The sequence below is a fragment of the Vidua chalybeata genome, chromosome 1 (genome assembly GCF_026979565.1).
Source record: "Vidua chalybeata isolate OUT-0048 chromosome 1, bVidCha1 merged haplotype, whole genome shotgun sequence".
NCBI classification, from domain to species: Eukaryota; Metazoa; Chordata; class Aves; order Passeriformes; family Viduidae; genus Vidua; species Vidua chalybeata.
The window spans coordinates 129,428,811-129,717,168 of record NC_071530.1 but is presented as its reverse complement, the minus strand read 5'-3'; the positions used below and the strand labels follow the sequence as shown (position 1 = coordinate 129,717,168).

General features: G+C 41.1%; 8 protein-coding genes across 10 annotated transcripts; 6 read left to right on the top strand and 2 right to left on the bottom strand.

The window, feature by feature from the left end:
- The first annotated feature begins 24,827 nt into the window (after nucleotides 1-24,827).
- LOC128791291 (GSK-3-binding protein-like) lies at nucleotides 24,828-26,333 on the top strand. Its single transcript, XM_053948816.1, has one exon. It carries the CDS (start codon nucleotides 24,901-24,903, stop codon nucleotides 25,504-25,506), a length of 606 nt encoding a protein of 201 aa, XP_053804791.1. The 5' UTR covers nucleotides 24,828-24,900; the 3' UTR covers nucleotides 25,507-26,333.
- A 19,053-nt stretch (nucleotides 26,334-45,386) lies between these two features.
- On the bottom strand, nucleotides 45,387-78,461 carry ESRP1 (epithelial splicing regulatory protein 1). 2 transcript variants are annotated; one of them, XM_053962067.1, is made up of 15 exons: nucleotides 78,191-78,461; nucleotides 77,857-77,985; nucleotides 76,915-77,028; nucleotides 74,343-74,457; nucleotides 67,027-67,125; nucleotides 66,870-66,924; nucleotides 64,287-64,397; nucleotides 64,068-64,200; nucleotides 63,937-63,979; nucleotides 62,195-62,496; nucleotides 60,454-60,672; nucleotides 58,370-58,556; nucleotides 56,353-56,521; nucleotides 47,437-47,542; nucleotides 45,387-45,908 (listed from the first exon to the last, which is right to left on the bottom strand). In XM_053962067.1, the coding sequence occupies exons 1-14, from the start codon at nucleotides 78,320-78,322 to the stop codon at nucleotides 47,452-47,454; spliced, it is 1,899 nt and encodes a 632-aa protein (XP_053818042.1). In that variant the 5' UTR covers nucleotides 78,323-78,461; the 3' UTR covers nucleotides 45,387-45,908; nucleotides 47,437-47,451. The 2 variants fall into 2 exon arrangements, with proteins under 2 accessions (XP_053818042.1, XP_053818033.1); XM_053962058.1 differs by having other exon boundaries at nucleotides 45,389-45,908; nucleotides 58,358-58,556.
- A 2,400-nt stretch (nucleotides 78,462-80,861) lies between these two features.
- Nucleotides 80,862-113,152, top strand: VIRMA (vir like m6A methyltransferase associated). The gene is made up of 24 exons (XM_053940977.1): nucleotides 80,862-85,125; nucleotides 87,700-87,815; nucleotides 88,055-88,141; nucleotides 88,537-88,585; nucleotides 89,047-89,215; nucleotides 90,110-90,232; nucleotides 91,059-91,364; nucleotides 92,060-93,212; nucleotides 94,274-94,765; nucleotides 95,520-95,674; nucleotides 98,311-98,393; nucleotides 98,843-98,936; nucleotides 99,073-99,617; nucleotides 100,185-100,420; nucleotides 101,226-101,478; nucleotides 102,879-103,096; nucleotides 104,279-104,411; nucleotides 105,000-105,149; nucleotides 106,818-106,978; nucleotides 107,235-107,331; nucleotides 108,237-108,403; nucleotides 108,563-108,894; nucleotides 109,739-109,882; nucleotides 110,337-113,152. The coding sequence occupies exons 1-24, from the start codon at nucleotides 84,919-84,921 to the stop codon at nucleotides 110,492-110,494; spliced, it is 5,628 nt and encodes a 1,875-aa protein (XP_053796952.1). The 5' UTR covers nucleotides 80,862-84,918; the 3' UTR covers nucleotides 110,495-113,152.
- A 448-nt stretch (nucleotides 113,153-113,600) lies between these two features.
- LOC128787263 (RING finger protein 151-like) lies at nucleotides 113,601-132,455 on the bottom strand. Of its 2 annotated transcripts, XM_053941285.1 has the most exons (8): nucleotides 132,387-132,455; nucleotides 130,932-131,006; nucleotides 128,125-128,236; nucleotides 126,938-127,161; nucleotides 125,597-125,736; nucleotides 123,649-123,811; nucleotides 122,188-122,308; nucleotides 113,601-121,225 (listed from the first exon to the last, which is right to left on the bottom strand). In XM_053941285.1, the coding sequence occupies exons 4-8, from the start codon at nucleotides 127,141-127,143 to the stop codon at nucleotides 120,992-120,994; spliced, it is 864 nt and encodes a 287-aa protein (XP_053797260.1). In that variant the 5' UTR covers nucleotides 127,144-127,161; nucleotides 128,125-128,236; nucleotides 130,932-131,006; nucleotides 132,387-132,455; the 3' UTR covers nucleotides 113,601-120,991. The 2 variants fall into 2 exon arrangements, with proteins under 2 accessions (XP_053797260.1, XP_053797270.1); XM_053941295.1 differs by lacking the exon at nucleotides 130,932-131,006.
- Nucleotides 132,456-132,651: 196 nt separating this feature from the next.
- On the top strand, nucleotides 132,652-194,517 carry RAD54B (RAD54 homolog B). Its single transcript, XM_053947974.1, has 15 exons — nucleotides 132,652-132,708; nucleotides 135,652-135,805; nucleotides 136,460-136,631; nucleotides 171,441-171,641; nucleotides 174,438-174,725; nucleotides 177,121-177,283; nucleotides 177,967-178,192; nucleotides 183,611-183,818; nucleotides 184,342-184,481; nucleotides 185,063-185,353; nucleotides 186,746-186,921; nucleotides 189,055-189,316; nucleotides 190,607-190,673; nucleotides 190,997-191,197; nucleotides 193,834-194,517. The coding sequence occupies exons 2-15, from the start codon at nucleotides 135,779-135,781 to the stop codon at nucleotides 194,058-194,060; spliced, it is 2,649 nt and encodes an 882-aa protein (XP_053803949.1). The 5' UTR covers nucleotides 132,652-132,708; nucleotides 135,652-135,778; the 3' UTR covers nucleotides 194,061-194,517.
- Nucleotides 149,728-156,524, top strand: FSBP (fibrinogen silencer binding protein). The gene is made up of 2 exons (XM_053947987.1): nucleotides 149,728-150,881; nucleotides 155,152-156,524. Exons 1-2 carry the CDS (start codon nucleotides 150,511-150,513, stop codon nucleotides 155,675-155,677), a joined length of 897 nt encoding a protein of 298 aa, XP_053803962.1. The 5' UTR covers nucleotides 149,728-150,510; the 3' UTR covers nucleotides 155,678-156,524.
- Nucleotides 194,518-228,470: 33,953 nt separating the features above from the next.
- Nucleotides 228,471-237,308, top strand: GEM (GTP binding protein overexpressed in skeletal muscle). Its single transcript, XM_053946118.1, has 5 exons — nucleotides 228,471-228,570; nucleotides 230,263-230,605; nucleotides 233,691-233,767; nucleotides 234,249-234,453; nucleotides 236,059-237,308. Exons 2-5 carry the CDS (start codon nucleotides 230,272-230,274, stop codon nucleotides 236,334-236,336), a joined length of 894 nt encoding a protein of 297 aa, XP_053802093.1. The 5' UTR covers nucleotides 228,471-228,570; nucleotides 230,263-230,271; the 3' UTR covers nucleotides 236,337-237,308.
- Nucleotides 237,309-257,083: 19,775 nt separating this feature from the next.
- Nucleotides 257,084-279,470, top strand: CDH17 (cadherin 17). Its single transcript, XM_053953175.1, has 17 exons — nucleotides 257,084-257,128; nucleotides 259,856-259,954; nucleotides 260,640-260,777; nucleotides 262,437-262,575; nucleotides 263,802-263,960; nucleotides 264,645-264,844; nucleotides 267,198-267,329; nucleotides 267,907-268,057; nucleotides 268,753-268,968; nucleotides 270,208-270,284; nucleotides 271,573-271,764; nucleotides 272,979-273,223; nucleotides 274,953-275,083; nucleotides 276,013-276,249; nucleotides 278,131-278,247; nucleotides 278,354-278,470; nucleotides 279,321-279,470. Exons 1-17 carry the CDS (start codon nucleotides 257,084-257,086, stop codon nucleotides 279,425-279,427), a joined length of 2,502 nt encoding a protein of 833 aa, XP_053809150.1. The 3' UTR covers nucleotides 279,428-279,470.
- The last annotated feature ends 8,888 nt before the right edge of the window (nucleotides 279,471-288,358 follow it).

The following is a 288,358-nucleotide window of genomic DNA, read 5'->3' as shown; positions in this document are numbered from 1 at the left end:
ATGACAACACCCAAAAGTTGAATCACAGAGATCTGATGGCACGAACATCTGGGTGGAAATTTGTGACTTCTGGCTATGCTCTGTCACCTGCCCCACTGTGTGCCTCTGGAGCTATCCCACACCTAGCTACTCCACCAGGTACCCTGGTGTGCAGCTGAAGCATCCTCGCTCTTTTTCTCCAAGCAGGAACAATGACTTGGGAAGAAGCCCTGTGTTCATTTGGAGGCTGCTCCTGCATACTAGTTTACGTGAAGCAATTACATTGAGGCACCACATGTTTCAAAGTAAGCTTCTTTGTGTAACCAGGTCTGAAAAGAGAAAAGAGCTTCTCACATCTCAGCTGAGAATTGTACCTGCACTTCTGTGGGAGCTACTAACTCTTTTCATTTAGGCTGTGGTGAATTGGCTCCTTTAAAAAGGTACCAAGCCCCACTTTGATTTTCAGTTTCTAGTCTCTACACAGGGGCTGAATCAAAGTAACTTAAACTGTGGCTTTGATTCCTCTTCCCAGAGCTGGCTTAAGATGTATTTTCATGGGCTTCCTGCTATTTGTTATCATCTGCTTGCTGGAGATTCATACGTGCCTGGTAGAGCTGGTGGACCTGGATGTGTGTGTGTGTATGTCTGGGCTTTGATGTTCACAGCTTCCCAAGGCACTATTGAAACACAAGCACTTCTGATCAAGAATAATGGTGAGAGCTGATGAATTAACATATGCATTGAAATGCTCCCATTCTGTTTTCCAGGATAACATGCTCAGTATTCTGGTTTAGCAGTATTTACCCATACCCTGATCCAGTTGTTTGCCTCATACTTGGTAATTACCTTGATGAGGCTATTTGGTTGTTTCTGGCAATGATGTAATCTTTGCTTGTACTGCTTGCCTACATAGTTTGCTGTATTGAAGGGTTTTGGAGTACTTCCTCCAGTGATTTTATTTCACTGGCTCTTTAGAAAAAGCTGTAGCTATTTTCTCATCTAGCTGTGCCGAGAATTTTTGTCTCAGGGAAGAATATGAAGTCAGCCGACTTCCTTCCATTACAACAGCTTCTCATTGTACAACTGGAGTTGAGACAGATTTATTAACTCTACACTTGCTACAAAATAGGCTGGATCTTCAGCTGTGCTCATGCACTACTTAGTCTGAAAAAAATGACAGGGCAAAGGTTTAAACAAACCTTTAGGCCTCTCTTCAGCCATTTTATTTCCCAGAGGTTTTTTTTCCCAGGGTTTTTTGTTGTAGCCCATGTGTAATGTCTCATTAATTTAACCAAAGATGCAAGGTTAGCCTAGGATGAATAAACTGGCGTGTCTAAAAGCATGAATATGTCCCATCCTACTCCTCCAGGGTGTATGAGGGCGAGTGCAGTCACGTAAGGCCCCTTGTGCATGATCTGGGTGGTGGAAGGGGGCCTAGGCAGAGAGAGGACACGTTTGGTTAAAACCTGATGCCTGGATAGGGGATAGGAGGGAGATGCAAGCATTTAACTATGGTCTGTCTCTGCCAGAGGAGTTCATAGCTGGAGGCACTGTGAAGTGTGAAAGGGTCTAAGGTAACATTTTTTCCCAGTTCTGTAATTTGGTTGCTAGATGGCCTTCATCACATCAGCCATCTATCTACTCAATGCTATTGGTGCAGTGTCTATGAAACTATCTACCTCCAAAACCCCTTTGAGATCCACCAGTGAGAAGTGATACCAAAAGCCTCACTTTGCTCCTCCTACCTGAATTTCAGCAGTTAAAAAACCATGGGACGAGAGAGTGTTCCCTTCCTGTCCTGCTATCCCACAGTCATGTGGCTTGGGCATAATGCTGGGGTGTGGGAGAGGAAGGGTTTGAGCTCCCTGGGGCTGTGGAGCAGCTGTGCTGACTGACAAAGGCTGACAGTCCTTGCTGCTATGTTGGAGGAGTCCCCTCCTCAGGTGTTTACTCAGAGCTTGTGCTGTTGTCATCATCCTGCTGTGAGCTGGCAGAAACAAGCCTCCCTGTGCCCCAGTTCCTCCAGGGCAGAAGTCCAGTGTCCTCCCACGGGTGGCTGATGAAGGCAGGTGTGTGGGAAGGTTTGTGGGGTTTTTTGCACAAAACCAGCTGAGATGAGCACCCAGAGCAATGGCCACCAGCTCTGCTGGAAGAGACAGACCTCTGGCAAGGGGATGGGAACAGAGACCTTGGAACCTGTGAAACCACACTTTGAACTGGCTCTGGGAATGCAAATCAAAGCCATGATATAAGTTAAATTAGTGCAGCTTCTGTGCTCAGCTGAGCCCTCTAATCTTTGAATTGCCAAAGGCCTTGAGGGATCATTATGTTAGGTAAAGCCTACCAAAGGGCAGGCTGCTCCAGCCTCTTCTTGTCAGCAGGTATGGAGACACTGTGTGTGGGGTAGGTAGTAGGGATGTCTCTGGTTCCCTTGACAGAGAGGTGCTTTCAGATGAACCACAGAGGCAGCTTTCTGATCCTTTTCTTTCATCAAAATGACACAGAGGAGCTCCATGGGAACCAAAAGCTCACCTCGGATTTTTTTTTTTTTTTTAGCTTTTAAAAGGATTAACACAGATTTATGTTTGAGAAAGCAGGCTAGTTCCAGTTCCAGTCTAAAGTGCCGGACAATTCCCTCTAGTTCCCGGGAGGGCAACATCATAATCCATTATTAGCTGTGCCAGTTACAGTTATTTCCTTCCCACATTTCCTTTTAGGTGTCAGACTAGAATGCAATTGCTTTTCTTCCTAAGAGCACTATTTTTAAATCTGAAGAATTGAATGTTATTAATATAGTAGGTGTTGTACTGTGCAGCCCATTCTATAATGGGGTGTTTACAGCACCAGTGCTCTTACCCAGTCCATTTGTAATCAGAAGTAATAGCAGCACTTCACCACTTGCTCCGCTTGAAGACGCTGCAATAAATTCCAATGAGCCATAGCTTGGCTGCAGCTGGTGACTGATGTAGAAGCTTTGTGCATTTTTACTTCTTTAATGTTTATAGCTCTTTTACATTATATGAATATTGCCAGTCCTGAGGATTCAGCTGTCATGAATCAAGCCTCAAAAACTAATGAGATTTTACAAAATGTGTTCATTTGGAGTGTGTTTTATGGGCCTTCAAATGTTTCAGGCTTTGTGCCATGCTGTCAGGCTTCCCTTACTTTGCTGCCACAAGCTTGCTTTAAGAAAGGAAAAAGAAAGCTGGGATTAACATATGATCATCTGATTTCAACAACTGGCCCCTACCAACATCACCAGATATCACAAAACTTAAGATAATGTTGTAAGAGCAGCCAGCACAGTCAAACACACCCTCATCTGTGTGATGGACCAACACAACTCAGCTAAAACAATGTCACCTTGAGCTTATTTCTGTGAGAATTAAAAACTTTCAACTCCAGCTGCCGTGAACTCCCCACGTAGAAGGAGGAAGGAAAGGTTCATTTTGGAGAAGTGCAACAGAAGCCACCAGCCAGCAGGGATGGGCTGAGCAGGCCAGAGCGCATCCATATGCCACCCTTGTCGTTTTGGCAAGGAACATTCAGCAGCACAGATCCCCCACTCACCAGTTCGGTGCCATTGCCTGCTCCATTGGTGCAAGGGTCTGTGAGGCTGCAGCATGAAGTGGGCAAGGGAATCAGTCCTGGTTAAAAGTGACCATGCTTCTCCCTCCCTCTCCCAGTCTCCCAGTCTTAGAGTATTACTTTACACCTGGATCAGTTTCCTATTCCTTCTTGATGGCTGGCACCACAGCAGTGGCAATACTGAAGGTGGCAATACCTCTGAAGAGGCAGTGGGGATACAGAGTGATCCAAGCAGGAGACATCACTGAGTACCAAAGAGCTTTCTTAGGACTGATTGCAGACCAAGGGGTGCATGTGCATAGGAAATGGAAAGAAAGGAGAAAAATCAGAGAAGGGATGATGTGTCATTTCTAGTGGAAGTAAGGAAGAAACTAAGATTTGGGAGTGGTGTTTTATGGAAGGACAGGCCTGGCTTTCTTGCACTGCTCAGGGAGAAATGACTTTGGAGAGCTATTCAGTAAGTGAGGAAAGCTGCACCTAAGAAATGCCTATCCCTGGCATCAGTTCCTCTTAAAACTCAAACATAGACCCAGATTTGGTTTGGGACTTCACTGAAATGGACAACTGCAAATGGATTTACTCTGTATTTTGCACATTTCTCAGCACTAGGGTGCAGGACTGCTTGGATTAAGACAGGTGGTCTTAGGAGCAACTACTCTAAGAATAGACTTAGCAAAAGGGTGCTGCTTATGGGAAGCAGTGTGGGACGGGGTGGCAGCATCCTCTTCTGTCACTGCTCAGGTAGTGCCTCTTAGTCCCAGTGGTCACTGTTTCTTTCTGATGCCTCTAGAGCTCATGAAGCCACCATTTACACATGTTTAAAATTCTGGCTATTTTTCATTATTTTCCTAAACTACCAATGGCAATTGTCCCTGCTTTACACTGCACTTCTCCTAACTCTGTACTCTGTAATCTCCCTATGCTAATGTTCTCAGATGATAAGCTTTTCTGTTCCTGTTGCACTCATCTTCTTTCTTTTTGTTCCTTCCTTATTCCCATCTTCTTATTTTCTTATCCCCTTACTGGTTAGTCCTCCCCCTCCTTCTCATTTCTATTCTGATGAGCTGTTTCTGATTCAAAAACTGGATTTCTAAACAAAACACAACCAAGCAGGAAAGCCAAGATTAACAATTCTGCTACAAGTGTATTTTTCTGGGTGAGATCTATGAGCATATGCAAGAACTCTCTTCATTACCCTGGTACATATTTGTAAGATAGAGTATTGCCTTCCCCCAGACTCATCTCTTCTATTTTTTAAAAATGTTCCCTAGTGACAGAGACCATACTACCCTACATCAATTTGTACAATTTCTAGCACATCTGATCACTCCTGCAATATAAATGCCATATAATAATCAAAATAATACATAAAACACTTGTTGCCTGCAGTCTTAAGATATCTGGAGCTGTGCACTGCCTAAGCATCTTTCTCTGTGATTGTCCACCTACCCAGCTCTCAGGAGCTTGGAGGATCCTCCAGAGGTGACAAGGTGCTCTTACCCTCACACCACACATGAGCAACAGTGATGTGACACAGGACACATAACATGTCCCTACAGACATGAGAACCAACATCTGCTGAGACCTTGTGCAGTGCTTCAATGTTTGGTCCCCTTCTTTCCACAGGGTGGTGGGAAGCAGGATGTAACTCCAGTGGAAGCAAAGTCTCCGTGGGCCAGATGGTTTCATGAGTCCCCAAGAACACAGCATGGAACTTTGGTGGACTGTAAAGGGGTAAACCAGACAGGAATAATGCAAAGTCCACCTCTCTTTGCTGACATCCTTTATGTCTTTTTAAAATAATACTCTGATTCAGTGTTTCCCAGGGGAGATCTGGAGGGAATCACCATCTCCACATGGACTCATCTAAGAAAGGAAGCAGATGGTCCCTGATATTTACTGCTGATATCAGCTTGGAAACCTTGGCTGAAACACTGCACAAACCCCCATTTCTCTGGGTTATTTTCATCCTCCCTCTTTTTGCTCGATGAAATAATTAATACTTCAAGGAAAAAAAAAAAAAAAACCAAAACCCTCTGGGAGTTCATTTCAGTCAGGATAGGGAGTGCTGGAGCATAACAGGAGGTAAGATGGAAGTGCTCTTGGACAGATTTATTCCTGTTCTTATTTTAGCTGAACCAGCTTACCCTTCCCAACAAACATGTGATAAGGCAGTGTGTTTATAGCAAGTATTCCATGTGGCACAGCTGTACTATAGATTAGGTAATGTTACTGACTCACTGCAGAGTTATTGGGGCACCTCATTCCTTCCTTTCTCAGGGCTATAGACTTCACCATGTACACAGTGATGGGCTTTGCACACACTAGTCAAGCCTCAGAGCTTTTCTGTTAGGTTAAGTGTAATTGTAGGCATTTTTCAGATATAGGGACGGCAAAACAAATCTTCCTGCCAGAGACATCAAGTTGTCTTCTCTGATTTTTTTCTAGGGGTGCTTGAAATCTCCTTCCAAAGAACCAAACCCTCACAGGCTCATGCAGGAATTATCATTTGGTATCTCCACGCCTAGGGTGTTCCTGGCCAAAACTTTGATACTTACACTGGATAGTGGGCACCTAGATTCAAAACAAATCAAAAATAAATGAGGTTTTGTAATCCTGCTGTAGACAAGAGCTACACATCTAAAGGGCCCATTGTATTAACACCCATATGTTGGACTTGCTTTGATGGATTTGGAGAGTTGTTCTTCATTTTGGTTTAATGCAAGAAGCTTTTTATTAATGTACTCACCTACCCGGATGGTCAAGTCCATGATGGCTTTTAGAGACCCAGCACGGAACTTTCTCTGCACAACTACTAAAACAACACCATCACAGAGAATGCAGCCTAGCATGAGGAAGAAGACTGGATGCTCTCTTTCAGTGGACATGTCCCAGACATCAGATGCTTTTTTTCCCAGCCTGTGTTCTCATCTGAGCTAGATGCATAGGAGCCTGTCAGCCATGGTTTTTTATTTCCCCTGTGGTTCAGATTGAAGGAACTTGCTTTCATATTATTTTACATCATCCCTAGTCACAACAGAGACCATGGTGAATGAGCCAGAAAGTGGGATAAAAATCTATGGGTTGCTACCCAAACAGTCTTTTAGTACCCACTCCAAATGCCCTCAGATGGGACCTTCATAGATAATATCAAAACTTCAGTACATTTTTTACTCTAAATACAGATCAACTGAAATCATGGGGAAAAGGATTGTTCACTGATTTCAGTCTTACTGGGATTTGGAGTTGCAATAGGGGGACTAACTGAAGTTAATTAGCTAGTTAGTTAGTTAGTTAATTAGTTCATTCGTTCGTTTGTTCATTCCATCTTCACTGAAACCAATGGAAAGGACTGTAAATAACCTGAGCCTGTGGTTTGGTTTTTGGTCTCACTACTGCTTTGGAACTGGCTATAGCAGTTGCTGTTTACCCTGTCCCCATCAGCTGATCAGTCGTGCCTCCCTGCAGCCTTCTGAGTTGCAGCAGCCCGACTGCTTGTGTAACCATGGAGTAAACTGCCTCAGGAAATAGCCAGCGCAGGGATGTTCCCTGGCACAGCTCACTGCCCGGCTGCACAAACAGCTGTGCCAGCCCCACAGACAGGTGGCACGGGTGCAGGGCAAGGAAGAAGAAACAGCTGCTCAACACTGCTACCAACAAAATGTCCCCCTTGGAAGATGCTCCCAGGTTGGTGATGCAAAGAGACTGAGCTACATAAGTAGGTGCTGTCAAGAGGGTCTTTGCTTGAGCCATTTCACTTGTGTTGGCTCTAGCATTTGGAGGCTTTGACAGAGTAAACGAGCTCACTAACCTGGCAGAAACTAGGCAGGCTGGGTAAAAAGGAGGCTCGGTTCCTACTGGGCTGTTAGATGGTTTAGTTGTCTTTTATGATGTGAACCTCAGCAATCAGATCCTTGATACTTGTCACTTACACAAGGACACACACTTGTATCCACGGTTGTTCTTATGCTTGATGAAAGCAATCCATGTTTACAATGGAAATACCAGAGAGCACAAGTCAAGAATGCTTTGACTAATTATATTCCTTCAGCATTACTATATTGGTATTTTGTTTATTGAGCTCTTCCATTCTAGTTCAAGATTCAACACACAGGCTCATTCCCTGGCCTTTTCCAGTACATCTGCCTCATAGAGGACATCTGCAGAGATGGCTTTGTACATCCTCCATTTGTTAATCCAAAGCTTTTATTGGCATGGACATACCCATCCCATGCAATAGTCCCAGCAGTTTCACTTCTATATCATTCAAAAGCAGAGTAGTCAGGGGTGTGGTTTTCTCCTAGTTTCTCTCTTTAAATTCCAAGTTTGAGCCTGAAAAAATATTTACAGCTGTATTATATAAACTAATGAAAAACAATGTTTAAAATGAAAGTGCTGGCACAACTTTATGGAGAACAGCAGTGGAAATGGCCATGTGGTAATAAACAGGCTACCTGATATGATTTATTGTTTAACTCCTTGCTTACTTTTAGAAACTTAGGCTTATGTTCTCAAATGCCTGAGTCCTCTGAGACACGCACATGTGTTGGGTTAATCGCCAAACCCAAGCCCAGGTTCCCCTGTGAGTATGTAGCCTTGGAATAGACCAGTGAGTAAGGAGCCTGCTCAAGCAGGGACTACCTGTATTTCCATGTGCTTCACAGCACAGAACACACCATAAACAAAGCCTCAGTTTCTAAGGTAAACAAGAAAAATTCTGATTCTTGAAAAAGGGCAAGAAAATGTCTGGACATTAGCAAGTTTTCCTTCTTGCAACAATCCACCAGGAAAACAAAAGAGAGTGAGAGATTTTATGTGACTGCAGTGTTGCCTTTCTCGTGCATAGCCATGATGGTTTCCTAGCCTGTGATCGTAATGGCATGATGAGATATTTATAACATGCTAGGAAAAATGTTTCCTTTTTAAAGCCCATCACAGTAGCATAATAACAAGCCTTGAAATCTGTCTTTCCTATATCCCCAAATCACTTGATGGAAATTATTTTTATGTGCTGACTGTCAGTGTGCATACTAAGGCCATTTCTAAGGAAAAGCTGTAAAACATACACCCGTACGCGGCTCTGCACACATGACTGCACAAGCAGATTAGGCCACATGGCAGTAAAAGTGCCCCTGCCTGGTCAAACAAGAGCTCCTGCAATTGTTACCACAAGTGAAGCCATGCTGGTACCAGAGCAAGGGTGGGAACAGCTCGAGTGCAGATAAGCCTTTACAGTAAATCAGCCATAACATACTTTGGCTCCGTGCCCAAGTAATAACTAACCAGTTTCATGTTAATTATTTGCTATCCTTCTATGTATAGCAATAGTTACAAGCTTTACTAAGCATAAATGACTGCAGTGTGTAGTTGGCTTTCATAAAGTCTCTACTTTTTTGACGTACTGCATCACTTTCTAACTGACAGTTGTGAATTATTCCAGTTTTTCCTTTTGCTCTGGCTTCTTTCTTGCAGCCTCTCATGAAGTAATATTTTAGAGTGTGTTTTTAAGGATGAACAGAGGCAGTCATACATTTGGATATTTCATTTTGTAGTTCCTGTGCATGTTATGTGGTAACTCATCCTTACACACAGACTGCAGAACAGTCATTCTCTCTTGAGCACCCCAGTAAATCTACTTCAGTCAGAATATGTTCCCATATCTGGAACATAACCACCAAGAAGATGGGTTGCAAAACCACAGAACCCCTCTCTATCCTTCTCTATCCCTCTTGATCACAAGTCTCCAGTCCTTAAGTCACAATGCAACACTCCATCAGGAAGTCAACCTGGCTCTTTGTGGAAGTGATTGAAAAACTGGTCCAGCTTTGAAAAGTCAGCACATTATTTACCCCCAGAGTTACTTTTTTAAGCTGATAGACCAAAGAGCCAGCCTGCAGCAGCACTGGCAGGGGCAGAGACAAATGTCAGAGATGCAAATACCTGCAGTTATCAGTGCCTTGTTGATTCCTTTAGTGGAGTCATGGTCTGAGACCTGTTTCCATCACAGAAAAATCACAGTCGGAACCCACTGGCTATGATGTATGCTCACTCCCACACAATTCCACCAAGGGACTCTCTATCCCCTTCAAAATCTTAACCACAAAAGTCCTTTATGAGGACCTAAGTGCATAAACTTCTCTAAAGTGTTTGTGGAAGTGTTGCTCCAAGTTCTTACAAGTTTCAATGACAGAGCAGCTCTCAGGTTATGAAAATGAGTCCCCTGGTGCTCAAATGGCAGATGACCACTGAGGCATACCAAATACACTTATAAAATTGCTGTGTCCTGACCCCACCAGCCACTTTGTCATGAACTTTAACAACTACGTACCAGAGCCTTTCAGCAAATTACATCACAAGAATAAATAGGACAGAAGAAGAATTGAGCACATGTTGTGCTGTAGAAAAGGCAGAGCCAAGATCTAGAACTTGTATTACCCTACAAATGAAATGAAGACTTTGTAAAAAAATAAAAATAGAAAGAGTGTTTGGAAAGAGCCCAGTTTTTGTGGCTCTCATTTTTCTGAATGTTTTTATTTGCTTTATTCTATTTACAGCCTCTAGTTCTCAAGTGTGTACAATAATGTTTCACCTTAGAGCTTCCCAGCTCTCAAATGCTAGAGCCAGGCACTGGCTGCTGCCCAGCTGGCCTCTGCCCTAGTTACACTCAGCAATGCAGCAAGGGCTGTAGTATCAGTCCTTTTCAGGGCTAAACCATGCCGTGGACTTTTGATCATTAAAGGAAATGAACTTGGGATGACATAAAAAAAAGTAAATAAGACTTGTGTACAAGGACATTAAGATTACAAAGCAGTAGTCTCAAAGGTTGGAAGATGCAGAGTGCAGAGCCGCTGCTTCAGTGATGTTCTTTGGCAGGAGTTTAAATGACAGCAAGAGGTGTGAGGCAATGAAGAATAAAATCCTGAGTTTTTGACTTTCAAGGAATTTTGCAAAAAACACTGTCTCAACAGCCAAGATTTACACATGTCTTCCGAGAAAGAATTACTTTTTTATGAGAAAGTAATCATCCCCTGCACTGCTGAGCTAATGATGTATAAAATAAGTCTGACAAGCCCAAGTCCCACAGTGACACCAGACAACACACAAGAAAAAAGGGAACAAAACAACAACAAACAAACTACTGGTGACCAGAAAACAACTCGAAGCAGATCACTAGCAATAAATTGTAACGTGACGTTGAAGCTGGGCTCATCTTACAAAGAGCAAAGAGTAGAGAGAGAATTGCTAAGGGCAGATGGCAGTGCCTTTCCTGGTGATATAAACACAGATGAATGCATATCACTTCTGAGTACTGTATATGGCTCTGCCTACCTCAACAGCATAAATAACTGGAAAGAGCTTTAACACATTTCTAGGGAATTGAGTTCTAATTGTTCTGTGGTATACAACCATTGGTTGCATCTAATTATACTTAACATGGCTATGGCTTCAATTATTCCACATTACAAAAATTATGAAGTTCAACTGGATGTGTTTTACCTGCCAAGATTTGAATTTCATGTTATCCTGCAGTAGCTGGTGGCAAAACAAACCTACTGCAGTGTAACAGGAGGTTACGTCCTTTACACGGTTATATTTAATCTCTCCTGATGTTTATCTGAGTTGTAGCCGAGTACAAGGAAAAACAGATTCTGCATTCAGTTCTTGTAAGTACAAAGACTAATGGCAACAGCATAGTGCATTACTCTTGCATTTGCCTGTCCAAGGAACCAAGGAAATTTTTATGTTTTATATGTAGCTTATCCTTTGTTCAAATATTTTCCACAAAAGTTGTGTGGGAAAATCCATGAAAATCAGGAAATTTGCCTCTTTGTAAGAAGTACTGGAAGAAATGTGAGCTGGATCATACCGAACATATGATCACATGCATAAAATTAACAACTAAAAGCTACAATGTATATCCTTTCTCTTATATAACTTCCTTAAAATTCCTTTTGGGATATTTGTAGCAATAAGATTTTTTAAAAAATCAGACTGTAGAGTGACTTGCCAAAAAAGTATGTCCACACCATTACGCATTCATTTTTCTATACTATTTATGGGTACATTTGTTTGTAAACCTTTTAAAATGTTCTTTCCACTTCTTGAGATTTACTTACACCATTTCATACTTCTGTTGCACAAAGCTGACATATCCAGATGGCAAATATAAACATCAAAAGATGGACTGCCACTCAAAGACATGTGGGAAACATTTGCCAAAGTTAAATATGGTCTTAAAAGAATTTCAATATTAGTGTAAAAGTTCTTCTGAACATGCCATTAATAGTTGTGCAATAGATCTAGCTGACACATTGGAGGTGGTGAGCTGCACTCAAATACTTTGCTACCCACAAAATGGCACTTACTTCAGGATCGTTCCATACTCAGGAAATAATACAGTAAATCAAACTAACAAATTACACAAACTATGCTATAAAAAGCAGTACACACTAAATAGTATACAAGAAACATGCACATGTGCATGGTGAAGAAAGAGTCTACAGGATTCAGCTTTTTTGCTGAATAAATATTTGAGAGTTTTACAGTTCTTCAGCATTTCTTTTTATGTAATCAGATAACTGCAACTACAAATTCAACCTGATGACTGACATTTTTACATTACAATGACATCTTTGTTGCTGCTAACAGTAATATATATACAACAAATCAGTTCAGAGGAAAAATGCTTTCCATCACACTTGGCTTTGCCTTGTGATCAGAATGAGAAACTATGTGCATGATTTTTTTTTTTTTACAAGCAGTATTAGCCTCCTTTACATATTGGCAGGGGAGGGAGGGGATCTGCTAAAATCCATTACACATTTTGTCTTGGCTGTAATAAGAGAATGCGTCCATTGGGCGCTGGGCAATTCAAAGAGCCAAGGATGAAAGAAAGAGTTCACTCAGAGTGGACAATCAGTTTGGCCTTTGACACACTTTCAAAGAAGAAAGTGTATTATAAGTAAAATATTTTACAATGTTTTCTCAGACAGAGAAGTCCAAAAAGTTTACTCATCCCTTACACCAGCCACAACAGAGATAGATCTTTATCGTGACTGGTCCTTGCCTCTGACACCACTTCTGCAAGTCATATGGTTGCATATAGAATCACACTTTTTTTGGAGACTTGACTGCATGCAAACTCCCAGTGGAACAGTGAGACAACCCATGAAGACCATGCCTTCAGGTGCTTTGGACCAAGTCTAAATATAGGCACTCTTAAGGTGTTTTTTATCCCAAACATAACCTATGGTTTGTTTCTATCATTGAAGAAACTTCATTTCTTTTTATTCCTAAATCATGGTAAAAGCAATGGATTTTGAAGCAGATCACTAGCAATAAATTGTAACATGAGCTAATGAGTCTATATTGAGCAGATCTGCATGGCTCCATTCTGCAAAGGAGATCTGTGACACCAGTAAGCCCCAGCAACTGCACTGCTGTTGTAGAAGTGTCCTCGCTGCCATGCCTGTCTATGCTGCAACACTGACTTATGGATAACCATCATGTCCCGTACAAGACGCACAATGCCATGCTACGAGTGCTATGTGGTAATTTGTTCCCTCAGCAGATTGTTTTCTGGGAAAAACACTGAATCCACTAGTGTAGCTGTCACACAGAGCATCTTCTTTAATTAAAAAGCACAGAGGAATTGCGGGTGCTGATGAGTTCAAGGAACATGAGCCATTGAGACCACTGCAAATGCAGTTTCATGAGAGACTGGCTCCAGCAACCATGTGGCTAAAGTTCCTGCCTATGACCTCCAGCTACTCACTCCTGGTGTTACAGCACAGCTCATCACTTCTGCTGTTGTGTCAGAAGTTATGTACCTTGAGCCACAGCCCAGTTTATAGTCTAGCTCCACAGAGACTGATTTCACAGACCCACCTGGAGAGGTGATGAATTTCAGCACAAAGATAAAGCAGTCAGCCGGGCCTAGAGCATGGCAGGCACTGTTTGAAAGATCTTCATTACCAAAATCAGTGTATTGGGGAGACTTTTCCTGCAAGTTTATGATTCAGTTAAACCAGACCTAGTAGCTGAAAGAAGTCCCACTCCCTCTCCTGCCTGCCAGCCATGCTTTCTTGCAAGCTCTTTGTTAGGGATGCACATCAAACCATAAATAATCCAGAGCAGAAAGCTAAACTGATCTATAACTCAATGCTTTATTGCAGGCCTAGTTTTCTGCTATCTGGACCCTCTGATGTGACTGGCTGTGGCTCCAAAGAGCACCAGAGACAGAACAAGGGATGTGTTAGAAACACAGAAAGCCGAGCCAGTGGGGAAGGTTTTTCAAAGGCAGCTTGGCATTATGTTGGCTTAGTCAGGTTTGGTCATTATCAAATGCCATCTCCACGATGAGGTGCCATCCAGACTACCCACAAGTTACACAAGTCACCTTACAACATCCCTGCGAAAGCTGGGATACCTCAGCACAGGAAATATTCATGTGGTCACTCCCTTCTGCTTGTCATTTTCAAAGGGTTTCTTATTGAGCAATGCAACCAACTTTTTTTTTGGTACCTTAGAAGAGGTTTTCTTTTGGGATTTTGGGACTGCACCATTCTTTCAGAATTATTTTGTGAAGGAAGATTAATTTACATTCACATTATTTTCAAGGAATTATTTCAGTTTCAGTATATCCTACCTTCTTCAGTCACAGAGCCTTTGATGAGCACAGCACAGAGCGAATGATGGCAGCAGTGAAAATGAGTGCATATGGGAATCCCAGGAAAACTTTAATCATCCATCATTAACATTTTATTTTCTGCAGTGCAATTTCTACTCTGATGTACCACAATTTGCTGTAGCAGACTGCAATGCCCAGTGCTGATAAAGATGAAGAGTAGGAAAGCCATGAGGAAAAAAGTAATCACTAAGCTGGAACTGCCATGGTTGTTTACTGTTTTGATATTTTAAATTATTTTTTATTGCTGTGTGAGTGTCTTTCAAGTCAGGTGTGATTCTGAAGTAGAAGAAAGGTAGACTCTAGCATGCAGACAGATGATATCTAGTTTCCCTGGTTCCTGGCTTTGTTGCTCATTTATAAGTTTGTGTCCTCACAAACCATGTCGCAACTTCTGGTTTTGGTACTGCTTTGCCCAATTTATTATCTTATTCAAATGAACGTTAAAGGAAAGTAATAAGACCCACCAGGCTGCAACACCAACGAATTTTGGTAAATGTGGTGGAGTTTTCTTATTGCAGCTTGGCATTCAGTAAGAAACACAAACTTTAAGCAGGGACCATTTGGAAATAGATCATGAAGGTAAATTTGTGAAAACAGTAAAGGAGGGAACTTCTAAAATATATGAACTCATGATGCCAACGGTACCTAATCTAAGTGATGACTTCCTAGCTGAAGATATATTTTACAGGAAAGTTATAGTTAAAGCTAACAATATTAAGTTCTTTATAAAGTGGTTCATTAACTGAAAAGAGGTTTCTTTCTTAGACAAATTGCCTTAGAAATGTTGGCCTTAGGGGTCCTGTCGTCCTTGCTAAAATAGCATAGTGCCAACAGAAGTATGTTATACAGTTTGAAATCAATTTTGCAGTCAAGAATTCTGCTTATAAGCATTTAAAACTCAATTTCACTGCAAAGTTAACCTGAGTTGTAAGTTATTCCAGATATAACTGGAATCCTTTCTATAAAAAAAATATGAAACTCAAGCCTGTGGTTGCTTTTGATTTGAGGCAACCAGTTTAACAGGAGGATAAAGGCTGATACTGAACTGTCTGTCTTGTCAGCTACTCTGTCCTATGAGGACATTTTTCCACCACTTGAATGACATTACTCTTCCAATGCCTTTCCATTCCTCCTTCCTTATTGCCAGAGGCCTCCTGCTCATGCCTGCCACAGAGCAAATAGCACTAGCAGCTTGTGGTACTGCTAGGAACCTTTAAGGCTAGCAGAAGTCCTGGGACATGGGTTTATGGTGTGAAGTTTTTTAAGTGTAGAACCTACCTTTAGTGATCCCATTTCAATATCATCCCTCAGTTCTGCCCTCCTCTACCGCTGCTTTGATCATTTCTGCTGATCCAGTATTTTTAGAGTCCTGAAAAAGATACATTTCTAAAGAACAGCTCAGTGGCTCCTAGTGTGGCACAACACACCTCTCCAGCACAAGGACGAGGGCTGCAACATGGGCGTGGCAGTGGGCATGCAGCGTCAGAAAGCTTAAAACAATATTTTTACAAAACATGTGGCATTGTGAAGCTATGACAACTGTAGGGGACACAAGGCGGGGGTATAAAGACATGCTCCAGGGGCAGAGGCTTCAAATCCCTTCATAAAGTAGCAAGAGGCTTGAGGAAGCTACTGCAAGAGTACATAGAACACTTCCAAATCCCCCAAAAATGCAGCCAGTGCTCAGGGAGTATTGGGGAGGGCTAGCTGTAATTTTCCTGACAAAAAGCCCCACTTTAATCTCCATGACTCACTCCTTTGAAATACAGTCACATTTTTAAGCAAAAAGGATGTAACACAGGAATCAAAATGTCCAGTGGCAATCACAGTGGTCTTGGAGCAGGCAGTGTGGGGAAGAGGAAACACAGAGTGAGATAGGAAAGTTATTGATATTTGTCTCTAAAGTGTAGAAAAACTTTCTTCATAGTTGGCAGGAATTTTGGTTTGCTCCTCTTAGTTTAAGAGATGCTATACAGAAGAAGGAGAGGGAATTATTCCAAAGTGTTGAAGGTTTTCAAAGGTAGAAGAGCACATTTATCTAAAACAACAGTGGGAGTCCAACAAGAAGAATTCAGATCATGCAAAAAAAGCAGTGGCTCCCCTAAGGATTTACCTGTAAGTCTTCATTCCAGAGGTCTCCACTCAATCTGAGCACAGCCCTCCAAGCCCAAGTGGGAAGGCAAAGCTCTCACTGAGATGGCTGGAAGAGCTTCTCCCCACCACTTCTGCACTGCCCAGTTTTCCTGCTTCAGGGGCAGCTCAATCTGCTCCTTTGCAGCTACAGAACTGCCACAAATCCAAGTCTTGCTATAAAGGAAAATTAAAATTCAGGTGAACTGTGCTCAAAACTAAAAGAAACGGTTCCTCAAATACATAAACAACAAGCAGAAAGAGAGAGAAAATAAAGTCCCACTGATAAGAGAGGTGAATTTGTCACTGACAATGCTGAAAAGGCAGAGGTCCTCAACACTTCCTTCACCTCTGTCCGCACCAGCACTACTGGGCCTCCAGCCATGGGGACAAAAAATCCATTCCTTGTGATGCATCTACAAGGGCATCACCAGCAGAGATCCAGAAGTCATTGTCCCACTCTGCTCAGTGCTCATCAGGCCACATTGGAATACTGTGCTCAGTTTCGGTCCCTGCTGTGCAGAAAAGATGTGGACAGGCTGCAGAAGATCCAGAGGAGAGCCACAAAGATGATCACATGACTGGGAAGCCTGTGACAGGCTCAGTGGGGCAAAGGCTGAGAGAACTGGGTTTGTTCAGCCTTGAGAAAAGAAGGCTTAGGGGAGACCTCCTCACCATGTTCCACTATTTGATGGGTGGCTGCAGAGAAGATGGAGACTCCCTTTTTACAAGGGAAAAAAAGACAGGGATTACTGGGTACAAGTTACTCCTGGGGAAGTTACAACTACTCACACAAGGAAACCTTTTCACAATGAGAACAATCAGCCCTTGTTCAGAATAATCTCCCCAGGGAAGTGGTGGATTCCTCAATACTGTACACTCCTGAGATTTGGCTGCCAGTGTGCTGGGCCATCTTGTCTAGACTATGCTTTTACCAAGAAAGGTTGGATGAAATGTTCCTTGAGGTCAGTTCTTTCCAACCTGTGTTCTATGATTCCACAATTTAAAATCATGGCCAGTTTATGTGCGTGCCCCTGGCTGTGAACTGTGGTGGTTCAGCAGGACCCTGGAGAGAGGAAAATTGAATGAGGCAGGGACATTCTCCATGTCTCTTATTGTGAGCCAAAGACTTTTTTTATACAAAACTCTTGAGAAACCTATACCAGAAGGAGGTAAGTGACATGACCTGTGACACTTACTCTGAATTATGCATGTATAATAGTACCTGAGGATATCATGAAATCTATTATGATGAACATTACATGCTTAAAAGTTTGCAACATAAAGGGCTGTTTTTCATCATCCACTGAGGATGAATTTAGGTCTAAAAAAATATACAGGAAAACACAGTTGTTAATGTGATGGGAATTATTACTGTGCAATAATTTATGGGTGCTGCTTGTTGACTTTGCTATTGGGAAATTCACTGTCTAAATATATAGGCTTGATTTTAAAAAGGGAAAATCAGGCTAACCTAATATATGGTTGGAAGATCAAATACACAGATAGCAGAACAAAAACCCCCAAACCCCTCAAAATAAGTCACTTCTTCACACTCTGACCAGCAGGTTGAGGAAGGTGATTCTGCTCCTCTACTCCACTCTTGTGAGATCCCACCTAGAGTACAGTATCCAGCTCTGGGTCCCCCCAACACAAGAAAGATGTAGACCTGTTGAAGTGAGTCCAGAGGTGGGTCATAAACACGGCTGGAGGGCTGGAGTACCTCTCCTGTGAGGACAGGCTGAGAGGGCTGCTTTCCAGTACCTCAAGGGGGCCTAAAAGAAGGCTGAAGAGGGACATTTGACCAGGGTATATAGTGACAGGACAAGGGGGAATGGCTTTAAACTGAAAGAGCATAGGTTTAGATTGGATACTAGGAAGAAATTCTTTACTGCAAGGTTGTTGAGACACTGACACAGGTTGCCCAGAGAAGCTGTGGATGTCCCATCCCTGGAAGTGTTCAAGGCCAGATTGCATGGAACTCTGAGCAACCAGATCTAGCGGAAAGCGTTCCTGCCCACAGGAGGGGGGTTGGAACTGGATGACCTTTAAAGTTTATTCAAATTCAAATTATTACATGATTCTACAAAATGTGTTTGGATATTTAGAAGTTACTGGAGAAAGAAAAGAAAAAAAGGACTGTAAACAGATCAAAAGGACTATTTTAGGTAAAACAGAAAGGAGGAGCATGTGCAGTGGAATCAGGCTGTCAAGGACATATTTTTAAAGAAGGAAAGGTGTTTCAAGAAGCTATATCTACCTGTCTTGTTATAAAGGGCTAATAAGTCTTGAGAAAAAATGAAGTTTGTTGGTTTTAAAATCTTTTACTAATCTCTCTCACAGGGAAAAATGGCAGACATTAAATATCATACTGAGTACCACAAGTGAACACTACAGTGCTCTGCAGGATTAGATAAAGAAGGAAAACTGAGGAATTCACAATGAGATGAGTAATACCACACACACACACACACACACACACAAAAAAAAAAAAAAAAAAAAAAAGAAGAAGCAAAAAATAGTGAGCAGTGGTAAGGGAGCAAAGGAAGTAAATGTGGCCACGTCTATAACTACCATAGCTGCCCTGAGAGGTTCCTTACCTGAAGGTTGATCATGCTTCTGCGAGGAGCAAATCCAGGGCTTAAGTTGCACTAATAACACAGTTCAGACTCAAAACAAGAAGGAGCTGTCAGATCTCAGGTGGTGCCTGGTCTTCATTTTTCTTTTTAAGTAACAGTCATCTTTTTCTAATGGCTTAATGCCAAAAGTATGCTTGAAGGAGGAATTTCAATGAGGAAAGCTGGCAGTCCTGCCCAGGTTTCATTGATTCAGTGGAATTGGCTGCAGTCCTTGTGGGACAAGTGCTCCCTTAATTTTAGACAAGTCTACTTCAAATATAATTAGACTGGAATCTTTTTTTTTCTTTTTTGCCCGACATGCTGAGTGAGACGCATTACTTGTAATCATTATATACTAGTTTATTGATCGTGGCTTTTCAGTATTCACTGTAGATAGGCTTGTTTTAACAGAACTGTCAAGAGACATGTCTGGTTAACAAACAATTACCAATTGAAGGTATAGAAACAAGCCCAGGGATTTTGCCAGGATATACAGAAATGTGTAGGGTATTTTGACAAAAGATGAAAGGGCTTTTCTCTTGAATCTGGTATTTTTGAGAGATGTTCCTAAAGTCCATTTAATGACACTTTAGGAGTGGTTCAATATATTGTTTTCATCTCTGCTTCCTGTATTTCAATATTTGAAAAGATTGAATAAATGGAAATTATTCTCAGGAATTGCCTATATGGAAAACCTATGAGAGCCCACACAATGGATTACACTGGCTCATTACTTATTATACAGGTTACCATTAAAATGTATTCCAGTTATTAGGAAAGCTGGAAGTGAGTCAATTATTTGAATAAACAAACAAAGACTCGGTTGCCCTGTAGTTTAGTGCATCCCTGAGACGTCTGTAGGCTCCTTTCCCACGCCTCCTGTCTCATTCCTAAACTAGCAGAGGCTGTTGTGCAAGGCAACCTGGCAGCTCCTAATGAACAGGTAGCTCAATGAACTCCTTGCAAGCAATTCCTGCACTGTTCACTTCTGCACATTTGCTGCAGGCACAAGGCATTGACTGCACCTTGTGTGTATCAGAGGAGGAAAAAGAGATTTTGCAGCTTAGGAAAAGAGAAGCATCAGCATATCAGGCCAAAGGAATGTTACTGTGGTCCCTCCAAAGGGCCTTGTGTTCTGATTGCTTGGACAAGCTGAAATACAGCGATTTGGTGTGTCAGACACTAGAAGAAGATGAGAAGACAAAAGAAGGTGCCAGCTTTTTGCTGTCCCCAAAACACTGGAGAGGGTATTTTGTGTCTAAAAGATATAAGAAACAATGATAACTTCAGCAAAAAGAAGTAACTCAACCTCACAACTGACAGTGTAGTTTCCAGCCTTGTTAGGAAGCAGTATCCCTACATGCAAATTCTTAGGTAATTGAATGAGAATAAACAGAAATAATACATGAAAGAAACAAATTCCAAACATCCATTGGGACAAAGTATGCATATTTAAATTCCTTAAGAGTGAAAGTCTGTATTTTTTAAAACAACTAATGTTTCCTGTTTCCATTAAGGTCTCAGACTGGGCATTCCAAACCATGCAAAGCTGCTGGCCAACGGGTTTATATTTACCCTGTGTGTTCAAGGTGAGATTCATGACACTGCTGCTTATTAAAGCTCTTGTTTTAATGTGCTTGGCTTTTGCAAGTTATGACACAGTAAATACATTTGTGTCACTTAGCAGCCTCAGTTGTTTCTAAAGGAATGTCTTTTCTTCTTGGAAATCCATTATAAATGCAAATGACAAAACAATTATTGGGGAATCCAAACTTGTCTTATTTGGATGGTGTTCTGGCCTCTCCGCATTCTGCATTTGAACTCTGCACAGGAAAATAATTTACTTTGCACAAGCACCCTTCATTGACACTATTGTTAGTTATAAAGAGAAGCTCTGCATATTTAACAAATATTACAGAAGTTTCTGTAGAAAGTAAAAGATGTGAGAAACGCCTGGAGAAAGAAAGGACTGGAAAGGACTCCTAGTCATTGGGTTCACCCTGTTCAAAGCTGTCTTACTGTTTTGTAAACAACACTATAAATACTTTAACACTGTGATGCAACACTACATAGTCTCTATCATGAATTTATCAACCTGATTCATTTCTACACATGCCAAAGTCTGAGATCACAGTTCATGCAGCTCCGGCAAAACGGTATGAAATGTAAACACCTGCATAAATGAAGTATTATTTATAATTTTCACATTGACTGGGTTACAGCGTCTCCATAACAGATTAGAACATGTGCATGATCCTGAACACATACATGTAGTCAAAAGACCGAGATTACACTGGATTGCAGACTTCAAAGGATTTAAGGGTTTTCTTTCTTTGTCTTTAATAGGTTTAAAGCTCAGAATTCACATCCAGGTGTCCATGTTGTCAGGATCAGTACAAAAGGTAAAATATAAAAATTGACCTTTATATTCTGAAATGAAAATGTATCCTCAAGAAACACAATAAAATTATGTCAAATTTTTATAGATGGACACATAATTAATATAATTAGTACTTGCTTATGAAACTCAGGTTTTGTCCTCTGCTAGGAATAGCTGAAAGACAAGTATTACTAAAAGTATCTTAAAGACTGTTTTCTAAACATTTGAATAAAGTGAGAGTGCAAGTGAACAATAATCATAAAAAGGGACCAATGACTGTTCTCAACTGTAATGTCTTGCTAATAGAATGACTTAGACGACAAGTTGCCATGAGAATTTTGGCAATCCCAGCAGACCATACACAGAAATGCATCTGGAAAATAAAATAAAAAAGAATAGCAGCAACAGTAATTATCAAATTTCTGCTCAGAAAAATACTGTCAGGGGTCAGAAAAATTTTGTCAACAGTTTTGCAACTCCTTTTATACTTTTATTTTAAAAAGAACCTCCCCCTATCCTTAATGTTCTACGCTTTGAGGTTTTGGGGATTTTTAAAACTGCAATTACTGTGGTAAACTGCTAAAATAAAAGCAGTGCTGCAGAGCTCATCTCCAGTGGTAGAAGACCAAGTATGATAACCAGGCTGTGATTCTCCTAATTAAAAAGAGAACACAGTGAGTAAGCTATAGCTTACTCACGACTTGGCCAAATGACCTGATAGTTACAACTGATGAGGCCTCAGCTTCTTTGGGGCTGCCAACCCTGTCACTTACACTCACAAACTCCACATCAGGACACCTATGACAGCCCTTTTATTGCAAAATCCACTGCTGAAGTTGTTCTCATTTCTATGGAGAGGCACTAGCAAACAGCTACCTGTTCATGAACTGCTGTAGCATTTCTGCCAGGAACATCCGATAATGGCTGCAGACAGTTTAAATCTGCCCCTAGCATGGATTGGGGTTTAGTCCCAGAAAGATCTCTGGGAGCTGACAGACTGAGATCCATTCCACAGATATAATTATGATGTAAATTCATATTAAGCCCTCTTTGGTACAGTTTTCCCACATAAACAAATCTTTGAGGGAGAACTGCAGATATAGGATATACTATCTTCTCCAGGATTTTAGCTTTTCTCTCATCATCTAGTGAAAAAAGCAGATAGTATCTAAGTAATGCCTGAGGTTCCCAATTCCTCTAGGAGGACAATCTGAAACACCCTTCTCCTGAAGGTCCACAAATCTCATTTTGTTCAGCTGGTAAATCTATTAATCCTGATCAGTAGCATTCAGTGTAAACATTTGCACTATGTTTAGTCCTAAAACCATAAGGAGATACTCAGTCCTTGTCAACCAGTCATCACTAATATTTTGCATTTTAAAAAATCTGAGGACATCAGGATTCTGCTAATGACTGCGCTCTGAGTTCCCTATCTGTGGCACTGATCTGCACGATCCTGCAAGCTTTTCCCAGCACTGCCGTTGGTCAGGGATGCAATGAAGCACGATTTGTAATTATCATTCCCGGGCTCCTGAAAGCCCCAGGTGTAGATGTAATCACAAGCAGCACTGAGCTTTTGCTGGTATAGCTTATTTTGCTTTTGTGGGAGAAGAAAAGGCTGGAATAAGCTGTACTGGTTTATTGCAGTTTTGCTTGTATAGAATACCAGATTACCTACTCAGAAGTGATCTGAATATCGATCTCCCTTGGAGCTGAAGTAGATCCATCCATGTATCCATGTAGGCCTGCTTCTATTGCTTTTGAATAGATACTGCATAAATAAGGAATAAAGGTGAAAGTGTTTTCTCAAAAATGTTTGGGGGCGGGCGGGGGGGGCAACAAAATCTCACTTTTTCATCATCTGTAGAAAAATGTGATCTGAGTTTTAAATGACAGTTACCAAAAAGGTGCTGAAAATAAGAAAGTCTCAGTACCTTAAGTATGCACATGAATAAATAATAAGCAATTAGGTAACATGATTTATGCCCAGCTGATACAAATCCAGGCAGGGGATGTAGTAATGGGCTTGGACACCTAGGCTGGAGTGACCAGTACCATGTGCAGATAGCAGGCATGTTCACAAACACGTGCATTTATGCACAGGTTCTCTTGCTCTGTACAGCAAGTGGAAGTAGCTCAGGAGGACACGAGGACAAACAGACCAAAGGACATGCCCTCTCCTTTGCCAGCCGATTACTGATTAATCAAGGGCACAGTGGTGAGAGCAGTTATGTGTACGAACAACTTACACTTTACAAGCTGTTCCCAGCAGAACCGACCGCATGCCCCGTCACGTGAATAAGCATGTTCTGGACTATGTCCCCAGAGTTCCAACACCCAGAAAACCTTTTTTAAGGCTATTCATAGAAATTTCAGTGCTTGAATGATGCAGTGACAGAAACAAGGGAAGGAATGGGACTGGGACATGAAGCGATAGGGCAGAGCCTTGATGAAGTAAGCCGCAGGCTGAGAGAAATCCCGACAGAACACCTGCACAGAGTTGCTTCGCGTGTGCAAATTCTAGCGATGGCATTTCTATGTCAAGGAATTAAACCCCAAACCAACGCGCCGCCGGCAGTGGGCACACAGCGGGCGCAGCACTCAGGGCAAAGCCGACCGCCGAGCGCGAGCCAAGCGGTCAGAGCAGGGCGCTGCGGTACGAACGCGCCGCGATGCCGGCACGGAACCTCGCGGGAGACCGCGCTGGGTAATGGGGATCGCACCGCCGCGGCCGCTCCCGGAGAGGCCGGTGCGGGCCGGTCGCGCTCCGCTGGGAAGCGCCAGACCCGCTTCCAGGCGCGCGGTGCTGCGGGAGAGCCGCGCGCGCGCAACCGCCGGGCGCTCACGGGGACACCGGCGCGCGCCCGCACCGGCGCCCCGCGGGCCGTTAACGGCGGGGCGGGCGCGGCACCGGCCGGGCGCTCACCGGGCGGTCACGGGGGGGGGGGGGGGTCACCGGGCTCCGCTCGCGCTCCCCGGTGCTCCCCCTGCCCCCTCCAAGCGATCGTCCCGAGGCGACGGGGCGGTGCGGGACCCTCCGCCGCCCGGCGCGCACCGCCCCCTCCTGCCAATCACAGCGGCTCCGCCCCCGAGACCCGAGGTGCGGGGTTTGAAAGCGGGCCGGTCCACGAGACGCGTAGACGAGGGGGGGAAAGGGACGGAACAAGGAGCGTCGCGCTCGGTGGTCGCGGGGCGGCCTCGCCCGGCCGGCGGCGCCCGGCGGCGGAAGCCGCCCCCGTGCCTTTGGCCGAGCCCTGTCCGCGCGGGGTGCCGGCCCCGGGAGCGGCCGGCGAGCGCTTGGTCTGGAGGGCCGCCCGCCTCCCCCCCCGGCCGGCGCAGTGGGAGGCGCCCGGGCGCGCGCGTCACCCATTGTTTACAAACCAACGCCAGCGGGCCGAGCTCCAGCCGCGACCGCAGCGCCGGAGCCGCGTGTGCTCGCGCGCGCGCGGGGCGGCGGGCGGGCGGCGGCCCCGGTCCCGCTGCGGCGGCTGCGGCACGGCGGGGACCCGGCAGAGATGCCGTGCCGCCCGGGCGAGCGCTTCCTGCTGCTGGAGCGCCCGGTCGCCGTGGGACAGGCGGGCTCTAAGGAGGTGGACGCGCTGGTGGCCAAGCTGGGCGAGGTGCTGCAGCTGAGCGCCCAGCGGGCGCCGCCGCCGCCCCGCGCCCCCAAGCACCTGGGGCCGGGCAGCGCCCGCGACCGCGCCGCCCCCTACTCGCCGCGGTGCTGCAGCGGGGCCGGGGCCGGGCTGCTGGCGCCGCGGGGACCGGCCCCGCCGCAAGCTCATTCGCAACACGTTGAGCCTCCGCGGCCGGACCGGAGCGGCCAGCAGCGGGTGACCAAGCAGCTGTGCGGACGGGGCTGGCTGCGGAGCGCCGCCCGCCGGAGGAAGCAGCCTCCGCCGGGGCCGGGCGACGGGCCGGCGGAGGAGGAGGACCCGCACCGGCTCCTGCAGCAGCTCATCCTTTCCGGCAACCTCATCAAAGAAGCCGTCCGGCGGCTGCAACTGGCGGCGGCGGCGGCGGCAGCAGCGGCGTCCGCGGCCTCCAGCGGCAGCACCTCGGCGGGGAGCGGCGGCGCGGACGGCGAGGCGGCGGCGGCGGCGGTGCAGCCCCTGCAGTAGCCGGCGGGGACGAGCGGCGGCGGTGACCGGGGCGAAGGAGCGCGCCGCTGGCGGCGGCGGCGGAGCCCCCGCCGGGCGGGCTGCGGGAGCGCGGTGCGGGCTCCGCCGGGATGTAAGTGTGTCCGGCGGCGGGGCCCCCGGGCCGGTGCCGGTTGGGGCGGGAGGGTGCCCGAGCTCCCCCGCCCCAAGGTCACTCGCGGCGCAGACCCCGTCGAGCCCCAGCCGACGAGGCCGCGCACGCCGCCCGCCCCGAGCTGTTGTTTTGCCCCCCTCCCTCCTCTGCTTTCCCGGGAGCTCCTCCTTCTCCTCCCCCCGCCGGGGCAGCCCGGCCGGGGCCGCGGACCCCCCCGCCGCCGGTCCCCCGCTGCCGCGGAGCTCCTCCGTCTCCCAGGAGCCATTTGCAATAATCCTCGCTGACCCCGGCGGGAGGTGTTTCCTTTCCCCTCCCGGGCTGGTTTGGTTTTTTTGGGGGGTTTATTTGTTGTTATTTTAACGTTTATTGTTATTATTTCTCGTTGTGACTGTATGAAGCAGTTTTAAAAAATGTGAATAGCAAAGCTGGAAGGCAGCTGGACTTAATAACAAATGAGTGAATGGAGCCTGAGATGCATTGTTCACATAAGGTAGCTGAAACAAGTTTTTTCTACCAAAAAGAAAAACCCTGAATCCACCCTTCCCCGACAAACTCAATGGCTCGAGTACAAGATGCAGCTGTTGATTTTAAATATATGCACTTCGTACCGGAGCGTTTGAAATGTGTTCCTGATTTACAGGACTTACTGTCTTAATTAATCTGTCTGTATTGAATAAACGTGGTCTTGTTTTTATTTTTGCGTCTGTGTCTCATTGTTAAGGGGGAAATGAATACTGATTCACGAGAACAAAACTGTGTAGGCACGTTCCCCCTTGGTCTTCTTTCAGTTGTAAGATCTCCATTTTGCAAGCAAAAAAAAAAAAAAAATCCCCACAACAATCCGCATAGTCTGATGCAGTGGGACACCGGTTATTAATGCACGGAGATGCAACTGAGCCCCTTTGTTTGCCAGCAGCGTTCATTCGTAAGCCGTGAGACGCCCCTTCGAGCAGCCGAGAATGTGGCTGTTGGAATTTATAAGTCAAATCGTACCGAAACAAAAATTAGGTATTTTGTACTGCGGAAGGAACGTGGCTTGTGTTGGTCACTTGTTCGGGTTGTTTTGATTTTTTTTTTTTTTCCTTTCTCTGAGGATGGGTTGGGGGTTGGGAAAGCAATTTTTTTTTTTTTTAATATGTAAACCAAAATTTGATAATTCAATGCTGGTCATTAAGTTTGAATACCTATTATGAATAGCTTCCTTTGTAAAATCCTATGTTGGGGGTTTTAGGAGTCATTGAGCTTCAAGATGAAAACTGAGCACATCAGACAGACTGGAGCTTAACAATCTCCCAACCCCCACTCAATTTGAGGTAAAAGCTTCTCCTTTGAAGAAGGTAGCAATCCCACATGAAAGAAAATGGAAGATGTTTGCTTTTGTCCAAGAGAGCAATTTGAGCAGCTACGTTTACTTGTGTGATTAGTTCTTTCATGAATACATTAAATCCACAAAATATTTGAGATTTCTTTCTCTGCCACAGCTGCTACTAGAAACTGATGCTGAAGCATTTTATATCTCCCTGAATTCCTCCTGCATTAGGACCAGTATGTTATTATTAGCTTTATCTTGATTAATTTATAAGCTGAATGCAGTTTTTCCATATCAAAGCATGTAAAATGCAAAAAAAAGAAGTTATGTGCATTTTAGAACCTTCTTAATTACTAACATCTGAAGTCCTTTTTCTCATAACTTGGGCTGCTTTCGTGGCATTTTGCACAACTTGGAAAAGATTCAGACCTGCCATTAGTTCTTACTCTCTAATACAATGATGTACTGTGTAGGTTATCCTTCAAATTAATTTTTATTTGCAATTTTCTTGTTTCTTTCTTTCTCCAGGAAAAAAAGTTCAATAGCAGATACAAAGAATATAATCACTAGCCACAACTGAAGAACTAGTTATTCTTGTATTTGTCCTTTAGATGCTCAGGGAGGTAGGTACTTGCTGTGCAGATGCTGAATTTGAACCCTGGGATGAGTAGTTTAATTACTAAAAAAAAGCTGGAGGAAACAAGCTAAAAGCTGGGCATAGCTGGTGGAGCCTGAATAGTTAATTATGGTTAAAAATATATGAGTGGGGGTCAGCTGGAATTCTGAAAGCTGGCAAGTTTGACTTGAACTTTTTGCCACTGATAATTATGCATCGATTTTGCATCTCCTTTCCCTCCCCCCCTTCCTCCTCCCCAAACCCTAGGCCCTGTATACTAATGAGAACAGCTAACTTTACAAGTGTCCTTTGTAGTCATTGAAAGCCTCGAGACATTCCTTTTAAGGATTTTACTAGAATAACACTTTTCAATAAAGTGGCAGTTGAAGTGAGGCGTAGAAAAGATGCAAATAAATTTCACTGTGACTGGCTGGTTTTTAAGCTTCCTAAATTACTTCTAAAATAGATTTTACTTTCTCCTTTGTGCAAGGCTGGGAGATGTATATATGAACAGGGTTATAGTAAGCTAAGAGTTATGCAGAGTGTGTGATGGTTCAGTAAAAGGAATTTTGGCCCTTGTTTCAGATAACTTGCATAACTCACCAACACATCTTTGTCACTTACATCTTCCATATAAGTCTTTGTCTTCTTCAAAATATAGAACATGTCACTCCTTCATAAAGGAATGGATTGAACATGGTTCATTTTGGTTTTGGAAGACACGTTTTAAAAGATGTTGGGCCAATTGAAATATTGCCCGAAGGTTTCTGTCGATTTGTTACAAATTCTCCCTTTCTTTGCCTTGTGCTACACTATGCAAGTGTACAAACTGTGATAGGAAAGTCATCATCTGCTTTGTTTCCCAAGCAAGATAAAAAGTGTTGACCTGGGAAATAATAATTTTTCTAGTAGGTTTTATATATCTCTATTTCAGAGGTGGGGTTTCTTTAGTATATTAAGTCTGTGCCAGCCCTCAAATACCAGTTGTTGGTTTCTAGAGAAACAAAATAGAAATACATTTGGCTTTTACAGTATGCTTAAACTTTCCTCATTCATGAGTGACAATTTAAGTTTACTTACAGGTTTAAATTTGGAATAAAATTGTGTTTTCATGATAGGCATTTAGCTAGGTTTTAGCTTTATTTTTTTTTTTTTCTGTACTGTGAAGAAAAAAATTGCTCAAAACACACACATTTTGCAGTGGATGACATGAACTGTAGAATCAAAAGTAAACCATTTAGATTTTTGTAACAAGTAACGTTTCAATGCATTGGGAAAAAAAATCTAATTTCATTCTATCTACAGGGTGCTATATGTTTTGAGGGTAAACTTGATTTTAAATAATGTTGTAAACAAATGCACTGAAGGCTCACAACCTCATCTTTCAATGTGTCTCTGTGGTGTTGTGCTAGTATGGTACTGGGCTGACACAGATTTTTTCATTCATGGTCTACATTGCTGCTTAACTCCTCTTGAGTTTATATGACTGGACAACTGTTTTCCTGACTGCCCAAAACTCAGCTTTGCATCCCAGTTATATCTTGTTCTTTGTACTCCCATGTTCTCTGAGCTCTTAAAAGTAACTCCATTTAGCCAGAAGTCTGGCAGGTAGAATGATTTTTGTCTGCTATTTCCCTCATGTGACCCATATCCCTTGTAGCTCACTACTGTGTGTTGTACCAGCACTTAAAATCGACTGTAAAAATTACATTGGCATGGTACTTGGCATGATAAGCATGGTGGGAAAGGAGGAACTCCACCCTAAGTCCATAAAATGAGGTTTAAAAAAAGCCTTTCAAGAAAATAGCAAGCGCATCTCATGGAAGGCATAAGGGAGAAGAAGGATCTATGCTGGTTAATGCACAGTTTAAGTTCTGGTCAGCTGGGGCACTCCCAGTGTTGGTGATTTCTCCATCTCCATATAAAAAATGTTTCTCATTGCCTCCTAGTCCCTGGCTCCATGATTTTCATCTCTTCACCCTGCATTCCCTGCCTTATCCAGGCCATTTTTTCAGCTTGTGGTTGAAGTATTTCGCTTTTACATGTCTTTTGTCCATGTCATATTACTCAAATATTAAGTAGCTTTGTTCTCTTCAGTTGCTTTTTGGTGGGTGCTTTTGACATGCTTGTTCACTTAACTTCAAATATTGTCACTCAGTCGCTTCTTGGTGGTCCTGATCTGGTTAACTCCTTACAAACCTTGCAGTGTGAGTTGGAGGGCAAGTTACAAGTGTCCTTCATCTTCAGTTTGTACAGCATAGGGTAGAAATCAGAGTAGAAATCCTAGCTACAAGGAAATTAACAGATGAAGTTAACAAAAAAATTATTTTCAACTTCTATGGGAATTTCCTCCTGGTTTTTTTTTTTTTTTTTTTTTTTTGTTGTTTTTTTTTGTTTTGTTTTGTTTTTTTTTTTTTTTTTTTTTTTTTTTTGTTGTTGTTTTGGGGTTTTTTTGTTTTGTTTTGTTTTTTGGTGGTTTTTTTTTAGAGTAGCTGGGAAATACCACTAAAAGTGGTACAATAACTACATAAATGCCTTTGGGGGGACACAAAAATGACATCAGCAAACTCATTTCCTGAGTCAATGAGTTTGGTTCACTTTTTCTCTTCCAAAATTTATGTTTTAGCTGTGTGACTAACCTCAGTCACCTTTGTCAAAGCTGCAGAAATGCCATTATGCAATTTCCTTGGCAAAAGGCAGCTGCTGCAAAAGAATTGGTGCCCATAGAGAGAGGAAGGCTGCAGTGTGCCCGAGCTGCATTAGTAAACACTGTAAACTCCACAGCAGAGGAAGCTACAGGAAATCAGGCACCATAAATTCAGAGGCGTGCAGCATTAGCTGTTCCTTATGCAATATCCTGTATTTAAATTGTATTATTTTTGCTTCCCATTATATAACATGGTGGTGTCTGGTGGAGTAATACAGCCAGCTAAGGGTGCTCTTCATCACTGCAGACATTAGGTAGGACATGAGCAATCAAAAGAAATTGTAAAAAACACCATGTCTCTGTGTCCTGCTTGTAATTACTGACTTGGCAGGACTTCATTCATGAAGAGGTGCTAAGGATAGGCTGTAAGCTCCTGAGCTTTATGAAGAAATTAAATATGTTCAGTTCCAACCCCAAGTACCTATTTCATGGCAGCAGCAATTTTAAAGCTGGGGGGGAAAAATCCTGTTGGAATTTTGAGCTTGGAAGCCAAGTGGTAAATTCGAGAATAAAAGGACTTGCTTTCATTTTCCTCCCATGTAGGTACTTCAGTCCAAGGAACTTCACTGCTCCCTGGCACACTATGGGGCTTGTATCATCAGCTGCCCCTCAGGAGATGATCTCTGATTGATTTTACAGTCCAGGGAAGTTGTAGTCTTCCAGCTCAATGGGATCACTTTCAGGAGCAGTGCTGACTTAAATACATTTTTCGTTTGGTGGTAAGGGATGAAACAGCACCAGGATAAAAATGTTTTAATTAGAGGAAATGGATTCTGGCTGGCTTAATAGTAAATATTTACTGCTCTAAGCATTTTACCATAAGAGATTGGGGCTTATTCTACCCGCATCACAACAATTGTCCTAGTTTCAAGGCTTAAATCTACAGAAGCATGGGCTTGCAGTTAAAGTGCAAATTATTAGTGTTTTTAAATCAACATTGCAATGCCTTTTCTTGTTTACAAGACTAACTTCGTGTTTCAGAGGAAACCACACAGGGCTGAAGCAGGTGACTGAATGCATGTATGTACATCCCCAGCTTCTCCTGCAAAATGGAGGATGAGGGGGACACCTAATCCTCTCCTGTTGCCAGCAGGCAGCACTGGCAGTTGCTGTTCTGGCAATACTGATCTGTCAGTGCACGGATATGCCCCACTGGTGTGATATCTCATCTCTACATTGTTTTGGAAGGTAAAAAAAACAGACATTCATGTTTTCCATCTTGCTGTTCTGCTCTGTTGTTAATTTTCATGAGGCTGCTTTGACAGCTGCTTTCCTCCAATGCCTCAGATGCAAACTTCCTCAGCTGCTGTCAGCTCTGACCTGAACTGTGGCTGGATTCTGGATCACAGGACACAGAAAACTTACTCCCGTAAAAAAGGAGTAAGTCAGCCTGGAGTGTGCCAGACTGGTAGTAAGATGGAAATAAGAAACATAAGTTTCCACATCTGCATTTGTATAGCTCTGTTTTTCTGTTCTTCTCCCACACTTTTTTTCTTTTAAGAGAGGCCACAGATGTCAAGAATCTCTGGAAATCAAACTGCCTACCTCAGACCTCAATATGGGTTTAGAAGTGATCCATGGCCTCTATGTTCACTTTTCCCCTTGTTTTCCTGGAGAGCCTTTCACAGCACATTTGGTTTGTGCTGATCCTGTTCTCCAATCTGCAAGATGCTTTGGGGCTTAAAGAGCAAACATGCTCAGCCTGGGTGCTGTGCATGTGCACACACAAGCATGGATCAGATGTGACTCACTGAAACAGTACTTGTGTTGAGGTGTGCAGATGTTTTATTGACACTAAGAATAAATATAGACTTATACAAAGGACATGTGCTATTAATTAGATTTAAAAGTAAATTTTCATGGAAAAAATCTAGTAAAATCTATGGAAGAATATAGTTTTGCTTTCTGTCTTGTTGTAAAAGTTAAGGCAAATGTGTTTTAGTGCAATACTGCCTTATGTCCTGCGTGTCTTGCCTTGATAGCTGCTCCTGAACAGGCCTTATCCTAGAAAAAGCAGATCAAACCCTACCAGAACTACCAAATTACTGTAAGAAATAGAATTTCAAATGGATTTTGGTTTACCTGCTTCCAAAACAAAAAAAAACAAAACAAAACAAAACAAAAACCCTTATTGTAAGGTATATATCAGTGCTGAATAACTATTTGAAGAAAGTCTTCATGCAGGAGTGACTTAAGTTTGCAGCCAGCACAATACAGATCTACCTTATTATTGCAATGGTTTTAGCTTATCTGTTATTAAAAGTCTCAAATATTGTGGCTTCAGTAATTTTAAATATGGTTGCAGACACATAAAAGTTGAAATTGTGTTATCCAGGAGGCACTACTTTTAAATTGATAAACTTTAGGAAGTTTTAAATTGGAGAGGGGAAATTAACTTGAATGGTAAAACTAAATAGATTACTGATTTTCCATGGGTGATTTCGACTTCACAAGTTGTTCAGTTTATTTGAGCTCTTGTGAATCAGCAGAGGAGATTAATAAATTGACACCAAATGTGATCTTTTGGAAGTGATAGTCATAGAATCACAGAATGGTTTGAATTTGAAGGGGCCTTTAAGATCAACCTATTCCAACTCCCCTGCCATGGGCAGGGACACTTTCCACTAGACCAGACTGCTCAAAGCCTCATCAAACTTGGACTTGAACACTTCTGGGGATGGAGCATCCACAGCTTCCCTGGGGAACCCATTCAAGTGCCTCACCACCCTCACAGCAAGGAAAAAGCCATTCCTCCTTGTCCTGTCATTGCACACCCTGGTCAAAAGTCCCTCTCCAGCCTTCTTGTAGGCCCCCTTTGATACTCCAGGTCTCGGGAAAACAGAGCAGAGGGGGAGAATCATCTCATCATAAGTAAACCTTTAAAACTGTAGGGACTGTCATCCTGGGTAAGACCTGAGCTCTGGGTTGCTCAATATCTTGGATGCCAGTCAGCTGCTTCATATCACCTGCTGTGTGGTGGAATAGCCCCCAGCAGCTCTTGTCCTGATGTCTGGCAGTTTGGCTACTTCTTGGTTAGAGTCCCTTCCATGCTGTTGGATTTTGGAGCTTTAGCCATGGTTACAGTTGATTTTCCTGACAGCTCTGCATGACACTGTAGATGTTCCAGTGCTTTCCGAGCCAGGAGAGCTGCCCTGCTGTATGGCCCGTGTCTGCTCAGACTCAAAGCTGCCTTCTGTGGATGGCAGTGGGAGGCTGATCAACAAGGTCAGGGAGCAAGGTTCTCCCTGGGAGAAGCAGAGGGGCTGGCCAGCCATCAAACCTGACCGCCTTGACTTCTGCATTTAATGCTGAGGGCTGACAATCAAAGAGTAGGAATGGATGTGGAAGCTGCCTCCAGAGAGGAATGTGGGACTGCAAGTCGTGCTCTATATGAAAGACTCCTCAAGACACATTGGAGCTGACTAGGAAGAGAAACAGAAAATGAGACAGCACTTCACAGAGGTGGGATTTGAACCAACACAAAGATGGGAACAACTCTGGGGGAAAACAGTTTTATACACTCTAGATCAAAGGATCTACACTGAAACCCAAAAGGGTACATAAGCTTCAATTCCCCTTACTAACTTCTAGAGAAAGAGGTTATTGAAACTTTGACAGCAGATTATGGAGCCCCATCATGAGAGGAAGGATTGTTAGAGACACATCTGGAGAACTGTCAACGAGTTTGTCAGAAACAAACTTCCTGATGGGAAAAAGCAGTTGCATGGCAGAGAAAACTAGGACAGGGCATGAATAGTTATCCCTGACTGCATACAAAAGGGTGTGGAAATGCGGACACTGACTGTGGGCAGCACTGACTGTTCCTTCTGTTCTGGTGTGCTGTTGGCCTGGGTCTTGCTGGGGTTTTACCCTTTACCTGTCACCGACTGACTCTGGGATTGTGGGTTTGCAGGACAGATGGCAGGACAGACATGGTTTGGGGGCTTGCCCTGCATCAGTACTCCTCAACCCCTAGCACTTGAGATCTGAACCTTTTGTCTAATGCTCCACTTTTGACTGTACATTCAGCAATGATGACAAAATTTTGTTGGTACCAAAGACTTCAGCACTTACATTGTCATTTACAGCTCACAGCTGAAATTCATGGCCCTGGGTGCTCCTGGTATCAACAGCTTCCATTGAATAACTGCTGTTACTCAGTTGTTAACACTCACACTCTATTTGGTCTTGTCTCTGGGGCACAACAAAGTTGATTATATAATTCACCACATCCTTATATCTGGATATAAGGATAAACCTCTTTCCCATGAAGACAGCCTGATACTGGAACAGGTTGCCCAGAGGTTGTAATCTCTCTCCTTGGTAGGTTTGATTAGACAGGAGGAAACACAGAGTAACATGGTCTATCTTGAGAGCTGTCCCTGCTTCGGACAGGTTTATGGACTTGAGATCTCTTGAGAAATGCTTCTGACCTGAATTATCCTATGATCCCACAAAATCGGCACATTTGCTTGCAGCAAAATATTCCTTCCTAATGCAGTGCATGGAATTTGCCCAGCATTTCCCTAAATCTCAACAAGGAATAAAGAATCCAGGCTATGTGAATGTAGTCCTTAGCAAGCATGTCATTTCAAGGCTTTTTCCTGCCATTAGTAGTCATGTTCATTTACCCTGACTAATACTCTCATTTAGGGTTATATGATTGAAAAGACCATTCTTCTCAGTTTCTTCTATGTCTAGATTCTGGTATTTCTCACTGAAATCTGTCAGGCTTCAAAAGCAGTAGCATCCTTTCCCCAGGCACCGATTACTCATCTACAACAAGGAGGATGTCCACTGTTCTGATACTGCTCAGGCAGACACATGCACTTTCTTCTCCAGCAGTAGAAAAAGGACAGAAAGGATGGCAGATGTCATCTTTGTGGTTTGGGCATTCTTACTTTCCTCCATGGCTCACACCTGGATCATTTGGATCATACCTTTGGACTCAAGAGGAAACAAACCAGTGCAATGTTCATGTGTGCCCAAGGGCAAGGGTTAATCCTAAGAAGCCAAGAAAAAAGCCTTTTCCTGGATTTGAAGGAACCCTGTGTTCTTAGGATTGTGTTCTTAGTGGCAGCTCTTGTCTCAGTAAAGCCAGTGCCTTGGGACTTGACAAGAGCTGACACCACCTTCTGTATCAGGAAGCAGTTTCCTGTGTACCAGTGATATCTCAGAAATTGTTCTAGGCTGTGGTGCTTGTATGGGTGTTTCTGATCACTCTGCCTGGACAACAAAACTACTCCAATTTTGGTTGTTCAAGATGAAAATTAAATGTGAAGTCAAGTTTCTGTTTGGTACCTAAGCAAATTCACATCCTTTGCTTCAGATAAGTCATGAGTCTGAGACCACCTTTCAGACATATCTGTGTGCCCTGTACAATTCTGCTACCCAGCAGCATACACCCTCCCATTCTTCTCTTGGCAAGGGCATTAGGAAATTCAGAAGAAAGCCCACATGAATGATCTTAACAGGGCATGGCCAGCCCAGGCAGTTCAGCTGTCCAGATCTCCTGAAGCTCTCACTACAATCTCCAACAGCATAGGCAAGTTTTTCAGCTTTTCTGAATGACAGCATCTCTAAATCTCACCTGGAATATTGGTTGGCTAGCTTGCACAGGGATAGCTTCTTCAAAGTCAAACCAAACTCACCCAAGGTTTCAGTTGTATAAGGTCAAATATTAAGAAAAAAAAAAAGGGGGGGGTGTGTATGTGGAATTTCCTAGGGTGGCAGAACACTGTATTTCTTAGCAGAGTCAGACATTTGGAACAGATGCATGGATGCTTCCAGAGCAGAATGTATATGGCCAACACATCTCCAAGAGCCAACTCTGAGGAACCAACCATTATTTCCCAATTAAATATCAAAAATGGGGAATGATGGGTGGTCCGTTGCATAATTTACTCTGGGGTAGATAATTCACATTTTTTTCCAAATGTGTCTCGGCACAAGGGCTTTTCTTGATCCTTAATTCTTCTCCTCTCTCTTATCTGAAATGCCATTATTCTCTGTTGCTCTCTGTGGGAGGCATGACCAGAGCTTCACATGGCAGTGCAGGCAGAAGCACTGCTGCCTGCTCTGAACCACCACAGCCCTCTCTCATCTCCATCCCTGCCTTGCAGAAATGAGAAGAACTTGTTTTTTTTTTTAACAAAACTGCTGAACTGTCTCCTGTAATACCCTATTATCCTATCCGGCTGCAATGTACTGCTTTTGATTTTTGCTTGGCTGGTTTGCTAGCAAACCCTTTTTGCATGTATATGTACTGCACTGGCGTGCCAAGAGGCGAGCAGAGATATGTCTGTCCTGCTGTGTTTGGCAAAAGCTAACCAATCCTTTTAGCACCAAACGAGATGTCATTGTAGTCACCCTCTGGCCTCTCCCTCAGCAAAATGAGGCTATAAAAAAAGGCAGGTCTCCAGCCCGTCCTATTAGAGTTAATGAGGAAAACCCAGTGAAAGTCAGCGGTGCAGGGGCCTTTCCGTTCCTGAGCTGGCGGCAGCCGAGCAGGGCTGGGGTGAGTCAGCACGGGGGACGCGCCGCTCCGCGCCGCTCCGCCGGCAGCGAGCGCTCCGCGGCTTGGCACCGCACCGGCTGCGCTGTGTCCCGGCTCGGCAGAGATTCACACCTCGCCTGAGCTGGGGACCTCTTGCGCGGTTATCCTCGCACCTCCCTCAAGTGCGAAGTAGAGGGAGAGCGCTTACAAACGCCGTCTTTGAGTGTGGGGATTCAGGATCTGTGCCAGCAGCTCGTGTCAGCTCTGAGCCTCCGTGTTCCTGTGTCGTGGGGCTCTGACAGGGCAGATGAGTGCTTCCCGTTAGATACTCACAGACACCAAAAATAGATGCTCCATTACTGCAGCATGCTAGCTGACAGTAATGATAGGGCTCTGCTTACTAGTTCAGTTACATACTGGCAATCTAGCCTTTTTGCATGCTTTATTTATCAGGTATTAATTGCAATTTCCACTTATCAACCCCAGCCGAAATCACTGCATTGTCTGTTGCAGCGGTCAGACATTTACTTATTTTTGCTTTTATTATTAGCATGAGAAAACTCAATTACAGCAGGCATGCATACACAAACACACAGTAGTAGGTCTGTGCTGATGTTCTTAAAGATACACATCTGCTGATACTAAAAATAGCTCCTTGTCAGCAGCTTGGTAATTTTAGGCTCAATGAGAATTCATCCCCATGGTAACTGTACAGTTGTTGAATCATTTATTATTTGAGCTTCAAAATCACAACAGTGCTGGCAATTTTCATCCTCCAAACATTTTTAAGGACCTTTTGCAGTGTTGCAATACTTGCTCCACACCATCAATATTTGTCATGCAAACAGCTGTAGCTGACTACCTGCTTCTCCTTGGACATAGTGGTGCTGGGATACTCGATAGCAGGATGACAGTTTAAATAGGTTTCACTTTTGTGATAACAGCAGCCCCATGATGTGGCTGTTTGGCCAGGGATGGTACACACGAAGCCCTGCAAACTCCCAACTGGCAAAATGAAACTTTAAAGTGTCAACCTAAGCCACAGTCTTTGTCTCAAGAGCCAGAAAACAAGATATCTCAGGTCTCGGTGTTGCAAGAGGTTTTGTAGATAAGAGGTTGTTAGTTTTTAACCTCTCAGATAGACGCTGTTGACCCCAAGCCGGTGGGGGGACACACTGCCTGGTTTTGTGGAGATAAAAGCTGTTTGCACTTTCCCTTGCTTATAGATAGTGCTCGTAGCCATCTTGTGCTAAACCCAAGAGAAGTCAGACCACTAGGCTGGCAAAAAGTAAGGTGAAACTCAGGTTCCCTGAGACCAGCAGTTGCTCAGACTCTGCTGTCAAGAGTCTCCAGAGAGTGGGACCAGGGTAAGCTCTGCAGGGTGGGGCAGGAGGTACAGAGTGGGCACAGTCAGGTTTGAAACAACAGAAATCACTCAGCAGCAGAAACACTTCCATAGCACCCAAATTGCAGTGAAATGGGGTGCCAGAGACTGATTTCAGGATGGCCTAAATCACAGACACCAGCGCTCTCACCAGCCGCACGCATGACTTCTGTTGCACAGTTGCTGGCCATTGGATTTACTGGAGTGTACAGCACAGCTGTTACGTTTTAGGTAGCAGAGGTTCAGTCCCTTTTAGTCTGACAAACTGGGATCTGAAAGACTGACCCAGAAACACAGACGCTATTCCCAGGTGCCAGCAGTTGTAACGTGATACACTTAACAGAGCTGATTCTCCTGGGTTAAAACATTGCAGCTATTACACACTGTCACGACTGATGCCTTATTTTTAGATCAAATGCACTTTAATTGTGTGAGCTTTTGAGAAGCTCTTGGACAAGGTAATCTGCAAGGTGCTTTGAAATTGCCTTTTGTCTTATTAGTTCAGTTGAGTTGAACACAACAAAATAAGAATGTGCAGGCACCTTTTACATCTGCTGTGCAGCTGCCTTCTACCTTAAGCAGCATTCTGTAAATCTGTCAGTACCCGAAGTGTGTTGTGCATCACCCTGGTGGGATTTGTCAGGTGATCCTGGTGTGCACTGCAGGGAGAGCCAGCGTCTGCCATCAAGGAAAGCTCAGTTTCCCCTCCAGTGCAAGTGTATGATCACCACTGATGTCAGTTCAAGTCACCTACATGCCAAGACAATACAGGGGTTTTCTCATAGACAGGAGCAGGAGAGAGGGCCCATCCACAAACCAGCCCCAAACTCTGAAGTTGTCTCCTGAAGAAGCAGCAGCTATTCTTTATTCTTTATTCTTTATTCTTTATTCTTTATTCTTTATTCTTTATTCTTTATTCTTTATTCTTTATTTATTCTTGCATCTAGTTCCTCAGTCCGCTCATTTAATTAAACCAGAAATGGCCTTCCTTCCAGTTGGTTCAGCTGCTGTACATTTATTCCAGAGCACCTACAGAGATAGATTTGGAAGGCACTGCCTTTTTGTATTTCCACCTACCAGGATCCATCTTCTCGGGCTGGGAAGTGCTCTCTGTGGCCGCAGCCTCAGCTGGTGGAGGTGAAGCCAGGTCTCACTGTGCCACAGACAGCACATGTCAATAGCAGAATTACTTGCTTGTAGCAACAAAAAAGCTGATCACAGCTCATAGGTTTTATAATGAGTTGGGAGGTGAAGAAAATCACCTGCACAATAGACCAGAAGTGGAGTATACTCTCAAACCCTTTGTGGTCAAGAGCTTGGTTTCAGGCAGTTTTTCCCACTTGCCACACAGTGCTGGGTGGGTGGTTTGATTCTGCTGAGCAGGGTGCTGCCCCTAAAGATGGGTTGGCTGTGCCAGATGCTCCCAGCTTTTCCAAAACATTGTTTTCCTCTTTTTTCCTGACAAAGGATGAAGATCTGAGTAATGACCTCTAATATGCTGTTAGTGCCCTGAGGTGCACAGCTAAGCACAGCACCCAGTTTTACATTGTCACTATTTTTTTTTTTTTTTACCTTATTGTACCTTTTTGATCCTGCCTGGAGAGCAGTGGGGGGGGGGAAGAACATCCACAGTGATGTGTGATGCTCCAGCAGCATTGCAGACCAAGGGCCCCCACAGCCCGTGAGCTCCCCGGCTGGTTGTAACCCAAGGCACTGAACAGTCAGAAGCCTTCACCAGCGAAGCTGTTATTGAACCTGCAGAGCAGCTGCAATTGGTGGCCACACATGGAAAGGAGACCCAGCCTGCCTGAGATTTCGAGATCAGGTTGGGTTTGAAGCTTTGGGTACAGTCTCCTTGAACATAGGCTGCTTTTTAACCTGAAGTCAGAAAGAAATAATGAACATGTCATGCCACTCCATACTATTTTTGCAGTCACTGTCAGAGAAAGAATCAAATGTTAAAGCTCATGTCTCAACTCTACCTTACTAGTTTTTCCCATCTAGTTGTAACTGTATTTCAGGGATGGCTCGCAAGCAGTGGGTTGCTCTAGTAATGTCACTCTGTCACTTTGTGCTTACTTTGTGATAGCTTTTAAGTGACATTTTTTTCCATGTAATATCCCTTCCCACCTTGCCTGAAGGCAGACTTGCACGGGCTGAAACTTTTTAATACATAGGCTGCTTTGTTCTGTATTTGGCCTGAATCTTGCACTCCAAGTTACACATCAGTCTCCTAAAAAAATGCAGGTGAAGCGCTGCTGTGCGCCTTTTCATGTGGTGAGCACGTGGCAGGCGCTGCTGCTGCCTGCGGAAAGCTGGGACTGCTGGGGAGCTCGCAGCAGACACCTTCCTCTGTAACCTGATGCTGGCTTTGATGTACGGGCTGAGACTGGAAGCTAAGCAAAGCCACGGTGATCCTTCGTTTCCTGGAAGCCAGAGGGGCAGGTGGAGGAACACACGGACAGCATGGACAGAGCCAGCAGGCTCTGGATTGCAGCAGCCCATGCAGCTGCTCCTGTGCATGGAAGGACACAAGACATGGGATTTGGTGTTAGAGATCTCAGAGCGAGCACGCACAAAATCCCATTCTGCTGCTGCTGCTTCTTTACACAATGATGGATAGATTCTCTCTGCAGGCACCAGTGTGTAGCAGCTCTCTAAAAAGCAAACCAGGCTTGCTGATTAATGTAGGCCACCTTTAATTTTCTCTGCACTCATTTCTGTACATTCTCATTTAATTCCTGTGCTATTATGGTGGGCTCTTACTGCTAAGTGCACTTAAATGTGACTGCAGCCATGTGAGAGAGGACCCTCTTCTGTCCCTTTCTCCCTCTGTCCTTGCCCATCAAGGATCTCACTGCAGCTGAGTTCATACAGCCTCAGCTCTTACCCAAACCTCCCAAACACCAGCAGCAATTCACAGCAGGGCCTCAGCACTCCCCCTCCAGGCTCCCTGACTGTGGTGAGCCCAGGCTCACTCTTTTATTACCAGTCAGGCTCAGAAATCAGCATGAGATTAGTCATTAATTGCTTGGGCAGACAACGGTTGTAGCTTTTGAGGTCCTGCACTTTGCACTCCTGCATTTGATTTCTCTTCTGTGGTGTAACAAGACTGGGTGGCATAAGTTTCTTCCCCCCATTTGTCCATCACGGGAAGTCTTGACTGAATGTGGGATGATTTGACGTGCTAGTGCTATCATCTGGGGGAGAGTCTTCATCTGGCCTTCCCTAAATTCCCCCTAGGTCTTCTCAGGCTTTTTAATGGCCTGTGATCCTGTGCTGCTCTAGTGACAGACCTGTGTTGTTGATGGTGCTCCTTGGTTCTTCACTGCTCATTCCTGGCTCAGCACTGGGGCTCCCTGGGGCTCCACCATTGTTGATCTAGCTCCAAACTGTGTTCAGTATTAGCCAACTACAGAGTAGTTAAAGATCTCTGTTGCTTCTCTGTGCCCAAGAATGCCCTTGGACTCTCAGAGCTATGCCCAGGACTCAAGGTGGTATGTGGTGGCACAGGGCTGGGTGCAAGCATGGCTGATGAGGGAGAAGGGATTTTCACACTTTCATACTATGAAATCATGGCCCCAGGACAATATTAGGGGCATATCTTGTAGGCAGAAGTGATATATTTCATTAACTGAAGAGATAAAGTTGAAAAAAAACCCAAAGTTCAGGTGTGAGATGATAAGATATTTCTGTGTTTCAGACAGTTTGTCATAGGCAATGAGAGCCAGTCAGAGTAGGGCTTACTGGAGTTCATGTGGGCTCCTTGCTCAGCTATGGCCACTCAGTCATCTCCCTCAAGCCCAGCCAGGCTGATGTGTACAGCCACATTTCTCACAAATGAAGGCGTGAGATTGGTATTTAATAACTTTCCACAGTGCAGTCACAGTCAGCTTTTTCAGCTGTTTTCCAGCTTGGTTCTGTAGGCAGTGCTTTGGCTGTATGTCCTTTCAGCGGGGTTTGCTGCAACTCTGTCACTGCAGTGTCTCATTGCAGGAGCTCTCAGAGCAGAGCAGAAGCACATTGCCTGGGGAGATGCAGGTAGTACACCAAGGAACTGCCATGTGACATGCCAGAGCCACAGGAGAACAGTTTTTATCACCATGTTCCATTTACACCATGAAAACAATTCTTTTCCTTTAGTACAGCATAACCTTCCATCAGCTTCACAAACCAAGCAGGGCAGAGGTGGGTGAAAACAAATTCATCTTGCTTACACTTGCTCTGACTGCCCAGAGTGACCTACAGTGTGTAAAAGGATCATTTGGCTCCTTTCTGGGTGAGTCTACAAGATTTGTTTACATCTCCATTCAAGTGATTAACAATTAAACAACAACAAAGCAAGGAGTTTGTGTGGCTCCACGAGCTGACCCTGCCTGTCTGAGCACATGCTGAAATAACCAATTGTTCTGAGGGCTTGGCAAGCCCAGCAAACACAGGCTCCTTCCCTGAGTACAGCACCAGAAAGGGACGTGGTCTGGATGGGAGATGCTGGGAAGTGGACCATGCCTGCCCTTTGTCAACCTCTCTCCTGGGGCAGCACTTTGACATTTGCTCAGGATGGTTAGTGCTTTGGGTCTCCTCTCATCCCCAGTCCCAGGGGCACAGCCCAACTCTACCCTATTCCCAGCTCCAGAGAGGCCAAGGAAGTGATGCTGGGAAAAGCAGAACAGGGCAGAGGTGGGAGCATAGAAAAAGAGAAGAAAGAACTTTCTCCATGTAACACAATACATTTAAATATAGTCTTTATGAAAGTATAATATGTATTTTCACTTTTTTTCAGATTAATTCCAGTTACCTTCATATTGTAAGTTCTTTACATATTCAAACACATGAGTGATAGATTCCCATCTCAAGTTGAATCAATACTCTTAACCTCAAGAAAGTTACATTGTGGAATTGGACTTTCATCTTTACTATGGAGTATCAGGCTTTCCTGCTTAAATAAATAAAATTGCCTCTAGCTAAGAGCCTGCTTAACTGAGATAATGGAGATATTAAGGGATAGCAAAGCTGTGAGAGTCACCAACTAATTTTGCAAAAAGAAAACAGAACATACACATTTCCCCCTTCTGTAGGAAACATTTCTTGTTTGTTTTCTAAACAAACATATACACATTGTAACAGGGAAATAATTTTCTATTCAGCTTTAGGTTAAATGATATTTAACATTGTAATGAATTTAAACAGAAACATATTGAAAAGGAATATAAAGGATTCCGTTCTGAAAATATAGAATCTAAGAATTCCCAAACATGAGAGAGCTTGTGAAAAACAGCAAAATATATATAATCTGAGTTGGGGGCTAAGATGTACAGCTAACTTTATAATATCTGAGGTCAGGGCCCTAAGAAAAAAGCAGTATCATCACAAAGATGAACATCTGAAGAGGACATCTTGTCCACATCTGTGCCTGACAGTGGGACCAGTTATACCAGTGTCATTTCTGATAAGCGCTTGGCCAACCAGTCCCAAAAGATTACCAGGGTGGAGACTGTGCAGCCTCCCCAGGCAGTTTAGATCAGTATTTAACTACTGCTGGTAGGAGAAGGTTTGTTCTGATCCCTGCCTGTAACTCCATCCCTCACTTCTGGTCCCATGCACATAGGAAGAATTTATTCCTTCTTTCTTTGTAGCCACATTTTTAATATACTGTTCTCATACTTCTCCCCAGCCTCCTTTCACCAAACTAAGCAATGCTAATGCCTTCAGCAGGCCTGGGAGAGCTACTTTCACATTGCCTCTCTTCACTCTGCAGTTTTTGAGCAAATTATTGGTTATAAGTTTTTTATGAAGCTTTACAGTTACACTGTAGAGAATACTTGGAAAAATACAAAGGCATCCCAAACAAAAAGCCCATTTGTGCAACCCAACATAAAGTTTGTTTTTGCAAAAGCATTTAATTATTTTTGCATTCAGTTTGTGATTTGTATTTCCAAACCTTTTCTGGCCTATTGCTTCCCATCCCCTCATTGTCTGTCTCTATTTGCACACTTGAGATATTCCTGCACAGTTAAGAGGCAAAAATTCTATTCCCCCCTCACTTCCCTAGTGGCTTATAAAGGCTAATTCTCCTTATGCATAACTACAAATTTGTAATTGTGCTACATAATTAAAGGTAGAACCATTTTCTCAGAAGGAAAAGTTGGAAATACCATTTAAAAGTATCTTGCATCAATTAATCATATTCAATGTAGTCATGTTTACAGAACAGTAATTTAAAAAAACACCCCGTCAAATACTTTAGACTGTAACATTATGAAGTTTTCCAGGATAAAATGTAAATCTAGGTTACTGTGGCTGTAGTGAGCAGGGGAGGATTGCACAAAGGAAAGAGAAAGGCAAAAACCAAGGAAGAATTAAAGGGGGAAAGATTGAATTTTTTAAATTGGATACTAGAAATTAGATTATCACTTGTCTTGTCTGGAAGACTTTTTTTTACTTTGTCACCTTACCACTCTCTTTTGCTCTTTCTTCCCTTGTACTTACTTTCAGAGATACCAAGGCACTGTGGTGGATTTGGGTTCATGGTAACTAAAAACTCCTACAGCACCACCTACCTAAAATGCCTGTATTCCTCAGTTCTGCAATATTTATTTTGAACATGCCAAAGAACCTATCAAATTTGCCCCTTTTAGCCTCATACATCTCTATTTCAGGGCTTCCCTTCCCCCTTTCTTCAGCACAAATGAGGATTTTAATTGCCACGGAAAGGTGTAGTGGATCTACTCCTGTACCTGAAGCCCAGGGCAGGCAGGGAGACCCAGGGCTGCTAAGAAACAGCAGTTATTTAAGAGCATGTATAGCGTTTGATTTCTCTGGTAAGAGAATCTGGGTTACTGGCTATAGTCCAGAGAGACCAAGCTCAAACTACCAGCTCTGGCTGACCCTCTCTAGAGCACACAAGACACTGGGTCTTAACTACAGGTCACATTGCTTTTCTTGCATAGGAGACAGTCAAACACCCAGAAGAGTGGGGAGAGCATGAAGTGGAAATACAAAAGTAGGACCACAGGAGAGAGGTTAACCGCATTTCTCATTTTGAGTACACAGTGCAATCCAAGTCTGAAAATGCCTACTCCTGTAAGCCTTTTAAAATTTAAATACTTGAGTGCATAGGAAAAGCCTACAAAAGATAAGAATCAGAGACAAAGCATTTAACATCCCACACATTTTTACAAAGTTACAGCATTTTTTTCCTTAAGATAATCCATTTTACATTCCTAATTATTTCTACACTGTGTAAAATATGCCTGCATATAAAGTTTACAGTGGCTTTTTTTGCCGAGATTAGACAAATATATACAAGACAAAAGATTTTTTATTAAAATGTCAAATGCAAAATTAGAGGTTGTAAAACACTTTAATTAAAAAGAACAATTTTAAACTGTGTGCAAAATTATGTAAAAAAGACTTTTTTGTTATTTCAAAGAACAAAAGAGATCAGACTTTGTAGGCTCAGGCTGAACAATTTTTGTGTTAAGAGGAGCTTAATACTTTATCAAGCAGACACCTCAAGGACTTGCACAATTTCAGCACCTGTGCTCTTGGTGAAGGGCTTAGTGGTCTGCGTGTGCATGTCTGAAAGTCGTGCATGAACTTTAAAACAGTAACAGATCCATCTGGTCACTTCCAGAGTTCTGGTGGTTTTTCTCTTGAGCATAATTGGCTTGAGAAGCAGTAAAGCTTGAAACATAATCAAAATCTCCATCTAGGCTTGCTGTGTTTGTTCAAAACATCAGAAAGGGTAGAGGAACCTGCATGAAAGAGTTGTGCAGGTCACTGAACACCATGATAAAAGCAAATATCAATTTCTTGATTTCCTAAATTAAAAATCTTTACAGAAGAACCAAAGCTTTAGTTTTCACCTTACATACACACAGTTTTAATGACATTTTCTACTAAAGTTAAGAGTGCTTCACTAAGAGTACACCAGAATTTATTCACTATTACATGACCTTTTATCTTTGGAGGTGAAGCTTTAAAATCAAGTCCACCATGGCAATGCCATTACTATCTCTCAGTGCTTGCTCCAGCCACTTCTACTTTCCTGTCTCTGGGCCAACACAGGCACTAGGCCAACACAGTAAACTAACAGTTTACTGCTAAGCTGTAAACTGGCTGAAAACAAAGAAAAATCCCATGAGTTTTTCCAGCTGGATTAGCTTCCTGATCTAGTCACTGGATGGCAACACAATAAATGGATGGGAAGTGATGTAGCATAGTTTGGCCAGGAGTCCACTAAGCAGCTAATTATGGCTCTGACTGTCAGTGCAGGGATGGGTTTTAGCTTCATCAATCCAGCTAAAGGCCAGCTTGTTAGACAACAAGCTGAGATGGCCACTCATACACATGCAAAAGTAGCACACTTGGAGCAGATGACAGTGAGGTGATGCTGCAGGTAAAGGTTTTGACCAGAACTAGATTACACCCTGGGCTAAGTTGTCTGTGTCAAAAGCAGAAGAATTAGAAAAACCAGACAGTTTTGTTGCTATTTTTCAGAGGGAAAGCTGAAAACAGTAATAGAAGAAAAAAAGGGGCATGAAGAATCTAATCACTTCTTTGACTATGTATTTTTTCAAAGACTAGAGATTACAGAAGCATTTTTTGCAAATACATTTCTATGTCTTCCTCTGAGACTACAACACACTAAGTCTCATGGTCCATCAATACACTGTTTTACAGTTCAACTTGCATTTTTCTGCACAAATGCTTTCTGGGTGACTTCACCCTTTGACTGTTCCTATACAGATCAAGTAAACCAAACTTGAAAGGTTGAAGTGGCCTGATCAGAAAGCTCACAAAAGCAAGAGAGTAGCTGCTATTATACAAACTACTTCATTGCTGCAATTTTATATCAGTGTGAAGCTTAGACATTGGATTCTGTAGTTACCTAAGAAAGTGGCTTATTCTGTCTAACCAACACCTCATTTTAGTGCATTGCTAGGAGAGTAACATCATCTCCACACTTTGCTCCACAGAGAAAACTGGCTCTGAGAAGCTTTCTGCAGGCTCTCAGTACTGCTATTAAAGCTTGAAGTAGCATGCATTTGAAGCCCTGGGAAACATGTAAAGCAGCAGCCCTTAAGATGACTGGAATAGTTAAAATCCTTTAAATTATGGGTTTCATAGGGTTTCACAAATTGCAGTGTGACATTCTGGACACAGCAAAGTGTAGCCACCTTCTCAGGGCAGCAAATGACAAATTATGTTGAGTATGGTGGTTATCTGAATAAAACACTATGATACTCACAAACCCTGTCTCCTGGGGTTTGTTATCCTTACCTTCACTAAGGAAGTCTAACTGCTGGGCCCTTTAAATGCAAATCCATTCTTTGGACACTGTCCTGGTCGCATCATTTGTGTGTAAAAATCCATCCTCTGCTGCATACTACAAACACAAGTTAAGATAGAAGCAATCAGAAGCCAAACTAGTACAGAAAAGAGCCAGCAGCTGGCTATGCAACCTTAACCTTAAAGTGCTGGACAGATGTCCAAGGCTGCAGAATTAGACACTCATAATGCTCCCAGCACCATGGCATTAAGAGCAATTCAACAACAGAAACAACACTGAGGTAATCAGCTTTTCCTAACAGCACAACACATGGGTACACACAGGATCTTGAAGATCACTGTCCCCAGACTCTGGCAGCCCCAACTGACTGACCTCAAGACAGTGACCCTGGAGACAAACACCTCCTGCACAGCCACACATGCCCAAATTCTCTGAAGGAGGAGTTAACATGTTCAATACTAAATAGATTTGCACAGACCACTTGCTCCTAAAGTTGTGTTAATACTGAAGGACGTCACTGGCTTCTCTTATTTACTCTAGAATTTTATGAAAGTTAAAAAAAAAAAAAATTAAGAACTCACTCCTCCAAGAGCTCATACTTCTTGCTCAAAGCTACCTCAATTTTGCTTTATCTCCTGAGCATGACACCAAGCACATAACCAGTTCCTTTGCCATTTCAGTGCTATTCCTTAGACCTGGGATAACCTCTCCAAACCAAATGAGAAAGGTAGCTCCCAGATGACCTCCACTTCTGCTCTCCCAGCCCAAGGCTATGAAAATATTACAAAAAAAATTTCTATGGGCTCTATCAGTCTTCCCTTTATGTCCTTACATTGGTGTTTCAATCCTTAGCTGAGCTGGTATTCCTGAAGACTAAGTTTAGCCCAAAGGCTACTGTCCTAAGATGCCTTGTGGAGGAGTCCTCCCTCCACATGAGTCCTACAGTGTTAGCCTACATTCTACCTCCCTAAATTAAAGCTCATCTTCTTGAGTGCCTCTGTAGCTTCCAAGTCCAGTAGGCACATTTGCCCCAAGCATGTCCTCACCAGTTTTCAGTCTTGACCTCACCAAGTTGCCATTATTTGCAAAGCCCTGAGTAATCTTTATGCAGCAAAGTATGGAAGGGAATAGTTTCATCACAGCAGGTAACAAGTAAATCTAGCAGACAAGCCATTCCTGGACACAACGCATAAGTGTTTATAGCCTCCCTTCAGAGAAACCTCTTCAAGGTATTTCAGGAAGTGAATGAAATTGACTGAGGTTTAACACTGTGGCTTCTACAGGGAACAGCTGTCCATGTCTAGAAAGAAAGCTGCTTTTCCTTTTTTCATAGGAACTGATTATAATGCTTGTTTATCCTCACAACTGCTTTCCTGGGTACCTTTGTGACAACATCTTCCCTGGTGGTTCCACTAGATAGCAGAGATAGCCTGGTGCCAAGGACAACACTTGCAATAATTTTTGTCAATTTTGAGCCTATTGTCAGAAAAAACAGCTGTAGGAAGGTAAGACTTTAAGCTGTAGAGAACCATCTTCATACAAACTTATCACAACACTTCCCACTAATCATTTCCTGCATGCCTCTTCTGTTACAGTAGTAGTCATACTAATCCCTAAAAAACTACCACTACAGTCAATACACCTTTGTACTACTCAGATTCTCAAACATAAGATCCAGGGGTCAGCTTATGACACTAATGAAGCCAAAAATAAGCCTTCCCCCCACCAGTACACCATTCAGCTTTAGAACTTATAGCCATCACATGCTGTCTCCAACCTTTATTTTTTAATGTAGCTAAAGAATAAGGATATGAATCCATGGCAGATATGCCCATCCACAGTTTGGATACAAATACATCTGGGATGGAGCTCTCTACAGCTGCCAGCAAGGCAGCATTTGCTTCCATTTACTTCTATTTCATGGACTGTTTAGGCACAGCATCTTTTTGTGGTCACTGGCAACTGCCAGATATTAAAGGTTAGTGCCACAATGGGACAGGCTGGTCTTCTTTTAAAGCAATGTTAATGCCACAATAATATAATTTATTCAGGAGTAATAAAGAAAAATCTTTTCTTATGCCCAAAATATTCAATCTGTAGATATTGGAAAATTTGATATTCTTTTCAGGTCTTTCATAGATTTTCTCAAAGGCTAAGGGTGCTACCTGCTCTGACTCCCTACGAGAAGATAACATATAGACTGTTCCCAGCCAATTCTATGTTTGCCCAGTCTGAGGGGTGACAAGCTCCCAGAGGAACAGCAGCAAGTGACATAGAGTGGTCACGTCTCCAGATGGAAAAGAACTCAATAGAAGACCATGAAAACATAGTGAAAAGTGTCTAGGCAGGCATACAAGACAAGTATTCCAGCCTATATTATCAAATCGAACAAGCCTCAGGAACAAATACTTGCATGTTTTACATCAGGCCAGACAGCATTTCTACAGTTGTTCTTAGGTGTATACCACTATATAATGATGCAGTGTAAGAGCTTGAACTCTTTTTATATCCCTCTAGTTCTTGAAATCAAATATGATATGAAGCATTTCCCAATGCAAACCTTTTTTCCTTATGAACTGATCCCTCTTCCTAAATCTCATCAACAGGCAGATTGGATTTTTTCCAATCAGTATTTCTGAAATTGTTGTATTCTCCAAAGAATCTCAAAATAAAACAATTAAGTTTCAGAAATCAGTTTTGGATGCAAGAACAAGTTTTCACATGTTCTAAAGGCTGGTGTTGCCATTCAAGCAGCATTTATACACCTCAAGGGATCTCAAATAGTCATCACTAAAATATTATGTGGAAACATTGAGGCTCACTGTCTCTCCTGATTTCCTAACAAGTTTTTCCATTATACATTTGCTTAACAGATACCAATATCCAGAAGGAAGCTGTGGTTTATATTACAGCTGGGTGTGAGTTGGGAGCAGTCAGCATATGTAACCAAGCAAGTTTTCAGATTTCTGCCAAGTATCTTGCAGGTCCATCAAGAGAACCACAAACATACCCAGCACTATTTGCACATATGAACAAATATGTGCATAGACACCATCTAGAGGCTTCAGTTCTCTCCCTGCAGATTTTCTATCCCTATTTTTTCTTTGACTTTTTTTTTATCTGTAGTCCTGAGTTTTCTGTTTGTGAAGTGTCTGCTTTGTGACAGATACTGACAATATTCTTTCATCAAGCTACTGATTAGCAGCTTCTATTAGTTTCAGGACCATAAGACAGGTCCTGATTGCAAGTTAGTCTTACTTCATATCCCTTACTGTAATACCCAGAAGAGCACTAGCAGTCAGACTCATCCATTACTGTTTCAAGATTAAGTTATTGCCCCTCTTTTCTAGGCCTAGGAAGCTCAGCAGACCTAGAACACCTCTGCCAGCAGCAGGAATAGAAAAAGATGCACATTAGCAAGTACTTTCAGAAAAACTCAAAAAAAAAATGACAGATGATCCCAGACTTCAGTGAACTGCAGATCTTTTCAGAAACTGGTAGGGATTTCCAAATACTCCTTGGGCTGGTATGGCACATGACTATAATGTGCAGGTATACACAAGCTTACAGCATAATACCTATAGTGTTCACTACTGGAAAGCAGCCCATGAGGAAATGCAGCTTCAATATAAAGCTTTCTTAGAAGTGGTTCATACAAAAGTTAATAGTAAATTTTGTGGTATAATCACCAAAGTTGAAAGTTTTAACACGGTACTTTGTTCACAAAAACTAACAAGACATGTTACTAGCAAAAGTATTTACACAGCCAGAATAATTTTCCTGTGCTAAGATTGGAATGTTTATCCACATTTAAAGAAAGAAAGGCTGCATAACTTGACAAATAGCAGAAGTAGGAGCACTAAACAAACAGGTCACCTGCTAATCAAACACTTAGATCCCTAAGCCTATATAATCATGGAGGAATATCACAGATAGTATACTCAACAAGGAAGACTTTTTTTTAATTTTAAAAAAAGCTTACAGGTCCAAGAAGTCTTATTCCAAGATCAACCCAGCCTCTATCCCTGGAAACACAGCTCCTTCAATACAGATACCTTCCCTACATTTAACCAGATAACCCACTCTGGCCTACTAGAATCAACTTCCCAGCTGGATAAGATCATGGTAGCACAACAACAATAAGCAAGGAGAATGGATCCAGAAGCTCTGCTACAGAAGACTGCAATAGTCTGCCCTGAGTAGTGCTGGGACTTTCAACACACCCCTGTAGGAGGCTGCTTCTGAGTAAAGTGAAGCATCCAGCAATGTACTTTGGTGTCATGAATAATCTGAGATCATGGCAAATGTTTTAAAAAGCCACCTGCCTGGATGACACACATGCCTTCAGGCACATCTTCTCTCCCACCACTGAACTGTGTTGTAAGTAGGCAAAAGGAAAAACGATACTCATACTGATCTCTGCAGCAAGTTTGCACAATGTTGCTGTAACAATTAATCCCTCATACCAATCCAATTGTTCTACTAGTTAGCAGAGAACAGTCAGAAGATGACAGTAAGAGCTGCTACCTGAAAATCAAGTCATTGAGTATATTAAGGAAACAAAAGGAAGAAGTCCCCACCAGTCTCCATGGCAGCATTTTGTATGGTGGGCTGAGTAAAATCTTTGACACAGCTACCAGCAACAACATTTTAACAGGCGTACCAGCTTTGAAGAAAGGTGGGGTTTGTTTGGTTTGTTTTTTTAATTTAAATAATTTTGCTGTCCTGATATCCAGATAGCTGTTGATCAGAGCATTACTGTTCTGCTGCTTTCACACACCATGGCAGTTTTACTAATTAAAACCTACAAATGAAGAGATAATGACAGCCTATGGAGGCATGCAACAATTAGTCTTCCCTGGCAATGCACTCCTCCTCCAATGAAATATGGTAGTAGTTAAAGGCATCCCTGCTGTTCTAATTCTTGGCAAGCTACATTTATTTTGAAAGTGAATAATTAAGTGTCCCCCCAAACAATCATTCTCATGACAAATTTGTGACATTAACTAAAGAGTTAAGGTTATTTTGACAAATTCATTATGAGAACAGTTCAATGCAACAAGGACAGGTAATGAAGAGTCCCAAGTTCAGACACTTGATTTAAAACATTTGAACTCCATTTACTGGACAGCAACTAAAAGCCACCAGGAGGCTTTTATATCCAGTGAGCCCATCACTGCAGATGTGATTTCATGCAATCCAAGCTGACATACTTAGCATAAAAATAATAATAAAAACAAAAACACAAGAGTTTTAGAGATGTGGTCCAGAGTGTTGATGTGATGCTGTGACTACAACTAAAAGAGGTTTTGTTTCTGGCTGCTGCTGTTCTCCATCTGTGACAGAGCTCCCAGGCTAAATACACATATGGTTGTTTCCTAATCCAGTTCTGTCAAGTGATGCTGGTTAGCCAGACACAGAGATATGTAAACAAAACTGCTGGCAGCAGCTCTGAATGGTATCGCCCACTTGTTCCTAGGTTTGCCAGTTTTAAATTCCCTGTAACTTAATTGTGCTTCAATAAGAATTTGAGCAATAACCAAGGTTATTGGAAAAGAAAAGAAAAGACTCACTTGTTTCCCATGATGATCATTATGGAGAATCTGATTCATCACAGAGAACAAGTGAGACTTTTTCTAACCTTGATTATTGCTCAGATTGGTCATTTTACTTCTACACATCTGCATGTATGCATACATAAATATTAGTGCTATATGTATGTTGCATATGTATATACTTCTACAAGGTTATTAGTGTATAATGAGAAAACCCATACCTTATCCAGGGCAGGAAGGGACATAAGCAGACATGAGAACACTAAGACATTACCCTGTATTTCCTTGTGCAGCAAGTGTCAGAATCATACCTTTAACACATAAAAAGGCCTTTTAACTCAAACCACTCCAATGGAAACAACTGTACACATTGGCCCAAGAGGGAGATATCCCCAGCTTAGCCACTATTAGACAAACACACTGGAACAGACCCATGCTCTCAAGCAGTACCTGTATCTCTTAAGAAAAGTCCCACAAAGGTGTGAACAAACAAATTTACCTACCCACCTTGGTTCAACAGCACAAGAATTTACCATAGGACATAAAGCACAAGAACACTCCTCCACTTATTTTGAGTTCAAGGACTTCCTGAGCCAGGTGTGGTTTCTGTGTTTTCACTAACTCACAATTAATTTCCTGTCATGGAATTTATCCAGTTTGTTTGAACCCACACCAGGTTTCAGTTTCCATATCATGTTTTGGCTATGAGTTCTACAAATAAGAATCTCCTCTTCCCACTGTGCTATTTAAAGTACTTTTTAAAAAAAGTAAAAAGCATAAATGTATCACTACGTGTATGGATTTTGACAGATACTTTTGAGGCTTTAAAGGCACTGCTTGCAAGTGATAAAAACAGCACTAGAACTCTTATCATATTTGAGTCAACTTGGTTTTAAAACTGTTTTCCCTGTAGCAATAGCTTTCAAGTTTGTATATGGTAGAAGTTTCTATAGGATGCGTTAGCAATTGCCAAGTAATGCAGTTAATATTTCCAATGTACATACAGCACCTAGTACACCTAGGATTAGATAAAGGAAAACTTCTTTCCGTGAATCCTATTGTTCTTTCTTAAAAGCTTGGGACTAGACAGAGAGCAAGACCACTGATTTGCTGTCAGAACATGTTGCCAGATATAATTACAAGCTGAACAGTGATATCAAAGACTAACAGATCCTGAATAACTTGCTCTCCCTCCTTTTCATTAGGAGTTCACTAAAGCTATTTTAATAGCTTAGAAAGCATCCATTTCTTTACACCACTGGTTTCATCACCAAAGCTGTAAGATCATTAAGACAAGTCAAAGTTTCAGGATTTCTGATAGGTGCTGAAAACCAAACCAATATCTCCCTCCTTTCCACCATGTAAGTTGATTTCTGTGTGGAAAATGGAGTTGGACTATTATAAAGCAACTTGACCTTGCAAAACAAAAGTTGTAGAAGCTTTTGGCAGCAGCTCAAAGAAGTTTTCCTTATTTCGATATATATTCACCAGTTAGATTTATGAACCATTGTCTGATCATTACCTACCAGATCTATATTACTTTTCCTGGATGTGCTTTTAAATGGAACACTTAGTACAGAGGATACCCCATTCTTTCTTGCTGCACATACTTAATTTCTGACTTAAAATTCAGAAACAGAAAGCTACATTTAAGAGACTTCTGATTGCTACTTCAAACGGACCCAATTACTTTTTGCATCCTGGACAAAGCACAGGAACTCGCCTGAAAAGAAGTATTAAAAAAAAAAAAAAACCAAAAAAGAAAGAAAGAAACAAAAACCACCAAAACCCAAAAAGCCAAGCCAAAAACATCCTCTACAAAGAATCACTACATCTATTGGAGTATATACAAATTGTCTGTAGATCAAATATTCTGGATAGAAAAGCAATACCTAAACACCAAATCTCACAACAAAGAAGCCAACTTGAGTCCAGAAATTTTTCCTTATTTTCTTTAAAAGGGCAGTGTTTATAATTGGCAGAGAAGCTATGTAATAATGGTTTCCTAAAAACAGTGAACAACTGCCAGTTAGACAAGAATATAAAAAGGATATTTTGGGGCTTGGGATTGATCAGTCCGTGACCAACATACATGCCCACAGCCCAAGCAGCCAGTGATGAGACTCATGTGAGAGCTCATTCAGTGAGAAATCACTAGGGCCTGACATTTAGCCTGCAGTGGCCAGTCTATTCTTATCTTAAGAAGTACAACATGTCAGTAACCACAGACTATTACTGCTATTATGTTTTCATGAAATATAGAACTGTTATCGAGAACCTTGTTTTATATTGCCATAGTGCAAGTTTGAAATTTTATTTTTCTTAATCTTACATTAACAAGGCTGAGTTTGGTAATACCATAAACATAAAACAGATCTTGAAGGCATTATAGAAAGTAACTCATGAGTGAAGGAAACATTTTAATAAAAAAATCACAACAGTCAGTTCACAGACATACAGGTAAAGTAATAAGAAAACCTTTGTTATCTTACAGGTATTGAAGTGCTCATATTGCTTAACAGCTTCCTAAGTAGCTATTTGGTCCCTGCTGCAGAGATAAAAAAAAAAAAAAAAAAACCACCAACTTGAGTTGTTTAGCAGATTTCCTAATAGACAAGAAATGGTTTATGGCTTAAAGGGAACATGGCTCCTTCCAAGGCCTCCTGACTGCAGAGGGCAACAGGTATCCAGAGATTTTTGTTCTGTAGCAGATAGCTAATACATCCAGAAGAACCAAAAGCCCTTTGTGAGAGGTGTTTATGAGGACAGGAGGAATACATGCCTCTATATACATTACATATGCATTCAATACAATATGTAGTCACAGAAGTAAACAGTTTTCATCATAAAGGTCAAAAGTCACTTTGTTACAAACACAAAGAGGCAATATTTCAGAAGTTGCTAAGGCAGACCCCAGTCCACCCATTCTAAAGACGGGCCAAGGGTTTCTTTATGGACATGGGAAAGAGTACTGCACATGTCAATTCCCACTGAGGGCATAACAAAGCAAACTAGTAAGTTTGAGAGGAATGTTAAGTGAAACAAAAATAATAAAAAATATCTCACTTAAATGTGTCCTAGGTTAAAAAAAAAAACCAACCAAACTAACCAGTCTCCCTGCCCCTCAAACATTGCTACCTGCAATACCCTAAAACTTGGAAAATCCCTAGTTATCCTGAAATTGTTTCCCTGAACAAGATACCAAACAAGCGGTTCTTGGTATCACAAGTCCTTAGCAGAGCAGACAGTGTTCTTTTGTGAGCTTTGTGCATTTGCTGGGGACAATTAAAAAAAAAAAAAAAAAAAAAAAAAAGATTTCTTCATTGCTGCTCGGGTTCTCCTCTGCTTTACCTGGGGTAATATGCTGTGTAGTTCATGAAGAGCTGAGCCCCAGCAGGGTAGTAGGCTGTGGAAGGCTGGAGTGTTCGTGGGTTCAGAAGCATGGATGGCTGATACAGAGCAGCTTCTGTTGGCACAACTGCAGCAGGAGCCGGAAAGGAGTAGGCAGGGGGTGAAAGGCCTACAGGGAGCAAATGGAAAATAGGTTAGAACCTCTGAAATTCCAGAGCTAATACATACACACACAACTCCACAGTACATCAGGAACCTTCACAATCTTCTCATCCTTGATCACCACAGAAAATAAATGTGAGCCACCAATGCGAGTGTGACTACCAAGTGTTACACCCAGCCTCCAGTCAACAGTAAAGTCAAAAATACACAAAAAACCACCTCTTGCTCTGGGAATAGGGTCCCTTTCTGATACACAGGTCAGTTTTGCTTGTATAGGCTCAGATTTTAATGAAGTCTGCATTAAAGAACTACAAGACTTCACAGTAAGAAGGAAGTTTCCATGACAAAGATCTGTTTAACATTCAACAAAAGAGAGAAGACTTTCATCCTGGTACTGCTTATCCCTTAATTAATCAACAGCAGAGTGAGAAAAGTCATGGCTTCGCAGCTTGAGGTGTTAACACTAAATTTAAAAAAAAAAAAAAACCACACCAGAAGTATACTTTGTACTGTTTCAACAAGATGTTAGGCCCTAAATGAATTCTCACTGATGAGAGTTCACCCTCCTCCTTTGCTTTCCTCTTCTCCTCCCCATTGCCATAGAAGTGAACATAAAGCTTTAGATAAAGTAAGACTTAAATTTTACTATTCAGAGTTACAGCCAGCATCTCACTGTATCGTAAAATGTGGAATGACAGGGCCAAAAGTCCTTATCTGAGGAATACATCACAGAACTGATGTATTCAATTGTAATTGGAAATCAGAAATGTGTTTCCAAAGTTTGTGGCTCTGCCCAAGAACCTGTCCTAGGAGCTCTTGGGTTCCAACTCATCTGGAACAGCCATCACACATAGGACTATCTACTGCTGACCCCTGCTCAAGATATTTTGTTGAAAGAAAAAAACTCTCCCAAGGATTAGCTGAAGGTCTACTTGCACTCAAACAGCTCCAAAGGAAGTTTGCTGCTGTATTGGCAGCTCTGACTAGCATGTAGAGGATGTTTCTTAAAAGATCTACAACCAAAAAATATGCTTGCAAAGAGAGACACAGAGAAAGCTACTACTTGACCACCTTGCCATTTATGATTTTGGAAGCAAAGTATTATTTTTCCCATAGGCTCAGATTTATGTGACACAGATGTTTAGCAAGTTCGCCCTTAAGCTCCTGAAGTATTTCTCCCAAAAGTTCGTGTAGTAGTCAATGTTCATCCTAGTAGCTTTGAGAATCAAAATTTAAAAGGAAATACAGATTCTACAATTCTGAGGCAGAAGCCATGTGTATTTCACTCCCACAAAGCCAACCTCCATTTCATATGAACAGCAAAAAGCAAAGGAAGAGTTGAGCCAGTTGCAGTTCAAAAGGCAGAACATGCGATTAAGTCTCAAAGGGGAGCATTACCTATGGCTTCTCAAATTAAGTTTTGGAAGTGAAAAGGGAAGGTCTTTTACTTGACATAAGTAAAATGGACTTGGACATGCTTGACAAACATTGTGAGCCACAATGAAAAAATACAGATCAGTTAAAATACAAAACAGTTCTTTAATGTCTAGGCAGGGCTTAGAAACTGCTTTTCAGAATAATCTCTCACCCCAACCAATTAAAGTTACAAGGTGGAGAGGGAAAATTTGCCACTGGAAAAGCTAAAGTAGTTCTTCAGTCATAATTCACAACCAAAGGGAAAAATAATGATTGCAAGCTGGTGACAATTTAAGACAAAGGACCTTATTTTAACACCCCCATCTCACAATGTTATCGAAGGACCAGGATCAGAGGCAGCAAAGCAGCTCCAGTACCTACCCGCACACAGTGTAGAGCATAGTGGCAAGACTGAAGCAAAACTTACATGGTAACTTACATGGTGGCGGGGACAAGCCATTTCGATTTAAAGTGCCCCCCATTAATACAAAGTTCATCTCTTCAGCAGAACACTGAAAGACTTCAACATATCTGTCCTTCATAGTCTTCTTATGACACTTCTGTGCAGCCAGAAAAGCTCGATCTGCAGATTTCATCTGAATGAAAGCATCTCCCGATGGACGTCCCTTACAAACAAGGCAGACAAAAAATAAATGTTTCTGTAGGTTCCATGAAGGAGCAGCATAGCAATATTTTGTGCTGTTATAAGAAGTCTCTTCAGTCATAAATACATTCATCTCCAAAGTCAAGTACAGTCAGTCATCCTGAGCACTCATCAGCATGTTTAAGCTCTCCTCTCTGAAGTTTTTCCCACTTTGTTTTGATTAAGCTACATTATAACTTGTTACATCTATATCTAAAAAAAAAAAAAGAAAAAGACACTAATTCAGGAGTACTTTGGTGCTTTTGAGACCTGCTCTTACAAATTTACTATGAATGCAGAATTGGAAGATCTAGTCCCTATTTATTACCTGCAATTTTTAGAATTCAAGGATAAATACTGTCAAGTGCTCATTGCTAAACAATTTGTTTTAAATTTTATTTTCTGAAGACCAACACGGGCTGGGATATTTAAGTAGAGTACTAACTAGCCTAACATTTGGTATGAGCTTGCGGAGAGGAAAAAAAACATCTTTATATCTGTAAATGAACAGGATACACCACTGGGAGGAGTTATTTTAGCCACACGCAGCTGCTGATTTCAAGTAGCCAAAACTAGAGAGAGATCTGAAGCCAACTCTAACGCAAGTTCTTGGCTAGTTCTTCTCGTTTTGGAGGGGACAACATTATCACCATCCTTTTCACAGTTTTTCATGATAAGAGAATTGAAACCCAGGAACTTGGAGAAAGATAAAAATCTAGTAGTCAGGCAAAAGCAGTATTTGGGTAGAAAAAGAAAATCTGATAGCTTTGGGCAGGGCAAGGGTAGCAGACACCCCTTAGGGCTATATGCACACACCAATTTCTTCATTCAGGTTCTTTCATTAGTGCTGTCAAGGGCTGATGCTACTGTAAATCATTACTTGTGCTTTAATATCTGCACTTTTCTTAGTCTCTCCCGGCACTACACATTCATTACAGTTTTTTAGCTTTGTCTAGGTCAAGCTCCCACAGACACAGGAATGTCTTTAGATAGACAGGTACTGAAATGACTCTATCCCCATATTCCTGAAACACAGAAGTCCTGCTTGGGACCAGGAAGTATTTTTTAGTTTTGGTTGATACTAAGCCTAGAGTTAAAACAATTGTAGAACCATCATTTTTATACAGTTTTATAATCAGTTTGTTCCACTGAAGCACTCAGAGCAGCTCCATGGAGTTAAAGGACTCCTCCCCCTAAAGCCACAAGAATAGGAACATAAAGATCACAAGAATGCACAATCCTTTGAAAGGTTTTCTTAAAAACTGCTTCCAGAAAACAATGGCAAAGATGTGACACTTTATACACATCAATGAGCTGTTAATCTTGGTGCTTAGCTGTGACTGTTTAAAGAAAGCAAGAACGCAGGAGACCCAAAGCTTCAGTTTTTGACTTTTGACATGGGAATTCCTGTCTCTAGAAGGCTGCAGTCACATTTGTCCTCAAATATATTTGTGGCACATTGCTCAGTAAGGCAGGGACAAACCACTCCTTTGAGAGCTAACATTGCCCACACTTGTGTTTTGATGGCACTTCTCACCAGGTACAAGAAGAATCATGCACACTGTTGAGCAAGACTCTTCAGCTCAAGCCTCCTACAGGTCAGGATCATGGCTGCTCTACTGGGAGCACCAACCCCTCCAAAACTGGCTTAGCTTTCAACACATGGGTCTCAGTGAAAAAAATCACTCTACAGCAAATGCAGCAGCTGGCACAGGAGGGTTCAAGTCATCTATTGCCAGTACACTTTTAGAAGAGAGCTGGAGGCAATTAATACAATTACTGCTAGTGTCAAAGGTGCTTCCTGATGGATATCATCATCAGGTCTGTATTCATATATACAAGCATTTGGCAGAGTGGCTAAAAACATGTCGCCTACCAACCTGGTGATTTAGTACCATGTGAACTCCGTGGGTCCGAATATCTGTAGAAAACTCTCCCAGGAACTCCAGAATGTCCTCTATAGTAGCAGCATAGGGAAGACCACGCAAACGTATGCAGTCTCTGATGTTAGTGGGAGGCACAAATTGTTGAGGTAATACTGGAAGAATTGGAGGTGTTGGGAGAGGAATGAGCGGTGTGGAAGAGTACCTGTTCAGCACCTGTGCAAAACAAAAACAGACAACAGAAGCCTCCTTACTCATTCTTCAACTTAGGAGGAGTAAACATAACCCCAATGCCACCTGTTTTCACTCTGGGCAGTATTTTAAGATACAAATGAACTAGATACAAATATTAACTGTAAAAGATCTGATTTCTAAGCGCTGTGTTGTGGTTTAAGCTCAGAATCTAGCACACTTCTATAGTCATTCTACAATAAGTAGTCATGTTCTTGTTTTAAAAAAAATTGGGTTATTTTTTTCTTGAAAAACAGTTTTGTTTAGGGAAATTTACTTGAACAAATAATGCAAGTCACAACAGAGATCTTAGAACATGAAACCTGTATATCTACAGTATTTTTATTGTGAAACTATCCTACCATCTACAGAGTCATGATGACACTTCTACCCAAAAATATCTCCTCTGCAAAACTTTAGGAGAGTTGGGGAACTAGAAGCACATTTCACTACCACACATCCCTAACTGTGCCCACCACAGTCCATTCAAGAAACATACGGAGCATTCCCGAGTAATAGTACCCATGACACTTAGACCTTGAGATTTCTTGTTAATAATTTTAACAGCAAAAACCCTTTCTGGTGAAAAGTCACCTGAATATTCAGTCACTACTCCTGAACTCTCTCTGAGCAAGATTAATATTTATTTGCATTTATACAGCTATCAGAAGGTTTACTAAACAAAGAAACATATGAGAGTACTTGAGACAAATGCAATGACAAGTGAGCACTGTGGCTCTGCCTTCTAATTACTGATGTCACCTTCTAAACAAAGCATTGAAATCTCTACATATTAGGGAGAGCAGAGCTGCATAATTTCTTGGATACAATGACATGGCTACAATTTGCATCATAGATAACTTCTAGACAAGATTCTAAAAGGTATTTACCTCAACTGAAGCTCTGCAAATATTTTTAGAGACTTAAACAATCCATTCAGCTCTCCTTCCTTTCCCTGACAGCTTAGCTGCAATTAATGGTCCACCTAGCCCTGTTAAGCCAGACTCAGCAGTTTCAAACTCCTGCCACCCTCTGCTAGGTAGCTTGTGCTTAGAGAAGATGGCAGAGATCTGCCCTTAAAGACAAATTGTAGAATTCTTCAGATACATTGCACTGGAGAGGACAACTACATCAAAAGGCTTTGCTTTTTTGCGTCACTGACTAAAGATAAATCTTTTAGCTCAAGATTTGTTGCTAAACACTCCTGAATAGATCGTCAGTGGAGTTAGTGTAAAGCACAAAACCCACATCCACATTTTACAAAGGTATTGGTAGTCAAAACCCCAAAGGTTTCTATATGATTAAGAACATCCCTATACCATAAGATCTTACATTTCAAGGGAACAAAGTCTCACAGAAATTCAGACAATATTCATTCCAGCAAGAGTCAAGAGTGAGAAAAGGTAAAAGACGCTTTCAAGTCAAGGCCCAGCATTATTTGCTTCCTCTACTGCCAGCGTAGAAGTTTGGACTACAAAAAGGCAATGTTTGAAAGGTTTGCCCCTACCTGCTGAACTTCCGCTGCAGTGCTCCGGAAGAGTTCAATGTACCTTTTCCCCAGCAAATCCTTGTGCTTTTTCAGTGCATTTTGTGCGTATTCCTCACAAGCAAACAAGACAAAGGCATCCCCTGTTGGCCTGCTGTCAGGATAAGTGACAAACAGGACTCCCTCCTTTCCTCCTGTTACAGGGCAGTGCTGGCCAAAGAAAGTCAGCACTTCTTCTGTTGTTACATTGAAAGGAAGACCTCGCATCCTGACAATCACTTGGTTTTCTTTTGACAAGAACTGTGCAACCTCATTGGAAGTACCTTTAACAAGAAAAAGTACAGAAGCACTTCAGTCTAGCATATAAAAATCATGAGCATAGCTGCATCCTCTCCACACAGGTGTTTTTTGAGCAGATAGAACAATATTTGCCTCTAAAGTCAGGAAAGATGACCCTCTGATAAACTAGATATATTGTATAGGACACCTCCCATTAATGTATAATAATGTTACCCCATCATTTAGAGGGGATTGATCTTTATTCAAAGGAAAAATAGGAAGTACTTGCAACATTCAAAGCTCAAGGAAAGCACAATCTGTCAATCTCTTGTGTGAGCAGGACCTGTGCTTTTGTGCCCCTCCTCTAACTCTGGAATATATCTGGCATGTTCTGGAGCCATAATATATGGCAACCAAGTACCCAGATCATTGTTCTGGGAAAGAAAGCTGGAAGAGCAGGTTGAAAACAGCTTAGGGATTTCATCCTATCCCAACAGAACTGTGAAGGTCTGACAATTCTACTTTCAGTGCTTTTAGAAGACCAGTGATGCTAATAACATTACCTTATTCAAAGGTAGCTGCTAACCAAAATCCTATCTTAATACAGTCTTTTCACTTACAGCTCTCTGACCCTGCGAAGTTTGGTTGTACCAGACACACCATTCTTCAAGAATGTCACTGTGCAATGTCTTTACTTTGAATGGCATAACTACTTCCAAACCTATCAGTTAGCTATGTAGTTGACAGCTTAACAGCATCTCTCACTCTGAAGCCTCAACCTCAGATCTCTAGTTAGTCACTTACAAACCTCAGCCCAAATCTCTGTCAGGCAGCAATGAGGAACTTAAAGTAGTATTGCAGATAAAACAGCTTATTGGTTCTTAATTCAAATTTTGTACACTTGCAGACAAAGGGGAAGGAAAAGAGATCAAGAGAGAGTTTGAAGAGCAAATTTTGCAGCCTTTCAATTATGAGCAAATATTTCAAGATTCCCTTTAAATAAGCATCTCCCCTAAATCCTCCCCATTAAGTCTGAGACAAAGATTTGATTTGAAGAAAATCAGTTCCATAAATCCCTTGTATTTATGCTGTGATATCTGTTCTTATGTGCTTGCTCCACAGCAACAGCAGTTACATTGTTTTGACAATGTAACTCTGGTTTCACTTTTTCAGCAATCAATAGCATTTAAATTCTCACTATCATAAAGATGACCTAACAAATTAAGTTCATATACTAGATCACTTTGCCTAATCAAATCCTGATTGACAGGCTGCTTGAAAATGGCAAGAATATGGAAGAGGTAGACAGATGAATCATGGAATATCTTGGACTGCTGCTACTAGAATACATAATAATCAATACACCAGCCAACTTCTTGTTCAAAGACAGAAAAAAAAGGGCCACATTCAATAGGAACACTTTGCTGCCAAAAGTTAAAGATGCTCATGGAACACACCATCCCTTTTCATCTCCTAAAAATTACCTCCTGCAATTTTAAGGAAGTCTTCACCTGTTGCCTTGTATACCTAAAGGAAAAAAAAAGGAACACATGATTGGCATGTAATTTGCATTTGTTTTGAGAAGAGGATTTCAAAGCCCCACCATGTCACCCACCTCTATGTATCGGTTCCCCATGTGATGCTTGTGCCTTTGTAGTGCTAGATCTCTATGCTCTTCACTTACGAACCTCACAAGAGCCTCCCCATTCCTCCTACCCTGGGCATTGAGACAGAGTGCAGCACCTCCTCTGCAAAATTTAAATCAAGAGATGAAACTCCATGACCTACGCAGGTGAAGAGCTACAAATGTACAAGTAAATTCTTCACTACTAACTTGGCAATATTGAGACCTTTGAAGAATCTTGCTATGTCCTGGTCAGATGACTGCCATGGCAATCCTCTTGCTCGGATAACAGCATTGTCATCCACAAGTTCCATCTTGCTGCTGCAGGCACAGAAAGAAGCAGTAATGCAGACATCTGCCTCTAGTATCTGCCACCTGTTTGCTTGTCATTTATACTCCAGGAAAAGGCTTTTGTCCCTGCTCCATGTCTGCTGGATGGCAATGCCAAGGCAGCGAGGCCCAAGTGCCACCAAAAATTGAAAACCACTGTACAAGTCTCTCCAAGGGACAGTTTATTTTGTTAAGTTGCCCCTTTCCAAGTCCCCCTTTCCTGCTTTACCACATTTACTCTTTGAGCTGTCATCTCTTCAATCATATTCCCCATTAACTTCCCTTTTGTTATGAACAAAAATAAAATTTAAACCTTTGGGGAACGTAGTTAACAATGGTTAAATGCTGTTAATACAAGTTAAATGTTGTTAATACAAGTTACAAATTGTGATTAGTTATATTAAAACGCAGTACTGTTGTTCATGTATAAAGGAGGAGTGGAACCAGGGAGGAGATGGGGTACCAATCTTTGAGAATGGGCAGAGAAACTTTCAGGAGTATTACATCACAGAACACAACCACAACTTAAATCAAGATTGGAAGAGAGACCAACCAATGGGAGGCGAGAATTCCAAAATGATTGGCCAAAACTACACCAACTTATAAGCCAATCAGCAATGGAGAAATAGACCTATCACAGCATGGATCCTCAGCGCCCCAATCAGGAGACAAGAGAGAGACTTTAAAAGGTCTGGGGTGTCTGATACCCGGGTCTTTCCTTGGACCTGGTTTCCCTGGAAGTACCCTTAGGTTACAATTACTAAGTTGTTGAAACAGTCTCAGGACTAGCTGGAGGCTTTTGCTTCCAGTTTGTTTTGTAATAAACAGGCTTCGTTTTTTAAATTAATATACCTCCTTTTTGTTACTTTCAAGTTTCTTTCTAAGCCTGTTTTGCAACACCTTTCCTGACATAATTTGTGCTTCTCCATTATCTGGAGGGTTACTGGTATAAAAATCAAGTACTTGCAGTTCTAATCTAGCTAGGTAGAAATTGAAGCAGAACAATTAGATGTAACAGAGATTAGTGCATTTTATTTCTACTGTGATAGTGTATAAGAACCAGTCACAAACCAAGACCAAAACTGTTCAGGGCTGTACTCAGCACAGACAGGACTCCGGCCTGAAGAGTCAAGCCTTAACATTGCTGGTTCCATGGCTGAGGCCATCGCTGTGCTACTAGAGACTAACATATCTAAAGGCCACATTGGCTGCTTAGCATGGGAATAGCATAGCCACAGAAAGCCAGGTTTAATTGGTCATTAGTACAGTCCCTTTTGTTCTCTCACTTCTTGAAAGTGTCAAGTTCAACAAAAAAAAAAAGCTCACAGCTACCCAAGCCTGCCTTTCTGGCTATTGCAGGAACAGCTTTTTTGCACGAAAGAGCTTAAGTGATTAAATAGATGAAGTGTTGTTCAGTAATAGAGGACTCCCTCGTACAAAAGGGCTGTGGTATGCCTGGTGGGTCATGTTTCTCACTCACATTTTAATTTTTCAGATGGCCTTTCTGTAGCTGTCTGTCTTAATCTGTTCCCCCTTGCCTGCTAATTCTGTACTTCTCATTATCTCAAAATGTGAATCTTCCTCTTCATCCCAGAATTTTGTTAGTGAAAAGGAAAAAGCTTGGAACAAAGCTGAACATAGCCCCTGAGCTAATCTCTCTGGATAGTTTCTGCCAATGTTGCTTTTTTTTTTTACTTTTGACTCAAAAGTATAAGCATCATCTACCATCATGACAGATTCTTAATGTGGAAAAGGGAAGTGTTTGTGCAAGATGGGAATATAAATAAGGTCAGTTTAACACTAGTATCTTGTGATATTGCAGAGAAATCATTGAGAAAACCACTGAGAAAAATCTGTATTTACACATAGAAAAAACAGTTACAGTAAAAAAAAAAAAACAACCCAAAACTAACTACCCAAGCAACAAAGTGGGCATCAAAAGCATATAAAGCTTTAAGTTTAAAACATATTTGGGAATGAGAATCACTGTAGATTAAACAACTGAGTGGTAGCACAGTATTTCTGGCACAATATCTTTATGAAAGTGTTTCTCCCCTATTAAAAAAATTATGTATATGCAGTTCCTGTGTAGTAAATTGCAGGAAGAGTGCAAGAGTAACTAATTGGGTTATTTCTGAAACACTACTTACAGTCTTTGTTAATAGCACAACACACTTAGTACCCATTATAAGCACTTATTAGCAGAACACAGAACTTTCAGCAGCTAACAGGCAACACTGAAGCCTAACAAGAAAACAGGCTTGCATCTGATCACAGATTGCCTGTTCCCTTTCCCACTTGAAGGATCTAATCGATTCCCATAGCAGTGGGAAGGTAAATAAATATAATGGTAACAGCTACTGGCAAATTAGGAAGAGAGAAGTACAGCTGATCTAAACAGTAACCTTCAACAAAAAGTGGTGGAGGTTGAAAGATGTGCAACAAGAAAAGGGAAGTACTTACCAAGGCCCACTTTCAAATTTGTAGTTCACCCTTTCTGGATCTGAAAACCGGTGATCTATGAAATACAGCACAAGTTATTTCCTATTTCGTCCATATACAGGACAGGCAGCAAAACCGAAGAAGGAACAAAGAAAACTCATCCATCATAATCACTTACTGTATGGTTCAGATATTAATGTTAAAATAATATTCCCCATATCTTCAACTTGAGAGGCTCCATAGGGAAATGTTGGACTGTTCTTGTCAAGATTTAAATCTTTTTGTTGGAGTTAAGTTAATCATCACCAAATAGATTTCTAATTGGTTTCCTGTTAGAGCAACACACTTTCATATTGTCCTTGTATGTTGCTTCTCAGGGAAAGATTTAATCCATCTTCCTGCTGGGATACATTAGCTGTTCTTGGCCTTGGCCTCTAATTACTGCCACCTGTGGGAGTGTAAGGTCACTAAAGAAAGTGTCTGGGGACATGAGACCCCAGAATAAGGACATGTATTTAATATGTATGTTGGACAGATACACTGCTGCATATGGAAGAGACTGGAGCCCTGTCCTCTTTAATCTTCAGGGGAAGATTTGGGGCAGGAGAAGAAGCAAACAAACTAAAAGCTCCAGAAATGGAGGCATATACCATATGCTTTTTGACCACCTAAATCCCAAAGCAGAGTAAGTATCTTACCACTTCAACAAAATTCATAAGTGACACCTTGTCTAAACCTTGCCTATTAGAAGTTAAAACCCAAGTTTTGTGCTGTTGCACAGAAGCATTCTGTTAAATCTGGTTAGAGTCCACCAGTCATGTGTTTTGTTAAGAGGCAAAAGAGAGCCCCACAACCCATAGTTTCAGTCCAAAGGATTTTGGAAATGACTGCAGTAGAGACCAGGAAGCATCCTGCCCCAGGAAGGCCTTAGAAAGACAAAAAAAAAAACGAAAAAACCCCCCCCACATTCATTAAGGGAGGCTGATTTAAGTTGCATAAACCATCTTTTTTCAGACAACTGTAAACAATTTACTATGCTATCTCCTGCTTTCCATCATATTTGCCCCTCTCCAACACCAGGCTACAGGACTGCAAGATTATTTGCAACTCTACTCCATTATTTATGAAGCAAAGTTTAAAAAGGTCTTTTTCACTCATTTTCTTTGAGGACTGAAGTGTAAAAAATGTAATCAAGAACAGAACAAAAAATAAGGAAATCTGGGAATAAGTGTTGCACTTTTTACTTGCCTTATCAGTTTGCATTAAATCTTCAGAGCAAAAATGAGAGCTTCTTAAACAAGACCCATCCTGACATGGAGTTACAGTAAGGCAACACATTGAAAACAGCCAAGGGCACCAATTATTTGCCCACATGCCCCCAGACTACATTAAACACATTTCAAGTATTCCAGAGCCTGCATTATGATGTTCAAAGGTTGCTTTATAGTCCAAGACAGCCTTCCTCTTCAGAGGAAACCTGCTTTCTCCACCTAGAACTGAGCAACATTTGAGTTGTCAGATGCCTACCTGAAGTACAGGGAAAAGAACAGTTTCTGTTAGAAACAAACATCTCATACCACATTTGTTGTATCATCTCATCAACAGGTGAGCCAGCAGAAATTTCTTTGTGAGATGAGGTCTTCCCTATTATTAATAAGATGACAGCAAGTCATCCTACAGAAACAGATTTTTTAAAAAATTGCTTAACAGTTGTCTTGTTGCAAAATTAAATATAACTTGAACTGAATTAATGCATTCCTCTTCCAAGGAAAGGAAAGCTGCTGTACCAACAAAATACACTTCAGGCTAATTTGATTTTGAAGCTTTGTTGTTTTTTAGTGTGCATTGGTGTATGGAATGTGAGAGGACGATGCTTAGTCTTAGAAGAACATTTGAAGCTTAAGTGAATTATCTTAGTTTAAAAACCAGAATACTTAAACCAGTGATTCCTCCCCTCCAACTGCTTGACTATAAATAGATTCCTAGTCATTGCCTTTACCCCAGAGAAGGTACTAGGAGGGGGAGGGTAAAGTACTGTGAACATTAAATAGTTTTCTTAAAAACCAAGCCAAAAAGCCTGAGCAACTCCAAAGCATGGTTTAAGAGATTACAACTATTTATGACAACAAAAAATTTCTTCATCACAGTCTCTCTTCCTAAGCTTTAAACAAGCTCAATCTCACTACCTCCTCTTCCCCCAGAAAGGGGGAAGGGGGGGTTGGAAAGAAAAATAGCCCACAAACAGACTCTGACAGAGAAGGTGTTTCTGGGCACCTCATGTAACAGAGCAGAGTAGTGCTCCTCCTCCCTTTCCTGACACTGTTCTCCATGTAGCACCTAACACCTCCACTCTGGGCTTGTGCAGAGCCTCTGCTGTTCATACAGGGAGCCAGAAGCTGCTGATGGTACAGGTGTTGGAACCCTGGTGTTGCCTGACCAAGTTTTATGAAGATTTTGGAAATGTGTTTCCCCTGTCAAAAGTCAAGAGAAATGGGGCAAGAGTTTCAATAGCTATTCCAGCAGGGGACATGCATACACATGTGCTTGGCTGTTAAGACTGTGCTGTCAGAACTGAAACAACACTTCAATATTTCCTTTGTACTGAGCAAAAGATCCCTACAAGTGATCAGCATTCAGAGAGGGGAATGCAGCAATGTGAAAGGGGCAGGAATTTGAAGAGAAGCCATCATACAAGGAAAACAAACCCAAACACAAGTACCCCACCCTATAATAATTTTCTTTGGTGAAACTTTTCTGAAGACACTGATCTACAGGAGAAGCAGTTCCTGAAAATGCTCTAGTGCCAACAGAAGCTGGTACCAATTGTCAGACACGGGGAGTCAGTTGTGCCAAACTCTACAGAAATACAAACACAGTGGAGGGGTGGAAGTAAGTCATCAACATTATTGCAGGCATAACCTCACACCTTCACCTCTGATTAGTTAGAAGCACAGCTTTTAGGCAAGATTGGAGAAGAAAATTGATTGTTTTCTGCATGTTGAAAGAACATGTTAATTAAAAATCTGTATTCTAATGAACAAGATTGACTACACAGAGGTAGACACCTATGGACAGAGGCACTAGAAATTATGGTACTTGGGAAAAAATATAAATGAAACCGTCTATAAACCCCATTCCTAAATCCCCATTCTGTGAAGGGATAGGAGACCACACGTGTTTCTGTACAATTACATTTAAGGGATCCTTCTTCTGGGCAACTGGAGAAAGACAATTACAGGGGATAATCCAAGTTCACATTTAAAGAGTGTTAGAAACCAGATATGGCTGTCCAGAGCTAATATATGCGGTAGTATTGAAATGTATATTCTTAATGAAGCAATAAGCAAAAGACAGTCCCAAATAAGGCAGGATGGGAAACAAGGAACTATTTAATCTTGGTGTGTAGCTGTGGTACCACCTCCTCCAATGCTCAGCAAGTTAAAGGGAGCAGGAAGGAAAGGTACATTCTATATTATGGTGGCCTCTCTAACATGGAAGAAATTTCTAAATAATTTCCTCAGATGTATCACCACAGCTGCCAGTGTCCTCCAAGACTTATTCCTTCCCACTATCTCTTAACTTCTTTTGCATTGAATAACTTAACCTGAGATGACATGAAACAGCATTGCAATTGTGCTCTGCATTGATACTTCCCCCTTTGTTCTGTTTCTTATTTAAGTCCCTTTAGACAGAAGATTACATCTTTCTACATAATGCTTTGCATAAAGGTAATATACTATTACCCAGTTCCCGAGTACTATCACAGGAAATACAAATAACAATATCCAAGAGTCTCACCTAATATCCAATTATGGGCATTTTATTGCCAGAGTTAAGCACTATTGGTTATAATAGTGCTCCACATTATTGTTTCCAAGACACCCAGGTAAAAACACAAAAGCAAACCAAACAATAAAACCCCAACAAATCAAGTTTCAGTAGTACAATATCCAGCACATTAAACAAGCTGTTCTGGAGTACCCCTGAGTTTCTACTGACAACACTGGCAGATATTCCTCGTAAGAAGTTATCCTCACACATCCAGTTCAGAAGCGAGTGGAACAAACCAAGTACTGGAGGAAGCAAGAGCTATTTGCCATTTAATAGCTTCTGCACACCCAATCTCGAGGCAAAGGATGAGTCTTCTGCAAACCTAATAGGAATAGTCATGCAAGCTTTATTCACTCCACCCTGAAGGCACTCACAGGGTAAAAACTGGCTCAGCAAGCTTTGCAAATCAAGAAGTGTAGCAAGTATGGGAGGTACAGAGGGTGCAAGAACAACCCTGCTCCTTTTGAATGCTTACACATTAAAAAAAAAAAAATGTCGACAGACCCAAGTCCTTTTCTCTGCTGGAACATGATTGCTTCCCTCAAGTTCTGTTACTCAAAATTTCTCATAATTGTCCGGCTGTCATTACACTTACACAATTCTGACAAAGTATGCCAGAAAACTGTCTCATACACAAGAACAGTTCTAACACCATGACTTAGGCAGCAGTAGTACTCAGAGATAATTACAACTAGTCTCAGTTCTGCCTTGGTCCCTTGAATTTCGTAGCATTTTAAACATTGTTTTACTTTTATCTAAAAGAAAAGAATGTTTGTTATGAAATGTGTAACTTCTTGCAGGGGTTGGGAGTAAAGATTTTTAAAGCTTTCACCTGAGTTCTTAAGTTTGGCATGGTTTCATTGCTATACACGAATTCCAAGTTGCCTCCTGAGAGAATAAGTCCACAAAGTGCTCTCTAAAGGAAGAAAAACCCAGCCACTTATTCAGTCTGTTATTTCTATGCTCTTTTACAAGATTGTGCTTGCTATGTCTGCAAGAAATACACAGCCAAGCCCCTACAATCCAGTGTGCTGTATACTGAAATATGCATCTGGAATTGACTGTGCAGTAGGAAGTTACCTCCCCTGACAGCTGGGAACAGTGTACATTCCCCACTTGTAATTTGTTGTTTGATCAAAAGTGACCCATCAAAAGTTTTTGAAGACTTTAATAACTTCAATGACCGTAGATCAATACCCAGCTTTCTCCTAACTACTTCAAATGATAAAAGTTTCCTCTTTCTGATCACAACCAGGCTACACACATATAAATGGAGATGTAAGGAAATGAAGGGATGTGCCCAAAAATCCATTCTACTCATGTTTCTACCAGTCTGTAAATGCAGGTCTCAAATATCTAGTCAGTACCTTAGCTCCATACTAAAACCTTCCATCCTCACCAAATGCTGATGTATCTAGCACACTATAGTTTCTGTGGCAGAAATAATGGAAAATTCATGCACCCTCTTTAGCTGTGAGGTCAAGAAGCTGCACTTTCTACAAGAATAAAAAGAGCTTGATCAGATTCTATGCACTAATCAGCAGCTTCGTTTCAGCCTACTGTACTTATTCCCGATTTGTTTTTGTGTCCACACCCCAGCATATCCATACATGAAGGAAGAAAAACTAAACAACTCTGCACACAATTTATAGAACTAGTTTTTAGACTCAGCACCTGCTTAAACAATCTTTTTATCCTAAACATCACATGTCTACAACTGAATGTAGATGTCCATGGTCTACAACTGAAATTAACCTATGCAGCTTCTGACACTGAGGAGATTAAATTGATATATTTCAGCAAGGTGAGGAGAAAAAATTATCATATTTGTCAATAAAAGAACAACAAAAATGGTTTTATCCTTTTTGGTCTCTGCATCCTCTGCTCCCACAATAACAGGGGAGAGACAGTTGATTTCAGTCATGTTGCATAAACATAGCAAGTTTACAAATAAGAGCCTCAGCAGTTACAAAACAAAATAAGCCACAAAAATGTAAGACCAGAATGAAGTTATGTTCATATACCTTAAGAAGCCTATCTTATCCAGAACTTGGACTCAACCTGAGTGCATTTGGATAGACTGACTAAGCTTCTAGGAATTTGGAGAAAATATTATTGGCAACTGCCAAAACTACTCTCAGGCAGCACTGACTCTTTAGAGACTTCGGACAGTCAGGTAACACAGGGTGGTCTGCCCCCCTCTCCCAGCAGGCAGGGAATACACAGTCCATCACCATGCCCTAGCTGACCAGTGACACTCCAGGTAGCTACAGTCATACAACTCCTTCCACAGTGGAAAGGCACACCCCAGACATTCACATAAGGAGAAAAACAAGGGCAACTCTTTGAAACAGCTGAAGTAGCTCACTGTCTTTGATTTCTCTAGATCATGTGAAAGCATTCCCTAAACAATGTATTAAGTTTTTCACCGTAACTTTAAGAAGTCTCCATCATCCAGTTTCAATACACCACAGCATTTATTTCACTTTTCTACATGAAAGATTCTACTCTAAGTCTACTGCTTTCCTTCAGAATACTGGGAGAAATAATTTTTGCCCCTTCACTAGCAGAGATTAATCTTAATTTGCAGATAACAAAGCAGAGCAGAATGGTTAAATGCAGAAATCCACCCCATATGTGTATTTTATGCCCAACAAGTACAAAATCCAGGCAATACTAGTCCTGCAGTGAAAGTCCAAAAATTTCTGAAGTTACAGACATCACGTCTTAATGGCAACCACTCCATGGACACAATAAGCAAGTCAGAAGAAAAGATATTAAAAACAATAGCAGCAACATCAACCACCAACACCAAAGAATAACATCTCAAATTCCTTTATTCCTCCTTGATACCTGACTTTCGTGGCCACTACTTCAATAGCTCTGTAGCTCTGTGTCCAAGAATATTTTTGGGATAAGGACTGAAGCTTGCAGCAAGAGGGGAGACTGCCAGAGAAGAAGGCACAGCCAAATCACAGCTTCAGCTCTCAGGCTCAGACTAGGAAAGAGCCAGATAAAATGGGATTACAAACCCTTTCAGACTATTCAGAAAGTAATTTTAGACATCCTTATCACTGAAAATGGAAACATACTACTGACTGCATCTTGGTGCCAGCCAAGCCTCACCTTGTGAGGTGTAGCATGTGTACCTTCTACATGACTGAATACCACATGTTCCAACAGCATCCCTGCCTTAGGTTCATTCCTATGTTAGAGATTCACTACAAGGTCACATCAAGAATAACCATCTCCTCACCTGAAAATTAAGGTGGTCTCCCAAAATTTGCTCTTGTCTAAAACAAAATAAAGATCTAACTGATGCTATAAAACTCACCCCCTAAACTTAAATATTACAATTCACAACAGCAATTTAAAAAAAATGTGCTGGTTACACAAAACTGTGAAGTTTAAAGAGACAACTATAAAGATGGTAAAGAAAACATACAGAAGTCAAGAAGAAATACAGTATTTTCTCCATGGAAGCATTCATCCTCATATGCTTTTATCTTTATCTTTGTGAGAAAACTAAGTACAGTTCCGAGTCACTCATTAAAGTTATACCACCCCTAAACATGTGTTGCAAGCATTACTCATACACCTCTGTCCTAAAATTCAGCCAAGACTGTAACAGCAGCAGAGACACCATCACTGTTAAAAGGATACATTCTGTCATAGCTGCAACATCCAGCTTACTAACTTCAGGTGAGCCAGGGCAACACTTCTTGAACTCTTTCCGCAAGTCAAAAAAGGAGTAGAAGCATTCAGGCAGTAAAATATTCTGGAAAAGGAGCAAAGTAACCACTATCAGTTAGGGCGAGTTTGTTTATAGATACCTATACAGAAACCTACTTTGTGTATAGATACCAAACTTTCTAACAATATTTTTACAATAGATAGGAAACAAACAATCTTTGCTACAGAGAAACTCATATAGCTCTTCTTAGCAAGGTAAGTACATTTATAAACTTTTTTGCTTAAACAGCTTTCTCTTCATATTGTTTAATAAGAGAAATGTGCTTTTGTGCTGCCAGAGAAACATTTGCCAATAATACTAGAGCTTCAAATACAATATATATGTAGCAGAGCAAATACCTCCTATTGCAACATTTATCATCAAATTTTGATTGAAATTTTAACTGTATAAAGCCAGAGGGTAGCCAGTTCAATTGCAGAATTAAGCAAATTTTGCAAGACTTAGCAGATAGTTTATAGAAAAGGCTGTTTTCAGAGAATGTCACACTTCAAATATTTATTTCCTACAAATAAAAAATCTGACTGTGCAAAAGAGTGTTTGGCATGGTGCAGAAGTTGTCAGCCTATGCATGCTAACTGCTTTAACTGCAGCATACAAAGCCAGAAGCAAGTTATGCAGCCCACTAGAAGTCAATGAAACCCTTCTTGTCCCACCACTACATCTACCACATGCTTTTAATTTTTTTGGGAGTCGAAAGGAGAAGACATGGAGAAGTCTTGGGGGCAGTTGTTAAAACCAATGCAAACCCTTACTCCTTCAGTTAGCTCTTCACCCCAGGCAGAATACTACATATTCCTTTAGGCTGTTTGTTGCCTGCAAGGACTACACATAAAGGCTTTCTGGGATTTAACAACTAGTTAGCATGCTGGCATTATAACAGATAGCCGCCTATGTGAAAGCACATTTTGGGAGCCCAAAGAAAGCAGGTTAGGCTCTAAAACAAATTCTGATTTGAGAACATTAGAGCTTATCTTAGCATATGGACAGGTGTATTAGGCAAACGATACTCTTTAAAGACTTATGAAAATGTAGATGGGCTTGCCAACATTTCCTGCTCTAGTTTTAGCATGATTTTCTTCCTTGATGTGAAATGAAGTTCTGTATTTCATTTATGTTCTTTTGGAATGGCTGATGCCAATTCATTCTCTGAATACCAAGAGTTGCTAGATGACTTCAGAATGTATATCTTAGAAATAAATATCTTCTCAAGAGCCTGGAGATTTCTGCCTATATGGATTTTAGTGATCTCACACTCCAATCCCTGCATTAGGATATTAATAAAAAAAACTATTACAAGTCTCATAAGTATCTGGTTTACTTAATCTACAGGCAGCACAGAGCAAATTTCAAATGAACAATTCTTAACAAAACAGCAACAGAAGATTTTGATAAAGACTCGATTCCTGTCTGCGACCCTGTTATGATACAGAAAAATGATCCCTGACATCAAGCCAACTGAAATAATTGTAGGATGCGCCTCTTCTTTTATCCACATAATTTAAATGGATGACAAGTTTTACTTTATTAGCCAACAAGAAAGTATTTTAAAAACCTGTTTCCACATTTTCTCATGTTATATGTCATAGAAGGCAAGTTATATATATAAGAACTGTCCCTTCACTGTGAATAATGCTCACTTTTCCTCTTCTAAGCCTTCAAAGCTATCAATACTTCAAGCACAAACAGGTATTACAACCAAACTCATTCAGTATCGCTTTTGTAACAGCACAGACTTGCAGCAGTGTCCCTTCAAAGACGGGTCAACAAATTGATAGGCACAGAAGTCAGGTACAATGAGAGGAGCAGAACAGCTCAGTTACAGAGCAATGCATGTTCATACCAAACCACAAAATTATGTGTTATTAATATTGAGGCAGTTATTTCAGAGCCAGAGAGACTCACATATTGCTGCAACCCTATCACTAACAAAAAGCAGGCAGGACTTCATAACACTGTTAGCGATTTGGCAACTCTGAAGTTATGGAAAGCTCCAGACTACAGGACTAATCATCACTCATAGCCTGCCTCAAAATACTGTTCAGCTCCTTACAAATACGAACACTGCCCTTGGAGTGTCAACTGAATACCCAAAGATTGAACGTTGCTATAACTAGGCATGAATGTAAAATTTCAAAGAACAGTTTATAGTTAAGATGGTTAATTATTTAGCAACAATCCCACATGCCACCTGCTAACCCTGTAGAAACTACAAATACTGTCAATATGTTGCTCCTTTCTCAGACACTTAAGAGCCTCTTCCTTCTGATTTAACTTTAAAGGCATCTCAAGACTGCATAAGGACAGGGCACTGTATATGCCTTCCACACAGTCAGGCTCTTTAGCCTCATAAGCACATTATATACGAGCAATGTTTGTGCTATGGTTGTGCGGAAGTACCCTCATACTAAACAGAAGTTGATTTGTTTTGCAAGAAATCATAAAAAGCACATTAAGAGTAAGACTTAAGCTACAACGACATACCTTTTTGGAAGCTTCAGGGTGTAGAACCTGCCTAATGTGCAACTGTCCATCAGTACAGAAACAGAAAGAAGTACCTACACCAATGTTCAGTTCATTGCTCACGGACTGATTAAACTGTTGGCAGGAACAAGAAAAGACATACATGTTACAGAGATCAGAGTGGCACCACTAGGCAGTGTCATCAGTTGGTAACGTATCCCTGGGCAGCAGGAACTCAGAGCTGGAATTCTTTTTCATATAAGCTTACTCCTTTACTTCTATAGATTTGTTTCTTACTAGGTAAACACATGCTAACTTCCATGATAAATCTCTTCACAAGGAAATCACCCCTTTCCCCCCTTCTAAGGAGATATGGCTACACCAACATCCCACACCACAGAAGAAAATCCTTTTCAATAATTGCAAGAGCATTGCAATGAGACAAAGCTGATTGCAGAGACCTGAGGCAGAACAGCTTTTTAGACGGGGCGCTCAAACATGTCAGAAAGCAAGCCTGTCAGCTTTCAGCCCTACCCTCAATGGGAATCACACACACTTCCTTTTTAAACTAGACGCTTCAGTACCATCATCTTCCCAGGACTGATGAGCACGAGCCTTAACAGGGGATACCTAAAGCTGGCTTCTTCCAACACTGATTAGGGCTCACCCACAGCTGAAACTCACTCAGGGTCCAGCATGGCAGGAGAGCAGGGTAGGGAAACAGCTAACACTAATCTTCCTCTCTTGGGGTTCAGTTTTTCCCAAGGCAAATAAAGAAAAGGCAAGGGAGAAAGGCCTGCAAAGCTCTATACTTATAGGCTTCCTGGCCCACACGTTTGTGGTGCTCCCGTACCAGGCTCCACTGCTCTGATGGTGGGGATAAGCAGATGACGATACCACCTCTACCCCACGGGGGAGCTCCCAAAGGAGACCAGCACTTAGCGGCCAGTTACAGGGTGTCACCTGTCTCAGTGCCTGCTCCAGCGGTGGAGCCAGTGCCAGGCTCTCCACATCCACTTGGGTGATCTCCTGGCACTCAGCCGTCAGTTCTGTGTGGTCAGGCCGGACCAGCACGTCATGCAGGTGCCCCAGCTCCAGAGAAAGCAGAGGAGGGGGTGAGTCAGCTCTCCGGGCTGAAGGTCCCCACCTGCAGCACCAGCCCCTACCCTCCACCACAGCTTGGCCAGCCTGGCTCACCCACTACCAGCCCAGCGCCGAGACCGCCCTGCCCGCATCCAGCATGGCAGGCGCCAAGGGGAGCAGCAGGTCGGGGTGCTCCCCCGTTGGGTGAAAATACCTCCTTACTCCTCAGGTCGACCACTTTCCACAGGAGCTGGAGTAGCTCTCGCTCGTCTGAGCCCAACCTTGCCCCGTTGGTGCCCGCCGTGGTCACGAAGAGAATCACCAGATAGTCGGGGGACGCCGTCATCGTGCCACCGGGCCAGCAGGGAGGATAAAAAGAAGGAAAGGAAGAAGCGAGGAAAGAGAAGAAGCCGGAAAGTTTCCTTGCCCCAGGCGCTTCCAAGCGAGACCCAAGCGGCAGAACCCCCAGCTGCAGCCTCACTCCCCAAGGACCTGGCGTGGGGGAGGCGCACGGCTCCCCCTCTTTCCCACCCCCTTTTCCCCGAGGTGGGTGGTAGCCGCTCCCACACCAACTGCACTCCTGGGAAAGGCGCAATGGCTGCGAGCTTTTCTGCGCGGGGCCGCGGCAGCACCTGCCCACCCCCGGCCCACGTGGTGCAGGTAACACACACCTGGCGCCGCCGCCCATTGGCCCCGCTGGGCGGGGACGTGGCAGCGCGGCGGGGGCGGCAGCCGGAGTGCGGGGCCGGGATTGCGGGCGGGACGCCCAGCGCGGGCCGGGATTGCGGAGAAGTTGCGGGGGCGCGACTGTGGAGGAGGAGCCGTGGGCCCCTGAGGAGCCTCAGCGTGCCCCGACGGCGGCCCGGACCCAGGCGAGCCGCGCCTTCCGCCGGCGAGGTGCGCTGCACCGGGATGGTGCAACTCCTCAGCGACGGGGCGGGATCGCCCGGTCCTGCCGGGACATGTCGCAGAGGGCAGCTCTGCTCCGGCCCTGCTCTGGGCAGCTCCGACCCCCGGACGGAAGGGCAGGGGAGATGGCCACGCCGCTCGGAACAGCCCCGGCGGGTCCCCCGCTTTGGTCGGGGGCTGGAGAGGCCAGTGTGGTGCCAGGGAGCGCTGTGGCGGCGTGCAGGCCGGCTGCCCCCGAGAGCAGGAGGGAGACCAGGGCCTCAGGGCGGTAAAGCCTTTTCCTCTGTCTATCTTAAGGCAGCGGTATCGCAGCTTCTCTACGGTTGTGGCACGGCGGATCAAGTCGTGTGTTAACAGCTGGCTGGTTTGGCTGTCGCAGCCTTCCTTCGATGAGCTGGTGATTTTGGCGCTTTTGACAATCCCTCTTGTTTTATGGTGAAATACCTATTTTAAAATCTCTGTTTTAAATGCATCATTCTCCAACACATTTTTATTTTTTTTTCATGACAAATCACGGAGCACAGGGTAAACAACACTAACTTTCTGTAGGGAAATCCTGTAATACACTTAATTATTTAAGACCTCAGTTGTTCATTTCCAACTTCATTGAAATGCTGCTTCTTGAAATTTTTACTGAGATCACAGAATCATGGAATATACTGAGTTAGAGAGTGATGCCATTTGGGTTTTGCCTTTTTTTTTCTTTTATATGTTCTCTGTGTTCTTCACACATATATTTGTAACTCTGTCGCCTACTGAATTAGTAGTTAGTTTTCCCAGTACTTTTCCATGGCCTTTTCCTAAGCAGAAAGACAAAACAAATTCCAGAGCTCTAAGCCCTGGGGGGTACAAGGCCCCAGTGGTTCTGATTCTTGGTTCTTCCTGGGAACCAAGGCCGAGAATGACTCTTCGAGATACATTCTCACGGACAAAGTACAACTAGTGCTGAAGGGGGGTCTCCAGAGAAGGGGCTTGACCTGGGGGGGAAATTGCATCACCACTTGTCCTCCTAATTAGTGCTTTTTATCAATTTTGCTAATATTGTAAAACCTATAGAAATGTACTCACCCCTGGAGGGGGTGGGTTTTTGTGGACATCTTTCCATAACTGCCCCTGAAGGCCTTCATTAAAGATCCTCTTTTATATTACCTCCTTACTAAAATTATCTCGAGTTTCATTTTCAGGTTGGGAAACAGGCAACAAGGGGACCCACAAGATCATTGAGTACAACTCTTGGTCCTGTGCAGGACACCCCAAGAATCACATTATGGGCCTGAAAGCATTGTCCAAATGCTTCTTGAACTAATGAAGGCTTGGTACTGTGACCACTTCCCTGGGGATCCTGTTCCAGTGCCCAGCAACCCTCTGGGTGAGAAACCTTTTCTTGATATCTAACACAGACTCCTGACTCAGCTTCATGCTGTTTCCTCAAGTTCCGTCACTGGTCAAAAGAATTAAGAGATAAGTACTTGCTCCTTTTGAGGATGTTGAGGACAGTTATGAGATCTCACCTCAGTCTCCTTTCTTATCAGCTGCTCCTAATAAAGTTTCCCCTCAAGGCCTTTCACCATTCTCATGGCCTTCCTTTGGACACTCTCTAAGAGGTTTATATCTTTCTTATATTGCGGTGATCAAAATGTCACATAATACTCAAGGTGAGGCTGCCCCAGTGCAGAGCAGAGCAGGACAATCCCCTCCCTTACCTGGCTGGTGATGCTGTGCCTGATGCCCCCCAGGACAGGGATGGCCCTCCTGGCTGCCAGGGCACTGCTGACTCGTATCAACTTTCCACTGACCAGGACCCCCAGGTCCCTTTCTGTGGCGATACTCTCCAGCCTCTCATTCCCCAGGCTGTCTGTACATCCAGGATTGCCCCATCCCAGGTGCAGAACCTGGCATTAACCTTTGTTAAACTTCATACAGTTGGTGATTGCCCATCTATCTTAATTTGTCAATGTCCTCTGCAGGGCCTCTTTGCCCTCAAAGGAGTTGACAGCTCCTCCCAATTTGGTGTTGTCAGCAAATTTACTTAATATGTCTTTGAGTCCCACGTCCAAGTCTTTAATGAAGACATTGAAAAGAACTGGGCCAAGGATGGAGCCTTGTGGAACCCCACTAGTGACAGGTTGCCAGCCTGATGTCACCCCATTCACTATAACTCTTTGCACCTGACCTGTGAGCCAGCTGCTCACCCATCATGTCACCTGGTTGTTCAGCTGTGTGCTGGACACTTCAGTGAAGGTCTGCCTGTGTATTTCTTCATTACTATTCCTTATGCTGGTGCAGGTTCACAGCTTGCACCACCTTTTATTAACACGAACACATTTGTTTGGCAGGAAGGGAGCAGATGTGTTTCACCACTGCTGAGGATCCTGTCAGCCACTGGCTTGTCCCCATAGTGCTTGGTGTCCTCTTCCTGCCCTACTGTGGTTTGGTGCAGCCTGGTTCTCCTTGTGGGGACTGCCACCAAATTCCAGCATGACACATCATGGCTGGAATAATTTTCCCTCTTTCTGGTCCAAGATTTCAAAATTGACATTCACTGGTAGCAGACACTGCAATTTAAGGGGTTAAAATGTCAACTTAACCCCTCCAGTTTTTAAAAGCAGTGGCTGAAATTTTCCATGTGAATCCAGTATAAGGAAACAACTAAGATAATTGTACCCTATTTGTCAGAGGTTTAGAGTACCTGGTTTTCTTTGAGCATTTGTCTTCTGACTTTTGATGCATTGAGTAAAACATTTGTGAAGTGAAGGTCTGGGGTGTTTGTCCTCAGTAGTGGCTGCAGGTGATCTGTACTCAGCATCTGAGTAGCGAGGTTGGTCCTCACACAGGGATTTTGCTTTGTGATCTCTGCCTAGCCTGGAGCAAAAGGATTCAACAGCATAGGTTTTCTTTGTGCAGTTTTCCCTTTCAGGTCTTAGGTTACTGCAACTTCTTAAAAAAAATTATACTTCAGTACAAAAATCCAGAACGTTTCTGAAATTACTTCACAGTGGAGCATGCCAGACAGAGAGTTCTGTCTTGGCTGGCTGCTCATCTTTCAGTGAAACTTCATCATCTTTCCTAGCAGTTTCATTCTCAGTGCCAGCTTGGCTTTTTAGATGCAGCTCCTGTCTTTGTGAGAATGATTTTTGGATGGACACCTGTTCCTTTACTAGTGATTTCTTGTGTTCTGACTTATGCACTTTTTTTCTTCTCTCTTCTGCCTTATTGTCTCATCCTATGTCTCTGTCCATCTAGGAGCATGAGAGTCCCCAGATTATTGCTACAGCAGGCTGCATTATGTACAGTAAACCCTTCCAAAAGTGAAACTGTACCCTGAAAGTATTTTTAGTTCCCATTATGTCTTTTGGATTACTGGCTAACCTTTGTTTCATTTATTCATTTGTTTCTGAAGCTGCTAATCACTAATTGCCACTGTAGAGCTATTACCTTTTATTTTTCTCTTGGCTAATACATTCCCTAAAACACCTGTTATCCAGTCACAGTTCCCATTCCACCCTCTTTCTAGCATGCTTGCAGCATCTGGTCTAACAACATGCACCAGCTGGTCAGGTTCCTGTGTTGTGTTGCCCATTCCAGTTGCTTGTCCCAGGCCATTCCGTTGTCCTGGGACTGGTTAAGCATAGTCTTTGCATGAAGTGTCACCTTCCAGATGACATGGGCGTTGTTATCTACAGGAAGGTACTGGGGTGCTTTGAAGTAAGGTGACCTCTCAGGGCTCCTCCCAGCACACTGTTACTGTTCTCATCTCCTCTCTGGCAATACTTTTGTTTCCTTTGTAACCGTTTTTCTGTCATTTTTGTATTAGTTCTGGTGATTTCCCACCACGTGTCCTTTTGTTCCACTTAATGTAACAGAATAGTTCTGAAACAACTCACACCCCCGGCCCCCAGCACTGCAAGACTTATATGTCCTCTTATTTATTTCCTCCATTTTTCTCAAGTTTTCTTCTTTCACCCATTGATCCCCTTCCTAAAAAACAAACAACCTGTGACTTTGCACTTCTCAGTATGTCCAGATTTCTTGTGCCAATTCTGCATCTCCCGCCCTGCTCTATTCCTCTACAGGAGGGTCTTCACCTCGATACCAGCCGCAACTGTTAGCCTTTCCTGCACAGACCTTCGGCCTCTGACAAGTACCCCACCTGTATCACTTTTCCTCAGTTTCCTTCCAGAATATCAACTTCTTACAACTGAAATTAGAGAATCAGCTCTATCATTCTTTTTTGAATGTGTTAATGTTTACCACCATTTTTTTAATGTCTCTAAGATAACTGCTGTTCCTAAATAAATTCTGTTGTCTCCACTTTCATCAGTGGAGAAAATACCTCGCAAAATACACAAATTGCTTCTTGATATTGTGCAACTGTGTGTGACATTCAAACACTGTTGTTCTTGCAGCAAGGAAATGCCTGACCTGTAAGCCCAGCCATGTGCTGAAGTCAATGACGCTGCATTCAGAGCCATCTAAATTGAATCCTGCAAAGCTGATTCTGTTCACATCCAGAGCTGCAGCTGTTCCCAGCAGCGAGGGAGTCACTGCAGATAAAAACACAGGGCTGGAATTCCCCTGCCAGTTACCAAACAACTCTCAGTGGCTGACCTGGTTGCAGTACTGTTGCAGGCTATCCCAGCAGAGAAGTTATCTGACAGGGACTGCGCTCCTCTGGCACAATGGCACACATGGTGATGCCCACGTTTGGAGTAGTTGCAAAGCTACTGCCCCACAGAAGTCTCCAAAGAGCCCCTAAAGGTAATCAAAACAAGCTATGCCAAGTGTCAAAAGGCATTGTGCTACTTTAGTAAAATACATATAAAGGGGTTTTTCTTCTTTTCTACATAAAGATATTGTATTTTACTTCAGGAATTTAGATCTGGTAATTCATCAGGATGAGACAGGGATCCACACCAGGGCAAGAGTCACAGCAGGCAAATCTGCCAGCATGGCCAAGGATGCCCCTTGGTTTTCAGATTGTGAAATATTTCTTTAAAGGGATTTGTACTTTAATTACATCTGTTCAAATAGCATGAGGCAGAACCACGTTTTCAGTGAACTGAGAAGAAATTCTAGTTGATGAGTATCCCTTCACTGCCATGAAACACCTCTTCAGGTGTGCCAGTAGAACTCATTGGGGAGTTGGCTGTGGCTGGCTCCCTAACACATGCTGTGGGGACAGGAACTTCCTGAACTAGTTTAACCACCACAAATGGATGTATTGAACCACAGCCTTGTTTAAAGTGATGCAACATTTTCATGTGGAGTACTACTTAGAGGACTGCTGCTCCTGGTGGAAGTGAAAGTGTGGAGTGCTGAGAGAGCAGCAAGCTCAGCTACTGGAACAAAAAAGGGGCTTGTGAAGTCCTGATACACAGATAAATCAGTGAATTTCATAAGCAGCCGTTTCAGACACAAGAGGCAGATAGCAAGGGATAATTATCACTGTTAAAGAAAGTGAAGGTATTTAGCTGAAGTTTCAGTCTAGAGAGGTAACACATCTTTTTACAGCTTCCTCCAAAGGCACACGGTGCAGCTTTGCTGTCAGGCATAGAGCTCGTACAGAAAACGTGTGTAGCCAACACCGCTTGCGTAAGATTAATTCCACATCATTCTCTCTGGCCAGGGCTTTGGCTTCGTGGTGTCCCCAGTGCTTGATTGCTGTTGCAGAAGAGCAATGGATGCTAAACAGGTACTTCTGGCGCTGCGGAAAGGTTGAAAGGAATTCTGCTAAACGAACTTGAGAGAAGCGACAGGTTCTCCACCTGAAAAGAGTTTGTTTTAAGCACGGGAAAAGCTGCAAAGGAAGTTTCTCAGGCGGGGCTGAAATTAACCAGCACGGAGCTTGTGAAACCGAGCGGAGGCAAAGGTTCGGCGCGGACTGCGGTGACGCCCAGCGGGGACTGGGGGCTGTGGAGAGCGGGGGCACCGTCCCGCTGCTCACAACCCCGACTGCGGCCCGAGTTTTAGCAGGTGAAAGGTTGGACTCGACGATCTCAGAGGTTTTTCCGACCTAATTCATTCTGTGACTCCATGAGTACTGAAGGAGCCCAGGCGCTGTCTCCTCTGACGGCGCTGAGGGCGGCGGGACCCGCCCCGAGCCCCGTCCCCTCCCCTCGCGGCCCGGAAGCGCTCGCGCGCGCGCGCCGGAAGCGCGTCCCCCGCGGCCCGGCCAAGATGGCGGCGGATGCCGCCACCGAGCTGCTGTTCTTGGACACGTTCAAGCACCAGAGCGCGGAGGTAAAACGGGATTCGGGTCCGCCTCGCCTCTCACCTCTCTTCCCGTCCTCTCCCTTCTCCTGGGCTACTGCCGGCGCCCCCTTGCTCGCGCCGGGGCCTCCTGGGAGTGCGGAAGCCCCGCTGGGGCGGGCCCCGGCGGCGGTCGGGCAGGAGCAGCCCCGGGGCAGGTGCCTTCAAGGGGGAGCTGCCGCCTCTTTCCCGCCTCGCCTGACGCGAAGCTTTGCTCGAGCCGCTGTCCTGGCAGCCCGAGGTGCTGCTGGCAGGGGGCGGAGGGTGGTGGGAAAGCAGCGGGGATTTAGAGGTGACGGGGAGTATAGGCAAGCGGAGAACAAAGAAGATAAACGTGCTTCGAGAAGGCGATATAATGGAAGAAGTCGACTAGAGGGCCATACCCTGCTGCTTGTGAAATTTCTGATGCTCTTGTGTAGCTGATAATGAGGAGGGATATTTGTGTGTTTGTGAGGTATTCCCTTCGATTTATTCACTTTACACCAAATGAGTGTTTCAAGCTTTTTTGGCAGTGGCAGATCGTGCAAATATTCCACTTTGAGGCTGTTGGGATCCTGAGCATCTTTGAAACTGCTGGTATTGCAGCAGATTTGTCTGGGGCTGAGCTCGATGAGGAGTTCAGGGAGGAGGAATGGGACTGTTATGGGAAAAGTGATTGTGTACTGTAACATGAGAAAGACGTTTCGAATTCATAGAATAACTGGACTGCGTTCATGGATAGGCATTAGGGAAAGAAAATGGAGTATTTTGAGCTCATGCTACAATGAAATGCAATTGAAAAGTTATTCTGGAGTCTTGTAGCTGTCTGGATCAGCTAGGCCCAAATGTGTTTTTAATTCCAGTATTTAAAACCATGTTAGGTGGGGAGTGCTACCCAGTGCCATTCTCCTGGGTAGAAACAGTAGCCACTCTTATTCCTCTCCAGGGCCCTATGTTCTCTTGTTGAACATTTTAATCTTTTAAAATAATTTCCTGTCACTTTCATTCTTACCAGCGGCACTGTCCAAACCTGAACCTTAAGTATTTTATATGTTTCTTGGAAGCCTTCTTTATGTTACACTAATTCTTTGGCTTTGAGGATTATGAATGTTGCACTGGAACTTACAGTTCTTGGAAAGTACTGCTGTGTTTTTGAATAAAATTATTTATTTGGCTTAGCTGTGCAGTTTAGCTGCTATTGAGTAGTTCTGATGTAGGATATTTTTTAATGTTTTGTAGGAGAAGTGGGTTAAATTCACTTGCCATTTTGGTTATGTTGGTGCATAGCTGTCAGGGCATAATCCAGTATCATTTAAAGAGGAATTTGTCTTTATTTGGGTGGTGCTTCTGGGGATGAAGCTCCCCAGAGCAGCCCTTCTTCCAGAAATCTGAGCCTCCTGCGTGACTCAGATGTTTTGTAGAGGCACAAGTGAACTCCTGCAACCCTCCATGCAGGCTGCACTTGCCCTGTTCCTGCGTCTGTGCTCCCTGTCCTTGCAGGATTCCTTTGGTTCCACCAGCCAGCTTCTAACACATCAGCCACAGGCCAAGCTCTTGTATTGTGTGCTAAAAATGTCCGCATCGGTTTTTTAGAAGACAGTTAACACATGCCCAAAATCATATCTTAAAAGCTGTTTTTCAAACTCCACTTGGTCTGATTCATTGCTTACTAGCTTTCTAAAAATTTTAGTTCTTGCTTTCTGCTGGTTTCATTTGCTTTCTGATTGTAGTGAAAGAGATACATTTCGACTGCAGATCAACTTGTTTTTTAATTTTAATTTTTTAGTTGTGTTAATAGACAGGTCAGTGGCTTGGGTTTTTTTTCCTATCAGTCTGCTAATTCAGCTTGCTAATTGGAAATGTGATTCTGAGTTTCTTTTAAGAAAAGTCTTTATATGCTTACAATTGAACATAAATTTATATATGTCTACTGTTTTATGAGTATATATACAATAAAAATTATGGATAAATGTAGTAAGATCTAATGCAGTGAATTTAGTGAGAGAAGATGTCCAGCATTAATTATTTAGTAGCTGCTACATGGAAAGTCACTGTAAGTTTGATAACTTCCTAGTTTGCTCAAACATCTTTTTGGAGGGTGTAAGAATTCTTTATACTTGATGTTTCTTTGTGATAAACAGAAATGATATTTGCTAAAGGTTTTCAGGTGTTGCAAAAGTGGAAAAATAAACATAATACAGAATTTTTGTACAGATCTAGCAAAACTGACTTACAGTATCATTATAATTTTTAATATTATGTTTGAAATAAAAAAATTGTTGATGTTTAGAATTACACCATACATATTGTTGGGAAAAAACAACCTGTTACTGTTTAAAAGGTTCTTGCAAATAAATGTAGTAAATTAAGTAAATAAACCAGTAATACTTTCTATGAAAAAATAGAGTTAAATATGTGAAAAGGACCGAGATTATATTAAAAACTCTGGTTTTCTGTGTAACAGTGTTTAGCATTTTACAGAATTTAATTTTATTATTAAGACTACAACATGTTCTCTTAGTAGAGGATACATTATGTTGTTTGTGTTTTATTTTTCCTGGACTTTGCTTCCTCTTTGTTTTGTAGCAAAGTACCAATATTGATGTGATTCGTTTTCCATGCGTGGTTTACATAAATGAAGTCCGAGTCATTCCTCCAGGAGTGAGAGCTCACACAAGTTTGCCTGACAACAGGGCTTATGGGTAGGTGAAAGATACCAGGTATCAGATTGAAGAAAACTTTCCTCTTACTTTTTTCTTGAACTTCCATCTCTCAGTAGACCTTCCTACATAAAAATGTAAAATGTATTTGTGTGTTTGCCAAACTTGTAATTATTTTGGGGCATTCCTTAAATAGTATAATTTTGTGGTTTTTTTCTCCTTGGTAGTCCTGCTTACTCTGATAAGGAACTCATCTAATTTTACTTTCATTCTGTTTCTAGAGAGACATCCCCTCATTCATTTCAGCTGGACTTGTTTTTCAACAATGTCAGCAAACCAAGTGCCCCTGTTTTTGATCGGCTGGGAAGGTAAGTTCATCCAAGATTAGTGTGTGACTTCATTATCTACCTTTTCTTCCTGAAAATTTTTATAGTGCAGAGAATATGCAATAGAAAATCCTGTATCTCCCATGACTTTCATGTTTGGTTTGGATTTTGCTAGTTTGTGTTCTTATTCTTTTCCTCTGATCTCTGTGGAAGGACTGAGATTTATGCTTAAAGTAAGAAAAATTGCTGTTATTTTTAAATTTACAGAGCCCATATATATTAATACCAAGAATTCTGTAGAAAGAAGTGATTTTTCTTTCTTGTATATATTTGTTCAGTGTTTTATTGTTGGCTTGTGTGATTAGTATTGCTGTGTTTTATTTCTGTAAACATGCTGTATATTAATGAAAAATGACTTCGTATCTTTCATTTAACAGCCTTGAATATGATGAAAACACTTCAATTATTTTCAGGCCCAATGCAAAGGTAATGCAATGCAATTTAAACCTCTTCTTTCCCTGCATATCTCTCATTTAGGTGTAAATATGGTTTCATGTGGTGTGTTAACATGATGTAAAGTGTTTTTTGTTTCAAACCTTATCCTAAAACCTGTCTGTAGTTTAGATACTCTTTACTTTAGAGTCTTCTTGTGTTTTTGATATTGTCGTTTGTTGGATTTTTATTCATTAATAGGCTGTAGTAGATTAGGGATCTATCTAGTCAATGTATATACTGCAAGGAATTTAATGCTTTTAGAGAAAGGTTATTTGTTACTATGATCGATGTGTTTAATGTTTTCTTGGTTTTCAAAATGTGGGATAAAGAGGTGTTTTAATGTTGTATTTTTCTTTTGGCTTTTATGCAGATACTGATAAAGTGATGCTACAGTAACTGATTTAAAGTTGGTTTTAAGTGCTTTTCTTTTTTTTTTTTTTTTAAACCAACAGGTCAACACAGATGGATTGGTTCTTAGAGGGTGGTACAACTGTCTGACTTTGGCAATATATGGCTCAGTTGACAGGGTAATAACTCATGAGAGAGAGTCACCTCCTCCACCACCCCCTCCGCCTCCACCTCCCCAGCAACAGCCTGGATTGAAAAGGAATCCAAAACATGGTGAGTCTTGGGAGAAAACAGATTTTTTTTCTTTTACAAATCAGTGTTACAGTATCCCATCTGAAAAACAAATCCCCAATTCTTCCACATTTTAGATTACAGTGGCTTTCATTTTTCTTTATTGTGTCTTGAGTTTCATATTTTCTTCTAGATTTATATTGAATGGTTTTAAGTAGGGTCTCATCCAGTGCTTTTATGAGAGTGGTTTATTTCATGTGTTGCTAGTTACTTTGGATGGTAAAAATGCAGTTTAACTTGTGTGAACTCATTACAATGTAGATGATTGGAATATTAAAGTTGTTAGAATAATATTAAAATCATAAGAAAATTTCACAGTTGTAGTTAACTTTGCTTATCTGACTCGTGTAAAATACATTACAGAAGAGTGCTCTGCACTGGTTTTAGAACAGACATGAATAGAATCCATGGTCAAGTGTCTGCTTCAATTTTGGTTTTAGATTTAAAATTAGAACTATTGTTCAATGTATGGCTAGAAGACTACAAAAATTGAATACTGTGTGCAGTAAAAAACAGTTGTAAACCATAAAAACCAATTGAGTAAAATGTGAACTTTTTTTTTAAATCAATTCAAATATTATTGATGGAGTTACAATATGAGTAGCGTCAAAACCAAAATTGGCAATTACTCATGGAAGTTTTAAACAATTATTACATAAAAAAATCAATACTGTTAATAAGCTCGTTTATTGATGTAGTTTTTGTTTACATCAAAAATGACTTTAGAAAGTTGACTCATGTAATGCAGAATATAGATAAAATAAAAGCTGGGTAATGGTGTTCCCCAGTCAAAAGTAGCACCAAAACCCAAAAATTTTCTGCTTTTATTCCTGTGGTTTCATTAAATGCAAGTTTTTATTTTCCCAATAAATATAGTTGATGGAGAGAAAGAAGACCAATTCAATGGCAGTCCTCCAAGACCACAACCCAGGGGACCAAGGACACCTCCAGGCCCTCCTCCTCCTGATGATGATGAGGATGAACCTATGCCAGTGTCAGGTAGTATGAAAAGAGACTGTGTTTTATTTGCTGCACATCACTGCTTAGAGGAGGCAGAATTCTCTGTTGCTGTCCAGTGTGAAGTTTCTTGTCTGCTCTTCTGCTGGACAGATTCAGTTTTAGGAAAGGGATTTGGGAAAAAAAATGTTTTGGGTTTGTTCATTTGCATAATTTTTAAGGATAGTATATTGAGAATATTGGCTGTTAACCAATACACTGTTGAAAATGCTGCTCATGTTTTATATAAGTGTTTTGTTGACTCTGGTATCCATTGTCCTTCTGCATTATTCTGCAGCATCTGCCAAGTTACCCAGTCTCTGTATTGGTTAGCAATGCCAAGAACGCTACATACCCATAGTCTTGCTGAACTCTAAGTGATTGTGTTCAGTCAAATCATGAGAAGATTTTCAAGATGCTTTTTTTTGCATCTCTAGTGTATATGATGCAGAAACCTAAAACATATATGCTGTCATTAAAGACAATAAAATATTTCTATAAATACATAAGCAAAAAAAAAAAAAAGAGGGCTGAGGAGAATCTCTTCTCTTGAATGCAGGGGGATACATGGTGACAAAGGATATGTAAAAGACTGAGGTAGTTAATGACTTCTTTGCCTCAGTCTTTAGTAGGAAAATCAGTTATTCTTCGGGTACCCGGGGCTGGAAGACAGACACAGGGAGCCAAATACACCCTCAGTAATCAAGGAGAGAATGGTCAGGCCAAGTGTATGGGGCCAGATGGGATCTACTCATGCGGCCAGTCCTGTTTAATATCTTTGGATTTCAGAAAAGTGCTCTTATTTCTGAAACTTTGTTTCTGGTTTTAGTGGTTGGGGAAAAAGAAGATGATGTGGACCATAGGGAGGATTACTTTGAGCCGATTTCTCCTGATCGAACGTCCATTCATCAAGAAAGCCAGTATTCTGATGATGGAGAAGTAGAGGAAGATCAACCAGAAGAAGGGGATGATGATGATGATGTGGATGTTGAGGAGGAGGAGGATGAGGATGACGACGACGATGATGATGATGATGATGGTCATACAGTAGAGAGTCTTGCTGATGAGGAAGAAGAGGAGGAGGAGGAAGATGATGAAGATGAAGAAGAGGGTGAAGAGGAGGAAGAAGGTGATGGTAAGTTGTAGAATTTTGAAAAAAAATTGAGGTTTCTGAAATTTTGATGGCAGTATCTTCACAATGAGTATGTGCAGAAGGAACTGATATTTTTCCCTTGGTTATTGCAACATTGCCTTATTTGTGGTCCTGACATCTCTCAAGAGCAGTATCTTGCTGTGGAATATTTATTCCTTTATTGTAAAACTTCTATAAATAGAGGAAAATAGATACAGTTGTATAGGTGAGAATGAACATTCAGTCTTGTTATGTTTTGTTTAAAAATGTAGGGAAACTGTGAAAGATTATTTCTTAAGTAAAAAACAAGTGAAATTGTATATATAATACAGTTAGTGGTCATCTTGTATTAAAGATTCCACCCATGTCTATGCAAATATTTCAGGCTAGAAGTTTTATTGTAGGTGCAATCACAGGAAGAAAATTGGACAGTATAGTTGTAGTAATGTATTCTAGTTAAATTTCTTGCTTTATACATTCTTTTAAATTACTCCATTATTACATAAAAAAACCCTATCAGATGGGGCTTTCACTCATATCTTGAAAGAGAAGGCATTTTGTGTGTTAGTGTGTGATTGTTCTTTAGCTAGTAATATTTGTGTAAAATGAATCACTGCTTTGTATTTGGAAGATATTCTCTGCAGTAATGAACTGGTTTATTCATAACTGATTTGGTAACTTAAAGTGTCTCTTTGTAGGAGATGACGGCTATGAGCAGATTTCAAGTGACGAAGATGTAATTGCTGATCTAGAACGTGAAACATTTAAGTATCCAAGCTTTGATATTGAATATACTCCTGAGGATCTGGCATCTGTGCCTCCTGTGACGTATGAACCTTTTGAAAAGGAGCTTGGACCACTATTATACTTCAGCTGCCCTTACAAGACTGTATTTGAAAATGAAGTTGCTAAAATAAAGGACCAAGACCCAGAAAAAGAAAATTCAGGGGCAGCAGAAGGCTCAGTTAAATTAACTGAACTGTTGGAATTATATCAAGAGGAAAGGGGTGCAAAGTGGGTCACAGCATTGGAAGAAATTCCAAGTTTAATAGTTAAAGAACTGAGCTACCTGCTGGTGAAAGACACAAAGCAAGACTATATTACCCAGCTAGTAGACTGGACCCTGCAAGCTTTAAACCTTCAGGTGGCTCTCAAACAGCCCATTGCTTTGAATGTTCGACAACTCAAAGCTGGGACAAAATTGGTATCTTCGTTAGCAGAATGTGGGACTCAAGGAATAATGGCACTCTTGCAGGCAGGAGTTATTAATGTGTTGTTTGAACTGTTGTTTGCAGATCATGTATCATCATCCCTTAAACTTAATGCTTTTAAAGCTTTGGATAGTGTCATTAGTATAACTGAGGGAATGGAAATGTTCCTAAGAGGTGGCACAGATGTACATGAAAAAAGTGGTTATCAGAAACTCCTGGAACTCATACTGTTAGATCAGACTGTGCGAGTTGTTACAGCTGGTTCTGCAATTCTCCAGAAATGTCACTTCTACGAGATTCTGTCAGACATTAAAAAGGTGGTGGATCAGTTAGCAGAGAACACTCCTCCTCTTCCTAATCACACAGAGCCAGAACAGGACCAGGACTTGGCAGGACTTGAAAGAACCAACCAAGAATATGAAAATGATGTGGAGGCTCCTATGGATATGGATCATCTTCTGGAATCTTCTAATATAAGTGAAGGAGAGATGGAAAAACTTGTTAGTCTTCTTGAAGAGATCTTCCATTTGATGGAAACTGCTCCTCATACAATGATTCAGCCCCCTGTGAAATCTTTCCCAACCATGGCACGCATTACAGGCCCTCCAGAAAGGGATGATCCTTATCCTGTCCTGTTTAGGTACAGCAGTTGCAAATTCAATTTCTAGAGTGTGTTTCCTCCAGCTTGATAGAGATATTTCAGGGTGACTTTGTTGAATAACACATTGCTAGATATTTCACTTAATTCTTTTTTGGAAGATTCTAGATAGTGGATATGAAGTCTGAGAGAGTTTGATAAGTTAATGTGCCTGTTATTTTGTTGGCTTTTGATCAACCTAGAATACACCTAGCCAGAAGTTAACATCCTTATTACTCCTTATTAATCTCCTTATTACTGGTAATGTGCTTGCCCTTCAGTTGATTCATAGATGCTGACCAGTTATGCTAAGTGCTGTCCAGTTTGAAAATGGTTATAAATCTAGAGTGTTTCATTTGTCATCTTGGAGCACAGCTATGCGTATGGATAAAATAGGTCTGGAATTCCTCAGTCTGGATGTCGAGGTGGCAAGATGCAAACTGGCCTCAGATTCATGAAGAGGTCATGCAGTTCTGTCACTGTGCTCACTTTCACAGCACAGGCAGAGGAGCTGAGCCCTGCCTGCCTTCAGCCAGTTAAAACATCTCATGGATTCTTACTCTGTTAGCAAGTTTCTGTCTAGAATGTGTTTCTCTAAATGCTGACAGAATTTTTTGGTGTCAGTGGTGTAGGTCATGGCTGAATATAAGCATCTGTGTGCAATGAGTCTTAAAAAATTGCCTGCTAGATATGCTGTAATGATTGATTTCCTAGCACATTTAAAACATTAAATCTGGCATTGATGATGATTCAGATGCAGCAAATTTAATAAAATATAGTGTCCTGTTTTGTGTGTAGATATGGTTGAGGTTTTTTTATTGTTTGGGTTTTTTTATGGAGATCAGAATTTTAGGACTTATTTCTTGTAAATAATATAGCAATTATGTTTTGTAAGATTTAAATTTTGTGCTACTTTATAATTAGTTATTATTTCTTGTAGTCCACAGTGCAGTAAGTACTGAAGCTAGGAGGTATGTAGTTTTATATGAAGTGTTGACAATTATTTGTAGCACTAGTGATTATTTTCCTGATTTTGGTTTGTTTTGTTTTTTTTTTTCCTTCAGATATCTTCATAGTCACCATTTCTTGGAATGCATTACTTTGCTACTGTCTCTTCCAGTGACAGGTGCACATCCAGGTGTGCTTCAGGCTATCCGAGATATATTGCGTTTCCTGGCACAGTCACAGAAGGGTCTTCTTTTCTTTATTTCTGAGCATGAGGCAACAAACTTGTTGGTTAGAGCACTTTGTCAGTTTTCTGATCCAGATCAAGAGGAAGGTCTGCAGTCAGATGGTGCCAACGAGGATACTTTTGCCCTGTGGCTGCTCCATTCAACACAGACATTACAGTGCATTTCGGAATTGTTCTGCCACTTCCAGCGGTGCACAGCCAGCGAGGAGACTGACCACTCAGATCTGCTGGGAACACTTCACAACCTTTACTTGATCACCTTTAACCCTGTAGGAAGATCTGCTGTGGCTCATGTATTCAGTCTGGAAAAAAATCTCCAAAGTCTTATTACTTTAATGGAGTACTATTCCAAAGAAGCTTTAGGGTAATGTATGCATTTATGTATTTCCTTTAGTTTTTAAATTTTAAAAGTATATATATTTTATAAATAATTCAGTAAATCTAAAATAATTTTCTTTTAGATCCTGATGTTTTTATTTAAAGCCAAAACAACTTGTAAGTAGAAGCATGTAATACAAAATCAGGCCTGACATTTGTAATCAAGTACTTAATACCCCAAATCTGTGTAGGTCATCAACAAAGTTCTTGTGATATATGTGGGGCAAACTTTTGATAATGTGAAAAAATCAGTAAGTAGGCAGTTTTTATTCAAATATATAATGTTGCCTGTGAAACAAGCAAAAGGTTTGACTGGGTATGGAGAGTACTGCACACTACTCTGGGATGGGAATCTCTGAATTCTTCAAGTTCTTGTAGGTGTTAAATACAGTCATTGTTTTCTCTGGACAGGCAGTTGTACTACTTTAGGGAGCAGTGATTTTAAAATGATTTGTGAAAAGATGAAGTTACATAAAAATAAACTGCATGCCACTTGACTGGATCTCATGGTTTATTGATACTGAAATGAATATGAATGTGTATAATGTGGCAGAAAGTGTTCACTTGTCAAAAAATATAGGAGGAAATTGTTTGGGTTTCTTCCACTTATAATTATATGGAGCAATCATTTTTAAAAGTAAAAGTTCTGTAGGTAGATTTTAGGGGTCAAAAAATGAAAATCTAACAGATATCCACTTGTGTTAGCTGAGATCTAAAGAAAATCTTTATTGTTGTTTCAGAGACTCAAAGTCTAAGAAGTCAGTTGCTTATAATTATGCCTGCATCCTTGTTTTGCTGGTGGTACAATCTTCCAGTGATGTCCAAATGCTGGAACAGCACTCAGCACCTCTGCTGAAGCTTTGTAAAGCAGATGAAAATAACACCAAGTTGCAAGGTACAGTATGTGTAATTATCAACTGAATTGTTTGAATGTATAGAATAAATCTTCTTTATGTGAATAATTGGTGCTTCACAGTTGTCTGGCTTGGATAATGAAATTACTTTTCCAATTGCATCTGATTAGTTGAGTCACTGAGATAATGCACATTTTTTTTCTGTTAATGAGAGTTAAATAGGAAATATGTATAGTTGTCTTGGTTTGAAAAGACAGGTGTCTGCTAAGGAAGGCAGGAGCCTCCCCTGAAATGGAAAATGTAAACCCCCTCCCTCTGAATTGTTACAATTTTGAAATTAAGGGGCTCTCAGGCAAATATAGGGGAATAGGAATAACAGGGAAGAAAATTTTAGAAATAATACAATAAACAATGCAGTACTACAAAACAGACAGAGTCAGAATATGACCTGACATGCTGTAGGTCACGGTGTTGGTAGCACTGATTAAATGGTGGCTGCAGTCCTCCTGCAGTGACAGGTGTGGTTCTGTTGGAACAGTGATTCTGTAGAAGGGTGTAGTCTTTCTCTAAAGATCCTGTGGTGGTGTAGATGGACCTGGTCTTCCTCTGGGAATCCAGTGGGAAAGGGCTGCTCCTCTGGGAATCCAGTGGAGAAGGCTGCCCTGGTGTCCCAAAATCTCAGATTATATCCAGGTAGGAATACTTGGCTCCTCCCCCTGGGTGGAGCATCTCACAATGGGATGATGTAATTTTATCAGTCATACAGTGACACTGCATCAGTGGTCCATTAACAGAAGATATTTCCCAGAGGGAGGATTGATTTGTGGAAGAGATAAAGAAAACTGCCCAATTAACAGAATATAACTGCCATACCTCTAATAGATGGCAAATAGATTACACACTTATCTTGCAATCCAGGACAATAGTTAATTTTTTTTTCAAGTAAAATAGCTACCATGAATTTTGAATAATTACAGGAAGTTTGAAATTATTCAAACTGTGTTGATAATAGGAGAGCAAATTTCTGTAGAACTGGACTAACTAGTCAGTGAGCTCAGTCTTATTTTTGTTTGCTACTGCTGTGGTTTAACCCCTACTAGACACTGAGTACCACACCACTGTTGCTCACCCCACCACCCACCCAAAGTGGGATGAGGAGGAGAATCAGGGAAAAACAAGTAAAACTCATGGACTGAGATAAGAAGTTAAATAATTGAAAAAAAGTAACATATAATAATACTAATGATAACAACAGTAATAATTGTAATAAAAAGGAGAGGAGAGATAAAACTCAAGAAAACAAGTGATGCACAGTGCAATTGCCGATCTGCTGATCAATGCCCAGCCCCTCCCCAAGCAGTGATCATCCCCTCAGCCGCTCCCTTCCAGGCAGCTCTCCCAGTTTTCTTACTGAACATGACATCCCATGGTACAGTATATCCCTTTGGACAGTTTGGGTCTGTTCTCCTGGCTGTGCTCCCTCCCAGCTTCTTGTGCAGCTCCTCATTCGCAGAGCATGAGACACTGGAAAGTCCTTGATTTAGGGTAAGCACTGCTTAGCAACAACCTCAGCATCAGTGTGTTATCAATGTTATTCTCATGCTAAATCCAAAACACATCACTGAACAGCAACTAGGAGGAAAACAAGCTCTATCCCATCTGGAACCAGGACAGTGATGTAGTCTGACAGAATCTTTACTACTAAATAATCCTGGGACTGTTCTAAGGCATCTAGGCCAGCTGACATGGAATAGTCCATATTACCCTGTTACTACATCTTTTGATATCCAAGCTGTGTCTTGGTGTCTTCCCAGCTTGTGTTGACTTACAGATCAGGCCTTGGACACTCAGAAAAATCCTGCTGGAGACTATTCTGACACCTGAACAATGAAACTCTTGATGTCTAAAGTTGTGCTCTGCACTGGTTAACCGACTCACGTAGACAATAATTTCTTCCAAAGCTTAAATGCACTGAAAGAAATCAGAATTCTTCAAAGTTTTAGTTTAAATCTCTCCTCTGTCATGCTCTTATTTTTGCTCCTCACCTGATCATCAGACCGCTTTATGAGAAGCAGGGCTAGTTTATTAAACCAAATTGTGAAATCAGTCTGAGTCATCAATTCATATCTACTTGATCTTCATGTTCTTTTAAATATTTTTAGGAACAATGTGTTTTAAATCTTTAAATCTCTTATCCCAGGAACCTGGGACTTTCAGGTTATTCTAGACTAAGAGAGAGACTGATAATCTGTAAGGATTTGTAGCATGAGTGGAGTGCAGGGCAGAGATTGGCTCTATTTGGGTACTTAATAGAAGTTTTGTACTTAGTTTGTAGTAACCTATTCTGTACATTAAGGGGAATGTGTTTTGGTTCTTTTCTTTAGCTGACAGTGCCCCTTAGTGTCTTTTGTAAAAAATTATTTGATTACAGGTAATGCAGATAATGAGATGAAAATTACCTTCAGGTTGACTTGAGCCAAATTTTGTCAGTGTGCATAATATATATTGCCTGTCCCCAAGTTCTATTTTTATTGATGCTTTTCAGTTGGCTACAGCTGCCCTATGTTCCCCACAAATTTCACACTTGTCTTTAGTGCCTATTTTGTAAGTACATTTTGATTGAAAAAGGTTTTATGATCATAAATTCACTGACTTAAGTATTTTTTTTTTTTCACAGAGCTCAGCAAGTGGCTTGAACCTTTGAAAAATCTTAGATTTGAAATAAACTGTATTCCAAATCTTATTGAATATATCAAGCAGGTCAGTAAAATATAGGTAGATACTATCTTTTATTTATGTTGTATAAGCTTAGACCTTTTGTAGTCTGATATTTTGTCTTAGATATGCACTAACATATTTTAAAATACATACTGTTATCCAAAAGAGATGTTTCTATTAATGCTTATGATCTAGGCTGGGTCTTGTATTGTTATATTTATAGAAACAAAATCTAAGGTAAATATATGATACAAAGATCTAATTATTTAAATCTTTTAGCTTCCTGTAAATCACACTTCATATGTTGATGCTTTTTTTTTTGTTTCTGCCTTATGACTACTTACCAAAAGGTGAAATAATTAAACTTAAATTTTGTGACATACTTACATTAACTAAATACAGAATTTGAATACTAATCAAGCAATATACTCAAGAAGTCCTTCCTTGTAATACGGGCTCATTCCTTTTTTCTTTTTCTTTTCCCCTAAAAGAATATTGACAGTTTGATGACTCCGGATGGAGTTGGTCTTCCTACTGCACTTCGTGTTCTTTGTCATATTGCGTGTCCACCACCTCTGGTAGAAGGTATGGCTCATGTATTTGTACAGGTTAAAGTACAAATCTTAGTTTTCTGAGTCTTCTACTTAAATCTGGCTAAAGTGTAACTGTGACTGCCCAGGAGAAATTAGAAATACAGAAATGTTATTTATTTTCTGTACAGGTCAACAGAAAGACCTTAAATGGAATCTTGCAGTTATTCAGCTCTTCTCTTCCGAGGGAATGGACACCTTCATCCGGGTGTTGCAGAAGCTGAACAGCATCCTTATTCAGCCTTGGCGACTCCATGTCAACATGGGCACCACGCTGCACAGAGTTACTACTATTTCTATGGCCCGCTGTACACTCACTCTCCTTAAAACAATGCTGACAGAACTCCTGAGAGGTGGATCCTTTGAATTCAAGGACATGCGTGTTCCTGCAGCACTTGTTTCTTTACACATGCTCCTCTGCTCTATTCCTCTCTCAGGCCGCTTAGATAGTGATGAGCAAAAAATCCAGAATGACATTGTTGATGTCTTACTGACTTTTACTCAAGGTGTTAATGAAAAACTTACCATTTCTGAGGAAACTTTGGCGAACAATACTTGGTCTTTAATGCTGAAGGAAGTTCTCTCATCAATTTTGAGAATTCCTGAAGGCTTTTTCTCTGGACTTATACTGCTTTCAGAGTTGTTGCCTCTTCCACTGCCCATGCAGACTACTCAGGTATAACTGAGATGTATTTAGTTTTTAAAGAATTTTTATTGTTTATATATAACCTTTTTTCCATTTTTGTAGTGATAGAAAGAACAGATACGTGAAAGGATGAACTAAAGTTGTTGTAAAGCATTTGTGCTCATGCAGATTCTTTGTAGATAAGTATTTTTCAGCAGAAGCAAAATTGGTATTATTTGGAGCATTTTTCTTAAGCTAGCAGTCATATGTTGTTCTTTTGTCCCTTGTAAGATTGTCTAGACTCCTGTTCTGTTACTTAAATGATTATCTCTGAATCTTTTAATTTTAACTCTGAATGCTGAACTTGGTATATTAAGGCTCTTCTTTCTTTTGTCATGGATCTTGAATTTGTGATCTTTAATAAGTAGGCATAAAAGGTGTGTGACAATCTATGCTCCTGAAGGAATACCTAATTTGCTGGCTCATGCCCTGTCATTTGGTGACCATAAAAATGGCATTCCATATTTTTTATGAGGACAGTAGTCACACTTTGTTTATAATTCAGGTTTTATCATAAAAATTGACAGGAAGAATCCTCCTGCCCTTCTGTTCCTGCAGGTAATTGAAGCCCACGATATTGCAGTGGCACTCAACACCAGGAAGCTGTGGAGTATGCACCTCCATGTGCAGGCCAAGTTGATACAAGAGATCGTTAGATCTTTCTCTGGCTCATCCTGCCAGCCCATTCAGCATATGTTGAGGCGGATTTGTGTTCAGTTGTGTGACTTGGCTTCACCTACTGCTCTTCTCATCATGAGGACGGTATTGGATCTAATTGTAGAAGACCTGCAAAGGTATTTTTTGTTTTCTCTTACAAAGATTTTGTTAATGAACTGTTAAATTCACCTTGCTTCTGCACAGTAGATTTAGCAGGAGGAACATACTTTTGGAAATATTATTATTTCCAAATACTTTTGGAAACATTATGGGCTGAATGATTTCTCATTCCAGTGCTATATGCTGTGTCCTGATAATGCTTAAGGTTACCAGAGAACCAGCTCATACCTCTAAGTTTTGATGTAGACAGTTTCATGTTGTATGTTTATGGTAAGTATTTTAGAAAGATTTTCTTCAGGTTGGCCTTGCAAAGCCTCATCTCGCCTATAAAGTGCTTTTAAGGACCAGTATGAGAAGAGTAGGCCAGTAAAGTTTGCTGTACTGGCCAGTAAAGTTTGCTGTACTGGGAATGAGAAGAGTAGGCCAGTAAAGTTTGCTGTACTGGGATTACATGTGTATAGATGTTTGTAAACTAGTGGAAGTTGAATGATACAGGTTCAGAGGGTTGTGAAACTGAGTGCTCTTTCTTTAAAACATAATTATCCACTTAGATACTGTTTACATAACAGCATATTTATCTTATACAATTAGATGCCCTACAGTATATTACATGCACAGTAGATTAATTAATGATGTGACCAGAAGTTCTTTAGTGAAAGTTGAGCAGTTGTCAAAAAGTAAATGGAATTGTAAGTTTAAATATGCAAACTTGGTGGATTTTTTTCTAAAATGCAGAATTATATGACTCCTGTGATGGTTGTTTTTATAGTTTCTTAGATCACTTTAAACCAGTTTTTTCACAATGCACTGATAACCTTTCAGCAACACAGAAGATAAAGAGAAGCAGTACACTGGACAGACCACTCGACTGCTTGCTTTATTGGATGCCCTGGCTTCACATAAAGCTTGTAAATTGGCTATTTTGCATCTTATCAATGGAACTACTAAAGGAGATGAAAAGTACGGAGAGGTTTTCCAGGAGCTCTTAGCTTTGATGCGATCAGCTGGGGACAATGTCACTCATCAACAGTGTGCTGAATATGTAACTTCCCTTTTGCAGTCCCTCTGTGATCAGGTATTTGCTATATTTAATGTATGTGTGTTGATTATTGATGCTGCCTTCTTGTTCTTGAACGTAAATACTTTCCATTTTATGACATGTCTTCTGCATTATGTGTTCTGGTAGCTCATTAGAGACAAACTGGATGGCACAAAGATTTCCTGTCCATCAGCTGAGAGAGGGATACCATTTCTCCATGTGGGCTACTGACAAAACTTGAGTTGTCACTGTTCACGTCTTACTTAGTTAAATAAATATGTATCTCTTAGTGATCTAACTGAAACCTCTTGAAAATGTATTCCAAATATAAAGATATGTATGCTATTCTGGTACTGTAAAACTCCTCCATTAAAAAAAAGCAGAAGTTACTAGAGCAAGGTAAGAAATGCTAGTTGACAGTTGATTCGTAGATTGGCCCTGTAGTTTCTCATTAATGTGTGCACAGATTTGCATGCCATTATTTGTCTCACTAGTGCATGCATTTATTTGATCTAGTGCTTACCCAGTTACACAAAAGACATTTGGATGTTGTTGGTCAGTAGAGATAATCAGCCATTTCCATATAAACAAGATCTCTCTCTCCATACAGACACATTGGGAAAATCAATCTTGTTTTATTTTATGTAAAATATGGAGTGACAGAAGGTCACCACTTCATATGTGGTGTCTGCAGCCTCTTAATTTTCACAGACCCACAGAATCAAGGAATATCTCAAATTGGAGGGGACCCATAAGGATCATCAAGTCCAACTTCCTGCCCTTCACATGACTAAACCATGACTATGAGTGTTATCCAGACACTCTGAACTCTGACAGGCTTGGTGCCTAATCACTTCCTTGGTGCCCAATCACTAACCCTATTCCAGGGACTGACCAACCTCTCAGTGAAGAACCTTTTCCTCATGTCCAGCCTGAACGTGCCTTGGTGCAGCTTCATTCCATTTCCCTGTGTCCTGTTGCTGGTGACCAGTGGGAGGAGAGCACCTGCCCCTCTGCTGCTCCCCTTAAGGCACTTATAGACTGTTGTGAGGTCACCCCTCAGCCTTCTCTTCTCCAGGCTGAACCAGCCAAAGAACTTCAGCCTCTTTGACCAGTGTTTTGAGATTGACTACCTAGGTAGTCACTCTGTATGTTCTCCAATGACTATTTGGCTGTTATTTTAGCTCCACTATGATATTTCAGAAGTTGAAGCTTTTATGTTTTAGAAATAAATAATGGTTTGTAACCCTTAACAGGACTGAACAAAAAGGATACTCTAGATTACTATTTTGCTGGTCAGTAATAACTGAAATATTGGAATAAGATAATAAAGGGATAGTGAAAGAATCCAGTGCTTCTGACTTCATGTATGGTTTATATTTACTGCAGGCATACAGAATGAATTTTTACTATATGTGTAATAATAATTCTTTTAGGATATTGCACTTATTTTACCAAGTTCATCAGAAGGCTCTGTGTCTGAATTAGAGCAGCTTTCCAACTCCTTACCAAGCAAAGAGCTGATGCCCTTAATTTGTGACTGTCTGATGGAAACTTTAACGAATTCTGAGAGCAGTTACAGTTGTCTGCTGACATGCATCCGAACAATGATGTTCCTTACAGAGCATGACTATGGCTTCTACCACTTGAAGAGGTATGGTATTTTATGATACCACTGACAGCTTAAAATTGTTTAAAAACTGTAGTGTGAAATAATTTTCTACATGTTTAGTAGAGAATGTTGAGGATAAGGCATCTAAGCTTTTGTTTCTCTTGGGGGCTTCAGTGTTTTACTCAGTATTTTGGTCTTTCTTCACTCTCTGAATAATTTCTGCAGTATGCATACAGGAGCACTTAGTTTCAAAAAGGAGACAAAAGCATTGGAAACAGGTTTGTACACTCTGTTTCCCCACTCCAAGGTTGGAGGATTAGAATGAGATACAGTGGTCTTGTTCTTTCCCTTTTGAGACACTCAAAGGGCTCTCATCTGGAACATTGGAGAACTGCCTGTAATTCCTCTATTTTTAGGAAATTCAGTTTGCACTTCCCTGAGTCTTCTGACCTCCAGACAGTTAAGGCTTTAGAAATGAGTTGTTTTTTTCCAAACTATTTTTGTTCACTCACTTTGAACAGAATATGTGTGTATTGGACAATATTGGGTTGTTTTGACATTCGATTCTTTGTCCTATATTTAGACCTGTTTCTGTTTGCTGAAGTTGAAGTGCAGAGGCAAAAAGATGAGGTTTGCAGAGAGAAAAAGGAGCATTGTCAATATAAAGTTGTTCAAAGCACTTGAAGTTGTGCTGTTGAATGCAAGAAGCCATACAACCACCAGTGAAAAAGTAGCAAGTTACAGATGCTGTTCTTGCTGTGATCCCATGTGTCCAGCTGTCAGCTTCAGTGCACAGCCTTGCTATTTCTGTTCGTGTTTCCTTTACAGTTTGTTTTCTGCAGTTAGGCATCATGGGATGGAGTGAAATTGTAGCTGCAGGCATGATCCTGCTTCATACATATGGTCCTTGTGCAAGCACATATTTCTGTACTTCAGTCCCTTTTCCACCAAAGATGAAATTGTAATTTCTTGAATGTTTTGGAGGTAGTATATATAGCTGTATATGTGCACTCTGAAATATCTACAGACAGTACTGGTGAAAACAGGAGTCTAGTACAGAGAAAATAATGAAGCTCCAGCTTTGTAATCAAGGTTGAACTTGATAATTGTAAAATTTGCCAGGTTTATTTTGCATATATGCCATTTTCTTATAACCAGTTATGGTGGAATGGTTACAATTTATGTACTAATAAAGTATTTTCTCTCTTTTTATTTTTAAAACAGCTCTCTAAGAAAACACAGCAATGCTCTGTACACTGTATTAAAGCGAGTAATAACTAGTTTCAGCAAAGACACAGGTGAACTGGCCTCTTCATTTTTGGATTTTATGCGACAGATTCTAAACTCTGATACACTGGTAAGTGAATATGTATTGAATGCTTAAATTCAGCTGTATTTCTCTGAAATCTGCAGTGTGAGACATGTTCAGGAGCAATTATTTCAGAAAGCAGTTGATTTTGCAGATTGCTGGGTAAGGCTTTTCCGTCAGTAATGTTAGTACCATCTTTAGTTTTTAATGAAATCTGTGAAAGCTGGGCAAGGATGTATGTTTAGTAAGAGGGTTTTTCAGTAGGAAGAAAGGCATATGGGTTCATACTGATTTCCTAAGTGAATAGTATGCTGTGGTGTCCCAGTTTTAGATTCACAGCATCCTGTTAGAGAGCTGCTGTATTGATGTGTACTTTAGAAAGGACTATAAAATATTTGTTAATTCTGTGATACGGACCTCATCTTGTATAGGAAAGGGTTGCATTTGTCTTGATGCAGTATATAAACTTGCTTGTTGAAGTGTACTTTGTTAAAATAATTTACATCATATGTTTTTAAATCAAGAGAACTCATTTTGCTAGATTTGCTCTAATGTGTGTTTGAATTCAAAGGGGTTTGCAGTCCAGAAGTACTGAACATTTATGAGTACTTACTCCTCAACTGTCAAATATTTTAGGGGTGTGGAGATGATGGAAGCCTTATGGAAACAGATGGATCCCATTCAGGCAGAACGCTGGGTCTTACCACTGCAGAGTTAAAACATCTACTGCAGAACAAAGAAGAAACCCCAGAAAGCCTGCTTCTTGATCTGGAGAAGCATGTTATGGTAAAAGAATTCAAATAATCAAGTGGATGTTGCAGTTTTCCAGTAGCACATGCTATGAGCCCAGGCAGTTAACGGTGTCATGGAAGGCAGCACATGCCTACAAGCAAAGGGTGTAGGGTAGTGGTGAAGGAGATTGTTAATGTAATAAACAACAGGAGCCTCAGCTTAGCAGTGGCTCAGTGTTACTGGTGACTGGTAAGTGGAATTAATACTGGAGACTGGATATTGTTGGATGTTTTCATCAGAGGCCTGAACAATGGATACCTTTTCAGTGAATTTGTGGATACCAGTAGGATGGGGGAGTGACTAATCTGACATACAGCAAAGCCTCAATCCAGAGAGACCTCAATAAATGCCTTAGGATTGATTTAGCAGAAAGTTTGTGTGGTTCATTAGGAAAAATGCCAAGGTCTGCAGTGAAAGCAGGATAATCCCATCCCTTGTTGCAGGCTGGGCTGACAAGGACCAGGTGAATGTGTTGGTTGATAGGTTAAATGTGGACCGACAGTGAAGGGTCACTAGAAACAGGTGAGTGAGTGTGTTCTCAGCCATCCTGGAAGGAGCATGGTCAGCACACCCAGGGGCCTTGTCTCCCACCACAGAATGCTGCTGAGCTCTCATGTGGAGTGTTGTGTTTACCTGTGACCAGCTTTGCCCTCTCACCAGTTCTAGAGGGAAACGGGAGAGAGTTCTACTGAGGTGGTCAGGGACCTACAGCACATGTGCTAGAGAGAGAGGAGGAAGAAGCTGGGCTTATTTAGCCTGGTGAAGAGGGCTCAGGAACTATTTCAGAGTTTGCCACAGCTGTTTGGGAAGATAGTAACAAAGATGGTGGAATCAAACTTCTTTTGGTAATTCCAGATGATAAATCAAGGGGCAATGCCCCCAGATTGTGGCTTCAGAGGTTCAGGTTGACATTAGGGGGAAAAAAAAAATTAATCACTGAGAGAGAAGTGAAGCACTGAACAGGTCAGTGGGTCTGTGGGCTCTCTGTCACTGGAACTTTTTTTAGACGTGACTGGATAAAGTTATGGCTGACCTGACCTGGCTTTGATGATAGTCCTGCTTCCAGCAGTGATGGTGTGGACTGGACTAGAGGACGTGCAGAATTCAATGCATCCAACTTTTCTGTGACTATAATTGCAAACTTAACTCTGATATTCAAATCTGATTCTATGTAACTGATGGCAGCCATGCAGTAGATGGCTAATTTAAGAGAGTCCGTGAAACAGCTGCTCCACAGCCTATTGATCACAAATGCCTTTCAAGTGCTATATTCCCTCCTGTCCCTTCCCTGGCTGCCTACATCTATTAGCTAAGAGATTAAAAGCCACAATTGTTCTGAATGAGGAACAGCACACACAGCATTGGAATGCTTTAACAGAGAGCTTTTTAAATAAAACCTGGGTCAGTGTCTTCCTTGGGACTGCTATAAAGGATATTGCATCAGTTGGGAATGAAACCTAGAATGTGCATGTGGTGACATAATATGTTTAATACCACACCTAGGAGCTTTCTGTTGTTGTTTGTGTACTCAGGTGTCTTAGTTTTACTATTTATGCTAGGTAGACTGTTGTATAGTACCTCCCCCTTTTTTTAATAAATAAGCAAAACATTATTCCTTCTCTGAAGAGGGGAAAAATTCTGACTTGTTCTGTGTTGACATAGGATCGTTCTAAGGAAGATGATGGCCTTGAATCCTTACTGGACAACATTGTTGGAGTAAGGCAGATGTTGGAATCAGCAGGTGATTCTTGTCCACTGAGTGACCAAGATGTTGAGCCTACTCTTTCTGCACCAGACTCTCTTCAGAATTTGTTTAACAACAGGTAAAATGATTGAGTGTGTCAGCATTTTACCTGTGATTTATTTGAGAAAATTGAGTAATTTATACATATGTAAATTAAGTACATTAAAAACAGGATGTAGCACTGTTGTCACTGCTACCTATGAGTCCCAATGTATTTAATGTCATGTGTGAAGGGCAGGGCAGTGATGTTCACCCCAGGTCCCTGTGGTGCTGTGTACGCTTGCAGTTGGTTGTGGTTCATAACCAAACAGGCCTTTGGCATTGTTTTGTTGTAGGACCACGTACGTGTTGGCAGATGTGATGGATGACCAGCTGAAGTCCATGTGGTTCTCACCCTTTCAGGCTGAAGAAATAGACACTGACCTGGATATGGTAAAAGGCTTCATTAATGTATCTGAAGTGGATTTAAAAATGTGGGTTAATCTGAACTAGTAGCATCAGAAATTCATGTGGCCAAATGGTTTGTTTTCCTGAGCTCACCTTTCTAACTTTACCCAGATAGAGGTTGGCATTTGTTAAAAGGGTTATCAAATGCCTTCAGATTGACTTGGAAGCTGCTACAAAATTGCAGTACCGTAGGGGAACAGTTGCTGTGTCAGTCCCAAACTGCTTTTGCACTGGGGTTGAAGCTTTTCATCAGTTTGGATTAAATGTAGAAAAAAAAGTGATTTCGTTTCTTCTCCTTGCTTGTTTTCTGTCATTGCATTAATATCCGCAAGAGCCTGATAGCTTCACTTTTTTTTATTTAAATATTTGTTCTGATGTGACAAAAGTGAGAAACAAAAATTAAACTACCTGCACAAAAGCTTTTCACAATTTCTGAAACTTATAATCTAAACTTTAAAGTGAATAGTGAAAAATACAGTAGCATTCCTGTTTTTTTAGGTCTAAGGAATTGGCAATGTCTTAATTTCTTGTGTGAGAAATAATCAGTTTCTGTTGACTTCATTGAATTAATTCTTTTTTAGTTTTACTCTTTGAATTTATGTGCAAAGATAGTTATGTTTTAATTTCTTAAGCAAAACCAAAACTATATAAAAGTGACATTATTAATATAGAGCTGTATCTTAAGCAAGGGAATTGTCCCACTGTGGGTCATTAAGTGACAAGACAGATGTTCATATTTCAGAACTATGCCCTTCACTCCTTTTGTGTTCAGATCTGTCAAAATAATTTTGCTGCAGCTCTGCTGCATTTTTTGTTTTGTTACTGCTGCTCTTTTTTTCTTTTTTGGAGGTGCTAGTAATGATTGTTTTGATTAAACTCTCTCTTTGAAGGTAAAAGTTGACTTAATTGAACTGTCAGAGAAGGGCTGCAGTGACTTTGACTTGCAAGCTGAATTAGAGAGGTCATTTTTGTCAGAACCATCATCTCCTGGACGCACAAAAACCACAAAAGGGTTCAAGCTCGGCAAGCACAAGCATGAGACCTTCATAACTTCAAGGTAAAATGAGTTTAATGAGTTAACAGAGTCTTCAACATTGATTTGTATGTTGTCAAAATGTCAAATACCTTTCAAATTGGATCTCCAGTATGGAGAATGCCTGACCATCAATGGTAAGAGTGTTATATTAGCTAACTAAATCATGGTTTGTCATGACAGTGGGAAATCTGAATACATAGAGCCTGCAAAGAGAGCTCATGTTGTGCCACCACCCAGAGGAAGAGGAAGGGGAGGATTTGGACAAGGAATTCGACCGCACGATATCTTCCGTCAGAGGAAACAGAACACAAGCAGGCCACCCTCCATGCATGTGGATGATTTTGTTGCTGCAGAGAGCAAAGAAGTGGTTGCTCCAGATGGGATACCACCAGCCAAAAGGCCACCAAAAGTGTCACAGAAGATTTCTTCACGTGGTGGGTTCTCAGGGAATCGTGGAGGACGAGGAGCTTTTCACAGTCAGAACAGGTTCTTTACACCACCTGCTTCAAAAGGTATGTTGGTTCCTGTATTAGAACTGGAGTAGATGCATGCTAAGATTGCTTCAGTAATACTAACCCAATTTCCTAGCAGTTCATCATCCCTGTTGTGAGATCTTCCTGAAGCAGTGTTATTGCAATGAGTTATTTAGCACCAGGAAAGATTGTCTTAAAGGTGAGAACCTCTAAAGCTGTACATTTGAAACAAGGCTGTGAATTCCCATGCTGCCTTTCTGCCTCTCTTTTACAAAAGGAGTCAGCTGATTCAGCAACTCTTGGAGTGCTTCCCTGCCTTATGTGACACGGTAGTTTCTGAAATCAAGCACCACAGTACATCTCTGGGTTTAAATGAGGCTTTGGAATAAAAGGATAGGAGATCCTGACAAGAATAAGATGCAATTTTCAGTGAACCTGGAGATTGTAACCTACAGAGTGTTAAATTTCTTTCATACATAGACAAGATTGCGTTCCTTTTCCTTCCATCCCATACTTAGGGCAAGTCCTTGCAAAGTAAAACCAGAAAATACTTCTATTCATAAAGTTATAAATACTAGGATTTATTTAATCATAAAATTTGAAAGTATAAGAGTGTGTCTTATGCTAGATAATGTGCTAGATAATGTGAATTCTTTTCAACTTGATTGCCTCATAAATCGATCTGTTCCCCTGATTGTGTGCAGAATAGAGTAACTTGTAGACTTCAAGTGGAATACTGCAGGTATGTTGATACTGAGTATCTTTATTTGAATTGTGTAAATATTATGTTACCACCCTGAGTATTGCAAAGATTGAAATGGAAAACAACCCAAACCCAGCGATGTTTGCTCAACAGTGTGTTGGTTTTTCTTTCCCTATCTAGGAAATTACAGTCGTCGTGAAGGTGCTCGAGGCTCCAGTTGGAGTGCACAGAGTACGCCCAGGGGAACCTACAATGACAGTAGAGGTGGTCAAAGCAATTTTAACAGGGGTCCACTGCCACCACTGAGACCATTAAGTTCAGCAGGTACATGGTATTCATATGGGCATCGAACTATAGAGAATTCCTTGAATTTCATTTTTGCTTTACAAATGAAACCATGCAAGGATGCTGCAGACACCTTGAAATTCAGCAAATGTTTTAAGCATATATGAACAGTTGTCACTGAGACTGTGTCAGATACGTGCTTTCGTACGAACTGCCCTGTAACCTATAAAACTTGCTGAATTGAACACTTGATCGCAGAACCTTAATTTTGCACTCAGACTTTTGTCATTCGATTGTCTTCGTACCTCCATGATAATCATAGCGCAATTAAAGCAGCAATGCTTGCCTAAAAGAAAAGTGAAAATTAAAAGGAGGAAACAGACGCTGTTTGTATCTCATCCTGGTTTTGTTTCTTACGCTTTCGCAGCAGCTACTCCGCCTAGGGCTTTTTTTTTTTTTTTTTCCAACTGAGTATACTTTTCTTTGCTTTAAGGCTACCGACCGAGTCCTCGCGATCGTGCTTCCAGAGGCCGTGGAGGAATTGGACCGTCTTGGACAAGTGCTAATAGTAGTAGCAGTGGTGGCTCAAGAGGGAAATTTGTTAGTGGAGGCAGTGGAAGAGGTCGTCATGTACGTTCCTTCACACGATAAAATAAGACCAATGGTGGAACAGCTCAACCTTGTGGACTTCTGTGAAGATGACAAAGAAAGCAGCGTCACTAACGGACCAATTCAGAGTTTCTGGTATCTGGAGGACACCAAGAGAATATTTTTGTCTGAAGAAAAAGCTTTTGTTTGATACAAGAATTGAAATTTCAATAAAAATCAAGACTTTTTGTGTACAATTGTAAATTTTTTGTTCCTTTTGAAAGAATGTTTCAATTTTTTTGTGGATTTCAGTAGACAATACTCAGTAAAGCACCTCTTTGAGTTAAGACTTGAAGGACTTCTTAAATATTCATTGTGCCAAAAGAAAGGTGCAAGTGTTTTGTGGATGGCTTATTACTGCAAGAAAATTAAAAAATATGTATGTATGGCAATTTTGGGTTTTTTTTGTTCCTCTCAGGTATACCATTAGCTCTTTTTTTCCTTTGTTATTTTGTTAGCCAGTCTGGGGTATTAATGAATGAGGTGTGACTGCCAGCAGGTGAAGTAGCCAATAATGAATCTGTTAAAGTATACAAATGTAAATGTAATTTATTTAGGTTTTATTGTACATCTTGGGAAATGACATTAGAAACTTCTAAGTCCCACACCAGGTAAAATTTGAATAAAATCTGTCACTAACTTCAGGGAGAATAAGTCAACATTCCATCACTTACTTTCCAAGTCCAGCTCATGCATTAGGAGCACAGGAGTTACTTCACTGGAAAGCAGCATATACTTTCAGTTAAAAAGCAAATACTCATACCCTTAGAGTACCTGGAGTTAATTTGTTCCCTGCCTCTCCTCTGCCTAACATAGTTGAGGAGAGGGCAGAGACACAGATATATAACCTGAGCCAACATGTAGTCAGGTAGTGACGTTAAACCTGGTCTATAAAGAGGTGGAGTTTTGTTCTGTGATTAGATGAAGATACAGTGCAAAAAGAAAAAGGAGGAATAGGAATTAATAAAGAAATATCATTACTAAATTAAATTCTGAATTTATTTTCATGTTGAATTCAGTGAAGTAAGGTTTTATGTGTTTGCATTCCTATGGGTTTCATAGAATTAACAGATTATCAGTAGCCATTGCATTTTTGGACAGGGTGGGGTAGCCTAAAGGCCACATGCAATATTTGCAAATGAGCTCCACTGTCAGACTTAAGTTTGATTTTCACTTATGTTTGGTCTGTTGACATTACAGAAGTGCTATAGAAGGGTCTTACTCTACTTAGATACTGCCCACACCGTATTTTAAGTGTTTCTAAAGTATGGTAATATGTTAAATTGAAATTATTTTACCTTTATGCTGCCGGACTAAATTAAGTAGGCTTTTAATTTGATACACAGAAGGTCCCTATTAGCTGTATTTTTCCTGTGTGGAGACTCTGAGGCTGTCCCACTGCTTGAGAGGTGATTGAATAATCTATGAAAGTTGGAAATGTCCATGAATTGACTGGGTGCACCTACAGGGAACAGTATTGGTTCTTTAAAGGTTTAACCTTATTTAAAATAACATGGACAAATTCGGATTGGAAGCTAAACAATTTTCTGAATGATAAAATAAGAGGGAGATGTAATTTTACTAATAATGACTAAAATGGGTGGAGCTTTCACAGGCATTACTGTTATTAATGCTATTTTTTAAGGAGAACTGCATAAATATTTTTACAGCTGACTCACTCCTTTATACCATTTGTTTAAGGTGGTTTTATTTTTTTAGAAATTTTACTGTTTTCAAAACTAGCAGGGATATAAATAATTTGGCTTCTGTCAGGGAATTTGAAATGAAAAGTAAAGTGTCAAGCATGGAATAAATACGTAAATATTCAGTACTGGTTCTTCAGAGTTTAAAATATACAGCATGTCACATTAGTAATTTTCAAACTAGGAGGAAATAAAGGGTTGGTTACATTGGTGTACCAGAGCTGTGTAAATTTAAACTTGAAAAAAGAAGTGTGTGTATATCATGTTTTTTGTTTTGTTATCTTTTTTACTGATGAATTTAGTTCTGTGACCCTTCAATACAAAGTGGCTCCTTTCATGGATAAATCCAGCATGAAATAATGCTGTTTAAAACTCAGGTGTTACTTGGTTTGCTTTTTAAAATGGGATTGCTACCATGAGTAAATAACACTTCAAAGAAGTGTTCAATTTTGCTTTTGATACTCTGGCTAAAAAAAGACATTTCCAAGTTTTGTTTCCTGACTGGAACACCAGGAAGTGGCTAACTTCAGAGACTCCTGTAGCTTACTTGATGAGCAGACCAGTGGGAGGAGGGCGAGTGAGGCAGAAGAGATCTCCAGTGCAGCACGGAGAGACAAAGGCACAGTCTGTGTGTGGCAGAAGGGTGAGACAAGTTGTGTGCGTTTGTTTTTGCTTCCATAATCTTTAGCTGCTGTGCAGTCTGAAATGTGGCTGAGGGCCAGGTGTACATGGAGAGGTGTAGGAGATAAACAAGTTAGCAGCCCAGATCCTGGTCTCTGGTTGTGCCATGTTGGCTTTCAGCCTTTTTTTTTTCCTGCTGAGTAACTCCTCCATCAGGTAAGAGAACATGTCTAGTGGGTGAAGACAGAGGACTGCATGCAACAAATTCCTGCTTGAGTGCCCCATGTCCAGATTGCTCATGTTTAAGCAAATAAAGCTCTGTTTTTTGCTCTTCTTACATGTTCCCACCAGGGCTTTTGTAGTGGCCATAAAAAAACTTGCATTAGGGGTAAGATTCCTGCAGTTGATGGACAGAGACTGAATTTTTCCCTTCTTACCCCTTCATTGTCCTATTGTCTGTGCAGGACTGGAGTGTCGTACTCCAGGAATTCTCAAATCTTTGCCAGTACTTTGCCTTCCAAGCAGCTGCTTATCCCATTCAGAAACTCCCACCTGTGAGGTGGGAGGGAAACCTAGAGAAGGGATAGTTTGACTGAACACCTGCTTTGTTTATTGCTCCCTCTAGGAGGGAAAATGCAGCCTTGCCAACTCCAGGGCACCAAGCCTGTAATTGCAGTGCATTTGTGACTCCTGTGCTCTGCAGGCCAATGTACCTAAATGCTGCTATTCCATTTGATAAAGAGGGTACTCAAACTTCTGTACAGAATGAAGTGAACCAAAGTGTGTTAATTATAGCATAGACTCTTTATTAGTTCAACTTTTATACAAAGTGTACTTCAAAGTGATACAAAGTGTTACCATTTCTTATACATACTAGAGATTAAGATCTGTTAAGTGCTGGTTTATCCTTGTGCATATAAAGGTAGAAAATGTAAATAGACTGGCAGCGACCCATAATGCTGGAAGACAGTTCAATGTTTGCTCAGTTAATAGAAAGTTGCATAGAATTGTAGGTCTTTTATAAAGGCATCTTCTGCGTGGTAAAATCTCCCTGACCTACCGTACTCCATCTGACACCAGTACGGGAGAAAGGCAAGGCTAGTACTGCTCCTTGTCAATACTACCCAGCACTTCTAAGGAAAGCGGCTGTAGAGAAGCACCATGCCAGAAACATCCAAGAGGACAGCACATGGAGAATTTCATTTGCAAGGCTACCAATTTCTATAAATTGTAGGAACTGTTTACAACCAGGGACTATTAAAATGTTACTTCATACAAACACCTAAGAATAGTTCAGATAAAACCACTTCTGGCCAGTCAAAATACATCACTATAGCAGGTATTTTGCTTGACTGTGCAATTCCCTTCCCTTCTATGCTGTCAAGAAACTCTTGTATATGGAAGTTCCACATACCTTACTTAACAACTTGTTCTGACTTTTGTTTCTGCATCTCCCAGGCTTGGTACTGTGACATTGTGTACCCACCTAACTGTGGGTAAAGACTTAATCTCCATTTAATTCTAATGCCATGTTAACTCCCTGCCACACACTGGCAGCTCACACTGGTAAGGTGGCTGGTGGCACAAGCTGGTGAAGCCACATCTCTGCTTTTGGGCTGAAGAAAAAATCACACCACACTTCTTCTCTCTTTTTACTCTCCCTCTTCCAGCTGCAAAAAGCCAGAAGCAGCAATTCAAAATACAACAATTTGCACAGTTACTGGTACACTTGGAGCAGCAGTTCCACTTGTGAGGAAATGGAACTGATTAATGTGTGTTTTAGTATGAGAACAGTAATACCAGTAATTCCATGCTGGAATCCTCCTGTAATGCACTTTCAGCAGTGTCTCATATAACGCTGAAGTATGATCATGACTAGGAAAGTATAGTTTTCAAGTGAATGTCTTGAACTTATGTCAAGTCTAGTACAATATCTGGAGTCTTAGTTTTTATGAACAGGATTAACAGACTATTTGAAAGAAAAAAAAAATCCCTTGCTGCTGCCAACTGCTATTAAGAGCTGCATAATACATGAGACTGGAAAAGCAAAAAGTAGATGAAATATTAACATAACAGGCTATTTAATGTCAGTCTAGTCAATTGTAAGACAAGTCAAATGATGATGATACCTCAGCAATGCCACCCGGTGAAGAGTTCGTTAGCAGAGGAAAATCTGAAGTGCAAACTGTTATCAACCCAGAGGAACGGCATAAACCTTAAAGTCACCAGAGGGACCTGATGCCATTAGCTACTGTGTGCCTATTTACAACATCTCTGAAAGTGCTTCTTTGCTGCTAAAGGAAGCCCAAACTGACAGCCCATGCCAGCAGCTGGTGGACCCAAAGCGTTGCCACATTTCCACACTGGAAGTTCAGACTGTCAGAGCTTGATAGCACAGCAGAAAGTCCTTCCTTGCCACCTAGGACATGTTTTCTCACGCAGTTTCATGTCCATCATTTAGAGAAAAGACAGCAGGCCAAATCCTAAGTAAACATTAAATAAACCATATTTCCCATACCAGGAGGAATTTAGTCAGAAATGTGTGGGTGAGTTTCTAAAGCAAACAAATGCAGAGATCCCATTACAGGGAATGCACAGAGCAAATAACTTGCTTTCTTCTGTAGTCACAACAGAAAAGATTGGGTTACTGCCCACTAACTCAGGAAAGATGATCCAGCTCATCAAGTTCTAATGGATTCTGAAGTAATTTTCTTCTTTACATTAGGCAAAGCAGATAAAGTCACATCACAACCACACAGTTACAGTACACAGAAAAGCACTAACTGAATCTAATAGTATGAAATCTGGTGTTGTGAAAAAGCTTGAAAATAAGCGTGAATGCTGCAATAATGTCACGCAGAGCACAGACATTCACAGCTTGCTTGTTAGAACACAAGAGTAACAGCACTCTTACTTTCTACCTATTGCTTTAATACACACACTGATGTAAGTGAACTGACCACTGAACATTTAATGTGAATGAAGGTCTTCCCAAATTATACCTACTGGTTTACTGTTTTAGATTATTAAATATGGCGGCTGCTTAAGAGATGTGCTATGGCATGAATTGGTGAGATTGCTAATGCCCCAAATACTCTCAATTACTTTACAGAAGAGCTATTTATGTCAGTTTTTAAATACACAAGACCAGTTTTTAAATACATAAGACCTGAATATGTGCACATCTGCCTCAGTGGTACTAAAGAAACAGCAAGTTAGAAGGATTTATTAATGCCCGAAATTCAGACAGCTCTGACCACAAATCTTCATAATGTAGACTATGTGCTAAAGAAGATTACTGCCTCTCTCTTTGGTTATGCTATTAGCTATAAAAGCATTGCTATGAGTGACAGCAAGGCATGCACAGTAATGCAGTTGCTTTCTAAACAATAAAATTCCACCACAAGGTGGTTGAACCTGCACACATTTTCCTGAGCCTCCAAAACTGATTTAATACATTAAGTAAACAGAAGGCCAGATATCTCTATAGTTAGTTCACTGATGAACTGAGAATATGGCTTAGCTATACCACTAAAAGCAACATGAACAGGCTGTGTAAAAAGTTTGGAGAAAGTCTTGGAACAGATTTCTCATGCAGTGCTTACAGATAAATGCCTCCTTGATTTGTGGGTCTGTTAAAAAATCCTATTGCAAACTTTGAATCATAGAATCATCAAGAGTGAAGGAGACCAAGTTCAACTGCCAACCCAGAACTAGCCCTGCAACCCCAAAACCACTGCTCAGCCCCAGATCCTGACAACTCTTCAACACCTCCAGGGACGGTGACTCCACCAGCTCCCTGGGCACCGTATTCCAACTCCTGACCACCCTAACAGTGAATTTTTTTTTCTAACATCTAATCTGAATCTCCTCTGCCTGAGCTTAACGCCATTTCCTCTTATCCTCTCACTGTAGACACAGTAGTAGAGACCAGTCCCCACCTGGCTACACCCTCCTCTCAGGGAGTTGTAGAGAGTGAAGAGGTGTCCCTTGAGCCTGCTCCTCTCTAGACTAAACAAACCCAGCTCTTTCAGCTGCTCCTCACAAGACAAGCTATCTAGACCTTTCATGAGCTTTGTTGCCCTTTGCTGGACGCGCTTCAGCATTTCAAGTTCCTTTTCAAAGTGAAGGGCCAAAACTGGATACAGCACTCAAGGTGTGGCCTCACCAGTGCCAAATACAGAGGGACAATCACTGCCACACTATTTCTGATACAGACCAGGATGCCATTTGCCTTCTTGACCACCTGGGCACACGTTGGCTCATATTAACCTGGTTGTCAGCCACACACCCAAGTCCCTTTCTGCTCTCTCGAGCCACTCTGTCCTCAGCCTGTAGCACTGCATGGGGTTGTTGCAACCTAAGAGCAGGACCCAGCACTTCGCCTTACTGAACCTCATGCACTCATCCTTGGCACATTTGATCAAGTCTGTCCAGGTCTGTCTGTAGAGCCTTCCTACCCTTGAGCAGATCAACACTCCCATCTGACCTGGTGTTGTCTGCAAATTTACTCAGGATGCACTCAATCCCCACGTCCAGATCATTAATAATGGTGTTAAACAGGACTGGCCTAAATACTGGGCCCTAGCCACTAGAGACCAGCTGCCGAACAGACTTAGCTCCATTCCCCACCACTCTCTGGGCCTGACAACCAGCCAACTTTTTATCCATTGGAGAGTCCACCCATTCAAGTCCCACGCAGCCAGTCTTTCTAGGACGCTGTGGAAGATGGTGTGAAATGCATTACCGAAGTCTAGATAGACAACATCCACAGTCTTTCCCTCGTCTTCTCAGCAGGTCACTTAGTCATATGAGATCAGATCAGTCAATCAGGACCTGCCTTTCTTCAATCTATGTTGTCTGGGCTTGATCCCTTGGTTGTCCTGCATGTGCCATGTAATGGCACTCAGGATGATCTCTTCCAGAACCTTGCCCAGAGCTGAGGTCAGGCTGAACAGGCCTGTAGATCTCCAGATCATCCTTCCAACCATTCTTGTAGATGGGTGTTACATCTGCTAATCTCCAGTCAGCTGAAACTTCTCCAGTTAAACAGGACTGCTGATAGATGATTTAAAGTGTTTTGACAAATTTACAAAAGTCACAGAATCTAGGTTGGAAGAGACCTTCAAGATCATTGAGTCCAACCCATGCCCTTACACCACAATTAAACCATGGCACTGAGTGCCAGTCTTTTTTTAAACACATCCAGGGATAGTGACTCCACCACTTCCCCAGGTAGACCATTCCAGAACTTTATCACTCTATCCATGAAAAACTTTTTCCTAATATCCAACCTATATTTCCCTTGGTACAGCTTTAGGCTGTGTCCTCCCATTCTGTCAGTTGCTGCTTGGAGAAAGAGACGAACCCCCCACCTGACTACAGCCACCTTTCAGGAAGTTGTGCAGAGTGATAAGGTCACCCCCAAGTCTCCTTTTCTCCAGGCTGAACACACCCAGCTCCCTCAGTCATTCCTCACAGGGCTTGTGTTCCAAGCCCCTCACCAGCCTCGTTGCCTCCTCTGGACGCGCTCAAGCATCCCAACGTCCTTCCCAAATTGAGGGACCAGAACTGGACACAGCACTCAACGCACAGCCTCACCAGTGCCAGTGAGTACTTTTGCCAGTTCCCTCATTACTCTGGGGTGGATCCCATCAGGGCCCATAGCCCTGTGAGTGTCTAACTGGCACAGCAGGTCACTGAACATCTTGTCCTGGACTATGGGGACTTCACTCATCTGTCCATCAACAACTTCCATCTCAGGGAGCTGGGTATCCTGAGGACAACTGATTCTGATATTGAAGACCAAGGCAAAGAAGGCATTAAGTACCTCTGCTTTTTCCTTAAACCCTGTCACTACACCATGCTCTGGAGTCAACTAATGGTGGAGACACTCCTAGACCCTCCTTTTGCTGTCCATGTATTTATAGAAACTTTTTTTGTTGTTTTTAACTGTAGTGGCCAAATCAAGTTCTAGTTGGGTTTTGTCCCTTTCGATCTTCTTCCTACATGACCTTGTGATGTCCTTATAGTCCTCCCAAGTTACCTGACCCTTCTTCCAGAGATGACATATTCTCATTTTCACCCCTAAGTTCCAGCTTAAGTTCTCTGTTTAACCATGCTGGTCTTTTTCCTTGACAACTTGTCTTTCCACACATGGGGGACAGTCTGTTCCTGAATATTTAATAATTCCTTTTTAAAGCACATCCAGCCTTCCTGGACTGCATTGGCCTTCAGAACTGACTCCCAAGGGACTTGGTCAATCAATGTTCTAAACAGGCCAAAGTCTGCTCATCAAAGTCCAAGGCAGAAATTTTGCTGGTGCCCTTCCTTACTTCACCCAGCATAGAAAACCCTAACAGTTTGTGGTCACTCTGCCCAAGATGGCTACTGACCATCACATCACCCACCTCCAGAGGCTCATTTACCTGTTGTGTTAGTTAGAAAGCTGTCTTCCACACATTCCAGGAACCCCCTAGGCTGCTTCCTCTCTGCTGTATTTCCAGCAGACATCTGGCAAGTTGAAGTCATCCATGAGCACAAAGGCTGGTGACTGTGACACCTCTGCCAGCTACTTGTAGAACGCCTCATTAGCCTGTTCCTGGCTGGGTGGCCTCTTACAGACTTGCACCAGGACATCTGCCCTGCTGACCTTCCCTGTGATCCTTACCCAGAGGATCAACCTTGTGATCTTCATCACCAATTTCAATACAATCAGAACACTCCCTATTGTACAGTGCTTTCCAACCACATCTCCTGCTTTACCTGTCTCTTTTACAGAGCTTATATCCAGCCATTGCAGCACTCCCATGGGGAGAGTCATCCCACCATGTTTCTGTGATGGTGACAACATTAACACCTTCCTGCTGAACAACTGCTTCCAGCTCCTCCTGCTTGCTGCCCACACTGTGCGTTGGTGTAGATGCACTTTAGCTAGGCCAATGGTTTTGCCCACATCAGACCTGCCACCATAGGTTCATCTCTAGTGATCCTCCACTTTTTGAGGTGCATCTGACTGGTACATTTGCCTCAGGGGAGGTGGAGAATGGCTCTATCAGTCAATCTCTTCCTCAGATGCTCTAATGTCCCTTAACCCTGCCACCCCTCCTTTGAGTTGTACTGCTAAGCAGAGCAGATCACTGACCTACTCACACTCACACAGGTGTGTTCTGTTACCCTCTGATGCCAGAGCCAGGCTCTGGCACTCCCTGAAGCCTGCTTGAGCAGTAACACAGATGTCTGAAGCCCAAGTGACTGTGCAAATATTCATCTCTTGTGCATATCAAGCAGACTTCAACCTGCCACAAGAAAACTAAGAATACTCTAGGTATCTATATATAAAGACATTGGACTGGTCTTATGCTTATGCTCCATACCAAATGGACTGGTCTTATGCTTAAAAGATCCTGTAGAAATACCTGATACTTTCACATATAAAAGCTTCAAATTTTTAAGTAAGAAGCAGATCCATTTCCACAAACTCAAAGTTATTCACACATCTGTTTAAAGGGTTTTAGGTTATTCTACTACCTTGGGCTTTAGTATTAGTCTCTTAAGTGTGTTATCAGCCTTGGAAATGAGAAGAAGCTCTAAAGCAACAGTCAACCTCACCCAAAGCTGTTACATAGCAGAAGAATTACAATTTAAAGTGCTTGCTTTCCACCTTTGAAATAAGACCTTCTACAGACTACAAACAAACCAAATCTTATTAATTTCTATTACTGACTTACTAATTCTACTATTCACTTTTCCCCAAATTAAGTACATTCCAAATGGTCACATTTGCTTTTTTGTTTCAAACAGGGATACTGAAATGGTTTTTTCTTCCTGGTCCATAATAGTCCGTATCTTTGACTTTAAAAGTCTGTAGCTTTCAGTCTTGAAAGATTCCTGTAAGTGGTACAGTAAAGAGAGAATAAATCAAGTCTCCTTTCCCTTTTTATAAAAACATCAGCTAAAAATATGTCTTCCAATTACTGGTTTTAATGACTGATATACCCTCAGGAAAAAAAAATCTTCTGTTTGTTTTTATGGCCCCAAAGGAAACACAGTTGTAATTTAGACATCAAAAAAACCCAAGTAAATCAGAAATTATATAAAGTTTACCAATCATTCAAAGAGAGTAGTTTGCCAGAAGCCAGTATTTGAAGAAAATGCTTTTTGAGCTTAGTACTATTTAGATAACTGTAACTTCCCTAGGTTTTCTTTTTACACTCTCTAGTCGTGTCAAAGGACGGAAATTGGACTTCCTGCTTCCCTCTGCAGTAGTCAATCTACAGTCCTTCTGCAGCCCCTTCAGCAGTTCCATTAACTCCCGTTTTTCCAGCTCTGCCTGCTCCAGCTCTTGACGGTGCTGTCTCTCTGCAGCCATCAGAGACCTTACATCTGACATCATTCGTGACATCTGACTCTGAAATGCAAATACAAATTTACTGCAAGAAACAAATCCTCTTCTAATGATGCTGCAGTGAAGTCGAACTGGCCATGCACATAGGGCGATGAAGTCTTTGGAATAAAAACCACCAAAATAATTTTTTGATAGTGCAGCTAATATACAATTTGAGACACAATCTAGCATTCATCTTGTGGGATGGTCTTGTTCTAAAGATTCCAATATGTTTTTGAAAAATATTTTGTTTTCATATTTTGTTTCTTATGAAGTATGATAAAAACCAGCCAATTTACTCACTTGCTACGTTTATTTTCTATTTCAAGAATCCAAACAAAATATGGTTGTGGTTTTGTTCAGATACATTCTTCAAGGATTTAACATCAAATCCAGTAAAAATAAACATGTAAATTATAAAGTTTTTAAAAACTTTATAAAGCTTTTCAAAACTATTGCTTTAAAAAACATTGTTCTGTGATATAATAAAAAGAGGATGAATAAAAGGGTAAGACAGCCTTGATTGTTACTTGATGAAGTTCACTGTGAACCTTTCTAACCTTCTGACCACAGTGCAAATACCACTGCTGGCAGTACGGCTCTGGGTCAGCTCTGGACTAAGCCACTTTGAATAGCAATTAAAAATGGAGCCGGATGTTTAATTACATCCAGTTTGTGATGTATACTCTACATTTAGACACTGAAATCAGTTTCAGATTGATCTGTTGACAATGTTACACATGAACAGAACACAGATGGAGTACCCAGGTGAGCTCCAGTGAGCCTGAAGCAGATAAACCACAGGAATACAGCATCCAGACTTCTTTTCCACAGAGCTAACCTGGCAAAGCTTTGATGGTTTTGCTTCCCATACTTAATGCCATCTTCCTCTGTATGAGACTTTATTTACAAAATAAGAGACTGCTACAGGGAAAAGCAAAAAGCTAGACTGTTAAGAGAGGGTAAAAAAAAAATATTGTATTTACCTTTAGTTCTTCAATTTCATTTTGCAGAATACTCTCTTTTTGGACCATATGCCTTCTCTGTGAATCTAACCTTGACTCCATCTCATGTTTTGCCTCCTCCACTCTGCAGATCATTTCTGACCTAAAAAGTTTATTTCTCCTTGTTACGTCTTGTAAGCAGAGAAAAGAATGATCTTCAAAATCCAAAAAGCCTTCTTGCAGCCAAACAGACTGAACTGATTCCCATCAAGCTCTACAGGATGTCTCTGTAGAGGTATGATTTAGTAATTTAAAATAAAAAAACCAATAGCATAAAGAAGTGCATTGTGCCCAGGGGCATTAAAGTTCCCATGAGGAGCCTATAGAGGGGCAATCATATCATATTCCTCAAATAATTCCAAGAGCTCAAGAAGGTGTATTTATGACTTTAAGTGATTTTCTGCTGTTTGCCTACAAGTATGTGCTTGCTGAGTGTTATGAAATAGAGGCAACCAAGATAAAAAGTCTGAATCGTGTAGTACTGCTAAACATGTAAGGAAATGAGACAGTGTGAGTGTGTGGACACGGTAGGCACTTACAGACACAGTTTAGTGGTGGGCTTAGCAGTGCTGGATAACTGCTGGACTCAATGATCTTAAAGCTCTTTTGCAATCTAAATGATTCCATGATTCTGTGTAATCTTCACTTTTATGGTGGAAACTAAATGAGAGTATGCAGTAAACTGTTACAGCCTAGTCACTCACACAGCTCCACAGCCAAAACCAGATGGCACTACATTAACCTTTTGAGTTCTGAGACCAGGTAGCAGAATCACTTGTGTCTCAATGCATTTAAACTATATTTGAGCTTGGCTTCACAGCAGTGCTCAAAACCACAACACTTAGGAGCTGAAAGATACAAATGGGAAGGAGCATGAGGGGGAAAAAAAAAGTACAAATGGAATATAATGAAAAGGGAAAGCTACAGAAACATACATAAAAGGAAAACAAGGATGACGGTAAGAAGAGTCATATTCACTGACTGTTAATCTACCAAACTTTAAAAAAATCAGAATTAGACCTTCAGTGGTTGAATCTACCTGTACCTTATACCTTAATAATTACAGATTTTTATCTTCTCAATCTGTAAAAACATGAACTAAATACAATTATTAAATAATGTGGCTTTGTCTTTATAACAGACCAATGGAAAAATTAAATTGCCACCTTCCATTTTCTTAGGTTCTTTGTCATTTTAAATAATAAGGTTGCAGTTCTGTTCAACTGTAAGCAATGGTATTTTAAGATTTATAGTAACTTGGAAAAAAAACCGCATAAATTTGAAGCCTATGCTGACACATAATAAAATTCTGACCTGTTAGCATCAAGTAATTAACAGACCATTTAACACATACCAGAATCCAGTGCTAGTATTTCAAAGTGCTTCATGCAGTGACTTTAAGCCCAGCCCAACAGAGACACGAGAGAAAGAGAAGCTTTGTACCGAAGCAGCTCCAGCTCGGTCCTTAGCTCTGCCACACAGTTGTGCTGCGTGTCGTCTGCGCTGAGCATGGTGTAGCCACAGCCATTGGGGCACTCCCGGCTCCGGTACTCGCACACCGCCAGGTGCCCGTCCAGGTTACGCCGCTCGATCTGCACGGTACAGCCTGAGCAAGGGGGAGCAAGGCAAGACAGCCATCTACAGCAAAAGCATTTTGAGTCATTCCAAACACAATCACTCAAGAAAGGAAGCTGAGAGAAGTGATTTCTTTAGAATGTGAAATATGACAGTTACACATACATAGGTACTAATTCAATGCTGTTAAGAGGTCTTATTAAGATACTTATCCACTAGCTGAAAATACTGAAAGGTTGGAAGGAGGTACTTTCTGTAAAGTCCTCTACTGCTGGTCTGGCATTAAATCAACATCAGTAATGACAATTCTGATGCCAAGCTAAGACACTCGCAGCTTGCCTGTGCTACCATCATAGATTGTAATGACTGGAATTTATAAAGAATACACATGTGTAAAAAAATATTATGCTATCAAACTTAGAGAAAAGTCCAAAGATGTAGTAAAGAGAGATGTGAGATGGAATGTAAACTTGTTTTCCAGACAATTTGTTGGTCTTGTCCATAATGTACCAGACCATAATAATAAGTTAAAACATTTATTTATGAACATTTAATAACTCATACGAATATAGAAATATTTCCACAGAAATTCTAGGATACACACTTTGCAGTTCTGTAGTGATTAAAAGTAAAATGTAAAGAATCAAAAATAAGCACTATATAAATTATTGCTACATTTAATAATCTAAACTTGAAGTTTGTAGTCTCAATTTATGGAGTCAAACTTAGGAAGTTTGTAGTTTAATTGTTGAGGCTCACTTTGCTGAAATACACACATTTAATTTGAAGAGAATATCAACTTAAGGAAACTGAAATACTGAAGTATTGAAACTACCCAACAAACCATGCCAGAAAATGATAAATGAGTTCTCTAGAAGAGCTTTACTAATAAATACAATGATTTGTAATTGAGGTACTCAAACTACACTCCATGTATTCTTGGGAAAGAGTTCAAGAGATGTAAGAGCCTTCACACCCCAAACACCAGATACCCAGTGTGGTGTAAAAACATAAATCTGTGAACACTGTAAAATACATAAATCTGTAAAACACTACTATTTCTGTAGGAAGTAGAACAGGTGAATCAATCATCTGTAGAGGTCACTTCTGAGAAAAATTATAACTGCTAGCAGAGCAATTCTAGTACCTTAATAATCTCACCATTAATTACAATGGCAGATTCAACATCATTAATTAGATTTTAACTTTATCTAGGAACAGAAACATTTCAAATGAATTCAACTGGGAAATTTTAACAGTATGTTCCTTTTTAGAAGTATGTTTTTTTCTCAGGAGGTGTAGCCTTGCTTTAAATAAAAACCTCAACATGAACATTTCTAACTAGAATTTAGCTGAGAATAATTCTTATTTCCAAGATATGTTCTTGTTAAAACTATGTCACAGAGTTGGCAGCTGCACATGCACCAGGCAACCAGGTGTTTTATAAATAAATTATGATCCCTAAGTCTTCTGCATGGGCTACTGCATTCATTCAAACATCAAAACATGCAGTCAGAACTGGAAAACAAACTCATAACTTGACAGAAAGCAAAACTAATGCACTATTACATTTCCATACATTTGAAGTTTATCATATTCATTTTGGTTAGTTTTTGGATAAGAAACAGTTGCTAATCATCATGACTGCCATAAACTGGTACTATATTTTGTTTAAAAACACTGCTTTAAAGAGCAGATCATGCCAAAGCTTTGAATTTCTGTTAGAAAATAATGACCATTGTTGCAGCTGTTGATGGGAACATGACAAATGTGTTTGTTTCATATAAAGGATTCAACTTCTTTGAATATTACTCACCAGCATTGGAGCAAGGTATCTGACTGTACTCACACTCCCTTTCATGCCTGTCTATAGACTCCAGAGAACAAACCATTTCACAGCCATACTCTCTGTTTCTGCAATGTAGCTGAAGACGGTTTAAATCATTTTTCATATATCTACATGCAAAAAAAAAGAATTTGTTCTTAAATCTGGGAACATTATTGAAAATTTTGTATTCTCAACTTTTGGGAAAAGAAAGCAAGATTCTAATCTCCTAATCACATTTCCTAATCACAATTAGGAAAAACTGTGAGTAACTAGTGGAATTTATTTCTTTAAGAATTCAAGTGACCGCATCAGAAAAAAACAGTTAATGAAAAATTCAGTCTCCAAATTTAAATGTGCAAATGAAATCTTTATTTTTGAATAATTTTTAATCATAACCTTTCACTGGCTCGGCAGATATTATCAATAACAAACACCAGGGCTACTCATTTGCCACTGCCCAGGACTACAGTGAGTACAGATAAAAAAAATATCTAAAAATTAAACTCTAGTGCTCTGTCAACACTATAGTGAACTTCCAGATAGTAAAATCTCATGAATGAAAAATTACGTTATGAATACTAACCAAGTTAAATTTACTGTAGCTGGAGACTTTAAATACATAACTGCTAATCTGAGCAAGATTAGATAATGCAGGTGTTAAACAGCAAGCAGCATCTACTGTTGAAACTGTTTTGTTCTGACACTAGCAGGAATTAACAGCTTAAAATAGAACAATTTGTTTGGGAAAAACCAACAACAATCATATGGTCCAAGTGCCTGACCAGTTACAGAAGGCACTAATGAGAGCAGCCTGCTTTACATGACAAGGTGGTTCACAACAGACATTCCTATGTCTAAAGATCTTTTTTAAAAAGGATTTGAAACTCAGAAATTTGGTTCGGGAATTGTTAATTGCAAACCCACTGCAGCATCTAACTAAGACTGAAAAGAAAAGAGGTACAGAGTGTGTAGTGACTGTCATCAAGAGTTGCTTTGCTTGCTGTCTCTAAAATCGAGTATGGAAAAGTTTTGATGCCATAAAGGACATTCAGAATAATATTCAGACAGGTATCTAGAATCAACATTCAAGATATAAAAAGGTGGAGAACAAAGTAAGTGTCCTTTCTGTTTTGAAGTCCTAACACCCTAAAAGTTAGTTACAATAAATAGAAAATGCTAATGCTTTCATGTAAGTAGCTGGTGTCTGCCACAGGCACACTGGATAAAGACAGCCTGAGTGACAGTATCGACAGGAGATGAAGCTGCGCAAGCAAAACTGAGAAATCCTAAATTAATGTAATTTCAACACACAGCAAGATTATTGGATACCTGTAGAGAGGTCTTAGCAAAGACACATCAATCACTTGTCTGTCTTCAGGGCAGTTACTGTGATGAACAAGCCATCCATGGATACAGGCAGTGCAGAAAGCGTGTTCGCAAGGAGCCTGCAGTGGATCTTCTAACACGTCTCGGCAGATGGAGCACAACAGCCCCTCATTAACATAGCCCACGAAGCGCTCAATATCATAACCCATGCTCTCCACACCTTCAACCTATTAAAAAACCCCAAACACACAGAAATAATGCAATCTTTGTGCTGAATCTGTATGGGTAGATCTACAAAGAGGTCTGAAAGCAATTCTAAAAACGCAAAGACTTTAATGTGAATAAAGAAGTGAATGTGTGAATGCAAACAAACATTTACACACTTCAGAGACTTTCAGATTTAAGTGGGAATTTGAGACTTGTACTGCTGGATGTCAGAATCACAATTTTCTATCAAGAAATTTTGAACTCTGAAAGCAAAGACTTTGGCACAGTGGAGCTGCGCTTCCTCTGAATGCTGTAATTGAACATAATTTTATCAGCCACTGTGAAACATACAGTTTCTATTTACATGAATTCTACCTGAAGCAGAAATATCACAGAAGTTCAAATGCAAATGTTTGCTTTCCATTTTAATACCTTTCATTTAATGCCTAACAAACTTACAAAACAGTGTTCTTACCAACAATAGCTGCTGCACTTTCAGCTAGCAAATCGTGGATTGATGAACTGCACATCACTTAAGATGTTGCTTTCATACTGGAAAAAAAGATTCTCTACTCACTGTAGACCTCCATGTCAGAAGGAACAGCATGAAATCTCCACATGCTTAAAGACATACTTAATATTCAGGAAGTAAAAGAAGCCAAAACTGCAGCTAACCCTGAAATCATAAAGAGCTACTGTCTTTTCCTACATGATCTATTTTATAAAACCGAGACGTTTTTGAATGGCTTTGAAAGCTTCGTGAAGAACAACTAATGGGCAATCTGCCTTCATCTAAATACTATAATGAAAAACCTTGTGGAATTTGGTATGACTCCATAGAACTCGCTTAAAAGAATAAGTTTTAGGCTCCAAATTGCTCCTTGACATATAAAGTTACTTCTCTAAACCCAGTGAGACTCGTGAAAGAGGTTTTCATTAGTTGTGACATTTTCTAAATAAAACAGAAAAGGAAGATTTCTTACCTTTGCAGATTTTACTACATAGATACGTAGTTTGCGCAAATACTTCAGAAAGTTTTCTGATCAGTAAGGCATGCAATGTTTCCTTCAGTTTCTCTTCACTGCTTTATTATGCCTATGAGAAAAATTAGAAAGAGTAAGGCTCAGTACTGTTTCCTAAGTTACTGAGTCCTATGCCTAACAAGCCAGCCACTGAATAGATGCTATCCTAACAGCCCATTAAAACCAAGTTTTCCAAAGCAAGCCACTGAAAACCTACAATTCAGTACAGGAGAATTGACTAGATTAGGGTAAAAATAATCATCAGTCTCTGTTTCAATTACTACTGATGCAGATATTTATCACAAAACTGAACACCCTTCTGATGATCAATTTTGAAGCCAGTTTTCTTTGTAAGACTGAAGACAACAGAATTAGTATTATTGAAAAGTAGCAACTGAAATCTGGTAAAATTATATTCCTCAAAAAGATAGAAGTTCCTTATCTACCTGTTCTTATCCAGACATGACAGGCAGTTCATTTTTAAAACAAAATTATTACAAGTTTGTTGTATTGGCAGATATCATTGTTGTGTAGCATAACTAGGGTTGCTCACTTAAAACATCATAAAAGATGCCATTATTAAACCCTTTAAGTTATGCTAGAGGACTTAAACAGCATATATAGATTAGATAATATGAACTGTAAGCCTAACACTTTGCTTTGGTTTGGTGGCTCCCAGAGGATTCTGCTTTTAGAAAACTTTCAAGGACAGATAAGAGAGCACAACTACGTACTTTTACTGTCCTAGAGTTTCTGTTCTACTGGAATTGTGGATGCTGTGAGCTACATTTTGCACAAACACTGCTAGTCCTTGAGGACCAAGTCTTCAAGACACTCTTCAGCATATGTTAGCGAGTTTGAAGACTAATGGAATGCAGAAAAGAGTATTTTTATCAAATGGGGAACAAAAAATTTATTTGTGCTTAACAGAGAAATGAAGTGTAACAGCAACAACAGAATATATATATTATATACATATGTCTCTGTATATAAATATATATAGATGTATAAAGCCCTAGCCAAACTGAAGTTCAAATGAAGAGTGGATGGGAACTTAGAGACAAAAAATACAATCAAGGGGGATTCTTCAGGACATTTTCAAGACTCATATTGGAGCAGCAAAACAGAGTGCTGGAACCTTTGTGGCAATGGATCTGGGACCTATGACAACAGCTGTTACTGAAGTCCCAGACTTCTCCCAGTAGAAGTTTCCTGACCTGAAGAACCAGAGATATTTTCTTATCAACTTCAAGAGATGTGCCTTAGTCAAGAGATAAGCGAAGGGAGAGCATCTGATGAATGTCATGCACTTTAGCAGTACAAACCACTTTACCCAGTATCTTTACCACAAAATGAGATAATTTTCAGCTTCTGCTTATCCCCAGAAACTTCCCTCTTCTCCATTTGACCTCAAAACTTATTTACCCAATTCTACTACAATTCACCAATTGTCACATTCCTTTTTTGATTGCACCTAGAAATTACATTATTTTGTTGAGAAATGTCAGTTGCTTAGTTTAAGCAAGTAATTTCTAAATAGATTAAGACACTTAGAATTATAATACTCTGTGATTTTGAATGCTGTTTGCTTATATCTACTTGCTAAGCACATGTAGCTTGGGTTGCTGGAAGCCTTAGGCTGAAAGCTATGGACTTTTGCCTAGACATGCTTTTGGCTGGAACTGAGTTAACTTTCTTAGCAATTTTCCCAGTAGCTGCTACAGAGCTGTGCTTTGCCTTTAGAATGAGAAGAATGCTGCCAACACACCAATGTTTTAGCTGTTGCTAAGTAATGTTTATCCTAAGTCTAGGACTTTATTTTAGTTTCCCATGCTCTACCGGGGAGCAGGTGCACAAGTAGCACAAACCAGAAGATAAGGAGCTGATGGTCATCAGCAGAAGCTGCAACTCAAGAACAGTTAATAGCCTGCCTGCATGGACATGGACAGAGAATTCAATAAGCTGTTAGAAGACCCCAGACCAAAAATCACCACTGGACTAAAAGGGCTGTGTGAAGAGCATGTAGGGGAGGGTGCATAAATTGTAAGGGTATCATTGTGCAGGGATTTCTTTGTTTGTGAGCAAAAGCACACAAACTGCGACATGCTATTTGCTCTTTATTGTTTCACATGTTTTATTTTTCCCTGCAGTTCTGGACAAGCAAAAATCCCCTCCAGATTTCACAGGTATCAAGCAATTTTTCAACAGTTGTCATCCCACATTGTTTGCCAGACAGATGCACATCCAAAACCAGCCTTGAGTTGTGGACTTCACTGCCCTCAAACAGAGATTTGGTGTGGATATGGTAACAGGGAGAATACAGGTGGGATGTAGTTCCCAACATCATCACATAGCTTGCTAAATGCCTGGCACTAATCAAAGCTATTCCACTGTGAAAGTCAGAACACTGAAATGAAATTAGTGACCTTCATTTCTGCATCTGCAGTAGCTTCTGATTTTTAAGAAATGGTTCTTTTTCATGTGACAGAGCAAAGCATGACTGTTTGAAAGGCTGGAGTAAACCACAACAGAACTACAGATGTGCATGGCTAAGAAAGCATTTTCAGAAATGCTGGAGGAACGGAGTCTATGCAGGGCCCAGGGATGAGGTGACACTGAGACATGACATTTCTTCAGCCTTTATTTTCACAGAGACACACTGTGCTTTGAATCCTGCTATACAGAAGCAATATTTTAGTGTGTTTTTTGCCACTCTGACACTGTAAGCGACTTCAAGCCAGCATCAGTGCCCAAAGGGGCAGACTCACCCCTTCAACTGTGACTGTACAAGTGGTTTCTCAGGCACTTGATGCATCTCTCTCAGTAAGTGACCTGTTTTAAGACTGAATTGGGGAAAAAATTAACTTTGGCAGTTTTATTATGATAGCTCAAGCCTATCTATCCACAAATTAATGTGCTCCCCACCTCTCTCTGCCTCCTCCTTTGAATCAGTGAGAACATTTAATTTGCCCCTTTCCTGAACTGGCTCATGCAACTCACCATATAGACAACTATACCCTGATTTGATTTATTAAGCTAGAATTTCTTGTAGATGGCTCAACAAAAGCTCTAGGGACTGTGTAAGCAGGGCATGACCACGGATAAGAAGCAGACTGTGGTCAAGGGTGCTGAGGGATGCTACTCCCACAGCTCAGCTCCCCAGAGTGGTACATTGGGGAGCTGGATGAACATTTGTGTAAGAGAAAAGGAACAGAGGAGGGTAAGAATAAATGAACAGCAACAGCACCTTACACTGATGCAAAAAACTGTTTTTTTTTTTAAAAAAAGCTTATATAAAAAATACAAGGCAATTTAAGGCCTCTTCCAGGAACTACATAACTACTATAGCTATTTTGACAAAAAACATTTTTGTACAACACTTGCTGTCCTGCAAAACCTAGTCAGAACAGTGCCATCCATGACCTGCCTTGCACAGACCAGAGTCCAGAGAAGGGCAATGGAGTTGGTGAAGGATCTGGAGCACAAATCCTATGAGGAGGGGCTGAGGGAGCTGGGGTTGTTTAGCCTGGAGAAAAAGGCTCAGAGGGGACCTTATCGGTCCGCCTGAAAGGAGACTGTAGCAAGGTGAGGGCTGGTCTCTTCTCCCAGGCGACCAGCGACAGGACGAGAGGCCACCGCTCGGGCTGTGCCGGGGGCTGGGTTTCAAGCTGGACAGCAGGAAGAATTTCTGCTGAAAGGGTGGCCAGCCACTGGAATGAGCTTGATGATCTCAGAGATCTTTTCCAACCTAATTAATTCTGTGAGCACCTTCGAGGCACAAGGTGCAGGGCCGGGCTCTGCCACCCCGAGCCAAGCCCGGGGTCAGAGCAGCTCTCTCCCCCCGGAGCTGTGGGAGGGGGGATTTTGTACAGGGAGCAGGGGAAAGGCCTCCGGATTCGGCCTGGGAAGGCGCTTCAGGGACGGACAACGACCCTAGTCACAGAGCACAGAGCTGGCCTGGAAACATCTGGAGAAGCGACCCGACACCAAGAAACAGCACCTGCGCTGCCTCAGGCAGCGACAAACACCCTTACAGCTGCACACCCACACCCTTCCCGCCGCCTTCCCCACACGGCAGCGATGCCGCCGCCGGCCCGGCACGGGACCCTGACAACCGCTGAGCACTCCCGCCCCAGGCCCAGCCCCGCCCGGGCCCCGCTGCCCCCGCCCGGCCCTCAGCCCTCGCCCCCGGCCCGCTCGGGGCCGCGGCCCCGCTCACTCACCCCGCCCGCCGCCGCTCGCTGTCGCGCAGCCGAGGTTCCCTTTACGGCCGCTCTCGCTTGACGGCGGCGCGGCGGGCAGCCGCTCCGCCATGCTGTGCGCGGCACGGACGCCGCAGGCCGACACCGCGCATGCGCACGGCAGCGCCTCCCGGGGGCGGAAGCGTCTCCCCAGGGTCCCGTCCCGCGGCACGGCCCGCGCGCACGCGCGCCCGGCGGGAGGGGAAGGCTGCGCAGGGCGCAGGCGCGGTGCGGCCGGTAGGGCTGCCGGGAGAGCGCGGCGGGACAATTGAGCGCGGAGGCGGGACCGGCGGCGGGAGCGCAGGTATGGGAGCCACGGGCGCGGGGGCCTGGTGGAAGCGACTCTGGGAAAGACCCTATAAATGATCTGGCTCCAAGCCCCCTGCTGTGGGCAGGGACATCTTTCACTAGATCAGGCTGCTCAGAGCTTCATTCAGCCTGGCCTTGAGCGATGGGGCATCCACAAGTTCTCTGGGCAACCTGTTCCAGTGCCTCACCATCGTCAGAGTGAAGAAGTTCTGCTTTACATCTAATCTAACCCCGCTACCTCAGATTGAAGCCATCCCTCCCTTGTCCTATCGCTACATGCTCTTGTAAAAATTCCTTACAGCTACTTCTGATCTGAAGCGATTTTTCAGTAATGTTGATGTTCAAGGCGATGCACTTGCTGCCTGCAATTTAATTGAGTAAAAGCTGATGCTGTGTCACGTCTCTGCATTTGTGCCGGCAGTGCCTCTTCAAACACTCCGGGAGCAGCTTGTCAAGTTTGGGCCGACATGGGCATTGTGGCTGCCTTTAGCACAGCTCCGTGCACACCGTGTTGAGCTGGATGTGTAAAATCTTGGAACGTTCTTTGTATGTATATTTAATTTTCAGTGCAGCTACTAATGTACCCTTAAGGACGAAAGTGCAACCGAATGCAATGCCTGGCAAACCAGACGCACCCATGAGACGGTTTGGGCTGTGGTTTTGTGGTGCGCTGGGTTTGGTCAGGCATGGTTGCTAATAAAAGCTAGGAGCAGTGCTTTTTGCATTGCTTGCAGCTGTTTCCCTGCAGCCAGACCTAACAGTAAGGCAGGGCAAGGTTCCCTGGTGTACTAGTGCTGTCTCTGAGGAAAGGGCATATTTGCATATTCTTTCATTTAGTTGTAGTCTGGAGCTGTTCCTTGCCTTGCTACACTCACTCTGATCTTATCTGAAAAGCCTGGCATCAGTGGTTTGTTGTACATCCCTGATGTTCTATTCCTATTAGGTAAAGTAGTGTAAAGGGACAAAATGTAAACATTTTGGTTACTATTTTTTTAATATATAAAAAATTCATTATATTTTATGAAAGCTTGTATTTAAAAAAACAAAGATGTATTTCTGAATGCAATATTTAATTTTAAAACCCACAAACCCATAAGAGTCTTTGTACTTGCAAGTAGGTAATATGGCAACAGTGAAGTTACTGAGTTATCAAGGATAGTGTCTTCAAATGTCTTAGTAATTTTCACATCTCCTAATGAGTTTGTTTTTATGATTTTAGACCAAATGACAGTGCAATGGCCAAATGGATTTGGGAACCAGAGTGCTTTAATCATGGATATGTGCAATTTATGAATTGTGCAGCTTCTCTGTCCCACAGAACCTCAAGTGCAGTGGGCAGGGTTAGTGTAGCACTGCAGCCATGCTATGCACAGTCCTCATGCGGGGCCCTCGGGTGTCCTGTGTTGTCTTCCCAGGCATCACTGTGTAGTGTAGGTTTGGGTAGAGAACTTGTTCAGATTCCCGTGGCACCTGAAGCTGGCTGTGCTGAGCAGTGGTACTTGCAGTCTGCTCTGCCTGAAGGTTCTTGACACCTTTGCACTGTTCACAGTGGCTTTTCACACTACAGATACTCCTGTTATAATAACCAACCTACTCCCTTATTGCATAGGGTTAACTAAAACTCATTTGCTATCACTGTTGTCAGGTAAGCCTAACTTAAGTGAACTGCTGCAGACACAGAGGCTTCTTTCCTTGTACTTTTGATAACAGCCACAGTGAAAGTGACAACAGTTGAGGCCATTTTGCCCCATCATATATATGCTAGTTATGCAGATATGCATACTCTGGTATGCAACTACTCCTGCTACCAGTCTCTGCATGTTTGCAAAGTGTTTTGGCAGTGCTCTGTCACTACTTCAGTGCAAACCTTGGAAGGAATGGTGGTTGTGCCCCAGGAAGCCACTGGAGTGCAGAGTAGCACCAAAAAAAGGTGCAGAAACACACTTTCAGCAGGATGCAAACATGCTTTTGAGATGGTGCAGAAGTTTGATTCTGCAATCTGTATTATGGTTTATTTTTAACCTAGTAGTTGAGGGGATCATTTAAAATAAACATGTGTAAACAGAGAATTATACCTGTAAGTGTAGTGTTAGTTGTGCTTGCCTTCTTCATTTTGACTGATGTGTCATTCTATTGGAGTTTTCTTCTTTTGTTTGATTTCTGTCTTCTACTTTGAAGCATTAAGATTATAACTTGTTTTTCTATTGGTTGCAAAGTAAACTTTGTCATATTAACATTGGCATATGTTTAGTTTTGCCCTAAGGTTGCTCAGGGGAATAATGGTCTTATATTTTGAGGGAAAATCTGTAATACATTCCTTCCACTGTTCAAGTGGACATAACATGAAGCAACAATATTCACTGTAATTCAGTGATAATTTTCTGCTGAATGTTAATCTTATTATGGTGAACCTGAATGACCAATATAATTGACTGTTTAATGCAAAATGCTGGTCCCAGGTATGAGACATACCTTTAAGATTCATTGTTCATTGTGCATTAATTCATTGTTCACTGTGCACTAATAATGGGCTTTTCAAAATTATGTTTCCAGTGTATAGAATAGTAAGTTTTGCTTAAAATTATCTTTCTTTTTACAAACTGGTGTAAATTTGCTAAGTAGCCCTACACTGTGCATCTCTAGAGCATTTATTCCTATTAGGAATTGCATTAGTGGCTTTTTAAATGAAAATCGAGATGTTCAGCTGCAGAATTTGCTGTAGTTGATCTTTCTTAGTACTTAAAGCATTGTGATGATACTACTTTTTCTTAAATGTTATTATGCTTGTGAATCAATATTGTTATTTGAAGATCTTGTATGCTCTTTTATCTTTTGAAACAGTGCTTTTGTTGTCATCTATGGATATATTTTTATATTTAAAGCCTATCCTGACTACAGTTGTCTTTATCTGCTTCCTTCCTTCCTGTCCACCCTGCAGAGCAGTACAGCTGAATATGAGGTGATCTGCAGCTCCCAGTCAAGTCCTAGGAAATGCTGGCAAAAAGCCAAGGTTTATACCACCAGGAAAATGTACTGCTGTTTGTCTCAAGAATGAAGCTAAGGAAATGGACCAAGAAATTAAGCTAAAGGAGGTAAACTGAACAGTGCACTAAAAGTATTTTGTACAGTACTGTGATTAAAAGATAACATCTGAGCTCACCACAAATGATCTCTGTTTAAATAATCTATTCAGAACAAATTTTGACAGCTTTGCTGTCAGTACCTTTGACCTTGCTGCTCAGGTTAGGCTTCTCTCACTGTGGAGTGGTTGCAGAAAAATGTTTTTTAAATAAATAAAATTAATCAGTATTGAGCCCAAATGCAATTCTCAAGTGTAAATGAGGTGGGGATTGCATCTTGGCATGGGCTTTATTGGATTTTTTTTTGTAAAAGCAGTTAAAAAGCAAGGATACTTGTTGTAAAGTCTCAGTATGCTGAGTTGCAGTTCTGTTGCAGAGGGACTTTCTCTGAAATCTTTAATATTGACACAGAAAAGCAGCACAATTTTTATTTATCTACAGAAGACTCGTATTAAACTAATTTCATAAACTATTCACACAAGTGTTTGGTATTGTGTGCAGACACATGTTGTGATGCATATAGTTTTGCAGAGATGTATATATTTATGTAACAATTTGATAATGACAATTAGTATGTCTTGAAATCCCTTCTTGTTGCTCTGTTTTTTTTATTTCTCTCCACCTGCATGCAGGAAATACTATTGTGAACTTATTTCTCTTTTGCAGATAGATGAGAAAGAGGGAGGTGCTTCATTGCTATCTAAAATAAATATCCAGAATCAAAATGAAAATTTTACACAGTCTATGGAGTCAACTGGAAAAATAAAGACAAAAGCATGTTTCAGCATTGACAAGTGTAGCAAGGCAGAAAAGAAAACGCTAACTGTGCCCAAAGCTGGTAAGATGCTCTTTCTTTTTTACTACCATGTATCATAAGAGAATTTTAAAGCTTATGAATTATAGACTGCATATACTAAACTTTTGTGAAGTACTATTATAAGCATTGTGCAGTGGTGGCGTTTTTCGGTGTTATACTGGATAGAGTGAAAGAAATAAGTGTTAAACAAATTTTTTAATAAAAAAAGAAAGGGCCAAGATGTTTTGGAAGCCAGTTGGTAGTATTGCTATTCAGGTTTGTGTCTTCCAGAAGAGCCTTATAGTCAACTCACTCTAATCTACAGTTGGTAAAATACAAGAATTGTAATACCTTAAATAGTGGGAAAGTGTTGTAATTTGGAGACCTTGCTGACCTCATGCAGAGAAAGCTAACCATTCTGAGTGGATTCAGGTTTTTTTTCAGAATTCATGAGGTTTTCTTTTCTTCAGTGTCTCCAGTGGGCACTTAAGGTTTAAGCCAACTTTAGCCACAGAGCAGAACTGGCTTTGCTCATTTGTGGGTGTGCACTTCATCAGCTGTGCGCCCAAGTGTACTTGGACGGACCTGAACAACATTGTGGCGTTGAGTGTCTTCATTTCCCAGCCCTGGTGTGCCCTGACCCCAGATGCAGCACAGTTCTGTGCTGTGTGAATGCAAGTGTATGACCTCAGAAGCCGAGTACATATTGAAAGCCTGGCACTTGAACTGTGTTACTAACATTGATGGATGAAAATCGCTCCTTTTGGAGCCAGCTCAGGCATTTTAAACACCTGTCTTACTGTTATTTCACTGTTGTTTCTTTGTAATTAATTACATTGATAATGATGGTTTAAGGTTCATTTAATTAATAATAGTTTGTGTAGCGAGTGAAGTTTTAAAAGAACATTTCAGGGCCTCTTATTACTTTGAATTATTGGAAGGCTTTAACAGTTGCATTTAATTTTGTTTGTTATAAGACCTCTTAAATCCTGAAGCCTCATTGAAACAAAACTGACATAGCTCTGTGTCCCAAGGTCCAGCCAATAGCGAGGCAAATTCCCAGAAGGGAATTGTTCCCAATAGGCACACATATGTCCTATATACACATACACATGACTGGTCACATAGGCCAACGTGGATATGGAATACAGCACTCAGGCAAGCACAAGCAGTGCCCATGGACACATCCCTTCCTTTCTCTTCCCTTCTCTGGGGTGGCTTGGGGTGAAAGCCTGTTTGTGGAAAAACAAATGAATGCACATGTATTTATATGTAAATACACATGCACACAGAGAATTTAGATCCCTCCAGTAACTGACCTTACGCACTCAGTCTGTTCAGTAGCTGTCTCCTTGATTTGTTGGACACCCCAGCTGTGGGCACATGGGCTCACAGCTCCCAGTCCAGTTCCTGGTATGCAGACCTGCACTCCCACGGGTACAAGAACACTGTGGGTCCTGCCAGTAACTTGTCTTAGCCACTTGGTCTACTTAGTGGTGGGCCCCTGGATTCAGTGATCTCCCAGTTGCCTTGTGCCCAAGACGTGCACACGTACAAACGTTTCTGGCTGGTAGCTGAACTTACCAGGAGCCAACCCCCAAGGTGTCCTGGTCTCTTGAGTAACTTGCATGGACTTTTTGGTCCCTTCAGTAGTCAAGTGTCAGACCCTCTAGTCTCTCCAATATCTGGCCCAGACTCATCGCTGCACCAGTATTTGGCTTCCAAGCCTCTTATCCTACTTGCCAGCTAGTCCACATTGGTGTTTGTTAGGAATCTCACACAATATATCCAGGCAGTCTGCTTGGTCTCTGGCCTCTCTGCTTGCTGACATATCAGGTACCTGAGCTCTGTAACCTGTCCAACTCCAACTTTCACCTGGGAAATATTTAGAAATGTAGTTTAGTAGAAGATGGGACTGGGTCTGGCATTAGGATGTAGTGCCTTGCTGAGGAAGCTTACTGACCTTCATCTGTTTAAAAGTGGCTGCCTTTTTCCTTTTATTGTTATGTGTTTGTTCCTGCCTGAACTATCTTTGTCTGTCCCTTTCGCATGTCTTTGTAGTTTTTGATTCTTTTTTTTCTCATCAACGCCCTTTCTAGCATCTGGAGATTGTACAAGTTCCAGGCCCTGGTAGGCAGCAACCCCCTCCATTCTGTAAGGTGCTTTGGAGAGCCTTTGCCATTGACTCTTCTTTCTGTATTTCAGTCCCAAAAAATGGGAACGTGATAGCCCTGATAGGATGCTGCTACTGGCATGGTATGTGACCCAGAGTGTATGCACTCTGTTTGGCAGAACTAATGTGGGGAAATTCAGCTTCCTTGTATGTCTTTAAGTCTTGTGGCTTTCATGTTTATCTGCTGCATGCTGAAACTTCCAGTTGATGCCTAGACTTCAAGAAAATTTTCAGTGTCTATGGGGCATGTTGAGGGGTCATGCTTCCCTATAGGTACATCTGCAAAAATTTGTATCTATTATAAAATTTGTATCTATTTGTAACCATTATAGCTAGTTCTGTTTAGCAGTGCACTTAAAAGATAAATAGCAAATTTAATTCCAAAATAATATGGGAAATCAGCAGTCAATCCAGCAAAAAATCTTATGACGTGGAAAAGGTACTAAATATCTTTACCATATCATGAATTCTGGGTGCAGAATTCTGGTATGGGTCCTCTGTGATGACTTTAGAAAAATAACCAAAATGTTGTGGAGTGAAACTGGGTGAGCTGCTTCTGTTGATGTGCTGTTGCCTTTCTGAAGAAGGCATTTTGTGCCAAAGCCCTTTCTATGCATGCAGAATGAGGCTAACCTGCAAGCCTTTGAAAAGCTGTCATGAAATGTATAAAAGAAGGATGTCTAATGTCAGTATTAGTTATTGTCTTCAGGTTCACTGGTGATGAGAGCACTGTAGTGAGAAAACAAACCTGTATTGAGTCTTCCTTAAATCTTAAGTAATTTTTTAATAACTCAGATTTCCCAAGAGAGTTTCTACCCTTTACGTCACTTTTGTCTGCTATTCATTACAGCTAATGTAGAGATTACATTGATTATGTAAATCATAACCTTCTTTGTAGTGTGAAGCTAAATTGTTTTGTCAAAGCTGGCTTTGGTATGAAATTCAGAAGTAATGGAAACCAGTTGTAAAAGCCAGAGTCAGTTGGGGTTTTTTATTATCATTAATATTGTAATGGGATTATATTTGACTGTCAGTCTCTGGAGCCTCATACTTCTCTGTTGAAGAGGCATTAAAATAATTTTAAGATTGAAAAAGTCTATGTGTATGCATTATTTTGGTCTCCATATCATTTAATGCAGATGATAAACAATTTGATAGTTACATATCACACTCAAAGCTGCTGTGTTTGGGTTTCCAGTGCAGCAGTGGAATGTGTAAATAAATACTCTAGGTTCCATTGAAATTCTTTTGAAACACCTGTGAACCATTGGACAACTGCACTGTTCATAGACCTAATCTTTCTGAAACCCAGCCCTGAAAATGCTGTGCATTCTTTCAAAAAAAAAAAAAAAAAAAACCAAACCAACAAAACTCAGTGATCTGACACATGGTGTCCATTTCTTGAAGCAGACAAGTAAGGATTTTATTAGACAGAATCAATCTTAAAATTACAGCATATCAATCTTAAAAAATATTTGTTTTTCTAAGCATCTTTAAAAAAAAATCTTTTAACTAAAATGTCATTAATGAAAGTGAAATGTAAGGGACTCTGAAATTCAGTGAGATGAGGTATTTCCAGAGACATTTAGTAAATTTGTAGCAACAGCTGAATGAAACCTAGGTATGTGTTGTAATTTTAGGAGTGTTTGAACTGTAAGATTGTGAACATGTTCCTTGGGCAGTTTACAATTTGTGATTATAAGTTCTGAATACTGGAAAATAATGTTACATGTTTCTTTGTAGGAAAATGAACCTTACTTCTCCTTTAAGAATTGGTATTTGCTTCTCTTTAAGAGGAATGAACATGGCAATCTCTTTAGTACCTTTGTTTTGTATTCAGAATATAATTCTTGTTCACACAATGGATCTTTGGGAGGGAGGTGATTTATTTGACATTGTCATTAATACTTTTTCTCACATGCCTCCAAAGAATTCAACTAAGTGGGCATGCTCTTTAAAAATGAAAATTACTTAAACATTCCTAAACTATTTACCAGTAACTGAAAACAAAACCATTAATGTATTTGGAAGGACATTATTGTACCTCTCAAGTGCTTGGTTTCTACTTGTCCTTTGTGACATTCTGAGGTTCTATTAGCAATAACAAGAAAATACAAATCATTTGCATTTGAAGAAACAATAGACAGGCAGACCCTAAACTATACTTAGTATCTCCTTGGTGTTGCTAGCGAGCAGGATTGGCAAGAACTGAGGTTTTTACTCACATTGTCTTCAATTTAAGGATTTAACATATATTTATTTGTATAAAGCAAACGTAATTTAATTTGTTTATTATCTGAGTTTACAGCTTACTTTCTGTTGGTACTTCTAATCTAGGAGAATGTTGCTGTGTGTTGTCCTTTGGGCTTACTATTTTGTGTGTGGAAATGAACAGCTCCTTCACCTGAACACTTGGATGCAACATTCCAGTTGGACTAAGATTTCATTATTTGTGGGTGAACAGAAAGAATGGATTCAGAGTTTTATTCTGTTACAGCTCACCACCTGTTTGGTTGGTTTTTGGTTCAAGAATACCTTGTTTTTCATCCATCACTAACATCTGCTAGTGCATCTTCCAAGAGGAACTTTGTCAGAAGTCATGGTCAGATACTATCTTTGAGCTAACAATGAGGACAAATTGTAAATGTATTTCATAACAGGGTTAATGTGCTCACCCTATGTCTCTAAATAGATGTTTCTGAATGTCTTTCATGATAATATCATCTGTACTTATTATTTCCATACAGTTTTGAATATATTTTCCTCTATCTTCTCTGGAATGTTAATGTTTACTGACTACATTCATCTGTAAGGTTTGGATGCTTTGCATACTTAAGCTTCATTTTTCATAATGTGGTTCCTTGAGCTTTCTGGAACATTATTACAGGTCTGTCTGATACCTCTTATCACTTGATATCAATAAAGACCATTTAACCATTAATGTGAATATTAGAGAAAATCCACTGTTCATTTATGACAGTAGCAATCAATTACCTGTCACTTTTAATCAGAGGATTAAAAAATTTATTTTCAAGACTTTCATATTGTCCAGTTTCAGTCTAACTGTCTACTTATGGTTTCTAGTAATAGAACTAAAAACATTCATGCCTGGCATCTCATAATGAAGCAGATTATTCCTAGAATTACTTTGATATCTTTGTAGCTGCAGTTCTGTGTCCTTTAAATGTTTTATAAACAGCTGGTAAAGCAGTTAAATCTTTGGGTAAAAGATACTCCATAATCATCTGTAGCTCTTAAAAATTACCAAGCACACCTCAGAACAGCTAAGATGTGACTGGATGCCTGAGTGTAAGTAATTTATTACTGCATTGTTTGCAGGTAAGATTTTACAAGTCTATAAATTTTGTTGTAATTTCTTATTAAAAATAGTACCAAATTACTTTGATAGATCTTTATGATTTAAAATGTTCTCCTTCTCCCTGCAATATTCTAGAAGAATAGTTTATAATAGCCAACAGACAAATTTATAGACAAGTTTATTCTCAATTCAGGATAGTTTCTTTACTGCTTAGGTGTCATCTGTGCCTGTTTGATCAGTCCATCTCAAGAGATGGGGACTGGTTAATAAAACTGGACTGATGAAAATGCATCGTAAGATAGACGGTCTGTATCTGATTGGGTGCTGGTTCCAGAAGTGTTCACTTATACATCAGTCACAGTGGGTCTCGTGTTTTATGGTCTGTAGCTTTGGGATTCTTTGACATTTCCTCAAGACAACATCTTTTACTTGGTGCTCTTCCTTGTGGTGTGAAATGATGTCTTCTACTCTGCTGCTGTCTTAAGGCCTTTCCTTGTGTTTCCCCAGCTGATTGTGCACACTCAGTGTTACCCTGGGCTGTTGTCACATTCCTGACTGTGTTTATTCATCTTGAATTTGGGATGCCCACCAGCTGAGTGTTGAGCTACACAGTGCTAGTAGAATTAGCAGCCAAAAGTGAGATGGAAAGAAGGAACTTTACAGCAGCTTCACAACCAAAGGCAACATTTCATGTAATGTTCAGCTACTGCAAAACTGCTTTCCTGGATGGGGCAGCCATCTGCAATGCTGCTGTAAAACAAATCCAGACTTGCATAATTCTAGTGGGATAATTCCACAGTTAATTTATAATTTGGTATGATCATATCTTGCTGTCATATGAATAACTAGGCTTTATGTAATTATAGATGATATAACCAGGATATTCACACATTGGAGGAAAGAGCAGTGAATTGGCAGAGAAATATACTTTTCATCTGCCCCAGTTAAATGTGCTTTGCATTTGAGCTAATGAAGATAATGAAGGAGAGTGGAAGTAAACCAGAAATCAGAAAGGGTATTACATGATCAGAAAATAAAGAAAAAGAATTATATTAGATGTAAGATATTCAACATTTTCCAAGGAAATTGGAGGGATTAAAATGAAAGTTGCGCAGTAGTAACTCTTCTATTAAATGGAACTGTGGCTGCTTCTTTACAATGAAAAATATAAATTGCCAGGTTCTTTACTTTTGAGCAGTGATATATCTGTTACTGAAGAAAGCTGTGTTCCATGTAAAGATGATAGTCTTTCATACATTTTTAAATAAAAGGTATTAAGTTATTGAAAATTAAAATTTATAAACAAATAGGCAGAAATACTTAAATACTCATGCAGAAAGAGAGGTCTACTTGGAAACTGCAGATACAAAGCAAACACCCCTTTCCAAGGGCTGGCAGGGGATGGGTTGGGAAATGAACTTACTATCCCAATATATTTATTACAGTTTAGCCTCCCTAGAGTTGCATGCAAGCACACAGCATCTAGTCTGCATACAGAAAAAGAGATTATCTAATACTGTAACTTTAAAAATGAGGCACTTGGAAAATACACTGCATAGAGATTATCTTAAAGAATTCAGGTTTATCAGTAATAATTCTTTCTATTCCCTCATCTATTCTGAGGGGAGCTGTACACATAATTTCTTCTTACTTTTTTCATTTTCAAAATCTGTTACCAGGCTATACAAATGTAAGATGTGTAAAAGAGAAATGCATGGCTATTCACATTTTTTCACATGTCTTTATTTTCCTTTCTCTCACCCTTTGTAAAGTTCTAGTTTGGAATGTGGGGAGTTGGTGAGTGTGATATATTCCCAGCTCTCCTGTCTCCAACAGATACAAAGGTGGACTTAAGAGAAGATGAAGGAACGCAGCTCTCAGGTGGAGCGACAAGAAATGCCTTACTGAAGGGAACTGGAGGTTTTTTGAGCTATCATGAGTATTATGACAGACTAGGCCTGAATGCCTTCAAAGCTAGTTGTCAAATCTTTCTGTGGCTGTGCTCATTGTTTGGATCCCCTTTGTTGCCATGTCAGCCTAACTAGAGTTCAGTCCCAGCTCTTGGCTTTGGGCCTTAAGTTTTCCTTGAAACAGAAGCTTTGTCACAGTATGACTTTCCTTGAGCCAACAAGACAATAAGATTATTATCTCAGTCTTCAAAACATCCAGTGAGCAAGATTAGAAGAATGGAGAAAGCTGTTTCTCTGTCAAATGCAGGGAATAGTGCACAGGGTAGTATTTTCAGGATAGTATGTAAAAGCATAATCTCCAAAATTTTAGTCTCTCTATGAACAAAATGGGAAACTTGCATAAACTTGGCTTCTCTTACACTATTTCTTTTCCTAGGGGCTGTCTTGCTAATGAAGAAGTGAGAATTTAGGGAAAATAATACTTTCAAACCTTTCTGTATTTCTCAGCTGCTTCTGATTAGTCATAAAAAAGCTTGTTTGAAGAGTGGATCAGAGAGGGTATAAGCATGTATTAGGAATCGATGCATTTCTTAATTTGTAAATAATGGGGCTCTTAGCTTTTCTATTTTTAAGGACACAACTTGTAAAGTGAAGAGCTAATTCATGGAGCTGTAGAGTCACACAGTATTACAGAGTCCTGTAGCTTTAAGCCAAACTTAGTTTGAAGGATGGTTACTGATCTGAATGTGTGGGTCTTGGAATGTCATACTGAGATGAAGATAAATTCTTTAAAATTTGTCAAGGAGGGCATTTTAATTGCCTAACTCATATATTCCTCATTTCAGTGGGCTAAATGTTGAGAGAATGCCTTATATCAGCAGAGGGGACAGAACTGTATTAATCTTTAATGCTTGGAATTTTAGCTGATAAGAGCTCTGAAGCAGGCTGGAACCTTTGTTCTTGCAACAGTTTCAAGACCTGTTAGAGGTTGGAAGTTAATACATGCTAGATGCTGATCAGAAAAATAGATACAGGACAAAGAAAACAGGTAAAGGTTTGCCTTATTTGTCTCACGTCCCATGCAGGAGAGAGGTTTAGAAATAATTGTGCAGGAGAAAGGAAAGGAGTGGTCTAAGAAGTCCAGGTACAGGAAAGATAAGGGCAATAAAGTATAAAACTGATGGTGAAAGTGCTGATGAAGATGAGGAAAAAAAAATCAAGTGACATGAGAAAGCCATTTGAAACACAAATGACTTAAAGGTATTATTTCTAAAGGGTCTGGTGCGAATGTATTTAAGCACTGTAACTTCTAGGTGAAGTTGTATTACAACTTTCGGTTCACAAAATTTTGTCATCTTCAACCCTCTCCTTAGTGATTAATGCCTGCAACCCTTACCTTTTGACCCTGCCCATGAAACAACTGTCCCTGTGAGAAACCTTCCAAGTTGAAAGTTTTCTTACCCACCCTTTGCTCAGCAGGCTCTTAAAGACAGGCAGATCAAATGACTTGGCACTGTCTTGCTGTCGTGTCAGTAGAGAGGACTATATGATGACCTAATGGAAGTTTTGCAGCCCTTACTACCTATAGACACTCATCTTATGCAGCTGCCAAATTCATTTGCAAGGGTAAGCAACTGCCTTGATACTTGCCAAATGTTTCCACTGCCATAATAGCCCAGTATATTCAGTGATGTGTAACATACCCCATCCTAGCTGCTGAATCTTTCTACATTTTTTGTAAGCACAGGGGTGCCAGGGTTCCATTTTAGCTTTGATTCAAATCTTGCATTCATCCTTTTCTGAAGGATTTTCAGGCTCCTAGGTGATTGCAAATGCTAACCCCAGGTCTCTGCAGAGCTAGTTTGCTTGCGTGTTACTAAATAAGAACAGAAGTCCTTCAGACTTATCCTGGCGGTACCACTTTGTGGGCAGAGCACCTTCACAGGACGTAGCAATCTGGTGATTCGATATTTTTTGCACTAGAAGGTCCCAGCCTGAATCACTTAAGCTGGTGTCATTCTTTTCAACATTCATATTTGCTCTCTGTTCCAAATGGCATCTTTCAAGACACGTTCTTTCTTAGGGCATCCTCAGTTTTCTCAGATGTCTTTTCCCCTTTGTCTCATGTACCTTAGAGTGATTCTTTTTTTAAGTCTGTCATGGAGAGATTCTTCCTCAGTTCTGTGTGACAAAAGATCCTCCCTCTCCCTCCAAAATGCTCCCCTGATTTAGGACATTCTCCTTTTCAGGTTGTTCTGTCTTATAATGTGTCTAAATTTACATGGGCCACTTGATGCAGTTAGTGGATGTGATACAAACCTATCACTTGTAAAATTTGTGGCTGTTGAGCTTTTTCAGCAATCCATAGTGATTTGGCTACTTTAATTCCTGACTGTATTATAGTTACGATTCATTCATCTCAATAGTTCTCCAGGATGCACTGTTTGTTTCATTTTCTGGTATTAATTCTAGACATTTTCACAGCAAACCAGGAGGTATAAAAGGCAGTGAAGTGATGTAAGGAGTGAAGGTATGTTTATTTTCTTCAGTGCTGAGCAGAATTTCTCTCCTGCTACCTGTGGTTTGCTGTCCCCTCAGTTGTGATAATACAAGTTTTTAGGAATATGGTTTGCAATTCACCCTACAATAGATAGAGTCTGAAGAAGCTTTTTCAAGATATTTCTTTATGTGAGTTATTTGTCCTGTGGCATACTGGATTAGGGAACTGCTGGTGATTAAAACTAACCCAGCTCAGAAAAAAATTATTAACATGACGTGTCCAGATTTGTGAGTGCTCGTATCAGCACAGTGAAGGGGCAGGAACATGACATGGCTGGGGGGAGGCAGAAATGACTGTTATGACAATGTACCACATCTATGTTGACTTAAACCAATTATTAAATTCCTATTAAATTCTTATGTTTGCAAAATAAATAGATTGTTCTGTAGCTAGATCATCTTGCTGAACTAGCTGTGCACTGTGTTGCATAAGTGCAAGTGTTGGTGGAAGGTGTAGGATGAAGGGTGGATTGTGGCAAATCTTCGGTTTTTGTAATTGTCTTGGAGCTATACCTACTGTTTTAGCTCGAAGATGTCTATACGTATCATTAATATCCAGGCTTTTCACATTCTGTGATTTCTCATCCAAGTACTGATATGACCTTAGGCTGATGAGCAGAGCTATTTTAAAAAGGGGAAAAAAAAGGAAGGAAAAAAATCTTGGTTGGCAGCCAGCTTCATTTTTTACAAGAGTTATTTTACACTCATGCAGAACAATATGTAATTCAGGCATTTCATGAGGCATTTGCTGGAAAGAAAACTTTATAGCAGTATTTTGCTATAATTACATTAGTGTGAAAACTTAGTCTCTCTAGCAACATTACGCATTAAGGCAATAGAGTAATACAAGTTTAGATGAGTCCAATATTGGGAGTTGCTGCATCTGGTAGCCCATTATAGAGGAGACTGCTGCAGCTCCTCGTGGCCAGGACCACAAGGATGTATCTTTAAGAGGCACATGTGCACACTATATATGTATATACAGACAGACATCAAGAAGTTCAGCACTCATGCAAATACAAGCAGCTTCAATGGCCTTGTACTTTCCATTCACTGGCTGACTGTGAAGAAAGCTTGTTTGTGGCAAATGCTTACGTACACAACATGGATCCTCCAGCAAGTGGCCTTAAATTCTTCCTCTGCTCAGTTACTGGTCCCTGGATCCCCTGGTCTCCCAGCTGACACACAAACACACACTGGGTCTCTCTGGCAGCTGGTCTGGCCTGTCCCCAGGTGTCCTGGTGTGCCTCCAGTAGCCCAATCTCAGACCTTCTGGTCTCTGCAGTATCTGGCCCAGAGTCATGGTCACTCGGCTCCCAAGCCTTCTGTGTGGCTAGTCAGGTTTGGAGTTTGCCCGAGGTCACACACTGACACAGACATCCAGGCCGTGTGCCTGGGCTCCGGCCTCTGCCTTCTGGTGCCTCAAGCACCCTGGGCCCTTGTGACCCATGGTGGTACAACTCCAGCTGCTGGCATTTATGTTTCTGTACGTGGTCACACCGAATGGAGATTTCCCCTCGCCCAGGAAAACAGTTACAAATGTAGTTTAACAAGCAGATAGGGCAATCTGCTGTGCTCAGGCCCAGGGAGTGGCTGAACAACCATATGGGCAGCTACCTGCTTACATACACCTGGCCCCTGTTAGCCCTTTTTCCCCCTCTCCCAGTATCCTCCTATGCTTGTTCTTTGCCAAACCACTTTCATGGTTCACTATCCCTTGTGTTGCTTTCAGTTCTTCCTCTAAATATCCTGTACTGCCTTCTGCAATCCCAAAATACTCTTTCTGGCATCTCACAATGAGTCCCATACCCAGCGGGCACTAATGCCCTCCTTGCGTCTGTGAGATGGTCTAGAGAGAGCCTCTCCTGTGGACTCTGGGTCTCTCTTGCCCCTGCGGCCTGGGAGCAGCTAGACTGAGGGTTAGTTCCTTTCATTTGGGTTATTTGGGTTCCTCTGCCCCACACTGTTCATTTGTGTTCTTTGTGTCTGTGGGGAGGAGCCTTTAATCAGTGACTTATTTTTGTCTCCAAAAAGTCAAGAGTCTGGGTAGGCACAGCACAACTGCTTCAACAGTGGAGGGTACAGCATAGGCTCACCTGTGACTCCTCAATACTGATACTGCCAGGGTCTAAACCATGTGAAGCACATCCAATTTTTGTTCAGTTACTGAAGAACAATTAAGTACATAAATTAAAAACCCCAAAACTCTAACCACCAGCTTTATATTCTTAATATAAGTAAAGCGCAAAGTGAGGGGAAATAGAAAAGGATTAGGTGTTTATAAGTAATGGTTTTCATACAGTGCTTCTAACCACAAGAGTATTTTGTTTCTCAAGTTTAAGTGTAATAGGCTTCAGACTATAACATGCTTTATTTAATCTTGGCTTGAAAGCAATGCCAGCGAAGTGGACTGGTCACAATTTTGTTAGGTGGTACTGACAAGCCAAGTCTTAGAAATGGTTCCAAAAGTGCTTGTTATTTTAAATGCTAATTGATTTTTAGCAGTTAAAAGTCTCCCTTTGTTTAGTGTGAATTTCTTGTTTTGAATGCGGCTCTCGCCTGCTTTGCGTTTTTTCCCCTTAGAGCAAACAAGTTTATACCTAGATCTTTATAGCCTTAGGATATTTCAAGCTATAATTATTTCTCTTTCCTTCCCCCTGCTTCTAGGCTCCCTTGTTTTCAAGGCTGGACATGTTAAGCTTAGGAAGCTGTTGCCACTATCTCAAGTGGTGTTTGTTTCCACCCTCCGGACGCTTTCAGTGGAGTACGTCATTTTTCAAACTTAGTTTTTGCTCTTCGTACTTGAGAACACCTTTCCTTCTATCTACTGGGTTTTCTCTTTTTCCAAGTTGTTGCTTTAGTTTAGACCACAGAAATTTAAAGCCTTGCATGTGTTTTTATGTGAAGGCTTGCTTTAAGATGATACGTTGTTGAGCAAACATTAGAAATGGAGGCACATCTTGTTAATAAAAATCAGACCTTTTTTTATCCTGAAAAAACGCCTGGATAAATATAATAAAAGTCAGTTGTTTGCTGGTGGATATTATGAAAACCCCAGTATCCACACGCTGTAACGCACTCGGTAATCTGTCACGACTGCGGGCAGCCCCAGCCTTTGCGGTGCCGCCTCGCAGCCCCGGCCGAGGGGCGAAGCCGGGGTTCGCCCCGGAGCCGCCTCAGGGCCGGCGCGGCGGCGCTCGGGGCCCGCTCGCACCGAGGCGATCGTGCCGCTCCTCCGGCGCCGGAGCTCGGCCGGGGAGCGCAGCGGGCTCTTTAAGAAGCCCCCGTGCCGGTGGCTGTCGCCGGCTGCCAAGTGCGGGAGAAGCCGAGCTTTGCGGCGAAGCCCGAGCGTAACCAGCCGGCTGGGGGAGATGCCGCCCCGCAGTGACTGACAGCAGGACCAGCTCTATGCAAATGGCGCCGGGGGCTCTGCCGGGGCTCTCTCCACACGCGCCGCCGCCTCTCGCCTCCCGCTCCCCGTAACGCGCCCTGCCTCGCACAAAGCAATTGTTGCTTTTTTGGGGGGGACGTCGTTACACGTAAAATCATCTCCAGCACGGTTTCAGTTTGAGATTGTGTGAGGGAGCTGGGAGATGTGTCAGAGCTTGTTACTCCAGCTAAATTAGGTAATTTTTAGCTGGGTAACGTGCTAATCTTTAAACCTTTATGTTTTTAAATCCTGCATATGTCTGGTCTCTTCATACAAAAGTGTATTTTGCTTGTTTCTTCTCGCCTTCTTCAGTCTGAAGCCTTATGTAGGTCAGGCTTGGCTTAAGCAGATTTCCTGAACCTGCGTCAGCTTAAGCTGAAGGAATTTTAATAAACCCTCCCTTGTAGGCGTGGGCCTAAATGAGACTAGCCTAGTTAAGCCTGATCTTTTTCTGTTTGTGAAAAAGAGCTGAGCAGAGCTAGGGACTGCATGGTGGCTCCAGGAACGGCTTCCTTAATTCAAACATAACAATGGTTGGGAAGGCCAGATCTTCTAATTTTACCTTATCTGAAAAGCTTGATTTGCTAAAACTCGTGAAGCCGTATGTTAAAATTCTCGAGGAACATACCAATAAGCATTCTGTAATAGTGGAAAAAAACAAATGCTGGGATATTATAGCTGATAACTACAATGCCATCGGAGTAGATCGCCCTCCTCGTACTGCACAGGGCCTGCGCACGCTGTACAAGAGGCTCAAAGAATATGCCAAACAGGAGCTATTGCAGCAAAAGGAGACTCACTCAGATTGTAAAAGCAGCATTTCCGAGCCAACCAAGAAAGTTGTGGAAATGATTCCACAGATTTCCAATGTGTGTTTAAGAGACAGGAGCGGTGTTCAAAGGTGAGACAATTCTTTTTATTTTGTTACTGAATGAAAATTATGGCGCCTCCTATCTACTTTGTAATGCTTTTGCTTGTGCTCAGGCACCTAAAGGAAGTGTTTATCAGAGAAAATTCCCAAATGGGAAACAATGAAAAAAAGAATACTGCTGTTGTTTTATGAGAAGCTTTATGTTGACTTAGCATTGCATTCATTTTTTTCCAGCTCTTTCAAAGCTTGTTTCAGAGTCTTTGTCATACTCTGGAAAGTGAGGGTTAAGAGAGAATCAAAGAGAAATAGTAGCTCCAACCTCTACCCCTCCCCTACCTTTTAATAGGCAGATTATTCAAACACTGGCAAAGTGATGGCTATTCTCCTCCATTTAAGGTAATACTGCAGTCATTTTGCAACATATGGAACTATTATCAATTTATATAAGATTTTTAATAAAGTTAGTTCACAGAGCTAAAAAACCTTATTCACCTTTTTTTTTCTCATTTGCTTTGGTGTTTGCATGTTATGTTTTAGCTAATCCCAACCCTTTAAAGAAAAAAAATTGATTCTCCATACTGCGATGCCTTTGTGAGTGCAAATGTTTTTTTAAATGATACTTTTCTTCTACTGACGATGGTTCCTTGAAGCTGGAGCAAAGCTAATTGCAGTCTAAACTCCAAGCAGTTCTGTGTCGTATGTGAGGTAGTTTAAATACAGAGAGAAACTGAGAGGTACAGTACTAGAAGTTTTCTTTTTTTTTTTTTTTTTTTTTTTTTGCAAGGTTTCTTTTTTTTACTGCTCAGTAAAGTGAGACACACTGTCTAGATTTGAGCCAGACATAATACAGGCAGGCACTGTGCAGGCTTTCTCCCACAGCTGGCTAATGCCCCTCATATCTGACTTGCAACACTCTGCTGGTTCTGTATTGGTCCTTGAGGGATCAAAAAATGCCTGGGTCGGATTTTGGTTCCTCCAGATACAAAAACTAAGCTAGGGAGTGGGGGAGGGAAGTCAAATAACTCCCCAGCAACCTCGAGAAAGCTCTGATTTTTCTTATTTTCCCAAGCAGATTAATGGGAAGCGAACTTTCCGTATTTTAATCAGATATACTGATAGTGAGTGCAGCAGCGTAACACTCTAAGAAAAGCTGGCATGCGCACACTCACTGAATTGGATTCGTGGTGCCACTGGTTGAACTGAATGGTAACAATTGTCTAAATCCCAACATGCCAGATGCTCTAAAAATATTCTGTTGTGGGTCCTTTGCGTAAAGAAGTCTAAAGCAACTGGACTGTGCTGCTGCTCCTGATGAATGCCCCTGGAGGAACCATTCCAAAGAATTCTCTGGAACAAAATGAGGCTTTTAATTGTGCTAATAAAGGTTGCAGTGTCTTGACTACCAACTTTCGTAAGGAGGGAGAAAAAACCATAGTGTGAGAACTTTAGTTTTAAGATCGGCTTATAAAAAGCACTGATGCTTTCAGTGAATAATTAAGAACTAATGATCTCCATAGTTTGTCTCCTGTAATTTAAACAATTTTTGCAGTTTTTTATGGGTCTGGGAACACTGACTTGATTACTGCTTATCCAAAATGGTTGTTCCTAGGAACAGCCACTACACTGTGGGCTGAAGGAAAAGTACATAATTTACAAGATTATTTTTTTCCCTGCCCAAATACATAATTATTTGATAGTTCTCTGAGTTGCATTTTACTCTAATTTTATAAACCTGGTGTTGGGTTTTAACTCACCAGGATATGACTTAGGTTTTGGAGGAGGGAAATATGACTTATAACGAGCCCAAATTCTTAATCGCACCTTTAAGGAATTTCTAGCTCGCTGTGATTAAATGAAACCTGGTGAATCATGGGTGCCTGCAGGGTTATAAACACCATGCCCCAATTGTGGTAACTGTTGTTTGTCTTTCTTTCAGTCAAGTTGTCAGAAACAACATTAGTAACCACCATCTCTTTTGTTTCTCAATTCCTTCTTTCTCTCTTTGCTGTCTAATTGTTTTCCACTTAAGAGGCTGACTAAGGAAAAATAAAAACAAGCCTCATCAGAGTTGCCTGAAGATCTGGTAATTTTTCTAGTTCAGTGTGGATTACACTATTAAGAGCTGGATTTTTTTTTTCCGCTGTTTAGAGGCTTTAGTCTATGCAACACAAAATCTCACCTTTCTTCTATTTAACCTCCCTTACTTTCTCTTTCTGCTCTCTCTCCATTTCCTTTTGTCAGAATGACCTGCTTCTCCTGCTGGTTGTTTCCACTTTTCTCAGGCTAGACGCTGGCTAGTAGCCAGCAAATAAGAAGGAGAGAAGCTTTATTAGAAGCTGTGGTTGTGAAGAAAGGGGAAAACTCAGAATTACACTCAGCACAGGGGAAAACAAGTGAAAATTTGTGTGCAGGATAATGCTTCCGATGATGAGAGGACTAAAACAATGTGAGAAAGAAGCATGTGGGAAAAAGTGAAGCTTTGTGGCATGAGGTAGAAGGGAGTAAGGTGATATAATTGATACTCTATAGGCAGCTCAGGTAACAGTCAATAGAATTAAGATTATCTTGGTTTTTTTCTTCAGGGGATTAATGAAAGGTCATTTTTCAATACCTGCTTCAGATGGACAGTGGTTTTCAAAGAATCTTAAGTTTAAATAGTTTGTGTGGTTGACAGGCTTTATTTTTGGAAAATATATTGCTCTGACCCTCATGGACCTTTTTGCAGCTGAGTACTGAGAAGTTTTCATGCTTTTATTATAGAAAATGCATTTTCATGTTAATGGATGGCAGGCTAGGTCAGGGTCCTTCAGAAATTGCAACTATGATTGTTTGTTTCTTTTAAACCCAGTTTTGAAGAGCATGGGAGAAACAGAAGTTACGATCATGCTACCTTTTCATTAAGGAGCTAGTGCATTTATGTGAGAACAGGATGTATAAATTACATTTCTTCTTTGCTTCTGGGAATTTGAACCCATGTCTCTTACTAACCAGGATGGTGTTTTAATAATCAGATAGTTTCTCAGTGTGTGACTTGTAGGGCTCTGAAGGTATTTTAAGGTGTAGAAAAACTTCATTGCTCACCCTCAGATTTAGGACGGCGACTCAAATCCTCCAGGATTGGAGAGCATCTGTGAACATTATGTTAATAATGGATCCACTTGCTGCCTTTAACTGCTAGCAGCAGTTTTTGAGGGGTTCAGAAATGTCTTGAGTCTGCAACCACCAGTTACAGCCTCTGTTTTAGACAGTCCTGGCCATGAGAGAGTGCACTGACTTGGCTGTCAATCCCAAGTTAATATATTCGTGTTCCCATGTAACTCTATACTGCCTTCCCAGCCATGCTGCAAGTATTCTTTGTAGATCTGTACAGTAATAGATCAAGAAGCTGATCTGGCTTAAAAAGGCATTACCTGAATAAAGGAGTGATATGCAGAAGTGTAGGGTTTCAAACACAGCTGATGGTAGACAAGTGTCAGGAACAGCTTGAGCCATTATTATCATCAAAGCCAGTGCAATGCCAAATCATGATTTGAGATGCTGCTGACTCAGGGATTTACACAAAGACAGATGAGTCAAGTGGGTGTTGTTCTTTAAAAAAGAAATGCACAGAACTATAGGCTGTTCTTAATGGAAACATTTCTGTGTCTTGAAGCTTCAGAAGAAATATTAAGATGCACGATTCAAAGAGAAGGAGCAAGGATTAGCTTGGTTCCCAAATCTGCTGGCAAGGGTTGTCTTTTAGGCTCTAGTTTCTTTTCCCAAGGCTCCTTGTGTAATTTTATTTAGTGATTTTTTTATGTTGAAAAAAAAAACCCAAATACTTGGGTGCATGAATCAGAAACAGGGAGCACATTAAAACAGGGGGAGACAAGTTTGGGAGATGGAAATGTTTCTGCCATAGTCCACTCCATCTAAATCAATGTCCTTTTAAAATCACCTTCTATATTACACAAACTTTTTCCTCTGTTACTTGCATAACTTGGTGCTGCCTTTTTTTTTTTTTTTATGTTTTCATTTGAGAAACATATATAATATAGCCCTTCTTGCTTCTTCAGTGTCAGAGGGGCCTACCAGATGAGTTCTCTTATTTTCTGTACTGCCTTTAGAGCAATAAAATCTGAGTAAGACAGGGCTGTGTCTGTGTGGTAAGAAAGAGGGGCACAAGTGGTGTTCAGGTAATGAAATAGAGTCCCGGGCATAGATAGCAGAGTAGTATTCAAATGAAGCTTTGGTTACTTACAGCTATGCCTTTTAAAATAGTTTTTAATGGATTATTTAAATATGATTTTGTGTGTTCTAGTGCTAGTATCGATAAAGAAACAATTGCTGGTACCAGTTCACCACAGGCAATGTTGGATCACCATCCTGCGACAGTCATGATGGACTTGCAGTTGGAAGAGGATGTCAAACCTCCTCCTTCTCTGATTATAGACTCACAGCAAAATGAGAACTTAGAACAAGAGGAAGAACACCAGCTGGTGCATATTATGGAAAGGTCTCCTTCAACATCAGTGTCTTCAGTTGATATGAGAGTGATGATGTCTCCTTCCCCTGTACCAAGAAGAGATGAGTTTTTTAGGCTTGAGGTTGGAGAACGCTTTAGACCAATGTGTGGTTATGACCCCCAGATGTTACAAATGCTGAAAGAGGAGCATCAAATAATACTAGAAAACCAAAGAAAAATTGGTCTTTATGTCCAAGAAAAAAGGGATGGTTTGAAAAGAAAGCAGCAACTGGAAGAAGAACTGTTGCGAACAAAAATCAAAGTAGAGAAGCTGAAGGCAATACGACTACGCCATGATCTGCCAGAATACAGCAATATCTAAATATTTTATTACTTCTGTAATATTCTTTGAAATACTTAATAATAAATGCAAAATTGTTTCTTATGTTAACATGGATGGATCAAAATCTGGGCTTGAGACATGAAAGCATATGTTGTTTAAGTACCTTAGAAAAATACCTCGTATGGGTTTGAATGCACCAACTCTTCTGGTCTAAAGTATTGTCAAATCCATGTTTAAGTGTTTAGATTGATAAAAAGCCAAACTTTAAAAATATTTCCACTTATCTCTAGAGTTGTGATGAGCTAATGGAAATTTAATTCAGTTCTTGTTAAAAATTTTGGTCATATGCATTATTTTTTCAAATAATCACCTTTAATATCTTAATGAAGTTGCAGGTAAATAAATGCGTATAAGAAGGAGAAATAAGAGGCCATGTTTAAATGTTTTATTCTTTTCAAGTTGGTAAATCTTATGACAGTAATGACATTTTGCTGATATATCAGCTTGGAAAACAAAATTACTGGATTGTTATATTTTTTTAATGTTCAGTAGACAGTTGAATAAATGTACATCTTTTTAAAAGTTAATACTTTTTAATTGTTTCCAGTGGAGAAGTGTTTCCATAGGATGTTAGAAAAACAGAGACAATGAATGCAACTCTTGGTTTTTAAAACTGCATGCATGTGTAATTTGTGTGTACAGTTACCATGATTGTGTATTCAGTTATAGTAATTATACTGGTGATCAACCACATAAATATCTACTTTAATCATTTGCGTGCATGATTACTGCAGTGCATGTGCAACCAAGACAGTTGCAGGTGCCTTTGATCAATATCACTATGACTATAAGCTACTGAAATAAAATAGTTTCTGTATGTAAGTAACATGTGACTTGAAATCAACACAAGATTGGGTCCCTTTTATAGGTCCTGTTGTTCCAATCTTTCAATTAGTTTCAAATAAAAAGCCCCAAATGAATACAAAATTGATTCTCCTGTCTGTCCTGGTAGGAGCTGTTTCCTCTGTAGTTATGATCAACATTCATAGCTGGAAGAAAAATACGTGGAAAATATCAGTCCCAGATGATTAATTTCTTCATAATTCTTAGTCTCCTGCCTGTTGTGAATGGATCCACAACTGCCTTAGACCTCTGGCTCCTTATTCCCTGTAACAATGCTTTCCCCTGTCTCTAACCTTTACATCAAGAAAAGGAAATGAAGGACAGCATCAAGGAAAAAGAACAAAGGAATTGTAATTCCTCTGGTGCCTCCCATCTCAGAGGGCCCCAACAACAGAATGAACAAAAGCAACTGGTAGGAGACTATTTCTTCCCCACTCCTGTCATCACTGTTTTCCCAAATTTGCTTCTTTCTCCACTCCCACCAACCTCTGCATGCAAGCATGGGGCACTGGTCTGCATCAGCAGACTCTCAATGAGGTAAGCCTCACACCTCTTTGTTGGTCTGAGTAAATCAGGTACCACAGGAGTAGGTACTTACTGAAAACTGAAGACTGGAAGCATGTAAGTGTAGCTGAGGAGCTAATGGAGCTTAAAGAATTGTAGTTAAATGTTGTGATATAATAACTTGACTGTTACTGCCCAGGATAACTTTAACAAGTTTCAGGAAGGAAGAGTAAAGGGAAGCAAGTCTTTTATTTACAAACTGAGGAAAACTATAGAACAGTGAAAACAGGTGTTGACAATCTGGAGTTCCTCAATACTTTGTTTTCTTGAGAAGAGAGTACTGTAAGTGTTCTGGGAATTTTTGTGTGTACTGAAAATGATGGTGCTGGATAAGTGGCCTTTGTTCCAGTACAGTCCTTGGCTTTCTGCTGTGTTTCTTAGTTCAAGGACATTGATCTGTTTTTGTGTAGCTGGAAGCGCTTCAAGGAGGTACTCACTTCTCTGAGTTTACAAGAATCAAAATGCTGGCTTTAATAAATAAATATAGATTTTATTTGTTCTGCTTCTCAGAAATGGGAAACAGCACTAAATTATCTGCCCTTGTCTCATAATTTGGAAATATATGATCTTATCCTTTCAGCTGAAAATCAGAAATCTGGTTTCTAGTGGTAAGGAATTAATTTCTAGTTTCTGGTTCTTATATATTCTTATACAGAATTCTTATACAGTATTTCTAGTTCTGTTCTTATATATTAGCAAACAAACAAGTTTCTAACAGTTCATAAAATAATTCCCATATGGCTCATTGTCTTACAGTGGTTTTGAATTATAGGTACTCTTAACACTGGCCACCAAAATCCTCTGGAGACTTTAGGATGTTTTCTTTTGATGCTATATCAAGAGGTGACTTCCAGGGTTTCTACTAGCATGGTATTTTTATTTCGAAGACTAGAACTAGAGGAGTTTTCAGTCTGGGAAAGCTTATAGTCTTTTCTCAACTGGCAGGCAAAGTACTTGCAAAAATAGGACTCTGCATAGAGCAAAGTCTCCCTCGTGTTCTTGATGTTGGAAGGAGAAGGGTGCAAATGAGTCAAGAAATAAAATGCACTGTCCCTTTATAGCTGGTGTTCTTCCATGTTTCATTGTTCTGAGTTTGTGTCACTTGTTGGTGGAAGACTTTTATTCTTATCTGCAAGCAGCACCTCTAGTTCAGAGATCTCATGCTTCCTATTTGCTGTGTTCTCAGTTTTGTTTCTTTCGATTTTTGGGGAGCTTGGGAAAGGGGGAAACATCTCTTGAGTGCCTATGGAGCTCGCTCCTTTCTTTACTGGTGAGATGCTTATTTCCTTTCACTAGAGAAGTGTTTCCTCCTTCAGTGCCATTATATTGCTCTCTCAGTTCAATGTGGTGCTGACTATATCTTATACCTCTCTATGTTGATGAATTTGAATTTCTTTCTCCACATCTGCTTTGCAGTATCAGGTTATCTTTCTGAGTCAGACTTCTCACTTCTCTGTGCCTGTTCCTGATTTTTTTCCATGTATTCCTAATGTTGGGTATATGCACCACAGCTGTGGCTGGTCCTTCTGGACCATGAAGTGCTATGAATTTTACTCTTCCAGCAAACAATACTGTGCTAACATGTGTGAAAGGGATGGTAAGAAGCCCTTCCCTCCTTCACCCTCATTCTTATCCTCTTACTCCCTTTGCTACATCTGGCAGTGCCATTCCCTTCTGCATGCTTATAATGTACAGAGTACAAGCAGAGTAATTTTAGGCAAGGACAAATTTCTACCATATGTTCATGTCCTTCTACTCAGATAACTGCAATAAACAGGCTGTAGGAGTAACTTAATTCCAAGCATCTAATGAATTTATGTTTAGGATTAGAATAAAAAATTGTACTTATGATAACTTTGTGATAATTATGATAGCATCTTGTGTAATTTCATCTATCCAAGTCACTGGCTAGCAATCAGTCTATAATGTCATCACTGCTATCTAATTATCTTGCTTTTTTTGTTCCTGCTTCCCCCTGTAAGCTTTTGATTTCTGTGGAATGCTTGCCTTAGATGAGAATTCTTATCAGGTAAAAATGGTAAGAGAGAACACTCCAAGACTGGGAGAGATTGCTTGTAGCTAATTGTACTTGTCATACTCCTGTTTTCTAATATTTTCCACATAACTAGCTTAAATTTATTTCTTTCATTTGTACTTCTGCATACTTTCTGACTTGGGATTTTTTTCCCCCCTGCACTGAAAATGCATAAACTTGAGCTTGCATACTCTCTTCTTTGGGCAAACTTGTGCTCACTGGATTTCCAGTAGTCAAAGCCATTAAGTTCCTTATAATTAAATGATAGTTCTTTCTGAGTGGGAGGAAGCAACAACAAATTGTGCTACCCAGCCTGCCTGGCTAAGCTGTCTTTTAAAATTTCCTATGTCTTTTTTTTTAAGTGCTTTAGGATGCTTCCATGTCAGTTTTAACTTCAGTAAAATAATAAAATGGTTACTCAAGAAGATGATAAAATGTTGTCTTCCTAAGATTTTGGTTACTTTTCCAGTTTGCATATGAAAATAAAGAGAGACTTCTAAAAAGAACACTTCTAGCATTAAAATGCATTAAATATAGCTTCTCAGTATGTATTCCTAACAAGTAAGGTCATTAGTCTGTTTTCAATATCCAGGTCTTTAATAATTTGAGAAATCTTACTGCCTGTGTCTTAGAGTAAAAAAAAAAAGTGCTGTTTACAGTAGTTAAAATAATATCTGTTAGCTGTCTGTGTAATGCAGGACTAAATTTCAATTGTTCTGTGACCTCTGTTTCTGTGTTTTATCTCTGCTAAAACCAAAAGTATTCACTTTGGTGTCAACCTGTGTGTAGTGATACTTGCTCTTAAATGGCATCCAGTTTGTCTGGGTGAAGTTTTTCTCCATACTAAATATACAGTTTCCTGAAGTTCCATTGAATGCTAACTAACAAAATATGGATTCTTCCTTGTAAAACCAACAGTTGTCCAGTGGTAAAATAGTTGAAAACCTTGCTTTTGATTCGTGTATGTGGGGAGGTGGGTGAGGGTCAGAGAACCCAAGGAAAGCTCAGCCATCTGTAGGCATTGGCATTCCCCACTGTCCCTGCCTTTCTTCCATGCAATGGGATTTTCACACTGTTTTATCCTAGTGATTACACAGATTGATTTGTTCATGCATCCAAATATCTCTTCAGTATAACACCTTGTTTGACTCTGTATTACTCACACAAGAAGAATATAATATAATTTTAATTGAATACTTAATCAGCAGTTATTCCACATAATTTATGATTTCTATTTGCTCTTTAACAAAACTGCAGACTTGGAAAATCCTACTGATTTTTTTTTTTGTATTTTACACATGCAATTTTTTTTTTATTAAAGAAGTCATTGTTTCCTGGCCATTCCCTTTTGGCTCTTGATTTTCATTTATAGTTAGGCACAATAGTTAGCATAATTTGACATAAATATTAAAAAAACCCAATTCCACCGGCTTACATTGCCCCACCAGATTTGGTTGACTTCTGGGTCCAGTTTGGTTAGGGCTGTTATTTTGTTTACAGTAGTCTGTGTGTCGCCATATGTGTGCTTTGTATGTTGTTGTTAGAGCCTTGTCTATATTACTAATAATTTTTCAAAATAGATGCATTTTCAAAGTTTAGAACTTTCTACATGCTTGAAATAAGTAAACCAGCTTATAAATGACTGCTTTTTAATTTTTTTTTTTAGCTTTCATTTAACAGAAGCAATTGGACAAAGTGTTTATCTAGTTTGGGGATAGGGAGAAGGGATGTTGGGCTGCCTGTGGTTAGTTGCTACAATATTGTTTGTCCTGCATTGCATCAGATAAAAACTTGCAGTGTTGAGTTGTATTTGTTATTAATCACTGAATATGTCATGTGAAAGAAGTAATTTATCATAACTCAGCAGCAGTTTGCAGATAAATTTTACATAGGCCACTTGTTGGTACTATTAAGAATGCCATTTTGTAAAGTGAAAGCTTTTATGTGTGGTATGTAACAGAGATACAAGATTAAAACCAGTATGTTATACTGCTGTTGCCACGTTCTCCATTGTAATATGGCATTTGTTTCAGGCTGTGCTGTAAGCCACCCCAAACAAAATTGACTTATAAGCTCTGCCGGTTTCACCCAAGTAATGTTTGCATTGCTTTGCACTGTGAGGAGATTTTGGCAGTAGGTTGTACATGACAAGATGACCTTAGTAGCATTAACTGTCAGTTTGGCCAAGCTACTTTATGCTGTTACCTCCTCTCAGGCTAGAGTGTGTGTGTTCTATATATGTGTGTGTTGATGACTCATCTTTTTCCTGTGAAACAAATTGCAGGGAGAATACTCTGTTTAGCATATATTGGATTTTTATCATCTTTCCTTTGTAGTGCTCCAGTTTCCCTGTGCTTTTGAAAAAGTGCTTGAAACTTGGCATCAAGCTGGTCTTTGGCCATTCCTATAGAACCTCACTCAAGTTTGTCTTAATTTGTAAGTCATTAACAAATGCAGAAGGTGGTCATTTTCAGAACAAGTTTGTTACGCTTTGGATGTAGTCCATAACAACTGATTCTTAGGAAAGCCTGTCCACTCTGGGCACATTGCACTCTTGAAGAGTGGATCAGGGAGTTCTTAGCTCTGAACACGTTGAATGAAAGCAAAAAAATGTGTCTGTAGTTTTGCCAATAATGGGACAGACAAGCCTCAGTGAGGAAGCCACTTTGTTTAGTTCCAGAAGGTTGCAGGTGACAACAAGGATCTCAAGCACATGTGCCCTTCTTTTGGGGCAGTAAGGATTTCAGAGCTGTTGGACTGTCCAGCTGGATGGGTAATGGCCCAGCTCTTTTCCAAAAAGACCAGCAATAGCCTGGAAAATATGGGTTGTAGCTCTGTGATTCAGAGTGCTGCAGTGTGTGTGCAGAAAATGACTGGACTAAGTTTGTTTAGGGAATTTAGCCTTTGCTGTTTGTTATAATATTTCTGCTAGATAAAATCTATTCCTTTCAGAATAGCTTTTGTTATGTTACTGTAGGTGCTAATTTGCTGTACTTGAGTTTTGAAAATACACAATTCCTAAGTGAACTTCTGAGATGGCAGTAAAGATGTTATTCAGCAGTGCAGAACTTAAATCTACTTGGAGAGCTTCAGATACTTTAGCTCTAAAGGTCTAGTGGGCATCTCTAAAGCTTGTTTTCAAAGGAAATAGAGAGAAATTTAATCTTTTTTAAATCTCATCCTTCTCTCATGAGTTTGCCCATGCACTTATGTTCATAGGCACACATATGCCCAACGAGATACACACAGGGGCAGTTGGTAAGAAGAGCTGCACATGCTGCAGAGGCTTTCCAGTGACACCAAGGGTCGAAGCAGTCCTTTGGGAATAGCAAGTAGAGCTGGGCTGCTGATGGAAAGCTGCCACATCTCCATGTCTTCTAGCGTTTCCTTATATAAGTGGTCAGCTCAGGACCAAAAATAGGCAGGGTTGACATAAAGTAGGGTCGTTAAAGGCATCACGAATTTAAGGCTTCCTGCATGGAATCATCTTATTAATTAGCATTGGAATTTCTATGCAATTTAAATTGTATTCAGTTTTCTTACATCCAGAGCCAACAAAGGCAGCAAATGCCTCGTATCTCCACAGTGATGAATTTCTTCTGTTCCTTCCTTCGTTTTCCCGGCTCTATTTTGCTTTCCTAGTAAGAATTACAACTAATGCTCTAGGTTTTTGTGTTTGGAACATAAATATTACTTTTCTGCTTGGACTACTGAATGGATTACATTTATGTAAATCAAAGTTATGTAACTTGATTTGGAAAGATTACTTTTCCCCTTTCCAAATATTTCATCAGCCACTCTGCAAGTAATCATTGCTGCATAACACATGAAAATTCTAAAAAATATGACTCATCCTTTGTGTGCCTCTTCCCAGGGTAATGTCATAAATTTTAAACAGTCCTGTTTAAATAATTTAGGACAGGAATATGTTGTGTTTCATGCTTGTGACAGTGGGCCTAAGTTTTATTGATTACTTGTATTTTAAGGACTCTTTACTACAATCCAGGAAAATCAAAGATGGCCATTAACAATCACAAACAGGACATTAAAAGTGTTTTTGCTTCCAGTATGTGCTAAAACAGATGTTAACATGAAGGATATGTAATCTTAATAAATCCCTTTATGCCTGCTTGCTTTTTGTTACAGATCTAAGTCTTTGCATTTCAGAAACAGAGATTTTGTACAGTACAGAAACAGTTCTCTAATAGTTTTCTAAAAAAAATGACAGAAGTAATAAGAAATGCTTAAGAGAATGCCAAACCACATATTTTCAAAGTACCACATGTGGGTTTAGCTGAGTACCTTCCATTTACATTTAAACAAAAAACACAAAAGGATGAACACTTATATCTCTGCAAACTGCTTCCAAAAATGACTGCTTTTTGAGAAGGCTACAATTAGCCTGTGATTGTGAAAGTCTATTAAATATTTTTTAATAATGTGGGGTTTTTTTGTAATTTAAATATTTGGAATATTTTCATATCGCATTTAAACTATAATTTATTGCAATAACATTCAATATTTGCAGAACCCAAGAATAAATTTTGCTTTCGGGTCTCACTTTCTGCATTTATTTTTTGAAGTAAAAACCCCTTTACTTGACAAATTAATCAAAACAACTTTCAGTGTGGATGACAACATTAAGAAGTATAGTAAACAGTTGATGTGGATGGCATTTGACTGGTTCCAGTGTTTTACCGAGCTGATCTGGCTCACTGCACCGAATGATGCCTGCAGCCTTTCAGAATTCTCAATGATGCTGCTTTTTCCTTTGATAATAGGACTTGCACATCTATTTCTGTAGACCTGACAGAAGCTTTCAGCTTAGTTCATTAAATTTTTACAGTGAAAGCTGGAGTCGGTTGGATTTTTAGACAGCTGAGCGGTTTAGGAAGAATAGTTTTCTGCCATGGAGCTGTAATTTTGAAAGTATGTGCTCTCCATCCTCCCTCCTCTACAGCTGATACCCTTAAGAGGTAAATGTTTCATTAAATGGCGATGAGAGGATTGTTCCTACATGTTTGAATTAAGTACATCCACCAGCTCTGTTACTGAATAAAGAAGGCTCCTATTTGAACATAAAGGTTACTACTCAAGTGTTCAAAAACGCGCAAATAACACAACCTGAACCCAGTTTCCACATTCTGTTGGGTATCATCATTAGGTACATGATTAAGGATTGTATTTCTGTAGGCTTCCTTGCCAGTTCACAGAATGGACTGTGTTAACTCAGTGAGTCACTATTCAGTACTTTCTTTGCACCTCTTTGTTCAGTTATAGAGCTACACCTTGTTCTCAGCACATTTTTCAAACTATTTTGAATTAATTAGCTATTTTTTTCCTCTGGTGCTCATTGTGATAGTATCTGAGTACCTATGAGATGTAATTATGTTTCACAACATCCTTGTGAGACAAAAAGTTGGTGTAACCTCCACTTTCTAGCAGAAAAAGCACGAGTTGAGGCAGAGAGAATAACACCAAAAGGCCCTACTTTTATGGATGGTGCAGACTGAATCATGGAGGACTGCATTGTCTCAGTGCTTTAGGATACTGTACAGTTTAATCTTTCCCAACCACAACTTCCAGTTACACCCATGAGTGTTCACTATTAATATAAATGAGACTGAATCACAAGTCAGGCGCTCAGACAAATGTTTATTGCTGAAAGTTGGGGTTAAATTACTTTCTTTACATCACAGAGAAACTCCAGAAGATGTGCAAGTAAAGTCCAGTTCTTTAAGGCATTATTCAGCTTATCTAACCACAAGATTGGACTATCTGTCCTTTCAGCCTTGTCCATCCCACACCTTTTGCAATTTACAATAAAGCAGTGCAGGGATGGCAGAAGCAACAGCAGCCTTTTCTCCTACAACTTTTCCTGGCTTTCCAGCGGTTCAGCTCTCTGCACTGAATGAACAAGAGGTCCCACAGCAGTGTAGTGCAGCATGCTTTCTCTAAGGACTTTATCATGGATGACAGTGGGGCCAATCAGGTCACTGGAACACCTTATTTTTGACATCTTCAAACTTTGCTTGACTTCACAACCTTAGAACTATTCACTCAATGAAGATGGGTCATAGGGGTAGTGGGCAGGTTGGTAGTTTTTTATCACAAGGTTGTTAATCTTTTGGGTTTTGGAGCAAATGAACATTTCTAAACAGATTATTCCATATAATTTGATATTTTCATCTATGTAAGACAGGGTTGAAAACCTTACCTTTCCCCTTTAAAGTAATAAATCAAATTACAGCATTAAGATGTCACTGAATTCAGTGTACAACATTAATATCAAGGCATGCAGTGGTTTGTCCAGTGAGTTCTGCCCAAGTTTGATGACAGCAAAGAAATTGAAAGACCGAAAATTTTTCTTGTTGAAGAGCAGAAGGTACTAAGGGGACTTTAGGGAAAGTGATACGATGATTCAAGCTCTAGCTCCTGCTTTGTCTATGTGGACTTGTCCACTAGAAGATATTTGTCTGATTCTGGGTCTTCTGCTGGTCCTAAACTCAGAATTGATTTGGGTTTGTCTTGCAGGGTTTACCAGGATGTTGTGTTTATGTGAGTGCCCTTCATGTCTTTGTGCAGTCAGTGCCCTTCTGTGCTCAACTGCTTGCCATTTTTTATGTGGCAATACCATGTTTTCTTTAGTTGGTTTCTTCTGTTGTCATTTTCCACTTCTATTTTCTCTGTCATTGCCTAATCAGCTCCTGTTCTCATTTTTTCCTCCCAAGTTGTCCTGTGATTTCCCTCAGTGTTTTCCAGCTGTACATTTTCATAGTGAATCTTGCATTTTGAGGGTCAGAGGTGAGAGGCAGTAAGTTTTTTTTTTTTGCACCACCTCCTACTCAGAAAATTCCAACTCTCTTTCTAGTCCTTGACTCTTACACTGGACCCCAATCCCAGTCTGCCTGAGTGGTTCTCCCCAACCATCCTCCTAACATATCCTGTTGTCTTCTTACTCTTTTACTCCCTGTCTGGTTTCTAGCCTTTCCCTGCATGCTCTGCTTCCATCTCAGGCTTCGAGACTTATACCCAGTTGCCCGTTTTCCACTGGTTCAACATCAGCCTTCCTTTCCAGCAATAGTCTTTCTTGTCAGGCTTCATCTCCAAAATTGCTTTTCCTTGCAGCTGGTCTGTGTCCCTTCTGCCATCCTTACCTGTTCAGTGTCAGGAGAGAGGAACATGGTCTGAAGGAGGGGGCTGTGGAAAAATTCCCTGCTGTAATTGTGGAAGAAACTCAACTTTGGTCTGAGCAGTGAAAGCTGTGACTACAGAGAAACCTGTTCTTGGCCTCAATTAGATCATGTCCAGTGTGTAATCCTCAAGAAATTAAGCTGTAGATACTCTCCTCTGCAGATTTTTAGATTCTTTGCCACAGTATTGAGTTAGTAGAGCTTCTACAAGAAATAAGAGTTCATTGTGGCTGAGACTGGATTAATCTGTGATTTTTTTTTATAAACAGTGATTTTTCTTTCACTGCCAGTTTTTATGAACATTGTGCATATGCGTGAATATGTGTGCTTAAACTGAGGCAGGTAGCATAGAAGATGTACTATGGACTCATGAAGGCCTGGCAAAGTTATTTGCTTTATAAAATAATATCTACTGAAAGAAATCCTCATAGTATTGCATGGTCAGGAATCTAGAGGCTAGTTTGATTGGTATTTCAGATTATTAAGAGACTTTGAAACAGAAGTTTAAAAATATTAATTTTTTTTTATCATTTGCATTTTTCTTTAAAAATAATTTTGCATTTAGAACAATGATGTGTTTTCCAAAGAAAATATTCCTGCTTGAAATATCAGTCTTTAGGTGAGTTTGTTATCTATGCTCATACATGCAAATACATTTTGTCTTGGAAAGAGAGGTCCAAAGCACTGGGTTGTAATCAAATGACTCTGAAATGTAATCCCAACTGTCATTGATTCCTGTAGGTTTAGGGCAAGCCAGCTTGACTCTTGCTGTTTGCACTCCTCCTGAGGTCTCACAGAAGTGCCATGGGAAGAGTTATTACATTGTTTTTACCATCTTGGAGGCACACTGATATACATTTACATGTTAGCATAGTATTAAGTTTATTATTAGACTGAAATAGCTTTGCGAGTGAAAGATAATGCTATCTGACTCATATTTCTTTAAATATTCCTGGGATATCTGAGGAGTGTGTGACATATAGATCTTCCATAGGCAACTAGACATTAAACTGCTATTTAAATGTCTGTTCTCAAAATGTTACAAATTAATTAAGGAACTTTTCGGTTACTTCCTCTGCTCAGAAGAAAGAGATGGTGCAGGCTCCATGGAGCAGACTGATGCCACCTGAGCAGAGTCACTGCAGAGGCTACAGCAGAGCACTGGCATTGAGTTTAGGCTGTGATTCATGCAAAGTCCCAGTCTCCTTTTACTGCAGTTCAGATTTTTTAATTTGCCTCCCTCTATTTCTTAATTCCTTAGTGCTATAGAGTGCAGCTTTAATCAAAGTTGTCCTCTCTAAGCTGTATTTTTGCATCGTGACAGTACTTTTTATTGAGAAGAGCAGTTGAGGGAAAAACTCACCTGGCATTTTATACATGCTTACATTGTGGAAGTTCAGGTGTGAAGGTGATGGGTGTCACAGGACCCATGGTTTAAAAATCACCCCAACCTAACAGCAGCTGCTACAAAAACATGGGCAGCCTCCCAGTCTCCTTGGTTCAAACTGCACATACCCCTTCCCTATATTGGCTGTAGTTGGTGATGGGATTCATTGAACTGGCTTTCCTGCAGCTGGTGGATGAGAAGCAGAGCTGGAGAGGGAAGGAAAGGTGAGCTCATGGGCTTTGGCAGCAGCCTGCAGTTGGATGGGGTTAAGCCATCCATTAAACCACACCCAGGCCAAGGTGCCAGTGCCCGGCTCACTGGAGCATGCCCCTCTCCTCACGGCAACGCGAGCGCAGCCCACAGTGCCCTGAAAATGAGCGCTGGAGTTACCTCGGGTAGTCTTTCATAATGCTGCTGCTTTCTTGCTGCATTGGGAGTAACCTAATGCATTTAATCGATGCATTTTCTCGAAATCCTGCTCATCAGAAACTGGTTAAACCGGTTTGCCATTGGAATGCTCCCGTCCCCTCTCCTGGATCCCGTCCCGATTTCTGTAAATCATCACCTTCCTGAGGCTGCTGAAACTTTTCCTCATATCAACGAGGCTATGGGTTTATATCTTGAAACTTAAGCCCTTGTTTTCTCAACCATAGAGAGAAAGCTTTATTTGTGGAAGCTTTTCAAAGCCTTGTTAGCCGTGTCTTTAAAGTTCCCAAGCCCTTCCTTTGGGAGGAGAGCCATGCCTCTTGCTACTGTTCATGGTTAAGCAAACCTCACTGCCAGGCTGGGCTTTTGGCTGCTTGGGAGAGAAGTGAGTGGGCATGATTTCCTGATGTTTCTCATACCACAGGGTATGCATGGTTGCTGTTACTTATTATTTTCACTCCAAACTGATTAACAGCAGAGCTCAGAAGGTACAATTGCAGTATGTCTTCCTGGGTCTCAGCAAATCCAGCTCTATTTCAGATACTGTCTATGGTCTCTGAGCAGCAAGGGGTTTCTGTTGAATGCACTGCTCACTGTACCCCTATATCAAACACTGAACTTAGTTCCTGTGTATAACATACCATTCTCATTTCAATTCCTGAAAAGCTCATGACACTGATCTGCATATTCTGCTATTGTACTGGAATAATCTTGAAAGTTAAATAGATGTGAAGCTGATTACAAACAAAACTGATAAGATTAAAAAAAAGGTTGAATTCAAGTACCTAATCAGCATTGTTGGTGAACAGGTTTTCTGTGCAAGGAAATTATGTGAAAGATAATTTTGAGAGGATGTAATTATTTTTACATAAAAATATTTAATTAAAAAAAACCCACCTTACACTTTTATCTGAAAATATACTGTAGTTATTGGTAAAAGGAAGATAATTTATGTAGCATAGAAACAAATTGTTACTGAATATTTCTGTAAACAGAAGTTATGGTAATTCAGAAGACAAACTGAGGAAAGAAATCTGAACATTGCAGAGGCTATAATTTTTCATTTTCCCCATAGGAACATGGTAGTATTGCACGGAATATTGGTACCCAGTTTGCTTCTTACTGGGGACAGGTTGCTTTGGAAATCTTTTTCAGCAAAAGTCACTATAACAAAAGGCTATCAATTTCCAGCTTTGTTTCTAAATTATTTGTTTTCCAATTATTTTAAATGAAGCAGGGATAAGAAAAGTTTGAACACTTGTTATTGACTTGAAAGTTAAGCTACTGTTGATTTAGATAATACCATCCAGGATGCCCTGAGTAAAAGAGCAATGACCATAACACAGATCTCAGGGGTCACGAAACTCATGTGGGAGGTCAGTGAAGGAGACAAAGAGGTGGTCATTTGTTTATGCATGCCCATCCTTCAAGAAAGAAGAATAAAATTCTGCAGTGAAATCTCCAGTTCTTGCAGTAATAGTTTAAAATCTTAATATAAGGCAAGTAGTTGTTGATTAAACTAAGAGAATCAGTTTGAAAAACAAAAAGAAAACCATCTTGTATTTATCTGTTGAATCAATTTACAATTAGAAGCTGAATATAGAAAATAAAATGAATCTTTTGCAAGGTACAGGTTTCCTCTCTTCCCCCCTTTCTCTTTCACTTCTCTAAACCTTACCACTTGTGATTGCTGAAAATCCAATAGAGCCTTTTAACTCTTCTACAGAGCTGCATGGATTTTTTTTTTTTGTTACTGTCTGGTTCATTTACCAAGATTCATCTAAAAAGAACTCCCTACATTTAAAAAAGGGTTACTCTGTTCCATATTCTTATCCTTCTGTGAAGTGCCAGTGTTCAGTGGCTGCTCTGTTATTCCTTCGAGATGGGGACACATATGCTGCATGAAACTACAGATGTTGGCTAATGCACTGAAGAAACATCTACAGATGGAAAATCCTCTCTGCTTTAGGCACTGCGTCAGTCAGCATGTAGCTCTGTACAGACAATACAACTTTTGGAGTGTTTTGGAAAGGAAATGCAACTAGATAAATACAGCATTTTTCATTTAGATAATACCTTTTCAGTAAACATTAGTCTGAAAAAATTGCACTCATTTTAGGCATGTAACTTAGGAGTATTTCGAAGTTTTGAGAATATGTAGACTTGATGGAGAAGTGGTAAAGCTGCTTCTTTGTTGGACTATTACTGTGAGCAAGAATTTCCTCTTGCTGCTTCTCCTTTAAATACCAGCACACTTGCAAATTTTGGAAAAATTAGTCTGTGGCATAAGTGCTTTTCTGTAACAGATTTGTATAGTGTTGAATACCAGATGGAATCAAAGGAGCGAACCTATTTAAGCTTTTAACCAGCATGCAAGGGTATTTTAATGAAAATTAGTCTGATTCTCCTTTTGAAGCTGTGCATGTGCTGAAAAGGAATGCTACAGATATTCCTTTAGGTAATGCTGGCAGCTTCTCTACCATTACTTGTCTCAGATTGCTAACTCTTGAAAGCATGTGTTTATTCTTAATTGATATTATAATCAACTGCTGTCTGTTCTAATTTCTTAACCTTATTAACCTAAATATAGCATATTAATATTTACATCCATGACACTTATAACTGGGTAACTGCTGACAGATCTTAATCAATCTAAGCCTAGTAACAGTGTTTGAGTTGGTGCATACTCAAGAGATGGTCTGTTTCAAGGTTTGCACAATTAGTTATTTTTGAAGGGTGCAAAGAAAGAAGTTAAAATTATATTTTGTATTATTACAGTTATGGTTATTCTGCTACTTAATACAGATGACTTCAGCTCCAGATGTGATTCCTGGACTCCTTTGTTCCCTTTTCTGAGTTCTGTGTTCCCGTCCTTGCTTCCAGAACATTGCCCAGCACCATCTCATGAGGACCCTGTTTTCATATTCTCCTGTGGTCATTTCCCTTTTGCTTTTGTTTCAGCCTTTGCTTTTATTCTTTTCCCATTCTTATCGTCTTGTATATATGTCAAATTAGGTCACTTACTAATGCAACAAGTAATCTGATTTCCCTGAAAGTACATACTTTCTGAAACAATGTAATGTTGTTTTGTTTTTAGGTTTTTTTTCAGGATTAGTCCTTATGTGGTGTTCTGTCTCAATCCAAATTTACCATAAGAATAGGAAATATAAATATACCACTTTGTTTATATAAGACAAAATGTATAGATTTTCCTTGATTTTTTGGAAATGCAAAAGGCTGTACACTTTATCAGGAGAAGCTGAGATATTCATTGTTATTTTATTTCCCTTTTAGATGCACTGTATTTGCCAACATCAGGGACTGCAAAGGAAGAAGCAGCTCAGGAAGCACCTGACTGCCTTGTGAAATATTTCAATGTCGTGTGGTGTAAGGCATCAAAGAAAAAACACAAGAAGTGGGAAGGCGATGCTATTCTTATTACAAAAGGAAAGTCAGTAATATTGAAAGATATGGAAGGCAAAGACATTGGCAGAGGTACTGTAGAATTGCATACTTGCTCAAAGGAACACCTTGCAGAAAATCGCTGTGCTTTGAATTAACAGAGACCCAGCTCTTTAGTTATTTTAGTTCTTCATACTGGTGTTGACCACAGGATGAAAAAAACAGTGGTGATTTTGGGTTTGCTTTTGGTTTGTCTTTTTTCTCAGGGTGGGGGGAAGACTGCAAGACAGCTTTATATTTATTACATATAAGGCAGATGCATGGGGGAGGCTGGAGCAGGCTGAATAACATAATTCACAGAAACACCAAATGCTAGTCCAAAGAGAGAATCTGGAAACCAATGGCTGTACTAATTCAGCAGAAATGCTAAATGAGAGACGAGTAGTTGATTTTGGTTGCTCACATAATGCAGAAGTGAAGGAGGAGGGAAAAGATACAGCTAAGTTGCTTGTAGATATTCCAGTCAGCAGCAGGGCAATCAGGAATCTCAGAGGTTGGATCTTTACTTTTCAGCCAGTCAAACAGCTAAAAATATTACCTTTGTTGGAAAGACAGGCAAACAGCAACATTTTCCAGCCCAGTCAAAGTCAACTGTGTAGCAATTTTTAGTCTTGTAGTTTTAGCAGCAGCTGCTGCTGTAAGACATAGTTTGGGTTGATATCAGAGTTAAAAATAAGACTTGCAAACCATAGGCTGCCATCAACTTGAAGCAGTAATTTTTTACTGAAAGCAAAGCAAGAATTAACTTTGCTAATGGAGCCAAAGATATTCTGTAAGGGAGTAGGATTGGACAATGTTTCTGCAAAGCATAATTTGATTTATTTTAGGTCAGATATGGCTTCTCTGCTCTTTTATTACAATCATGACATTGTGATCTCATGACATTGTGAGCCTTGTTAGGACCAGGCAGTTATGATTTGCAAATCAGTCTGTGACTTAGAAGTTAATTTGAATTTATTTATAGCAAAGCAATATATGTACAGACTTGCTTGTTTTTGAAGAAGGCAGAGTGAAAGAGAGTAATGCCTGGAATGCATCAGCCACCACCCTGTTGTTCTTGTGTTTTTTCAAGTCCTGTCTTCTTGAATTAGCAGCAAACACAATAGAAAAATGAACATTGTGATTTTACCTTAAAACTTAACCTAAAAAAAACTTAAAAGTTTTGTTTGACGGTGTCAGAGAGCACAATACCAATGTCATTAGTGCTAACTTGCCTATTCAGAGTTGCTTTCAATTCATATTGATTCTAAGAAAATAATAAATTGACCAATTTAAGCAGTGTGAGTCTTAAACTTCTGCAATTATTTAACTCACTGAATGAGAAGGAAAGGTCCAGCAGTGGTTCTTGCCTCCAAAATTGTATATAATACTGGGAAGTTTATAGTGAACATGTATGAGCTCTTGGGATTATTATTTTTAAATGGGAAGAAAAAGGCAAAGGAAGAATTTTTCTTTTTTTCCTTAGGCTTACCAGGGCAGGATCAAGGATGGCACAAGGGAGCCTAAAATCAGCACAGCTTATAGCTCATTTTTGAGGCAGCAGAACATCTTACTGTTCTCCTCTGCAATGTCCTAATTCCTTAATAATGCATTGCAAAGAATTTAGGACGTGCTCTCTTGTAAATTGCTGTATGCTACAGAAAAGGTTATTTCTGGCAGCTGCATAAACAGTTGAGCTTGTAGTTTTGCTTTTTGCCTTCTCAGTTTCCATTTACCCTTAAAGCCCATCCTGTTGTAGAATTAGACTCTTCTGACCCGAACCTGCACAGGGATACACCTGTGTTCAGTATGTTCAGTGTGAAGCTATGTAGAGGTAATAACAGAAAACAAAAATGCAGAGCAATGGAGATCATAAATGCCCTCCCTAAGCATCCTATTTAGGAAGACACATGTATTCTTTTGTGTTCAGGCATCTTCAGCTCTTTCCTGAAAGCAAGTGCTCCTTCAAGAGCCAAACAAGGTTCACTGTGTGCTTTCTGAATACTTTCAGAGGAGAGGAAGAAAAGTATCTCCTTTTCCCTCTTGGCCAGACTGTTTTTCAGCACTTGCTTACACTCTTAGACTGTGAAACACCTCAGTAATTTTTTCCTCCTAAAGGAATTCAAATGCAGACCTTCACCTTCCAATTTTTCACATTCCTAGAAGCAGGACTTGAGCTTTGCAAACAGCTTCCAGGAGTCTTTATACTTTATGTATGGTGTTTGTTGGATAAATGTGCCTTGGGAGGCCTTGCTTCTTTCTTCATAGCTGAGTGATTTAACTGCTGGTCTACACAGTCATGCCTTTTTTTTTTGGTCTGGTTTTTTTTTTTGGGTGGGGGGGATTGGTGTTTTGTTTGGTTTTTTGTGTGGGGTTTTTTTTGTTTTGTTTTTTTTTTTTTGTTCTGGTTTTTTTTTTTTTGGGTTATTTTGGTTGGTTGGTTGATTTTTTTTTTTTTTTTTTTTTTTTTGTAGCAAGAGGGATTTGGAGACTTCTTTTGAGGGCATGAAAGAAAGGGAAAAGGACATAGGATGGTTATTAAGGCACACTGCTGGATTTTACCATATGGGGCTACTTTTTAAAATCTCTCTCGAACAGTTGCTTCACATTCAGTAGACTTGGTTGGTGATGAGGATGACTGAGTCTTTGCTCATATACTCTGCTACCTAATTCTGATTATAAGAACTCACATGAGACTCTGTTAAGGAGGGGAAGGCTTTATGTGTAACAATTAAATGTTTCAGAATGAGTTACTCTTTCACAGTATTTCCTTCCTGCAGATGAGTACTGGTGTTAAGGAAGTAGTACTTGCCGTGTTGTCCTAATGATTTCATTTTTATGTTCTTTTAGGTACTGGATATAAAGCTAAAGAGCTAGACAGCCTTGATGAAGGTCAAACACTGATGGTTGGCGGAAAAGAAATTGAAGTGATGGGTGTAATTTCAGCAGATGATTTCAGCAGTGGCAGGTGTTTTCAGGCTGGAATAGGGACTCATGACACAGATGCAACTGCATTATCTCAAACTAATACAAAACCATTCTGTAAACCATTCAAAAATGTCTGTCAACCTAGTCGTAAAGAGAATACACTCAGAGATTCTCAAAGCCGCAAACCTCGCCATGATCCAAATGCTACAAGTAAGATTGAAATTTTTAAGTTTCTTTAAACATCCTCTGACTCTCAAAAAATATTGAATGTGTAACCAAAATTTTCATGTTCCTCAATGTATTACTGAAGTATTTTTGACATACAGTACTAGTATCTAACCATGCTAAGATTTGGTCATGTGTGTTTCTAACAAGTACAATACTCTGCACTGCATAAAGTTTCTCATAGTTGTTACAAATGGCTATGGAAACACATTAGAGTACTTTCTAAGAGTTTTGCCAAGGAAAATGAGTTTACTGATCATTGAAACAATCTGACATATACTAGAACTTCTAGATGAGTTCGAGCTTCCCACTGGGGTCAGTGAAATACAGCCATAACGTGTCAGCACAGTAATTGCAATGGAGGATCAGTAATAGAAAAGTTGTGCCACTTTGAGAGAATTGCTCCTGTCAATGCCTGATCCTTCACAGCCAATGAGTGTAACTAAAACTCAACCAGATATGTTTTGGAATAAATGTTTAGTTTTATAGTGCTAGAAGTAGTATGTGCTGAAGAGCCATGAGAGTTCACATATTGTGTAGGAACAGGCTGGTTAAGCAGTTGTGTAAGTGGTGTTGATTATCTAAGCAGAACTAATCTTTTGTTTACAAACCATATAGGAGCTATATTTTGCTGGTAGCTCTATCTTTCAGATGGAACATAAAAATGAACCTAAAAAAATATTGCTAAACAGAGCAATGCTTATTTAAAAAAACACAACTTTTTTTCTACATTCTTACTATAATACCTCCATCTGAGTTCTTACATCATATCCTGATACTATGTGACTTTTTGCAGCTGTTACCTGGCTGCTATGTAAATAAATGCTGAAATCTTTGTCAAGTGATAATTATAAAAGAGCATCCTTATTAACATCAGCTTCTGTTCTTAATTTAACTTGATTACATTTTGTCTAAGGATGTTCCTTCCTGAGAATGCAAGATGATGCTGCATTAGCATTCTAACTGAAAATCTGACCAAAAAAAGCCAATATATTCAGCACATAAATTAACAACTTTGCTAGTTGTTAAATTGCTTCATTTGTTAAAAAGTTACTTTTTATTCTAGTTGTCTTCTGTGACTTCTGGTGACCTTATATCATATTTTGGGAGCTATCAACACATCAATAGGTTGGACTCTCTCAGTCTTTAGGTTGGCTTAGGAATCACATTATTTAATGCCTGATTGCATAACCTCTTGCAGATATTACTGAGATACTTTACAAGACCAGGACCTTGATATTGGAACAGTCAGAGGTTTTCACTTCATCATGATGTCTATGATTATAGTTGATTAAAATGCAGCTTCTACAGAACAGAAAGCCAGCAGAACAGAGCACAGTGACAAAGATGTAAAGCTACCTCTTCCACATACAATTCCTAAGCTTTTAGTCCAGTGTTTATCCAAACCTTGTTTCTTCCTCATTTTCATCTAAATTTTTGTCAGAAAAGTTATCTTTTTGTCACCACTAGCTCTTAAATATATACACATGCAATTTGATTTAATCCATCAGAACTCAACCCTTTGTCAGTAGGAAACAAAATCTCCCTGACTGGTATAAACCTTCAACCAGCCTATTCCCATAAATAAATTACCAGTATAGGTCTACTCTAGTGACATAAAAATACCAGAAGCCATAAATTGCTTTCTCATTCTGTCCTCTGACAATACAATTTCCCAATGAAGGTGTGTAGCAGCAGCAGAAGCAACCCAAGTTTGGACATTGTGTAGTAAAATTACCATGTTTGTAAACAGATTATGGCAAGCAAAACTGTTATTCAGATGTTGCTCAACACTTCATTCTCTCTTTGCCGCTGTATGTCTTCAAAGTCGTCAGCTTCTTTTATTCATGCACTGTGGTAGTCTTGGTCAGCTCACACTCAATCCTTCCTTATTTTTCTTTAGCAAATCAGTGGCTTTTATCTTTGTTTCTTGGGGAGAGAAGTCTTTCTGGGCTACTGCAAGAATATCCCCTTGAAATGTAGTATTTAGATTTTATGTAGGTCATTGTTTATCGATTTTTCTTTGACTTTCAATTCAGAAGTATTTTGGAGCTTCTTCTGATTTAACTCTATGAATTCAAAGTCATCAAGCAATTTTTATTAGGTAGGCAGATTCTCCTCATCTGGAAAAAAACCTCATATTCCTCAGTTTATCACCTTTACCTTTGAGAAAAATACAGACTATTTGGAAAACCTCTTTAAGAGAATGTTTTTATGTAGAAGGCAATCTAGGTACTTATAAACACATTTTCAGTCTGAGAATGGTCAATATATTAAACAGTATTTTTAACAGTAATTAGATCATTGAATTTAATAGGTTTTGCTAACAGAGTAAAAGTAATGCTTTTGTGTAATACTTGATTATGCTTTGAACTTGAAGATTCTCTGGTTATGCCACGACCAAATGCAAGTCATCAGTGGATGTTCAATAAGGCTGGTTTTCCTGTGGTGGATGTAGTTGTAGATCCTTACATTGCAAATAATCTCCGCCCACATCAGAAAGAAGGAATTATATTTCTATATGAATGTGTAATGGGAATGAGGTAAGGTAATAATTATCCTTTTGGCTTTTAATACCTATAATATTTTCCTGCCCATGTTTGAAATGTGACATCTTCGGAAGTGTTGAGCAATTGTTCAGTTAATTAATATTAGTAATTTTCTCCTAAAAGTGGCTGCATAAGTTTTTTCTGACCTAAATGTAGCATCACACATGCCATCATTTTGCCAGATGTCCTGAGAAGATAATGCACCAAAAGGCCTGTCATTTCTACATACCAAATTTTGTAAACACAGATATAATCAAAGCCATGCTGAAAAACACTGCTTTCTGGGATTCATATTTCATATAATTCAAAATTATTCATGTAATTTATAATTCTGGCATTTAGAATAAAAAAGATGTTATTTCAACCTGTTAAAAAATACAGAATTGTTTTCAAAAGTGTTTTCCGAAATCATAGATTCCTTAAGGTATTGGATAATTCTAGTTCTAAAGGCAGATATAAACTTTAGTTTTAGAGGACTAATGAGTTACTGTAGAAAATGAGAATTTTCATTCCAAGATCTTCTAGTTAACTGCATAAAAACCTACAGGAGACATAATAAGTATAAATAGGTTCTTTATACTTCAGAAAACAAGCACAGAAGCAAATCCCTAAAGCAGTTGTGGGTAGTTCTAGATATGTCTGTTAAAATGATCCCAGCGCCTCATTACCTCTTACAGAGTTAGTGGCAGGTTTGGAGCTATTCTGGCTGATGAGATGGGCTTAGGAAAAACCCTGCAGTGCATTGCACTTGTCTGGACTCTTCTGCGTCAAGGGCCCTATGGATGCAAACCTGTACTAAAGCGAGCACTGGTAGTCACCCCTGGGAGTCTGGTGAAAAACTGGAAAAAAGAATTTCAGAAATGGCTGGGAAGTGAAAGGATCAAAGTCTTTACAGTTGATCAGGTAAGATTTATTTCCAAAAGGGGAATAGGTCATTATTGGCTCAGACTATAGGAATTATGGTGTTTTTTCCTCTTCCTTTTTTTTTTTTTTTTCAACTGGAGACCAAGCCTAGTAATTCTCTGTTAATATTTATTTGTAATACTTTATTTCTTCTTCAGATAATTGTCCATATGGGTATTTTGCTGTCAGTTACCAGGTCATAACGTCATAACCCAAGCTCACATGGATCATATGTCCCTCTCACATTTTTTCTGGTTTCACCTTTGACATTGTAAAAGGTGACATGCTCCTACCTGTGCCTCTTCAGTTTAAGGAGTTTTCTGTTATGTATCAAGGTGCACACCTTCCCTGCTTTACATACCAAAGCATCTAGCTTGTGCTCTGTTTCTCTGGTAGTTGCTTTTGTTCTGTACTGAAAACTTCTCATTTGCTTTGGCTGCCTATTTTGGGGTACTTCAGAAAGTTATTCCCTTTACTGTCACAGTTAAGAGTTAGATCTCTGTTGGGATGATTTAAAGTCTCAAGAGTTACCAAGCCTTGAGTCTCAGTTTTAGGTAATGAGACTATCTTCTGTCTCTAGAAGAATGCAGACAAGTACAAATCTCATTAAGAAGCAGGATGATGCTGATCCCTGTCCCCTCCTGTAGTGAAGCTGTTCCTGCTGGCATTTACATCCACAAGTTCCAAGGAAGTGGAGACCTTGTAGTACTTCCATTGGTTCTTGCAACAAAGATAAAGATACTTATCTTCCAAAATTATTTTTAATATAATAATTTCATACAGGTAGACTGATGAAACAAATAGTACTTCATTCTAAAGGTTATCCAATTCTTACAACAACCAGATTTGCCTTTAGTTTCTTGCATTATCCCTATTGGAAAAATTAATATTTCAGATGAAATGGAAATTTTCTGTGGACATTTACTTCTTGGTAGACTGTACAAAATTTTGTAACAATATTTCTTTAAATTTGACTCATTATTGCCAAACTCTTGAAACTGTTGATCTTCCACTGAAGACAATGCATAGGTAATAGGTGCATTTTGCATCATTTGCTTTCTTAGTAACTTGTTTCAGGTTGTGGAAATGAAGCAAACTGACTTGTCAGGAGCTGTAATATAATATAGGTTGGGATGGGAGGTATGAAATTTCCTAAAAGAAATGGATACAAGGCAAAATATAATATGGCAACATTTTAACCTAAAGGGCTAGTTAGAGATAATTAAACGTTTTCTTGCAGTTTTTATGAATAATGTTGGGAGGAGAAAGCCTTAATTTGATGACAGTTACTATGCCCCAAAATTACAGTAGCTTTCATTTTCTTTAAGTAACTTTAAAACTGTTACTCATCTTATTGGACCTATTTGACTGAGGACACTCAGCAGCTTTAACAGCTGTGTTCTCAAATACCACAGAATACACTGTCATGCAAAAAGAAGACACAATATGACTTGCCTGGGGTATAATGAGGTATTTCAAAATAATTTACTGTCTATCTTCTCTGGAAAAACAGCAATTACCATACTGTTATTTCTCCAGTACAACTTAAAAGAAAGAGCTTGTCTCAAGCATTTTCCTCTGTTCTTGTCTATAAGGAATACCTTCAAAGAACTGGTAGACTTTTAGACTTTTTTAAATGTTTTCCTCACTTTCACATTGAAATGCCACAAACCAATCCTAACCCTTCAGTAACAGACTTTTAAAAACACCAGGATATTATCTGCTTTTAAAATGTGATTACAGTTTAGTTATGTTAATATGCAAATGCCATGTAGAGAACATTACTTTTAAAATGCAGGCATCCCCACTAAGGTTGCTTTTAGGTCTTGTTAATTCCTATTAGAAGCATTTGTGATGTGTTTGAGAGACTAATTCCTTTATCTGTCTGCAGAGTATTATTTCTTACTGGAGTTGTTTTGATTTGGTTTTTAAATCAAAATATCTGGAAAAATAATTAATTACAGGTCTACATTGCTTTATGATTCAGCATTTTTGAATTTACACTTTACCAGCTACTTTGGATTTGAACTAGTGCAAAGAAAGGTCTGTTCAAAGAGGAAGTCTGGGACATTTTGGACCTCTAATACTGATTGATAATTGCTCCATATGTGGCTCCAGGCAACTCACTTAAATCTGTCAAGTCACTTTGGATAATTGTTAAAATGGAGGTTGTAATATAGACATATCTTGCAGCCAGTTAAGAGTATTAATTAATTACTTGAAATTAGTTTGTCAATTTATTTTAATTTTTCATCTCTCATCCACTGCTCTTGTTACATACAGTAGGAAATACATTATATTTGACTGCAGGAGACTTGTAAGGGACTCTCCTGTTTTGGTTTTTTTTTTAAGGAATACAAATTCTCCTGCACACTTTATATTTTTCTAGGGGAGGGATGTTGGTGGCTGTTCCCCAGTGCCTCAGCACTTTCCCTATCTCAGCTCACAGCCTGAAAGTGTACGAAAAGGAAGTGGTTTCTGAACCCTGGGCATCTTCTGATGCTTGACCATGCCAGGAGAAGTTCAGAGAGGCATTACCTCTGTCTTCCAGGCTGCAATGTGGAGCCTGTATACTGGGCTGGGACAACATTGTGTCTCTGTTCCTGTGGTGGGAAATTTTCTGCTTCTGTTTTGAAAATGGCAGTAAAAATACAACAAGAAAACAGGCAGTTAGCTGCAGTCCTGGAAACAACAGGAAAGCTCAAGCCCAGTCCCAAACACCTGGAGAAATGGGTGCATGTCCTTGTTACCTGGTCCTTACTACTCCTTGCTTCCTCCGATGTGCTGGGCTTCATTGTGAGCAGCACGTGGGGGAGTGATCTGCTGCACGGTACTTTGTGAGATTAATGTGCTGGATTCATCCCATGGATTCATCTGAATCACCTGCTAGGAGGCTCTAAACGTTGTGATAATTAAGTTGTGCTGCTTTTACAATGTATTACACCATCTGGCTTCAGACTTAGTTGTCTGTGTTTGGTAACTGATCTTGTTTGGAAATAAAAATACCTTCTAAGGCACTGAATTGCTTTCACAATTAAAGAGGTTGCAGCTTGTCAGCTGCACCCATAGCCTGCTTAGTTAGTGAACACTGTTAGGACACAGGAAGAAGCATTCAGGAAATTAGCATCTGGAGCCAAGTAGAAAGGTAAAGGACATGCCCACAGTAGATTTTTCCAATTTTATGCATAATTGCAAGACAGGTAGACAATCCTAGTACATTTACATGTCTGCACAGAAATATAGCTGTTTCTAGGAAACCTTTTTGGAAGAAGCTCTCTGTCCCATTACAGTACCTATTTAGTGTGTGCATTTCCTTCAATAGACAGGAAAATTCTTGGTGTCTTTTGAAGGAAAAGGGCTTGAAGGATATATAAGAGGAGATGGTTGCAGTCATTTTCTCACCAGTAATACAGGGATTAGAAATCTACCAGTAGACAGACATGTTTCCTGGGGCTGGTTATGGACTCTTATTTTCTGAGTCCAGGGTGACCTTACCTGTTGGCCAACCCATCAATGTTAAGGGTTAGTAACAAAGTTAATTACAGAATAATCATGAAATATCCTGTTGAAAGGGACCTCAAGAATCTTGCAGTCCAGCCTTTCTTGGCAAAAGCACCATCTGGACAAGCATCCTGTCCAGCCAAATCTCCTCCACCAATCCCCTGGGGAGATTATTCCAATGGTTGGTGATTTTCATTGTGAAACATTTTCCTCATGTGCAATTGTAACTTCCTCAGGAGTAACCTTGTACCCATTATCCCTTGTCTTTTTAATGTGACTTCTTGTAAAAAGGGAGTCTCCATCTTCACTTTAAAAAGTAGAACATGGTGATAAGGTCTCTCCTAAGCCTTCTTTTCTCAAGGCTGAACAAAACCCAGTTCTCTCAGCCTTTTCCCCTCTTACAGGCTTCCAAGTCTGTGGCTCTTCTCTGGACCTTCTCCAGCCTGTCCACATCTTTTCTGCACAGCAGGGACCAAAACTGAGCACAGTATTCCAGTGTGGCCTGATGAGCACTGAGCAGAGTGGGACAATGACTTCTGGATCTCTGCTGGTGATGCCCTTGTGATGCAGCCCAGCACCCCATTGGCTTTCTGTGCCAGCACAGCACTGGTTGCTCATGTTGATCTGATTGTCCACCTGGATCCCCAGATCCCTTTCCACAGAGATGCTCCTCAGCTGGGGAGATGCCAGCCCGTGCTGCACACCTGGGTTACGTTTTCCCAGGTTCAAGACCTGATGGTAGCCCTTGCTGGACTTCATCAGATTCTTGTTAGCCACTCTCCAGCCTGTCCAAATCTTCCTGCAGGGTGGCTCTCTCTTCCAAAGTGTCCACTTTCCCACTCAGTTTGGTATCACTGGGAAACTTCATCGTGGTACACTTGATCCCATCTTCCTGATCACTTTGTGAGGATATTAAACAGCGCTGGGCCTGACATCGATCCTGGAGGACCCCACTCGTGCCACGCTGCCCATTTGAAGAGGAGCCATTTACCAGCACCCTCTGGGTGCTGCCTCTCAGCCAGTTCCCACCACCACAAGGAGCACTCATCCACCCACAGCCCATCTGTTTCTCCAGAGGGAGGCTGTTTGCCCTGGCAATGCCCTTGTAGATCTCAACAGATATTTATCCACATTTCCATCACCGGTGCACTTTGCTTTTGATTTTGACTCAAAAGCTTGCAGTTAAGCCAAGGGGTCTCTTGCTCCACCTGTTTCCCTTATCTTTAAAGGGGATGAACTATTTTCATGCTTCCAGAAGAGCATCCTTGAAAAACTCCCAGCACTTGGGAGTTCCTTTGGCCTCCATGAAAGCTCCCTGCAGAATCCCTCCCACCTGATCTCTGTGCAAGCTGAACTTTGCTCTTCTACAATCTGATACCTAGAACCAATTCAATAGGTTAAATAATACTAATATAATATAATATAATATAATATAATATAATATAATATAATATAATATTTAAAATTACAAAGGGAATTCTGGTAGAATGTGGTAACTTCCTACTGGACATTACCAGGCTGAGATCCAAAGTGAATGTACAAGGAGCTACCTGTGGCCCTTCATTATCTTTGCTTTAATTATTCATTTGAAGCTTACCCAAATGCCAGCAGTGGAAAGCTATTACAGGAACTCTGTGCTTTTCACCTTCATGATAATGTGTCTCAGAGGATTTGAAGGCTTAAAAGAATAATAAATTTTCTTTTAATGAGGTGGCAAAATTCTAAATTGCTGTATAAGATCTCTTTCTCAAATTAGGAAAGAATCAATAATCCGAAGTCATGAAGGAGATAGTAAATATCTTGTGTCATGTGAGAAGAAATTTCTGTAGTTACTGGATTTTTAAGGAATGTGATGATTTTAAAGGAAGTGATCTCCAATGAAATAGTTGTATGATTTATTTTCCTTTATGCCTGCAGGACCACAAAGTAGAAGAATTCATTGGTTCTCCACTTTATTCTGTAATGATAATTAGTTACGAGATGCTGTTGCGATCTTCGGATCAAATTCAGGCTGTAGAATTTAACCTCCTAATCTGTGATGAAGGACATCGTCTGAAAAATAGCACTATTAAGACAACTACAGCCCTTACTAGTCTGTCTTGTGAGAGGAGAATTATCCTCACTGGTTAGTATCCATAGTTACTTTTAATATTTTTTTATGTTGATAGTGCTAGGTTGGGGTAAAAGTAAAAGATATTCTAAATACGGCATGAGATCAGTTGGAATTTTGGCAATTGGTATTAAATGAAGAAATCTCAGGTCTTGTAAAAACAGGTTATTTCCAATTTTTTTTACATAAAGGCAAAATTTGTCAGTCTTCAGGGGCAAGCAAAGAGCCTTGGATCTTCTGTAAGGGAGTTGGGACTCTGCATACACTCAATGTTTTCCTTTGTAGTTATTTAATACAATTAATTTAGAACTTGACTTTTTAAATTAATTTGTCAGAACAATTATATCTGCAGCCTGTTTAGTTAGGAGTACAGTATCTTGTTGTTCAAGGTAAAGTTTTAGATCAATTCAGGACTCTGAGTAATTAATATTGAAATAAAACATATGTTTTCAAGATACGTTTTCAATATTCTGCATTCAATGTACTTCCATCAATCTAAAGAAAAAAAATTGCAGAATTATTTTTTTTCTCTTTCAAGGTACTCCGATCCAAAATGACTTGCAAGAATTTTATGCCTTAATAGAGTTTGTGAATCCAGGAATACTTGGTTCTTTATCCACGTATAGAAAGATATATGAGGAACCAATTGTCAGATCTAGAGAACCTTCAGCAACAGAGGTATTTGGTTAAAAAATTCAGTTATAGAAGAAAATTCATAGTAAAGTGAAATTTTTATTCTATTGAGCAAAGTGAAGCTTGGAACTACTAATAGTAGCTGAAGCTTTTCACTTTCCTATTTGACATGAAGTCACTTGTTTTCCAAAGGGAGCAGAAGGAGAACACACATGTTAAAATCACCTCACTTCAGCTGCCTATTAATTATCAGGCAACAACCGTGCTTCCAACACCTGCATTTCCCAAAAGGACATGTGTATTGCCATGTGATGATATTATTCATTCTTAGCTTCTCCACAGCACTGCAAAGTCTGCAGGCTTTCACTGCATCTCAAGAAATTCTAAAATATAATTCAAGCCGTGGATGTCATCTGGGACATTATTTTCCTTTGTTTAAGACTTTAGAAACCAGACATAGAACTAATGCAGTGGTACTAATTGGAGAAGAACTGGTCATTACAGTCCCATGTCAGAAAGTGGTATCATACTTTTAAAAGGTTATTTAAATCCCTAATTAAAATCATACAGAACATTGTTCTGATGAAATGCAAGATTATAATTAATTTTGTGCTTTGTTCTTTTAGGAGGAAAAGGAATTAGGAGAAAAAAGAGCAGCAGAACTCACACGCCTCACTGGACTCTTTATTCTAAGAAGAACACAGGAGGTTATAAACAAATTTCTGCCCCCCAAAAAGGAGAGCATAATCTTCTGCCGACCAACAGCGCTGCAACTGGAATTGTATCGCAAACTGCTTAGTTCTCGTGTTATTACATCGTGTCTGCAAGGCAGGCTGGAAAATAGTCCCCACCTAATATGTATAGGGGCTCTGAAAAAACTTTGCAATCATCCATGTCTTCTGTTTAAAGCTATAAAGGTTACAGCTTTATCTATTTGTCTATTTAGGTATCTATTTGCATGGGGGTGTGTGCTTGCAATTAGTCATTTCAGCAGACACAGATCACTAAACCTGTGTTATCAATGTTGCTTAAGGTCATTTCCATACTTTCACTCTCTAGGAAGTCTGCTTTCAAAAGCACAAGTGTTAGGAAATCTGAATGTACTCAGGAAAGGTATCTCACCAGTTTCCTGTTGCCTTATGCTGTTTTCTCTTTCTTAATGTATTTTCTGTCTTAACCTTGTCTCTGAATATTTGTAAAAATACATATAAATGTGAATTTTACAAAGAGCACTGTTAACTAGAGATTACTAGTCTAAATTACTAGTATGTACTTTGTCTGCTGGTTTCTCTGAAACCTCCCGGTCCACATGATATTTTCACTTTTCCAAGCTTAATGACACTGGGAGCTGCAGGCTCAAGATGTCAGTGGTACTAGATGTCTCCATTACCACTTCTCCTGGGATTGTACATAAAGAAATGCTCTTATTCCCATGGGCAAATACCATGATAGTTAGAACTTGGTAATAGTAACTTCTATGGCCACTAGCTGAAGTCCAAGTAAGGTGGGTGGAAATGTAAATCTTTCTCAAAAGATGTACTTTACAACTTTGGTGGAATATCACAGTGCAGTATCCTTGTAACTTTCAATGCTACCAAGTAAAGGTCATTGCCTTTACTTCATAGTATAAGCATTAGAAACCTTTCATATGCAAAACCACAAGCCTTTATTAAATATAGGGATGGAGAAGACTGTACATGCAAATCATTTATTGCCATTGTGATTTTGGCATTTGAGTGGTCTGGCTTTCTCCTCCCTGTGAAACATTGATTTTCTAAGTACAGCAAAATATTACCTGTATTTCTGCTATTTTGCTGGTTTTGCTTGCCAGCTTTTCTTCATTTTCAATAGTATAACTGAATCTTAATGACAGTATTTTCCTAAATAGAGTAAATGATTGGGAAGTTTCATAATAAGGTATTATGGCATTTAGAAAGAATAAACAATGTATTGATTTCCTCCTCACTCCCAAGGTTTAGATACATCTTTACCGTGGAAATACATTTGTGTGGTTGTTTAAGTAGAGAAGTTGTACACATTTTTCAGTTTTAAGTATTTCAACTTTCTACTTAGCTGCAAACAATATCTTAAATTAGAGAATGTAAATGAAAATAAACGCTATAAGTATTTTAAGACTTTGCTTTCAATCTCGTGTTGGGAGGTTGTCGTGCTCATGCTCACACTCACATAATACATTGCTTTGTGGCAGCTTTTTATGCCTGCTTTTGTCTTTGTGATAAAAATATAGCAATCTTAAAAAAAATTATGTTAGAGGGGATATGGAATTTTAATGCTTTTATTTTCAACAGGAAAAAAGCTGTGATCCTATGTCTGAGGAATATGATGAGTCCAGCCTCTATGAAGGTGTAATAGATGTCTTCCCACAAGATTATACTTCAGACACTTTCTGTGAAACTGATTCAGGAAAATTGCAGGTGCTGGTGAAGTTGTTGGCAGCAATCCATGAGCTCAACTCTTCTGAAAGGCAAGTGTGAAAGAAAGATAGAAGGGAGGTAATGGGAGTGACCTTCTGGATACTGATTTGCTTTTCAAATGAATGGGAGTATAACATTCAAAATAAAGGTATTGCAACTGTTTGCAGGGTGCCAAATTAATTTAAGCATTGTAGTCCTGCCTTTTTTGTTAAATTGTGAAATTAGAATTTGCAGCTGACATAATTTTTAAAGATGCTCTTCATATTTTTTGCAGGTAGTGATACTTGTATTTTTTACGTTGTAAGGCAAGTAAGATAGTTTGCTACAGCACTTGTGCTGCACCCTGTACTTGCAGAGGCTTTCCAATGCTTTGTATCTTCATAAGAAGATGTGTTAATCTATGAAATTGCACTGAAATGTTTTCATTACTAGATTGTAAGTTATTTCCTCTTTAATCATGCTTAACTGCTCACTGCTTGCTGCCTTTTCTAAAGTTCAGGGCAACCACTCTCAACAGACGAACTTGCCCAGCACCCACTTATTTCCCCTGTGGTAAATGCCACTGACATGTAGGAAAATTTCTGGTTATCATGGGGTAATAGGATGCACATGATTAATTTCTGTGCAATTGCTGATTTGTGGGAATTTCACATACCTGGTGTCCCAGGATATTTTTCATGGATTCATGCCTTAAAGCCCAACTGTTCCAAAAGTATTTAACTTTTATTTCAAGTGATGTTTAAATACCACACAGTGTAATTCAGTAGTGGGAAGTAACAGATCTCTTGACACTGATGTAATGGAATATGAAGATACTTTCTTTTCACAAATCAGAAAGTTGAGCCTGTTGCTGGAGTTTATATACTCAGCATCCATTGAAACCAGTGACAGCTGAATATCTAAATGTACTGGCCTTGTTTTGTGGAGGTCAGCAAAACCAGGAGTGTCAGTAAAACGTCTGTCTCACTGTAGCAGAACTTTAGGAGCTGCTGAGTTGAGGCATTTTACTTTATGCATTTAAGTTTTGTTGCATTAATTTAGTGCAGCTCATGTTTATTTTTCTTTGGTTTCTCTGCTTTCATTGGTACTAAATATTTTTGCAATATACAGACTCAATTCCAGTCCTAATCTGAAATTTATATTCTATTTCTGAGTGCAGACAAAGCTGTGAATGTTGTGTGGATTGACAAAAAAATAAGTCTTGCAAAGTCTTTACAAACACGTCATGGATATAGTTCCATTCTAAAACACTTCTAAAATGTTAGTATTTTCATTTTCCCCTGAAATTACTTGTCTAGTTCTTCAGAACTTGTTTTTAATCAAAGTTATTTAAAAAAAAATAATGAAATGTATAATTACTTTTTAAGAAAATGAAATGTATTACATTTAGTTTAGATGACTAAAGACCTCTAAATGAGATCTGGCAGAAAATGCCCTGTTCTTCTACTTATGGCTTAAATTCAAAATATATTTGTCTACTTAGTAGAATCATCCTCAATAGTTAGGAGGATAGGAATGCTAGATTTTCAGACCTTTGAAACCTACTTAGGCAAAATTTCAGAGAAAGTAGACCAACATAACTTGGACCATTACTGTAAGGGATCAGACGGATTTTGCTTTCTAAAAAAACCCAGTGTCTATCTTTCACTAGTCTTCATCCCTGTTCTTTTCAGCCATAAAATGTAGGAAAGTATCTCTGCTGTCCTACTCGACTTTCATTATAATTTTTGTTAGAATTTTCTCAGGTTTTCTGTAGAAATTCATACTAGCTTTTTCCGTAAGTAGAGTTTTGTTTTATATATATATATTATTTATTAGCTCCTACAACATCCTCTGCAAATGCAGTCTTAACAACAGTTATTTTGTATAAACAGATTTAAAAAAAAAATCTATCTTTGTGATTGGTTCTGAATGCCTGCAATCTGCATTGTGCCAAATTCTGTTGCAAAAGGAGACATTAATTATTTAACATTTGAATGCTTGACAGTAGGTATAAGGCCTCCAGATCTGGTATGTGCTTCTAATTAATTGGAAATGTTTTATTTTGTAGAAAGCAAAAGTAACCCCGCATTGATGTGTAATTTTTCACCTTAATTTTATTTTCTTAGATGCCTTCAGTGATTTGTTATTGGACTTTAATTTTACCAAGGTCTGGTTGATGACTTTATTTTACTGTTTGACAGAGTCGTGTTGGTATCCAATTACACTCAGACGTTAAATATATTACAAGATGTATGCAAACATTATGGATACTCCTATACTAGACTTGATGGACATACTCCTGTCTCCCAGAGACAACATATTGTGGATACTTTCAATAGTAAATTCAGCCCAGCTTTTATCTTTTTGCTGAGTTCAAAGGCTGGTGGAGTGGGACTGAACCTGGTTGGAGCATCTCATTTGATCCTGTATGATATCGACTGGAATCCAGCTACAGATATTCAGGTCTGGTAACAACTGTGTACATGTGGGTTGGGATGGGCATCAAATGAATTCTTGACTGATTTTGAATTACCTGACTTTACATGTCTTACTGCTACCAATTATCACATTGTGTCTGGACAAGTACAACAATGAGGGAAAACTCTTCCTGAGAAGAAAAGAAGAAATATTTCTCTGACACATTATATAATATTGGGATCAGTAGAAGCCCTCTTGCAGTAAAAAATTAAAAGATTAAATTCTAGTTTCTTTGGAGGAGTGAGTCACGTATCCTCTTTGTCTCTTGATGTTTTTTTATCTGGAGAGTTGCTGTGTTTCTAACAAGCAAAGGAAAATGGGATTAGACTGCATAGCAAACATTGCTGTTGATCTGCAAGCCCTGAGAAAAAAGGGAGAGACTCTGATCAGGATTGCAAGAATGAGAAAATTACATGGCAACGATGCCAAAAGAAAGAAAAGAAAGCCAATGCTGTGCTATTCTTGTAAAGGCACCGTTGGCCTCAAGTGATTATTTAGTTGGCATAAAAGTCTTCAGTTAAAATAGTCCTTAAAAAAATCTTTTTATGAACTCAGTAAGAAACTTTTTATTGTAGAGTAATGCTGTGTCCTTAATACCTGAAATAAGCCCTTGCTCCTCTTCCCAGGGTGAATTAGTACCCTCATGTGGTCACTTGTCTTGTTGCTTGAAAAAGCCTGGTCAATCAGACAAAATTGCTACAGGTTGCCAGAGACTGCAAACCTCTTGTGTGAGTTAGTACTGAGGATGTAGGTGTAACCCATACATTTTGAAGAAAAGATCATATAGCAGTACTCAGTTTTACATTTTGTTTGTTTAAGAAATAAAGGAGGTGCAAACAATAATTTTTAGGATTTTAATAGAAATGTAAAAGTAACTTTTAAAGATGTATTGTGGAAAAAACCACAATTTTGGAGATGGGGGAGAATGACCAGTATTCCTGAAATATTAAATAGTTGTTAATGCTTGGAAAACAAATATGAAGAGAGGATTTCTTTCAGGAAATAATTGAAACACCTACTTTCCTACTTTAGTGTACAGAAAGGAAGAGAAGCATAAATGGCAGAAAGTAAATTATATTTTCAAAACTGTTTACAAATTAATACCAGAAAATTTACAAACAATCACAGAAAGTTATTAGGGAATGCACGATCCAGACAACATCTCTTTGAACAAGTGGGCAGAGCTGGTAATTCAGTCAGTGAAGGCTACAAGCTTTAGTGAAGTATCCTTGTATAGCAGGCTGTTAATGCTCTTTATCTTCTTGCTTTCCTCAGGCAATGGCTAGAGTGTGGAGAGATGGTCAGAAACATGCTGTCCATATCTACAGGCTGCTAACCACAGGTCAGAAATGGTGCTCAGCTTACCCAGAGTGAGACAGATGTTGACATTTTGTCCATAAAAGAAAGAGAGGGAATGTTTTTGGAAATAATTTGTTATTTAAAAATATTTATTATCTGGTATTTAAAAATATATATTTGTTCTGAGTTCAGTTAAGATGGAGACATCACATTGATTCACTTGCCTTTGCTTTGCTTTTTCTAAATAACTGAAAATAGTGATTTAGCATTTCCTATGTATGTTGGTGTCAAGAAATGGATTTAAAACTTCTTTGTAAATACTGGTCAAAAATTATCCCAATTTATCTGTTTTTCTTTTCAATACAGGTTCAATAGAAGAAAAGATTTATCAAAGACAAATCAGCAAACAAGACCTTTCTGGGGCAGTTGTAGACCTTTCCAAGACATCTGAACACACACATTTTTCTATTGAGGAGCTTAAAAATCTCTTTACTCTACATGAAGATTCCAGCTGTGTTACTCATGACTTGCTTGAGTGCGACTGTATGGGAAAGGTTGACCATCAAAGTGAGTTTGTTTTTCATTATCTCTGGCCACTGCTGTGGAACCCATTCTTTATATATAGTCTATCTTTGGAGAAAACTTTGATTCTCAGTAAAAGAGGATTGAAATAATGAGGTTCATTATAGAATTTTCCACATACTGGCTGATTTATCTAATCCATAGGAGTCCTTCATGAAAGGAGAAGAAGATTACTTCCTTGCAGTAACAGCCAGTTCATTTATCATGCAAGTAGCACATCTATCCTTTCTGTAGGAACTTGTCTCCTGTTCTTCTGGCATATCAAAGTTTTTTTCATACCTTGCTGTGTACAGGTGTATAGGTTTAAGTTGGAAACAGGATTAAAAAAAATAAATTATCATAAGTTATGTTTGCATCTTATCCATTTTAGTTTTTATAGCTCGTTTAGTTTCTTAAAGGAAAGAATGTCTATTGCCTTGGTATGTTTCTCTTTTGGGGCATGAAATATCCATGTACACTATTTACAGGAGTGATAGTGTGGTACCAATACTGATGTCTTCTAAATACACACAGAAACCTCAATAAAAAGAGCTCAAGAAATGGGTACAAGAGCATGTGTTCTCAAGAGAGAGGGGCAAGAAAAGAAGCAATGCAAACCCAGTACTTTTTTGCTTGATGGTTTGCATGTTCCCAGGTAATAGGTTAGACTTGTACTTCTTTCTCATCTCATTCTACCCAAAATGAGGAAGACTTGGCTAGTGATAGCACAGGACTTCTGTAGACATAAGAATTTGATTTTCTCCTTTATTTTTGCTCCATATGCTGATTAAATCATCTATGTATCTTACTTTAATGATTGAAAAATCAGATCTTCTGTTTCTTCATAAGTGATTTTCTAAATTTATCATCCTCCATTTAGGTACTGTTACAGGATCTGTGTGGGAAAAGTACCTTCTGAGTTAAATGCTGGCCACATTTTTCCAGTGGTATGCAGTGAGGCATGTGTGGCTCCTGGATTGCAGAAATCCAGAGAAATTTTGTGTTGCTACTGTGATGAACACTGGTGCTTGTAATTTTATTTACCAGCTTGCAATTGTCTTAACATCTTGGATTCTTATCTTATGCTTTGAACATACTTTGGTTTCATCAATTCAATCACAACATTGGCCTCTTGGGTTCTGTGATTTTTTCAAGGGTAGTTCCTGTTCCCAGTGAACAAAACCTTTTGGCAGTAAATCAAGGAAACGTCTGAAGGCCATTATTAGACTTAAGTGGTGGTAATGATAGAGTGACAGGAAGGTTTGACTTCCTAAAGATTAAGAGGACAAGCTGGCTCATTGTCTCTCTAGTCAAATTGTTCTGAGTCATGGGCTTCAGTTTGATCACCCCAGAATGCAGCTAACACTAGAAGAACAGAAAACTGTCAAATTATTGCATCAAGGAACCAGATTCCAGGTTACTGGGGATAGATTCTGCTGAACAGAAAAGCCAAGAACTTTCAGTGATTTGTTTCCTTCATTTCAAGGAAGTATGATTCAAAAGATAAACTAAAGAGGATCCAAACAATATAATACAGGTCTCACAACCATCATCTCCTGTGGTCCATTCACACTAGGGTCATCTTTAGAAAACTACAGGGGTCTTGAAAGGAGGATATTTCCTGTGTATGGATCATGCAGATAGATTGCTTGCTATTCTGCTGCCCTTCACATCAGTTACAATGCTATAAGCCTGTTGTTTTACCTGATCATAGTGTACTTTAGGAGTTAGGAAGGCAGAATCCGTAAATGCATCTATTCTAAATGTTCTTCTGGCCAGTAAAAAAAATGTATTTCAAATCTACTTGAAACATCATATGTCAGTCAAAAGGAAAGGTTTGTGTTTATGAGTCTTTATGGGCTCTCAGAAACGTAAAATGCCAGGAACAGTCTGAATCATGCCACTCATATCACTGGTCTTTCCTAATGAGCACATAATACTGCTATGAAAATATTTGATGGCAAATTTTAAAGCAGTAACCATACTGATGCATTTTTTTCCATAAAAAAATTATTTCTTCATTTATCCTATGCATCAGGTGAATCATAAAGCCATCAATGTGTGACGTGCACTGCAATGACCTGATACTATTTAGGGCTTTAGGATCCTCTCTTAAAAGTGAATTAATCTCAGAGGAATAGTCTTTTCCTTACTGTGATATACAGTATTGTATATATTAAACAACTTGGTGTAATCTGGATGTGCAGACTGTACAGATCTAGTGTGCTGAGTCAATGAAACAGCTACTCAAATTATTCTTAGCTGGCTGGAGTGATTCCTCTGGGAAGAAATTGAAGCTAGCATGAATTTTGCTGCAGCAGACATCTAGATTCAGATTTACTCAAAGAATGAGAGCAGGCCAAATGTCACAGAATTAGGAAGACAGAGGAAAGGAAGTTGGCAAATAAGATATTTCCTTTCCTGTCCATGTGTAAAAGGATTTGTCTTTATGCTAGCATGTGGTAATTTTGATAACCTCAATCACTGAGCAAGAAACAGCATTCCCTCTCTTACTGTGGATATATATTTGGATTTTGTTGGTACAGAATGATTATATGTGCTGTTCTAATCAGCTGTCGTATTGATTCAGACTGAAATTTTCTTAGTTTTCTCTGATTAGTCTACTGCATCATTTTTTTCAGATACTTCCTCAGAAAAGCCTCCCATATCTAGAAGCTGCCAGCTTGAACAAAACCATGGGAAGCCTAATTCAAAGAAACCACTTTCCATGTCACAGTTGATGCAATGGAAGCATTTTTCTGGGCAACATCAGCCTCTTGCTGATCCTTTCCTTGAAAGGATAAAAGAAAATGTTTCTTTCATTTTCCAGAATGTAACCAATCCTACTTCCCCACCTAATAAAACTTGAGTGTCTTTTTCTGCATCGTCCTTGTCAATAGGCCTTGTAAACAACTGATGTGCAGTTACCTATTGTTCTTTTTGCCCAGTTCTATTTTGTGTGTTTCTCATGAGGTTTCTGGGTAAATGTGATTCCTGGTGTTTATACAAAGTTACAGTTATTACTAAGTTAATAATTCCTGCTGTAATTATAATATGGATTTTTAAAACTAACTTTTCTTTCCAGTATTTTGTTACTTTGATATCATAATTAATATGTATATTAATTTTTATGCACATTACTACTGTAAGTCTACTTCGGTTTATAGTTTTCATTTGATCATAATGATTTATTGCTTATAAAACTGGCAACTCTTCAGCCAAATTTTATAAATTAAGAAATGCTATATACATGTATATAACAAGACTCTAGTTGGATTTTGTTATAACACTGTTACGTGTCTGTATAAATGAAGCTTTATAACAAGGTAGATGTTTTTTTCTGTTGAATTTACAATTTAATGAAATTCAGAGCAATAGTCACTAATGTCCAAAATTCTGAGGCACGGCTTGATACTGTGTCAAAATATTCTAAAATTCTCCTATTGCTTTTACTTGGGAAAATAAACTTTATTTCTCAGACATACATAATGCAGGATTATCTTCATTTTGTTAACTCCTTTTAAGGATGTGTTTTGTCAGACTGAAGTACTGAGCATTTTTATGGTATATTTTTAATGACTATTACCCTTCTTTGAAGACACAAACATTCAAAATCAGTTTGTAGCTTTTAAGCGAAGTACTTTGAAATGCCCACAAGAGCAGAAGAATGCATAATTTTCAGAAATACTGCAACTTACAGAATTTGAAAGACCTTGAGCAAGAAGAGGGCTCCATTGTCATAATCCTGCATTGTGTTTGATATGATGATATATGGTATATGTGGCAACAGAGCCTAATTGCCCAAACAAATTTCATAAGTATTTGAAATTATTTTCTGTGTTACCGTTAGTACTGCCTCTTTCCCTAGACTGGCATTGAATTCACAGCCCATCCTAACCCATCATCAGACCTTCTCCTTGCATTTTGATGCAATTTTGGAACTTGAAAGTCATGTGCACTGACCTCTATTTGCCATCCATATTTATTTCAGAGGGTTTTTTAACTTTCCTAACCATCCCTCTAATGCGGGATGACACCAGGAAGTAATGAAGGCCAAAGTGAGAGAATGAGAAAGTCATCAGTTCTAAACATCTTTTTGGCATGCATATTGTGTTCTTGGTAATAATTAGAATTATGCTAATAGGTGGAGTTTAAATCTTTAACCTTTTAGGCTGGCTGCTAAAGAGCTCATTCTTCACCCTGTGAGTGGTGGTGTGGTGGCCACACTTATCCAGCTGCTGTGGTGCCCATTTGCTGTCAGGCAAAGTTCACACAGCTTATTCTGCTTAGCAAGGACAAGGCTTGCAGCTCTGTAACTCAAGGTGGAGATTCTAGGCACTCTGATGGTTATTGTAATTAATAATTATCTGAGACTGATGATACTTAGGTCTGTGCTGCCCATAAATCTTTGTAAGTTTGCTCCTGTCCTTGTCTGTAGGAGCATGTGCTGGCCTTCTCTGCTGATGCTGTCACACTAAGTAATGCTGCTTCAAGGTCAAGAAGGCCAAAGCAGCCCATACAAATACACTCAATGCCAGTCACAGCTTCAGTACCATTCCCTCTCTATGCCAAGCTGCCCCAGATCTCTGGCAGTGGCAGCTGCAAGGTGATGCTCAGGGGACAGCTCCTCCTGCATCCACCCTGGCAGCCAAGTTCTCCCCCTTCACCTGTCATGACTTCAGGGCTTGATGGAAGTATGCGTGTGCTTCTTGGTGGTGTGGGTAAGATAATACTGTCCAAGTAACAGGTTGCACATGGCATTACATGTGATGCAGATTGAAAATGTGGTTCAGAATTTTTATCTATCCTGAAAAATTATGTTTCTCACTGGAAGAATACATTGTGGAAAATATAGGAAGCATGAATATAGACTCTAATTTACTGTGCCATCTGTGATTCTCTCGCAGTAGTCTGCAACAGCCTTCATAGGGAGACCAGCCCATCCTGCTCATGTTTTATCATAGTATAATAATCAGCATTTCCATACAGACTGCAGCAAGTGGACATATGAATTCCTTCATCCTTAGGAGAGAAATGCCTCCTAGGAAAAGTCCCTGTGGTGAAATTACCCTAACCTAACTCTTCACTGGTAAGGTATATTGGGGATTTCAAGTCTCCAGCTGTGCCACATTGCCCACTCTTAACAACTGTGAAACCCTAGAGAAGGGGGAAGGTAGCTGGTGCTGAAAGACAAATATCAGGAGGATCTGATACTTGGTCTAGCAGATGGTCTCAGATGCAGCTTCTGGATTTCTTGCCAGTGATGCCAGCTCTAGAACCCTATAATTTATGTTGCATGGTCTCACAAATCAGTCTTAATGTCTTAGATCAAAGACTTGCTCTGCTTGAAATACCAGGTGTTAATTAATGTACTTGGTTACCTTTTACAGTTTTTGAAGGAGGCAAGCATTAATCCACCAAATGGTAGTTCTTATGGGCATATGCCAAGGAACAAGGCAAATCTGCCTAACAACAGGTCTCAAATGCTACCTCTTTATTGCAGCATGAAGAGCAGCAGATACAGGTATAAACACAGTGGCAAGCAGCATATTCTTTCAACAACAGCTGAGCAAAAATTGCCAATATTTGACATTTATTACAGTATAGAGGTATGCCTGGGGCAGCAGGTGGTGAAGGCAGTGCCAGCTAAACATCCCAGTGCCTTTACAGGTGTGAGATGTTGAGGGTTATCAGGTCAGGGTGTGCTCCATCAGAGTTGAGGCTGTTTTAGGGCATTCCCTAGAGTAACACTGATTTGAGCTGGTTTTCACCAGTGGCCCAGTGAGGAGTGCTCACCCTGTCAGAAGAGAGATCAGGAAGACACACTCCTTAGGGAATGGTCTGCTAATCTTAGAATAGCTGCTGCAGGTCTCTGAATCACACTGGACAGGGAGGCCTGTCAGCCAGTCCTCAGATACGGCAATCGATACTGTGTTTGTTCCTTGCCAGGTCTTAGATGGGAGGAGGGGATTTTGGAGAATTTCAATTACCTCTGGTACAGGGCATGCTGCCAGAGAGACAAGTGTACTGTGTGTTCCTGCCTGAGACCAACCCTGATTTTAAAAAGCAGAATGAGTGGTGGTTTATTTATTTCTGTATACTGCAGCAAAGTTTTTTTAAATGGGTTTCATGTACCTGTTTTTGTTGATTCAGCTTTTAACCATCTTGGCACAAGTTTTCTTGTCTCTGAGATGGTGACCCTTAATCATTATTCACTTAAAGAATAACAAGCTGAATTGTAACTCCATTCACTTTGGTGTCACACAAGTTTGCATGGCAACTGCCATAGATATATCTTGCACTCTGACAAGAGGTTGACATCAAGTCCGGTTAAGGGTCTGCCTTTTTCAGAGGTCATAAAGTTTTTTCACTTGTCATCTGGTACAGAGAGGTGCCAAATGGTGACTGAATGATTCTGTAATGGAAAAAACTCATGGGAAGTTCTTAAAATGCCAAATATGGAACAAGCTTTGACAACTTCTTGGGTTTACCACCAGGAATTTGGAAAGACATGCTCCAGCCCTTGCAGGCAAGTAACACACAGAAGGAAAGTAGTTCTTTCATGTGCTTTCCATTGAATGAAAAGTTGATGTAAATCATGGTTGTTTATGTGTGGCTTAAATAAATTATGTGTTTGTGGCTAGAAGATCTGGGAAGGCTATAAAGAACAATGAGAAAAACCACTTTGGGCTTTATGGAGTAACTGAAGAATAAGCTGAATTGAAAATGGTTTTTAACACAGCCTTGTGTGCTTTTCCTTGGTACAAAAGCAAGCCTGCTTTTGTAGGCACAGGTACTCACAGGACTGGGAATGTACGATGCAGTGTTCCACTCCTGCGAGGTGGTACGTGTTTGCAGAAGCAGCACCAGTCAGGACCAGATAAGTAATCCTGAACACTGCAACCAACTTTTGAGTATTGTGCAAGAAATTTCCCTTCTCGGGTGCATTGGTTGCTGCTACCTTTCTCCCAGCTTTTCATCAGCGTGTGGAAATGTAAACAGATTTGAAGGAAATATGTCCGTCTAAAAGTCTCTGTGGCTGTTTCTGCTTCCAGCCTTTTCTTCTCTCTCAGCCTTGATGTCAGCCTGAGTTCTCCCTGTACTCCTTTGTTTGCTTAGTTTGATTTACACCCACTTGACAACATATGCTCTTCATTCTCCTCTAATTAATTTCCTTCCAAGTAGGCAAAATGTCAGTCGCTGTGACAAAAGCCTGGGCCCCTCTGAACTAGCTTTTTGGGTGTTTTATGTCAGTTAGTCATAGATCTTTTCCCTCTGTTCATGTATCACTACCTTGGCCCAGGTTTTAGTTTTCTAGAGTGTGAGTTATGACATGTAATAGAGAGCTCCCTCTTGACCCGTGGCTTTTCAAGGTTCCTTTTGAGGGATAGATTTGCTCAATAATAGAAGTGCAGTCTGAAATTTCCTCCCTCCACCTGGAACATGTTGCCTTTGATGGGGTTTTCGTGCTGTAGGTGGTTTGGGCAGACAGGTCTCCACAGCCTCATTGAGCCAGAATTCTGTGCAGGAGTCAAGGCTTATCCAAAACTTTGCAGAGCCAAGATCTAAATTCAATTCCCAAAGCAATGAGTTAAGTAGATGAACCTTTGTGTGTTACTCATGCTAATGTCACATTTGATGTATGTACTACAAATGTAGAAGGGGTTAACAGTACTTCCTAATGCTAAAGCTGGCCAGCACTTCCTACTATACACCACTTTCCTCTTTCCTTTGCTACTATGAAACTTTTCCTTTTGTTTCCCCATCAACTTTTTTTGCTGCCAGGCTGATTTATGTTTGTGTTCCATCAAAACCTTCAGCAAAAATATCTGATCTGTTCCTAAGACTGGGTAGGAGAAAACACTTTGTTTTGTCCTTATTCCAGAACTGGAAACCCTTCTGCTGAAATGCCTTCTTGCCTTCATATTTTGGATAAGGACTTAAAATAGAGGTGGGAAAAAATAGGAGGAAAAGGCATGGCTTCTGCACTAACATGTTTTTCACTGTTCCCCTTAGTTTCTGCACCAGTTTATAAATATTTGCAAAAAAACAGGCAGTAGGAATATGCTTTCTTTTGAGCAGCTAAAATGTCCCAATTTCTTCTACACTAGGTTTTTATGAGACTCAGAACTGCAAAGTCTTATCAGTTTGAGCAAGCTGCATTCCCTCAGAGCTTTGACCAGTGAATGCCCCAGATCCCACAGAGTGACTAAATGCAGTCTGACCAGAGTTGTTTCAAGAGATTCTTTCTGCAATTCTTGATTCCAGTTGCTCTCTGCTGGGCAGGGCACAGTGCCACAGCTGACAGCAAGGAACTGTCTCATCCATGTCCTAAATCAGCCATCCCATCCACCTCCAGGAGGAAAAAAGAACCATGTCACGCACTGCAGTAACACTATAGCCAAGGTGGTTTGGGGTAAGGAAACTGGAGAGATCAGGCTTGTAATGGAGAGAGAAAAGGAAGTGGAGGGGACTTGGGAAAGCAAGGAGATGATAGGAGACAGGATGAAGACTGGGCAAACAAAGGCTTAAATGGTGACCTGCTGACTGAGCAGGATGTGTGGGGATGAAAGGTAAAAAAAAAAAAAAATCAAGATTGGAACCAGATATCACTAATAAACAGAAAGAAGGGTTGAGTTTGGTGAAAGGAGTAAGAGTGCTTTCCTCCAGGTCCTGTAATGGACTCCATGATTCCTGGTCTCACATTCTGCTTTTGGTAAATGCTCATTGTGGTTGGTTAACCTTGATTGGAGACCAGGTTCCCACCAAAGCTGCTCTATCACTCTCCTCCTCAGCTGGGCAGGGGTGTGAAAATAAGACAAAAGGCTCACAGGTTGAGATGAGGACAGGGAGAAAACACTTGCTGATTGCTATCATGGGCAAAACAGACTTGACTTGGGGAAATCAACTTAATTTATTGCAAATCCAATCCCAAGTAGGATAATGAGAAATAAATCTTAAAACAACTTCCCACACCCTCACTTCTTCTGGGCTCAACTTCACACCCAGTTTTCTCTCTGTCTTCCCTCCCATTAGTGCAGGGGGACATGGAATGGGGGTTGCAGTCAGTTAAGCACAGGTTGTTTATGCCTCTCCTTCCTCTTCAGAGACTGCTCTCACTCGAGTCCTTTTTCAGCATGGGGTCTCTCCCATGGGAGGCAATTCTCCACAAACTGCTCCAATGTGAGTCCTTCCCACAGGCTGCAGTTCTTCACAAACTGCTTCAAAGTGGGTCCCTTCCCTGGGGTACAGTCCTTCAGGAACAGGCTGCTCCAGTGTTGGTCCCCTGCAGGGTCACAAGTCCTGCCAGCAAACCTGTTCCACATGGGCTGCTCTCACCATGGGGCACAGGTCCTGCCAGGGACCTGCTCCAGTGTGGGCTTTCCATGCAGCCACAGTCTCCTCCAGTTACCCACCTGCTCTGGCGCGGGGTGCTCCAGAGGCTGCAGGTGGATCTCTGCTCCACTCTGGACCTCCATGCTGTGCACCATGGGTTCCAGAGGAGCCTCGGCTTCTGCACCTGGAACACCTCCTCCTCATTCTCTCTGCCAGTGTTTCTCTCACATGTTCTCACTCCTCTCCTCCAGCTGCTGTTCCACATTTCCAGACCCTTCCTTTCTGCCTCCCCCTTAAACGCATTATCCCAGAGGTATCACCACCATTCCTGACTGACTCAGCCTTGGCCAGCTGTGGCTCTGTCTGGATGCTGGCTGGCATTGGCTCTATCAGACATGGAGGAAGCTTTAAGCAGCTTCTCACAGAAGCCACACCTGGAGCCCCCTGCTGCCAAAATCTTCCTACTCAAACCCAATACACCCGTGGAGTCACTAGCAAAGCAATTGTTTCCTCTCAGCTCATGTCTCTAAGCTTCTAGAGTCATTGACTTCTTTGCTATTGATTTTGTGAATCACTGGAAATTTTTGAAGTATAATCCAGATGAAAAAGTGTGCAACCTCCATTGCAGCATGACCTCTTAAAGGACACAGATACTGTTTCACAAGCTATGGATGTTCAAGATTAGTGTTGCCTTGTGGACATTTAATGACCTTGTACATATGCATCAGAGTGAAGCACATATTCTATTTCTTTATTTCATCCAGCTAAGAGGATAGACAGCAACCTGGGAATAAATTGTGTTGCAGCTGATGTGAATAGAATTGGTGTTTTCTACATATACAGAAATCTGGTATCATTTCAGAAGTCATTCCAAATTAGCCAATGTTTTGGTCATAACAATAGATGAAAGATATTAAAGTATTAGAGAGCATCCAAAGGAGGGCAACAAAGATGGTGAAGGGCCTTGAAGAAGGTGAAGCTGTATGAGGAGCAGCTGAGGTCACTTGGTCTGCTCAGCCTGGAGAAGAGGAGCCTGAGGAGAGATCTCATTGCAGTTTGCAACTCCCTCATGAGGGGAAGAGGAGGGGCAGGCACTGGTCCCGTCTCTGTGGTGACCAGTGACAGGACCTAAGGGTCCTGAAGTTGTTCAGGGGAGGTTTAGGTTGGATGTCAGGAAGAGGTTCTTTACCCAAAGGGTGGCTGGGCACTGGAACAGGCTCCCTAGGGAAGTGGTCACAGCCTGTCACAGCCTGTCAAGCCTGACAGAGTTCAAAAAGAGTTTGGAAAACACTCTCAGGCACAAGGTGTGACTCTTGGGGATGGTCCTGTGCAGGGCCCGGAGTTGGACTCGCTGATCTTGATGCTCACTTCCAACTCAGCTTATTCTGTGATTCTGTAACTTTGGATTGCTGTCTTTAGTATCTCTGCTCCACCTCCTAAGTGCAGTTAGGAACTCTTCATCAGACAGCAGTGATGTGAAGATAAATTAGTTGAATTCTGTTCAACACTTGGCTGTCTATGGGAGAAATCAGTAATCCAACCTGAGGTTTAGAGAGAAGGTGGATCTGAACTCTTATCAGAGGTGCACAACAAGAGAGTAAGAGGGGACAGTTATTGACTGTAGAATGAGAAAATGTGAAATCTGACTGGAAATAATAACAACAACAACAACAACCACCACCACAAAGCAAAAGAGATTAACATTGAAATAGGTCTCCCAGAGGTTTGTGGAAGCTCTATCCTTAGCAGTTTTTGAAACCAGACTGAAACAAAATCACAAGTAACCTTATCTAATATTGAAGTTGGTGCTTTTCTCAGTAGAAGGTTAAACTAGAAGACCTCCTAAGGCTCCTTCCAATGTAAGTGATCTCTTGACTGTATTAGGAATATGGAGAAAGTACAGATCTGCAAAGCATGTGACTGACTAATGGTCACCAACTACAGTCAAGGGCTCCTTGAGGTCTAAAACCTGTGATAGATGTAGAACAAAAGAATCTGCTCAGGAGCAGTGAGGTTTTAAAACCTGATATGATGAAAGAGTTCAGGAATCCTGCTTTGTAGTGGAAAACTCAATATGACCAGGATGAAATCAGCAGGCTGCAAAGAGTTGTTAGGTCTTTTGCTAACTGTGTGTTGGCAGCTTCCAGAAGCCGGAGTTAACCAAGGAGCCCATGGCATGCAGATGAACAGTGGAAGATTGCCTAAACCTGAAAGCCACTTGAAATTGTAGCACCAGCTTTCATCAAGATGCTTTTAGCAATGACTCTACTCTTTGTCTGGCCATTGACAAACGATGTTGTTTTGCACAGCTGTACAATAAAGGAAAGCTGAACACAAAAGCAATAGTAATCTGTGTATCTCCTCCCAAAGATGTTGCAAGGTTTAATGGTCTGAGAAGCTGTTGAAGAAACTGCTGAAGTGTTGCAAAAAATATCACCTTTGATTTGAAAGCTAAACACAGCTCAGAAATTACCTTGATGGTCTCAGACACCAACAGACACTATATTAGAAGGGAAGAACATGCTGGAGATGAAAATATTGCTGAACTTGACACTCCTATGAACAAAAATTGTTTGGAAAATAATTTCTGCTTTCCCCCTACTTTGGCATGAAAGCAACTTCTGGAAAGAAGCTTCCAAGAAAAATCTTACTCACCAGCATTCACCTTGAGCATACATCGTCAAGAAGACATGAAATTTCCCCCAGGACATGGCTTATTCAGTTCTGCACTGAGATGTGCCCGTAAAAGTTATCCTCAGACAATTTCTTTTCCTCTCCCTACGAGAACTGCAGAGGTATCACAGTACTGAAAAGACCACAGGTAGACCAGGAGAACAATAAGAGTAAAGAATTGGCTTTAAGTTGTTTTTTGTTTAACTGGTTAAGCAGTAAAAGCCAAGCCCTGGCTGCAAAGGACTGCCATAAGCCAAGTTCTCTCCACCAAGCTCATCCCTCCTCCTGCAGTGCAGCAGCTCTGGAAGTGAGAAGGCACACTTTGGAGTGATACCCTTCCTCACAGCACTGCAAGTTCTCTCCACTGTTGCTCTCTCATCTCACCTTTGTCAAAGCCTATGCCCCTCAGCTGGTACAAGCTGATGTAGGTGGTGCCTGGTGGCACAAATGCAAGCAAAACACTTGTTAAAAAGCAATTAGGATTGCTTGATGCTGTGCTTTTGTCCATCTTTGGCTGCAGCAGTGGTTCTAGCTGTGAAGAGAAGTGTAAGGGTGTGATAGTCTAATTTCAGCTGGGGATTTACCTGGGGCGTTGGTAGTGGGGAATTAAGGTGACTTGGGACCTCCTTCTTCCGCTCTGGTTTCCAGTTTCCCTCCTGTAGTTTCAGTCCTTGCAGATATCATGATCCTGGGGCAGGCACAGCTTGTTTTGAACTATGTGTTCCTGCAGGCTGGATGCAGTTGCCTGTCTGGCTGTTCAGGTGTGCTGGGCTGGTTTTGGGAGAGCTGAGGCATCATGCAGCTGAGAGAGAAGTGTGCTGCTCCCTGCCTGCAGGTCTGCACTGCAGCCCCATTCCTGGACATGAAACTCAATCGTGAGGATACTCAAGCACTGGAACAGTCTGCCTGGGAAAGGGATGGAGTGGCACTTGGGGACATGATTATTGCTGTACTTGGCAGTGCCAGATTAAAAATTGGAAGTAATGATCTTGGAGGCCTTTCCAACCTAAACAATTCCATGATTCTATGGCTGTGGCCCTGCTGGTCCTCCTGCTCCGCCCTTTTATGTCAGAGATGCCGCTGCTCCTGCTCTTACATAGAACACGTCAGACGAAACTGTTGGCACGTCCACAGGAAGCAATGCCGACACGCCAATAGGGTGTGAGAGCCCTATGAGCAGCAGCTCTGCTCTGTTCACTTTCCATTGCCTTTCTTTTAGAGCGCCTTCAGCAAAGGCACAAAGCGAGGTTTCCTCAGAGGGTGACCTGAGGGTGGCAGCAGCTGCTCACGCTCTGTCGGTCCCAGCGCTGCGAGCGAGGAGGCTGCAGAAGCTTGGCCGGGGAGCGCCGGGTCACGGAGATCTGGCCCGGGGGACTGCCAAAGGTGACAGAAGATCAGCCATGCATCGGGAGCGCCTGTTACCAGGGACTTTGCTACAAAGCAGACTTTGTGTGAGTCTGACCGCTCCTTCCAGGCAGCAATAAAGCACAGTGTCTCTGTTTCTGCATTGAAATCAGTGATATCTCGATCTGGTGACTGCCTCTGTCGAGTTATGATGGGATCATACCTCCCGGCCATGCAGGTTGGTAACTGATGGGAATGACCAGAGTCTGTAAATCAGAGCTGCAGCCGACACCTGACTGGGGACACCAGGAAACAAGTGCAGATACTGTGGGCTACAGAAGCAAAGGAATTTGGGTACCTAAGTACTGCCTAGTCCTGCTATAGGCACTGAAATTCTCAGAGTCCTGAAAGAACTTTGCAGCTGAAGGCTGAGCTGTGAGACATCTGGACACACTAAACACCTACCCCAACCAATAAATTCCCGGAGGATAATCTCAGGTTGATGTTTAGTTGTCAAAGACTTGGCACCATGATTAAAATGCCCTTGTGTCTTTCCTTTCTCCTTATGCTGTAGGCATTTGTGGACCACAGCTGAGGTACTCAGCTCTCTCCAGCCATTGCAGAGTATGCCTGTGCACTCAGCTTGGGGCTGTGATTTCTGAACATGGGGAGAACACTGAAAAGCTTGATGCCATAATACTGAATTTCAGAGCATCTGTGTCTCTGCACATCTGGCTGATGCTGGCATCCTTCTCCAAGGTTTGGTTACAAGCCAAGAGGGAAAAGTAGAAATGACTGCATGGAACTGCTCTGTTCCTTTCATTTCCAGGGCCAGCAGAAGCCAGTAGGATCTTGTAAGTGATTTAAGCTTGAGCACTTCTATAAATTATAATGTCTTGTAATAGTTTGAAGAGGTTTTTCCATCACGACATTATAACCTTCAAACCTTCCCTCAGTGGTGGTTAAGACCATGGAAGATCCCAACTCTATCCATTACCAAATTTGGCCACTTTGCATCATTCTATCAGGATCCAGGATCTTGGAGTTTCATTTGGGAGGGTCAGAGTCCCATGGGACGTAATTAGTTCTTACTGCATTACAGTTAGGTAATAAAATCTTGAGACCACACACAAAATTTCTTTCAGGCCACACTTTTCCTGAAATCATTGGGTAAAAACTGAGCTGAAGAGGATCAACACCTCAAATTTGGCCTTTTGTTCTTTTGCTGAATCATGAGTGTGCCCAGAGTCGGTTCAAGCAAGCCTGGCATTCTCCAGCTGTTTTTTCCTGTTACCTGTGAGCCATTGCACCTTAGGATGCTCAGCTGCAAACAGAACAGAATTCAAGATACAGACAGCTGATCTGCTGTGGAAGGTATCTGAAACGACTGTGCCTTGCTTGTTTAGTCTCTTTAGATATGACCACTTAATTCCACTTCCAGGTGCTCACCATGTGGTCAGTACACATCCCACTAGGACACATCTACCAGCATCCAGACCAAAACTGACTGGGTTGATTCCAGTGTGATGACATCTGAAGTGCATTTGTAAGAACTGAGGAAGTACCACCTGAGAAAGGGGAAAAGTCTGGTAAAATGTGGGGAAACATTCTCTTGCATCACTGATAACTGCCTATCAAAGTGGGTCCTGTTTTCTTTTCATTTGGCAGTGCGCTGGGCAGATGACTTCTGCTGACCAGAAATGCCTTGCAGAAGTTGTTCATTATTAGCCAAAGCTGTGCGCTGCTCTTCTTTGCCCAAACCCCTGAGAACCTGCTGAGCTGCCTGGAGCTGGGACTGATGAGAGCTTGTGTTTGAATGAGTACAACTTTTAGACAGTCTCTGCCAATGGGGATGATGCACAGACTAGTTTAATGGAAAGTTAAAAATTAATTACCCCATGTCCAGTCTCTAGCTGCTACCAGCAGCTGTCAACAGCAGGTCCTGTTCTGGTGTGGCTGAGGGTGGTTGTGCTGCCAGAGAGGCAGGAGCTGTGGCTGGACCCACTACAGGCTTCTGCTGAGCCCTGCAGAACATCTGCAATAGGAACCCTTTCTCTCTCTTTTGTCCTTTCTTACAAGGAAATAGGTCAGGAAGCAAAAAAATCAGGAGCTGGGAAGGAGGATGAGCAGTTTCAGTGAGAAAGTGTTCCTCTTAGACTGGAAATTATGCACTCTCAGTGCTGAGCTCCTTTGACACTTTCCAGTTCCCTCTCTGGCTGTGGGAGCACCCCTCCTGCTTGTGGTCCTGGCCAGCAAGGAGCTGCACCCAGGACAGGGTATGGAGACCCAGGCCAGCCCTGGGCATGGCAGAGTAAGGCAGGGTAGGAAGGGTAATGGCTTCCTTTCAATCAGACAATAATCAAAGAAATTTCTCCCCCCTCCTCCAGCTTCCCACATGACTTGTCAGACCAGGAAATATATGGACCTTTGTCCTTAGGGAGTCTGATGGAAAGAATTCAGAATGTGATTTGCAATGAACAACAGTCGTGCTGGTGAATTGTGCTGATCAGGAGCTCTGATCTTGCACTGCCTTGGAGCAAGGGCAGCAGTCCTTTGTCCCCCAGCCCAGCTCCTGAGGATGTCCCAGTGCACCTGTGGCCGTGGCAATGGACTGGGGGCAGCGTGGGGATGCTGCTAGTGTGACCCCAGCCCAGTGCAGTGGCTGCTGCTTTCTGACACCCCACTGTGAAAACCCATTCCAGTATCTTCCCATCCTACCTTGAGTTTTCCACCCAGTGCTGCTGTGAGTGGTTGGACTTGGGAAAGAGCAACCTGCCTCAGTCTTTTGGCTGGCTATCCTCAATAAAGGGTCTTTCTGCCTTTTTTTAGGAGGGGAGGCACACATTTGTGGTGCTGGAAATGTGTGTGAGACGAAACCTGCAGAGAAGATGATGTTATAGTTACTGATGTGATGCGCTGCTCAGAGAAGAAAAGTCTGATGAGGAACCATGCCAATCTCCTAAGTGGGCACTGCAGTGCAGCCTGGAGGGAGGAGGGCCAGCCCTTCCCAGATCACTTTGACTTGCCTCTCATTACCAGTGAAGAGTTCAGTGACAGTAAAATGCATTTTATTATGTTTAAATGAAAAACTTTAAAAACCCAATTTCTAGAATTCAAAAATTATTTGCAAGTGCTAAAAAAGGAACATCAATTTATAACCAGTGGTTTTATGGGTGAGGACTCCCGATAACCCTTTTATGCACTCTGGGCTCACAGAATTAATCTGCAGCTGTTAAAGTTGTCCCAGTCTACCAGGTGCAATTTCATGACCCAGGAGCCTCAATCTTGAATATTCTCTGTGTATATTCTTATTTCCTGGAGATCCATTGGTTATAAACATTCATTGGGCTTTCTGGTAATGTAACATGTTGAAAATTAACTAATTACTATTTAAATTTCTGCTCCTCGTGTTAATTAATTTCAGCAGAGAACATGTAAACTGACTCCCTGCAGCTGGGGCAGCACTGCAGGTGGATGTGCACGCCAGCATAAAGCAGTTACTGGAGGTAAATCAACAGCATCGGTGGCAGAGCCTCCTGGTTTGTCTCAAGTGTAAATGCTGGAGACAGATACTTTTCTCCTCAGACTTCAGGATGGCTGAGATGCCTCTCTCTGCTAACTTTGCTTAAATAATATTTTCTAGTAAAAGTTATATTTTAAAAACACAAGGTTACAAACATTCTGAAATAGCACCTTAAAAACCTGTTGATACCAAGTCAGGCAGAGGGATGTAATGTAATATTGCAGGAAGTGGTGGGATGTGACATTGCCCTCACTAGTGCATCTGAGAAGATGCAGTGGTGGAAGCTCCAGTGGTGTTGGAATATGGAGCCTGAGGACTACTCTCAACAGATAGTGTATGTCAGAGTGACAAAAATCCATGGAAGTTGTGAATTGCCCTGCATCCTGGACGAGCATTTCTCCAGTTGTTTATGAGCACTTAACACTATACAAACTTACTGACACAAGTTCAGTGGTTTAGATGCCTTCCAAAAAGGCCAGTCATCTTTGGAATTCCTTGTCATTTGCTGTAGTGGACACAGAACTAAAGCCTGAGTGTGTGGTTTCATCAGCCTTTTAGGAGAATGAAAGAGCTTCTAATTAACTACATATTTTAGTATCAGACCTCTTCCTGCCTTCTGTGACTGTCTGTTGGTCATGCTGGGTGTCCAGACACTGATGGCATCTCAGAGAAAGCATTGAGGTAGGGAAGGTTTCCTTTAAAGCCTTCTGAGCTCATGAGAGTGAGATAGTGCATTCCCATGTGGTTAGGTTATACACTTACAAGCTCTGGCTAGAAGTGTTAGCATAACAGCCTTGGGTTGCTAGGAGGTGCTGTGTGGGGATTAATTAATCAGGATGGTTGTGCCTTCTGTTTGCCATCATTGCTGATACAGAAGAGAGGTTTTCAAAGCCAAAAGCTGTGATGGACTCTTGTCAGGCTGACATATTTGCATATAGAAACTCACATTAAAGCAGTTGTGGCAAAAGTTAGTCATTGCAAAATACTGCAGAGGGAAAAATCTGAGCTGTGAGGCCCACAAGAGGCTCTGTCTGCTCTAGGCTGCTCCTCTGTCCACATTGTTACAGACAGCAGCAACACTGAAACAGCTGAGACTGCTGAACCAAGACTTTCCTGTTGCACTAAATGGGTTAAAAAGGCTGATATTTAGCTCACAGATTTTTGGTCTGCTTTTGAAGCAACATCCTAAACTTTCTTAGTGCACAAGTAAGAGATTTGGCTTGTTCCTTGCAAGAGCAGGGGATGCTACCTCAGGTTGCATCTCCGTTACTGTAGCCGGTTGAACTGCCCAGATGGTCACTTTATGATGTAGTTCCACGCATATGGTTTAAAGCAAGGGAAGGAGATGGGATAACAGTAAGTCAGCAGATGAAACAGAAAATCCATGAAGAGAGTGATAAAACCTAATGGAGCTTGGAGCAGTCTCTTCAACTGGACAGCGATGAGTGCCCAAAGCTCCAAACTGTAGTAGACACAAGACAGTCTTGATCACAGGCACAGAGGACTGAATCCACACAGCTTTTAAATTATTTTAAGACACTAAATTCACTGGACAAGCAAGCTTGCTGCTAGTTGTCTTCAAGTATCCATTCCCTGGGAAGTACTATCCAAACAAAAATATTTAGTTTTCCCTCAGCTTAAGTCAGGTGTTTGCTCAGCTCTTTGAGAACTGTGTAAAAGGAAGGCAGGCACAGTGTTCAGATTCCAAAAGCCCCTTGCAGGTGACCCTGCATGAGGAACTTCAAGACAACTGGCCTCAAGGGTCCTGTATTCAATATGCCCCTAACCAGGGATGAGTGCTCCAATTCTCTAATGCTTCTCAGAACTGATGCCTGGGAAGTGCTGTGTGAGACTGAGGTTCAGTCCCCCACCAGTGTTGTCTGGTGACTGAAGTGAGTGCAAGCACAGCAGCATGTCCAGCACTTATTGGGGGTGTCAGAAAGGGAAAAGGCTGGATCCAAAAATGAGCATGTGAACTCTTCTGCTGCAGTGTAGGGGAAGCATGGGGGCCTAGCCTGAATAGGACAACCCACAAGATCACACCTAATGCCTATGTGCACCCTGTGCTGTTATCTTTGTCTCTCTCTCAGCCATGAAAAGAGGGACCTGCATGGAAGGTAAGGCAACCTTTTGGTTAATAGTCAGTTCCTTTCAGCATTCTTCCATAGGGGAGCTCCATATTCTGTAGGAATTCAGCTCTGCAGCTTCCTCTTCTCAGGAACATGCCTGAGCCCCTGGTTCATAGAAGAATTGCAGGTGACTGCGAGCAGCTGTATGCCAAAACTCATGCACCAGGCTGATAATCTTCATGGAAACAATCTGGTATATAAAAGCAGGAATGTAGTGTAGTGGTCAAAAGATTTGGTTTGGAAGGGAGGACATGAGCTTCCTCTTTGGGGCCTGTGTCATTTCCTTGGGAACACAGTACAGCAGCCCAGGGTGTACATGGTTCTGACTCCCTTCTGGGGAAAGAGAGGAATACATACTGCTTTCCCTTTCCTGCATGAGTGCAGTGTCCACAAGACTGCTATGAAAACCCTTTCAGGACAGAAATGACTACTGTTTGGGGTGGGGTTTGTGTTTTGTTTTTTTTTTTTTTTTTTTTTTTTTTTTTGTTTGTTTTTTTTTTTTTTTGTTTTGTTTTGTTTTTTTTTTGTTTTGTTTTTGTTTGTTTGTTTTGGTTTTGTTTTTTTTTTTTTTTGTTTTTTTCCTAAATGGATGTTGCTGAGTTCTTTAGGTGTGTGCTAGGAGTCCCTAAGGGACCAGGCTGTCAAGACAGTGACCAGTCTTTGATTCTCAGCTGAAGAGTTATGATAATCTTGGCCACAGCAGTGGCACCTGAGGGCACGCATAGTGCAGAATGTTAAACACCTGAAAACATTGTTAAGGCAAAATCCTAAATGCCTATAATCCCCCGAGAGTACTGTCATTCTGGTGTGGTTTGGTAGCTTGTTTTGCTAGTGTTGGTCACCCAAATTCCCACTTGTATTGCATTTAAGAACTCATGCACACATTTTTCTCCCTTGCTCCATTGCTACACGTGAGGATGGACAGTCATTGCCTTTTCTGCACTCACAGTCATGTACAGGTTACAAGTGCTATGTGTGACCCTAGTAACCTCCCTTCCTGTATGCTGCATGCTTCCTCAACAGCCTCAGTGCAGAGCACTCCCTGCCTAAAGCTGAGAGGGGGGAAGGCTGAGCAGGTTTTGTTTTGCTCCCTCCAAGGGGTTTGAGCCCAGGCACTGCAGGATCATGTCCCAGCTGCTGCTCTCACTGCTCTCAGCACTGGAGGAGCAGTGTTGCTCCTGTGATAAGCTGTTTCTCAGCCTGCAGCGACACTCCCTGCTATTTACAATGAATAGTTACTGGAATACCTCGAGACAGCAGTCACAGACCTGCAGAGCAGACACTGGAGCTACGGTAAATTAGGCTGTGGAGTCACATGTGCACTTCCAGGAAAAGAAGGCTGTGCTGATGCCAGAATAACACATTTCCCCACTGGTGCTGGCACCTCTCTCAGGGCGCTGTGGCTTCTAGCAAAAGGTTTGCATAAGAGAGTCATTGCTGTACAAGCTTCTATTTCACATCACTGCACCTACTGGGCTTGTTTCTGTATGCCCACCTGTGTTAACAGACATCAACTGGCCTGCCAGGGTCATGGCAAAGCTGGGGCTTGTGGAAGTCTGATCAGTGCTGCTGCTGAGGTCTATTAATCACTGGTAACGGTGGCTTTCAATGCAGAAGGTTGCAAACTGTTTTTTACCTTGTACCTCTTCAGTGAGTGATGGTAGCCCCAATTCTGCAAGTTATTTAGGTTCCTGCTACTGAAATCTGTGGGGACATAATATCTAAATTTAATTTTTCAGAAGGTGGGACTGTTCTGCTTCCTGCAATTCAAATACATAGAAGGATCCCTATAAACATTTCATGGCCTCAGGGACAAACTCTAATGTGGCTGCAAAACTAGGCACACATACATCTCCACAAGAAAAATCAGTCTGCAGCAGCAATAGAGAAACTATGCTCCCAGCCTGTCAGTACCTACAGCTGACAGATGCAGAAAGACAAAATATAGTTAATGGTTTAGAAATAGGCTTTGCACCAATATAGGTTTCCAGTTTCCAACATGTTTTTAAATGAAGCAGAAATTACATGCCTATCTGCCCTCAGATTTTCCTTGTTAGCATTAATCAAGCACACTTGACTCACTTACAGATGAATTTGATTAGGATCATGTATACTCTTAGGAACCAAAAATAATGAATCATGACTGGAGTGTACGTGCTGTTACAGCCAACATTGTTGCTTGGTGCCTGCTGCAGCAGTGAACTACTAGAAAGCTCCTAGATCTGAGTTCCAAACCATTGGCAACAGGAGGTGGTAAAAGGCACACATGAAATAAAGCAAGACCACAGAAAATGGAAAGCTACAAAATGCACAGCTATTTAAATGCCTATATAATTGGTTGAAATTCTTTATTTTCTGACATAGGAAAAGTTAGAATGGAAACTTGACTGTGTTTACATGAGTACACAAATATTTTTTGCATATGTTCCAGCCTCTGGCCTGCAGCTGAAGCTTTTAGATCTTTGAGCTCACTTATATGTCTTGTTTTATAATGCCAACAGATTCTTCTGCTCTTCTTTTAGCACTATGGAAAAAAGATGCCTTCCAAAAAAACCCTCAAAAACCCAAAAAAACTACGTACAATAGTATAGCTCTGTGTGTAAATCTCATTTTACACATTCTCTGCTGCATGTGTAAATTCATGCAAAGCCCATGTGCTCAAGCACTGCTTCAAAAGCAGCCAGGGGATGCAACATTTCACTGCCTGTAAAAATGTTTGTTGATAAAAAGACAAACACAGAAAAGTGTTTCTCTTGTGACATTTTATTGATATTCCACATAATTTATTCTGACCTTCTGTCATCTTCAATTTTTTTCTTCTTTTACAGTTAGTTTTATTGTGCAGTAATTCTTTTTACACTCATCTCACCAGTGAGGTCCATGAGGACCGTCTGTGTGATAAAAGAATATGTAATATCTGTAATCTCTATTATCATGACAAGTGCCTGGGCCTTTGACAGTTCTGCAATCTACCTAATCATTTACCTAAGCGACTGAAAATGCCTGTAAGCGGAAAAGTAGACATATGAAAAGGGAATAATACATAAAGAAACATCTGCATTGAGATCATTTGTCATTTTTGGAAAGGCTTTGGAGAATGATGCATACATTTAGTATAGTGTCATGCTCATGACACTGTGGATCTTTTCTTCTACTTGCAGGCCTTATCTGGCATGTATTGAACTTTTGTCATGTCTATAGATCCCTGCTGTGTGCTCTGGCTGCAGGGCTTTCCCTGACCCTGCCCAGTTCTTGCACTGGGTGAGGAGGGACTGCTCTCCATACTGTCCCATGCTTAGTAATGGTTAGTTTGCAGCAGGTGCCTTTTTCATTAGCTGTTTGCTTTTTTTTCCTTCTGTCATCTCCTGTTTGCCAAGCAAGTCCCTGGGGCCCCCTATGCTGTCACTGCTTTCCAGTCTCTGTCACATTGCTGCAGACCTGGCTGCAGGGTGATTCTCCCCAAGCCCCCTCTGTCACAAGGGCATCCTGTGCCTTCAGGTCCTCCAAAGCATGTTTTAAGAATTGGTTTTTCAGGAGCAAGAACTGCCTATGCCAATATATGGCATGACCAGAGAAGGTAACTGTGCTGCTAAGGAGCAGAGGATGCCTGGGAAGCTAGCACTGGTAAAAGAATTCCACATTAATTCATCCCTGCCAGGGAGTTGCAGTTACCTTGAATTCTCGTCGTGATAACAGCAACAGCAAACCTCCCTCACTCCCACTGCTTGCTGGTTTATGGAACACTGGAATGGCCTTGGAGTTAGGTCACTGGCAATTATCAAGATATTAGGAGAATATACAAAGAAAGGAAAGTTTGAAAAGCATAAACATATTTCATGCAAGGTTTTTATGGACATTTCCAAGGGTAGATGTGCCAAAATATTTCCACTGGAAACTTTATATAAAATTATTGATGTGAAGGGGTTCTGCAATCCTGGCGTCTCTCTCTCCCCTCTCCTGAGAGCTGTTGTAGCTCATGACAACTCTGTTCTGTGTACTGGGAGCATCAGCAGCTGGAATTTATCATCTGTTAGTCTTAGTCCTTATGTAGCTCATTTTAGAGACTCCACTGGTAATGACAGCTCTTGCCCTTTTACCTTCAGGACAGCTTGGAATTCATCTCTTAGGGCCAGAAATCACTCTAGCATCAAGTTTATAACAAGAAGAAAAATAACCATTTAGTAGAGTATCAGACCAATTTTTGCCATTCTTTAAATTCCTTCAAAGGACAGTCAGAAGGACAGATGTGTCATTGCAGCTCTGAGCTCTCTTTCACCCCTGCTCTGTAATTGCATGATGCTCTTCTTAAAACCTTCCCTTTGCTTTTTTCACTCTTCCTTGCCCATCTGAAGATTTTACCCAAGAATTTTCTGATGCCTCAGGGAGTAATAGCTACCTTTTAACCTCAGGGCTCCCTAATAAAAACCTGGTGGATTTTTTTGAAGGCGTGAGCTGCCTTGGAGGTCTGACTACCCTTGGCTGCCCACTGCAGTTCCTGAGCTGCTTTCCTGTTTTGGTGGCCATGCAGTGGAAGGTAGCTGTCTCTGAGAGGGGGAGTTTGGGGATCTGTAAGTTCAGGAAACACATCACCCAGGGCTTCTGATAAGGTGGATTGTGGAACATCTCTTTTGATTACACCTTTACCATAATGTCAAGCTCTACTGGGTAGAGGGTTTTCCTGGTGGCTGTTTGCCTTCCCAAGAAGGTGGGAAGAGTGTATTTTCTCTTCTTGCTTGGCTCACAAGAACTATATCCATGAAAAGGCTGACACAAATTGAATTCATGCATAATAACCAGAGAGACTGCAGTGATGGTGTCTGCCCTATTCTGCCAGCACGTGCTGTGTGCCAGAGTTCTTAGAATAAACAGGGCTTATTCAAAAGAGGTTAAAGCTGTCAGCTACAGCCAGTGACAGCCAACAAGGTGGCCTTTCTTTCCCCACATTCCACTGAGTGTTGTGCTCTCTCTGCCCGTGGATGGCTTAGTTTGTCCTCTGAACATCCTGAGGTCCTCATGCCCCTGGTGTTTTAGACCCAGGAAGCCTTGTGGGTCATGAATATCTCTGTGTGGAATCTTCTTCCAGATGGGAGAGGATGCACATCCATGCCTTGTCATCAGGAAGTTTCCAGCCTATGCTGCCTGTGGGAGAGCAGTGAGATGGCACTGCCAGCAGGGACCCCACTGCCATGGGGATCCCCCCTTGCCAAACAGTTCTTTCCAGCCCTTTTTTCTACTGATGCCAAGGATGTCTGTTTAAGGAGCCAATGAATCTGCCACAGGAATCTCTTGTATTGGGATTACATGTGCTATTAATAAAAATTGCCTTCAACTTCTAAATTGAGGCACTTAAAACCCACAATGAATGCATTCTGCAGTAATGAAGAAAAAACCCAAGTTTTTTGTTGAAATTTAAATAGATCCATGAACTTTTGTATCATGCATGCTATTTTAAAACTGTAAATCTATTCCATTTTTTCCATTGTGGTTGTTTTTATGTTTCATTGTGCTCTTACATAGGAAAGTCTTTGGTCTTTTAATAGAAAAGATTTTATGTTTCCAGGCACAGGTTTTTGTGCCTAGCTCAATAGGCTTGGTAAGAAACTATTTTTTTGACAATTCTTTTTCTATGGTACAAGATTTAAGAAAGGAATTAAAGAAAGTATTAAAGTACAATCGTATCAATAAATTATTGTTAAGTTCTGGAAACTTAGATTAAGGTGTTCTAAACATTTCTTTTAAATATATGAAAAAAAGACAAAATCTAAATAGTGGCAAGGTGTTCTTTTCTGTGATTTCTGGGAAATCCAAGCATGACTCAGACTAACAGACTGTCTGAGGCTAAATGTTGTATTATTACAAACATGGCCTGAAACTGGATGATAAATTCTATAGCTAGTGTAAAGGTGTCCTAAAAGCCCCAAAACTATTTAGAATTATGCTAGAAAATGTACTCAACTCTGCTCCCCCACCAAAAAATCTCTTATCTGTACCAATGAAGGAGAATTTATCTACAGTTTTCATTCTTCCATATATTTTTGTCTGCTGTCCTTTCTGCCTAAAAGATCCCTACAAGACCACAGAGCTATTTCATTCTCTGTTAGTTTGCACAAAAGCAATTGACTTTTCTGCATATATTTGATGCCTGTTGTGATGTTGATTTGCTCTGGCCATTGTCTTTCTTGTTGACCAGTGCTCTCTCTTTGTTTCCTTCTGATTCCCATGCCTCTAGTTTAATAATGAGGTTGACAGTTGCCTGGGACAATGGTTATGTTTTTGATATATGTTTGTATAGTGCTTGGCACGATGCAGCTTGGTCTCTGACTATGTATGTCAACCAATAATGATGTTGTTTCCAATTGTTTCAGTCTTCAGCTTTGTAACTATTTCAGAAGTCCTCTTTTAAACAGTTAGAAGCGAATTATTATTTAAACAATATTTTCCACATCAGTTATGATTTCTTTAAATAATTTAAGTGCTTTTTCCAATACTCCTCACAAGCACTGTGTTATGATTTAAAGCCAAAGACCTAATGATACAGAGATCTGCTCCAGATGTCTGAATAAAACTGTGCAGTGCAACCACTGAACACCAAGTGCTGCTGCTCTGAAGGGATTGCCTTGCTAGTGAGAGGCAGCACAAGGAGTACAACAGGTGCCTTCTAATACCTGGCGTATGCACTCAGTGTCAGCAATAATTAATCTTCAGCATTATCTCCTTGGAGTATTTACCTGTCTCTGTAGTACTTAAGGGATGCCCTTTTTAAGCACAGGAAATGACACAAACAGCAGAGATGTCAGACCACTGTCACTGGAAAACATCCCTGGGTAGGGAAATCCACGATGCGCTGGCTCGTCACTGCGTGTGAGCTCTGTTGTTATTGTCAAGTTAATCTCTTTCTATTTCCTAAGAGGAAATCAGGATCTACTTCTGTACTAAGCCAGTCTCTAATCCTTGTTCCCAGCTAAACATAACAACAATCTATTTATATATTGGGCTATCCCCAATCAAACAAAAAAATAGTATAACCTAGTTCAGCTGTTGGGTAACACCAAATATTACCAGTAGTTATTTATATCGTTAAGATGTTTTAGACTTGCTGCATTAAATAAAAGCTTATACTGAGCTTTTTTATATTTGCTGTCACTTACAGCCACATTGGCTTGAATATGTAACAATGTGATGATGACCCCAAATTTTCTGGGCTGGCCTGGCTCAGCTGTGACCTCCTGCATGTTCCCTGGCTGGGGTGGCAGCTGAAGTACCTGGCTTGCCTGAGCCTTACAGGAGACAGTTCCTGGGGCAGCTGTGAGTGTTTCCATGAAGCTTTGAATTTGGCAGCTCCTTCCCTCCACTGCAGCTGGCAAGGTGACAGCAAGCAGGAGGGTCTGTTCAACCTGCTCAGGAATTTCTCCATATATGTTGGTGCTTGATAAATCACTTTTCCCTCAAATGCATATAGGAGAGTTTGTGTATTTAAACAGGTGGGTTTGGGGAACTTGCTGCTCCCCTTGCAGGAAAGTATACACTCCACAAGTGCATCATGGAAAGACAATAATTAAAGTAGTGACGCAGACTTTAAATAAATAAAAAGGTCACTACCAGGTGATTTGTACAACTCTAACATAATTAGTAGTTCGTTTTAGAGACAGTGCATTGCATTTGACTCTGCAAGGCACTATATCGTACCTTCTTGTGTCTGAGGTTGGGTTTATTCTTTTGCATTGCTACAGAATGCACAGAGCTGGTGTGGCTGTCAGTCTTCACGCATGACTATGGCTGTCACTGTCACTGTATTTTTTTTTTTTTTAATGATACGTGATTGCTACTTCCATTACTTCTAGACCAAACCAGGACCAGGATAAGGCAGCTCCCTTAGTATTGGGTGCTGAACTGGTGAAAGTGGAGAGGCAGGGACCAGTGATACATGCAGCTGCCACTGAGAAAACACTGGTATGGTCTGGAGGTGAAATGAGAGTGGTAAGGCCAACAGCAGAGTATTGCTGAGTGCATTGAAGATATGTAGCAACCCATTAAATAGCTCACTTCTCACATGCTATTTGTTAAGTATCTGCCCTTTCACTTCCACAACTTTTTATTGCACTTTTCTAAAATTCAGGAATTTTCTCCTCACTGAGCAAGATGTTTTCCAGTGTTCTTCAGATCCAAATCCAAAAACCAATGGCATGCAAGCCAGGCATGTCTTTCACAGAAAGTTGCACTCTGTGTCTAATACCTCCAAAATTTGACTGCATCCTGGGTGAGGGAGAAGTAACCTCATCTTCTCTCAACTCTCATCACTGATAAAATGCTGCTGATGAAGGCTGTCCTCATCTCCACATTCTCGTCCCTACTTTATCTCAGTTCCAGACTTTGAGCCTCAAGTTGTTCAAATGTGCAGGTTCCCTTTTCTGTTGAATTTGAACAAGCCCACACATGACTTTCTACATTTGCTCCGCAGCCCCTGATGTGAACAGAGCAGCTGATGGTCCCTTCAGGTGGATCTGTAAGGGTTTTGGAATCAGCCAGTGCAAGGGCACCCACAGGGAAACTTCTGGTTTATTGCAAAGCTGAAGAAATACCTCCCCTGCCTGTATGCTAGGTGAAAAGGGACTGTTGTGTTAGTGACGGCTGAGGAACACTTCGGAAAGCTGAAGTGGTGCAGCACTTAGGTCTCTCCTAGTTCCTTTGGGCCCAGAAGGCTTAGCTCCTTAGTATAGTGACACAGCTGTAGCAATAAGAGATTGAGACACTGGGAGTCTAAGAGCCTCCAAAGAGAGCACTTTCCTGGGATCCTGGCAATGTAAAAAGTGTGAATTACACTCTGCAAATGATATACTATCTGCAAATTCAATACTTCTTGAACCTACATGGTCTCAAGAAGTCTATTCTGTGAGTAGGACACGTCTCTTTGACGCTCTGTCTCTTGGCCTCTTCCTCTCATCAGTTTTTCTTTTCTTTTAATTCAGATAGAAGGTTAACAAGTGTCCTGGTTTAGGGCAAGTTTGGGAGGAAACCTCCAAAGGGGTCCCTCTAAAAAGCAAATTCAAGCAGCTCTTCTCCCCGACCTGTTTGGGAGATAAACCTCCTTTGAGAAAAGTGAAAAAAACCTGTTTATTTAATAAGCAAAGTATTTGCAAACATGAGAAAATGAATAATATTAAACAATGGAACCCTTCGTTGTTCTGAAGAGATGGCAAATTCAGAGAGAGTCCTTTTGTAGCTCAGAGTCCTTTTTGTGCGTGTGTCCTTGGCTTTCTTTTCATCTCTCTGGGGCTTGGGTCTGGTGTCCTGGCTCCAGTGCAGCTTGGGGGGACCCCCAGATGATAGTCCTGTTGCTCCTGGACCAAAAAATGGCTGAACAGTTCCAAAAAAACCTTCTGGCTTTAGCTAACGAGACAAGAACCAGAGAAAACAGCAAGGGAAAACTCCCCATCTGTCTGCAGAGTGGAGAACTCCGAGAGCACTGCTTATCTCTATGTTTTGCATACAGATGTGAAAAAAATTCCACTGCTTTTACTTCTCTCCCACCTTTGCTCTCAGATCTAGTTTTAAAGGTGCACAACTTATTTCTGGGCTAAACAGACAAATGGGGATACAATTCAGCATCATGAAGTCACGCCAGGGCAAAAAGTTAACAAGCTGCATGCAACACAATCAGAAAATAATCCAGTGGTGATGTTGAAGGCCTCTAATGAGGCAAGTAAAGATAGCAGAGAGAGTCCAGGGTAGTGAAGGCAGTAGAAACATTCTGTTCTCTGTGAGAAGTGTGAGCATCCAGCACAGGTGTTGTGCAGTACTGTTGAACCAGAAGTGTGCAGGTATATGGGGCACAGAGTCTTCATCCTCTGTGGAACTTACGGACTTGTACTGCTGTTTTACCTTTCCATAATTTGGAGATGTTTTTAAATCTCAGTTATGCTGGACTCTGACTAAATTTAAGGGTGGCTTCTGCTGTATACCAGTGGGAGAGAAGAAAGAGGTAGGAGCAGATATTTGAAGATGTTCAGGTACGCTGTCAGACAGAGTTTTTCCATATGATCCTCTAACGAAAGAACACTTTGTACCCTAAGGGTGCTTCTCATTTTGCCTTCATCTTTTCTTTAAGCTGTGAGTGAGGGAGAACATGGGAGGCAGTCCAGTGCCAAATCCTGCCTTAGCTGCTCTCCTCTCCTTGCTGAAGGAGCCCATTTCCTTCCACTGACTCACTGAGATGAAGTTGTTCTTCTGCATACCCCGCTAACGAGGCAAAGAGCTACTGGAAGCAGTGTTACACTGGCCAGCAGTGGTGATGTAATTGTCAGCAGCAGAGTCTTGGGTCAGAAGTCAACCAGGAGTGGGCTTGTAACTAGGAGATCAAAATATTTTCTCTGCCTTTTGTAAAGGGACGTGTCTGTATTGTTCTCCCTTGCTTCTCTCTTTGTTCACTCTGATATGTTTTATCATCTCAGTTCATGTTTGTGGGTCTTACTTTACAGCGTGACAGGATTGTTTAAAATCTGTCAGAGCAGGGCTGCAGAGGGCACAGTGTGGTGGGAGGGACAGTGGGGCTATGCAGCTGCCTTGCCTGCTCAGCTCCAAATGGGAGCTCATAGAACTGAGATTTGTAGAGCATCAACAATCAGATCTAGTTTACAAGTCATGCTAGAAATACATTCCTTGAGCTTGTGACTTTGAAGTAGCTGTTTTGCTTTTAGCTTCTCAAACTGCCAGCCTGACTGTTGATTAAACTTCCAGTAACACAGAGGATTAGTGAAAGACAGGGCTACTTCCGCGGCCTCAAAAAATCAAAACTTTTTCCTACCAGTTTCTCAAATTTTGTACTTCACGGGAACAATGCATGTCAGGTACCCAGTTCAGAGCAGCTCACCTGAGAAGTGGGCTTGACACACAAGTGACACATTTTTCTTTCTAGTCACTTAAATCTTTTATTCAGTAGCACACTCGGTGAGATGATGAGAAAAAGTCGTCTCTTATTCATGGGAAATTTTAGTGTAGAAAATGCTCAGAAAATATTAAAAGATGTGTTAATTGCTGTGAAGGAGGGAAAACATGGCAGAAACCTTGCAGAGCCCACTGCTGAGAAGATGGTGCTGTCCCACACAATATCACAGAGAGGCAGAAACCAGATTTGCACTGAAGCACAATGCAGTGAATTGATTGTAAGTTCTGCTAGTCATCAAGATGGTTGAGTTATTAATGATGCCTTTTCTTTCTATACCCTGTCCTTTGTTTACTGCCTGCTTTCAGAATGAATAAATTTGATTAAAACAATGTAGAGAAAGCAAAACACAAACTAGCAGTTGTGGTAGGAGGCCACTCTACATGCTTGAGCATCATCATACACATGTGCATGTGTGTGTCTTAGCTAGAGGGCTCAAGAAGATCCTGCTGCAGCTGTGCCTCCCTTTTCTGGCTGCTACAGAATCCAGGAGCCTTCAGTGCCAAGGAACTGGCTTCACAGCATAAGATTGCAGCTGACAGCGTTGTAACTGCTGCTGTTTTATTGAGTATGTTCCCTGAAAAACATGCTGGCTGTGATCTCCCTTTTTCAGGAGGCCTGCTGGATGGAGCAGGCCATGTCTGTAGTGATGCGCTGACAGCATGCACTGGCTTGCAGAAGCAGGGCAGAAAACTCCCCAAGCCATGTTGCCATGTGTCTGAGGCTGTGAAGAAACGCAGTTGGTGCTTGGTCACCGGGGATGGCAGCAGAAGTCATTCCTCCCCAGAAGTGTCTCAGCAGCTACTGGGAAAAGACCCGTTTCCATCCGTGGTGAACATGGCACGTGTATGGGTTTCTCCTGTTTTATAGCCAAGTTGCTTTGTGTATTTATGCACCTTCTGTACAAGAGGAGGAAAGTTCTAACCATGTGCAATGATTAAATCTTAAACTTGTCTTACTTATTGCCCACCTGAAAAGGACATCAGTAAAAATAATCATCGAAATTAGCCTCTAGGCCATTAGGGATTTCTTCATTTCACTTGACTGCCAGTACAGCTTTCAGGAAGTGCAGTTTAAAATCAGCATTAGTGCAGAGAGACTCATCTCCCCAACCCTCTGTTGTCAGTGGGGAGAGAGGCATCTCTATGATTCATGCAACCTGTGTTAGATGAATCACCCTGGAGCTACTTGGTTAACCCTGTCTGCTTCACTCTGGGAAACAAGGCAAGCAGTTTAAATAGCTGAAAGGAATCCTACCTGCAGGGGCCAGTGATCAGTTGACCTGCCATGAACACAGTACAACAGAGGTGAAGAATTAGATCTTCAAAATGAAAATAAACAACATATCTTCTCTTATATGTTCATTATCACATCTTACATTTTGGAAAGTGGAAAGTACATGATGAATGACATAAGGGTAAAGCCATGTAAATAAAAGAGATGCTGTTGTTCAATTAAATAGACATTATTTATGCCTGACTGTGTAGAGCATCTTGCTCAAAGGCATTTTGTATGGCTCCAATCCGCTTAAAGCCTGACACTGGAGAGTATGTGTTTTGCTGATAAACATGAGCCCAGGAGCCAGAAAATCCAAACAAGGCAGTGAATCACTGAGCAATCACATGAAGCATCACTTTACTAGGTGCTAGTGTGGCAAGCAGGCAGCTGAACGCTGAACCAGGGACATTGGGTGGATGATACTGTAAACGGGGAGAGATCAGAGCTCCCTCTAAGAAGACCATATTTAGCTGTGGTTTTGTTACTGCTGGTTGACTGCACAAGCAAGAGAGCTGGGGAAGGATATGACACCCAGACACCACACCCCAGCTGTGACCCAATGTTTTGGAGGAAGAGCTAGTTTAGCCACTGCCATGTGTTTTGTGTGACATGTGTTTTAGCATGTCATTTTCTCCTGGTGCAAATGTGAGTAAAAGACCTGGTGTGACCTGGACTGAACCAGCCCAAGCAAACTCAGCTCAGCCTCAATCATGTGCCACCACCTTTCCTCAAGGGGTGCACCAAGTGGGCACTGGGGTCCTAAAGACCTGCCCACCCTCCCAGGGCTCCTCCACCCTGCCCATGTCAGCCTTGACCCAGAAGTGGGACTCTTCCACTCAGACGAGTCCAAAGCATTTTCTGATGATGCAAACCAGAAGGTGTTTTGCAAGCCAAGGTGGGTTAGAGAGCTCAGTGGTGCTCTCTTGCCATCCCAGGCTGGCTTGTTGTGTAGAAAAATGCACTCAAGACCTGAAAGTCAAGATCTGGACACCATGTGGAATATTTTTAAACTAGATTTGCTTCTATTGGCAGGACTTCCTTTGTATTTCTGTGTATGCCTGAATATTGATAATCATTGTTGGCTGCACTCAGTGTAAGAGTCTTGGACACCACAGTGAAAAAGAAATTGTGTTTGGAGCAAAAGACCTTTTTCTGGATCTCCCTTCAACAGGTCTGAAGATCAGAACAAGATCATTGTTCTGCTGAAGTTTCTAACCTATGGTTTGCTGATGTAGCAGTTGCCTATTGTTAAATTACTATCTTCACTTAGTGGTATAAAATCAAGGTATAAAATTCTGTGAATCCCGTAGCTGCAAAGGACACAGTGGCTCCTGAGCCTGATGGCACTGAAGCCTGTGGCACACAGTGAGGATCCCAGCTACAAAATAATCTTCTGTGCTGGTGACATTCATCTAAAGGTTTTTTTAGCTCAGGATTTGAAGAACATTTATGGCTAGCTCATATCCTACTATTTTTAGTATATTACGATTTTTAAAAATTTTCATTGAAAAGCACATTTATTTATGTCATATATGACTTAATCCCATTCCCTGGACAATTATCGGCAGAATTCATTAACGTCATTGAGTGCAAGAGTGGGAAATAGGCAGTCCTTTTGCTAAGTAACTCTTACTGAAATAATCCAGTTTTGCCATTTACTCTTAATCATTGTTCCTTTTTGTTCCCTCAAAGCTGGCAGTTGTTTTAATTTCTTTTCAGTTAACTAGACTAAAAAGTAACTTGTATTTTATTATGAACTGAACTGCATTGCTTCCTCTGGCTGCTCACTTCTCATTTTCTGCTGAGTCTTCCACTCTGCTGGCTTAATGCATCAATGGGGAAAATATCTTTGGATACCAGTTATAGTCAACAAAGCTCTGCAGTGCACAGATATAGAACACACATTCCTTTTGGTACATCAGAATCCAGATTATCTGCAATTAATAGACCAATAAGAGGTTCTCCAATGGGTCAGCTGATTAAAGGCAATCCTATTTCCTGAGAGCTCTAATGCTGGCTTTTACAGCTAACTTGTGCAGATCAGTGCTTCTTTCCTACTCTTGTGCTCATCACCAAAGGGTCATATTCTGCTTTTAGTGCTCAGTTAAAGAAATGTAAAAATGCTGCTGTGATGTGGAAGGAAAGGAGTTGGTGGAACAAATTCAGTGTTCCCTGCAAGCAACTCTAGGAACAGCGCCGACCAAATCTACTCCACTGAAAAGAGCAATGGCTATTTTTTTAGATTTGATGCTGGCACTTTCAGTGCTTCTGACTGTGTCCCTTAAAATGAATCAATGTTTTATTATTTCTTAACTTCTCAGTGTCTCTCTCTGCCCTGTCCCCCTCTTAACACCCTCAGTAATTTACCTCAGGCACATAATCCTTCATTTCCCTACCTCATACATCCCAGTCTCAGAGTGTTTGATCCCTTGTACCTTTTCAGTCAGTATGAAACTTCACATTGAGTCATCTGATGTGAATTGGGATCAGCAAAGGCAAAGCAGTGGATATAAGTTGGTATAAGTAATCCAACAGTCCCATTGCTGTGGGCCCAATGCTGCTTCATCCCACATCTATTTTTGCCTTTTGTTCTACATTTGCTCACCCAGCTGCCTGTGGCTGCCTGTGCAGAAGGAATGAATGGTGACAATGGAGCAGCTTCCCTAGGGAGGGCATGCAGTGACTGTGGCCACTCCCAGTGTGTCCAGCACTATCCAGCCCAGCACCCAAATTAATTTCTGTCCATAGCTGCTGTTGTTGCTAGAGCTGAGAATAGCCAGGGGCCTGCCAGCACTGCAAGATGTGAGAAGCAGAGCAAAATCTGAAATGCCATAATGATTTGGAGGAGAGGCAGACCTCATTCACTGCCTGTGCAGGCAACTCACTGTTGGGAACAAAGTCTACAAAGCCAGGCTTTCTGAGGGGAATGATGCAGGTGAACTTCTCTGCTGGATGTATAGGGAGAAAATGCACTTTCAAACATGCTGCAATCAGCTTTCATTAAAATAAAGCTGAATTTTATTTTTCCTGCCTTTTTTTTTTTTTTTTCCTCCCTGGAATTCCCCTCCCACTCCAAGATGATTTATATCCTCTCTGTGGACAACACTTACGCCAGAAGATTTGAGGAACTACTTTTACCATTATATACATAAATTCAAACTGGCTAATTAAGTGTCAGCTAAAAAGCACTGCTTTTATATCCAATGGAAAATGTCTGCCTAATTGCCCTGGGCATCACCTGGTCTAATTGTAATTGGCTGGGGAAGGATTGCAGAGCTGCTACTCTGCAATGTTTACTTCATCCTGGCTGCAGGGAGAATTCCTTTAAGATGTGATTAATGAAACAGAGAATGGATAAGATGGAAGAAAAACAATGCCTCTGACTTTTCATATTGCACCGGGCAGTTACGTTCAAGCCCTCGTGTTCTTTGCGACAGCACTGGCCTTATGGTTTGTCTCTTCTTGTGCCTGTGTCTTGGGCAGGCATGAGATTTGCAGAAGTGTTAACCAGTAATGAGTGCAAAAGGGCTGAACAGACCAGGACTGCACCAGTCTCCATCAATCTGTGGGATTGTTTTTGTCCCTGAGAAGGACTCAGTTCATATATTTCAGTAATCAACCTGCTGTTATCCCTTGTAAGTAAGTACCCGGAGGCTAAAAAGGCTGCATCTCTCCCCAGCTTTAAAAACAGTTAAGAAAATGTTTCCCCCACAGATAGAGTGAGTGAAGTTCATGAGTGCTGATGGCATTCCCTGAGGAGCAGCAAAGCCACATCCTGTGGATGTGTATGCAGAATGGGACCTGGAGAGTTAATTGTCCACTGGAAAACCAGAGTAGGCTCAGAAGAGACAGTACAAAGGAAAACACACGTGCAAGTTCCCCAAGTACAAGCACTTCATGCCATGTTGGGACAACTCTTCTGGATGGCTTCAGGGAAGAGATATATTGTGTGGTTCTGGAGAGACGTGTTTTCTTTGTCTGTCTTGAATTTTATGAAGAGGATATGAAAGATGACGTCTAGCAATTCCTAATCTAACAGTAACTACAACTACACACAAAGGCTTTTCTGCCTTTGGTTTATTTCTTCTGTCTGCACTTTCTGCTGTGATATATGTTAAACATTTGGGTGAGACATTAGAGCCTGCAGTTCTGCTGCAATCACTCTGGCCATAAATCTCTCCAGTCCTGCAGTGGACAGGTTTTGCTTTTTTACTCAGCAGTGACAAATTACAGACAACTTACAAACCTGAGGTCCATACTGCTCCAACCATCCACTCACCTTCACGGATTCCAGCATGTTTCAAAAAAACGAGCAACTTCAGTTGAGTATGCCAACAGGAAAGGTATTTTTGCAAAGTACTGTCCATGCCACAAACCTTCCTGGATAGAGATCTAGTTACATTTTCTGCAGTAAGTATTACAAGCCGCTCTGTACAACCTACACAGAGGGACGTGGCACTTTGTGTTCTTTGGGATTATCACTCAGTAGCAGAGGCCCGGAGCCTGATGAGTAAGAGACAGGTGAGGTGAAGATGCAGGACTGGGGCCAGTTTAGCTGCTGCCAAGCACTGAAATACATGTGAAAGAAAGTCAGGGCATATTTTTGCTCAATTCTACCCTTGGCAGATCTGCATGATTTTCATGTATACTGATGAGTACCTATTACTTTGTGAAAAGCTCTTGGCTTTTAAAACTTGAGAATGGCTCAGGAGGTCCCTGAAAACCCTCATGAAAGATACAGGAATGCAATAAAGCCAAAGGGGAGACAAGGCCAGGAGATTTCAATTGCAGTGTTAACAAGAGATGTTTTCTGCACATCAGTGTTCCCTTCAATAAAGGTACATTGTCAGTTAAAGATTTGCTTGCCTGTAGCATGGAAAAAAAAAAAAATTCCCCCTGTTTAAAGCCAAAGTTGTTCAGACTTCTAGGATAAGAACTTGTCTGTTAGATTCAGGGACCAGGAGATTGTAAATAAAAATATAAAATGTAAATATGTAAATATAAAAGAAAGCAGTAGGACCTCATTATATTTAATCCAGAGTCTTGGTAACTGGGAGCTGACTACAGGGTTTGTGTATACTCATATAAAAGTTGTGGTAGCCCTAGTAAGTAGTTCTGTCACAGTTTCTTACTCTTCCTTTGCTAATGAAGAAGTATGTTGTTACAAGTTTCAACAGGTTTGGATTTCTTGCCTTCTGGCAAAATTTCTTCTGCCAATCAGCTATGAGGCTATAAAAATTTAAGGACCAGACCCTGGGTTTGTGGCATGTACACTATATAGTGATTGTTCCTGTGCACAGTGTCAACACTGTGACTTTGTGCAGACTTTGTGTGTTCTGATGCATCTTTGCCAATATCCAGCTGCAGTAACACTGCATTCATAGTTGGATGTCTTTTCAAGCCCTTGGTAGTGAAATATTGAAGCAGAAGTGAGAGAGAGATGGCTATGCAGTTCAGGAGACTGGGTACAGCCACTTGGAGGCTGACAGAGAATAACAGATTTGTAAATATTGGTGCTTTAGAAACAAAGAAACAAACAAAACCCAAACAAAGCCCCTAGAATAATATTCCTACTTCTAAAAAAATTCAAAATAACATTCAGATATTTTATTCCAGAGAAATGTTTTGTCCAGCAGGGGGTTAAGTGTGTTTTGCAGACAGAGAACAGATACACAATACATTGACAGAATTTCATGCATTAAATAAACTTCGGTAATTTTTAAATCATCATTAATTTTGATAACATTTGAATTAAAAGCTCTCTGAGGCTAAATGACATGTATTATTTATTTTTGTTCCACTTTCCTGTTTTCATCATGCAAGAACCAAAAGTGTTTGTTTTACTGGCAATATTGAAACAATCACATGATTTTGAGTAAGTCTTTTGAGACTGTTTGCAAGTTCTTCGCTGCTGCATGTCTGCTTTCCCCCAGCTGGGGGCTGGCTGTTGTATGGAAAGGCCAGCCACGTCACGGAAAAGCCCTGTCTCTGATCAGATGGGCTTAATATAAACCAGGTTTGCTGAGAAAGAATTAAAGAGGCAGTCCCAAAGCAGGACAGGATTTACTTCGGCAGAGCTGCTCAGTGTGTCACAGCCCACCGAGAGAGACGGGCAGGGGGAACAAAGGACTGGACTGGCTGCGGGAGCCTGGCACAAGTAAGAGTGGATCTGGACCCGGTCTTTTCCTGGAGCTGCTGCAGACCCAGGCAGCTAAATGCAGTATGGGGTAGCAAAACCAGTTTGAACTTGGAGCACAGTGTGTGACAGGGAATCATTTGGCTTTTTTTAATGAGGGATGACAATTTGTTAGAGGCTAAAATGTAAAATGTTTGTGTTTGTGATGGTTTTGTGAGTGACTGCTTGTTGCAGGTTGTGAGTTACTCTGTTGTTTGAATGAGATCTGGATTTTCTCATCTGGTCTTTTCAATGGGGATACTGAAGGAAAAAGTGCATTTTAGAATTCAACCATAGCAAATACTTAATTTTGTTTGCAAAGAAGCCTTTGCTTAGTGCGTGATTTCTTATTTCGATGTATTTCTTGCTGACAAAGTTACTGTGACTAGGACCATGCAAATGATCTCCTTTTGCCCCAGAGTACTGCACATCACAGAGAAAATATTGTGTATTCTGTAGTAAATTCAGACAGGGCTTTTTCTATATATTTTGTCCTAGGTCCTACTGGAAATTTATTCACAGAAGTTTTCAGACAGTTTTGTATGAAGAATAGCAATTTGTACATGTTGCTTTACTGTACTTGTTTTTGTTCATCACTTATTATTGAAGTTTGAAAGTGGTTGGGTGAATTTTATGGACAATTATCCTATTTACTGATATGGAGGAGAGAGCCAAGAAACATCAGATATAGGGCAAAAAAGAAAAATGTCTAAATAATGATCACTTTGGGAACTGGAGTGCATCAAAGTAACTTTCCTAAAAATGGTAGGTATTGGCCTGTGAGAATGACATCACTCTTCTCTGCCTCCAAGCAAGGCAAAATAGAGTTTGCTGAGTAAAATGTAATTAAGAGCTATGCTTATGTAAGAAGAATGAACCTATCTAATTACTTGTGCGGTAATGAAGTTATTGATTTCATATCCATAAATTATTGAGCCTTTTCTCCCAGTTGTATCTCCTGTAGAAGCTATAACTTGTACCTGCTCAGAAAAGCTGTTGGATTTCACTATGTCCTCCCTCTTACCAGCAAAAAGTCACTGTCTGAGGCAGAATCATTCTTTGTTTACCTGGCCACAGACAAGACCCAAATCCACCCCATCTCAGCAAGACTTGCTTGCATGACTTTTTGTACCAGGGCTGTCTCAAGAGTGCAGTGAATTATGACTTACTGCTTTCCCAAGAGTTTCAGCTCTTAACTGAGTCATTGAGAAAGATGCTGTACACCCAGCACTGGAGGCAACTGAGACCAGTGTCTCAGTGTCTCTGTTTGTCCCCAGTGATGCCAAAAGGAGGTGAACATTGCCTGTACCACAGGCAGTCTCTCGGCAGGGCTGCAGCTGCTGTGTAGGACCAGTGTGGTGAGCACTGTCCCCTCCTCCTCCTCCTGGGACACAGCAATGCCTCCTTCTCTCCAGGACTGGGCTGCACTCAGCACAGCTGTGAGCTAGTGAAGGCTAAACAAGATAGGATTTAGCATGTGAGGGTGGTATTATCAACAATCTCTGTCTCACTAGCCAATAAGTAAAATATTTCTTTGTGCACTACCAAGTATGCTAGAGTGCAGAAAGGCTAATTTTTCTTTTCTCACATATTAGGTCCCTACAGAGGAGCTAGTAAGAGAGCATTTCTAAATATTTTGTGGGTAACATTTGTGATTTCCCTATTTTTCACTAGGGGTTAAAAATGACTCTCAACAATGTTACCATGCGTCGCACCCACAACAGCAGTCTGCACCAGCAGCAGCAGCGATGGAGCATCCCTGCTGATGGAAAGAATTTGCTGGTCCAGAAAGACTCCAATGAGTACAACCCACAGAAACGATACACCATCAGTCCTGATGAATATTACAGAAGGAGCTGGTCCTCGGAGTCATCCGACTCCGTCATCTCCTCCGAGTCTGGCAGCAACTGCTACCGGGTGGTGCTGATCGGGGAGCACGGCGTGGGGAAGTCCTCGCTAGCCAACATCTTTGCAGGGGTGCACGACAGCATTGACAGTGACTGTGAGGTGCTGGGAGGTAGGTAACTATGTCCTGGGGTGTTGGTGTTTGCTTGCAGTCAGCTCTGCCTGTAGTAATTGGCACAGAAGAAGAGAGAGGCTGCTTAATGTAAACCAGAAGTAATAAGTGTTTGGGTCTGATTATTAAAACTGATTGAACTCAAACACCTCTTTTAAAAAAGAAGAAAGCAAAATAAGATGAGTAAGACTCTCCAACAATGACTAAAAGCCACTGAAAGAGAGCAATTCAGATTCCCATGCTATTTCATTCCAAAATACCAGTTGGAAACTGCCTCATTCCTACCTGGATGATGCTACACAAGAGTCTGCTTTAGCTTTTATAGCTAGTCCAACATTTGTGTTACCACTGGCATCACAGGGCTGACTCCAGCTTTCCTTGTGAGAGAGAAAACAACTGAAGGTCCTCATGATTTACAAGAATTAAATACTTTAAAATCATATATAAGGAAAAAGTCACTTCCAAAATATTTGCCATTAGAAGTCATCTCAGCCTTTCTGTATAAACACATTGCTGTAGTACAGGCTGTATGGACTTTGAGTAAAATATATAAAATTTTGAGTAAAAACCTTGCTTCGTGTTATTTGCACAATATGTGCTTCTCCAGGAGGAAAAAAAGATCAAGGTCCTTCAACAGAGTAGGAAAATTCCTGTTGCTTGTTTCCCGTTGGGGGAAAGACACAAGCTGTAGGCTCTCTTTGATGCTTCCCCCTTGCTTTCCCCCCTTGCTTTGTTTAGGATTGTAAAGTGTTCTTTAATTTCAAAGATCAAACCATGCAGAAGGTGAAGCTGGAGCACCAAGTCCTGAGCTATACTGTGTGCAAGGTGTTGATGTGGAAGGGTTGTGCTGCCAAGAAATTTGCTGTGTCTCCAAGGATGTAGTCACTGCTGTTTTCAGAGGACATGCAGTTTGCTCCTGGGTTTTGTTTGTCACTGTTCAGGGCTTTCTTTGTCTCTCTCTTCTGTCTCCTGTCTATATTCCCTTGGGGTGATGGTGCCAGTGCTACCACAGAGAATTTCTGGGCTTCTCTTCCAGACTTCAGTGGTACATAGGCAGGACAGCTTCTTTTCTGCGTGTCTAACTCTCCAGTTAGGGGAAGTTTTGCCCAGGATTTAAAAAAGCCCAGTATCAGGAAGGTCAGACTCACATTTTCCTTACTTGCTGTCTCAGACTGGGGACACAGAGATTTGTGCCTTTGGGGGATTTCAAATTCACTGATTTAGGCATGCTCTGCCTTCAGTTTCTGCCATCAACTTTTTCCATATTTCTACCAGCTCCTCAGCCTGGAGTATCTCTGATAAAAGTTTTCCTAGTGCTGAAAATGACTGAAGTAGAGTAGGATCCTTGGACAAGCCATCAGGAAGTGCAGCTGATTTGCTTTGCGCACCCCTGTCAGGCAGTTTTCTCTTCCTTCATGTGAAGCCACGTGGTTTCCTCTTTCCATCGCACTCCCAGCAGCATTGCTTGGAGTATAGCAATGACAGATTTTAAAGGCCAGCTCTGAAGAGATAATTGCAAGTCTTGCTGTTATCTCTCTCCTTTTTACTGTCACCTTTGAAAACAGCATGAAATGAACTCACTTGCAGTGTGTTTTATATTCTACAGAAGTTCCTTAGGATTGACCAAGGTGCAAATGAGTGCTGAATATGACTATTTAGGCATAGTATTTTCAAGAAGTGTGATTATGCATTTGTAGCTTCTCTATATGTAATGCAGTGCAGAAGGAGTCTTCTGGATTTTGTCCTCTGGTGTGCATGGAGCTTGTTCTCACACAGATGCTTGGTCACTTGTAGGAGCTATTTACTTTAGCTTTACATACTGGAACTTTAGCTTACACACTGGAAATTTAATTACATGAGAGGACAGTTTCAGGGTAGCCAGCTTACAAAGGAGTACAGCTGCTTTTATGGAGAGGCTTTGCTACTGACTGTAAGATGAAGCTAACTCATGACACAAGCCTCATACTCCTGGGACCTCAAGGGAAACAACTCCTAGTGATTATCTCTGTCTTTTTAGTCTTGACATTTTAAGCATGGGCTCAATTTGACTTTATTTTAAATGTGTAATATTTTTAGCTTATTCTTTTACTGGGATGTAGATCCCTATCTTTGAAGAAAGGCTCTGATTACAATTTAGGGGAAAGTTCACTTCATCAGTGCACAGCAGAAGTCTTAGGAGGTTATACGGGTTAGACACAACCCTACCTACAAGTGTGGTTGGGACAGATCCTTTAAATGCTGCAGTACCTTAAGACCAGCTTTTTTTTCACTGGCCACTAGTGTGAGATTAGAAATGGGTCCAAACCCCTCACTGCTCATCACCCCCAGCTTTGGGGAAAAGAAGAAAGACTGGTATTTGAAGCAGATTTCACAGCAAGGCTTGATCAAAATTCAAAGTGGCAACAGCCCCCTTAGATCAAGGCAGAATTTTGCCACATGGCATTTATAATCTAGGTATGAATTTTTATGGCTGCAGTACAAATCACAACAATAACTGACTTGTGCTTTTTTCATTTTTCTGCTATTTGACATCAAAGGTGATATGGGAAACTGTGTAGTGGGAGAGAGTGTGCAGAGGTCTCAATCTCTCTCAAACTCAACAGCTGTTGTCTCACAACACCCGGTCCTCCTCACTTGGTAGACTGTTTGCTGTACTGCTCTCAACAGCAGTGACTGTTCACCCGTAAATTGTCCATGCTAAAGTGAAAGCAAATATTTTCCATTACTCAGCCTTGCTGGACTCTGCTGCTCCCATGGGGCAAATGTTCAGCCTTTGGTTATTTCTTCCACTGGTTCTATTTTCTCTCTCCCACATAAGATAAAGAGACTATCAGCCAAAATAATGAACATTTTGTTTCCTGCTCTTTCAGCCTCCTTCATCTATCATGGAAAGTAAGGCAACCAACAATGGACAGAGTGCAGATTCAGTGCAGATGGAAATGAGGAAAGAACTGGATGTGAGCCGGCCTAAAATTTGGCTCAAAAACTCTGTGAACAAATCCCCCACATTCAACAACTTGGATTTTTTAAATGTATATGATGAAACAAAATAATGTATCACCAACCTTTCTGCTTTTCTTTCCAGAAGACACGTATGAAAGAACTCTGATGGTGGATGGGGAAAGTGCAACTGTTATACTGCTCGACATGTGGGATAACAAGGTACTTTGATTTGTTCTAGTCAAATGCTGACAGGAAAGTGTATATGAATAACTGCTAATATAAAAAGCAAGTTTCCTTCAGGAAAGAAAATAGGTGTTTCCATACAGCAGAATCAGGGAAGATATAGGATTAACCCCAGCTCATATCAAGGCAAGCATGCCTAATGGCTCTGCACTGTAAGCCTGAGAAGTGCAAGTCTTCATTTTTTTAAATGATAAAACAAAACATTCAAGCTTTCTTTCCAGATCATTTTCATTCCAGCCTAAAGCCAGCACAATAAATTATCTGGGGCAAGTTTTTGCCCTCCTTTGTGGTGAAGTATTCATACCATCACCACATTGGAATTACTTGTAGTATAACTGTGATTCAAACCATATCCATTACAGTTTACAGCAGGAATGCATTTGGATTCTCTAATGTTTCAATTTCTAAGTAAAATCTGCTCTGGGCATAACGATGTCTGACCATTTAATTTGAACAGCGTGAGGGAGAATGGATTCGCGACCACTGCATGCAAGTGGGAGACGCCTACTTGATCGTCTACTCCATCACAGACCGAGCAAGCTTTGAGAAGGCCTCTGAACTCAGAATACAGCTCCGCAGGGCACGCCAGAAAGAAGATATCCCCATTATTTTGGTTGGCAACAAAAGTGACCTTGTCAGGTGCCGTGAAGTTTCAGTGGCAGGTAAGGAAATTTTGAGCATAAACCCGAGATAAACATTAAAAGTAGCTTTTGGACAAACTGCAGTGCTCTGGCTGAAGGAGTACATTGTGATCAGGACTAGGCAATAAAAGAGTAATAAAACAAAAGAGGACTGGAACAGAAGGCAGAGGACTGGGAAGGGTCTGCCAGGTCCTTGGTAATACTGTTATATATCAGATAATCCCTTTTCTGTATTTATTAAGTACCATCATAAATGGGATTTCTTCCCTTCCAGCTCCAAGTGTAAGACCCCTGCAAAATGTGATTTCTCTGGTAGCTGGAAACCCTTTGTATTCCCAATGCAGTTTATGCATAACAAGTTTAGCCCCCTTTATTCTGCTGCCAAAAATTCCCTTCTTTATAACCAGTTCTCTGTCCTCCCTAATAAATTAAAATTTCCCCTCAATCTTTGTTTTGCTAGTCTAGGCAGGAACTGTGCAGCCTTTCAGAAGAGGTTTCCTTACTGCCTTGCTTTGGATGCTAAATGAGCCTTCCCTTGGCTGCACGCAAATGAATAACCACTAAGCCCATAAATAGGAATGGACAAAATGTTAGGAACACTGCTGCTGGCTCTCAATATCTGCAGTCAGTAAAATATCTTCTTGGAGAGTCTTCCCTGAGGCTCAGGTGACACACTCTAATCCACAGCCATGCATTAGATGTTCTCGTCTTGGTCCATCAGAAACACGGGTTCTTCTCCTCAGCATTTTCTTCTCTCTGCAGCTGTTCTGCTCTTCTGTTTCCCATTTGAGCTAGACTTTTCTCCTTGCTCTGTGGATGTGTGCAGTACCTCTGCCTCCTGTCACAACTGCCCCAAGTGAAGAGCTTGAACTGCGGGGTTCATAGCGTGCCCAGGGTTGCTTTCTCATTCCTCTTTGTTCAGCTTGAAAGTTCTTTAGAAAGATGGCAGGTGAATCCATGTCAGTTTAATGGCCCTGGCAATGAATTCACAGCAAGCCAGAAATTGGCTTGTGTGAAAGATACCTGTCCTAAGATAGCTTAGGCTCATATAATTGAGAATAAGAACTATGACTTCAGATGTACCCCTAAAGCCATAGACACCCTTTATTAAGGGTTTTGTACATGTGTCTGTTCTCACTGAAATTGCCATGGTTCCAGGGCTTTACACCCATGGCCCATGAAGGAGGAAAGTGCTCTGCCTGCAGTGCTGTGCTGTATGCCTGCAGAGTGCCATCATCACCCTTCAGCACAGCTTGAGGGAGTCTGCATTGCAGATGGCCAGGTGGTATTGAGGCACTGCTGACCTCCCAGCCTTCAGTGCCTCAGTGTCTCAAGTCTGTCATTCTGCGCTACCTTCACAGCCAGCAGCGCGGGCTGGGCTTTACTGGGAGGGGATTTACCCCCCCATACACCGTCCATTTCCTCTGGGAAGCAGCTGTGACATAGGACAGATGGATCCTGGGCTAGCAGGCAGCATCAGGTGATTAAAGACTTATCTGTGCCAATATCAGGCTTGAGGAATTCCCCGGTGGCTCTGACTCCCCCGCACATGGCAGCTTGTCCCTGCTCCCCCCCCACCCCGGGCCTTGTGACCCCCTGTAACGTGTCCACCTTGTGATTTTGCAGAGGGACGAGCCTGTGCCGTGGTATTTGACTGCAAGTTCATTGAGACCTCAGCAGCTGTGCAGCACAACGTGAAAGAGCTCTTCGAGGGCATCGTGCGGCAAGTCCGGCTCCGGAGGGACAGCAAGGAAAAGAACGAGAAGCGACTGGCGCTACAGAAACGGAGAGAGAGCATCCCCAAGAAAGCCAGGCGGTTTTGGGGCAAAATAGTTGCCAAGAACAACAAGAACATGGCCTTCAAACTCAAGTCCAAGTCTTGCCATGACCTATCAGTACTTTAAGAACACTGGACTCTGCCAGAGCTTGTGGCATTTTGTGGACATTATCTAACTTTGCCAGAGGACAATCAATCAATCTATATTAGATTGGGCTATCAGTGACTTAGGTTCACAGTTGTGATTGTGATGATATGTGCTGGCATAAGAACAGCACAGTGCATGGAAATAGCTCTTCCTTTTTTTTTTTTTTTCTTTTTTTTTTTTTTTTTTGTCAGTAGATTTAAAAGAAAAGTATAGACCAGAATGACCCAAAATTATGCTGGGAACTGTTCTGGAATACACCTATTCTTTCTCCTCTTACCTTTGGATACTAGTGTAAGAACCTCAAATGCCATAACTTGGGAAATGAATACTACTGTCTTTACTCTTTCTCCTCATTATTAATATTTCTTTTTTAAAACTGTGTAAAGAATTGAGGAACTGACTGGAGATGGGTCCCTTGTCAGTTGGCTGGTCAGGCTTGAGCACCCACAGCTGAAAAAAATGAATTTTTGTAGAATAACCACAAAGGCACCTGTTTGGTATTTTTTCTTTATTTTGAAGGTTAGTTTCAGTGAGTTTACACATCTCTTACTTTGAAAATATTTAAAGGAAAAATCCTACAGTCAAACAAATTTTCCTCTCCTGTTTTCATATTATGGGACTATTTAAAATCACAGTAAAATTAAAGTGCAAGTTGTATCAAAGTGCATCAAGTGCAGGATGCCAAACCTTTAAAAATCACCTAAGCTTTTTTATGCCACCACATGGACTTCTTGTATCCATCCTTGGCCTTTCTCTATACCAGAGCTATGCTGTATTTATTGTTGTGCAAAATAACAAGCATTTTAATGTTGAGGGGAAATGTATTTATTACCAATTTTCTTAAGATAATAATGATAATTTTATTACTGTTTTCTATCTAATATCTTTTTTCAGATATGCAAGTTTTTACTTACATGCCTTGTAATAAAATAAATAAAATATATGACTGCCTTTGAGCCTCACTAGAAAATCCCTAAGAATGTTTTCAAGTACAGGAAAGATTGTGCATGCTGGGCAAGTTTGCTGCTTGAGAAGTGCAATGAGGATTCCTTGGATCTCTGAACACAGGCTGCATAGCAACCTAAGATCTCAAGGCAGGAAACAATAGGAGCCTCAAAGATGAGTGCACAATATCCCTCACATAAAAATGGGGTTGTGGTGACAGAGTTAAAAAAAAAATCACTTCTGTCAAAGATATTGGGCCTTTAGCCTGGAAACGTAGAAATGTTTTAGAAATGTAGATGAGTACTGTTACCCCAGTTTTGGAGATGAAACTAAGTGAAATGCTACATTCAAGGACAGAAAGCAGGTAGCAGCACGGTGTGCCCTAATCCTCACTTGCTGTTGGGCATATTTGTGCTATTTTCCTCTTGCCAATGCTGGTCAGAGGTACAGTCATTACATTTTTGGCCACGTGACTCAGAAAAGCCAAATCTCCAGCCTGGCAGCTCATCTTCCCAGATGATGAAGGCAGAAATGTGCAACACTAACAAGGTGAAACTTGGATTCCTCATTTTGGGCTGCACAGTTTTCATGTACCAAATGCTCTGGACAGGAATGAGCCTGCTGAGTGTTTGCCCACAATTTCCTCTGCTGAGGAGATGACTTCTAGCAGTTCCCTATGGGTAAAACATTCCATTACAGAATGACTCAATACTTGTGTGGTATTAAGATCTCCCTGGAAGGAAATTTCTGATCTAGAATAAAGTGTTGACAAGAACAGAAAAAAAAAAACCTTTTGAAATGAGCACAGACAAGATCCATGTTGGTGGATTTTGGATGAAAGCTTTTGAGCTCTCAGCATGCAACCTAAGGTCAACCCAGAGCAATCTAGAGAATTTTGTTTTCAGAACTTTTTAACTCTCAGAACCTTTCCCCATTCAGAAGTGAAAAGAAAATTGCACAAATTAATTTTTAAGATTATATTTATGAACTGAAAGTATAGCTGTATGCAAGCAGCACACTTCCTTAATCTATTCTACATCTGTCAGGCTACAAATCTAAACCAGATTTTGAAGAAATGCAAAATGTCCATGTTGATCATACATACAACCCTTAGGAATAAAAGCCATCCGTGTTCCTAACAACATTATGATATCAGGATACATTGACGGCATGATAAAAATTTGGAATTGCCCAGTAAGTTTTCATATCCTTGCTCATCTCCTTCCACTCCTTCCAAGATAACAGAATTTCTTTCTAAAACATACGATTTTTCAAAGAAAAAAATCCAGTGAGGTAGGCCAATTCCCCAGAGATGTCACAGGCTGCCACAAAGAGCTGTGCAGCGGGCATGGCATGTCACCTGACTTTTCCTATTCACAGCAAGCAGACATTACTGCAGTTCTATCTTCTGGGGCTGCTGCTGGTCTCTGAACAGCACAGTACTGCCTTTGGACCAAAACAATTTAAACACATGCCTCCACCTTTCATGTCCCAGTCAACCTCTCACCAGCCCTTTGGTTCACCCTGCAGGCTCCATGCTTGCCATAGGTGTTCAGGCAGAGCGTGGGAGAAGCTGTAGGGTGAAAGTCCACAAGCAGCAGCATCTCCTCCATGGAGCTGTGGCTCAGACCAGGGTGTGTTATTTCTGAGCTGTGGATGTGGAGTGAGACAGCTGGTGCTGAGCATCTATACTTCCCACATTTCAGGTTTTCTTGTTTTGAACCCAGTCTGGTCTGGTCCTATGGATTGAATGTCCACCTGGGACTGCAGTGCCTGAGATGCACTCCTGAAGGGCACTGTGAGTTTCACCCGAAGGAACCCAAATCTTATGCTCTGATCTTAATGGCTACAGCAAGCTGGGTATGGAGGAAAGGCTGGGGCTTTCCCTTGCAGCTCATGAGATTAATCTGAGTCATGGTTTTAGCTAATCATCACCAGATTACTAAATACAGCAACTCTTACTATATATAAAAGCTAGTGTACCTGGAATGACCGATTAATACTAATTTACTTAGGAATGCTATTTCAAGTCTTTAACATCTTTAACAGTCCCTCTGTTCATCTCAGATGTGAGTGTCCAAAACTGTGGAATGGATCAATCAGTGATTCTAATCACTGTTCTGCTATTTATTAAGTCAGGGCTACAATGACAGATCCTAATGTGATAATTACAATGCTGGACCCAGAAATTTGGCAGTGGCTGTGGAATACGTGAGTCACAGCACTGAGAGCACCAAGGCCAAAACGGCAAAACTCACAGAGTCCAAATAAAATAAAAGAAAATAAGTACAGAAAAAAAGAAGTCTAAGAACACACAAAATGCCAATTATAGTGAAATAACTGTTATAAAAAGCTCTCTTCAAGAAGATAGATCAGATTTATAAGAGGAATTACAGAGTATGTCCAGCTCTGTAATCTTTAATCATGACAGATAAACTGCATGAAGAGCAGTTTACCTATGCTTTGTGAGAAAACACGCTCGTTATTATGGCACTGTGTGGATTTGCATGGTGCTACAGGGTTTTGGATTTGGGAGAATTATTGATAAAATTTAGTTAAGTAAAAGAAAGATATTTTCAATAAAATCAATGGATGTACTGTGCATTTGACCCTCACATATACATGCCTTTCAACATCAACGTCATGGAAAGCTATAAAGACCTGAGTTCTCTCTCTTGGGTTTTTTGAGGTTCAGATGCAAATGGGAGAAAGGGCTCCTTACAGGAGCAGTACTGGTGAAGATAATGGGATCTATAGAGGGCTGCTGCAGAGGAAGGAAGCAGTTGAGTTCTGTGTCTTTACAATCTGCTACAGCTCTTCTTTCTCCCTGGGAAGGCTTTTTAGAGAAAGCTGTGGCATGCAAAGAAGAGACAATGTACTAATGAGATCCCTGGACTAATAAACTATCGACTCTCCAAAAGTGAACCCTGCAACTCATTTTTTGCAACACCTCTGAAGACTGTAGAGCTGAATGCATCATGTAAATCATTCCTGTGTCTGACTTACAAGCACAGGAGATAAGTGCCAGTGTGAGCTCCGGTTCTCCTCCGTCTCTCTTTCCTGGACTAAGTCATTGCTCAGTTAGAAGGACAAATGCTGTGGGCTGAGGTGGTGTTCAGCACACTGTAGGTTTTATCAGATGTGGCTTCCAAGTGCATTAAATAATATTTAATGAGACATGTCTGCCTTGCCTGCAGTCCCCACCAGTTCTGTCCATTGTGGTAGTACAGGAGAGAGGAAAGGACAAACACTTTCTTTTGTGTTTTCTCACTTGTAGGACCCATGCAACAGTAGGTTTGCAGTAGCACCCAAGACACAGGTGGAATCTCGTGTTAAAATCTTGCTAAAGTGTCACATTGCTGGTCATACACTGCTAGCACTTTTAAACATATCAGACTCTGTGGGAGGTTTATAGAGTGACTTTTAATTCTCTAAATGTAACCCTCTGCAGTATAAAAAAAAAAAGGAATACCATGTTATTCTCTTCACTATGCTTCAGAAAGCTATGGAGAAGCCTTGTGTCTGCCATTGCTTCCAGAAGGGACCACAGGCCAGATGTAGGGATGTAATGCAGGGTAGGGATGGCTGCAGGAAAAAGGGTGAATCCTGGTACACAGCATGACCAGAGAGCCCATGATGTTAGTGTGCAACCTGACATCTTCCCCACCTGCCCCTCCTGGTACTGTCACTCCAGAAATCTCCCACAGATGTTGCAGCAAGCCCCACTCCTCCCACAGTGACCACCTCACATAGGTGCCTGCAATACTTCTGCATTTATCCGCTGCAACCACAAATGTGAGATCATCAAGGTAATGGGGGTTATTTTGCCTACAGCCACTGAAATTCACTGTGCAAGTTACTTGTGATTTTAGCAGTTTTGCTGCAACAGATTCCCTGCAGTCAGACAGTGGGGACAACACACCCACGTCAGGGCACACAGGTTCTGTGTGCCTCATTTTGCAGTGCTACCTGGAACATGGTTAATAATTTGCTGAGAAAATGATTAGTGTAACACTTCCTCCAAGTCTTGAAATTTATGCATGAGTCATTTTGAAATGAAATTACTTTCTAAATAGGAGTTGTTTCTGCTACTCTGCTTGTGTGCACTCGAAAGCCTCCTGTTAGACACAGGGTGCCCAGAGCAGACCTTCGAGCCCAGAGCAGACCTGCTCTTTGGGCCAACAGGAGAAAGGCAGGTGGGAACTTTCAATGAGAAAATTCAGACTGTCACATGGATACACTGAAGGATGCCTGACTTCAGCTCCTGCATCTGTACTAACTGCATGCAGGGACCAGCCTTTCTTCCCCACTTGCACTTGGTGGGTGGGTGTGGCAAGCCTGGGACACCATGTCCCCCACCAGATCTGGTGCTGCCCATCTGAGGCGTGGTGAGCAGTGGGAGAGCAGAGGGAGCAATGGGAAGGCACTGGGCTGGTATCCCTCCCATGCAGGGATGAGGGGGAGCTTGGTGGCTGCTCCTCTGGAGGAAGACCCTCCAGCTCCACTGAGCTTTGCACTCATTCTCTGATGCTGAGAGTGTTTCACTGAATTCTCACGGGTCGAACCTCCACTGAGCTCAGAATGGACCGCAATAAGTTTGGCATGGCCAGGCCACTGTTTTTGTGTCTGCCTTTGGCTTTCAGGAACCTATGTGTATTTCTACAATCCACAGCTTTGCTCTCACATTGTTCAGGGTGTATTCCCTCTCTATGCACCTTGAATCCCTGAGCAGTGCCCTGTGGAATGCTCTCAAGCTTTGCTGCCACAATGCCATTTTAGTTGCTTTTTAACTTTATTCTCAGTCTTCTGTGCTTTAAGGATTTCCTCCTCCTCTTGGTGCAATATAGTGTCATGAATGGCTGCATTTGCTCCTCCTCACCTTGCTCCATTCCAAAGTAAGCCACTGGGGCTGGAATGCTCCCTCAGCACCCCCGGTAGGATTTTTGCCAGCAGTAGTATTTGGAAGTTGCCCAGCCCCACCAGGATGTATGGCACATGGACTTTGACAGAAGCAGCTCCACTGGCATCTCTGCTGGGGCTGGAATGGTGTGCCCAGCTGATGAAGCCCTGGGAACAGAGGTTGCCAGTGCAGCCGGGCAAAGCAAATTAATATTCCTTGATTTATGGACTTCAGACTGCCCCTGAATAACTATAAAAAAAGAATCTAAGAACCCAGAGAGAAGGATGGCACCTGCTGCAATGCTGAAGTATAAGCTATCAGTGATAACTCTGGTTTCTGGAGGGAAAATCCTTGTTCCTGGTCCAGCTGTGGGTGGTTACAACACTCTAGAGTGATGTATGCTACATGGCAGAGGGAACCCTACTCCAGAACTGTAGCCTCAGTCAATGTGCAGGTTCTGCCACTGTGAAATTGCAGCAGTTATTCTGTCTATCCTTGGCAAAATCTTTGCCAACATTTACTGCAATACTAGTAAATCAACAAACTCTTCCCTCTCTAATTAAAAAACTAATTTAGCATGATGGCAAGTGAATGCATGTAAGACATAGAGTTATATAGTGTTGAGATTTTGACCTTGAAACATGAAATTAAAAATTATACTTGTCTTCAGAAGCTGCACATTATTGCCTGCATGCAGTATATATTTGAAGCAGTTTCAGAAGAATTAACCACATTTACAGAAATGAAATACCATATGCAACATGTATTTAAAGCAGTTTCAGAAATATTAACCACATTTAGAGAAATTAAATAACCTTGGTCAAATGTTTACACGTACGCCAAAATCTATGGTGAAAACCAGCCTAGTTAAAGAAAATTAAACTACTTTAAATGAGAAAATACTGCAGTGTTTCTACTGTCCAGATTCCCAGACCTGCATGGATTTTTGTGTAGCAGAAGCCTCCCAGCAGAGCATCTCTGAACATCCCTGGGAAGACCACATTGCACCGTGGCCCTGCTCTGCTTGCTGAGGTCCTGCCTTCCTGGGCTGTGTCAGTACCTCCAACGCAGCAGGATTGCTCTCCATCACAATCTTTGCTATTTTGCAACAGCCCTTTGCATCAAAAGTTATCAGCAAACCCATGAAGCCAATGGTGCTGCCCAGCTGGTCTGACAACAGCCCCCTGGCTCCAACAGCTTGTTAAGGAAGCTTTTCTGTCAGACCACTCGGATGCCCCTCTGGCAGTCTCGCACCCACCCCCACAGGCTTTCAGCACTGGGACCGACCCCCTTCGCAGCCGGCAGCCCCAGTGACCCTAGGGGTGCACCTCTGACCCCCTGCACGTCCCACTCCCATGCAGCCACACCAGATTTCCTTAGCAGCTTGATTCCAGATCTCCCATAGCAGCATCTCAGAGCTCTGACTCCTTAAAGTGATTTAGTTGTGGTACAACAACAGAATAACAGAGCTGTTGTTGCACTGAATGTATTCCTCAACAGGCTCAGCTAGAAGCTGACCCCTGAAGCAAAAATCATCTACAGAGATCCCCAGTGGCATGCAAATATATTTCTGGAAGACCTCTGATAAAACACTGGAGGATTTTTTTCAGATTGGGTAAAAATTAGTAACAAAAACTTAGAACAGTGCTATAGGTACCATTATACAGGTATAATGGAATTGTGCTAAAGATATTAAGTGTTTGTATTATGCATATGAGATAAAGAGTAAACACGTAAAAATAAATTAAGGACGTATTAATTTATATGTTATATGAGTAAAATCTTTATAATAGACAATAAATATATGCTATTTAAACTGGATTTATTTAACATTTATGTAACATTCCCTTATACTTGTGTTTACTCAACAAATTGCTTTTCTTTCTGTAGGCAATCTAGAACATATCTACATAAAAATATGGACACATAACTTCCATTGTAGCAAAAAGCAAAGAAAACCAAACCTAAGTCCATTAAAATTGGCATTCACTCTTAAAGAGTAGCAGGAAGTCTGCAAATGTGGGATATTTAAAGCAGGACTCCATAAACAGCAAAAAATAAAGAACAAAAAGAAAATTAAAAAAATAAATTTGTTTCTGTCATTCTGACCAAGCTGAATTCAATAAAAGCTTGTTCTGAACTGACCAATTCTAAGAGTAATTAGTACTTTGTAGAAATTAACTGTAAAAATCCCATTGTAGTAGAACTATACACACATTTTTTCAGCTTTTATTTTTACCTGAAATGCTATACTATTGTCAAAACCTGCTACTTCTCTCAAAGCTGCTTTTAAAAACAACAGAGTACCAAATGCATTATTAGGCTTGTGCATCTCTCTTTCTTTCTGAGTTAAAAGAATTTGCATTTATGTAAAGAAAATTCAGTTCTTAGTAAAAAGATACTTTTAAAAGAAAACTTCAGTTAAAGAGAGAATGACTAAAAGAGGCAGTGTCTGGCCAAGGTGGTCTTGCAGTTACTTGATGCCATTGCAGCTGAGTCTTAATGGGAACACCCTCCCTCCAGCAAAGCTGGCTGGGGTGAGCACGGTGCACATCAACACCCACCTGGGAGTGCCTGTGCAGAGGACCAGGCTGGGGAATGCCTGTCCACCTACAGCACCACCCCAAGGGCAAAAGTGATGCACACACCTCTTAAATTCAGGATATAATTTTTAAAATTAGACACTTTTTGATAAGTAGTGAAGCACCATAACCAAAATATGCAAACAGGTTAAGATTCCAGATCCATCTGAGGGCTGCAAAGATGGTTAAGAGACTGGAGCATCTTTCTTAAAAGATGCTCTTAACAGAGCTGGGCCTGTTCAGCCTCAAGAAGGGACAACTGAGCGGGGACCTCATCAATGTCTGTCAGTCTCCGAAGGGAGGGTGTCAAGAGGATGGACCAGGCTCTTCTCAGTGGTGCCAAGCAATAGGACAAGAGGCAGTGGGCAAAAACTGATGCACAGGAAGTTCCACCTGAACATGGGGAAGAACTTCTTTACTGTGTGAGTGACCAAGCACTGGAGCACATTGCCCAGAGATGTTGTGGAGCTTCCCTCACTGTAGGTGAGCAGGGAGGTTGCAGATAACTCACTGTGGTCCTGTCCCTTCCAGCCTTACTAATTCTGTGATTCTGTGATTCTAAGAGAAAATCAGCAAAGAACTATACAACACAGAAATCTAAGGACTGAATTAAAAGTAAAATGTTTTAAAAATATATAGGGATATAGATAAACATATTTTGGGCAACAAAGGACAAAAACCTCTCCAATTTTATTAAAAGAATGTGGACAGGTACCATAAAGAGCAACATCCCATCCTCACCTCATCTCATCTCTCCTCTCTTTGATCTACTTACAGTAGGTTGCATGAATACCAAAGACATTGGAAATGTATTGCTTCTCTTTCTGCATTAGCTGCTCATTGTCCTGTTTAACAAGTCATTCATAAAAACTTACTACCAGAACTACTGTTTCATGAACATAACTCAAAGACTGATAGCAAGCTCTTTATGCTTTGGATTAGTTAGAGATAGGAGATAAAGATGTCTGAAGTTCCAAATAGCTCAGTAATTAATTTGAAAAGTACACAGGAAGTTCAGACAAAGTTATATTTTTATTTTCTAATCACACTGTTGAAACAGTCTTATGTTTGATAGACTCTACAAATTTATGAGTATGTGAGAAGGTTTCTGTTGTTCAAAAAACTCCCTCTAATCTCCATAACTGTAATGAAACATTGAGGGTCACACAGCAAAAGGTGAATAAAAATATATTCATTCATTTACATTGTTGTTCTTATTGAGGCCTTCTAAAGACCACCATGGTGTTTTGGGGCCTGAATGACTGTTTTTGAATTCCTGGAATTGATGGCAGCACCACTTTTGTGGAAAGGAGATGGTTCTTCTTATAGATCTTGCAGAATTTGATTAATCCAAGTCTACAAAGTACTTGGAACTCCTATAATGCATTATATAAATGTATTTATTAACCAGTAATTGATAAAACTTTTTCAATATCCCATGAACTGCTGTGCTCACTCAGCACTTAGACAAGACACATTAAGACCAAGAAGCTCAGGCAAAGTATTTTTCATCAGGCTGGTTTTGGTTTAATAGATTACTCCAAAGTGTGTTGGTTTCCCTTTGGACTGGGAGGAGAATCCGCCCCGTGGCACTGAGGTTGCTGGGAGCCAGGCCTCTTGTTTGCTCAGCCCTACCCTGCTGTACCTGTGCTGGTGATATGGCCTGGGCTGTACCTACAGGAAGGAAATGCAAGCCTGAGAGCAGACATGAGGTGCTCTGACCTGAGCCCAGCCAATCACAGGACTTGCTGGAGTCGAGGGGAAAAGGAAGTGGCTTTGTGCTTCTGTCTCTAAGTGAAACCTTTGACCTTGTGTTTGGGCTCCTCAAGAGGAAGTCTGTCCTGTTGTCTTTGAGCATGAAACCAACCCCTGAATGCACAGCATTTAGTTTCAGCTTTGCTGGGCTTGGATCATTGAGGTCTAGGATGGACATTGGTACCAGCAGCCAAGGCCAGAACCACAGCACCTCTTCTCATGGGCATGTTAAAGGCACTGGTTCGTTCTCTGGCTGCGCTGACCTTGAGATGCAAAAAGGCAGAGATATTTCTGAACTGATGAATTTACCCTGCTGACTGTCCTTATAACTTGAAAGGTAATGAGACAGATGCACACTTGAGGCTTTAAGATGGGAGATGATGGAGGGCAATAAGTCATGGAGTTTCCATAAATGTCAAGCAGAGGTGTATGTCCAGGGAGGCATTTCCATATAAGTCACAAGGGAGACAGAAAAAGAGCTAAAATAGTTGCACTGTAATCTTTGGAAATACAGAAGTGAACACAAAGTACATACACCGATAGCCCAATACCACGGTTATTTAGTCACAGAAATGAAAGTCCCACAGAAAGTCCCTTGAGGTCCTAGCTTGTGTATGGTGTGCCAACAAAAGCTGGTCATCCATAACTGGCAGAAGTTAAAATTATGTGGTATTTTTGACATTTTCTATTCTAAGCACAGGAATTAGTTCTTTAAATAGTGTTCATTGTAGGTGGTGGCAACACAAAATGTGCACCCTCCTCTCTTGCAGACCACAGGCCTCATCCTCTAATGGCTCGCCCATATGACTAGGTCTTGATTACCAAAATAGGTAATTGAAATAAGTGTGATTATTTATGCCTGGCTTGGACTCTGATGAATGTAGAACTCCTTCCAATAGCTAAAGGTCAGTCTCAGCATTGATTCAGGTTTATTAGGTGAGCCATGTAATTTGACTCTGAAGTGAAATATAGCCTTAGAAGGTTTGACTCCACTTTTGTCACTACTTTGGAAGTTTGTAATACTTTCAGTAGAGGGTACAGCTGCAACCAGACCTCATGGTCCTGCTGAGATGAGTGGTAACACAACTGATGTGTGACAACTTTTCCAGCAAGAATCACATTTAGGGCCACCTGGAAGCTCCTGTGAAAAGAATGTGTGCTACAATGAAGCCCAAGTTTGATATTTAGACATAAAGTACTTTCATTGCATGTTCAAATCAATGCGAATATTCAATCCCTTGCTATCTATTCCTACCCTTGTCAAAGGCTTTGAGGAAGATAATTCAGTGTTAGAAATGCAGATATTTAGGGAAACATACTCTGGGAACAGAATTACCAGTAAGAATTTCTGATGAGCTGAAATTTGCTGCTTTTCTCGCTATTACGGTTGCTGGTACAAATATCTATAAGAAGTCCGGTGCTCAAGGAAACACTTGGTATCTTATCAGCTTTGAAAGTTCCTCCCTGTGATGTAAAGCAGTGTCAGTATGAATATTGTCTGCAAGGGGAAGAGAAGAGCTAAAACCAAGGGGAAAATGAACCATGTCTGACTTATCCGTGCTCAGGCTAAGAGTATCTTTTTTTAACCTATCCCAGGACAACAAGCTGGTTGGTTATAAACTATAAACCTTGACCAGTTTTGTCTTCACTGGTCAAGCTCTGCATTTCTGAGGTTTGTACTAGTATGGCAACAATAAATCCTGCCCTTTAGAGGAGTCATCAGACTTGAGATGAGGGTGTTGGAGTGATATTCCTTCATGTTGCTGGTTTTACACAGTCATGGCAATGGGAGAGTCAGGTAAGCCTGAGCAGCAGAAACTCATTTTGTATTCACAGCTGGGAGGTTGGAAGGGAGGGACACAAAGAGCATCAGTTTCCAGTCATTTGTGCTGGGTTTTGAAACATGTTTTCATTCAAGGGCCAGTTTTCCAGGTTCTGAGCTGAGGGACATGGACTGCCCAGGCACTGCAGATTTGTTTACATGGTCCACTGAATTTCAGTTTACTTTGTGAGTCAGTCACCATAAACATATATCATATACACAAACTGTATAGTATTATGTATAGTATTATTAGTATATAATGTATTAGTATTATAATACTAATTTTTAATTAAGAAATTAAGAACAAGATATAATAAAAAATTGAAACACTGCTGGGCCTTTTTTTTCTTTAGCACAGAGCAAAATTCATTCCTAAAGCTCTAAGCCTTTATTCCTGACTCAGCTAACAGGGCCAGCAAAAAACCTCAGGAGGGCAAACTCAGAAGGTGAGGAGGTGAAGCAGTGAGCTGCAGTAGTGGGGATTTCCCTTCAAGGGAAGGCTAAGCACAGGACTGACTGTGAGCACCTGCCCCAGCTCTGGGGCTTGGGTGTCTGCTGGAAAAGTGTTTGTCCCTACACCTGGGAGCCAGAGCTGCAGATCCTGCCCAAGATCTGAGGGGATTGCCTGGCTGTGATTTCTGAAAGAGAATGAAAAGCACCTAACTCCTGCTTCTGTTTGAAGGAAGAATCTTGGTATCTGGGCTCTGCTCCTGAGTTTATTTCTGATTTTCATGCAGTGATTGCTATATGTAACAGCTCAGGCAGCAGAATCTGTGATCACAATGATAAACAAAGCTCTAGAGACTACTTTGTTTTATCATCCCTATTTCAGTGTCCTACAATTGGGCACATACTTCCACATGACAGACTCCTCTAAGACCATCTGCATTTATGTATGTGTGTGAATAAAAAAAAGAAGCATCAGTCTGCCAGCTTGGTGGTTATTTCATGTCATAATACTATCAAGCCTTGTAAAAAAACTATAGATGAGGAAAGACTTGCATTTTCTTTTTAGATTTTACACAGTGTTGTATATTTTGAGCTGTGCAAATTTGGACAGGTCTATTTAGGTATTGAGGTATGGATGCAAGAGGTAAAAAAATTGTTTCTTCTTCATTTATGAGGAAAAAAGTAATTTTGAAAGATGCAGTTTATAAGTCTTAATGCATATGCCACCTTAAGACATCATGTTACAGGACACCAGCATCCTGAAAGAAAGAGAATATCTCCATGCTACAGTATGGAGCTCAAATTTTAATCTTCTTTGGAGGTCTTGCATGTAGAGTAAACACAAGTAATCTCTAGAATATACATTGTTTATTCCAGAAGAGCCACTTGGTTCCATTATGTCATTGCTTGCAAGAAGAAAAAGGAAAACTAAAATCTATCATCTTGACCTGTGCAAGTTTTATAGCTGAGGAACTCAACAGCATTAGCTCAGCAGCCAACAGGGGCCAGGGCCTGGCAGCAGCAAATTGGGGAAGTTCTCAGCAGGCCTCTTGTGCCAGAGGTGCAGGAGGCAGGACACTGTGGTCTGCCTGTGTGCAGTGGGAGAGGTCACACTGCCACGCCTGGGGACGGAGCCTGAGAGTGCCACATGTGTGAGGCAACTTCTGCAGGGATGGGGCTGACCAAGCCCTTCAGGGAGATCCTCTGAGAATGAAGGTGAGCATGTGCTATTCATTAGTCAGATGTGCTGCTGATTCAGCTTCCTCCTGCTTTGAGAGTAGCCACACCTACCAACAAATGAAACCAATTTAGGAGACATCTGGCAAGCTGAAAGGTAGCATCACTGTCATTGCAAGCCAAGAATGAGGTAAATGTGGGTAAAAGACAGCTGGGGATGGTGGCTAGGCTGAGACACAGCAGAGGCTAGGAGAATTACATCAGTAGGATGGACATGGAGTACTCTGAGCCAAAAGCAGAAGCTGGAGATACACAGCAGCCCCAACAGGGAAGGACTGTGCCTTTCAGTGGGGTTAAAATTGTATGTGAATTTCCCTGAGAAAGAGCAGAGCCCATCTCTTCCAGCAGATGGGCAATTCATAATGACTGCTGAGAGGAAGGATGCAAGCAGGAAGTGTCTCTGCTTCTAAGACAGTGTGGGGGAACCTTTTCAGGTACCCCTCCTGAGTTCCTGGTCATCTGTTTTCTGCTACCTCAGACAGGAGGACCGATCCAACTGAGAACTAAGATTAGCAGGTCAAAACTGATGAGCATGTTCTGGGGACAGGGATCATACAGGCAAGGTTTTCATCATCCAAGGCACAGCACACATAGACCAGTCAAAGAGCCATATCTCCTGGGCAGGAGCAGGGCCACACGAATGGTATAACTTCACTCACTGTGGCCATCAAGCATTAGTACTGTGAACTACTGGATACCACTGCCTTCCCTCTTTTGTGCAGAGCTTGCTAAATGGTCAGAGCCATGCTTTGGTCCTATTCCAACACATGCCTACATGTTTTACCTCTCCCCCTTATGCCCTTTACCATGATGTCTCTTGTTTTGGATGATTGCTCACAAAAAGGTGTTCATCTGCTTTTCTTGGTTTGTGCTTTTTTGTCTATGTACCCTCTCCTCAGCACAATTCTCACACCATTGTATAAAGATAAATTATCTCAATGTGAACTGGGGTATAAACAATAGAAAGGGCAAAGCTACCAAAAGAGAGTTAGAAATGTCGAAGGAAGGTTTGAAGAATACCTTAAATGGAAGGAATATGTGGTCCTTTAAGACTTAATATATTCTCAAGATTATGAGAACTACAGAGATTTGGCTGAATAATTTAAGACTGAATTATTTGTGTAGAAGGGTAAAGTGTTCAGAAAGAACTGTCACGAAAAAAAGTGAAATTTTGATGGCGATGCATGTACTTATTTTGAAGTGCAGGGTACAAGAGATAGCAATGATATCAGTGTTGGTAATTATACCATGATGAGAATCCACAGTCCTCACAAAGGAAAAGAGGAAAAAGTAGAAAAATCACAGTGAACTTGGAAAAAGCAGACTTCTATAACATAAGATTATTGATAAGAAGAATTTCATAAGAAATAAACCAAAGAAAAGCATTAGCAGGAGTGACTAGGTCTCTCTATAAATGGAGCAAATGACATGTGTCCCAAAAAAAAAGTAGCATTAGGAAGGTTAGTAAAAATAAATTAAATCAGAGCTCATCATTGTTCTCAGTCTCACAAAGAAGCTCAGACAATTATAATTTAGGTTACACCACTAAACTGAGTACATAGAGTAGGCAAATACAGACAAAACCATAATTATGTCAGTGGAACTATCAGTGCAATGAAGATAACATGAAAATACATTATAAGTGCATTGGTAAGAGGTACACTGTTTGGGAGATACTTTCTGCAGGAACCTTTCCTCAGCAGTGTTGTAAAGTCTCATCTGGGAGAATATGGGGACACAGGTCATCAGCAAGGGTGGGGTGACTGAGCAATGTACAGAGGGCATCCATGTGAATGAGCAGATGCTGAAAGTCCCACAGTGCATTAGCTATGGAAACTAAGACTGGTCATTATTTGCATTTTTTACAGTCAGGGAGGTTGCAGGTATCGGTGATTCTGCTGCATGAGAAGTGAAGGAACTAGGTCAATAGAAACTTAAATTTGTTTCCAGCATTACTTTTCTATGCTTCTTTTTCCTCCAGTGGTACTATCTCATGTTGACACACATTAATTATATTGTGAAATTACCATTCCCCAATAGACCCCTAAAATAAATATTTTCTAAACAAACAGAAAGGGAAAGAAGCTGAGGTCAGGCAGATCCAGCTAGTTTGGGAAGTGGAAGAGGTACATGGAGAGATATCAGCTGAGTTGAAACCAGGAGTAAAAGTAAAAAGACAAAAAGAGAAAATTAAAAAGGAGCAAGGGAGAAATGACAAAGTTGATAAATGGGAAGGGTGAAAAGGATGTGACTAATGATATGAGAAGAGTTGTTTCTGGAAAAACTGACTCGTTGAACAATGATTCACACAATAAACACCTGGACATTTGCCTTTTTTCATTGGATTTACTCAGAGAAACAGCTGGCTCAAGGACCCAGTGTCACTGCTGAGTTTCTTCTTGTGATTTTATCTGCAGCACCATGTTATGACTGTTGTAAAGCCTTAAGTGCTTCTGGACTTTGTAATGCATTTGACATGGGAGACTTTTTTTTTCTCCTGTGCAGTTGCAACCTGTAAGCAGTTGCTCTGTGCCTGGGAAACTTTCTCAGCCAGAGGAAGATACTAGGTATGACAGTCTCACCTCTGACTTTAAATAATGGGGACATTCAATTAAGCATACTGGGTACCTTACATCTGTGTATTTGTACTTCAAGTAACACACTGCACTTCCTAGTAATTGAACTTCCAAGCAGAGACATTAGCACTTGAAAGACAAATGCTTGACTTGTTTATAAGGATTGCATTTCTGACATCATGACTTGAGTTACTCTGCACTTGGCATGTGAAGGAGGACTAAAAATGTCATTAGGAATTTGTGGATGTGAATTTGGTTCTGCCATGTGAAGTCTCGCTGTTTTAAAATTAGTACTTCTTGTTGAAAGTACTGCTCATTCATATCCAACTAGTACACAGTTAATCTGCATGTAGGTAACTTAAAATCAACATATTTCCGAGAAAGTTAATTTCCCTCTCCTTATTATATTTATTTAGAAATCAACAGCAATGAGTTTCAATTTTTTTATTCAAAACTGGTTTTGAGCTGTGCTCTAAAGATAACTCACTGCTAGCAGACAGTTTTGAGAAAGTCTGAATCATTCTGAGCATATGAGTGAATGGAGAACACTTGTGTTTAAAAGCATGATGAAAGCATAGCCTAGAGGTTTTTTCCTGGAGAAACAAACACTGATTTTGAGGAAAAAGTGTGATCTGAAACACAAATAGAAGGCCTAACTTTTCCCAGAACTGTACACCTTAGAGCTGCAATCAATTCTAAACACTTCTTTCTTTAGATACATAATTCAGAAAATAATGTACTGCACAAATATTTTAACAGTGTTCAAGAGCAATGTGACAGACTGAGGAAATTGAAAGCAGAAGTTAGAACCTGGATGAAAAGTAACATTTCTCAAGACAATAAAATAAGCCTGTCCAAAACTTCTGAAATAAGCATTACATTAAAAAGTGAGATACAAAAAGCATAACATTTTAAGAACTGCAATTAAAAAAAAAAAGTTTTTTAAAAAAATATATTTTATTTATTATTTGTTTTACCATTGTCCTTTACAGCCCAATTGATTTTGATTCCCTTTACTGCAGGTGTTGTAATACAGAGACTAGTGGGGACTAGTTCCCCTGAAAGGCTGCAAACATAAAACAGATGTGAAAGATGGCACAAAAAGGAAAGGAATGATTGCATCCATTATGAGATAAGTATCTGGAAAAGGGTAGACAGACTGATTTGCCCAAAGTTACCCAAAGTAAATTTTTAGCAGAGCTCAGACAGAATTTGAACTTTCCAATATGAGGACTGGTGAATTATTTTCACAACTCGGCTGGGTCCTTCCCATGAAAGGATGTGCTGTGAAAACAAGCCACCTGTATGCCCAAATTCTTGTCTTCTGAATGTGAGTTATTCCTGCGACTAGGCAAGTAACAGACATGCTCTCCACCCAAGGCCCATGCCCTCTCCTCTCCACCTGCTCTCCTACAGAAAGGCTGTCTTTCCCCTGTGGCTCCAACCCATGTCCTGCATGTTCTTTTCTCAGAGCCTGAGTGAAAAAAATTAAGTCAGAAAGAAAATCACAAAGGATGTAAAAATATTGAAGACTGTGAATTACCTTGGAGCTACCTTGCTTCCTTACAGGACTGCTGTTTCATACCACACCTAGTCATTAGAATCAATAATTGTCCAGCAGTTAATGTTTGAGCTGCTGAATCTCTGAGGGCAATTCTGAGGAACTATAAACTGGATAAGCACAGACAGACATCACCACCAACCTGTGCATAGGTGATTCCCACAGCTGAAAGAAAGAAGCATTTTTAGAACAAAATAAGCTTTTCATGTTACAGGTAAGGGATGAGCTAACTGACATTTCACAGAAAGATTTTAAAAGCTGAAGTGGGGGTTTTGCTAAAGGATTTTCAGGCAGTGTTAGGAACTCAGCTGTGCCTGTAAAATGGATGACTGCTGTGCTAAGGCTTAGTCTGGTTTATATTTGATTTGGATCAATTTCCTCTGTTTTCTTTCTCTATGCTGAATTTGAACATCTGAAATCAATCAACTAAAGAAAATAATATTTTTTTCCATGGAACCAAATAGTTGTGATTGTTTCTGATCTTTAATCTCTGGGAATATTCTTTGTTCTCTGAATGTTTATTATTGAAAGTCGCTGGAATATTTGTATGATGGTTATCCTAGAGATTTCTCTTCAGTCATGGGAAGCATGAGGGATTATTAGGGATATAGCACTGAGATGAAGCTAAGAAATGAAGGAGAAAATATGGCTCTGGTCCTCAACCCAGATCTCAAGCTGCTTTTAGTTAAGCTGATGCTATTCTAATCCTGAAACTGCCTGTTACTGAAAACTTTTATATGAATCTATATATACTGGAACTCTATTCTGAGTGACAGAGGAATATGGATTTTGGGGTTTCGGTCCTTGGCTGTGAGATAGTTCATGAGACTTGGTAACAGTTTCCACCTAAAAATAAATGTTCAAGGACTGATCAAAACTTGCAATAGCACCATAAAGGACATAAGGAAATTATGTTTATGTTCAAAGAGAAGGGAACATCAAAGGCACTTGTCATGCAAACTGTGAAACGGCTGAATTTCCACTGCTGCATTTGGTAGTTGGATCTGGACAGGAGAACCTGGCCATGACACAGCCACATTTAGCAATTCATTTGCCAGTGTTTTCTGTTCCCAAAAGTAAGGTGGGATGTTTCCCCTGAAACTTTCTCCTCTTCCAGGAGGTCTTGCTCCTTCTTTTTTCCCTGAATCCAGACCACGGTACCCCAGACCACCCCATATGGTTTTTCCTCCCTTTTGATGGCCTCCCCCAGTACTTTTAGCTCCCTGGTGTTCCTCCACTGCTGGTGGGCAAAGGGGCACCTCCAGCCATGCCTCCTCCAGAGGGGCAGACAAAACCCTGCAGGGAGCCCCTGGGCACAAACTGCAGCCTTACAGGATGGAGAGGGAACACCTTGGGCACTTTGTACCTTCTGCCACAAATTAATAAGGAAATAGATTTTTGAAGTTCCCATATGGCTATTAAGTGCAGCAGGAACAGGCCAATATATTCAGAAGAGAGTGGCAGGGGAGGGGAGGGGAGGGGAGGGAGGGGAGGGGAGGGGAGGGGAGGGGAGAGGTTGTATAGGCAGAGGAACTGAAAGAATTTTCATTGACTGTATAACCAGAATATCAGCAACAGTTTTGGTTTGAAGTTTCCTTCCAGGAGGTTCAAAGTGTCTTCTCCTTCTCTCTGCCCTGCCTGTGCCACCTCCTCTGACTTTAAGAGATCTGTGAAGGACCCACTAAGGGGTCATCCCAGCCAAGCATCAGCAGGGAGTTCAATTTCAGCCCTTGTCTCCTGACAAATTTAATGATTTTCCTGATTGCTTCTGGTTTCAAAAGCGTGTCATATTATTTTCTTCCACTACCCACACAGTTATCTCCAGCCCAAGGAAAGAGCCCAGTATTTCAAAGGGTGTAATTGCACACACAGTATAACAGATTGGGATTTGGAAGATAAACTCCTGTGGCATGTCCTAGAATGAGTGCTCAAGAGAACAGAAGTGTGGGTAGCAGTTTCTATATTTACAGGTCCCCTTTTTGTTCAGCCATTGAGGAAAGAAAAGAAGGGGGTGAAATGGCGTGATGGGAAGCACAAGCAGGAAGGCATCTGGAGGGAGCTGTGCCTCCACACTGTATTCTCCCCATTGGGGGCCTCCTTGAGACAGATCCGTGGAAGGATTCCTGTAGGTGTGAGCCATATAACATGAAGCACCACTGAAGATGGCAGCACAATACACCACCTTCACCTGCTTCCAGAACCAGCCTCATCCTCTCTGTTAAAATCCGGAGGCAGTGAGGAAGTAGGATAGCATTTTGAGAAAGCCATCTAGTTTTCAGGAGGATGTAACATAAACTGTGGAAGTGTGTGCTCAGCATTTCTTTGAAATTTGAGGCAAAGAGTGCTCCTTGGACTTGGAAATTTTGTTTCCAGTAGCCATGTTGTTTTTGGGGGTGCAGATGCTTTAGGCTTCCTTTGCCTCTGCAATCTGCAGGAAACAGTTGGACTTTTGGACCAGAAGACAGACACCTCAAGATGGTCTCTGCAAGACTTTTGTCCTGTAATTAATAGTATTTCCTGTGAACATCTTATTGCTTTCAGTAAAGCAGAAATGAAAATGGGTTTGTGGTACAGAATCATTGTAATAATGTGGTTGCGTGGCTTTTTTATGCCGGGTTCAATCTTTGAGAGCTCTTTGGCGATCTCACATGTTGCATCTCTTGCACCATTAGGCACAAGCTGACGGGCACAGCCTTCCTTGGCAGCCCAGGGGTACCCGTGGTCTCGTCTCTCACAGGCAGGGCTGCAGCTGCTCCTTCAGGACTGACTCCTCAGACCTCTTCCTGCAGCTTCAGGAAAACTCAGCTGTTGCCTTGGTGTGCAAATAGACTGGGCCAACTCTATGGGGCTAAAGTGACTGTCATCTCTTTGCAGGAGCTGAAGCAAAGCATATTCCAGTATGCTTAAGCTGTGTGGGCTTCAATTTCTGCTTCTCATTCAGTCGGTGAGTTACAGGTTTTCCTTTCTTTATCTGTGAGCAAACGGCAAAGGTTGCCTGCGAGCTGCCGAGCTCTAATCCACGGGGTGTGCCAGCCCACAGGTCAGGCAGGCCCTGGTGCCAGCAGAGTGGCTGTAACTCTGGGTGTGTCCCCAGCACATGCGTGTGACCCCACTGCAAGTTAAGAGGACATCTCAGTCATTAGGAAAAAAAAACTTCAAAAAGCCTAGAAGGCACCAATTTACTTGTTTTCCCTCTTCTACTTCCTCTTTACATATCACTGTTTCCAATACGTGAATTTTGTACTAGAAAAGATTTAAACATACTGCAACAAATCACCAAAGATTGAAAACATCAGTATCATGAGTTCTGCATTATAATCCATACATGTGCTGACATATTAAATGTATTCTAAGACATATAATGACTCATAGTTTAAACTGTGCATATTAATTATGTATCCTCATTATTTGATTCCTGTGCATCCTTTTTCAGAGGATTTTATGGAACTGAAATGTATTAATTATGCTCTTTATGGACCTTATGTATTAAATGCAATAGATTTACTGATGTTTATAAAGGCTACAGCAGTGATAACTTCTACTTCACAATTGAAATTAACAGAAAGGCTGGAAAAATGCATCAAATTCAAGTTCAGTAAAAAATGCCTCAGAATATGGAGACCTTGAGGGGTGCTACAGTGAGCACCTCCTTTTCCCTTCCTATTTCACAAGCTGCTGCTTGTGGCAGTGCTGCCCCCCCTCCCCCCATGAAGCCACTCTGCAAGCATTATAGCCATCTTTAGAAGATATACCAATGGATATGGATCAAGTGGTGAAGTCTCTTTGCCCTTCAAGCTCTTGAATAGTGATTCATGCGGTAGAAATATGTTCAGAAATATTTATGGTCCACATAAAGTAATTTTAATTGATAGAAGTGATATCACTTACTTGTTTCACAGGCTGCACTTTGAACTTGTTGGTTTTTATAGCATCAGCCTTTGTTCCTCCGTGGCAGGGAACAAGATAAAGCAAAATCTGTCCATAAAATGGCCCCAGGAAAAGCCTCCAGGAGCCAGGCTGTGCCAACCTGTGTGACATGGGAATAGACAGGGCAGGTCAAATTCAGAGTCCTGATATCTGGTCCCTGGCAAGGCTAGCAGTCAGCATTTTGCAAAAATATTAAAAAGTAGCTGCAAAGTGCATTTTCCTGGATGCATAACTATGAGATAGCATTTGTTGCTATTCTTTGCTGACTCTAGTGTTCGCTAGCATCCCTCCCTCTCCTTTCCCAGCTCTCTGCTTTTCCTTTTTTCAAAAGGAGTCACAAATCCTTGTAGGCGAGCGGGAGAGCATCTCTAGCTATTACTAAGAACAATATGGAATTATTGAAACACTCCTTGTGACACACACACACAGAGCAATGCTTTAGGGTGAATTATGCTGAACTTAGCTATGTTTTTTGTCATAGGCAGAATTAAGCTTTCCCTTGGTAATATGCAGACTGTGCTTTTCTGTGAGAAATTGAATAGCTGTCCCAGCAGCAATAGGATCAGATCCAGAGGAAAAGTCATACAGCAGAGAACACACACTCAACTCTGTGGTGTGATGGACAGGGTGGCAATGGCACTCTAAATCTGTAAAGCAAGAAAAAATTAGTTTTTACTATGGAAGAAAAGAAACTTTACCTGTGCACCAAAATAATGGAGCCCTTATTTGGACAGGCAGATCCTCAGAGTTGTCAAGGTAGGTGATGAAGACAGGGAATTTGGGGAATCCTGGTCTTGCCTTTGAAGAAACAGGCTGATTATCTGAACCACAGTGTGAACCATTGTGTGCAAGGCCTGCCCTGAGAGGCTTATTTTTGCTTTGGTTTTTTTGTTTGGAATCAAGAACAGTCCTGAAATGTTAGGGCAGGAGTGTGGAGGTCTTTGGGCACTGGGGAGTGTGTGATTATAAAATTCATAAAAATTTGGCAGAAAAAAACATGATGTTAAGACATTGCTAGCCATTAGGAAGAAAACAGATGCTGAGACAGATTTGTATGACATTTCTGCCATCAGGTAAAAGCCAAATATCTGAAGGACATGTTTGTTCTCTCTGTGGTTTGCATTCACATGCAATTGATGTGAAGGCACAGGGCTCAAGTGGCTTGCCCAGAAGGCTGTGGCACTGATGGGGGTGCTGTAGGGACCCAGAGAGGGCCACCTCGTTCCCATACAAAAAAGATTTGATTTACTGGAGAAATTACAAAGGGTGCAGCCACAGCTCCTCCTCATCCCCAGGTGTGATGTTCAGTTTCCAGACACACTTGTTTTCATGATGCTTTGTGGCTCTTGGATGGGTCATGGATGGTCCCGCTGGGGACACAGAGGAGATCCAGCAATGATTTTATGAATTCCCTTTTGCTCTTAGTCTACATTCATCTACTTTCTTCTTCTGTTTGCTCTTGAAGGTAGATTCAATCTCATTTAATGATATAGTGGTCAGAAAAGGGCAGGGCACAAGCCTTTGTTCTCTAATTAATTAATAAATCACACTGCTTTTAAAACTTATGTACACTAAAGAGCCTGGAGATGTTCAGTGCAAACCTGGAAGAGTCTCTGCCATTATACTCTAGCAAAATAGCTCACAGGAGGCCCAGGGGTGGGGAGCTGCTGTTTGTGAGTAGTGGCAGCAGACATCCCTCAGCTGCTTTCCTCCATCCCTCTCTCTCCCTCTCTCTCTCTCACAGGCTATATGGCTTAATCTGGAGGGCCTGAGTGTAACTGGACCTCTGAAGGACATGGATTTCTCTGTTCAAGAAGGAGGGGGTCCACGCATCCTTCACCAGGTAATGAAGTGTCTCGTGTTATCTACTCTGGTCAAGAATCCCATATTTTGCACACAGAGACCACATATAAAGTGTTGTCTCTGTGCTGGTGGGAAGAACAGTCCCCCAAGATGATCCAAAATTATTTTTTAATTCGTCTCTCTGGGAGTTCAAGAGTCTACATGCAAAGAGCAGGAGACAACCCCCTCTCAAGCACATTTTTAAGAAGATATCCTAAGACAGGGATTAATAAAATCAACATTCCTGGAGAATTTCTTTCCATGTAACTTGTGTCATCATTTTCCTTTGACTCTGAGGTTTTCCTCCCAAAGCCATAACCACAGAAGGACAGATCCAGCTCCCAGGCAAATGGAGGATGTGTGTCATTTTTTTCCATTCCCATGCTCAGACAAAGCCTGTCCTAAGCAGACGTTTGCTTTGGAAACAAAATGCAGATGGGCTTTCTTGCAGCATTCAGGAAATAATGTGAAAACTCCTCTGCTGAGGATCAGAAAAGAGCAGACTTGTTTGAGCAGACTCTTGGAATATCATTCTCCCAGCCAAACACACTGTTGGCAATAGATTTTAAAAGTCACAAAAGCATGAAATTATTTTTATTATGGTGAAAATGCTGAAAAAATGATGATTTCCCCCCCTGTTTTTATTTTGTTTTGTTTTGTTTTGTTTTTTTTTTTTTCTATTGTAGTTCAAGCTTGAGTCACCTGCTGTGAGTTTTAGAGCGTCTGGTGAAAAAGCTGGAATTATTGACATTGAGCCGAGGACAGGCATCCTGTATATCAATGGGTCTCTGGACTGGGAGACCAAACAAGTGCACAAGCTGCAGGTAAAAGCTCAATGAAAAATAGGAAGGGAGAAGTATTCACATTCGTCCTCTTTGGGTATACCTGATAGTAAGAGAAATCTGTTGAAATTTTGAATCCTTTATTTTGCCTATGTTTACAGGCAGGCTTTTCATTTTTAATATCAAGATTTGCTGGAAGACACACGGTTTTGTAGCTCTCAAAGACTGAACAGGAAAATTCTCCTTAGCAGAGGAAGGCTATGTTCAGAAAACAAAAATTGTGATGCCAACACCGACCCTTTAACTCTCCTAATATGAGGGGAATACTTGACTGGAAGTAAAATCCAGCCTCATGAATGAGCTCCTCTTGTTATCCCTGAAGGCTGATAGGGTGAATTCCATGTCTGGCGTGGAAAAATGAACTATTGTAATAATTTAAGAACCTTATAATACACATGGTGACAAACTGAGATTAGCTCAGTTGGTTAGAGCATGGTGCTAATAATGCCAAGGTTTGATCCTTGTGTGGGCCATTCACTTCAGGGTTGGACTTGATGATCCTTGTGGGTCACCTCCAACTCGAAATATTCTGTGACTCTGTGAAAGAGTGTGAGTGAAAGACATTTAGGCAGAGAGGCACAGATCTAACCTCTGTCAGATAACAGCAGAAAGCTGTTTGGAAGATGTTGGACTCTAAGAGAGGAAAAAGCTTTTTGTGCTTGTCCTGCTATTATACCCTTTTCATGAGGATCTCACTAGTGTAAACACTACTGAGAATGGAGCAGTGGATGGGCAGTCTTTGGGTCTCAGTATAGCCTTGTCCTCTTAAACCATGTCAAAAATGGTGTTGTCTTTTTCTGAGGCACTAGCAGCTGAGAAGATGATCACGGGAGGATCAGTATCTGAACAGACAAAGTACATGATGATTTTTTTAGCCAGCCTTAGCAGTCTTTCTAAAGTCTAGCACTTCAGGTTTCATGGTTTCACATTCTCAGCTCTAAAGCTGAGATTAGAATTAGAGAGGACAATTTCCTAGCCCCAGAAGTTAATAACCCTAGGCATGTGAATAATTTATAGACAAGAAGTGATGACAGAATGAAAAAGTTATGCTTGGTTAGGCATAAATAATCATGATTTTATCTATTATGTGCAAACAATATTAAGTGTGACAAATATATACTTGGTGATTTAAAGTTAAAGAAGGCTGGAAAATAAGTCAAATTGTGTGGAAAAATGTCATTAGAATTAAAAATTAATTTTCCTTTACTAACCCTTCTATCAGACTATTTTTCTGATTTATATTTATAATAGCAATTAGTTATAAATGCTATATCATGTTGGATTTTCCCCTTGTTTGCTAGAAAATATATATTGGTGTTTAAAGAAAAACACCAATTAATTCTAAGCTGTGCAAAAATACAAGTGGTCTGCTGAAACTGGAAGTGGGAAATTGTCCTCTGAAAGGTGTCATCAGAAGCAGAAGTGGGTTATTTTGTTCTGTTGGCATTATATACTGTGACAAATTTTTGTCAGGGAGCTCCAGTGGCAAATTTGTCCTTGTATGTGGAGCTACCCAGTGGTGGCTCTCACCAGATTTGCATGACAGTAAGAGTGACCTGGCATCTGACATCCTGATATTAATTTGTGCCTTTTAACTTATCTTTAATATTTACTTGCTGTTCCTTTTTTTTTTCAAATCAGGTGGAAAGTCTGGATGAGAGTGGAAAGAGAGTTAAAGGTCCATATACTGTTACAATATATGTGGAGGATATCAATGACAACCCACCAGAATTTAACCAGACAAAGTACTATGGAGTAGTGAGGCAGAACTCTCGTCCAGGTAACTGCCACCGAAATTAAATATTATCATTAATAGGAAAGTAGGTAAATTAAGCAGGAAGGTAAAGTGGTTGCTATACAAGCTGGAAAAAGATCAGTTTTTCTTCCCACAGGTCTGTACAAAATAAGGATGAAAGCCTCTATAATATAATGAAATGGCAAAGAGGTGATCACTATGTGGTGTAAAGGGTTGAGTGCAATCAGAAATATTTTTTATTACTCTTTGCAAGTGTCTCTTAACAGACAAATAGTACTGCTCTCTCCATTGCTCTGGGAAAAAAAAAAAAAAACAAAACAAAACAAAAAAAAACACCCCAAAAAACTTATGCTAGAAGGGGTTTAAAATTTAGAGGCTACCAAAGACTATACCGAAAGAGAATGCTAAGACTATCTGAGTCTTTACATATCAGTGAAAGAAAGTGCCAGGGTAGATGGGGCATGTGCTTACCACGAATGATGCTTCTCAGAACATGGGCTAAACCTTAACATTTAGAAGAGAGTCTTAGGGTATGAATTGCAGTGATCCAGTCCAAAAGTCATGCAAGTATCAAAGAGCAGTAAGTTGAGACTTACATCTTGGAAATAAAACAAAGGACTCACACAGCTGTTATTGCTGTGGCTATGGACTCAAGAACTTTTGCTAAACAATATGCATATAAATCTCCATGAGGTCAGAAATTATTCTGAACCATATTACTCTATTCTTCAGTGCATCCAAGTTAAAAAGATTTTGAATGTTGCACTGGTGCACAAAAGGTAAAAGTTAACTTACATTACTGAGTATTTCCATATTTTTTTCACTGTAGGATTGTTCTTTTATTGTATCCATGTTGCAGGTCATGCACCACTTTTATCAAGGTGCTTTGGTTCAACTGATTTGTATAAGAACTGCAAAGTGGCCTTAAGGAGAGATCCCAGTGAGGTGAATTCTGGGTTCAGGCACTGGTGTGTGATAGATAGCTCTCTGCTGATTTAACTCTGTCACCTTCTTCATCAACTAGTCACCACACCTATTGTGATCCTACTAAGCAGAGCTGGTGAAGGGTTGACCTATGGGATGGCATACAGCAGTGCAACCTCTGCACATGGCTTCCCATGAGAGATGCACTATGGAACAATGGTAGCTCCCCATAAGTTGCTTTCCTGGTTTGAGAGCTCTGCTGGAATGGATTTTGTGTTAAGGTTCAGTATCTTCTCTTACCACTGTTTCTTCTCCAATCCAAACAGGCAAGCCCTTCATGTATGTCCATGCCACTGACCGTGATGATCCTACAACTCCCCATGCACAGCTGTCTTACAGCATTTTCCATCATTTTCCCAACCCTTATGATGAAATGCTTTTCCAGATTGATAATGCAACTGGAGCAATCTCACCAAGCAGGAAAGGTATGTAAAAAGATTCTTGTTTGCAAAGAGCAAGCATGAGTTCTGGGATATGCATAGGAACAAAACAACAACAAGGGTCTGATGCTAAATTCTGAATAAATGTAGTCAGTGGTACACACTCCACTAAAGCCCTGGTTTTGGGGAATTTGTTTTTTGTCCCATCAAATTCAAGGGAAGCTATCAGAAATAGAGATTGAGATCTAAAAGTACACTGCAAAGAGAGATAGATCCTCTGGCCTTCAGGACTACACTGTGTCATATCTTGGAATTAATTCTCTGCCATGAAATCTAGAAACCCAAAAGCAGTAACATGAAAAATGCAGAGAAAACTCATCTGGACATGTGATCCCAACTAAATTGCAATGGTTTAGAAACACCCATCTATTCTGCTGGGCTGAACAAGTGCCTAACTGGGGTGAGGGCTGTTCAGTGATGCCTCTGCACAAAATGAGACCACAGCACAGAGGCCTCATATTATTCCATCCACATGATGGAATGTGGATGGAATGCTGCATCATTCAGAGAACCCAGAGGAAGTGGCTTGCTGAGGTTTGTCCCAAAGGACCATCTAAGGAGTAAGTCTGAAGCAGATAAAGAACCATAGTGCATGTAGGAGGCAATGGGCAGATTAACAGCCCCCACAGCCTCTGTGTCATTTCTCCTGACTCTTTGCTCTGTCTCTAGGCTCTTATTACTTGAATCCTCAAAAGCAGGACACCTTCATACTTGTTGTCTCAGTGAAGGATATGGCAGGGATGACAACAAATGCTTTCACCAGCAGTGTTGATGTGATTATCACTGTGAAGGAGAGCCTATGGAAAGCTCCCCCCATCATTTACATCAAAGAAAACTCAACCCAGGTCCACCCTGTCAACATCAGCAAGGTAGGGTCTTTGACCACGCTCCTTGAACTTCTCCTTGTAGCACACAATTGTTTCCTCACAACTAACTGTAAAAGTGTCCCCACTGCATCCAACACCAGGTTCTTCAGAACGACTTTGACACCTTCCAGTTATTTTTTTAATATGGCATCCTTTGGAAATGATTGTTAGTGGAGGTCTCATTGATTTTGTGTTAGCACAAAAGTTAATAGTTTGAAGGTGACTGACATACAGTCAATACAAACACTTGAGTGACTGAACTTTGCCTTTCAGTTTGGGACGAAAATCCAGTCATGGGTCCTCCAGGCTTTGAGCAAACCAAGAGGTTTTTGGAGCTTATTTTGAGGTTAGCTTCTTCCACCTGCAAAAGAGCAGAGCAGAGGACCAGCTCCACAACAGCCCTGCTGTGAGCAGTCCCTCACACTCAGGGACACCTGCTGTGATCATGCAGCACAACTGCTACATCAAAAGTACTTTGAAAGGACTGAAATACCCTCCTTCACGTCCTGCATTCCCAATATTCCTCTTTTCACAGTTCAAGCACAAAATATTTTGCTGATAACTACACACCAATAGCAGTGTATACATCAGTACATATTAACTAACAGGCCAACAGCCTTTCAGAAATATTTGACTTTGAAAAATGCCTTGGCAATGACACTCCCAATGCTGTCATCCCTTGAACATGGCAGGATTCCATGGATCCTGTTCACAAGAGTAATTGGCTTGGTGCCATTCTCACTGGCCTCAGTGACAGCCCAAGGAAATCCGGCATGAAAACAGGTGGAAGGAAGACTAGCGTGTAAGGGTGCACCCATTCTGGGGTCTCTTGTATATAAATTTCATGTGGTAGCCAATGGCATGTTGATTCTGCCTAGGGGAAAATGAAACACAGTTTCTGCTATATAGAACATAAATATTAACTTAATGTCCATTAACTTACCAGTCTGTGTATTTCATTTCATTGTAAATCTGCGGCACCCCAGAAAAGAGCCTTCCTCATAAGCTTTGATGAATGTAAAGAGTGTGTATGCACCTATTTACAGATAGGTACCAAGTATTTGTTTTCACAGAATCACTGAATCATAGAATATGCTGTATTGGAAGAGAGCCATCAGGATCATTGGGTACAACTCCTGGTCCTGTGCAGGACACCCCAAGAATCACACCATGGGCCATTGTCCAAATGCTTCTTGAACTAATGAAGGCTTGGTGCTGTGACCACTTCCCTGGGGATCCTGTTCCAATTCCCAACAACCCTCTGGGTGAAAAACCTTTTATTGATATCTAACACAGACGTCCCCCAACTCAGCTTCCTCAAGTCCTGCCTGTGGTCAAGAAAGTGAAGAGATCAGTCCCACCCCTCTGCCTCCCCTTATGAGGATGTTGAGGTCTCCCCTCAGTCTCCTCCAGGCTGAACAAATCAAGTGTCCTCAACTGTACCTACTAAGGCTTCCCCTCCAAACCCTTCACCATCCTCATGGCCCTCCTTTGGACACTCTCTAATAGCTTAATGTCTTTTTTATATTGTTGTGTCACACAATACTTGAGGTGAGGCCTCCCCATTGCAGAGCAGAGCAGGACAATCTCCTCCCTTGCCTGGCTGGTGATGCTGTGCCCCCCCGGGACAGGGCTGGCCCTCCTGGCTGCCAGGGCACTGCTGGCTCATATTTAACTGGCAACCACCAGGATCCTCATGTCCTTTCTGTGGAGCTGCTCTTCAGCCTCTCGTTCCCCAGCCTATACATACAGCCAAGGTTCCTCCATCCCAGATGCAGAATCTGTCACTTTGTTAAATTTCATACAGTTGGTGATTGTCCATCCCTATAATTTATCAAAATCTTTCTGCAGGGCCTCTCTGTCCTGGAGGGAGTTGTCAGCTCCTTCTAATTTAGTGCTGTTTCGTTGTTCCACTTCTCTGAATTAAATAAAACAAAACAACAGGCAGGAATAGAGAGTGTTAGGAGAGGAAATCATTAGTATCAAGATATTAAAATGCAAATAATTTTTTTTTCTCATAATCGCTATTTATCTCCATATCACAAAATCCTTTTATAAAAAGGTATGTGTTGTATCCCATCTGGACAGATGAGAAACTGTGGTAAAGTGGCTTCACCACACAATTCAGAGAGCAGAGGTGGATTATCAGTCTGATTTTCTGCAGGTCAACCCAAGAGCCCGCCAGACTGTTAATTTTCTGGTTTATGAAGCTAAAAGGAATGCAATTGTTTCTGTTTGTGGTCCAGAAATAATCCCTATTAAATCTCACTCTACACTTCTGACTTCCTATCCTGACTTGTGTTTTGGTTTGTTTTTTTGGGGGTTTAGTTTTTTGTTGTTTTTTTTTTTTTTTTAGGTGCAGTCAAATGAACCAGGTGTAATTTATGGCATTTTTGAAAAAGAAAAGTTGCCAAGGCTCCCATTTTCCATCAGTGAGAATGGCGATATTTATGTGACCCAACCATTGGACAGGGAAGAAAAGGATACTGTAAGTAAACACATAAAACTTCACTGGTGGCAGAGAGCACAGCAGGAAGCTGATTATTGGTGAGGGAGTAAATATGAGAAAGCTCAACAGAAAGGAAAGGGAATGGGAAGGGAAGAATAGATAAAAGTTTTGTTTCTTGTCATTTCTGTTTGAAAATGATGTGATATATGTGAAAGTTCATCCACCTATTATACTGTAAACAGGCTTCAGGTTCTTACCCTAGAGTGGGTCTGGCAGTAGCAATCACTGCCCACAGCATATGTACAATGTACAGCATGGACCAGCTATGGCAGGGTTGTAGGTGCACAGGTAAGAGCTAGGGGGTGGGAAGTGTGGAGTAAAGGAGATCTGGAGGTTTCAGATCTACTTCAGACCTTGGGGACCACAGATTTTAAAATCCTTTGAGAACTCAGGCCCCAGAAGATAAGGGGTGATAGAAGAGTTCTGATTTAAACAGAGAGAAAATACTGAGCAAACTCATGAGAGGATATTTCATATTCCCATAATTACATACTAAAATGCAAAGTATTGTCACAGTGGACATTCAAACCATTTAATTGTTATATTCTTTTTGCAGTATACATTCTTTGTGGTGTCAAAAGATAACACGGGAGAACTGGTGGACAAACCTTTGGAAATTCACGTTATTGTGGAAGACATCAATGACAATCCCCCTGTGTGTCAGCAAGATCTCACTGTAATAGAAGTTCAAGAAAATGAAATGGAAGGTAAGAAAAGAACTTCTGTTAATTGATACACCTCATTGTAGTCCTGTTGTTTCCAGCTGTGTGTGAATGAAGCTAGAAATTCTGATCCCAAACATTAAAATGTGGCTGTCTCAGGGAAATATATTTCTATGCAAATAGCCCTCCTGTTTTCCCTTCAATAATTCTTGTGGAAAGGATTTCAAGAACCTGAGAAGGACAGACTCAAAACACCTATTTTAAAAATGCTGTTTTATTTAAAACATAAAACTGCATTTTCCCACAACCACAGCTTTGGATAACTGCTTAGACTATGTAAAGAAAAACACCTCTTTTATTGTCAATACAAGAAATTCTGTTCTTAAAGTGGTATGAGCCCATTTTCCCTCATCCAGCTGCAACTCCAGCATAATGCTTTTGACTTCAATGGACCATTACCAAAATCTGTCCAATGTCTTGACATCAGTTATTTGGTTTCAGGACTGAAGAGTCTGCTGTTACAGTCTTTTGGACTGCCCTGACCCCAAACCAATATGTTGGGATGCTAAAGCAAAAACTCCCAGAAGTGAAGATTGCATGTCCATTGAAGTGTTTTCCATACAGCTTTATTTTTATTGACCCTCTACTCTTTGCACTGGTATCACTGTTGTCACTGTGTATTTCTGTGGAGAAATGGGACCACTGCATTCTGTCTGACTCCCATCTCTGCTCTGCTACAGGAAGTAATATTGGCACCGTGTTTGCTACGGACATGGATAAGAAGGATACCCTTAATTCTCGTCTGCATTTCCAAATCCAAAGTCAGGAACCTGAATTTCCCTTAAAGAATCTCTTCTATATTCAGCAAGACACTGGGACTTTGCAATTAACTGGCCGTTCCTTAAACAAGCGTGATTCAGCCAAGTATTTCTTGAAGGTCCTGGTGACAGATTCAAGTAAGGAATGCATGCTGTTATTCATTGGAATAACTCTGTCCACACTGGCATGACTTGTGTTCAGTGTCTAAGGGATGTGGGGAGACAAGGAGGACTTGCTGAATAGGCAGTAGCACTGAGAGCTGTCTTGCTCTGGCATGGTACTTGCACTGTTCTTGAGATGCAGGGATATTAATCATGATTCATAATGCAAACATGGAAGGGAACCAGCTCTAGGACAGAGTGTGGCTAAATTGGGAAGCTTGTTAACAAGTACTTCAGAAAGAGATTTCCTTCCACAGGGGGAAAAAATGAAGAGATCATGATTGTGGTTTTCCCCCAGATCTTTCAAAGGGACTTAACTGAAAACAAAATCAAGAAATTAAACACAGCTGCTCAGACAGTACAGATAATATTTTAAAACATTAAGAGAATATTAAGCTGGAATTAAACTTCAAAAATTATTTTGTTCCTTATGTAAATTGTCATGAGTCCTTTGTGATTCACTGAATGGAAAGGAAATCAAACTTCATACCAAAGCTTAAAGCTTTGTGCTGGAATCCCTACAGTCAGGCAAAACTTGTGCATGAAGGAACTGGTATGTAAAGATGTCAGTAAATGAAATAGCATCATTTTGGCAGATGATGGAAAACCTTCCAGAGGGAGGAAGCTGGTGATTTGTCTTGGATGCTTATTTGAATTCCATCCAAACAATGTTGTTTAGAATTTTCATTAGCTTTCAGCTCATGAGGCATGTTTGTAAAACACTAAAATCCATCTATATATGGATATATTATGCTTTTAAAGTCACAACCTGCCATTGCTATGGGTGCCCCTGCTCAGGTAGTGATTAGATTTACATTAATCTGAAGTCGGCCTGTAACAAAACTGGGAGCGCTGCCTGATACCAAGAGGACAAGAGAGCATTTTTAAACCAGGGCTTACTTTTTGACATGGAAAAGTGATACTGAGATGGCTAACACAATCCATAGCTATCATCATCCTGGTAAATAGATATGGTTTTAAAAAGTGAGGAAAATTAAAGAGGATGGGACAGTGCTGGAGAAATTGGGAAGATCAATGGTAAGATAGAAAGTGAGGTTGTCATTGACTAAGAGACATCTGAGATAAGTGCTTCTCTCAACTTAGTGCTTAGATTGGGCAATCTGGCAATGCTCACTTTTGCTCACAGTGAACCCTTCTGGAGAAGAGTTATTTTTGGCAGAAAGGCCGGTGTGACGTTTGTCTCTTTCCATGCAGAATTCAAAACAATCTGTGATGTGGAAGTACATGTCATCGACATAAATGATAAAATTCCCATCTTTAAAAATTCAGATGTGAGTATTTTTAACACCATTTTGGATGTTCCAATAACTTTTGACAAGTGTTTGAGCATACTGTCAATGTCTATAGGATGTCAGCAAGAAACTAGCCATTTACAGAACAAGTAACAGAGAAACTACCAGTAAAAATAAAGGTAAAATATTGCTGCAAGTCTGCATATAAGCACTATCTAGACAGTAAGCAATGGGACAGACTAACAGCTAATCATGAAATTTAAGGTAATTTGCTCAGTGGAAAACTGTGTACAGAAAGAAATTTTTCTATTAAAGCAGTTTATTCCAGAAATGCAAGTTTTGAAGGGAAAGGGGGAAGAAAAGGCTTTAAAATTAATCAAACAGCTAAATGGAAAAAAGCTGGCATCTCCCAAGTACCTTTCCAAACACAGCACTAGTGTAGCCAAAACAGCCAGAAGGTGAATGGGAATCAAAAGCCTTGTGTGGCCAGAAACAGTGGTCCAGTGATCCCTGACCAAACCTGATCCCAGGATGGGTGTCAGGCTCTTGCCTTTTCTCTGGTGGAGATGCTGGCATCTGGCAGAGACCTGCAGACATTTCATGACTTCTGCCTGATGGCCCAAGCCTCCTGGCAGACACTGGAGTGGCTGAAGTACGTAGACAGAGGTGTCCTAGCTCCTACCACTCCTGCATGCCATGTAGGTGGTGGGTTCAAGGAGAGCTGTCTGGCCTGTCAGGCACAGCTGTCCTTTCAGGGAAGCTGTGTTGGTTTTTGGGCCTTGCAGACTGCATCGCCCAGCTCTCTGTTGATGACATGGCAGCGCAGTCTCATGCAGACAAGGTGCCTGCAGAGCAGGTTTTACACCATCTCACCTCAAGGTCTTGGTCCAGGACCTGGTCTCAAGGTGAGGCTTCTGGGCAAGGGCACACAATTAAAGAGTCAGAAGATCTGGGATGCCAGTGTTGCAACAACCTGTGGTGCATGAAGCAATCAAATGTTTAACAATGAGTGGCCAGGGTGCTCACAGGGTACAGAGAAGCTGTACTGTCCCTTCTGCATGATCATGGGCTGGTTTTCACAGAGGAGCTAAAGATTTGGGGTTGGTGCTGTACTAGTGGCACTGACATAGATCCCATCACCTACGATAAATGTGTGGCTAAAAAGCTTCCCTCCTTTGTGTAGCTGCTGTGGGTTGAAATATATCCACGCATGTGGGTCACAAGCTGAAATTGTGGTTGTGCTGAAATTCTTATCCACAAATGGTTGTGCTGAAGTTCTTATCCACAAATGGTATGTCATGTTTCAATGACACCCCTCTCTCTTCAGTATGGCAGTGTGACTGTGGCAGAAGATATCTCAATAGGAAGTGTGATATTAGAAATTGAAGCAACTGATGGAGATGAGCCTGCCACAGGGAGCTCCCTCATAATTTACCAAGTGAAGGAAGGTGATCCAAACAACACATTCATCATAGAGACAGACTCTGAAACAAATCGAGGGTTCATCAGGATTAACAAGGTGAATAGATGGATTTTATTCTTCTCCTTTAGTGTTACTTATTTGTAATACAGTTACTGCCCTGGTAATGATTTGTGAGGAGGGTGTTGACTGGTGGTGGGGTGGGGACACCCTAAGCATGGTGCAGACTGCAGGAACCTCCACTTCTGTTCTCAAGCTCTGTGCCTGTGCAGTGCTCACACACACCTATCCTCCTGCCTTAGCTGTGCCCTCACCACCACCAGCAGCTCCTTCCACTGGCTCTGCTGCTGGCTGCTTCTCCAGAAGAGCAGGTTCTGGCCAATGAAGTAGGTCTTTATGCACCATAATGATAAAAAAAATGACATTATTTGAGTGATTTTGCAGCAGCATTTAAGGACAAGAGAAAGCCAGCTAATGCTTCCATGGGGTGTGGTGGTAGTGATGGGGCTATGATGGGGCAGATTCTCCTCTCTGCAGTTGCTCTGGCCATTAATGGCCTTTGCAAAGCAAGGTGCAAATGTAGCCAGCATGTCTCAATGTCAGCATGGAGATGCAGTTTGTTCCTGATGAGGGGAACATTAACTGTGACCAAGCCAAGGACAACCTGTGCTGCAGTAGGTGATACAGCCCATATGCTGAATGCTGGAGACAGGAATATCAGGAACACTCTTTGCTGCATTCATGAATTTCAATAGCAAAATTGCTCTCCCTTTGAAATGAGCCTTGGACTATGGGTCCAGGAAACTATCACTCATTTTCCAAGGGGTGTTATATTGTGTGCCTCCAGCTCATGTGCTGCCACCAGGCCAAGTGCAGGCAGAGGCAGCATTTGGTGAACTGTCTTCAGCATCAGCCTCAGCCTCATTTTTTCCCAAGGAGGCAGTTGTGAGAAACTCTGTGGTGTAACAACCCTCGCATGACTTTTGGCACCCGGAGGTCATTTGAGGCCTTCTCATACAGAGCTATAAATACTATTTCTGTAAACAGGATATTGTTATTAAACTTAGTTGGGCAGGTGGCAACATTATTAGAAAATGCAGTTGCTGAGAAGGCCTCTAAACAGGCTTATGGTTTCATTTAAATGGAACATTCCCGGTGTAATTTTTTCCTGACAGCTCTCTTTTATTTTGCCTGTGTTTGGGATGCAATCTCCTCCTTGAGAAGAAGGGGACTTTTTAGTTTCTCATTGGAGCTCCCCACAGCAGCAGAGCCATTGCTTCATTAACTTTTTTTTTTTTTTCTAATTCATCCAGGCTCTTGATTTTGAAACAACACCTGTGTACAACCTGGTGATCAACGCCACAAATCCTGAACCGCTGGTGGAAGGCGTGCACTACAACTCAAGCTCTCTTACCCTGTTAAAAGTTTTTGTGACAAATGTGGATGAGCTACCTGTATTCCGGAAGCCAGTTTACAGAACAGAAGTGTCTGAAGACATTCCTGTCAATACCTTGGTCATGACGGTGGAGGCCTATGATCCTGAAGGGGATTCTGTACGGTAAAAAAGAGTGACTGTGATTAATTAATTGAGTTTAGGCTTTCAAAAGTTTTTCTAAAGGAAGTGCAAGGAAAATATGCCCAATACTTGGCATGTGGAAAAATACTGTTTTTACAGAAGTCTTATCTCCTAGTAGAAGGTGGACATGTGGTGGGGTGGGGGCCAGCGACCCACCTGCAGGAGACTGCTGGGTAGTATTTTTCTGACCAGATTTCTGTCTGTGCTGTGAACATCAAACATCAGCCTTGAAAGAGGAAACCACAAGGGAAACAGGCTCATTTATATCTACAGGAAAAAGGTAGAGCTAGGCTGAGAATAACAAGGTTCCATGTCCATAACGCCTTTATCAAAAGAATGAAGCATATACTGTGTACCCCTGAACCAGTAGGAGAGTAGCTGCTTTTCATGTCACGCAGGAAACAACCAAAATACACCACCTCAACTTTTTCTTCACCAAAATACACAGCCTCAAGTCTACAATTGAAAAATATTTCATTTTCTTTCCCAGCTGTCAGAGATGACACAACTCTTTCCATTGTGGATGCAAAGCTCTGTGCAAGACAACTCCTGTGCTGTGTTGCATGGTGTAAATGTACCTTACACAGTAGAGTCAGATAGAGGAGTTATTTGTGACTTTTGCTGTATAATTCCCAGCTGGAATGCTGAACAGATCAACTCAAAATAAACAGTTCTTGAAATTTAACTAAAATTCAGCAAAACACTAAGTGGTTAATGGAGTTAGTTGCACAATGTGACTCTTAGGCCTCCTGTGGGTTCTTATTCCCAGAGATTTCTCATCTGGCTTTCTACTTGTTCCTAACTTTTGGGAACTTATCATGTTTGGACTTCTGTCAAACTAGTTTGAAAGTGAGCCACATAGTCCAGAAGCTCTGGGGGATGATAACGGAGACACATGACAGGAATTCAGATATACATAAACCACATTTCTGCTAAAAATAGGTTAAAGGGCATAAAATAAAAAGTATACGAAGGAGAAGATGTACAAGCATGCTGTTTCTAGTGTAAAGGGTACTGAAAGGACAAAAACATTGAATGAGAGGATCTGGTCACTTCCACTCAAGCAAAGTGCCTGTGCTTTAACTGGGTCATATGTTCATGGTTAAATTTGTATAAGTAAATACCCAGGGACCTGGGTTTAAGCTGGATTTTTTTAAACAATTATATAAACGCAATGATGTGGTGATGCTTAAAGCATTCTCTGTACCAAGACTGCCCCAATGGTAGTTACAGGCTGCTCCAGACTGGCAGAAGATAATCACCATAGTTCACCTTCTTGATCCACAACAGGGTACCTTGCCGCACTGGCCTCTCTGCCCCCAGCCCTTGGCTTGTGCCCCCATCAAAACCAAGATGTGGGAGATGTGATGGGGTTTGGACAAATCAGACTTCTGAACTAAAAGCTCAGTGCCATCCCAGGCTCCCCATTTAGAAGGAAAGTGGAATTGCAAGCACACAGGCTGCAGTAGAGATGGCATTTCTGTAGTTCTGCTTTCACTCTTATTCTGGATGATTTTGGCTTGTCTTCCTCTATCTGTGTCTCCTGGTTGGCTGTAGTATTGTGGTACTGCAACTCTTCCAAGAACCCTTTCTTTGAGTACAACTGTAATCAAGCCTCTTACGTAAAGTCAACAAAGAACATTTGCTTTGTCGGATTTTTTTCCCAATTTGGAACAGTATATTTTTTTTTTTTCCCTATTTCTTTCCAAAGATACTCCTTGGAAGGTGACGTGAGAAAATGGCTGAGAATTGATTCAGCCACTGGGCAGGTATACACTGCTTCCCCTTTGGATCGAGAAACTGAAGAAATATACTCAATAGAGGTCGTTGTATCAGAGCTAAGTAAGTGATGAAACAACTAAATACACACACAGAGGAATCCCCTGTCCTTACTCTTTTATGAGGAATTATCATACCTACTAATGATACCTACTAGACTTACTGTTTAATACCTACTAAACCCATGAAAAGTACTGGAACATGTAATCTCAAATATATATATGTGGAAGTATTCCTTAGAAGTATATATTTCTTAAGAATTTAAATTTCTTGCAGAAATATTATGCTGTTGATAAAAAGGATTAAAATAGCTTTCATGAAGTTGGGTATGGTCTTATATTTGCTTGAATCACATGACATATAGAGAAGATTCAATATTTTTCACTGTTTTCAGTATTAATATTTTCTGCCACTTTTTTCTCTACAGCTATGAAGATTTTAGTCTTTCTCCTAGGTATGGTTAGGCTTCCTGAAAACATACCCATAGAGTAGTTTGTAACCTTTTACAGAATTTCATTTTACTGTAATTAAAACTAATACTCTGTGAGTTCTGAAATATATTAGGACTTCCTAGTTCTAGCCATTTAAATCCTGCAATTTTGGCTTGCATTTCCTGTATATAGAAGAGGGATGGGAAACTCAAGGCATTTCATGCTTAAGAGTCTTCTAGAGAGCACTGGTCACTTTGGATGTGACTGCTTGCCAGACATGATGGATATGACAGATTACTAGATATGATCTGCCTCCTTTCCCTTGTTAGTGCTCTGTAGCTAACAAGAGCTGGTGGTAAATAAACAGTGCTTGTTAAAAAGAAGTGGCAGCTACCAGAAATCCTTCAGGACCTCCTGAGACCTTGTTTCTGCCATCTTTAGACAGACCAATACCTTTCACTGCCTATCTGATGGTGTACCTCTGTGATAGCTGCAAATGCAACAGCCCAGAGTGTAAATCCAAGGTGTGCATGTAACTTTGCATTCTGTTAAACTCGACAGATAATGCAGCTCAGAAATCCAAAGTGTTCTTGGTTCTACACTTACGTGATGTGAATGACAACTATCCACAAATAGCTACGGATTATCCTACTTTCTTCTGCTACCCAGTCAGTGGAGGAGAGAGAACTCTCATTCAAGCTACTGATGCTGATGAACAGTTTTTTTATTCAAAATTTACTTTTTCCCTTGCGGATGAGATGAATGCAAGAAATAACTGGGAAATCTCAAAATTCAATGGTAAGGTAATTCAGCCGTTCTTACAATGGTATGGGGCTCACTTGGTACTCCGGTGAATATGAAGAATTACAGAATTCCTTATTATTGCATAACCAGTGTTCCATGTAGAAAAAAAAATTGAGTTGTTGAGAACACCAAAGTCATTCATTATTTTTTGCAAGATGTAAAACCTAATATGTTGCAAGCTATAATTTCATGATCATTTTTGAGAGAAAAAGCATGTAAATATGAAATATGTGTGTTTAATGACTACAAATCACTGCTGAAAAAGAAATAGAGCAGTTTGCAAACTGTACATTTCTGACATTTCATGTGCAAAAGGAAGTCTTGCCTCACAAAGTGAATGGAGCTTTTTGAAGGGGACAGTAAGCACATGAATAAGTGCTTGGCTGAAAGAGCCTGTCTGAATTAATAAAACATGTTTGATGAATTGTCCCACTAGAGAAAGCTAGGTTGCCACAAATTTAAAGTTATGAAAGAATAAATAATAATTTAAAATTCAGGACTTGGAGTAAACAGTCAGCTCTTGCAGTGAAGGGAGTTCATGTGTGGTTTTCTAAAGGTTTTTTTCTGGGATCTGCATAACTCAATACATATGGATGTGCAGTGAGGAGGCAAAGTTTACTCATTATACAAAGTTATTTGAGTAGGAACCAAGGGTGAAGAATTTCAGAACATTCTTCCAAGACTGACCTGCTTGAACAATAAAATTCACAGGTGCTAGTGAACGCTGGACTCCCAAATTCACTTTTGAAATCATGGGTGCTGAGCTGGCCATTACGAATCAGGAAGGAGAACTGTAAGCAGTTCCATGGAAATGTGAGATCAGCATTATTCAGAAAAACAGGTCAAATATTGAGGATTACCAGGAAACAACCAGACAAGAAACCTGAAGACATCATTATGCCCCTGTATATATCCATTATTTCTTCAAGTTTTGAACTCCAGTCTCTCTATCTCTGTCATAAAAATGCAGTATAACTGGGAACAGGTTTAGATAGGGTGACAAGGATAATCAGAGTTATAGAATGGCCTGATATAAGGAAGTGTATAGAAGCAGCAAAGTAAGCTACTACTTTTAATCTTGGAAGACAGTAGGGAAAAAATGCAATAGAGAGATATAAAATTATGAACACTATGGTCAGGGTGGCCAAAGGTTCATCCTTTGCTCTCTCATCCAGTGCACAAATCTGGGGCCCTCAAGTGAAGCTTGTGGAGTTATTTACAGTGCAGATAGAATGACGAGGTAGCTGACTTGGAACTTGCTGTCTCAGGGTGTTGTCTATGCAGAAATTTTCTACAAGTTCAAAGCAAGAAATTACATCTTGCTCAAGAAGTCCCTGAGCTGAAAACTTTAAAGGGTGAGAGGGAGGAGGAAATAAAATACATGCTTGCTTTTTCATCATAATCTCCATTTATTCTGGAGACAAGATACTTACATCAACAGACCTTTGAACTGATCCCAATGGCTATTAGTACTTTGTCCAGTTTTTAAGGAGTCTTAGATGTGACAGTGTAAGTTCACTAGAAGGATGGTGTGTCCTGCATTTCCTTGGGAACAATTTAAGCTGATTCTGGTCTCTGAGTAGAGGGGACTATTCCTGGTCCAGATGGAATGCTATCAATGTAGTACTACCCAAGATCAGATTTGGCCTGGTGTAGAAATTAGGAAGGAAATTTTATAGTCATATTATGCTGAAGGCTACACTAGGCTTCTAGATATTCCCTTTTTACTTAATGTCTGCAAACCAATGAGATCCTGGAAGACATTGAGGAAAACAGGAATTACTATCATGCGCAAAGCAGCCTTAAAAAAAATGTTGAATGTTGAGCTAACTTTCTTTCTTGTGCTGACATGAATGTCCCATTTCCTACTTACAGCTACTCATGCTTACCTGTCCCTGAAACATGCTAACTTTGAAGAGAAGGTGTATGATGTTCCAATAATACTCAATGACAATGGAAAACCGCCTTTGGAAAACAAAGTGAATCTTAAAGGTATTCTGTGCACAGAACTATTAGCTTCAAGACAGCAGTTACATTTATAAATAACCAAACGTGACTACTAAACTTCTCATTAACCTCATGGCATTTCCTTTTGCAGTAAGCATCTGCAAGTGTTCCAGTGAAAATTCATGTTTTATTGAAATAGACCGTGAGCACTCCTGGCCAACTGTTGGGCAGGCAATTGGGATTCTACTTGGGGTCCTGATCATCATTGGTAAGTCACTTCTTCCAGGTTGATTTGAAGCCAGATCTCTGAGATATGATGGTGCTGCTACATTTTTGACATGAATTCACTTGGGTGAATATTTGTCAAGCATGTTGCAGAATGAATGAAAGAGGAGAGATCCCATGATTGTGTATCATGATGGCTGCAAACTTCTAAGTTTTTGATTGTAAGAAAAACATCCAGCGGCACAACAACCAGCTAGGACAGAAGAAATTGCTGAACTTGTAGCATATTGTCATTTCATTGCTACTTACTGCCCTTGGCCTGTCAGGGAAGGGACTTGAGTTTGTCTTAGGCATCCAGATTATAGTGAAAATAGTGAAGCTTCCTACTTATGGTATCTGTACCTGTAGCTTATAGTTACCATTTTATTCACCTATTTCAGCTTTGCAGGTTTACATCTTTCATATTCATTCTAACAGTGATAAAGAGACAATAAATTTATATACAGTATAACAAGTACATCATGATTTTAAAAGATCAAATTATGCATTTTATATATATATAAAATAGAAATGAGGGACTGCATCTCAAGACAAACATGACAAATCCCTGCTCAGAGGGAGGAGGGGCTAAAATAGACACTTCGCCATCTGGTCAGACCCTAGAGAAAATTTTTCCTTTGGGGGAAGGCCTCTGAGCCCCAAGGTGTCTGATCCTGCCCAGCACTGCCTTGGGTCCATGCTCTTGGTCCCATGCTGCACGGTCCTTCCTCCAAGCTGCTTCTGTTCAGGAGGTAAAGCACTGTGGATTACAGGGCAGTGTCACGGCCCTTGCTGGAACATATTTTCAGAAAGTTTACTTTTCCCTTTACATACAAACACTCTCTGTTTTTCAGGTGCCATTTTAGCGGGTGCATTTTGCCACATGAGATACAAAGAGAAAAATGAAAAGAGTAATCCCAAAGATGCAAAAGATGATGCTGAACTCAACAGACTGGCTTAAAGACTGTCTCATCAAGAGACAAAACTGCCCTTTGGGCTGTGAATGAGTGAACTGTGAAGCTTCCAAAGCCCAGAGATGTACTATCACAAACATGATAAAAACATGCAAAAGTAGATTCCCAGGGGTTTGGCCTCAGTTTTGTACATAATACTATTTAGTCACAAAACATACAACATATGTAACCTTCAGCAGCAGCCATTAATAAGCTTATCAGCTTTGACTAAAGTGTTAACTCATGGCAGCACCAAATGCTGAGCCCCTTCAGGGATCTATACGTGGGACCAGTCTCCTTCATCTGACAGCTGAAGTAAATATGGACTTTACAGAGGATGACATTTTGTCGACCTGCGCATATTTGTCTTTTTCCAACTCAGTAAGTCACTGAACAGCAGACTGGGAATAGTCCTGTGCTACATTTGAAGATACCTCTTGAAGTTGTAGGAATCTCTCTGACTCTCAGCAAAGGAGATCCCAAACTTTTTGCAATCTGCAACTTGCCCTGGGATGTGCCTGCTTACATTATACTGTATTTGTGCTATCAATGTGACATTTCAGGTTGGTTTTTTTTTTGATATCCCATATAGTAGAACCAGTCTGTGAAGCACCATGGCCTTTCATAACAGTTTCCAAGTTAAAAAAAGCCTGTGCTGAGTCATGTAGGTAATATGCTGTTTTATCATACTGCTGCAAATATTGCTCTTGCCCCCTACCCATAAGATAAGAATAAAAATGTTCTTTAAAGATTTTGGTCCCTGCTTATTTTATAAAATAAATAAAAAATGAGAGAGTGCATGAGAGCATTGCTACTGGGTTCTCTATTGTATTTAACCCTTACTTTCACCTAATACAGATTAAAAATAGCTCTTAGGCCAGAGTGATAAGTGTCCAGCTGATTCCAGATGCAATGATTGCTGGAGCCACGTCTATCCTAGTTACAGTAAAATGTATTTGAACCCAGGGTTACACTCAGAGAAAAAAGCCTTTCTCCTCACAGCATGCCTATAGAAGGGCATTTTTGGTGACAGTTTGAGGAAGGCTTTTCTTTTAAGCTATAAATAAAAGCTGACAAATATTGTGTTAAACAGAAAAGACAATATACTTTTGAAAACATTCAAGAAAAGGTCATAGGGAAAAGAGCATATTTGTTTACCCAGGATTTTTTTAATGGCTTTTGCATGCAGCACAGAACTAGAAAGAAAAGAGCACTTTTTTGGTAGCATTGCATTTATAATAGGTTTTCCTAGAATGCTGCCAGCAAAAACTTTGCTTTTGGGCTTCAGCAACACAACCCAATTGTTGTACCTCTTGCCCCAGCTTCCCCAGCTGTTGGAGCTCTGTTATTTGCTGGGGGGCTCACTGCTGGAATGTATTTATTTTATGATGGGAATGTAATCCATTATATTTGGAAAGTATGACATTCAGTTACGTCAGTGTGTGCAGGGATTAAGATTAGTATATTGTTTTATAAATAAAGGAGCCAGAGATCAGCAGCCGTTGTACTTGTGTATACCAACACGGCTTTATCTGAAGATGGGGAAAATGTGCAGAAGTTCCCCTTTGCTCTATCTCCCTGACCTCTCTTTGTGTTTGCTAAGTTTACTCAAGTGCATCTCCTATTTTGAATAATTTCTTTCCTGGAGAAGGGTCAAAAAAAAATTCTTTCCTCATTTACCTACATTCACAACTGGTTTGACGGCAGGACCTTGTCCCTGTCCCCAGCCTAACATTTCCTCTGTTTCTTGTGTCTCATGGGGTAATTCATTGCACCCTCTCCCACCTGCCCACAGACTGGTGCAAAGCAGAGCTCCTCAGACAGGCAAAAAAGTTTCCCCTCCTCAGGGTCTTAAACACGTTTTCAGTCTTGAAGACTTTCATTCTCAGTGCATTGGGAATCAGCCCTCCTGCAGGTATTTAATAATATTGTTCACATACGGTAGGAGAGTCTGAAGGAAACCCCCTTGGGGTGTTCCTTCTCTGGCATCTGCCCTGGGGTGACATCCCTAGGGCTGGGCACACTTGCTACTGCAATGGCCCCTTGACAGCCCACGCCTCTGCCTGCACCAGGGCACAGGCAGGGCCTGCAGCACCCTGACTGCCTCACCCCACCTCTGCCCCCTTCCCCAGCCCACTTGCCAAAAGCCCCCTGTGCTCAAGGGACTTGGGATGTTCATACTTGCAGGGGCATACCCAAGCAGCTCAGCTGCTGGCTGACCTGTGCCTGGGCAACCACTGCTTCTTAATGCTTCTTGTACTGCTCAAACTTAAACAAAATTAAAAAAAAAAATACAACAACAACAAAAAGTCATTTCCAACCCTCACACAAATATTCTCATTTTTTTCACCCTCCTCCTGCCTGCCTGCCAGGCCTTCTCCTCCAACCCTCCAGGGTTTATTTAACCCAGTCCTACTCTGGCTCCTTCATGGGTTCAGTCTTTTTTGGGAGCCAGACAAAAGTTCTCACCCAGCCTTAACTTTCCCCCTGTGTAGACTGCTACCCCTGGCCTCCTTTCCAGAGGACAAATTCAGTTTTCTTTGGGTCTCTGGAGAGGAAGAGAAGCAATACTTATTATTCCTTTCCATCATGCTTCCCACCAGCTGGTTCCCAGGTCCCTGCAGAAGTGGCAGACATTAGGACATTTTGCCCTTGTATGTTACACTTTTGTTCTGAGTTCAAGGATGAGCACTTCTTTTTGAGCTCCTCAAAATCTGGGCAATTTCTGTTAGTCACTGCATCCTTCAAAGTTGTTTCATTGACACTTACTGGTGATAACTGACAACACATAAACTGCACTTTACTTATAAAAGTGCAAAGCTATAGACAGCTTTGAAACAAGAATTTTCTACAAATGAAAAAAAAAAAAAGTTCTCTGAAGTAGGCCACACCATTATTACTTTTTAAACACCTTGGAAATATTGTCTTCTATTAATTCTATTTTTTTTTTCTTGAAAAAAAAGATATTGTATACTGGCATGGTTTTCACACCTGCAGGAATAACTAGGAAGTAATTAATAAAAGCTGAAGCTTTAAATATATGATACTTACAAGAAAAGGGAAGAGATGCAAAAGCTCTCCTGATTTATATTCACAAATTCTTAGAATAGCTTTATACATTGATTGGAGGACAAATTTTAAAAACAACATTGATGACTTTGTCCAGTTTTGCCAAGAATAATATCAGACAAGAAGTCTAGTGATGAAATCTGCTGAGAATATGTCCTCTGGCACTGCTCCTTTCCATGGCTTCTCCTCCAAGCATGCAGCACCTCATTAAAAGGTTTACAGACCGCAAAAGATGTTTCAGTGCTTTCTAATTCTTTTTTACAAGATTAGAGATTTATCAGGCTTTTGATTATCTCTAGGATTAATGGAATACATTAATTAAACTGTCATTATGCCTCTTTTTCCACCCTTCGTAAATATAAACTTGAAAAGTAAGAACAAGATTTTTATCTGTGTTTATAGAACAAATGCCACAGAACAGCAGCTTTGCCGGGGGGTGGGGTGGGGAACGTGTCCTGAATCCACATTTTGAAGGAGAGTTCATCAGCGCTCACAGGATCAAACGTACGAGGCTGTACACACCACGTGTAGCTACTGCTGTGCCTGTTAACGGGGATAAAGGTGAGGCAGCCACTGGTGGCATGGGCATGGGTGGGCAGGGCTGTGCCAGCAGCACGGCTGCGATGGCTGTGCCATGCAGCTGGCTGGAGCCACCGGCATGTGTGGGGGACAGACTCCCCCCAGATCAGGGGAATGTAGAGAGAAATGTGTTTTCACCCAAAAAATGGCTCTGCAGTGAGGTAGGCAAGCACCATATGGAGGAGCAGAGAGGGAACTGAGGTGGGATTAGGAACCTGGCTGATAAAGAGCAACTGGTTTTGGCTGAAAGCAGATGGGTCCTCTCCCAGTCCCTCCTCTGTGTAGCAGCTAATCCTAAATGCACCTCTCTAGGAGTTTGAGAAGACTTTATTTTAAAATAAATAAGCACATAGTGTTATTTTCCACAGATTTGCCAGAACTAGGAGCTGAAATTAGTTAACTGCTTATACAAACTAAGGCAAGGAACAGATGTAATCCACAGAGTTACCACTGCTTCTAGACACCAGAGATCTTGCACTCAGTCTTTAAATGGGATTCCAGTGCCATTCACCCACTCAGAGAAGTTCTCCTTCCCTCTTGATTGACTTTAGGTCTTGAACAGAGGACCCAGAAGTCTGCTGCTTCAATTGCCAGAAAAAGTCCCAGAGCTACAAGTCTGTGCCACAGCAAGGGACCATCCTTTCAGCTTAAAATATTCTGTGATCAGCTTAAAATATTATTGATCCTCTATGGACAGAGTTCAGAAAAATGAAGCACCACAGGCTGTGACCAAAGGGTTACAATGATGTACAGGAGCATCCACTAGAGCAGTAAAATACCACGAAACATTCAGCAACATGGACAGTATGATCATGCTAAGGACCCTAAGCTAGGAAAAATGCTTCCAGTTTTTTGATTGCGTATTGCAAAAGAAAAACAGAAGATTAGAGGCAAACCAGCAGCAGCTCTTTGAACTTGTTGCTGGACAGCATGTTCCTCCACTGATAGTGAAAGACTGAACAGCACAGGGAGACAAAAACTGCTTGAGCCTGTTCTGTTTACAGCTTCAGGGCCAGAGATGGGTGATGGGTACAGCTGTAAAAAGATATTCTGCCACAGATGAGCTCAAGGGGAAGAGGTGTCTTGTGTTTGCAGCTAAGAAGATGACAACTTTTATTGCCCACTTACGTCTGGTTATGACATCAGTATCAAAAGTGGGGGTTAAGCAAGCACCATCTCATCATTCCTGAATCATTCCATAATGCTGAAAATGGTCAAGAAATGTGTTTCTGCAGCCTTCTTTTCCAGTTCACTATTCCTCAGGACTAACATTACCATGAAAATCCTCTAAGGGAGGTGTAGATCTAGCACATGATTCCTGGCTCTCAGAAGTGAACAGAAAGAAGGTGGAATATGGAGACATGGGGAGATCCCTCTGGTGTATGAATCCTATCACCAAGTGAAAAGAGCTGCAGTCCAGTGCTGGCAGCCAGCATAGGAACACACCTCCTTGTTGTTTCTCCACCTGTCAGAAACAGCCTCTTAGAAGATTTCATACCCTAAGGCCTTCATTACAGGACTACATGCCTATATTTGAATTATTTCCATTGTTTGGCAAGGTTGAAGGGAGCAACAGCTGAATCCACAAAATATTTCCTCATGTGAGGTTCCCAGAGAGTTTGTGCAGTGCAGTTGAGCTTACCTGTGCTGCTTGTCTCTTCCCAGCAAAGTGACATGTCTATGCTCACTCAGCACAGAAAGGCCATTGTGAAAAAGCAGTGGAGAACTAGTAGTACCAGAGTGATGCCAGTAATGATTTACTGACTTGATTTACCTTAGTTTTAACTCAAGAAGACTTTGGAAATAACTTGTCCCACCCAGCTGAGCAGACCAAGAGGTGGGGACTGGCATAGCTGCTGCTGTGCTGCTTTCAGCAGTCTGGACAGCGAAGGGCTACCAGTAGAGGTAATGGTGGGAGCATCAGCAGGTGGAAGGAACAGGAAGGCAGCACCAAGCAAGACACACCAAAGAATGAGAGCAGAAGCATAGAAACGGAGCCCCAGTTGAAGACCTGAATGAGTGGACAGGCCTGAAGGCTGTGCAGCTCCTCAGAACCATCCTGTCTTCCCTGCCTAGAAGGATGCAGGTGAACTTCAGGCTGCACGTACATCCTTCTGGATCTGGTGGCCACAGAAGGATTAGAGGCAGCAAAGTGCCAGGGACTTCAGAAGTCGAGTGATTTCCAGCTGCCACCCCTCTTGAGCTCCTTTAGCTGGTGGCTGCTGCTGCCAGACCTGACTGAGAAGGCGCCTGTTTTTCTTTCATTTTTGGCCAACATCTGAAAGGCTACAGATTTTTTTTCTTGCCCTTTGGATAACTCTGTTGATGTTAAGATCTACTCTTATGAAACTTTTTCCATTTCCCCAGGAAATATTTTGTGTTAATATATTCTTATCCTTTCCTTATTGATTTTATCTGCATTAGACTTTTGCCAAGTCTAATTTTTAGAGCCTTACGTTTATTGTCTTAGGTCCCAGTTGTTAAGTGTTTTGCTGGGCTCCTTTTTTTTTTTTTTTTCCATGATGCACAGTGCACTTTTCTTTTAAGTGAGGCACAGCTAAGAGGGGTTTATTATTTCTGTGTAAGTCAGACTGTCAATGTGGGCTAGCAGACTGGATGAATGTATAAGAAACAGGGCATATTCCTATGTGCTTACATCAGGGGCCTGAGGCCAAAAGAAAACTAGATGAATTATTTTAACTGATTAGTTAAAATAAGAAGGAAAAGAGAAGGGGACACATGTGAAGCCCTAGGCAGTGACTGTTTTTACTCATTCTTCTGGCTATGTGGGTTTGAGCATCAATAAACTGTTTTGTACTAACAAATAATTTAGTCACAAATACCATATATTTTAGGAACAGCCTGGACTTGTAGGTTTGTAGGTTTGTCATTTGCTAATGTCTGTTACCTTTCCAGAGCTCTGTGATGGTGCAGGAGAAGATGGCCCCTGGGACAACAAGTGAATACCCCAAGCTGGGGCATGCTATTATGTCCCCTTCTTGTACTGGTAGTTTCTTTGCTTTGTAGTCATCAGCCCATGTGTGAGTGCCATTTCTTAAGGCCTAGCTCCTGGAAGCTGAAAGCAGGTGCACTCTCTGCCAGGTGCACACCTCATCTGAAAAAAACCAAACCTGTTAAGAAATGCCTTTCAAGTCAGCTCATGGAATTCCATCACCCGCATGGGGCTGTGGACATGCCCTGGAGAGCCCTCACTGGGCTGTTGGCTCAGGCAGAGCCTGCCAGCAGCTCATCCACCACCCAGCTCCTTCCAGGCTGTTTGTGTGGATGATGTCCCCAGCTCTGAGGACAAAGACAGCTCTGTAGAGACTGAGCAAATGCCCTGGCATTAGCAGCAATGAGCAACAATGGCAGAGCAGTGGTGGCCCAAGGTGCCCCAGCAGAACACCCCAGAGTGACAAGTGTTCTGGTGTGTTTTTAAGTTTTCTCGGCTACTCCCTGTGGATTCCCTATTGGCTCCCATGTATCTATCTCCTCCCCCCTCCCAAGTTGTCAATCCTCCCTATCCCTACCCTTTCTCCAGAACCTTCTCTGCCAGTCTTTTAGTACTCGATGCCCCATTTGTTTATTTGTATTATTCCCCTCCCCTGTTTTCCTTGATAGGTTTGTAGAATGTTAGTCCTGCCTCAGACTCCTCCCCAGCCGTGCCCTCATGGGTCAGTTGCCCTATACCACACCTCCTGAGTTGCGATATAAAATCCTCTGTATACCCTCTAGTCTTGGTCTTGGGGTCCTGGGCTCTGGGAGCCTGAGGTGCTGTCATCCACTTAATAAATTGTCCCAGTTCTACCCCAAGATCCGTGTCGCTGTTCTCTGTTCCTGGGTCGGACCATCGATAGCTGGGATCTGCAGGGCTCGCAGGGGGTATGTCGCACCCCTGCCGTCCCGCAGCCACGGCACTATAAAATCACACACCGCGACAGACAGGAGCCCTGCCTGGGAAAATATTAGTGCCAGGGAGCGAGAGAGGGAGGGAGACACTGAGCTTGGCCAGAGACACTGAGAGATGCCAAGTGACTCAGTGGGGGTCACGTAAAGGATATTCAGATTCCAGGGAAGAGGAAAGAGCTGCTTTCCCAGAAGCTCAGGTGTTATAAATAAATTTGTTTTAGTAGGTGGGGTTAATAATAGTTAATAGTTTTAATGAGTTGTAATGAATTGCTAATTAATATAATGAATAGTTGTAATTAATGCAGTAATTTACAAAGTTAAATGTATTGTCAAGTGTGCCTACATAGCTGTCAATCCAGGAAAAGGGGGGGAGGGGTCGGAAAAGGTGCAAAGGCAAGAATCTGCTAGGCGGGCTACATCATGGAGTGATGTCAGCAACTCAACCTATGACTGGGGGACTAACTAGCCAATAGTGCCTCAGAATTCCAAGATGATTGGCCAAGAATGCACTGTCTTATGGACCAACCAGCTACCAGGAAGAGGGCAAATCAACTGGATCAAAAGTGCACCAATTCTGCACCTTTAAGAGACTTTGAAAACACCGGGGTGCCGAGCAGCTGGGTCTTTCTTTGGAGCTCGTACCCAAGGAAACACCCTGTGTAGCATACAGTTACTTGTATCTCTGACTTGCTGCTGAGACCCTGGGCTTACCCTGGGGCCTCCTCTTCAGTTGTCTTTGTTTTTAATAACATGCCCAAGCCTCTTAAAATATCTTGGCTCCAATTCGCCTGTTTTTAACATCAGGGAGGCGTTATCACAGCAAAACTGTCATGATAGCCATTTTCCCAGAATATTGGGAGTGAAAGATACCCTGGACATTAAATATTATTGATACTAGCAATCTCCAGAGCCTGTTGGATATGCAAGGGCCTATCACCCAGCCTTGGTCTGCCTTTGATGTGCATTCCTGCATGCGCACAAAGCACATTCATTTCCTTTTCCAGTGTTTCATTTGCTGCTAGGAAATCTCTCAGCCCCTCAGACAGGCTTGTGGCTATTAAACCACTGTTTTAAACCAGTTTTCATGTTACTGAGAGCCTTAAACAAACTAGCTAGCTTTCTACTGCACTGCATACCAGTGTTTTACCATGGTGCAGAGAGTTAAAAATTCCCACAGTAAGACTTATGGCTTATTTTCAGAAATTAGCCACCATTGTCACTGCAACTACACAAAATATTAATCTGAAAATTGACTTCTTGCCAACACCCACTGTGAAGCCCTACTTTCTAACACTGCAGTATAAAATAGGTTTTCCCTCTCCCTCAGAGGTGTCAGAGAGTGCCACCAAAGCACACAACAGGAGGAATAGAAAGAGGTACAA

Excerpts from the sequence above, each read along its gene's own strand:
- FSBP (XM_053947987.1), top strand. The coding sequence starts at position 150,511 with ATGGTTGGGAAGGCCAGATCTTCTAATTTTACCTTATCTGAAAAGCTT. Across the intron at positions 150,882-155,151 it reads GACAGGAGCGGTGTTCAAAG|TGCTAGTATCGATAAAGAAA; the intron begins GTGAGACAATTC and ends TGTGTGTTCTAG.
- ESRP1 (XM_053962058.1), bottom strand. The coding sequence starts at position 78,322 with ATGACGGCGTCCCCCGACTATCTGGTGATTCTCTTCGTGACCACGGCG. Across the intron at positions 67,126-74,342 it reads TGTTGCAGCTATGACAGAAT|ATTTAAATCTTGACAAGAAC; the intron begins GTATCCTTTTAA and ends TCCAACAAAAAG. Across the intron at positions 64,398-66,869 it reads AAATTTGAAAGTGGGCCTTG|CAGCAAGATGGAACTTGTGG; the intron begins GTAAGTACTTCC and ends CTGTGCCTGCAG.
- RAD54B (XM_053947974.1), top strand. The coding sequence starts at position 135,779 with ATGGACCAAGAAATTAAGCTAAAGGAG. Across the intron at positions 184,482-185,062 it reads GAGAACCTTCAGCAACAGAG|GAGGAAAAGGAATTAGGAGA; the intron begins GTATTTGGTTAA and ends TTGTTCTTTTAG. Across the intron at positions 189,317-190,606 it reads ATCCAGCTACAGATATTCAG|GCAATGGCTAGAGTGTGGAG; the intron begins GTCTGGTAACAA and ends TGCTTTCCTCAG.
- GEM (XM_053946118.1), top strand. The coding sequence starts at position 230,272 with ATGACTCTCAACAATGTTACCATGCGTCGCACCCACAACAGCAGTCTG. Across the intron at positions 233,768-234,248 it reads TCGACATGTGGGATAACAAG|CGTGAGGGAGAATGGATTCG; the intron begins GTACTTTGATTT and ends TAATTTGAACAG. Across the intron at positions 234,454-236,058 it reads CCGTGAAGTTTCAGTGGCAG|AGGGACGAGCCTGTGCCGTG; the intron begins GTAAGGAAATTT and ends GTGATTTTGCAG.
- LOC128791291 (XM_053948816.1), top strand. The coding sequence starts at position 24,901 with ATGCCGTGCCGCCCGGGCGAGCGCTTCCTGCTGCTGGAGCGCCCGGTC.
- LOC128787263 (XM_053941285.1), bottom strand. The coding sequence starts at position 127,143 with ATGGGTTATGATATTGAGCGCTTCGTGGGCTATGTTAATGAGGGGCTG. Across the intron at positions 123,812-125,596 it reads GATACCTTGCTCCAATGCTG|GCTGTACCGTGCAGATCGAG; the intron begins GTGAGTAATATT and ends CCCCTTGCTCAG. Across the intron at positions 121,226-122,187 it reads ATGAAATTGAAGAACTAAAG|AGTCAGATGTCACGAATGAT; the intron begins GTAAATACAATA and ends TTTGCATTTCAG.
- VIRMA (XM_053940977.1), top strand. The coding sequence starts at position 84,919 with ATGAGTACTGAAGGAGCCCAGGCGCTGTCTCCTCTGACGGCGCTGAGG. Across the intron at positions 108,404-108,562 it reads GAGACCTTCATAACTTCAAG|TGGGAAATCTGAATACATAG; the intron begins GTAAAATGAGTT and ends TTGTCATGACAG. Across the intron at positions 108,895-109,738 it reads TACACCACCTGCTTCAAAAG|GAAATTACAGTCGTCGTGAA; the intron begins GTATGTTGGTTC and ends TTCCCTATCTAG.
- CDH17 (XM_053953175.1), top strand. The coding sequence starts at position 257,084 with ATGCTTAAGCTGTGTGGGCTTCAATTTCTGCTTCTCATTCAGTCG. Across the intron at positions 278,248-278,353 it reads AAACAAAGTGAATCTTAAAG|TAAGCATCTGCAAGTGTTCC; the intron begins GTATTCTGTGCA and ends TTCCTTTTGCAG. Across the intron at positions 278,471-279,320 it reads TGGGGTCCTGATCATCATTG|GTGCCATTTTAGCGGGTGCA; the intron begins GTAAGTCACTTC and ends TCTGTTTTTCAG.